The 288,358-nt window shown below is 38.7% G+C and overlaps 5 protein-coding genes across 7 annotated transcripts; 1 reads left to right on the top strand and 4 right to left on the bottom strand.

Annotated features, from left to right (window-relative positions):
• Positions 1-7,429: 7,429 nt before the first annotated feature.
• On the bottom strand, positions 7,430-40,166 carry RAB21 (RAB21, member RAS oncogene family). The gene is made up of 7 exons (XM_082850156.1): positions 39,768-40,166; positions 26,372-26,431; positions 25,287-25,394; positions 22,004-22,067; positions 15,661-15,715; positions 15,066-15,154; positions 7,430-12,338 (listed from the first exon to the last, which is right to left on the bottom strand). The coding sequence occupies exons 1-7, from the start codon at positions 39,915-39,917 to the stop codon at positions 12,196-12,198; spliced, it is 669 nt and encodes a 222-aa protein (XP_082706282.1). The 5' UTR covers positions 39,918-40,166; the 3' UTR covers positions 7,430-12,195.
• A 28,826-nt stretch (positions 40,167-68,992) lies between these two features.
• TMEM19 (transmembrane protein 19) lies at positions 68,993-85,805 on the bottom strand. The gene is made up of 6 exons (XM_082849763.1): positions 85,128-85,805; positions 82,781-82,894; positions 75,254-75,391; positions 74,620-74,874; positions 73,410-73,619; positions 68,993-71,414 (listed from the first exon to the last, which is right to left on the bottom strand). The coding sequence occupies exons 1-6, from the start codon at positions 85,255-85,257 to the stop codon at positions 71,248-71,250; spliced, it is 1,014 nt and encodes a 337-aa protein (XP_082705889.1). The 5' UTR covers positions 85,258-85,805; the 3' UTR covers positions 68,993-71,247.
• Positions 85,806-89,069: 3,264 nt separating this feature from the next.
• On the bottom strand, positions 89,070-102,350 carry THAP2 (THAP domain containing 2). Its single transcript, XM_082850898.1, has 3 exons — positions 102,199-102,350; positions 95,962-96,157; positions 89,070-92,917 (listed from the first exon to the last, which is right to left on the bottom strand). Exons 1-3 carry the CDS (start codon positions 102,267-102,269, stop codon positions 92,528-92,530), a joined length of 657 nt encoding a protein of 218 aa, XP_082707024.1. The 5' UTR covers positions 102,270-102,350; the 3' UTR covers positions 89,070-92,527.
• Positions 102,351-102,973: 623 nt separating this feature from the next.
• On the top strand, positions 102,974-152,436 carry ZFC3H1 (zinc finger C3H1-type containing). 2 transcript variants are annotated; one of them, XM_082850600.1, is made up of 35 exons: positions 102,974-103,750; positions 108,632-109,048; positions 115,605-115,669; positions 118,804-118,999; positions 119,241-119,464; positions 121,269-121,392; positions 123,519-123,616; positions 125,075-125,284; positions 125,480-125,644; positions 126,575-126,712; positions 127,356-127,477; positions 127,893-128,042; positions 129,780-129,954; positions 130,196-130,327; positions 130,967-131,509; positions 131,595-131,704; positions 132,557-132,688; positions 132,795-132,916; positions 133,882-133,983; positions 134,188-134,307; positions 135,214-135,397; positions 136,733-136,919; positions 138,496-138,684; positions 139,328-139,565; positions 141,868-141,973; positions 142,056-142,254; positions 142,827-142,921; positions 146,166-146,276; positions 146,546-146,650; positions 146,782-146,947; positions 148,068-148,168; positions 150,342-150,443; positions 151,077-151,116; positions 151,382-151,444; positions 151,574-152,436. In XM_082850600.1, the coding sequence occupies exons 1-35, from the start codon at positions 103,153-103,155 to the stop codon at positions 151,709-151,711; spliced, it is 5,967 nt and encodes a 1,988-aa protein (XP_082706726.1). In that variant the 5' UTR covers positions 102,974-103,152; the 3' UTR covers positions 151,712-152,436. The 2 variants fall into 2 exon arrangements, with proteins under 2 accessions (XP_082706726.1, XP_082706725.1); XM_082850599.1 differs by having other exon boundaries at positions 118,801-118,999; positions 151,574-152,435.
• A 14,564-nt stretch (positions 152,437-167,000) lies between these two features.
• On the bottom strand, positions 167,001-286,379 carry LGR5 (leucine rich repeat containing G protein-coupled receptor 5). 2 transcript variants are annotated; one of them, XM_082850154.1, is made up of 18 exons: positions 285,773-286,379; positions 228,511-228,582; positions 213,695-213,766; positions 206,045-206,116; positions 191,608-191,823; positions 189,796-189,867; positions 186,943-187,011; positions 185,494-185,565; positions 181,875-181,946; positions 181,658-181,726; positions 181,445-181,516; positions 177,986-178,051; positions 176,758-176,829; positions 173,520-173,591; positions 172,569-172,694; positions 171,388-171,533; positions 169,612-169,695; positions 167,001-168,396 (listed from the first exon to the last, which is right to left on the bottom strand). In XM_082850154.1, exons 1-18 carry the CDS (start codon positions 285,982-285,984, stop codon positions 167,309-167,311), a joined length of 2,724 nt encoding a protein of 907 aa, XP_082706280.1. In that variant the 5' UTR covers positions 285,985-286,379; the 3' UTR covers positions 167,001-167,308. The 2 variants fall into 2 exon arrangements, with proteins under 2 accessions (XP_082706280.1, XP_082706281.1); XM_082850155.1 differs by lacking the exon at positions 191,608-191,823.
• Positions 286,380-288,358: the final 1,979 nt, after the last annotated feature.

Below are 288,358 nucleotides of genomic sequence, written 5' to 3'. Positions count from 1 at the left end.
TCCACGTGTATGAAGAGTCATGTGCAAGAATGTTCACTACAGCATAATTTGTAGTAGTAAAAACCTATAAACAACCTGAATGATCACCAGAGAGAGAATGTCTGTGGAATGCCATATGGCAATTCAAATGAATAAACTAGAGCATTTGTATTAGTATATTAGTATTATTTTTAAAATGTTAATTTAAAGAATATTTTTGAAATGTTTTGTTTAAAAATGTTTTCCAAAAATCCATGGCTCATTTATTTTTATGCACTGCTTGAAAATTAGTCATTTTTGTCTTTTTCATCTTTAAATGAATCCTCTTTACTTCTTACAATATCCTTTTCTTTTCATTTGTTAAGATATAATTTTATTGCTGTTATAACAGGAAGAACAATACTTGTTTCCTGCCTTGTTACACGATTGTATTTCCATTCACAAATTTGTCATGGTATATTAAAACACAAATGAGGTAGCTATAATCAATGGCAGTGGAACTCTAAAATACAATTACAGTCCTTCACAATTCGACTGGAAATGACAGATTGTAATTTGGATTACAGTGTGTTACAATTAATGCTAAATTGCCAACAGCGAATACATTTAACCTCCCTTCACACTTGTAATCAGTCAAGCATGAGATAAAGCATATCAGGGAACACAAATCATTACAAAATATAAAGTACAGGCACTTGAGAAAGAAATAATGCAATATCTATTTCTGTTAAAGTCAACTTTCATTTAATGCTTTTGTTTTGGAATGTAAAAGGCAATTCTTGTGATAAACCATTTCATCAAATATACTCACAAGAACCAGTTAATCTGAAAGAAAAAAAACTTCTAATATATTTTATGAAAATAGCTTACTCTTTACAAAGGACTAGATATAACTTATCCTTCTTTATTTTTTTTAACATCTTTATTGGAGTATAATTGCTTTAAAATGGTATGTTAGTTTCTGCTTTATAACAAAGTGGATCAGTTATACATATACATATGTCCCCATATCTCTTCCCTCTTGTGTCTCTCTCCCTCCCACCCTCCCTATCCCACCCCTCTAGGTGGTCACAAAGTACCGAGTTGATCTCCCTGTGCTATGTGGCTGCTTGCCACTAGCTATCTATTTTACGTTTGATAGTGTATATATGTCCATGCCACTTTCTCACTTTGTCCCAGCTTACCCTTCCCCATCCCCGTATCCTCAAATTCATTCTCTAGTAGGTCTGTGTCTTTATTCCCGTCTTGCCCCTAGGTTCTTCAGAACTTTTGTTTTTGTTTTTTTTTTAGATTCCATATATATGTGTTAGCATACAGTATTTCTTTTCTCTTTCTGACTTACTTCACTCTGTATGACAGACTCTAGGTCCATCCACCTCACTACAAATAACTCAGTTTCATTTCTTTTTATGGCTGAGTAATATTCCATTGTATACATGTGCCACATCTTCTTTATCCATTCATCTGTTGATGGACACTTAGCTTGCTTCCATGTCCTGGCTATTGTAAATAGAGCTGCAATGAACATTTTGGTACATGACTCTTTTTGAATTATGGTTTTCTCAGGGTATATGCCCAGTAGTGGGATTGCTGGGTCATATGGTAGTTCTATTTTTAGTTTTTTAAGAAACCTCCATACTGTTCTCCATAGTGGCGCTATCAATTTACATTCCCACCAACAGTGCAAGAGGGTTCCTTTTTCTCCACACCCTCACCAGCATTTATTGTTTCTAGATTTTTTGATGATGGCCATTCTAACGGGTGTGAGATGATATCTCATTGTACTTTTGATTTGCATTTCAATGATTAAGGATGTTGAGCATTCTTTCATGTGTTTGTTGGCAATCTGTATATCTTCTTTGGAGAAATGTCTATTTAGGCCTTCTACACATTTTTGGATTGGGTTTTTTTTTGATATTGAGCTGCATGAGCTGCTTGTAAGTTTTGGAGATTGTCATTTGCAAATATTTTCTCCCATTCTGAGGGCTGTCTTTTCATGTTGTTTATGGTTTCCTTTGCTGTGCAAAAGCTTTTAAGTTTCATTAGGTCCCATTTGTTTGTTTTTATTTCCATTTCTCTATGAGGTGGGTCAAAAAGGACCGTGCTGTGATTTATGCCATAGAGTGTTCTGCCTATGTTTTCCTCTAAGAGTTTTATAGCATCTGGCCTTACATTTAGGTCTTTAATCCATTTTGAGCTTATTTTTGTGTATGGCGTTAGGGAGTGTTCTAATTTCATTCTTTTACATGTAGCTGTCCAGTTTTCCCAGCACCACTTATTGAAGAGGCTGTCTTTCCTCCACTGTATATTCTTGCCTCCTTTATCAAAGATAAGGTGACCATATGAGTGTGGGTTTATCTCTGGGCTTTCTATCCTGTTCCATTGATCTATATTTCTGTTTTTGTGCCAGTACCATACTGTCTTGATTACTGTAGCTTTGTAGTATAGTCTGAAGTCAGGGAGCCTGATTCCTCCAGCTCCGTTTTTCTTTCTCAGGATTGCTTTGGCTATTCGGGGTCTTTTGTGTTTCCATACAAATTGTGAAATTTTTTGTTCTGGTTCTGTGAAAAATGCCAGTGGTAGTTTGATAGGGATTGCATTGAATCTGTAGGTTGCTTTGGGTAGTAGAGTCATTTTCACAATGTTGATTGTTCCAATCCAAGAACATGGTATATCTCTCCATCTATTTGTATCATCTTTAATTTCTTTCATCAGTGTCTTATAATTTTGTGCATACAGGTCTTTCGTCTCCTTAGGTAGGTTTATTCCTAGATATTTTATTCTTTTTGTTGCAATGGTAAATGGGAGTGTTTCCTTAATGTCACTTTCAGATTTTTCATCATTAGTGTATAGGAATGCCAGAGATTTCTGTGCATTAATTTTGTATCCTGCCACTTTACCAAATTCATTGATTAGCTCTCGTAGTTTTCTGGTAGCATCCTTAGATTCTCTACGTATAGTATCATGTCATCTGCAAACAGTGACAGCTTTACTTCTTCCTTTCCTATTTGGATTCCTTTTATTTCTTTTTCTTCTCTGATTTCTGTGGCTAAAACTTCCAAAACTATGTTGAATAATAGTGGTGAGAGTGAGCAACCTTGCCTTGTTCCTGATCTTAGTGGAAATGGTTTCAGTTTTTCATCATTGAGCACGATGTTGGCTGTGGGTTTGTCATATATGGCCTTTATTATGTTGAGGAAATTTCCCTCTATGCCTACTTTCTGGAGGGTTTTTACCATAAATGGGTGTTGAATTTTGTTGAAAGCTTTCTCTGCATCTATTGAGAGCATATGGTTTTTCTCCTTCAGTTTGTTAATATGGTGTATCACATTGATTGATTTGCGTATATTGAAGAATCCTTGCATTCCTGGGATAAACCCCACTTGATCGTGGTTTATGATCCTTTTAATGTGCTGTTGGATTCTGTTTGCTAGTATTTTGTTGAGGATTTTTGCATCTATGTTCATCAGTGATATTGGCCTGTAGGGTGATGGTGGCCTTGTAGAATGAGTTTGGGAGTGTTCCTCCCTCTGCTACATTTTGGAAGAGTTTGAGAAGGATAGGTGTTAGCTCTTCTCTAAATGTTTGATAGAATTCGCCTGTGAAGCCATCTAGTCCTGGGCTTTTGTTTGTTGGAAATTTTTTATTTTTATTTTTTTTTTTTGCGGTACATGGGCCTCTCACTGTTGTGACCTCTCCCGTTGCAGAGCACAGGCTCCGGACGCGCAGGCTCAGAGGCCATGGCTCACGGGCCCGGCCGCTCCGCGGCATGTGGGATCTTCCCGGACCGGGGCACGAACCCGTGTCCCCTGCATCGGCAGGCGGACTCTCAACCACTGTGCCACCAAGGAAGCCCTCAACACCACAACTCTTGAACTTTAGCTCTTAGTTCTGCATTTAAGGAAATTCCCCCTCCCCCACCCCCATATTTTAGAATTATAACCTTGTTAAACATTCCATAGATGAGAACTGCTTATATATGGTGATTATTTTGTAAATAATTCTACATCCAGTTAATAATTTTTTACATTTTTGATTGGAAGAGGCAGCAGCACAGCTGTAGTTGTGGCAAAACAGTGAACCAAATGTTGAGGAATTAGGACTGTCAAATGTCAACCTCAAGGCAACATACCAAAGATAGGTTCTCACTAAATTAACAATGCCATACCTGACAATCTTCAATAAAGCTCATCCAGGATTATATCCTTAATAAATAAATTTCTTGTGCCATTACTGTTGGCCTTAAGATCTTTGATACGGAGGAACTACTAAATGCCACTTCTTCAGCTAAAGAACATTTTCAGGTTTAAAAACAGCAATATGGGGAGGGGGGAGCTTACATTGTATTGTTTTTGGACAAGAGGAATAACTTTCTCACCCAGGAGACAGCCAAAAGTCCTCAAAGCATCTTGTTCTTACTATATAGTTTTTCCTTTACAGGCTTTTTACATTTTGAAGGGTTGTCACTAGATCATTAACAGTATTCACCTTTTGTGAATTAGTGCAGATGAATTAATGCAGACGAATAGAAGTTACTTCTTGATAACTGGTTCATGGAATAGTTTAAAAAAAAAACCAAAACAATGATTTCCCTCTATTTTCTTCCCAAAAGGACCAAGAAGGGACCTGGATAATTTAACTTTAAAAATACACTGTAGGGCTTCCCTGGTGGCACAGTGGTTGGGGGTCCGCCTGCCGATCGAGGGGACACGGGTTCGTGCCCCGGTCCAGGAGGATCCCGCGTGCCGCGGAGCGGCTGGGCCCGTGGGCCATGGCCGCTGGGCCTGCGCGTCCGGAGCCTGTGCTCCGCGGCGGGAGAGGCCACAACGGTGGGAGGCCCGCGTACCGCAAAAAAAAAAAAAAAAAAAAAAAATACACTGTAATACCAAAAATATTCTTAAAAGACACTTGGAACGATTATTAGGAAATCCTGATATTCATTAAGCTATCTTTCTGGCCTATATCTTCAATTTCAGGTAGGAAAAAGGCGACTCATACTCTCAAATTGGAAAGTGCCTTTAGAAGTACATGTTATATCATGTTATGGTCCCCAAATGAGCCTACTATGACTCAGAAATGGACTGTGTCCTGAGTTACTATCTGGCAACAAGGCAATATCTGTCAAAGGCAAAGAAAACAATATAGTTGCTTTTTTAAATGCATTTTTTTCTAGATTAAAAAAAAAGCCATGTAAACAAGCAAAAGGCATCTGTTTCTTCAGTGCTACAACAAAATCTGGAAAAGCATTTTGGACTTGAGGATCATTTAATTGCCACTTGAGGCTAGAAAACAAGTTATTCTATTTTAATCTGGCTTGAAAATGTATTATTTTGCAATACTCAAAATCAGTCTGGTCAGCTTTACGTCAAATTCACTATCAACTTCAACTACTGTCATTCTAATTACTGCACCTGACAAGTTTGACTGGTATATATCTATGTGATCAAATACAGAATGTGAACATGTGTGTTTGGCTGACCTCATATCCACAGATAAACTATCTACATCCTAGACTATGGGCAATGGTAATCAGTTCCCCATCTCCAAGCTCTCACTGTAAAGGAGGTCTGGTTCCCCTGTGTATGTTCTGGGCACTCAATTAATGAATGAAATTGATAGAACAGTCATGATGAGCAGAACATCTTTTAAATTTTTTTAAATACCATATGGAAACAATTAACAAAATCATGTAAACTTGTGCTTAACTTGCTTTCTGAATTATTTTCACTAAAAGTTAAATATGAATAAATTTGTTGTTCTGGAGCACATACATTTAACTTTGTGTCACAGCACTCACATGCTAAGCTATAGCCTTGACAGCGCAGAGAAGTACTCATAAAGTAATTGCTGAGGACACTGCAATGCTCCCCAAGCAGGAAAATATACCAAGAGAATGAGCCAACCCAGAATTACATGGGTATCAAGGACTTTGGACTTCCTCACCCCTTTTTACCAGCACCATTTCCACAGGGGCAGAAACTGAAAATTTGATTTGACTTCCCCAGAATGCTACAGTTACTCCTTAAGCTTAATTTACGATAAACATAAAACATCTTAAAAGTCAGGTAGTTAACTTCTAGTTCAAGAAATGTTACCACTGATTTAACTTTCTTTACAAAGGTATGATTCTGGGCTTCCCTGGTGGCACAGTGGTTAAGAATCTGCCTGCCAATGCAGGGGACACGAGTTCGGGCCCTGGTCCGGGAAGATCCCACATGCCATGGAGCAACTAAGCCCGTGTGCTATTAACTACTGAGCCTGCGCTCTAGAGCCCGAGAGCCACAACTACTGAACCCGTGTGCCACAACTACTGAAGCCCATGCACCTACAGCCCATGCTCCACAACGAGAAGCCACTGCAACGAGAAGCCACTGCAATGAGAAGCCTGCACACCTCAATGAAGAGTAGCCCCCGCTCGCCGCAACTAGAGAAAGCCCGCGTGCAGCAACGAAGACCCAACACAGCCAAAAATAAATAAATAAATAAAACTAATTAAAAAAAAAAAAGGTATGATTCAGGTTTGTTCTTGGAAAGTTGGTCAGTTGATTGAGGACAGAATTTAACATAGGGTAGAAATTGCTTTCAGGGAATTGAAATTTTATAAAGGCCAAATATAAATTAAAACATTTATATATGAGATACAGACACATACCAAATTGTTAACAATCCCTCTAAAGAGGGATGTGAGATGGTGGGGAGACATCTGAAGAGGGACTTTCATTTTTTATTATATATTAAAGGCACAGATCAAACAAGTCTTAATTTTTGGTAGCATGAAGTCTTGTGTTACGTAACTGCTCAAAGTTGTATAAAGACTCGTTTTAGTTTGCCCTGTCCTCTTTTCCTATCAACTATACCTTCCCTCTTTTTCCTTCTTCCCTCAAGTAAAAACCTATTCTGAATAAAGAAAAATCTGCTAAATTCCTGAATTTTATATATTAGTCAGTCAACAGGGGGCCAAAAGTAAAATACTTCAAATGAATTGTAGGCAGATGCCTTTCTAATTTCCTGACTCACATGCTTAAGAGACCCTGGCTCTGTCTAAGGTAAGCACTGGCTGGCATTTAAATTCTATGATTCCAGTGAACTCCACCTAATTGACCAGATTCCTTTGGGGAAGTTTTTTTTTTTCTTTTAGGCCACGTGGCATGTGGGACCCCAGTTCCCCCACCAAGGATCGAACCCATGCCCCGTGCCTTGGGAGCATGGACTCCTAACCAATGGACAGCCAGGGAAGTTCCTGGGGAAGGTTTTATGGAGAGTCAGAAGTTATATAAAAAGACAAAATACACCCAAAGAGATTTGGGAGAAATGAAAGTGTATATATTCACATAAGAGCTCCTAGACATATTGGTAAGAAAAAAAGCAAGTTGCAAAACATATGCATAGTAAGACACAATTTATGTAAAAATTTTAAATGCACAAAATTATGTATTTCTATAGGTAAATATATACGTATATAAATGCATAAAGAAAAAGTGATTGAAGAGTATACACTATAGAGCAATAGTTACCATTTGGGAGGGGGTACACTAGGGGCACTTCTATAATAATCTGTATTTTTTATTTTTTCCTAGAATATAGTCTTACTTAGGTAATTAAACACAAACTGAGGAAATTTTATACTTCTAGGAAGTACTACATAAGACGGTTTCCTTAAAAGAGCTTGCTACCACTGAAGATACAGTTTAGCAAATACCACTGTTCTGTTTTTCAACAACATCATACTTTATCCCTGCTGTCCCTCACCTTTCTCTCATTGCTCTACATAAGTTCAAATTTAAGGAAATCATATTAGCTTTTTCTTGAGTATCTGATGATAAATGATTCAGTTGCCAGGAAGTATCAAAATCAAAGTGAGAACTGATTCAGTGGGAATAAAGGTCATTTAAGTAGGCAGGCTCATCCTTTGGCTTTAATGCAATGTACTTGGAAATATGTGCAGTATTCTGGAGAGGACAAGATGCTTTAAGATAAGATTCTTTCTGGGTGGGCCATGTAACATGCCATGTTCATTATCTACTGCAGAAAGGTTAACACTCAAAAGCACACTCAGCTTCCTTAGAAAACAGATGATATATAAATCCCAGATAGCCCAAGCAGTGCTAAAGATCTATCAAAGTGATATTTGTTTAGAAGCAAAGTACTTTTGCTTAAAATTGGAAACTCTTAAGAGTATTTCTAAATTTTTCTCATTACATATGATTAATACTAAAATACTTACATTTAGGAAAGTTTGCTCAGAATTGTAATTAGTTTTTTTGAAAAGGGAAAAACCATCCAAGTCAGACGTAGGTGTAGCATGAATTTTAGTCCACAACACCAAATATATGTTTGGTTGATAAAAAACTACAGAACAGCAACTTACTAGAATCAATGCCTACTATAAAATCAAATAAATGTGTTATGTTCAATGAATCCCAGCTTTTAATTATTAAAATCTAGGTAATGCATTTTATAATTTAGAAAAGAATACTTAAGGATCTACTTAGTCTCTATATCTTTAGAAATTACTGTAAGGTTTTTGCTGGTCATTACTATCTAAACCCTTTTCTAGAAGATCTCAACATTTTAAATGGTCACAAATTATGTATTCCCTCTTTGTCACACTAAAAAGACTGAAAACTATAATGGCAAACAGAAGTCAAAAGATAAATTTCAAAAGTCAAAGGCACAAGTCAAACCCTTCTAGACATAAGTGGTAATTATAAATGTAAGTTATATTATCTGAAAATAATATAAGATCAATGATCTAGACCCCTGGTAGCATTTATAATATAGAAAATTGCAAATTATGTATTAAAAGAAATAAACAGTATAACAATTCATTTTTTTAATGTTCTAAATATTTGGCACAATGCATAACTTGCCTTATTTAGAAACCATCTGATAAAAGTAATGTAGTATTTAAAATGATTTTAAAAATTGTCAGGTTGTAGAATTTCCTATCTACCTTTCATTCTACTTCTTACTACCCTCCTTGTCTATTTCTCAAATTTTACTTTTTCTTACTGAAAATCTAAAAATGAAATATCATTCTTCTGTTATTTTAATGCCAAATAAAAAGTAATCACTAATAATATATGGCTAATATTTTTTATAAGATTTCAATTTAGCTGTAACAGCCACAGCTTTAGGCTATTTTCAGGAGATAACCCCAGAAGAAAAGAAATTCAAACACTCATATCTCATATGGTAATGTGATGCTTGTTTCTTTTCAGATTACTGTTTACCCCAAAATTGTTGCAATATATTTAAAAACAATAATCTTCCTCTATAATCACAATGCAAAACAAGAAGCAGAATACGCATCATTACAGAAACAGTGATTGTATACTTTAAATATTCAGATACCTTCCTAATGACTACTTAAACCAATTTTTAATTATATATACGAAGAGTATACACTTACTAGTTGAAAAATATATTGGTTCTATCTACCTACTACTTTTAATACACAACACGATAACTTGTGTCCTCTTCCTAATAGCACAATTATAAGGACAGGAACACAAAAGATAGGTATTAGAAAGGTGAAGAAAGTATCAGAAAAACTTCCTCAGCCTTGGTTTATCATTTATCTTTCCTTTGTATACATGCTGCAATTGATTGGTCCTCTTTCATTACCCTTTCACCCTATTCCTATCTAAAGACCTTCTAGGCTTCAGAGCAAGGTCAGGTATACATATTATCTATTGTTGCTACTGAATTAGTTTAAATTACAGGTTAAAAAAGAAGAATGAAATGCTTGAGGTGAAGAAGGGTACATAGAGGGCTTCCCTGGTGGTGCAGTGGTCGAGAGTCCACCTGCCGATGCAGGGGACGCGGGTTCGTGCCCCGGTCCATGAGATCCCACATGCTGCGGAGCGGCTGGGCCCGTGAGCCATGGCCGCTGAGCCTGCGCGTCTGGAGCCTGTGCTTCGCAATGGGAGAGACCACAACAGTGAGAGGCCTGCGTACCGCAAAGAAAAAGAAAGGTACACAGAAACCAAAGAAGAGTAAAGAAAAAATAAATAAATAAAACAAAACATCGAGAGTGGTTGTACCATATCAATAATTATCTGGCAACTCTGGAGCAGAGGTTTCTATCTGGACTTTTATATCATTAATATAGGGTCAAAAATCGAGAGTACACCTCTCCAATTATCAGGCTTTATGATTTTATTTTTTGGAATAAAGCTCAATTTCATGTCTAATTAGTTTTAAAAACATACTTCACTCCAATGGAGAAGAGCTTCTTTCCCATCTACATCTACAACAGTAGAAATGACAAGGCTTTCTTTACTACCACTGAAAGAACCAGGAGGGCAAAAACAATTTTTTCTTTTATCTGTACTCATGATTTCCCCTGCCTCCCTCCACCTCCTGCATAAACAGTAACTTCACAGGAAACCAAGAGACTACACAGACAATTTTAGCTTATCTTCCTGAAGACTCTTTCCACTCCGCCCTCCCTAAACACACACAGTGGAGCAGCAGTGTGTTGAGTTTGACAAGGACAATAATTAAGGAAGGTAAAATGAGGCCTTATAGAATACTTAATACTAAGTTAAAATTCTAATATCATAACATCAAGGTGTCAATTTATTCAACTTTAACCCATCTGGGAAAGTTACTTCTTTAGTAACTATAACCTCATTATATTCTTTTAATTGCTCATGCTAACAACTTTATTGTATACTACTGCATCTTATAAGAAGTAAATCCAGGGACCATTCCATTTTATCTTAGACATAACATTTACTAGTTTTCCAAGCATGACAGAAATGGAAAAATATATATATTAGCACAAGAACAATTTGTTAATTTCCACAATTTGTGTTCCTTCTATGAGCAGTGCCTGATTCTATTCTATCAGTCCTATGCTTAAAGAAAGAAAAAAAAAACAAAACTTAATGAGAGACTAATTTACAAAGTATACAAGAATATAATTTTATAATAAATCTTTCCAGTGTTCGCTATAACTTCATTACATGAAATGTTTCCCTTCAAAGAAACTCAGAAGGATAGCTCTTATAAAATGAAACGAAGCTTTCTGTGTTCATCTCTGGCAAGCAGTGACCAGAAACAGCTTGCTCACAAAGGATCTAAAAGTGCTGCCTGTGGAGGAGAAGCTACCACTAACATGCTGTATGAATGAGTCTTGGTGAGTGGCTACTATCTGGGACTTCTTCCTCTCTTCTCCTACCAATGAGTCCATCTCACATAAAGCCTAAGAGAAAACTAAAGCCTTGCAGCAGTGAAACTCAGCATGCTCCACTCAAATACTTCTAAGGTAACCATTCTAAAGCAAAATGAGCAGAAGTCATCTCTTTTATCCAAACAAAAAACCCAGAAAACAAAAAACAAACAAAAAAAAACCCCCACAAAAGAACAAAAAACCCCCCACCCAAACCAAAAGGCAAATGCTGTCGCTCAATCATTAGATGGATTTACAGAGGCAAAAAATGTGACAACAGCAATAATTCAAGTAAAGTATATGAGAAAATTTAAACACGCCACTTTCAAGTTAAGACAAAAGTGAAGGGGAGCTATGATCAGAGTCAAAAAGCTTAGACATTATCACCAAATGTTAATTCACTTTACAGTCATCAATGAGACTACTGTATATATTTTTGCACCTTGCGCTTGTAAAAGCAGATAAAATATTTAATATGTAATTTACAATGTATTTTATCAGCTCAGCATACAGGATGAATATAGATTATATCAAAGTGTAGTAGACAGTTAGGGGCCTGTGCAAACCCTGCAAAAATAGTACTTCAGGTATCTGCTAATTTTAAAAAAAAGAAAACAAAAACAGTTTGCTGTTTAGAAGTGATACAATTCAAACTACCACAAAATACAAAGGACTGCAAAAATGTATACCATTCCAACAACATATATAAGTTATTAAATAAAGATTTGATTTAAAAGAATATAAATGAAGCCTTTAAGTAGGTCTTTTCTACATGCATATTACTCCTTGTTAAAGAAAAAAAATATGTAAAAAGGCCATTGGTAACTGCTTTGTTAACATGTGTAGAAAATGCCAATTCTCTGGTCACGAACCCCACTAAGTTTAGCACTTAAGGTCTCTGCAGTGTTATAAACGTAATTTAAAATACTGTTAACTCTCTAATTCCATTGGTAAAATAATGTGACTTGGAATATGGCAGTCTTTGTGTTGAGGGCAAGGATCCACAGTTTGTTATTTTATTCCTTAGGGGTGAACAGTTATCCAGAAGAACAGCACCCTCCGCCACCGCTCTGGGCTTGAGGTTCATCATCAATAATTTGTACACCTCGCCTTGCAGCTCCTGGTTGACTGGAGCCATTGCCTTTTGCCCTTTCATCCACTTGTGCCGTTTCTATCATCCCTAAGAGAGGGAGAAAGCAGAAATTATTTAGGACCACAATTGGCGTTTTCTGTTTCTATAATTTCAGTTTACCACCATGATAGCTATTTCTGACTTTCAACCAACAAGGAAACTAGATAAAATTAATAGCAAGCGTACTTGTCCAGTTGTATAACAGCCACAGTGACATCACCAAAGAAAAAAAGGTTTTGATTTAAACAAATGACTGTATACAAGTGTCATCCTTAAGATTTTCCAATTATACTTAGAAATACGTCAAAGAAGGTCAAATTGTTCCAAGTACAAGCAATATTTAGGGTACAAGATTTATTCTTCAGTAAGTCATGTAAACTTTTAACCAAATAACATTTGAAAGAACAAAAGAGTTTAAGATGAAAGAGGAAGAACAAAGCTGGAGGACTCACACTATCTGATTTAAAGATACAGTAGAAGTTACTCGAATGATGACAGTGAGATACTGGTGATTGTGTGGTCCAGCACAATCTTTTCAAGAGATAGTACTGGAACTGGACATTTACGTGTAAAAAATAAAAGTTCAATCTATACTTCCCACCATATGTGAAAATTAACAAAAAATTAATTACAGACTTAAATGTAAAACAAATTTCTAGAAGAAAACACAGGAGGAAATCTCTGTAGAAGAAAATCTTTATGACTTTGAGTTACCAAAGGTTTCTCATGTAAGACAAAAAACATGACTCATACAGAAAACCTGATAAATCAGACCTCATTAAAATTTAGAACTTCAGCTCTTTGAGAGACAGTTAAGAAAAATGAGACTATAAGACACAGACTAGGAGTAAATAGTTGCAAAATACATATCTGAAAAGATGAGGAAAGAAAGGAGAGTCCTTAAAACAGAATAAGCTTTCTTAAACTTGGGTCCAGAGATTGCTCTTGAACAATGGTTTCCAAATTGAGGTATACGGGATAATCCACTGAGGTAAAATTAGAAAAACTTCAATTTATTTTTCCTTAACCTTTCAAAATTTCTTTTTTTTAATGTATATTTTACAATATGGAAAATCATAAGTACTTATACATGTTCTATAATTTTTAAAATAAATGTATAGAGAATATTCAATTCTTTTATATAAAGATATGATATATAACATTTATAAGCCACTGATCTAGAACCTCAGTACTCAAAGTATGGTCTGAGTACTAGTGTCATTACCGCTTTGGTGTCTGTTAGTAAAGAGAAGCTCAGGCCCACATCAGACCCATTTTATCAAATTATGCATTTTAACAAGATCTCCTAGTGACTGATATGTACAGCAGTGGTTCTCAAATTTTAGTATGCATCAGAATCATAATGAGGGATCAAAACACAGATTCTGGGCACCACCTCCAGAGATTCTGATTCAGTAGGTTTGGGGTAAGGCCCAAGAATTTGCGCTTCTAACATACTCTCAAGTGATGCTAATGCTGCTGATTGCAGGACCACATTTAGAGAATTAACACTCTAGAAGAATTATGAATGATCTTCAGGCTTACATAAAACTGAAATTTACTTCAAAGTTTGTATATATGTACATTTTTTTAGAGCAAAAAACCATCATTCTGAGGTCTATAACTATAAGGAATATAATTTGACAAAATCATTTCAATCCATTATTCTATAGACTAGGGTTTTCCTAAGTATAGTATACATTCTATTGGTGATATGAGAAATGACTTTCAGATTGTATATAATAAACATTTTCCTTTCTCTTTTTTTAATATGGAAAAGCTCAAACATATATAAAAGTAGAAAGAAGAGCATAATGAAAATCTGTATGTCCATCACACAATTTCATCCATACTTGGCAATCATCCCTACCATTATTTTAAATCAAATCCCAGATACATAATTTTATTCATAAATTATTTTAATATGATTTCTAAAAGATAAAAACATTTTAAAAAATAATTCTTTTTTTAAGCATAACCACTACACAATAACCACGCCTAAAAAAATTTACAATAATTTCTTAATATCAATATCCGGTGAGTGTTCATATAGTCCCAATTGTTTCACAAATGTTCTTTTTCACTAGTTTGTCAAATTAGGATCCAAATAAGGTCCATCCACTGCAAAAGGTTGTTACAACTCTTAAATCTGTTTTATTCTGTCCATTCCCCTTCCATTTTTATTTTTAATAGTAATGCATATATTTTAATATGTATTTAGCAAATACTACACATAAGATTTCATAGCCATTGATTACTACTTGAAATAGGGCTAAAGAAGGTATTTAAGCTTCAAAAAATGAGTTAAAGATACTAAGTAAATAATAATACTGGTCGATGCGACAAATCATCAATATGGTCAAAATGGAAACTGTAAAACATCACCCCAGGGGCTTCCCTGGTGGCGCAGTGGTTAAGACTCTGCCTGCCAATGCAGGGGACACGGGTTCGAGCCCTGGTCCCAGAAGATCCCACATGCCACGGAGCAACTAAGCCTGTGCGCCACAACTACTGATCCTGTGCTCTAGAGCCCGCAAGCCACAACTACTGAAGCCCGCGCACCTAGAACCCGTGCTCCACAACAAGAGAAGCCACCGCAATGAGAAGCCCGTGCACTGCCATGAAGAGTAGCCCCCACCCGACGCAACTAGAGAAAGCCCGCGCGCAGCAACGAAGACCCAATGCAGCCAAAAATAAATAAATAAAATAAATAAATTAAAAACAAACAATCACTCCGAAATATTACCAATATTTTAAAAAGAGCCATATACCTACTTTTACAAAGGTCAAGAAAAAGTTCCTCAATTCCTTTGTTCTGTTTGGCTGAAGTATGATAATGTTTCGCTCCCACAGATTCTGCATACCTTAAAAAAAAGTAACATCAGTAATTGAAGTAAAAATATGTTTCATGTTTTTGTCATGACTGCCATTTGAACTCTTTTTACAATAGCAATTTTAGTGACTTATTACTAATTAACCCAGGTTTAGTGAAATTAAGATTATATACCATTTGACGTTTCTATATATTGAATCAACTTTTAAATAAGAATAAAACAAGACTTTTATTCTAAGTTAATCTGCAACCCAAATACTTCAGTTTTTGTGACTCACTGACTATTTGGCCATGACGGTTTTCTTTTGCATCACTCTTAATACTTTTTACTGAAACCAGAAAGAGAAGTGAAAGTGAAATAACTTTAAATGTCACCAAAAGCCAGAAATTGCCAGTGTAAACTCGCTTCACTGAATCCACTAGCTCAATCTATATTAAGAGGTTTGAGTAATAACTAAATGGTAAAGTACATTGTGCAAAGAGGAAGACTTCTTACAGAGAGTGACTGAAGGAAGGAAGAGAAGGGATAACACTTACGATTCTGCTTCTTGAATGGAAACATGTCTCTCCTTCTCCAAGTCTATTTTATTACCTAATTTGAAAATGTAAATGCCAGTCTTTAATATTGATTCATTTTTATAATGAAATTAAGCCAATTCTAAATACACAATTGCCATTTTAATCATCTGGAAAAATAATACAAATCCCCACCCACCAGACTTCTAAATGTCCTTCTAAATGTCCTGAAACTGTAAGGTTTCAGGACATTTGGATATGAGGGCTGATCATGACTGTCAAGGTGAATGCCTCAACCTCCCTCAAATGGCTCAATGCACATCTCTCCTGAAGCTGCAGCCTCTGTCAGAGAAAATAACTTTTCCAAAGAGATAAGCACTATTTTTGATTTAGGGTATAAATGGGACTAAGATTCACTAGGGAATCCTAAGGATAAACCTATGAGTCTTAGCCAAGTGTAAATGGTAAATTATGGTTCATGAAAATATATTAGGCTAGCCTCTTGGATCCTAAGAATATTTTGGTTTTCTCGATGATATTAACTGTATTAAAGCATTACAATATATGGCTTTTGAAGTACTTCACCACTGCAGGGGAAGAAACTACATTTGTTTTAAAAACATGAGACAACTTAGTATATGAACATCATGCAGATTTTAAATTACTGAAAATAAGTTTAGCTCTCCTTAAACAATGGAACCAAACTGAGATTATGCCATAAAGCCACCAGAACAAAAGTGTAGGAACTGCAAAATGCAGATTCCTTATTATATACACAGTAGAGATTAAGGTAAGTAGGCTGGACAGAGTGCTAAAGGCAATGGAAATAACATACAGAAAAGGGGAAAAATACCCTAAGAAAGGACACTTTAAACAAATATTTTCATTTCTTCTATTATGACCTATAGGGGTAAAAAAGGAAACCTTGTAAATAAGGTCATTTTTTCTCAGGACCTTAGAGAGTCTAGAAGACAATTTCAGATAAAGTATTGAAGTAAGCACCCAATGAAAGATGCGATGCTTAGAACTGAGAGGTACAAGCCCAGAGGTTCTGTATATGAAGACCTCAAATAATCTGAGCACCTAATTACGCGCAGCTTTAAGCAATGATCTGACACCATAGCCTAAGGTTGAGGGAGGGAAGCAGACATTACTAAAGCTCAGCTGGTACTAACAAATTCAGTAATAAACTCTTCCTTCTTTGAACAGTTATCAGCCTATCTCAGCAAGAAGACACATATCAGTTCTGATTTCCCACATTATACTTTATCAATAAAATTTTAATTTGCTAAATATTACAACCAATATATCCAACAGTCACCAGTGGAATAAGTTGTTTCATGCTATGAAGAATGCACAAAGCACCACCTAGTGGCAGGCAGCTCCAACAAATGGAGGCACAAGATTCTGCCACTGTAAAAGTAAAACAGCCTCCTACAGATCAAAGGAGACTTTTGTTGCAATTAACTAAAACCCTATGAGTTGGTTTGTTAGAGTTTTAATGTCTCTTTTTTAAAAATCCACCATAATTACCAACATCTATTTTTAAAAACTGAGGATAGGGAAAGTAGACAATCACCTTGTTGCCTCACATGAATATTTGGGGAAAATTATTGACACTGCTTTATTATTTAACAGCATTTTAAACTTAACTAAACTTTAATAAAGCCAGTATTTTTTTGTTTTTTAATCTTTTGGCCATGCCACACGGCTTGCGGGATCTTAGTTCCCCAGCCAGGGATTGAACCCAGGCCACGGCAATGAAAGCGCCAAGTCCTAAACAATGGACTGCCAGGGAGTTCCCTAAAACCAGTTATTATTAAAATGGCTAACTATTTTAATAACATAATTAATATTTTAAACAAAAAAAATCCCTCTACTAAATAACTATTTCTTTGAACAATTAAGTGCTCATAATGGATTAACAGCACAGACGAAGTCACAAAACTGCCTGTCAGTGACTGACACCTTTCCAAAGTTCAAGACCTTTTTAGCTATGTTCTTTTAAAAGCAAGAGAGCTAAAGCTTGTGGTTGAGGCTCATATCTGTTTCAATACTACTGTGCAGCCACATTGGGAACTTTCTAATAGGCTTACAACACCTGAAAATAAGAATAACCACCAAAGTAAGCACCTACTTGAAAGTATAGTACAATAAAGGCTAGGGGGGAAAGCTGACGGAAGCTATAGGAGAGGAAAAGGCTATCCTGCTAAGAATACTAAAAATTTTATCTTCTTTAAAAATACCTATTTGAATTAAGAACACGGAAGGGATACACCCATTGCTAAGGGCAGACGGCCTAATAGCAATAAAGAGCTAGAACTTTATTTTGCTTAGACTGGATGTTGTGTGGCCTAGTGGAAAGAAATTTTTAAATCTGATAAAACTTGTTTTTAAGTCCTGGCTCATTTCAAAACTATAAGATTTGGGGCAAATTACTTAACCCCTTAGTCTCACTTTGTACAAATGTAGCTAATAAACTTTGCAAGGTTAATGTGAAAATAAGATATATGTAAAAAGTCTAGCACATAGGATGTGTTCAATAGAGTATTTTTCAGCCATCACAGTGAATGATCAAATGGAAAATGACAGTGAATGATCAAATGGAAAATCAATACTGTTATGCGAGAATTAAACTCATGATAATTAACACATTTCCTACCACAACCCTGGGTGGCTTCGGAAATCCCTTAACCACCCCTCCCCCAATTTAGTTCGGTTTGCTTCTGTGCTATCACAGCACACCCCCAACCCCTTGATAGCATGTATCATAATGTACAATAAGAGCTTGTTTTTCTGTCTCACCCTACATGATAAGCTCTGGGGAGACAAGGACCATATCTATTTTTTAACTTATTCACTACATTATTCTCAAAGCCTGGTACATAGCCAGCAATATACATTATTGGTTAAGTATATGAGCTTGAAGTAGCAGACAGACCCAAATGAAAATCCCAGGTCTATCTCTATATACTATGTAGTTTGGGAAGTATCAAGCTCTCTAAGTCCATTTTCTCATGTGTAAAATGGAAATGGCAACAATGCCTTCTTGCCGTGTTGTCAGGAGGCTTAAATGAAATAAGTGTGTAGTTCTTAGAATAGTACCTGGCACTCAATAAATGGTAGCTATTATTAATAATAAATATTTGTTTAACAAACATACAAATATTAAGGACAGACTAGAAACAAAATACTCTATTAAACAGAGCAACCACAGCCAAGAGTGCTGATCAATGGATTAACTAAAACTAGAGGGAAAAGTCTGCTAGTAGAGTTCTCTCTTCCTGCTTTACACATTATCAGTGATTTAGATAAGGACCTAGAAGGTTCAGCATCTAATTTACACATGAAAAAGCTAGTAGATTATATATCAAACATAAACATTCAGAAACATATGACAAGTTGATATTCCTACACTTAGGTTTAAATAATTTAGTTATGTAGGAAGATGGGGGAAGCCTGACAGAAGACCAATACTTATAAAAAAGGAATTCTGATTTTTGTTAACTATAATCTACATAAAAGAGAAATTGAGTTGACATGACTGCTAAAAAGTATATCCAATCTTGGGCAATGCTGGTAGAAGGACAGTAAGAAGATTTAAAAAAAGAGAGAGCTATGGTATACATTGAGTCAACAATGTTTGGATTCTAGTATTCATTTCAAGTGTAGGAGACACACTGATACACCGAAATAAACCTAGGAAAAAATAATCAGGATGATGAGGATGTCTGAAAGTTAGCCCAAACAGTTGAAAACCTAGGGAAGATTTTAGGTGAACCATCCAAGTAGGCTTCAAATGTTTGAAGGACTGTCTTGCGTAAAGGGAAAGGAACAAATATTTGTCATATGCCTACTCTATACCAAGTGTTTTCCAAATCATTATTTAGTCTTCATCACAATCCTATGAGGTAGTATTATTTTGAAGTTAGTTTTAAAACAGGAGAGAAAATAAACACAGAACATATATAGAATGAAATGAAAATCAAGACGTGGAAAAAATAATGCAGATGTCCATCAACAGCAGAAGGATAAACTGTAGAATATTCATAGAATTAAGTATTAGATAGCAAAGAGAGTAAAATGAAGTACAACTATATACAAGAACATAGAGGAATCTTGTAAACATAATGTAAAGCCAAAACAACAGACAAAATAGCTCCCATACACACATGATCCTATTTTCTGAAATTCAGAACACAACCAGTCCCTGCAGTAAAAAGTCAGGATTATGTCTGGGGTGAGGAGAAGGCAACTGGGGTAGTGTTGGGATGAGAAAGGAGCACAAAAAAAAGAAAAAAAAGAAAGAGGGCTTCTAATGTACTGGTGGGGCTTCTAATGTACTGGTTACACAGATATGGTAACTTCGTGAAACTTTCCTTTTGTGGTAAATGGGCTCTCAAAATTCTTCCAACTCTGAATTACAAATAGAATTCCATGTCACACTTGCCAACGGAAAAGGGAGAGTGAGAGCCTTTTATACTTTATACCAAACATTAATAAACATTATATAACATGAAATGAGACGTATCTAACCCTACTTGGGGGCAGTAAGCTACCAGTTTCAATATTACTAAACCTTCTAAGAATATGAACATGAAGAATACAAAGTTTAAGTTAATTATCCTAAGTTTATTCACCCAGCTAATTTTTTTTTTTTTTTTTTTTTTTGGCCATGCTGCGAGGCTTGTGGGATCCTTGGTCCCAGTAGCAGAGATTGAACCCATGCCCCCTGCAGTGGAAGTGCTTAGCACTAACCACTGGACCACCAGGGAATTCCCACCCAGCTAATTTTTTAAATGTTACTTTGTAACCTTGGTCAAGTAACAAGTTCTTGAGGCTTCTTTGACTTTCCTTTTTTCTTTTTTTTTTTAAAGATTTTTTTGATGTGGACCATTTTTAAAGCCTTTATTGAATTTGTTACAATATTGCCTCTATTTTATGTTTTGGTTTTTTGGCCCCAAGGCATGTGGGATCTTAGCTCCCCAACCAGGGAGGAACCCACAGCCCCTGCATTGGAAGGCGAAGTCTTAACCACTGGACTGCCAGGGAAATCCCTTCTTTGACTTTCTTAAGAATATGTTAGCTATGTTTCTTAGAATGTGTTACTTCCTTCCTCTCTTCTGAGAGATAACCAGAATCCCAAATCATCAAATCTTTAGTCATTCACCTACTATGACCACTTCCACTCCCAGTAAGTCCAATATACCAGACAGACAAAAGCAGGCCAAACTCACTAATGACTAGCTGCAGCTTTGGTCCCAAACTCCTATGTGGTCTACGACTCCAGTGTTCTTGTTTGAAATATTCCCATCATCTAGCCTAACATCTAGCATCTAGACTAAAAAGCAGGCCAGATCAGCTCCTGTTCCTCTCCCAAAACTTGCACCCTGATCTGGACCTGTAAAGTTTACCAATCTAATGGTGACAAAATGTAAGAAATGTAAACTCAGGTTAAAACAAAAAAATTCTTAAGGCTAAAAGCAGAATTTGCCCACAGTGACTACTCCATTCTATGTCCTCCACTAAAACTACCCTGGTTTCTCCCAAGCCATTTATCAGTTACATAAAAAGGAAGAGAGAAAACAGCCTGAGGCTATTCATAAGGATTAATATCATAAGCAGAGGAGTCTGAATGACTCAATTTGAATCCCATCTCTGATAGCTGCATGATATTAAGCAAGTTATTAAGTACGTATCTCCAGGGCTCAGCTTCCTCTACAAAACCCTCATAGGGTTGTGAAGATTACATGACATAATGTCCACTGAGTACACAGCATAGTGTCTGGAACACTTTATTGACCAATAATTAGCTGTTATATCATAGAAATAATACTCTAAAGAAAAAGGAAACCAAAGAGAAATGCCAGAAGTCCAAGAGTAAATTCTAGAGTTGTTTTACTTTACCTCTTAAGATATTTTTCCAGTCTAGTATTATCATGATCTACTTATATCTTTGGAGTCACATTTGTTCTTAACTCAAAAATGGGTATAGTTAAATATACAGAACAAGAACACAGCTTAAGTCACTGATTTTAATTATATTGTAAAGTAGTTGCTGAACTCTTCTTTTCTAAAATAATCTTATGATGAAAAACCAAGGGTCAAGTTGAAGCAAGGCTGGGGGACTTGATGCCCTACATGTTTAGGGCTTCCCACTTGCTCCCCAAAGGCATTCCTTGAAGTACAGATGGCTGAACCTCCTGAAAGATCACTTCCAAATCCCAAATTATACTAAAATATTAAATACTATAATACCACTCTTCTTTTCTCATGTAACTTTAAAATGAAAATTACTGATTTACTATTCTTTAATAAAGTGTTAAGGAAACAAAGGACATTTTAAAAAAGTAATGATGCTTACCAACTATACATAAACAGATTTCATTTCCCAACATTTTCCGTAATTCTTTGACCCAGTTTTTAACCTGTGTACACAAAAGAGTAAATATTAAAACAAATCCTGTAACAATGACTACCATTACAACACCCCAAAACTCAACACTGTCAAAATACCTCAAAATTTTGTCTAACAGTCCATGTGTTTAGTTGTTACTAGGAATGATTCACTGTAGGATCATTTATATCACAAACCACACACACAGACAAACATCCAATGGAAAGATTTCTCTCTATATCTACACATAAGAATAAACAGAAGCATCTCTAATTACAGACTTTCATAACTGCCCATAAATCCAAGCAAAGCTGTTCACCAAAGCAAAAGCATGTCAATTCCAGCCTCTGATAATAGATGCTTATAGAGAATCACTTTGGACTTAAGAAAACATGGGCTTAATTAAAAATCTTTTGTAACCCAACTGGGTCACAAATAGAGGGCATAGGAGCTTCTGTGTCACACATTTAAAGGAAAACAAAATGTATACAGGTACCAAAAAGAGTAAAATAAAATTTCATCCTTTGGTGTAGGATAGGTTTCTTCAAGTTCAGCGCTACTGATATTTTGGCTCAGATAGTTCTTTGTTGTGAGGGACTGTCCTGTGCAATGTATGATGCTTAGCAGTATCCCTGGCTTCCTACCCACTAGATACCAGTTCCATCCTCCAGGTGGGACAATCAAAGATGTCTCTAGACATTGCTGCCCCCTGGTGGAGAGCCCCTGGTGCACAATGACTCCAGTGGCAAACTGATTCTTCACTACGGATGGAGCAGAGCAGCAAGCACTGTGGGGAGTAAACTGAAATTAGGTTTGTTTGTTTTTTTTTTAATGCTGGGCTTCCTTCCTTCCTTTCTTTCTTTCCCTCTCTCTCTCTTTTGCTGTGTCGGGTCTCAGTTGTGGCACACAGGCTCTTTGTTGCAGTGCGTGGGCTGTCTAGTTGTGGTGCGTGGGCTCCAGAGTGTGCAGGCTCAGTAGTTGCGGCGCTCGGCCTTAGTTGCTCCATGGCATGTGGGATCTTAGTTCCCTGACCAGGGACTGAACCCACGACCCCTGCATTAAAAGGTGGATTCTTAACTACTGGACCACCAGGGAAGTCCCTGAAATTAAGCAATCTTTTGAACTCATGATTTTAAATATATTGATTACCATAAAACAGGATAAAGAACCAACTTGGGATACCTACTTTCATTTTTGTGTAATGGAATTTAGTACGTATGTAATCAAATGACACAGAAATTATATACCTTCCTAAAAAAAATACACACACACCTACAAATAACAAAAATTACATTAGATATGTGTGATAAGCATTTACTGTGCATATGTTCCTATGCACAAAGTAACAGTTTCACACGCCTATCCTCTGCAAGAATGCAAAGGAACTGTAGTAAACACAAAATCTGTATAAAAACAAAGGTAATCAACAATTTATAATAGCACTGAACTACACTCTTCTCAGTACAGTCCCATCTTTTTGTTTCACTCACATATATGTATCACATGTTCAGAGAAGCATTTAACTTCCACCCTTAGTTGATTTCATATAAGAAAAATCTGACAGTACTGGTATAAAATGTACATCCTCATCACTTCAAAGGAAACATGTCAGAATCCAATTATGTTATTACCCTACTCCCTGTACATACAGTATCACGACCTACTAAATCGAACCAATTTTTTAAAAATTTGTTATTCATCTGCAATCAGATCCCCCTCCACAGGCATCCTATTCATTACCCCCATACACTCTGTAATGAGTTAAAGATGGTCACCAATTCTTTGCCGAGAGTATTTCCTCTCTCTTTGACTCTGGGCTAGCCTTGTAACTTGCTTTGACCAAGAGAATGTGGCAGAACTAATGCCATGCCAATTCCAGACTAAAGCCTTAGGAAGGTCAGGCAGCTACACTCTTGGGATCCAGCTGTCACATAAGAAGCTTTGGCTGGAATATGGAATAATGAGAGCATGTGGAGAGAGTACTGGAGAATGAGACACCAAATGGAGTGAGAGGCCATGTGGAGGAAAACCAGGCCCTCTTGGATCCAGGTTCCCACCCAGCCAAACCCCCAGTTCAATGCAGCTGCATGACTGACTCCACTGACACCACATGGAGCAGAGGACTTGCCCAGTCAACCCTTAAAACACCACGAGAAATAATATTTCATTGTTTTAAGTCACCAAATTTTGGGGGTTTTGTTATACAGCCAGAGATAACTAGTTACTTTTCAACCTAATAGACTCCACCTTCTTTTAAGCAATAAAATACTTAAATCATTTCTTTTTATGCCAAAAAGGCAGGGAGGGATAACAAACAGCACCCCACATATATATCTTTTTAAAATGTCATTAAATCTGAAAGCTACCTATTGCTTCATTTTTCTACTCCTTGGACTAAGTTTTTCCACATGGCATTAATAATCCAAGAGCTAACTTGTACATCTGCTTCATCAGTTAAATACTAGGAAATAAAATAAAAATAAAAAACTAAAAAGACAAGTAATTTCAACAAGTACAAACCTGTAACTCAAGGCAAGAAAAGTCTCTACCTTGGAAATTACCCCCTTTAGTTAAACATCCTTGACAACGTTATTCCAAGAAGGGCTTTCAAAGAAAAGGTCAAATAAGTAACTAGTCACAATCCTAATTGTGATGAGAATTCAGAGGTAAGTTTAATGGTCACTCATGTTTGGTCCCAAACAACTATAAAAATTCTTTATTTTTGGTGAATGTTTAAAGAGGGGTTAAAAAAAATGGAGGAGCTTTAAAATGAACACTACCTAGATTGTCCTTTTAAAATTTATATTATATCCTCCAGGAAATTTAGTGAGAAGAAAGAGCTTAAATTTGATTTAGTTCTTCGTTTTCCTCCCCACAATTATGGAACCTGCCCATGCATCCATACCAAGTTATCAGGTGGCCAGTGTGTATGGAACCAAAAAAATATATGTGATTTTTCTTTAATAGGGAGAAAAAAAGCCTCTGTATTTTTCTGAAGCTTTACTTCAGATTATTTCCCTTTCCTGATATCTGAGAAAGCCATGTAATAAACTATTAATAAATGATATCCATATTGTTAACATGAATTAAATACTCCATTAAAAAATATGAGTGGTCATCATTTATGCACAAACTATACTTTACCTTTAAAGCCAAGGCTAATCACATTAGTAAACAAAAGATGTTAATGCAGACTTGAAAAAATCAGTGTTGTTCTATTAAGTCATCTACCCATAAGTAAACAGAATACCTTCTGAAACGAATCTTCATCTGTTATATCATAAACTAAAATAGCTCCATTTGAATCTCTGTAGTAAATTGGACCCAATGCATGGAATCTCTCTTGACCTGCTGTATCCTAAATAAAGCAATAAACTCTTATTAGATCAGAAGAAAAAATACATCTGTTATTGTAACTACAGTGAACTTTTGTTTAATTGGAAAGTGGGGTATAAATTTATAGATAACCCAAAACACTGTTAAAAGAAACAAAACAGGTTACAAATAAAATTTTTAAGTCAAGTTATAATCAATATTTAATGTTTTACTGTTATATAAAGATTACTTCTCCCCTCCCCAACCTTCCTCTTCCTCAGCAATCTTCCCACCCTCACTAAAAAACCATTTCAGTTGCCAAAGGGTCAGAATGGGCCACATTGGCATTATAAGCCAGGAACAGGCCTTGCACTAAATTTAGGTTCTCCCCAGAGAGAGGAGACAAGGAGAAAGAGCATGCACCAGGACCACCTGCCAACAGGTACACTACTGCATTATCCTTGCCCTACTCTCCACTGGCCATTCCCTTGGAGGATTAGAATATGGAGATGGGGGAAAAAAGGCCAGGCAGGCTGTCCACCCCTTTCTCTGACATGGAATCCCTCTGAGTTGACCCTTCTCCAGCTAAAAAGTTATGATAGAACTATTCATGTATACAATTGTATGCAAGATAAAATTCTTAGCCAGATTTTAGAAAAAAAATGTTTATTTAAAAAAGGTTTTGGGGCTTCCCTGGTGGCGCAGTGGTTGAGAGTCCGCCTGCCGATGCAGGGGACGCGGGTTTGTGCCCCAGTCCGGGAAGATCCCACATGCCATGGAGCGGCTGGGCCCGTGAGCCATGGCCGCTGAGCCTGCACATCCGGAGCCTGTGCTCCGCAACGGGAGAGGCCCCAACAGTGAGAGGCCCACGTACCGCAAAAAAAAAAAAAAAAAAAAAAAGTTTTTGGCTAAACTTCAGTTAACTAAAATAAATCCAGAAAATTTTGAGCCAATTAGTTATGAGAGAACCAGGAATAGGTACTCTAGCCTTCACTCATACAGTTGAAAAGGTTAACTTACCCATATGGCAAGATTTACTCTTTTCCCACCAATATTTAACTTCTTTGTTAAGAATGATGCCTAAGAAAAGAGAGATATACATTAAACAATGTTTCACATAAAATAACATTTTTTATTTCCAAAACTACAGATGAATGAATCATATCAATATGAAATAAGTTATCTGGGAGAAAAAGTAATCGCTGAGTTTTTATTAATGATTAAACATTATTTCCACTGAAGACAGAACATTATTTTTACTCTAATCTAAGAAAAAGATATTTTGTTTTATGAATACAAGTTACGAAAAGTACAAAAAAATGGGTAAATATGTTTTCTTAGTTTTTCCTCATTACAGCATTTTCTTCGCATTTAATTTGATGCATTACAGAAAGCGTCTAAGAGACTTCTAAGATGAGATAAAAGAAATGTTTACTGATAGTTAACTGTATGAATACCATTATTATTGGAAATTTTCCTGCAATTATTTTATAATTCAATTATTTAAACTATATCTAATAATTGCCCTAGGTACTAATGTCACAGAAATGAAAGGAAATGGTTCCAGCTTTCAAGGAGCTTATAGTCCACTGCAGAAACTAAAATATAAAGAGAATTAAAATACCATGTGATAATCGTTAAAATGGACGGTCTTGCCAAATATACTATAGGAAAATGCTGAGGAAGGAAGTGTAAAGCCTGCTTGGATAAGTCACAGAAGGCTTCAGAAAGAAGGTAATGATCTCCCCTTTAGGAGTAGTGGGGGTTTTTCCTGACAGATGGGTGAAGCCACCGAAGCCTGAAACACATAACTCCCCACCCTATGGGAAACTCCAAGTTGGTCTGGTGGACGCTAGAGATGAGACTACAAAGATAGGCAAAGGTTGAATTAATCGAAAAAAAAGTCCTGACTCCATATCTAAGCCTATGGACTTTACCTTGTGGGTCTCAATAAAACGTGTTCCAAGACACTAGACAAGTTTTTTGTTTTTTAATGTATACTACAGTCAGGTATATTTGGGGACTGCTGTATATTGCTCTATATCCCCTTTGTGCATTCACAGTACCTATTAGCACACTAAAATTCTGCCAAAAGGAAGGCTGACTAACTGCATTTATACAAGCATTTCCCAAACTCATTTGACTTCTTTTTCCCTAAAAAACACCTAACTCATCCAAAGGAGTGTTAGGAAATAATACTGTTGACAATGGATAATCAATGAAGGGTTTCTAAGCAGTGAGGACATATAAGATCTATATTTTAAGAGAATGAATACGATAGGAAGAAAGAACAGGACTAGACCTGGAAGACAGGAGTCTATTTTAAAGTTGGAAAGAAAAACATAAGGGGCCTGAACTAAGTGCATGAGGATAGAAAAGAGAAAAATGAATCAAGTAATTGAAGAGGGAATATAATCAGAAAACAGAGTCAGTTGACCTGTTTAAAAAAGGAACAAAGAGCCAACTTCAAAGCTATGCAAAGACAGTCACATTTAAGTGTATATATATAGAAGAAAGTGCAGAGATGGAAAGTGAAACAGATAAAAGGCTAGGATGGTGAATTATTACTGAAGGAGAAGGAACCTAGATTTCAGGAAGGACTTTATGCTGTATGTATACCAAGGAAAATTAAAACTAAGAAAAGGCCACCAGATTTAGTGATTAACTAAGGAATCTACAGAGACACAAATGGCAGAGCTGAGATCAAATCCAGCAATGTCTGCCTTCAAAGCCCAAGCTACACTCAAGATATTTTATTAAATAAAACACAGGTTAGGGGCCTTCCCTGGTGGCGCAGTGATTAAGAATCCGCCTGCTAATGCAGGGGACACGGGTTCGAGCCCTGGTCCAGGAAATTCCCACATGCCGCGAAGCAACTAAGCCCGTGCGCTACAGCTACTGAGCCTGCGCTCTAGAGCCCGTGAGCCACAACTACTGAAGCCCACGTGCCACAACTACTGAAGCCCGCGTGCCTAGAGCATGTGCTCCACAACAAGAGAAGCCACCCAATGAGAAGCCCATGCACCGCAACGAAGAGTAGCCCCCGCTCACGCAACTAGAGAAAGCCCGCGTGCAATGAAGACCCAACGCAGCCAAAAAATAAGTAAATAAATAGAATAAATACATTTATTTTTTTAAAAAAACAAAACACAGGTTATATAGAAAAGGGTATGAAATAAATTCAATGACAAAGAAATAACCTGGAATATGAGAAGACCAAATACATGTTACGACAATAAATATGAATAAAGGACTATTTCCCACTCATAGCATAAGGGTGAAGAATATAAACTTTGAAGCAAAACTTTGGATTTGAATCTTAGCTTTGCCACTTATTAGCCATATAACTTATTTGAATTCAACTATTTGTTCTGTTTCAATATCAATGTTATATAAAGAAACTCAAAACCTGACTCCTATCCTAATATTTAATAGGTAAGTAAACTTAAATGCCTCCCTCTCTTCTTTCAAACATATTTAAACTGATCTTCCCTCCAAAATCAGCTTTCCATTCCAACATTAGTATTTTGATCACATTCTCCAAGTCACTGAGGTTTAGAATCTTAGGAATATCATCACTGAATATTCTTCCTCCCCTGTCATCCCATATTCTAAAAAAACCTACCAAGCCTTGCTTTTATATTTCCTCTGGAGTTCTATGACTACCAGTCTCGTATTATGTCATAATATAAATACCTTTGGTCTCACCTCACACTCTGGTTCTCTGGTCTACATGTTAAATTATCTTCCCAAAGCCTCCATGATTAAAAACAAATAAAAAAAACATTATCATATCCATAGCTGAGCTCTCTAATAAGTTATCATTTTTAATAAGTATGCTTGAACTACATCCCTGCTGGCAGCTAATACCATAATAGCCTTTTTGTCATGAGTTTTGTGGGGATTTCTCAGCAGAGGGGAGTGAATTATAGCTGGTAAAGCTCCATCATTTTCTTTCTACTGGTCCCTCTGAAACTTACCATCACTCTCCCATAAGTTCAGAGACAGTGTTAAGTCTCTCCTAAGGAACTACGGATGTATAAAAACAATTTTATGGAAAGAGTGCTCATTACAGCGACGATTATTAAAAAAAAAAAGGAAAGAAGAAGAAAAGGACAATAAGCTAAGTGTCCATCAATAGGCTATTTTTTAAAAATATACAAATATAGTCCATCCATACAGTGAGACACTACGCAGTCATTTCCACTACTATTGCTAATACTAGCTAACAGTTATTGAATGCTTACCTTCCACCAAGTACTGTGCTATGCACTTTTTACAAAATCATTCATAAGCTTCTCCTTTATAAAAGTCAGGGAGCCCTAATCTACAAATAAAAGTCTCAAAGCCTATCTTTGTATCCAAGGACCTCCACCCTTTGTCCACATCTTTCTTCCCAAGAAAGCTTCCAGTATTTCTCTACTTACTCAGAAACTTATATAGTCTATATATTACATTCCCTCCAATTCTGTTTGTTGATAAAATTCCTCTCTAATTTGGGTCTATTCTTTCTCTATCTGGATCTCACCTATCAAGACCAGTTCATGACCTACACCCTTCTTCCTTGAATTTTTAAGCTTTCTCATATGACCCAGACAACCCACAGTGAATTTCTCTATGCAGAAGAACTTTAGGGAACTTAATCTTGTAATATACAGCATGTACCACCTTGTATTTTAAGTTAACTTTTCATGAGTATAAGTCTTCTGTTAACTAGAGTACATATTTTTATTTATTTAACATTTTCACAGTGTTTATAATGAAATGGGCAGTGTTCTAAAAGCTTTTCCATATTAATTCACTTCTCGTAACACTCTGTGATTAGATATAATTATTATCCAAATATTACAGATGTGGAAACAGAGACAAAGGAATGGTAAGTATATTGTCCAAGGTCACACAGCAAGTGACAGAGTAGGATTTGAAATGAAGGCAGTCTGGCTCCAGACATGACTCATAACCACTATGCTATGGTACCTCCCAGACTGAGATGTGAGCTAACACTTCTCTAATAGAGGGGGCAGGGGGAACCATAGTGCTGCCCACAGCGGACTTGCAAATGTTGTTACCGTAGATAAACATATCCACAATGTGACTCATATAACTCAATTTACATAAAAGATGTGTTCCTAAAAGTTTCCTTATAAACCAAATTATTTTAACTCAAATATGTGATGCATTAGTAAAGCACATTACCATAGGGTCCCCACTGTATCGTTTTCTTCCTTCATAACAAAAAACTTAAGTCCCACTCTATGGAAAGAGTCCTTCTGTAATACAAATCATCTCATTTTACATAAACCCTAAGTTTTTAATATTTTATAGATATTTTCTTAAAGAACAAACATCTGTTTTAAAAACAAAAACAATTATATTTGAGAATAAAGCTGCAAGATTTTATGTAACATCAAGACAGCAGCAAACGATCAAATGGTTGAAATCTGTTTTGGTCTTTTTTTCCTACTACCTCTATGACGCATACTTAATTTGGCCAGACTACTGAGATACCATTCATGGTTATATAATACTTACTCTGGGGCAGAGGTTCTTAATTCCGTTACATGGTAGTAAGAGTGGGAGGGAGGCATGATCATAGACTTCTTTGAGAATCTGATGAAAGCTATGAACCCACTCACTCTCAAGAAAACTGCTCATATGCACATATAAAATTTTTTCCCCACACTTTCCCAAGGGATTTATAAATCCCTGGCAATATCTCAGTGAAGAACCCCATCTAGAAAGAGCAGGGGACAGTGGCATAAACAACGTCAATTCAAAGGTTCTAGGAATATGGGAAGGAAAAAAAAATAGTACATACTGTGTGCCACCATGCTTTGGCTTTCTCATTTATTCTTTGTAACAACTCTGTGAAGTAGGTAATTAGCCCTATTTACAGTTGTGAACCTGAGATTTAAGGAAATACAGTGACTCACCCAAGGTCAGCCAACTTAGTCAGGTACTTCAGTGGGTGGAAGCCTGTCTGACTCCACAGTGCTTTTTCCATTGCACAAAGCTGCCTATTCCAGAACATACACACATTCTTAACTTGGCACTCCTCCACTTGGACACTAAGTGTTCCTGGACACCAACTCATCTCCCAGAATATTCTCAGGGTAGGCACAAAGTAATGAGGATCAAAGTAATGGTACATTTCCCACCTTACTCCTCCAAACCCGGAGTTACAGCACCACTATTTATTCTAATTCCAATGATTTCATCTTCCAAACTTTAGGGGTACTGACAGACTTAACAATCTCATCAGACATCTGTCATCTGCACCTGATGCTTATTTACCCAACATCTTAACTGAAATCACAGTGGATATTTTTTTAATCTCTATTAAAAAAATAAGATTATAGGAGAGATAAAATAAGAACAAAGTACATTTGCCAAATGAAAGTCTTTTCATAACTTGTTTCATCAATTTTTTTTGTCTGTTTTTGTTAGCCAGATCACTTGTTCTTGCTAATCACTGGCAAAGCAAAATACCTAATGCAGCACAGTAACTGATTGTGGACAAATACTTTCCTGTCTTTAAGTTCAATAGACTTTCATTAATAATATGTGTGTTTAACTCTTCGAGGAAAACATAGGAAGCACAGTCTTTGACATAAACCACAGCAAGATCTTTTTTGATCCACCTCCTAGAGTAATGGAAATAAAAATAAACAAATGGGACCTAATGAAACTTCAAAGCTTTCGCACAGCAAAGGAAACCATAAACAAGACGAAAAGACACCCCTCAGAATGGGAGAAAATATTTGCAAACGAATCAACGGACAAAGGATTAATATCCAAAATATATAAACAGCTCATGCAGCTCAATATTAAAGAAACAAACAGCGCTTCCCTGGTGGCGCAGTGGTTGAGAGTCCGCCTGCCGATGCAGGGGACACGGGTTCGTGCCCCAGTCCAGGAGGATCCCACATGCCGCAGAGCGGCTGGGCCCGTGAGCCATGGCCGCTGAGCCGCGCATCCGGAGCCTGTGCTCCGCAACGGGAGGGGCCCCAACAGTGAGAGGCCCGCGTACCGCAAGAAAAAAAAAAGAAACAACGCAATCCAAAAATGGGCAGAAGACCTAAATAGACATTTCTCCAAAGAAGATGTACAGATGGCTAAGAAGCACATGAAAAGCTGCTCAACATCACTAATTATTAGATACATGCAAATCAAAACTACAATGAGGTATCACCTCACACCACTTAGAATGGGCATCATCAGAAAATCTACAAACAACAAATGCTGGAGAGGGTGTGGAGAAAGGGAACTCTCTTGCACTGTCGGTGGGAATGTAAATTGATACAGCCACTATGGAGAACAGTATGGAGGTTCCTTAAAAAACTAAAAATAGAACTACCATACGACCCAGCAATCCCACTACTGGGCATATACCGTGAGAAAACCATGATTCAAAAAGACACATGCACCCCAATGTTCATTGCAGCACTATTTACAATAGCCAGGTCCTGGAAGTAACCTAAGCGTCCATCAACAGACAAATGGATAAAGAAGATGTGGCACATATATACAATGGAATATTACTCAGCCCTAAAAAGGAACGAAATTGAGTCATTTGTTGAGACGTGGACAGATCTACAGACTGTCATACAGAGTGAAGTAACTCAGAAAGAGAAAAACAAATATCGTATATTAACGCATGTATCTGGAATCTAGAAAAGTGGTACAGATGAACCGGTTTGCAGGATGAGAGTTGAGACACAGCAATGTAGAGAAAAGATGTGTGGAAACCAAGGGGGGAAGCGGCAGTGGGGTGGGGATGGTGGTGTGCTGAATTGGGCGATGGGGATTGACATGTATACACTGATGTGTATAAAATTGATGACTAGTAAGAACCTGCAGTATGAAAAATAATAATAATAATATGTGTGTATATAATTAAACAGTTATATTATTTTTGCTACAGTTACTAACATTGTTTCAGGTTTAAGTATTTAAAGTATCTATTGGGAGTTCCCTGGCAGTCCAGTGGTTAGAACTTGGCGCTTTCCCTGCCGTGGCCTGGGTTCAATCCCTGGTCGGGGAACTAAGATCCTGCGAGCAGGAAAAAAAAGGAAAAAAAAAGTATCTATTAACTACTTTCAACTTAAGACATGGACATGAAAAGATTCAGCAAGATAATTCATAAAATTAGTCCTCTGTAGTAAGGCAATAAAAATTAGCTATCAAAAAACTAAGATGGGGGCTTCCCTGGTGGCGCAGTGGTTGAGAGTCCGCCTGCCGATGCAGGGGACACGGGTTCGTGCCCCGGTCTGGGAAGATCCCACATGCTGTGGAGCGGCTGGGCCCGTGAGCCATGGCCGCTGAGCCTGCGCTTCCGGAGCCTGTGCTCCACAATGGGAGAGGCCAAAACAGTGAGAGGCCCGCATACCGCAAAAAAAAAAAAAAAAAAACACTAAGATGAATTGCTACAATGGCAAAATCACATTACAATATATAAATGTAACAAATTAACATATTGTACACCTTAAGTTTATACAGTGTTATACTTCAAATATATTGTAATTAAAAAAAAAGAAAGAGGGCTTTCCTGCTGGCGCAGTGGTTGAGAGTCCGCCTGCCGATGCAGGGGACATGGGTTCGTGCCCCGGTCCAGGAAGATCCCACAGGCCGCGGAGCGGCTGGGCCCGTGAGCCATGGCCGCTGAGCCTGCGCGTCCTGAGCCTGTGCTCCGCAACGGGAGAGGCCACAACAGTGAGAGGCCCGCGTACCGCAAAAAAAAGAAAAGAAAAGAAAAGAAAGAAAACCAAGCTGGGTGCTTGAATACTTCATTTCTTGTCCTTTGCTTCTAAAAAGAGGTATTATAATCAGTTTAGAGTCCAAGTTAATACTTTGAAAAGGAGAGTCAAAAAATCACTTCTAAGGACTGGCTCAAAACACAAAGCAGAAAACAGCAGTCAGATATAGAATATTTATATATTAGGAGTTCAAAGCCATAACTCAGAAAAACTCTTCTTAAAAAAAAAATCATCCACCCTTCTATAGCCCACATACTCTAGTAAAAATACTAAGGGAAAAAGGAAGGATTTCAACTACTGTATTTTATGAAGATATTGTAATCAAACTGGCTGAATCAACACTAAAGTGGCTTCAAGAACTACTTAGAAGATACTTCAGACATTCAAAACATTAATCTTACAAATAAGGAAATTAAGATTCCTAGACCAGGGGACTGTGACACCAAGAATAAAACCAACTGCTAGAACCTGAATGCCAAGTGTTGCTCAGGAGGTTAAGGTGTATGGAAGAAAAAAAAAGTAGTTGACCTACCTTAAGAAAAAACGGTACACCATTACTATATGTGGGACCTCAGAAATCTAATCCAAGTCTTAGTTTCCTCATTTGCCAAACTGTTAGCATACTATCTGTATTCCCAGCCAACTTTACAGCACTGCTTTGCTAATCAAATGACAGGCACCTACCCTAGACTTCAGGAGGCAGATAGGTGGAATTCCAGTTAGAATTCTAAAAGGGAAGATGATTTATGGTTCTGATTATAAAGAATGTTACTTTTACACAGGAGACTAGTTGAAAGTGATAGAAGACATTTAAATTAGAGTGCATAATCTTACAATAAGGGGAAAAAGAGGATTCAGCTAAAGAAAAGGAAGTGATCACCCAGGAGCACAAATATAGAAGATAAACCAAAGACAATAGAAATGGCACAAGCATTTAAGAATAAAGAAGAACGCTAACAGCTGGTTAAAGTACCTTACTCATCTTTATTTTATTTATTTATTTATTTTACTGGTGAAGGTACTATAATTTTAATTAATTACATATTAAATGTTAGAAAATGGAACTGAGGAGGGAATTCCTTATTTATATTAAAAGCTAAGTTACCAAAAATTCTATTCTTTTTTTTTTATAACATCTTTATCGGACGTTACTCATCTTTATATTCCCCCGTTGGCACAATGTTTGACATGTAACAGGTATGAAATAAACAATTCTTGAATTTGACTGCTTAGGTTCAGCAGCTAATTCCAGAGAAAAAGCAGTAAGCCCCTCACTCCAACTGTCTTCTTTGTCTCTGTCAAGTTTAACTAACCCCAAACCAATGAGAAAATCACATAAGAAAGCTTTGAGGACTCTACATAAGATCAAGTTTTCTTTGTAAGCAAGGTAAAGGATCTTGAGTTCTCAGAGAGCTCACCTACAACATTACTTCATAATTATCAGTAACCTAGGAGGACGTCTGCAAAAAGGGAGCAGTACTAAAACACCAAAGCATAGCAAATGTCACAATTTTCAAAACAGAAGTGACTTTCCATAAATGTTAATCCCAGACAAAACTGTAGAATGGATAACAAATACATATGTATGCATAAAAATATAAAATGTAGCAGTCCCTCAGACCACATGCATTCTCAAAATAATTCATGTTAAATTAACCCCACTACCTTTTTGACTGGGTTACTATGAAAGAAACCAACACAAATTAAGCACCATCTATTCATCAAACAGCAACAGCAAACATTCCTTAAACAAACACTGTGCCAGGAGGTTTAAATACTATGGCTCTCTAATCCACATAAAAATCCTATGAGTGAGAGTCTCCCATTTCATGGATAAAGAGCCAGCTACAAACAGTAGAATAATCTGCCAAAATCATGACGGCTAAAAATCAGGAGCCAAAAATTCAAACTAACTTCAAAGTCCTGTCCCTTTCTACTACATCATATGGCCTCCTAATGCAGAAAAAACAATGTATCTTGTTCTTTTCCAAGCATTTGAGAAAGTATCTCATGATATCCCCTATGGACAAGACTGATGTAGCTAGGGCAAAAAAAGTTAGATTTGTAAAGCTGGAGTAGCCATTTTCATTAAAGGCTTCTTGTCCAGTAGGTAGCAGCCCACAACAGTCAGTCTTGTTTCCTGTTTCTATTACCATTAATATGTATAACACTCCATTTATAACTGTTTCTCAGTCAAGAGGAAAGAGGACTGTGGCCTGTGCGTGGTCTGGAAAAAGCTCCACCCTAAGATTCTGCATATTTAAAGAGAAATATACCTCTGGTCACGTGTCACTGGACTATAGTGAGACTTGTGAAGAGCTTTGTACTTGGCCCTCTCTCTCCCCCTTCTTTCAGAGTCTGTTAATGACTGATGAGAACACTGAAGACACTCTTACCAAATCTTCAGGTGACAAAGTTAAAATGAGTAGCTAATCCAGCAGTAGAGACCATGCCTTATTTTTCTTTGCATGTCCAGGACCCAACCTAGTGGCTGACCCACAGGAGCTCCATCAATGTTTCTTGAATTACAAAATCAAAATTCAAAAGGATATTAACAGACACTAACCACTGGAGCAAGTTTATCAAAGCCAACTTTAATAGATCAAATTCATTAGGGAAAAAAAGATTTAACTACAAAATCAAAGGAAAATGAAAAAATGTAAAGTCTTTCTTTCTTCTTCCCTCCCTCCCTCCCTTCCTCCCTCCCTCCCTCTGTCTCTTTTTTTCAGCAAATAAGTCTAAGACAGCAGGCCCAATATTAATCAATGGGACAGCTGCCCAAAAGCTCAAAGAATCTTTTCTGTAATACTTCAGTATTAGAAAAGGATTCTCCACAGGGGAGGTCATAGCCTGCACTTCTTTGCACAGATCAAACCACACTTGGAATCATTTCTACAGCTTAAGGCATCATATTTTAAGAAAAGTGGACAATGATTACTGAAATGTCTAGAAGAGATGTCAAAATAGTGATATGATTTAGAACAATGTTATAGGAGATCCACTAAAAGGAACCAGAGCTGTTTACCCAAAAGAAGACAAGACTCAAGGGGATGTAATAGCCATCTTCAACTATCAGAAGGGATGCCATGTATGACTAAGATTCAGAGAGCAGGGAAAGAGATTTTGTCTCTAGACGCAGAAAAATGAACTGGAAAGTAGACCTGCCCAAAAATGAAATGTGCCACCTCAGGACATAGAGTTTTCCACCTTCTATAACAGTTCATCTCACCTCCAAGATGTTCAGACTAAAGTAGACAATCACTTGACTGAAATATTAAACAAAAGACTGAATTAGTGAACCATAAATTATCTTGGGTTCCTCTCAGTCTTTAAAATAGGAATGCATGAGAGTGTACTTTGCAAAGCATAAAATATTTTACAAAGATAGGTAGTAGGTAGTTCCGCTGACAAGAAAAAAGAGAAATTCTTCCCCTCATATCTCATGATGCATTAGTTCCTCTCCATCTGGAAATGAAAGGCATACAAGACTGTGTCTTATGGGTCTGACGGAAGTCAAATTTCTCTGAAAACATTATTTAAAAAGATGAAATGAACTGATATCTAAGAGAAGGAGATTGAATATAATGCTGTTTCCATACATTGGTATGGAAAAATCCTCAATTCTGGAACATAATCCAGATACCGTTTGTGATGACAGTTATATGCTATGCTTTTGATACTAGAGATCTACCATAACTTCATTCTCTCCTATGTATCAATAGATTTCAGTGGTTTCCTCTCAGATATCTAAAATCTTTAGCCAGCTTTTAGCTTCGAGGATGTTTTTGGAATGTATAACGAAAGTGTAATTTTTAGGTTTAAGGGCTAAATTATCTTTAAAAAAATTAAGAGCTCAGTTACAATGGTCTTCTCTTTTCTCTAAGGTCTGTAGCACAAAAGAAACCACTAAGGGGTGGTTTACCAATATCCAGAGATAGTGTGACTTATTGCTCAAAATCTGAAGTCATAACTAGATTCAAATTTCAGCTTGGGCACCAAGACTTGTGGCAATAAGATAGGCAGCAAATTACTCAACTTAACCACGCCTCTCTCATCACCTGTAAAATGAGGTTAATAAAACTATCCACCTCAAAGGCTGTCATAAGAACTAAAAGACAGAAGAAAAGTAAAATACTCATCACAGTAAGAACTAAGTGTTAGCTATTGTTATTACTTTACCTAAATGAATTTCTAAATTTCCAACTGAGCATAGGTATTTACCCTAAGAATTTCCTTGATCTCACTAATAACACTCAACTGTAATTATCAAAATTGTGTTAAGTGACCTTGTATAAGAATGTAGGGGAAAAATGCAGGTTCCTGACATTCACTTTTTCAGATAGTATGCTTTATATAGGAGTAAAAACAGAGGTGTAAAAATAGAACATGGAATCAGAACCAGAGCATCTTTGTAAATTCTAGACTCAGTGGTTTAATAATAGCATCAAACATCAAATGTCACAACAATCAGGAGACTGTGCATTCTATTAAATAGTGCCCATGTACTTACACACTACACAATCACTGATTAAGATCTATTGTGCAATTTAGGGTAATAATAACGATGGAGAGCTTACACTGGACCAGCTCCTAAGTGCTTTTATGTATACCTGTCCTGACAACCCAATGAACTAGATACTATTATTATGCCCATTTTAACAGATGAAGAATCTCAGGCACAGACAGGTTAATTAACTTGGCCAAGATCACACAGCTAGTTTAAACAGATGGAGGTGCGATATGAACCTAGACAATCAGGCTCAAAAATTCATTAGACTTGACTGCCTCTGACTGAATTGATCAAGGCAGATTCGCTGTATATTTCTTCTAATACGTGAAAACTGATTTCTTTGGAAGAGGGGGAGACTCCAACGACCTCAATGGCCTGACTTCACGCCCAATTAATGGTTACATTTTAACACTTTTCTGACTAACAATCACGTATCTGCAGGTGAAAGCCGGCCCTACATTACAAGCAAAGAAAATAAATAGCAGCAGCAGCTAAGCTGTTAGTTTGAGGACCAACTGTTGGCCAGTATTCACATGACGTTTCCATGTGAATATGGGTCGACCCACATCGCCGAGTATGTGACCCACAAGTCAGCAATGGAACTGCGTAACCCACACGGGCAAGCGGTCATTTCAAAAACCCTCCGGAAAGGAATGTCTTGCCAATCAGCACGTTACTCGAAGACAGGACAAAATGGAACTTGCACAAACACTTAGTCATCAGTAAGCGCTGAAGTTACAAATCACCTAGTTAGCAAAATCAAATCCGCAGCTAAATTCCTAATTCCGAAAGAAAGAAAAAGGGCTGACACTCGGTTGACTGACTGTAGGGTGAAGGCACCTAGGGCCCAAGCGGAAGCAAATCAAAGGGGAAACACTAGCGCACCGATGGGGATTCCACGACACGCGCTGCCACACTGGGGACTTTTCAGGGCCCTTCCACTCCCCTCCCAACAGCCTGTCCTTACGTGTCCAGACTGCCCCGACCACGCGTGTTCCCAGGGCGAATTCGGAAAGGCAATCCGAACGCGGAGGTGATAGGCCTGAGATGTGAGAGCCCACACCCAGACGACGGTGTGGCAGCAAAGTCCTCAGAGCCCCGGAGGAGTAGGGGCCCCGAGGCGCCACCTCCCGCTCCCCGGGGCCCGCACCTGCAGAGTGGTGATGTGCTTGTCGTTGAACTTGTTTTCGCAGTAGCGCAGCACCAGCGACGTCTTTCCCACGCAGCCTTCCCCCAGCAGCACCACCTTGAACGAGTAGGCTCGCCCGGCCGCCGCCCCGCCGCCGCCGGCCGCAGCCATCCCGTCGCGTCCCCGCCGCCGGAGCCCTAGAGCCGCGCCGAGCTCTCCACAGCCGCCGCAGCGCCTTCACAGACGCGGCCGGCGCAGCCCCTCCGCACCGGAGCTGCCAGCCCCGGGCGCCGTCTCCACTCCCGCCTCCGGGCGAGGCCTGGAAAGGCCGAGGGAAAGTCCGAGAATGAAGGGCCCCAGCCACCACGTCAGGCACCCGAGGAAAGGCGAACAGCACTCCCTCTCCGCCTCCCTCTAATGGCGTCTCCTTCCTCCTACGTCACACTTTCGGGTCACATGACCGCCGCGGCCCGTGGGACTCGGCCCAGGAGAACACGCCTGGACGTAGGCGGGGCTTCTGAGCCTCTTCCCGGGGGCGAGCTGGACGCGAGGGGACCACGTCTGGGCCGTCTCCCGCAGAGCTAGGCCGTCTGCGGGCCACTACCACTCTGCAGTTGGTGGGAACCTGCGGGAATAAGGAATGAATAATTAGAGGCAAGCCCAGCTCAGGTGGAATATTGCAGTGCAGAATGTTCTCGTTCTTGCCCAGGGGCTGTCCACCTCTCCCATCCGGGGTCCCCGTAAACCGAATCTATCAAGGTGTCCTTCAGTACCTTGACAGTGTTTCTCTGGGGGATCCCAAATCCTAGCTATTGAACTTCTTTCAGTTCCCCAGACCACCTGGACTCCTCATCTTTCAGGTCTCAGCTTAAACAGGAAAGGCTTCCCTGACCACCCATCCTTCTCCCTCTGTCCTTCCATCACTCTCCCCACCCAAGTTAGGTATTTCATAACACGGTATACTTTGTCTAGCGGTGCTTACCACGCTTCGTGGAAATTACTTTGCTGAATATTTGTCTTTCCTTATTAGGCTGTAGATTTGTTAAGGACAAGAACTAGGTGAGACGTGCTTTGACTTTCTGACTCCAAGCCAGGCACATAAGAGGCATTCTATAAATATTTGGGAATGAATGAGTAAACAATACATCTTAAGCCATTATGCCTTGGTTTCCTAGTTTTTCTGTCTTCCATGAAGCTTCCCGCTCCCCCACCATTAAACTTCTGACCTTCCCTATTGACTCCACCTTGACAAACCTGGCTTGTTTGATCATCACTTATATTTCCTTATCTGCCTCCCATTTCTTTCATGAAATACACTCTTCCAAGAAACCATACTAGTGTTTCTAAAAGTTTGCAACTAGAAATGTGACGTCAGTTAGGTAAACATATTCTTTCTCATGAGACTCCTTTCCCACGTCAAACCAGATAGTCCATTCATTCATTCAACAAATATTTGAAGGTGCCCACCATATGCCAGGCACTGTGCTGAACAAGATACAATGTCTTTCACTGCAACACTATTTACAATAGCCAGGACATGGAAGCAACCTAAGTGTCCATCGACAGATGAATGGATGAAGAAGATGTGGCACCTATATACAATGGAATATTACTCAGCCATAAAAAGAAACGAAATTGAGTTATTTGTAGTGAGGTGGATGGACCTAGAGTCTGTCATACAGAGTGAAGTAAGTCAGAAAGAGAAAAACAAATACCGTATGATAACACATATATATGGAATCTAAAAAAAAAAGTTATGAAGAACCCAGGGGCAGGACAGGAATAAAGACGCAGACATAGAGAATGGACTTGAGGACATGGGAGGGGGAAGGGTAAGCTGGGACTAAGTGAGAGAGTGGCATTGACATATATACACTACCAAATGTAAAATTGATAGCTAGTGGGAAGCAGCCGCATAGCACAGGGAGATCAGCTTGGTGCTTTGTGACCACCTAGAGCGGTGGGATAGGGAGGGTGGGAGGGAGACGCAAGTGGGAGGGGATATGGGGATATATGTATACATATAGCTGATTCACTTTGTTATACAGCAGAAACTAACACAACATTGTAAATCAATTATACTCCAATAAAGAGGTTTAAAAAAAAAGATACAGGGCTTCCCTGGTGGGGCAGTAGCTGAGAGTCCGCCTGCCGATGCAGGGAACACGGGTCCGTGCCCCGGTCCGGGAAGATCCCACATGCTGCGGAGCGGCTGGGCCCGTGAGCCATGGCCGCTGAGCCTGCGCGTCCAGAGCCTGTGCTCCGCAACAGGAAAAAAAAAAAAAAAAAGATACAATGTCTTCGTCATCAAGAACTTACTCTTTATCAGGAAAGACAGACACGGTCATTATATGATAGAATGCTTTCATCTTGATAAAGCAGTTCAGGGTATTTTGCAGATGTATATGGGGACCCAATTGGTTTAGCATACTAGGGAAAGCTCCTGGTATGCTACCTTTGATATCCCCAATGCTACATTTGGGTAGGAGTAACCTAGGCAAGAAAGAAGGAGAGCTTTGCCAGCAGAGAGAATAGCATGTCCTACAGCCTTGAGGTAGGAAGGAGCATCAAAAGATGAGAAACAAGTGCGAGAAGAACACGGAGAGCTTCAGATGAGACTGGCATGGAAACCAGGAATCAATACTGAAAGGACCTTTCAGCAAACGAAGGGTTTTAATTAAAGGTGCTGATATAATCAGAGTTGACTTTTAAAAGATCACTCTGGCTGTAATTTGAAAAATGGATTGGAGAAGGATAATACCACTTCAATTTATTTAGAATCAGCCATTAAAGAGAGCTTATGTTTTAAAAAATATATATCCTCTACTTCTCTCTGCATTCCTCCTCTCAGGGTCTTTGCATATTCATGAATTCTTCCAGAATAAGGAAGAAACTTCACTTTGAACGGGGCCCTTTCCATTATCCATTCTGAATTCTTAATATTGGATTGAAATTTGCCTCTCTCTGCCTGCAATTAATTGTTCCTCATTCAACCTACACAACATGTATCTAATCTCTATTCTTTGTGAAACATCTTTATACATATGAAGAAAGCTGTCTGATCTTCCTTTAAGCCTTCTTTTTTCTTCCCTTCTCTTTTCAATATAGCCAATGCTCTCAACCACTGTTCAAATCATATGGATCCCAGATCATTTAATAGCTTGATCATCTTAGAATCTACATGCAGTACTTTGTATTTATCACTGAAAAACAATGCTAATTTTTTTATTGTAAAATAAAATAAGTTTAAAGTTAAAATAATTTTCCAGGTTTAGCTTACACTGGGATTTAAGGAATGTGTGCCAAATGTTCACAGAATATAATAAGTCAGTTTGGCATAATTTTGAGCACAGAGTGGGTAAATATAGATGTAAGTTGTGGCAGGTTGGTAATGGCCCCTCAAAGACATCAGGTTTGAATACCTTGTGCCTGTAAATGTTGCCTTATTTGGAAAATGGGTCTTTTCAGATGTGATTAAATTTAGGATCTTGAGATGGAGAAATTTTTTTGGATTATCTGGGTGGGCCGAAAGGCAATCACAAATATCCTTATAAGAGGAAAGCAGAAGGAGATGCTACACACACAAAAGAGAAGGCAATGTGACCATGGAGACAGAGATTAGAGTGATGCAGCCACAAGCCAAGGAAAGCTGACAGCCACCAGAAGCTAAAAGAGATGAACAGATTTCCCCCCAGAGTCTCTGGAGGGAGTACAGCCCTGCCAACACATTCATTTCAACCTAGTGAAACTGATTTTGGACTCCTGAACTCCAGAACTGGAAGAGACTAAATATATGTTGTTTTACACCACTAAGTTTGTGATAATTTGTTACAGAAGCCATAGGAAACTAATACATAAGTATACTGGAGCTACACAAGTGGCTTATATTAGTCTAAGCATTGAAAGAAATTCAGGCTAATTCTGGGATAGCTTGTGTGCTCATAAAACTTAGATCAGTTTTGGAGTCAACTGTGATTGGTCTGTATAAACTTGATAGAAGATGCCACAAAAAACTGGAACTCTAGTGCCTTCATAGATGGGAGCTACAAAAATGTGAGGACTCCTCAGTCAGTAGATATCTCAAAATAGATTCCTGATTGGTGAGGGCTGAGGCATGGTAGGGTGCAAATTCCAAAGCATATAGCTCCTTTTCACCAAAAACAATTGTCTTCCTGCCTCCCTCTCCCACCCACCCAAAAAACCCCCCAAACCCCAAGCATAATTATACAGGTGAAATCTACTTAACCATGAATGTGTAGCACTGTATCATGTGGGAAAAGTTGCCACAGAAAGGTAATGTGTAGCTCTAACAGCTTCTGTAAAGGGGGAAGAATCATCCCACCAGTTTTGTGGTGGTTATCAGATTGGGTTTATGGACTACTTTTAAAGTCTGTAAGTCCTAGTTTTTTTAATGGCCCCTTCTTTCTCTCCCTGTTCTTATACTATATTGTGGATTAAGACTAACCTCATGGTCTCTAGTGTGACTACCTGGGGCTCTCAATTGTTGAATTTTGATGAACTATCCAGTATTGAAGAGTCAGGGAATGTTTATTTGTTCATTTGGGAGGGAGGGTGACTGTCGATGGCCCTTTGTACATCCTTGTTTCATTCATTCTTTGTTCATTCATTCATCATTGAACAAGTATTTATTTAGCATTTACTATGTGTCAGATACTGTACTACAAATGTAATCCTGTCAGACATGACTTCTGCCCTTATGGAATTTATAGTCTAATGGGCACCACAAATAATTAAAACAGTTACAATAAAGTATGGTAAATGGTCTATAGGACAGGTACAAGGAGCTATGGAACCACATAGGAATAGCAACTAACCCAGCTGTTCCACAAGATAAATCAGATCAAATGGACACATTCCTTTATCTTCAATTTTCTCAGTATTTGGGCAGATTTGACTCAGCTGCCCACTCTCTCTTTTGTGGCATGTGTGCCTCCCTTTGCTTCTGGGTCATCACAGTCTTCCAGTTTTCCCCTACTTTACTGGCTGCTTCTTTTCCATCTCTTTGCTTGCTGCTCCACCTGTTCCCAACCTCTAAATGCTAGTGGGCTTCCAGACTCAGTTGTCTCCAATAAAGCTCTCCCTCTAAGTGATCACACCCAGTCCTTTGGTGCGAAATATCTGTTACATATTCTTTACTCCTAAATGTACATCTTTCACTCCTGATCACTCCCCTGTGCACCAGATACGTATAGGCAACTCCTATTTAACATCATCACTCAAATGTCAAATAGACATATCAAACACGATAGTTTAAAACGGATCCCTCAATTTTTTTCTCCAAAAGTTATTCCTCCCCTGGTTTTTCCTGTCTTGGTAAAGAGTTCTATTATACATCTATTTGCTAGAGCTAAAACCTAGCTGATATCTTTTTGTTTTCTCTTACTCTTCACATCCAATCCACTACCATATCTAGTCAACTGTACCTCTAAAACAGATCTTGAATCCATCAGTTCTCCATCTCCACCACCCTAGTCCAACCCACAATCAACTTTTTCTTAGGCTACTACAATAGGCTTCTAACATGCCTCCCTGCCTCTACTTTTGCCCTATTACCCACTGCAATCTATTCTTCAAACAGCTGCCAGAGTAAATTTAAAAATAGACAAACTCAAATTCCTTACCATGACTATAAAGTCCCTACATAATGAGGATGTTGCCTGACTTTCCACCTTTATCTCATCCAATCTTCTCTTCCTATCATTATGCTCCTGTCTTACATGCTTCCATTCTGATCGTCTTATAGGCTTAGTCCCTACCTGCCTCTCGGCTCTTGTTTGGAGCAGAGAAAGGTGTATTGCAGGGCCAAGCAAGGAGAATGGGTGGCTCATGCTCAAAAAACCCCAAACTCTCCAATTTCAGGGAAGTTTTTATAGGCAAAATTTGGGGTGAGGGCTGCAGGGTGTGTGAGTCTCTTCTGATTGGTTGGTGGTGAGGTAACAGGGTGGTGCTCTAGGAATATTGTCCTCAGCCTAAAGTTGCCATCCTCCACCTGGATGGGGGTCTTAGTTCCTGCAGAAGAACTCAAAGATATTGTTATATATATCCCTTGAGGAAGAACCAGGACCTTGCCCCATCCTGCACTATTTTTTCTTGACTGCTCCTCCCTTGCTTCTGCATTCCCTCACTTCCCTGATTAGTAACTGTTTGAATATGCTCTTTGGAACTCAAGGAAGGTGTAGGAGACTGAAGCCTTTTTCCTGCAAACAAGAAACAGGGGACACGGAAAGGATTTGTACCCAGGAGGGCCCCACAGGTCCTGCTCAGTTTCAATACTTTTGTCATACTACTAACATTTATTTGTTCCCATGTTTATAAGCTCCATGAGAACAGATACCTTGATGACTGGCATACCATTGAGTCTCCAGGGCCTAGCACTGTGCCCAGCATATAATGGTCACTCAATAAACATTTGTTGCATGGATTGAGGTAGGATAATATCTTGATATTTTAACCTATGGGAATTTCCCCCTAGTATTTCCATAAGCTGTGAGGCTTCCTATGTACCAAGGAAAGATAGGGACAGCAGAACACAGTACAACAAAGATTTCAATTTTTACATTTTGATTTTTAGAAGCCCAAGCCACTGGTATTTAAAGTTGTTGGGTTTTTATTTTTGTTTTTTGGTGTTTTTTTTTTTGCGGTACGCGGGCCTCTCACTGTTGTGGCTTTTCCCGTTGCGGAGCACAGGTTCCGGACGCGCAGCCTCAGCGGCCATGGCTCACGGGCCCAGCCTCTCTGCGGCATGTGGGATCCTCCCGGACCAGGGCACGAACCCGTGTCCCCTGCATCGGCAGGTGGACTCTCAACCACTGCGCCACCAGGGAAGCCCTGTTTTGTTTTTTTTAAAATAGAATGTATAAGCAATCAGAGTCACTGCTTGATTAATAAGTATTAGTCAAGGAGAATTAGAGGAAAAGCAAGGGAGTTAGACATTGGTGAATGTTCCTGCAGCAGATACTGATGTTTCTCCAACATTCCAACCCCTTCTGCCTTGTCTTCCTCTACTACAGAGATAAGAAGAAAAACACTCGAATTAATAGTCTTTGAGTTATGAGTTATATTACAACTCTGAGGATCAAAATCATGTACTAAAGATGGCAGAGCAGTAAGTTAGAAATAGTCTTGAATGGACATCCTAATCCACAAATACCTAATTTATATAATCCACTGTAGTATGATTACCTGTTATTTGCAGCCCAATATATTCATAATGATAGCATCCCAGATAGTTTTGGGGAATATATGACCGAAGGAAACAAATTTCTCTTTTCCTCAACAAAGCCCGAGAAGGTAACAAGCTTTGTAAAGTTCACCCGTATCTAAGATAGACATGGAGCTATAGAGTAGCGGTGGCTGCATCACATGTCTAGAGAGAAAACCGGAAATAAACTTACAGAGCTTCCTCAATGCCAGTATTAAGAGTCTTCAAATGTTTCTACAAGCTACAGAGGAAAACTCATAGAGTTAGACTTGGAGACAGGGTGATCTATCATCCCAGTTTGCCTAAGACTGTCCTGATTTGAGCACTGAGAGTCCCACATCCTGGGAAACCCCTCATTGCTGGACAAACCAGAATTCTTGGTCACCCTACTTGAAGAGATTTTGTGGCTAAGACAAGGAGGACACAGCAGTACTTGAGGGCCAAGTGGCTATGAGAATGCAATAGGTGACAGATGCCAGCACGTTTGGATGATGATAACTGAGACCCCGATGCCCAGCATCTCCAAATTTCATAGTGTTACCAAGTCTGTTGCCCCAGAATCGTCCCCCTACCCCTCCCTTGAATGGATACCAATTACTCTTATCTAAATTTCAGGAGGAAGTTGCGAAGAGTAAAACAATAACTGGTTAGAACAAAGTAGGCCCAAGATATCAGAAGATTTGACTTCCAGTAGACCTTGAGCCTCATTATACGCTCACTGTAATACATTAGCATGCTAAATGACACACCCACCAGCACCATGACAGTTGACAATTGTCATGACAGCAACCGGAAAAGCCCATACAAGGACTGAAAAGGAGTGCTGCATCAGTTTCGGGTCCAAATCACACCCCTGTTCTTCGATAAGTTATGAATATTTCTCCCTCTCTTTCCAATTCCCTCCCTTTTACCTCAAACCTCCTATATATATGGTGTCTCCGCCCAAATCGGGTTGAGAAGTTGATTTGCGAACGAAGTTCCTGCTTCTCCATTCTTTGGCTATTGAATAAAGCTTGTGCTGTTCCAGTCTCAGCATCAATTTCTTTATTGGCTGTACAAATCTGAGCAGAAAAAGAAGCCGAGACAATGGGTCTCAGCCCGGGCTAGGACCCCGGCGTGGGTACAGTCAACCGATTCAGTAACAGTAGGTCAAATACTGATATGACCTGGGCAAGATGTGAAGGACACTCTGAACTGACTAAGATTACCCACATTGAGATTTAGTTTCTATTATCTAGTAGAAGTCAAATAAGTTCAGTTTTAGAAAAATTAAATTTCTTGTTTGTGGACAAAGGTCAGGTACCTTCTATAGAATAAAAAAATGATCTGAACATTGGAGGAAGAGTAGGAATCAGCCAAGCAAAGAGATAAACATTCAGATTTCAGGACACAGCATGCCATTAAACAAGCACCAGGAATGAGGTGAGCATGGTGAGAAATGAATGTAAGGAAGTAAATGAAATCATGCAGAACCTTGAAAGTCATGCTAAAAATTTGGGGCTTTATCATAAAAACAGTGAGAAGTCCATTAGGACAGTGTGACACAAAGTATGGTCTGTAGGGCTTCCCTGGTGGCACAGTGGTTGAGAGTCTGCCTGCCAATGCAGGGGACACAGGTTCGTGCTCTGGTCCGGGAGGATCCCACATGCCGCGAAGTGCCTGGGCCCGTGAGCCATGGGCGCTGAGCCTGCGCGTCCGGAACCTGTGCTCCGCAACGGGAGAGGCCACAATAGTGAGAGGCCCGCGTACCACACACACACAAAAAAGTGTGGTCTGCAGACCACCAGCATCAGCTGGAAGCTTGTTAGAAATGCAGATTTTCAGTCCCCACTCTCACCCTCCCCCTTAAATCAGAATGGGGCAGGATCCAGGAATCTGAGTTTTAACAAATCCTCCTTGTGATTCTTATTCACACTAAAGTTTGTAAAGCACTGATTTAGGGGACATGGTTAAGCAAAGCAAGAGAGACAAAGAGGAATTGGAGCCCTGCATTTCTGGCTTTGGCAACTGGTAAATGGTGATGCCTTTCACTGAAATAGGAAACACAGTAGAAGAAAAAAAAATTGGTTCTGTTCTTTTGGCTTGGGGCATTTTTATTTTGAAGCCCTGAGAAATTCCCAAATAGAAATATCTAGTATTTATACCTGGCTATATGGGCTGACAGCATAGGAGAGAGATATTGGCTTGAGGCAAGTATGAGAGAGTCATCAATATAGACAGGGATGTGGACTCCACAGGAGTGGATGAGATCACACAGAGAAAGTGTATAAAAGTAAGCGGCCCCAGGGCCTAGGACAGAACCCTGAAAGTACTGACTTTTAAGAGATGGGCAAAGAAAGAGGAACTGCAAGGGCTACCCAAAGAAGTAAAGGGAAAACTAGGAGAAGTCAACGTTAAGGAGAAGAGAAGGTCTTAAAAAAGAAGGAATCATGAAATACTTTGGAGAAATCAAGTTAAATAAAGACCTGTGCGTGCCTACGGGTTTAGCTACAATGTAGTAATTAGAGATGTTGGTTTAACAGTTTTAATAGGTAGGGGTTGAATTAAACTTGTAATGCTTAGGAACTAACTGAAAATAGTTGATTTAGTTCAGTGGTTCTCAACCACAGGTAATTATGCTCTCCAGGGGACATTTGGCAACATCTGGTGACATTTTAGCTACTGGCATTTAGTGCAAAGAGGCTAGAAATGAGGCTAAACATTCTATAATAACGCACAGGACAACTCCCCTCCCTGCCCCAATGAAGAATTATCCTGCCCCAAATATCAAAATGCCAAGGTTGAGAAACCCTGCTTTAGCCTAATAAGTATGTATACTTTTGCAGCCCATCATAATTATAAATCCCCTAGGTGTATTATATTATTGAGGCCAACAGAAAGCATGGCTGAACAAGTAGTAAAAGAATGAGAAACTCAAGAGCTCAGGACACTATTTCCAACTTTGCCACTATTATCTATATATATCTTTTAAACAATCATTTAAGTGTTTTCTCAGCTGCATTTCTTCATGTAGAATCATCTTGTATCCCCAAGGCATTTATAATCCTCCATGAACATTCCTTCCGTTAGCAACTGTTACAGGGAATACATTCTTATTCTAATTAGGTTTCTCCTTAGCGACAAAAAAGGAATTCAAAAATACCGCTATAACTACTTATATCAATAGAAAATTCTAATATAGATGCACTGTTTCTATATAGCTTTTCTACAGATACAAAAAGTTTGGGTTTGGGCTTCCCTGGTGGCGCAGTAGTTGGGAATATGCCTGCCAGTGCAGGAGACATGGGTTCAAGCCCTGGTCTGGGAGGATCCCACATGCCGCGGAGCAGCTGAGCCCGTGCGCCACAACTACTGGGCCTGCGCTCTAGAGCCCGTGAGCCACATCTACTGAGCCTGTGCTCTAGAGCCCATGAGCCACATCTACTGAGCCCACGTGCCACAACTACTGAAGCCTGTGCACCTAGAGCCCGTGCTCTACAACAAGAGAGGCCACCGCAATGAGAACCCCATGCACTGCAACAAAGAGTAATCCCTGCTCGCTGCAACTAGAGAAAGCCCGTGAGCAGCAACGAAGACCAAACGCAGCCAAAAATAAATAAATTAAATAAATAAATTTATTTTAAAAAACTTTAAAAAAAAGTTTGGGTTTAATATACCATAATATGCAATCATTTGAAAAAGAATATATTGAGTATTAGGAGATAAAGTGGAGGAAAAAACAGGGATACAATAATAGAGATAAAGGAAATAGAGGAAACAAAACTAAAGATATTATTCCTGCAGCTGCCAGAGCAAAGGGAGCTGAAATTTGGTGCTTGGCAGCAAAACAGGGATTTTCAATATAATAGTCTGATGTACTTTCCACTGGGGGCTAGAACTCTGTCTGTCACATTTTTGTATCTCCAGATCCTGGAATGTAGTGCTCAATTCATATTTATTAATTAAAAACAAGTGAATAAATAAAGCTAAGCCTGTAAAATACTGAGGTTTGAGAAATGCTCTTGGACATAGGGGGCTTTGTTAAATAAAATCAAAGCATTTTCCATCTTAAGCACCTAATAAGAATAACTACCAATAGAAAGAAAAATAGCTATCATCTACTGTGAAACTTCTGTGAACTAAACCCATTTGTTCCTTTATTTGCTCAGTTGTTCAGCAACCTTTGTTGAATGCCAGGCAAGATATTTCTGCCTTCACGGAGCTCATATTCTAGTGTGGGAGGCAACACAGAAGTAATTACGAGGTGTAGTGGCCATCCCAGCATCCACAATTCCTTCTCCTTTCAATCAAAATCTGGTCCTTGCTCACCTACTCTCTCCTGTGCAGCTATGTGCCCCTAGCTTCCGGTTGGTTCTGATCTCATCTCCCTGCGGTTCTTTCTAGCTTTTAGAGGCCACTGCTCATGCATGTGAAGCAGCAATTCAAATGCTTCTCCCTGGCAAACAAAACCAAGCTGTAATTGCAAGCACTGGCCACAAAGGGGCACAAGCAGCTCGATGAAATTTACCAGGTTGGCCAGAGTACATTCAAGACTATGACTTAGAAGTAGATTCTCTTCTGAGTTGTAGAAAACAAGAATATTCCAAGGGACATATAGGCTAGGGAGGGAAGCCATTTAACCTTAAGGCATCAATGTTAACTAAAAGTATCTCAAGACAGGAACAAATACGCAGATGTAGAGAATGGACTTGAGGATACTGGGAGGGGGAAGGGTAAGCTGGGACGAAGTGAGAGAGTGGCATGGACATATATACACTACCAGATGTAAAATAGATAGCTAGTGGGAAGCAGCTGCATAGCCCAGGGAGATCAGCTCGGTGCTTTGTGACCATCTAGAGGGGTGGGATAGGCAGGGTGGGAGGGAGACACAAGAGGGAAGAGATATGGGGATATATGTATATGTATAGCTGATTCACTTTGTTATAAAGCAGAAACTAACACACCATTGTAAAACAATTATACTCCAATAAAGATGTTTAAAAAAAAAAAAAGAAAAGAAACCAACCTGGAGCTTTCCCTCCTATTCCCAGCCCAAGACTTGTTAGATGTCTTTTAATACCCTGTACCTAATCTTTATTAGACATGTATCTTACTGTATATAAAAAAAAAAGTGTCTCAAGAAACTTTACACATTCTTGTCCAAGAAGGAATTTAAGTCAAACCTGCAGATTCTCAGAACTTACCAATTTATACTAAAAATATACAACCTAAAGAGTTAAAAAGGGAAGGCAAACAAAGAAGCCAAAGAGTTTAAATGTAATGTGCATTTTATATTACTATTTATAAATTGTACGTGTATTTTGAAATAACCAGAGCATGAGGTTGTATCAGATGGAAGTGTACGTTTGACATGCTTGGCAATAGAATTGTGTACCAGCAGTGTGTACCAAAGTACCCTACTAAAAAGTTCCGTTCAGAAAGGTAGCAAGCAGTCTGAGTCAGTCTCACTTTTTAAAACTAGATATCAGTAGTTAAATGGAACTGGAAAGTCTGAAGAGATTTGTCCACTTAAACTAGGTCTGAATGACTGTCCTTTTCCATCTTCTTGAGAAATAAGTCAGTGTAAAGACGGAAAAGCCTCTTAGAAAAATTGTTTTGCCTTGGTGAAATCATTTGGCTGAGGGCTCTAATGGGAGATTTGTGATGTTGAGAATGGAGAGCTTTTTGATAGCTGTGGATGGTCTAATGGGAAATTCGTAAGTAGTACACAGAAATACTGAGGATTATAGCACTCAGTACCATTTGCTTGAGTGTTTTCTTCTCGTGGCTATTCATTCCTGCCTTGTACAGTCTCATTTAAAATTTTACCATTCCTCTATACCACTTTCTAAATACTTCATAGCATGTATCATTGAGTATTACAATTACCTATTTATTTATCAGTACTAAAGCTGTAAGCTCTATGGTAGTAAAGATCTGTCTGCCTTGCTCTCCATTATATCCTGTGTCCAGAATAATGCCTGGAACATGGGAGATACAAAAAAATTGACCAAACCTCCCAAATACCAGCTCTCTTAGGCCTTCATTTTCAGTAAGGTTTTTTTGCCTTTGTACAAACCTCCAATTCCTTGAACTTCCATCTGTCACCAACTCCCAACCTCCATTCGCATAGATGTCTCTCTCTTGAATCTTTTTGATGAAATTCCAGTCTTGTGTGTGAAGGGTGGAATTCCATGAGGCAGGGCAAAGAACAACTGCTGAGGAAGGAACATTTACAGAGGAGTTGTAATGCAGAAAATTCACCCCCATTTCCCAGTCCATCTATCAGCTTTCTCTTGGTCTCTCTATCCCCCCTACTTCTAGCTCCCTCATATTCCCACTCTCCTCCATCACTATGTTTGGACTCCTTACTGAGCATCTAAACTCTCTCTTACCAGCATTCTTGATTCTCTTATATCCTTATATGTCTACTGCATCATCACAGAACACTTACCTTCAAGTAAACTTCTGGAAAATTATTCTGAGCCACCTAGATTATGTGCATCAATACAGAATCATAGTCATCAACTTCATTCTTGGGCTACCTGTCAGTTCTTTTACTTTTCTGGCTTCAGCTTCCTCCCACCCCCTTTTATCACTATTACAAACTTTCCTCAGTCTACTTCTGGTCTTAATTTAAATTGTTCATAGGATCTCATTATCCTTTTAGTCTCTGTGCATAAATAGTGATTTCCCCTCTTTTATTCCTGATATTGGTTATTATATATTCTCTGTGTATTTTTCTTGGTCAGTCTGGCAAGAAATTTATCAATTTTATTTATTTATTTTTCTAAGAATCAGCTTTGATTTCATTGATTTTCTCAATTATTTTTCAGTTCTTAACTTCACTGAGTTCTTATCTTTGTTATTTCCTGCCTTTTGCTGGCTTGGCTTTAATGTGCTGTATTTTTCTCCAGCTTCCTATGGTAGAAGCTTAGATTACTGGTTTGAGATTTTTATTCTTTTCTATTTAAGTGTTTATAATAGCTGCATCCATAAATTTTAACACTGAATATTTTCATTTTCATTCTGTTAAAAACTATATATCTATATGTATTTTATCATTTCCCTTGGGATTTCTTCTTTGACCCATGGGTAATTGTGGCAGGCACAATTATGTCCCTCTTCTCCCTCTCTTCAACCCCAAAATGTCTATATCCTAATTCCTGGAACCTGTGAATATGTTAGGTTACATGACAAAGGGGAATCAAGGTTGCAGATGGAATTAAGGTTGCTAATCATCTGACCTTAAAATAGTGAGATTATCCTGGATTATACAGGGGGGCCCAATGTAACCACAACGATCCTTAAAAATGCAAGCAGGAAACAGAAAGGATGTGATGACAGAAACAAGGTCAGGGTGATGTGATCCACCTTTACCAACTTTGAAGATGTAGGAAGGGAATCATGAACTAGGGAATGCAGGTGGCCTCTGGAAGCCAGGAAAAGCAAAGAAACACACTCTTCCCTAGATCCTCTAGAAGGGAAATAGCCCTTTCAACACCTTTATTTTAGCCCAGTGAGACCCATGTTGGATGTCTTAACCTATAGAACTGTAAGATAATGAATTTGTTTTGTTTTAAGCCAATAAAATTGTGATAATTTGTTATAGCAGCAATAGAAAATGGATAGTTATTTTTAAATGTCATTTAATTTCCAAATATTTGAGGAATTGCCATATATCTTTCTGCTATTGATTTATAAACTTAACTATTATGGTTTGAGAACATACTTTGTACGATTTTATTCCTTAAATTTGTTTAAATCTGTCTCATGACCAGGAATCTGGTCCTCAGTAAACATTCTATGTGTATTTGAAAGGAATGTGTATTCTGCTATTGCTGGGTCAAGTTTTTAATAAATGTCAACTAGGTCAAGTGAATTGGTAGGGTTATTTTGATCTTCTCTATCTTTATTGATTTTCTGTCTACTACTTCTATGTTGAAATCTCCAACTCCAGTTGTGGATTTGTCTACTTCTCCTTTCAGTTCTGTCAGTTTTTGTTTCATGTATTTGGAAGCTCTGTTGTTAGGTGCATATGCATCTAGGGCTGATATGTCTGGAGACATATCTAGGACTGCGCATCTGGAGCCTGTGTTCCGCAACGGGAGAGGCCACAACAGTGAGAGGCCCGCGTACCGCAAAAAAAAAAAAAAAAAAAGAAAAGAAAAGAAAAGTAGGGGGGAAATAGGAAACAACTGGACAACAGGCAGCACAGGACTGTGATCTTTCAGCAAAGGGAAACAAAGTAGGTGAGCACTAGGAATGCCCTGGCTTTCTCCCTAAGGACAATTTTCATCACAGTGCAGGAAAGTCTCATTAAGATGAGAAGATAGAGATTAAAGTTCAGAGATGCCAAGACAGCTAAAATGTGTGGGACAGTGAATAGGAGAGAAAGGTACTAGAAAAAGAACTCCAGAAGTTTTTCACAGATGTCCCTCCTTGATTCTTTGAGACTAAATTCCAGTCTTGTGTGTGAAAGGTAAAACTCCATGAGGTGAGGCAAAGAACAACTGCTGAGGAGGGAATATTTACAGAGGAGCTGTGATGCAAGAAAATTCCTAGGGCTCACACAAGACTTGGGATCATTCTAGTGCCCATCAGACAGAGTGAACACACCTCACTGAATAAATGGGTCATTCAGTAGAGATCTCAGAGGTTCCATCTTAGCAGTGGAGCTAAATTGGTTCTCTGTTTCTCCTCTACTTCTCTTTACCAATATGTTAAGGTCTTTAGAATAATTTCACTCTCCTCCTTCTTCCCTCTGTCCATGAGGTCTTAGAAGTTTTTAATTCCTCTCTTCTTCCACTAACCCTCTTAGATTTTGAGAGTTTCATATTTTTATTTCTAGATTCTTAGAGTTTCCTTTCAAGTTTTTCTATTTCTATTACAAATTTACTTTACACATGCCCAATCTATCCTTTTCTATTTACATGTAACTGTGCATATACATAGCAATGTGTATTGCTCATTCTGTTTCTCACTATTTTGAAGCATTTGTGCACATTAATTTGTTGTCTTTTCTTTAATATTTTTCTAGATGAGGCATGGGAATGATCTACTCTCTGAGTTATTGCACACTCTCAAAGATCGTTCTTTCACTTGACAGATTAATTGTATCATAGCTAGGTAAAGAATCTTGCTTTTTCTCTCTGTAAAGATGCTAATCTACTGCCTTGAAGCTACTAGAGTTACAGATAAGAAGTCCAATGCAAAGGTGATTCTTTTTTTCAGCAGCTTGTTCTTTCTAAATGGTAGCAAATAATATTTGTTCTTTAGAGTTCAGGAATTTTACCGGATTGTGCATGTGTCTTTTCTATCAATTCAGCCTGCCCTGGAATTCTGGGAGGCTTTTTAATTTACAAAATTAGGTCTTTTTCTCTCTTGAATGTGTTTCCTTTCCTCTCTCTAGAACTTGAGAGTTCTTTGTGATTAGCAGTAATCTTATTATGTGTAACCACATATATTTCCCAGCCAAAAAAATTCATATATATATATATACACACACACACATATATACACACACACACACATATATATATGTATATGTATGTGTATATATATATATATATATATACTCCCCTACCTCTTTGGAGTAATTCCTCAGAGCTACTGAGAGACTATTTCCCAGTCTATAGTCCTCAGTGAGGCCCTGAATAAAACTTAACCTACAACTTTTAAGTTGTGTGTTTTTCTTTCAGTTGACACTGGCGGTGTAGAAAGCAGGCAGGTTGTCACCTCTTTTACTCCACAGAGGTCTTACAACAAAGCAGGTAAGAATGTGTACTTTGAAGCCAGACTGCCTCAGCTCAAATACCAGCTCTGCTGTTTACTAGTGATGTGGTCTTGGGCAAATTATTCACACTCTATGTTTCAATTTCCTTATTTATCCAGTGGGGAAAATTATGAGTATTCTTATGGGCTTATTGTGAGAATCATGAGTCTACTTTTGTGAAGTACTGAGAACAGTTCCTGGCAAGCATATGGGTTGTTTTTAAAAGTTCCTTCTGAAAATAGATGCATATGTGGTGAACAAGAACTGTTAAAACTCTGAGTTTTCTAGCTTTCCCTTTCAATTGTACTCAGTGTTGGCTGCACATTTGAATCACAGAGAATCTTTTAGAAACTCTCTTGCTGTACCCCAGGCTAGTTAGATCAAATCTCTCCATAGGAGAAACAAGGCAATAGGAGTTTTCAAAACTTCCCAGGTGATTTCACTCTGCAGCCAACTCCTTAACTCCTACACCAAAGAAAATTCAGTGTTTGTAGATTGATCTCCTCATGTATTAGTCATTGCAAATGAGTTTCCTCAGATTCTTTTGCTCTGCAGAATACAGATCTTAGAGAGAGGACTACAGAGTAAGGCTAAATTTCAGAATCACGGAAATTTGGAAAAACTTTGCAGTCATTTCCCACTGCATTGAGATAGAATCCAAAGTCTGACAAGGCAAGGCTCTATGGAGGTCCAGTCCCTGTCTGCTGGGGGCTCGACCCATCCTCCTTGAATCATTCTCCCCACTGTTCACTATGTTCCAGCCTGGCCAGACACCTTTGTCCTCCTTTAACAGGCCAAGCTCTTTTCTGCCTCAGGGCTTTTCTGCTGGCTGTTTCTTGTTTCAGGAATGCTCTCTACTCCCCACCCTGCACCCCCCCACCCCGCGCCTTTTCTTTAACCCGGCCATTGCCTAATATCATTTCCTCAGAAAAATATTTCTTGACTTTCCAATACAATCAGTCCTTCTAGGTCTCGTTGTAATCATTCACCAACATTATAGTTTTCTTCACAACACCTATCACAATGTGTAATTACGTATTTACTGGTGGGATTATTGGCTTAATGCCTAAACTCCTAGCTAGACTCTAAGCTTTATGTTTATTTTGTCCTACTTCCTTGTCTCAATGCTTTATGCTTAATACTGTACAATACAGACGGTCCCTGATTTACGATGGTTCGACTTACAATTTTTCTACTTTACGATGGTGCAAAAGTGATACACATTCTGTAGAAATCATACTTCGAACCTTGAATTTTGATCTTTTCCCAGGCTAGCGATATGAAGTAGGATACTCTTTCGTGTTGCTGGGCAGTGGCAGTGAGCTGAAGCTCCCAGTCAGCTACACGACTGTGAGGGTAGACAACCGACACAGCCGTTCTGTACCCAGATAACCATTCTGTTTTTTCACTTTCAGTACAGTATTCAATAAATTACATGAGCTATTCAACACTTTATTATAAAACAGGCTTTGTGTTAGATGACTTTGCCCAACTGTAGGTTGATGTCAGTGTTCTGAGCACGTTTAAGGTAAGCCAGGCTAAGCTATGATGTTTGGTAGGTTAGGTGTATTAAATGCATTTTAACTTATGATATTTTCAGTATTCATTGGGTACATCAGGATGTAACCCCATCATAAGTCAAGGAAGATCTGTACAACCAATAGCTCATGAATAAATATTTAATAAATGAAATTTAGTCCTGAAAGGAGTTTTTGATCGTCCATTTTGAATAGGTTGTGGTTTGTTTTTATTTATTTATTTATTTTTTTGCGGTACGCGGGCCTCTCACTGTTGTGGCCTCTCCCGTTGCGGAGCACAGGCTCCGGACGCGCAGGCTCAGCGGCCATGGCTCACGGGCCCAGCAGCTCCGCGGCATGTGGGATCTTCCCGGACCGGGGCACGAACCCGCGTCCCCTGCATTGGCAGGCAGGCTCTCAACCACTGCGCCACCAGGGAAGCCCTTCGAATAGGTTGTGGTTTGGATAAGGAAATTGACACTCAGCATTTAAGTGACTTGCCCAAAATCATTCAGCTAATTAGTGCTAGAATTAGGATTTGGTCTCATTTCTCCCATTTCTCAGTCCAGTGAACTTTCTAGCATTAAGTGATTTGCTGCTGCAGATATAAAACAAGAGGATCAAGAAAGTAATTTAGATATATGGAATGAATGAAAGTTTAATTCAGTCATCATTCAGAAAAACAATTTTTACTGTACAATAATGTAAAGTGTACTAGAAGATACTGGAAACTGAACTGAGTTTCAGTTTTCAAGTGAAAGCAGAAGTGACTAAAGGCTTAATTGTTTCGAAAGTTTGTTAATCTTTAGTTCAGACTGGATTACTATTTGGAACGTGCCCAGTTCCTCAGAAAAGTGTACCATCAATCAGTAATAAAGCTACCAGTCATTAAATTCCTCTACACGTGCTTTGCATACATGAACTCCAAATCTCTTTGCAACTTTGCAAAGTAACTATTCACAGATAAGAAAATTAGGCTTGGGCTTCCCTGGTGGCGTAGTGGTTAAGAATCTGCCTGCCAATTCAGGGGACACAGGTTCGAGCCCTGGTCCGGGAAGATCCCACATGCCGCGGAGCAACTGAGCCTGTGCTCTAGAGCCCGTAAGCCACAACTACTGAGCCCACGTGCCACAAATACTGAAGCCCGTGCGCCTAGAGCCCATGCTCCGCAACAAGAGATGCCACTGCAATGAGAAGCCCGCGCACCACAACGAAGAGTAGCCCCTGTTCGCCACAACTAGAGAAAGCCCGCACGCAGCAACAGAGACCCAACGCAGCCAAAAATAAATACATACATAAATTAATTAATTAAAAAAGAAAATTAGGCTTATCACACAGTTTGTAAATGGTTAACATAAGGGTTAAAACCACATTGGTGGATTCAAGTTTCTCATCTGACAACAAGGAAAAAGCTGAACTAACAGAATCTAGAACTCTTCTTTGATTTATCAAAGAACCAAGGTCACAGGGCAAACTACTTCCCCCAAAACTGGAGAGACAGACAGGTGGATACAGAGAATCACAGCTAACAGGGAGCAGCAGCCCAGGAGCAAAAGCCAGCAGCTGGAGCCAATATAAATAGAAAAACTTTAAACTGTAATTAACAAACTGCTGGAAGCTCAGTGTAGACTGCCTGAGAGTTAAAAACTCCTAGGGGGCCCCGGATTAGGGAAGCCCCATACTTTCCTGAATTTTACCTCCAAGAGCCATACCAAATTCTCACTGTAAAGATCAGAGAAAATCCCTCCAGGGGGAGGAGAAAAGTAACCATTTAAAATATGCCCAGAGCTTTCAGTTTTCCTTACCAAGGTTGTCCCTCAAGGAAAACTATTTTACTAGAACCAAAGTGACTGCGATTTCACCAAGCCTAACCCTCCTGGGGATGGGGAAATACCCAACTCCAGCCTCCTCTAGCTTTTGACATGGGGAAAGACTTTTACTAATAACAGAAAGGAAAGAGGTACCATCACTACCAATCTCATAGACACTAAAAGGATAATAGAGGAATATTATAAACAACTCTTATTTCCACAAATTTGATAACTTAGATGAAATGGACCAATTCCTTGTAAGACACAATCTACTAAAACTCACACAAGGAGAAATAATCTGAATAGGTCATCTATTTAGGAAATTGAATCAATAATTAATAATCTTCCAAAATAGAAAGCACCAGGCCCAGACGGTTTCACTGGTGAACTTTACCAAGCATTTAAGGAACAAAAGATACCAGTTCTCTATAATCTGTTACAAAAAAAATAGAAGCAGAGGGAACACTTCCTAGCTTACTCGATGAGGGTAGCGTTACCCTAATACCAAACCAGAAAGGAAAACTACAGACCAACATCTCTCAAGAACATGGTTTCTGTGGGTCAGGAATTCAGGAGCATCTTAGTTAGGTGGAGTCCCTATAAAATTGCAGCCAAAATTTTGGCCAGGCTGAAGGCTTGAAGAGTACTGGAGGATTTACTTCACATGGTGCTGGTTGTTGACAAGAGCTCTCAATTTCTCTCCATGTGGGCTTCTCCACTGCTTGCTTAAGTGTTTTTGTGACAGGAAGGCTGGCTTTCCCCAGAAATGAGTGATCCAAAAGAAAGCAAGGTAGAAGCTGTGATGTCTTTTATGAACTAGCCTCAGAAGTCACATACTATCATTTCTTCCATATCCTATTGATAATACAGGCCAACTCTATTCAATATGAAAGGGGACTAAACCAGGGGCCATCTTAGAGGTTGTTTATGACATCATACAATGGAATACTTTTTAGCGATGAGAAGAAATTACATACACATGTAACCATTTAGATAAACCTCAGACCTTATAATGAAAAAAAAAAAAGCCAGACACAAGAGTACACACTGTATGCAATTTGTATGATGTTCTAGAACAGGCAAAACTACTTTATGGTTATTACCCCTGGGAAGAGGAAGAACTGACAGGAAACGACACAAGGGGATTTCTGGGGTGATGGAAATGTTCTATATCTTGAAAGGGTGTGCTTCACATGGATGTATCATTTGTCAAAGTTATACAGTTAAAAATATTTGTGTGCCAATGTAGAAAGACTTACTTCAAAAAATAGAACCATAAGAAAAAAATCAGGTGAAGACTGGGAGTGAGTGGCAGTATAGATGAAACAGGAATGGTAGAATGTCAATAACCGTTGAAGCTGGGAGATGGATATACCAGGGCTCATTATATTATTCTGTTTACTTTGTATGTGTTTGAAAATCCCAAACTTAGAAGTTGAAAAACTAAAACCAAACTGTTTTGTGTAATAAGCTTCCAATTCCTTTGTGTAAAAGTGTATCGCTTCTTTTGTTTTACAGTGCTAATTATAAGAGCATTTGTGTCGTGTGAAGGCTGCATTATGAATCGCACACTAAGTCATCTTAGCAACCCTGATTATAACTGGGAACACAAAAATGTGGTGGTGGGAGGTGGGCAGTGAGAAAAATCTTACAGGAGCACATTTTAACCTGTCATTATGTAAAAATTGGTGAGAGCCATCCAGTTCTTAAGGCAAGTGGGACAGCAAGTATGACACAAAGATGGCTCAAAGACATTTCCTCTCAAGCTAGTTGATGTTTCTCTTCTTCTACCAGATGGAAGCCCAGCAGGGACCATGGTGATCTGGATATTTAGACAGCACCTCCTACTTTTTGTAATAGCTCTTGTCTCTTCCCTCAAAGGCTCTAAAGGTAGGAATTTGGGGGTGGGAATATGAGGTGGAAATTAAGTAAAAGAGTAAAGGAATTTGGAAAGTGGACACAGAGGTTATTTTCCATAATCCTATCACTCAAGGATCTAATTTATCATGTGGAAGTACATATGTCTTCTCACAGATGCCAGTGAAATTCCTGCCAGAACAGAAGCAAGAACCCTCTAGTAAGAATGTGTGGAATAACATGGAGATATCGAAAAGCATAGGATATATTCTGGGACTATTAATAGTCCAGATGGCCCAGATGCATGAAGCATGAGTAGGGAAATAACCTTAATAAGTCTAAACAGCATAGAGAGACTTGTACTTACTATTAGGCACCCATTATCTCATTAGGAGAAAAATCATCCCAAAAGTTTAAGAATGAGGTTTTGGTTAATATGTTTTGATGTAAAAAAATATACTTTTCTTCTCTCTTGCAAAATGAATTACATGAACCCAGTTCATTCATATAATATTGGGAGTTATCTTTTTCATAGAATAATAACAATAATACCAAATATAAAAGTAGAAGCAACTTGCATTTGCATGGCACTTTAGATGTGTCAACTAGTAATGATAACATTTACAGACTGCATATTATATGCTAGAGACTGTGCTAGGTATGTCAGAAGACTGAACTCATTTGATCCTCACAGCAACAATAGCCCCATTTTATGGATGAAGAATCTGAGACACAGAGAGGTTAAGTAAACAGGGTCATGGAGCTAGTGAGTGGCAGAGCTAGGATTTGAACCCAGACAGTCTAGCTCCGAGCCTGTGCTGCATTATGCTGTCTTTCAAAGCTGACATGGTCTATTAGTTCTGTGGCTGCTGAAAAAATTACCACAAACTTAGTGACTTAATACAACACAGATTTATTACCTTACGGTTCCGAAGGTCAGAAGTCGTAAAATCAAGGTGTCAGCAGGGCCACCTTCCTTTCTGGAGGCTCTAGGGAAGAACACGTTTCCTTGCCTTTTCCAGCTTCTAGAGGCTGCCCACATTCCTTGGCTTGTGGCCTCCTTCATTCATCTTCAAAACCGGCATCTCTCTGACCCTCCTTCTGTTGTCACATCTCTTTCTCTGATCACAGCCAGGAAAGGTTTTCCACTTTTGAGGAAGCATGTGAGGAGACTGGATCCACCAGGATAATCCAGGATAATCTCCCGACCTCAAGGTTCTTAAGCTTAATCACGTCTGCAAGCCTCCTTTGCCAGGTATGGTTGTCACAAGCTCCAAAGACTGGGATATGGACATCTTCTGGGGACCATTATTCTGCCTACAACACATGATTTCTTCAAAGGCTTTTCACTCACATGACTGATTTGATATCAACAATATGTGAAACTGAAGTATGCCTATTAACTCCATTTTCCATACAGAAGGACTATGTTTTGCCCCAAGGTCATATAGCTAGTATTAGGGCCCTCTACAAATGGATCTCAAACTACCTCTCTAGTCTCATTTCATACAACTTCCCTCTACCTAATCTCTAGTCACAGCGAACTTTTTTTTCCCCTCAAAAATGTCACACCCTTTGCAATTCAGTATTTGGATGTGTTGTCATACCCTCTGGGAGGGAGTCCCCACCATCTTGACTTGGCAAACTTTTACTCATCTTGTAATGTCCCACTTAATGTTCTCTGCCAGGTGTTCCCACATCACCCAAGCAGCTAGTGGCAGGGTTCTCACTGCCTTTGTCATACTCTTGCTATACGCTAGCCACACATCGTAACATATGTGAACACATGGTGTTAGGATGCAAATGATTCTAACTGCCTGGTTTTGATGGAGATGCTACTATGATTGACATCAGGAGACTAAAGTAAGGATAACACACACACCCTTCCATAGAGAACCTGACAACCTGTTGCATAACTCCTAGACTCTTCAGCCAGACCCGAGTTATAAAATGGGGCCAGAGAAGAGAAAGCTTCTGTGAGGAGAGTAGTGAACAGTTTCTTTAGAGGGAGTGGTAGCCGGGCTGTGAGTCCCCAACCTGGGGACGAAACTTCAAGTGCACCTTCGGAGAGTGTTTCGTTTAGTTGAGAGAGAGAGAGATGGCCCGTGCCTGACTCATGCCTGAGAAAGTTAAAGCCAACATTCATCCTGGGGGCTGACTCCTACCTGGGACTCCAGGGGGCAAGAAAGTGCCTGACTCCTCTTTGATGGTAAAGCCAGAGACTGCACTGAGATTGGCTAGCACTTTCAGAGGTTGTCAAAGCAAGGGATTTTCCCCATGGAGCACATGAAGTTCACCTGGTGAAACCTTATCATGAGGTTGTCTTGAATCCTATCCAATACAGTTACCTGAGAGGTGAGAACACCACAGTGGAAAGAGGCTAGATGCCCGGAAGCTGAGAAGTAACAGTGGTAGTTTGTTAGAATAATGGCCCCCAATGCATCACATCTGTCACCTTTCTCCTTTACAGTGTGACTCTACTACTCTTTCCACGATGAGGTGGAGTACATTTCCCCACCCCTTGAATCTAAGTAGCCTTTTAACATTTTGGGCCAATAATTGCCGCAGAAATGATATCATGAGACTTCTAAGGCTAGGCCTTGAGAGAACTTGCAGCCCCTACTTTATCCTTCTTGGAACGCCTGTGTCATCAAGAAGCCTACTGGAGGATGACAGATGGGTCACATAAGCCCAGCCAAGAGTCAGCATCAAGGTGTCAGTCATACACATGAGGCCATCAAAACTAGCCCCCCAGCGGACCTGTCAACTGACTGCAAACATGGGTGAGTGAGCCCAGCTGACATCACGTAAAATCGAATTGCCCAGCTGAGCCCAACCCAAACAGCCAGCCACAAACTGAGAAAATAGTTTTTGCTGTAAGCCACTAAGTTTTGGGGTGGTCTGCGTTAATAGATAACTGATGCAAGCAACCATTTGAACTAGAGATGCGTCTGCTGGTGTAAGAACTGTAAAAGAGGGGCTCAGCGGGAAACCTCCAAATAGCCCACAAAAGCACCCCCAAGCCAATACCAATTTTAACCTTCTATACCAGACTCATCCAATATCACCAGCTTTTGCCATCTGCCATGCCTGGAGAGGCAAAAGTACCATTACAGATTTATCTTCTTCCTGCCTCTATCTCCCTTCCCACTTCTACAGCAGTGTCTTAGTCTGTTCCGACTGCTATAACAAAAATACCAGAGACTGGGTGACTTATAAGCAACAGACATTTATTTCTCACAGTTCTGGAGGCTAGAAGTCCAAGATCAGGGTGCTAGCAAGGTCAGATTCTGTGAGGGCCCTCTTCTGGGTTGCAGATGGCCATTTTCTCAAGTGTCCTCACGTGGTGGAGAGGACAAGAGAGCTCTCTGGGGTTTCTTTTATAAAACACTGATCCCATTCATGAGGGCTCCACCTCATGACCTAATCACCTCCCAAAGGCCCCCATCTCCTAACACCATCACGTTGGGGGGTTAGGATTTCAACATATGAATTTGGGGGGCAAACAGTCAACCAGCATCAGCAAAATTTTAGTTTATTGGAAGTCTCAATTCAGCATTTAGAATAGCCAAACCTGGGTTAAAAAACAATAGCCAAAAAAACCCAAACCCAAAACCAAAGAAAAACAAATCCCAACCCTCACCCTGGACCTGCTTTAGCTGGAAGCCTGCAGTGGGAAAGGGGAACACGGCTCTTTGCTCTTTCACAGTTCACCTGTTCTCCTTCCTGTTTCTAAGAATAAGAAGAAATGTTCATGGCTTGCTGGAGTTTTTATATAAGGTTATGGGAAGTTTAAAGGGCCAGTAGAAGATAAAAATAAAGTCACTTTGAAAAAAATAAAGTCACTTTGAAAAAAATAAAGTCACTTTGAAAAATCACAGACCACATGTCTTATTTGTTCAACATGCTAGTTACATACATACATTTGTCTTCCCTTCTCATCGCACATGGATGGCACAGTCCTTGTTTCATTCATCTTTTTTTTTTTTTTTTTTTTTTTTTGCGGTACGCGGGCCTCTCACTGTTGGGGCCTCTCCCATTGCGGAGCACAGGCTCCGGAGGCGCAGGCTCAGCGGCCATGGCTCACAGGCCCAGCCGCTCTGCGGCATGCGGGATCTTCCCCGGACCGGGGCACAAACCCGCGTCCCCTGCATCGGCAGGCGGACTCTCAACCACTGCGCCACCAGGGAAGCCCTCTTTCATCTTTGATTCACCAGCTTCAGACACAGTGCCTAAGGCATAGAGACACCAAGAGAATGTTGCACTGGATTTATGTTGCGCTAAACCCCATTTTCCTTTTAAATTCACTGCTAATAAGGTCTTTTATAAAGAGAAGGAATACCATTTAAAATAACAATGGGGAAGGGTAGTGGGGAAGAGGGGTTATTCCTAGAGATTATTTTGTTTACTTTGAGCATTTTTTGATTTGTAGAAGAAACATATTTGACTGTAGACTTTTTAGGAAAGTATTTAAAATTATTTTTGTATAAGTATTTTAATAGCAGTTTTATTGTGATATAATTCATATACCATAAACTTAAAATTATTTACTTTAACAAAAATAAAAATCATCTGTAATCTTAACAGATAACACATTAATGTTTTGGTATACATCCTTCTAATCTTTTTTCCTAAACAGGTTTTTCTTGGGTGTAAGTACCTGACTTGAAGCAGCAAAATGATAGTACAAATTATAACAACATTTCACTGATTAAGAAGAATATATGTTAGGGCTTCCCTGATGGCGCAGTGGTTGAGAGTCCACCTACCCATGCAGGGGGCACGGGTTTGTGCCCCGGTCTGGGAAGATCCCACATGCCGCGGAGCAGCTGGGCCCGTGAGCCATGGCCGCTGAGCCTGCGCGTCCGGAGCAACGGGAGAGGCCACAACAGTGAGAGGCCCGCGTACCGCAAAAAAAAAAAAAAAAAAAAAAAAAAGAAGAATATATGTTAAAGTACACTCAAAACAAATGTTACGTGGAAAATATCTCAAATTTCTAGCAGTAGTTATCTTGGGGAAGGTGGGAGAAAGCTAGGTTTGCTGAGGAGTGGAGGCAAAGCATATTTTAGTTTTACCTCTAATGTTGTAATTTTTTAAAAAGAAGGATAGATTCTGGGTATTAACTATGCATTTAAAAAAAGAGAAAAAACTCCAAACATTAAAAAAAAGAGTTGCCACATGTATAAAATAAGTTTCGAAGGGGGTGGTTATGATAAATGTAAAAGAATGAACATGTCTAGTCTTGGCAGGGAAAATAATTTCAGGAGCCTTGCCCTGCTAACCTGGCCTCACCCTCACTCCTTCTACAATCAGTTCCTGACTCCTTAGTTCCAAAGCCATTAAAACTGCATCACATGATTGAGAAACGCTGGTGTCATCTCAGTCCTCTGAAATTCAGGTAGCTAAACTGTTTTTTTAATTTTCTTCCAGAAATATGTTCCTGATTATCAACTTTCAGTGATTCTTACAGGGAGAACTGATTAGCGTCAAATAACTTAACAAACATACATATATTAAACACTTACATATTTTAAAAATGTTCAGTTCAGTTTCCAAATGTTCCACTTGGAGTTATAGCAACAGTACTCCATAGCTACGCTGCATAATTGTGTTTTCATGTTTAAACCACGTGCAAGCCACCTGGGATTTGGTAGCTAAGTACAGTCTTTTCTCGTTGCGATGGCATCAGGAACATGAGATGATGGGGGCTGCAGGTCACCCACTATGCAAACATGCGGCAGCTGTTCATATTGCAGGCATGTGGCAAAGTCTGCAATATGTCACCGCACATGATTTTTCTCTAGACTAGGCCTATACCTAATTGGGATGAGGCTGGCATTTCTGAAGCCAGCATCCTACATGCAAAGCAGCTAGAAATAAGAAAGAGACATATGGGGCTTCCCTGGTGGCGCAGTGGTTGAGAGTCCGCCTGCCGATGCAGGGGACACGGGTTCGTGCCCCGGTCCGGGAAGATCCCACATGCCGCGGAGCAGCTGGGCCCGTGAGCCATGGCCGCTGAGCCTGCGCATCCGGAGCTGTGCTCCACAATGGGAGAGGCCACAACAGTGAGAGGCCCGCGTATGGCAAAAAAAGTAAAGAAAGAGACATATGCCCCTAGGCTGAGGCATAGATAAGTCAAGTAATGAGAAGAGCTAGGAATGGAATGACCTGTGTGTAGCAGTTCACTGCTCTGTCGGCTCCATTTGACAAGTCTTCAAAGCTCTCCTTCGGGAGCTGCCCTGAGCCACATACACCTTGCTCTTTTCTACTGTGTGACAGTATGGCAAGAAGTAGTATATATGCCTGTAAGCTGCCTAGGTAGGCAGTAGTACACATTATTTTATCATACAGCTACATGGAGCTCTTTCCATGAGAAGTGTTTTTTACACAAACTGTTTACTGTTTCAGTAAGATACATGTAAGTTTTTTTTTAAAGTGCTTCATTTAAAAAAAAATCTACACTTATATCCAAAAGTGCTCTGAAAACAGAAAGTTTCTTCCTAAATTCTGCAACAAAAACTGATCTGACCTGATCTGAGGCTCTCATAGTCTCAGTTAACACACTTACTGGTGGTATTTGCGTTTGATAATGGGTGCCATCCTAGACTCTTTTGGGGTTTTTTTGTTTGGTTGTTTTTTTTAAAGAAGATGTTGGGGGTAGGAGTTTATTAATTAATTTATTTATTTTTGCTTGATGGGTCTTCGTTTCTGTGCGAGGGCTTTCTCTAGTTGTGGCAAGTGCGGGCCACTCTTCATCGCGGCCTCTCTTGTTGCGGAGCACAGGCTCCAGATGCGCAGGCTTGGTAGTTTTGGCTCACGGGCCTAGTTGCTCCGCAGCACGTGGGATCCTCCCGGGGCTCGAACCCGTGTCCCCTGCATTAGCAGGCAGATTCTCAACCACTGCGCCACCAGGGAAGCCCTCTTTTGGGATTATTGAGTAAAATATTTTATAGGTACCCTATCACTTTCTAAAATCTGAAAAATTTTGATTCTAAAACACAACTAACCCTAGGTTTTCAAACAAAGGATTGTGAAGCAGTATGTCCCCAAAGTGTTACTGATGTGGTGATTCCACCAAACCCCAAATGTCTCCAATGAGTATTTTTGCCCCAAAGTATGTCATGAGGATGAATCTCCAGGAAAAGAGAAAAGAGGCATGTTAGAACAGCTGTAGGAGTAAAGAGGCTGCACAAAAAACTGCCACAGGAATGATCTGGTAAGTGATGTAGCTCTAAGACTGTATAATTACCAGAAGCTATCCATCCATAAAGACAGCACACGGCACTGCTGCTAATAGTTGTCTGCATAAAAATGAAAATTCCCACTCTTTTGAGACTTTTAGGTATAGGATATTCTTTTCTTTTTTATCTTTTTTTTAAAGACATATGACATTAGTTTCAGGTGTACAACACAATGATTGGACATTTGTGTATGGATATTCTTATTTAGTAGTTCTCAACCTGTTTAACCATTAGACTATCCCAGGGAGGGAGCTTTCTAAAAATGACCCATGCATGGGTCTCACTTTCAGACATTTTGATTTACTTGGTCTAGAAAGGAGCCTTGACAACAGCATTTTAAAAAACTCCCTACATGACTCTAATGGGCAGCCAGAGATTTAAAATGTCCCAGTACCCAGGCTGTACCCCAGACTAGACACAATCTTTGGGTGAAGCCCAGACACAAGTAATTTTTTTAAAGATGCTCAGGTGATGCTAATGTATACACAAAGCAGATGGGTTGCGACCCACTGAGTTTCTTGGCTTAAGGCTTAAGTGTGTCAACTGTTTTTAAAAAATTCTTCTTGGGGCTTCCCTGGTGGCGCGGTGTTTGGGAGTTCGCCTACCGGTGCAGGGGACACGGGTTCGTGCCCTGGTCCGGGAGGATCCTGCGTGCCGCGGAGCGGCTGGGCCCTTGAGCCATGGCCGCTGAGCCTGCGCGTCTGGAGCCTGTGCTCCGCGGCGGCAGAGGCCACGGCAGTCAGAGGCCCGCGTACCGCAAAAAAAAAAAAAAAAAAAAAAAAAAAATTCTTCCTTAACCAAGTCATTTCTAGATAATCACTGTAGCAGGGTCACCAACAAAGAAAATAAAGCTTTCTCCACTCTGACAGTGGCTTATTCATATCATCTCTCAATTTTTTTATGAATGCAAAAGGGGAAGGGGAAGAAAGGTATGGAAATCACATGAGAAATATTTCAAAATACTTTAGCACAATAATCCATGCTATGTTAAACCCCTTTAGTGCGTACATCAAAGTGAAGAACAAAACTGAGAAGTAGAATTCACTTTGTTTGAGGCTATATGTAAAGGAGAGCACAACTTAGAAGGTACATAATAGGAAATCATAGCATTTTCCAGTGAATTCTAGGACAGCAAATGAAATAATAATTGCAATAATTTTCCAGTGACTCTTTAACTGGTCAAGATGCCAATGTAAATCAGATTCCTAGACAAATTTCAAAGAAAGCTAGAAAATACATTAAAAATATTAAATTCAAGATAATTTCTGCTCAGAAACAAACTAAAACATATAGTAAGGTGCATATTTTTTAGATGTATCTCTTTTCCTTTACCTAAAAATAAATTTTTTTCATGCATTCTAATGGTCACATGAAAAAGACATTTACTTTTTTTCATCACTAACCCTGAGGAAGGAAAAACAAACGTGGAGTAGACCTCACAGCTCACCAGGAACCAAACTCCACACTTTTTTTTTTTTTTTTTTGCGGTACGCGGGCCTCTCACTGTTGTGGCCTCTCCCGTTGCGGAGCACAGGCTCCGGACGTGCAGGCTCAGCGGCCATGGCTCACGGGCCCAGCCGCCCCAACTCCACACTTTTTACAATAATAAATGGCAAGTAATGGGAGAAGTCCAGGATACTACACTTATTGAGGCTTCCACACACATCGGTTTAAATACTTAAAACAGATACAACATTTGGATAATTGGCATGGTGACATTTCTCTGCCACAACTGAGCCATTTAAAAATTTTATTACTTTTAGTCCCTTTACTGATTTAAACAAACAAAATAAAATTTATATCTACCATGCAGGAACTTTCAGTTCAATATATAGGGACATTATAGTTTCACGGCTCAAGTTCCATTCAGCAGAAGAAAAATATGCATAAATTCTATGAGCCTTGTCTTTCACCAAAAAGATATTAGTTGTTAAAATGGAGTTCAGAGAGAGGAAAAACGTGGAGTTCCATTGTAATGGAATAGAAGAGAAGCTGGCATTTCTGCTTTGTCATTACAATTACTCTTCTTGGGATGAGACTTAGAATTGCAAATTTAGCTGAATTTACCGAAGTTTTAACTTTAGTAAATGAAATAAAATTCACTGTCTGGGCCAAAAACCCCAAGCAGCTGCTGTTGGGAGCAAGAGGGCGACAAGGACAGAAGAAAACAGATTCACGGCATTGTTATCAAGAATGGGTTTCCCTGCTATGTACTTCACCTCATTCGCTGGGCTGCTGACCACCATGCCAGTGCTTTCATCCAAACCTGCAATGAAAAAGAAGCAAGTGAGGTGGAAAATCCAAATGACTTGAAAAAAAAAATTAGCTTTCTCCTCCAAAGGAGATAATCTTTCAAAGATTCTCAGCCATTCGTAAAATGACTTTAGAGGATAATGTATATGATGAGTGATACGGAACCCATGATTACAAAAGGTCTCTTTGAATAAATGGGTTTCAATACACCTCAATGCTGCTCTCTCAACAATGCTGGAGTTCTTTCCAAAGTAGAAGGGAGAAACTGAAAAGCAGAGATGGCATGAAACTGGCAGACAGGGCTTGCCTTCCCAGTGGCTCCCCTCCTAAGACCAACCTGTGAGACTCCTGAGAATAGGAGCTTCTACAATGGATACCCAGGAGTAGCAAGGTGCTTACACAAAGAAGGCACACAAAGATGAATCTAATCTGCTCCCCAGCCCACATTTTTTTCCCCAACCCACTTAATATGATCAGAAACTTCCCAGTTAGAGCCCAGTTTAGAATAAAACCTAGGCTCTTTACAAAGACGTGTAATGGGTGTGTGTGTGTGTGTGTGTGTGTGTGTGTGTGCACGTGCGTGTGCATATATGGTTACTAACCCTTTAGTATAAATTAAAATCAGATTGCTTCCTCCTCAGCATCTAGATAAGACTAATGAACCTGAGAGAACAAATGTTCTGATGGTGGAAAGGGGAGTGGAAGTAAAAGTCGATTATCTTGGGACATGAAGAGAATTGGGAGCACTGTATTCAGGGAACCATTCTCCAGATGTCTAGCCTCTTCACTGCATGAATCAAAGGAGAAAACGTGGTTGGTTAGAGGGTGGAGCAAATACACACCTAACAGAACATGTCAGTACACTGACATGACAGGAGAGCCTTAGATGCAAAGCACAGAAAATTCTGGAGAAAATGGACTCTCTCATATATCTTGAGTGAGACTAAAAACTCAGTGGGGAGGATAGCAAACATGATGTCACAGTAGAAAAGTACATCATATGTGTAGAGTCAGATTATTAGAATAATTATTTCTCAAATGGACTTGGAAAATAAATGGAAGGAGGGACATTATAATGATCTGACTCCAAAATTCTGCGTCCGTGGGATTAGGTAAAGTCCCATAAGCAAAAGCATCTGTCTCCTGCACTATCCTATCTTCCCTACAGAGCTTCTACTCATTGCTCTGTAGGAGTAATTCTCTTTCAATCAATTTGACACAAAAGAATGAGAAATTCAAAATGGTAGAGGAGACTTTGCTCTTTCATTCTGGGTCCCCCAACAACCTGTGTCTTGGCAATTGTTTTTATTATCACATCTCTTTTTTTCCTTTTCCATATTTCTTCCCAATTTCTTTCTTTTTTTTAAAGATTTATTTATTTATTTATTTTGGGCTGCGTAGGGACTTAGTTGCAGCACGCAGGCTCTTCATTGTGGTGCGCGGGCTTCTCTCTAGCTGTGGCGTGTGGATTTTCTCTTCTCTAGTCGTGGCGTGCAGGCTCCAGGGCACTAGAGCTCTGTAGTTTGTGGCACGCAGGCTCTCGAGTTGACGCGTGCGAGCTCAGCAGTCATGGCACGTGGGCTTAGTTGCCCCACGGCATGTGAGATCTTAGTTCCCTGACCAGGGATTGAACCTGAATCCCCTGCACTGTAAGGCAGATTCTTTACCACTGGACCACGAGGGAAGTCCCCCCATTTTTTTTAAGGACACATTTATTCAGTGTCATGATCAGACTACTGCATTTAACAATTAACAGCATGGGTGAAAAAAACAACCCTACATTAAAAATCCTTGTTGTAATGCTCTACACTTTCCACAGAAAAGAAACTAAAATAACTTATTATACAATTAGTCAAAAATACAGTCCTCGAATTTTTTGCCCATAAACATGAGTGTTGTCTAAAACATATCTTCTTTGTAGCAGCTAGGCCCTGCCACCAGTGTGCATGGCTGAGTTCCCATTTCTTTAATACACCAATAAGTTACAACAATAAGGTAATGTTCTTACCACTAAATTGCATGGTAGCTCCTAAATACGAATCCACAATTGATCCTAGTAATCCAGCCAGACCCCCAAATGCAATAATTGGCCACTGAGGAGCAGAAATGTCTAAATCATTAACAAAAACCAACTGCGTGAGGAAGTATGCAATGCCCACAAAGGTCCCTCCAAGGAGACTGGAGGCAAGGCCCACCATCGTAACTCCTCCGTTGGTCCCTAAAGAAGAACATGGATAAAATCATCTGGTTAACAATCAGCAAACGCATAAAGTCAAAAAAAGCAAAATATTTTGGTACCTATCTAATCAAGACTAATTTAAAGAAAGGGTTCACTTTGATGCAATCCAAAGACCATCCTACTTAGAAAACAGGCTTTTCTCCTCAGTAACTCCTGACATTCTAAGCAGTGATGTGGAATAGTTTAGTAGAGCTAGACTGCCTGGTTTCAATCTTAGTCCTGTCATTTCCAAGTCTGGTTACTGTGGTGAAGTAACTAAGTTACTAAACTAAGTTACCTAACTTCTCTATGCCTTAGTTTACTCATTTGTAAGATGTAAACAATAAAAGGACCAATTCACATGGTTATTAAGGGTAAACAGTAATCCATGGAGAGCAGTTAGAACACTGCTTTGCACATAGTAGGTACTCAAATATGTTAACTGTTATTATGATGATGATGATGATGAAGGGGAAAAGAAGGAAAATGAGAGGAAGGAGGAGGAGACAATGATAAAGTACTAGTAGCAGTACTAGTAGTAGTAGTAGTTGATAATGATAATGGGGAAATGAGATATACATTGAAGCACTAACCACATAACAGGCTCCCAAGAAATACTGTATCATTTCCTTCCTTTTCCTTTCCCACTGATAAGCCTGTGGGCCAATCTCTATGTTTCTATATCATTTATCTAGGAATTACTAACACTTCCTTCCTAAAAATATTATTTATTATCACCGATTTAATATCCTATAGCGATTTTCCAATTAAGGAGACAAACTGAAATTCTTAAAAGGCTTTTAAATAAGAAACACAATAAATCAAGAGGCTTTTTGTTCATTTTTTTTAACATCCTTATTGTAGTATAATTGCTTTATGGTGTGTTAGTTTCTGCTTTATAACAAAGTGAATCAGTTATACATATACATATGTTCCCATATCTCTTCCCTCTTGCGTCTCCCCATTTTTGTTTTTTAAAGAAACTTAAATAAAGACTCACCTACTGGAACTTTCTCCCAGGTTGTTATCAGCCTCGGTGGGCTTTTACTCAGAACAGTGCCAACTTCTGAAGCCCATGTGTCTCCAGCAGAGCAGGCCAGTGCAGCCAAGAGAGACAAACACATCCAAGAAGCAGTGTGCTGCTTGGAAAAATCTATTGGGATTTCCCCAGGGCCATTTTCTATCATGTATAGCAGGGCCAGCTCTGTGGGCACAGCTCCATTACAGAATACCTGAATCCAATTCCTCTGCCCACCTAGGAACAAACAAGGGAATGAAAAGGACAAAAAATATTTTCTCCTCAGGAGGAAAATCATGCATTTTTAGGAACTTACATTTCAAAACTTAAAAGAAAAATGACTAAAATTTCAAAAATGACTAAAAGTGGGATGGTAACTTTGCCCACATTCTATATTGTTTTAGAATAATGAATGATAGACTTCAGTATTTCTACAATTCTGCTGTTATTTGCTATTGTGGTAAAGTAATAATAAACTATATCAGGCTACTACTAAAGTAATTCTCATAAAATTTATGTTTCAATAGTCTAAACATGTTCTGATTAAAAGCTTATGATATGTTAAGATGAAATAAAGGTTCCTATTTTAAGTAACGTTAAACATAATTCATTCTACCTTCCTTGTATTCTGAATCTAGACGTTTCTTTGTTTCTCCCCTCCATTTAGTGAGTCTTGAGGAAGAAAGAAAAAACATCAGCAAAGAGGTGAAAAAGCTGAAATTTGCAACGGTTAGGATAAATCCAACCACGAGCCCTGAAAGAAACACATATATACACAAAATTACACTTAGTCCATACATTAATGCTGTGAAAAAAAGAATGATTTTTTTCAGTTATTTTCATATTATAACTGGAAATGTTCATTTCCCATACCTTTATATTTTTACCAACTAAGATATTACCAAACAGTATAGGGTCTTTCAAGTTTCTATTTTTTACATTTTCCCCCCATAGCCTGGGATGTTTTTCTACTTTACAAGGAAAATTCAATAAATAGAGCATCCAAGAGTAAATCTAGGAGAGAGAGGCATATAGAAAACAAATTCCAACATGACAGAAGTAAGTCTCCCCTTATTAGTAATTATTTTAAATGTAAATGGGTTAAATGATCCAATCAAAAGATGGAGATTGGCAAAATGGATAAAAATACGTGGTCCAACTATATGCTGTCTACAAGAGACTCACTTTAAATCCAAAGACACAAATAGTCTGAAAGTAAAAGGATTGAAAAAGATAATCCATGCAAATAAGTGACCAAAAGAGAGCAGCAGTGGCTATACTAATATCAGACAAGATAGACGAGCTCAAGACAGCATTCATGTGACATGATCTCCCTCTCTCCCTCTTTTTTTTTTTTTTTTAGCATTTCTTTTCTTTTGGGCATAACAAAATGCTCAAGGCTCATCTTAGACCTACCTTGCCCCAGCCCTGGAAGCAACCGTTTCTCTGAGGAGCTCTGGTTCATTACAGTGGGGAATGAAGGTCAGAGGTCAAAATCTAGGCTTATGGTGTGTTCTAGTATATTTGCTTTTTGTGGACAAAGCAAGTGAATACACACACACACAAATATACACACATGCATATATATGCATGCTTATATATGGGAACATACACATGTATATACACATACACATAAATATTTGGGGAATCACAAGATCACACCAGTAACTCCAGTTTCAATCTATCTCCACAGGTTCTCTCTTGCTTTTCCCCATTCCATATTTGTATGCCTTTTTCCTTAGTTAGAACTCTGGCCTCAAACAACAATGACAATTTCACTCATCTGCTCCATCTCTATTACATCTAAAAAACTGTTTTAGAATTGCTTCACCCATACTACAACAAAAACAAACCTACTAAAAATAGTAATTTGTAATTCTCCCCTTCCTGTAACCCCAGACTGAAGGAATAAAGAATATAGTTAAATACTGGGTCCATAAGTTACTCTTTTTCTTTTTCTCCCTTCAGTGAGCTTATAGTATTCATTTAAAATACAGTTGGGTTCATCTGTTTTAGTTTGCTTTCAGTTTTAGATCCCCCCCCCCTTCCCAACTTCACTGATATTCTTAAACATGCTTTTAAAAGTCACACTTACACAAAAAGGTATATTTAGAGAGGTGTCACTTCCTCCCATGTCCCTTCTGCCCCTCCCTCTATATTTTGCTCTCTTTCCATTCTTTGTATGTATTCAACATCATTGTTCTCCAGTTTATCATTCCTGTGTTTTCTTTTATGAAGATAAGCAGATATATGCATGTTTTCTTATTTTTCCTTCTTCCTTACACAAGGAAGGATTTTGTGATTTTGAACTTTCTCTATATGTGATTTTGAACTTTCTCTATATGTGATTTTGAACTTTCAAGCACACTTTTGACAATTTTATCTTCCTTCTTTCAGGGAGAAAATGTGCTAGTCTGCCACTGAGTACTCAGATCAGTGGCACCCAAGAGTGGCAACCATGGCGTTCATGGTTGACAATTTCTGCTCTCTGGAACTCGTAAGATAAATAGATTGAGTTTTGCTATATTAAGATTTATTTTTATTAAATAACACAATAAGCAAAGTTCTACTAAGTAACAGAATAGATATTAAATAATTATTAAATAAGTTACCATGTATTTAATAAATAAGTATTAAATAATAGAACAAGGGACCAGGTTCCTATTTCTGTAGCAATAGGAAATTTTCTATTGGTTAGCTCCATCCTGACTGATTGATCCATCCAGAGATACTCGGTTATTGGCATTTTACTTATGTTTAGTACTTTTTTACTGAGAGTGCAAGAAATCGCTATAATGCTGTATAAAGTAAAATAAAGTGCTTCAGCTCTGGAGTTGAACAGACTCGAGTTAAAATCTTGACTCTTCCACTTACTTCTGCATGACTAGATGTTACCTAACTTTAAGCCTCAATTTCTCATTGGTGTATTAAGAAGAATAATAATTCCTACCTCACTGGCTTGATGTGAAAAGTTAAATGAGATAATTTTTATAATATGCTTATTATAAACCCAGCATGTAAGAGGCCCGTAATAAATGTTATCTAATATCATTGGCAATAATGGCAGTTACAGTGGCAAAACCTCAACAAGAACATCATTATTATTGCAATTATGTGTTATTATTATAATAACAAAGATGAATATTATTATGTTACCCAACCTTTAAGTTTTTTCAATTGTTTTTAAACTTATTACAAAATTACTACATGGGTATTGGAGGGGAAAGCCAAAACATACAGAAGTCAAAGTGCCTCCTTCCCTCACCACCGCCACTCCCATCCCTTCTCTATGGTCAGTCACTGTTAACAATTTGTTCCACAGTCTTAAGCACACCCAAAGTGAGATGGCCCTAAAAAAACCTACACTGATATGCTACAAAAAGGAATCTACATCCTTTTTACTTCAAACACCTCAAAATATCACATGAAGTGATCAGTGTTCAAGTTGATGACAGGTTCGGAATGAGGAAATAAATTGAAGCTAATGTGCTTTGAAGGAATGATTTCTTTTATGTAGTCTAAAAAATATCTTAGAACTTTTTGCATCTCCCAGTTATGACAACTTTTAGATTAGTAACTGCTAACTCCACTTGGTGTCTTTTCCACCTCTTCAACCCACCTCTATCATCTTTAATCGTCCGTGCTAAGGAGTTAATTTGCATAACAATCGGATGCTCCCAAAGACTGTGAAGACTCAAGAATTATGGCTGCCTTCTGAGCTTAAAACAGGTAAATTCTATAACTGGCAGATGCCATCTAGGGAAGTAAAACAACACTGTCTACAAATGTCTTTGATAGTGGGAGTAGAGTTACCCAAAATTCCAACCAAGGGGACCTGGGAATAATATCTGGGAGACAGGAAAGGGAAAGGTAGGACTGGAATTTTATAACTTAATAAACTCAAACCTAATCAATTATATTATAAGTAATTTGCCTAGAGAAAGACTATGGGAATCAAAAGAAGGCTGGTTAGCCCAAAATACAGAATATGAAGGCCAAGAGAACCAGAGGTTGGCAGACGTAAATACTATATAAGGGACAGGACTGTTTGACCTGTGGATTTGCATTACTGACTGTTTCTCAGACTCTGTACTCTGCCAAAGCAACCTTCTCATTACAATCTGACTTCTCAAGTGGTCTGACTGCAAGAACTGGACATGTCTGAACAGTGATGTTTGTATTCCACTTGGCCCAGTAGTTCTATATTTTATCAGATTAATAAAGTAGCATTCTGGCTCATATATTAGTCTCTTATAACAATGGCAACATAAACCAGTTTTCTTGGCTCTAATCAACTCTGGGTACCTGATAGAATGAGGTTTCTATTTCAAAAGACTGAACGCCAGACCCGAATTATGATAACCAAAGAGGTAAGGCCATCCTTGTGAGAACACATAGAGCACAACCACTGGCCCTTCCTGACAACACCTCATTGGCTGTGCACTTCCATTACACTTACAGCATCTCCTTCTGGGGATTAAATGCCTCAAACCCATCTTACTTATCATCTGTCTCCTCTGACAGTGGGATTTTTATCTATTTTGTTCATTACTAAGTCTTCAGTGCCCAGAACAATGTCTGGCATACAGGGGACCCTTACTAAATATTTGTTGAATGAATGAATTAAAAAAAATGGGAAACCATTAAGCCTAAGCGTCTTGGCAAGTGAAATTAAATTTAAACTTGTCAAGCCAAGAGACTGATGACAAACTGTCCACACAGACATGTTCAAAGGAACACACTGAAAAACTAGACTAGACAACACTTTCTTGGAGCAAATCACCTGCACAGTGCTTTACAGTTTACAAGTACATTCTCACATAACCCCTCATGTGATCCTCTCCTTATTCTAGAAGCATTCTTTCTCTCAAGGAGACAAGAGCCCTTCACTTCAGTGTCCACCCTAAGCAATGCCTCAACCCCTCCCCTCTTCCTTCAACACTGAGGTATATGTTCCTGTGTCACAGAGGACTCTAAATACCCAGATCCTGAGGAAGTGCTGAAACTCTTCTCAATCCCAAGCACACTAAAGACATGGTATGGCAAACCTTAGTAAAATTCCTATGACTGTAATAGTAGTTGTGGAAGGAAAACAATACTAACATTTATAAAATACATGTTGCTATTTTATGAGTGCCAGGTCCTGTGCTAAGCATTTTACACATATGACTCCTCATGATAAGTCAATGCTATAGATAATATTATTCCCTCTAATTTGATGGGTGGGAAAATTATAACACAAAGTTTAAGTGACTTGCAGTTATACTTCAGGACAGTATTCCCAAGTACTATGATATACCTTGAATCAACATTACAGTTTTTTGTCCTTAAGGAAAAAAAAAAAACTCCAAACAAAAATGATACCAAAATTCCACAGAATGCAATGACTAGGAAAAGGGTAGTGGTTTTAAAATCAATCTACATATATTTCCTAAGCACTATTATAAGAGCATGTAGCGCTATTCAAAAAAGCTTAGGACACAGAAGAATATGATACACTCTGTGTCTTTGGGGAGTTTATTGTATAATACTTTATAGTTTAAAAAGATATGTTGTCCCACACATTATCTTGTTTGAGCCTCACCAATAAGCCCATAAGGACCTATTTCATAGGAGATGAAGAAAGTGAGTCTCTGAGGAGTTACGTGACATGGACAAGTTCACAAAGATAGCAGATGGCAATGCTACAATTCAAATATATATCTTTTAATTCTTTTTTTAAAAGTCTTTACTGAATTTGTTATAATATTGCTTCTGTTTTATGTTTTGGTTTTTTGGCCACAAGGCATGTGGGATCTTAGCTCCCCGACCAGGGATCCAACCTGCTCCCCCTGCACTGGAAGGCGAAGTCTTAACCACTGGAACACCAGGGAAGTCCCTACATCTTCTAATTCTAAATCAAGCCAGGTAGGAGAGGAGTAGAGGCCAAAGGGCCAGGAGGCAGAAAAGGAAATGGTAGTAGGAAAGAAAAAAAAGTGGAGATCAGAAAAGTAAGAGGAGAAACAGGATCATATACAGCATGGAAGCCAAAGGAAGACAGTACTTCAAGAAGAACTTGACGCTTCTTCCCACAGGTCAAGAACAATGAAAACCAAGGCAAGGCTACCTGAGAAAGGACATTTTTAGCAAAGCATAACTCTATATTGTTATATTCAAATAGAGATTGCTCAAATTATTTGTTATAAATGAGTAATTACTTTCAAAGTGCTAACAACAGATTTCTCAATTTCTCAACAGAAATGAACAGTGTATCTCAATTATGAAGAAGGAAAATGAGCATGATTCTGAAGAACTGTGCCTAATAATAAAAAGCACCCTATACATGTTGGCTATGTGCTAGGCTCTGAGCTAAAAACTTTATAGTAATTATCTCACTTAATTCTTACTGCAATCCTAAGAATGAAATCAGGGGTGGATCAAGATTTTGTGGGTCCTGATGCTTATAAATTGGGGGCCCTCTTTTTTTTGGGGGGGGGCCTCTTTTTAAAAAAAAGCACAAAAATATCTTTTATCTCTGTAAAATTTACAAAACAAGAAGACAATGAGAGCACATTGCTAGGGCTCTTCCTAGAACCTTGAAAGGTACCATTGTAAATGAAATGCCATGAAGTTTAAGCTTTATTACTTTCATGATTTGTCCTTCTCTAGGTTAAATTTTTTTTTATGCACAGGAAGCATTTATTTATTTTTTGAAATTTTTAAAAATTGAAGTATAGTTGATTTACAATGTTGTGTTAATTTCTAGGTTAGATATTAAAAACCCATTTCTCTGAAAACTGAGGTACAGAGAGGTTACGTGACTTTTCCAAAGCCATAACTCTTACTCAAACTCATCCTGCCTGATTCTAGTGCTTGTTCTTTTACTTATCAGGCTATATTGCCTCCGTGAAGGCCTGCTCTAGTTTATAAAACTTCATGAAACATCTGCTGTATGTAAACACAGAGGGGATAGGGTGTCTCTACAGTGCATTAGGGCTAATGATTATCAGCATTTTGAAGGCTAGGTAGGCAGCTTCAAGACCTGCCAGTTCTAAATAATCTTTATCCTGTAGTGATCTCAGCCTACAGGAAGTATTTGGTGGTGGTGGTGGGGGGGAATCCTCATGTCTTGGGGCTTATAACACTGGTAGGATATGAAAATCCCAAAGTCAGATCAGATCCCATCAATCCCCTGGTTCAAGGCAGGGGGGATTCTAGTTTGGGATAAAATCTTTACTGTGTCCTGATAAGCCCTGTATTATCTGGCCCTTACCCACTTCTTCAACTTTATCTTACTCTACTTTTCCTTTTCTTCCTATTTTCCAGTCAAATGAGCCTTATTCTCACACCTGAACAAGCCAGGCTTGAACATGTCAGGGCCTTTCTACTTGTCTGTCAGCGGAACATGCTTCTCTCAGATCTTCTCATTTCTGACTTCTTCAGGTCCCAGTTCAAAACAACCTCTTTAGAAGAAAGGTTAATCCAGACCCTATCCACAGAAGAATGCCCCACATTCCCCAATATACACACTTTATTATCTTTAATATTTTTCTCATAAACTTTATCGTTATATTAAAAGTTTTATGTATTTTATGTTTATTATCTATCTGTACTAAAGAATAAAAGTTCCATAAAATCTGAAATCAGCTATATCCCCAGTTTCTAGAAGAGTGGCGCACAGTAACTGCTCAACAAATATTTGCTAGAAGAATAAATAAATGGCCTGTCCCCATCTCAACTCTGAAGAATGAATCAAGAATACTCAGTTGGGACTACTCTGCCTGAGGCTATTAATAGCAATTTCCAAGTGCTATTCTTCTCAATGGCTCCTCTATTTTACCTCGAGGAAAAATGTTCCAATGTTTCCACTAGCAGAAAATTTAAACCAACTCAGGAGCAGAATAACCAAGGTCCTCAAAAGTCTATCCTACTAATCTAGTTGTTATCAATTACAAGGTTCAATTTGTACATCACACTAAAAGGGTATGTTAGTTTCTGAAATTTTGACAGAATAGTAAAGTTGAGTAATGCATAACTTTATCATTGTCTAAAATATGCAACATTGTGATTTATAGGCTCATATATTCAGAATTTAGAAAACATGAGTTTAAATTATATAAGCAAGCACTTATTATATGGTTAAACATTCAAAAGAAAAACATACCTCCTAAAGCCCCACTATGATTTAGACTCTTCTTTTTAAAGCCATTAGAGACGATCAAAACGGGAACAAAAACTGAAAACAGCCAACGCCAAGGAGAAATAGGCTGTAAGTTACCTGAAAAATTATAAAGGTAGAGCATAAATTGTATGAAGCCTGCACAGGTTAGCTTTGGCTGCAAGTTTTGTTTTGTTTTGTTTTGTTTTTCGGTACGCGGGCCTCTCACTGTCTTGGCCTCTCCCGTTGCAGAGCACAGGCTCCGGACGCACAAGCTCAGCGGCTATGGCTCACGGGCCCAGCCACTCCGCGGCATGTGGGATCTTCCCGGACCGGGGCACGAACCCGCATCCCCTGCATCGGCAGGCGGACTCTCAACCACTACACCACCAGGGAAGCCCGGCTGCGAGTTTTGATAACTGCATTCTGGATTAAAATACTGTGGTAAGTAGAGAAACTGAGATAAAGCCACCAAAGTAAAATATTCATGTTGAGAATTATATATTTTCAGAGAGACAATCCTAGTGGGGAATGACCAAATAAGTCCTGTCCAAGTTTAGAGAACCATTTACAACTATTTATAATAATGGGTATTTGATAGATATTTGGAGATCTGAAATGAAGCTCTGGTTCTTTATTTTTTTGGAAAGGAGGCATGTATTCATTCTCAAGAACTGTATAGAACAAATACCTTTCTTAACAGGATCCAATTATTCCTCTCTCTACCTTTCACAGAGATTTTTTAAAATCCTCCCACAGGCTACACACCTCAGGACTCAAAGGTTAGCAACTGATTTTTCCAAAGGTTGCATCCAGCTCACAGATGTTTTGTTTAGCTAGCATAATTTTTTTCAGTTTGAATCAATATTTAAAGTTTAGGAAATTTCGTATAAAAATCCAGATTCTTGTTTTCTGTTTTTAAAAACTGGAAGTTCAGGCCCACGGGCAGAATTGACTACAGGTAGAGAAGTCACCTCCTTTAGACAGGTCATGGCTTTCCCATTTAAAGTCCCCGCCATTCCTGACAGACTCTTAAACACCAAGGCTGAGTGATTATAGTAAAGAAAAGTGTGAACTATTGCTTGTGCCCAGGTTTCTATCAAAAATTGGAAAATGCAAGACAAAGAGGGTGAAATGTTAAAAAAAAAAAATTGGGAAAATCCTATTTCTAGAAGTGTAAACTGTTCCCATGTGTTTAATATGCACAGTAAAGCCTTGGAGAGCTTCACTTATCTGCATCAGGTGCCTGGCCCCAAGGGGTCACTTCAATTTACAAATCCTGATTTATTCTATGTAGTTCAAGTCATAGTTAATACTGGCATTAAGGAGAATCTTCTCACATACCTCTCCTCCCCGAGCCCTCATCCCCTACTGGGAATCATTATGAATGAACAGCCTTGAAAGCACGTGTACCCTGGAGAACATGCACTCGATTATTCACATGTTTTTTTGCAAAAGGACTAAGGTCTAAAAAGGTAATCATTTATGATAAAACCATTTATAAGAGTTTACTTTCTCACTCTGTTTTTCACTTTTCCTTTGAACTGAACGGTATTGTTTTTATAAAGGGGTACCAAGGAAGTTTGTACAAAGGCATACTTATGCTCTAAGGCAGTTTCAAAATCTTAAAGATTTGAGGGCTTCCCTGGTGGCGCAGTGGTTGAGAGTCCACCTGCTGATGCAGGGGATACAGGTTCGTGCCCCGGTCCGGGAAGATCCCCCATGCCGCGGAGCAGCTGGGCCCCGTGAGCCATGGCCACTGAGCCTGCGCGTCCGGAGCCTGTGCTCCGCAACGGGAGGGGCCACAACAGTGAGAGGCCCGCGTACCGCAAAAAAGATTTGAGTTCAGAGTACCTCATATTTATGCAAATTGGCTTCAGCCTTTAAAACACGTCTGTTCTTTTGCAGTGACCAAACAGCAGACAAATCTTCCAAATCTCCAAATGTAAACATTGTATCATCATTTATTTTTACTTTTTATTTTTTACAGGACACATGAAACTGATAAACTTCCTTACTAATATTCTTATTAAAAGCATCACTGAAATTGCTTTGCAAAATTATGTTTAATCTCACTTATTTTTCACCAAGCTAGATGTAATAATTACATGAAATAAAAGACATTTTGGAACCGGTATAACTAGTATTATGACAAGCAGCATTTACTAAAAGCTTTAAAACGTTCAAGGCACTGCATATTTCCGTGTTAGTAAATGCAAATCAGGCCGTGGAAATTAAGTAAACACAACAGTTTATAACCATTCAGAAGATATGAGTTTTGGCTTTCACAATGGTACTTTCTAAATTTCACCGATTAGGTTATAGAAAGACAATTTAGAACATTCATACTCACCATAATAGGTGCTTGCAGTCATAGACATAATCCAGAAAGCTAAAGAAATGCAAATGATCAGACTCAGTATAACTATATTAGTTATCATCTCTATGTATTTTTTGTATGTATTGTGGTCAAGATCTGTCATGAAAAATAACAGTATGAACACCTTGGGGGGGAATATCTTGCGTTTCTGAGAAAAATAGTCATTTAAGTTGCCAGCCAAACATTCGTGTAGAGGCGAACATAAATGCCAACATCTTCCACCGTCCGAGAAAATAATATAAACCCAAACTATTTCCGGAAACTGGGCTGGTGGGGCGCTGCCGCAGAAGCCTGAGCGAGATTAACGCCTCCCTGCGAGAGCAAACCGCAACCTCTCAGACAGCGGCGGGCTCGCAGATCGCGGTCCCTTCACACCTGAACTTCGCAGCCGGGAAGGTGAAAGGGAAGCGGAGGCAGCCAATCAGCGGCCCGAGAGGGCGAGCTCCGCCCCCACCGCCCGCCCACGCGCTGACGCTGGGGGTCGGCAAATGCAGAGAGGCAGGGCGCGGTGCCGGAATTTGGGGTGTCCCGGTGGCAAGCCCCGAGTGACGGAGTGCGGTCACTCTCGACGGCCGCCCGCGCAGCCCTAGAGGCCGGGTCCAGGCGGCCAGGGCCGAGGACCCTGGAGCTCAGCTCGCTCCTCGCCGCTTGTCAGCGTCCCGTGGCTCGCCTTCTGCGCGCCTGCGCCGCGGCCACCCGTGGGCGTCGCCTCGCTTACGTGAGCGTTTAAAGGGCGGCTCCAAGGTCCAGAGGACCAAGCGAGGACTGCCTTCGGCAGGGTCCTGGTACGTTTGTAATGCTCTTTGGAGTCCGGACCCTTGGAACACCTATAAAAGTCTTGTGTTTGAGGACATACCCAAACGCTGAAAAGTGAAACCACCACCAAGGCAGTAACAGAATAGAGGAATGAAAGCAAGTGAACTTAGACCCAATAGACCATGTCAAGCATCAGATTCGAATGCTTTTTCGTCTGTGAACAGTTCATGGCATACAATATTATGGACTTCTTTGAGGTGGGGGATATATTGGGCTGTGGAAAGGGAATTTTATGACTGAGAAGATCACTTAAAAACAGCACCTGTAAGGTGCTGGACACTGTTAGCCGCTGGAAATGTAAAGATAGATCGACATAGTTCCTGCTATTGAATTCTCAAGTAATTATTATGTGGAACATTGTGGAAATTGTTCCCGCACCTCTCCTATTTAAAGTCTGTGCATTCAGTCAATTCACTTAGAAAGCAGAACAGCTTGTCACCTTAAACAAATGAATCTTGTGGCTTATTTCACGTTTTAATTAATTTTTGTTTGCTGGGTTAATAGTAACTAATTGATAATTACATTACATTCTGAACTTTTTCAGTTAATTGCTGATAGTGTAAAAAGAGGAAGCAACTCACTTTCAGACATAGTACCCAAACGTGTTTTAACCTGCTAAAAGTAATTACTTTTTGAAAACTCACACTGTATTATATGCCAAGACTATTTGAAGCCCTTTCCTTTGGTAAGGCATACGATTAATTACCTGAGAACCAAATTTGTGAAGTAGGACTAAACAGTAGTGGACTTCTCTTACTATATGCATATGTAGTCTTTATGCAGAAATTATGTGCCCACTTAAGTTTTGTCTGGTTCTGTTCAGCACAGGTAAGTAATTGGAGTAATCCAATTAGTGATACTAGACAATTAGGCATAGTTATTATTAATAAAACCTAATATTTTTGTGGTTTGCATAGTGACCTTGTTTTAGTCTTTGCTTAGACAAAATTATGAACTGGTATTGCTTTTTCCCCCCCCTTCACTTTAGTACAGTTACAGGGTTATCTTGCCTGATTTTGGTGTTCTATGAGATTTTTGTGTCTAATAGGAAACCATGGGCTGTGCAGGCCATCTTCTAACAACAATGAAGGCTAGCTTTGTCTGGCTAGTTCCTGAATGTCACAGATGATTTTCTCTCTCATGAATACGTAGCTAAAATTGCTTATTAAATAGTAACAGTGTTGGTGACTGAGTCTTCAAATGAATATTCCTCTTCCATTTTTTCCCGGTGTCCAATTATTGCTGTCGTTCTTCATAAAACAAGTTATTTGAGCTTAAGGCTGAAACAATTTGGGGGAATTAATGTAGTTAAAATATTCTTTAAAAAGAAACAATGATTTTACAATCTGATAATGTTTAGAGACTTAATCTGAAAACATTTCAACAAAGTCTTTTTCTATTTGCTTTAAAAGCCACTTTCTAGCAACAGAGAATTTTATGGTTAAGCGTTTTCTAAACTATATTCCTCAAGATATTGGTAGGTACGCTACCCTCCACCACCACCTCCCCTCCAAAATACCTCTGATCAAATTTAAGGTTCAGAAAGTTTGTTTCCTCATAGGACTATGAGAGTGCACTAAAGGCTCTGAGAAGTTAAGAAACTTTGAACACTTTTGTTAAATCTTTCCAACAGAGTTAATTGTTTTACCACAGATTACTTTCCCTCAGAAAACATTACAGTTTGAGAATTGTTATTGTAATCAGAGCAACAGACTGAAAATTCATTGTTGGAGTAATAATCTTTAAATTTCACAATATAAATACCTATTTATGTTTAAGTGTTCTTTGACATAAACATTTTCTGGGATAGACATTTGATACATAATATCAATTGTACAAATCATCCCAATGGCAAAAAGCACTTACTGATGCTAGGAAAATATCAGTGGGTTCTATGTACAGTCACTTTGAATCTAAGCCAAAGGAGTGATTTAGATTTTGTGAAATCTAAAGAGAAATGTGCTAATATTAGAATGGCTAATATATACATGCCAGACCCCTGAGTCCCAAAAAGAAAAAAACATACACACAAACACACACTGCCTTGAAGGAACACAGAAAATGAAGACAGATGTGTAGACAATAACATTATAATGAGATGATGACTTTATCCAAGTTATGTATAAAACAGGACTCAAGGAGAGAAGCACTTATGTCACTTTGGTACATTAAGGAAAAGTGTCACAGAGAGAGAGGGAGCATCAGAGCTAATACTTAAAAGATGACAGGGAGATTGCTAAATGACCAAGCTAAAGTAAGGGCAATATGTAAAGATGTGGTGGTTGAGAGAGTGAAAATAGAAATTCATGAGAATGGAGGATTTAGACATAAAAGGTCTGAAATACTAGCTAAATAATTAAACTGAAAATTCATCTGAGATATAGGCACGTATCTGCTTTCTTGGCATTGAACCCAAAGTTTTTATTTTTTTAAGCTTTTGGAGCACAAATTTTAAAAGCTTAGGCAGCAATTTGAAGACTGGTATGTTGTTTTAGATTCAACTTATTCTGAAAGGGCATTAGGAAGACGGTAGGGGACAGTGAGGGCAGGAATAAACAAATGGAATTTTTTTTTTCCCCCCGTAGACTTGAGGACAGGAACCATTTCCATCTGGTTCATTCTAGTTTGCTCAGTGTCTCTTAGTGAATGTTAAAAGTGTTTTTTAAATTAAAGTACTAAATAATATTTTAATACTTAGAAAAAATTAATAAGAAAAAATCATATCTTATTTCCTTGCTATTAAAATAATGCTTTGGTAAGCATATCTACAAATAAATCTCTGTGTGAGCCTCAAATTATTGTCAAGGTAGACAGAACATTTTTATAGCCCTTCATATATCTGGTATAGATTGTATAACCAGTATTTAAAACAGTGCAAATAAACTATAATGTATGTTTAGATTTAATTTGAGCCATAAAATGAAAATGATAATTCCTCTTCTAGGCTTTACATATCTTTATTTTGCTTACAGTTTGCTTCAATTTAAGGAGGCAGACTTCTACAGAAGTATTTTACGGGATCAATTTAGGGGACGGATTTCCACAGAAATGTTTATGTACATATTTTAGAAATAATAGGCATGACAGTAATTTCCTTGGAAAAGTTTTTAATATCAACATACTCAGAATACATTTTTTTGTGAAAACAATATGCAATTGTTTAATATACATTATAAAATCATTAATTTTATGAAGTTTCCAACTGTCTAAATACTAAAACAATCCCATATTCTGACATAAAGAGGAACCACTTTCTATATTATACCAAAATTAAAATTTACCCGTATTCTAAAATTGAGAAATGAGATTAGAAAAACCCAACATTATAAAGTCTACCTCGAAGAGATCAACAATGACTTCACAGACTGTCTTTACTGTATATATACACACAATATTTTTTATTTTAGTTTTTTGAGACACATAACCTGTCCTATTTTAATGATTCATATATTTAACAGAAGGTTATAATGTAGAGGTCAGAGAAGAGGATTTGGAGGCTGAAGACCAGTGTTCAATCTAGAACTTCCTAGATTACTGCATTTCTATCCCTTGTGCCAGCTGACACATTATAAATGTCTGAAGGAATAAATAAATTACATTAACAAGGATTTCTTCATCTATAAATTGAGATAATACCACCTACCACACAGAATATGTGTGAAGAGCAAGTAAGAGAACTAACTGGTGCCATAGTGCTTTGTTTACTTTAAGACTCTGAGTTAAAATTATTTTTAAAAATTCGTGATAGTAGGGTTTGTTGTTTAGTAAAAACATCAAATGTCAAACTCCAGTCTTGGCTTTGATATAATATTTTACTTACTTATGTTTTCCTTTTAACAAGATATCATTAACAACAAATTTGTTCAGTGTTCATTTTAACGGGGAAGAAAAAGTCTTACAATTCATTAAATAAACACTGTATGTGATTCAGGTCAACACCCATGTCCTTCTAGAAAATCTCCTTTGGTAAGTCATTATAAGAAGAAAATCTGTTTGTTTCAAAAGAAAACTGGTTCATTGTAAAAAGGTCTAAAGTTTACACGTTCTCATTAAATTCCAATTCAAAGTGCTTCACACATACATCTTTCATAGCATTTATCACATTGTATTATGAATAATATTTGTTTCTCGCAAGACACTTTGAGCAACTTAAGGGCAGAAAATCATGTCATATTCATCTTTATATCAAATCCTAGCCTTTGGCTGGTCCTTTGTAGGGGTTAGTGCCTGGTAGACATAGAATGAATGACAGGCATAAAACAGAGGATATGTGTTGTGTCAAAGCAGAGGACAAAGAACTGTTATAATTTTGATTAGTTTTATGGTCTACGAGCTAAGTGATAAGTTTATCAACAGACTGAAAACAGGATTTTTAAAAGATTCCTTTTACGTTTTTCTCTATGAATGAAAGTAGTTTTAAGGTAGACAGATGTATGTTAAAATAATTTGATGCAGGGAGAGTTTGGAGCATGTTATTGGAACAGTAACATGAAAATGACATGGAAAAACCAGCAAAAATTTTTACTTTAGAATTACTTTAGAATTTACTTTAGAATTATTCAGTGCTCTCAAATATTAATAAATGAAGTCTAAGTAACTTTGCCAAAAGCTTGTTGTATTTTATAATGCTTTATTTTTGTGATTTAAAAAATGTTATATTAAGATATCAGAGTATTATTGTAGATGGGAATCAGCCTGCATTAGTGTTTTGTTTTGTATTGGGGAGGGGCGGTGAACCACGTGAGAGTTTATACTTGGGAAACATAGTTTATGTTTAAATGATTACTTGCCCAACTTATTTTGAGGTATAAAATAGAAATGGTCAGTAAGTGTTTGCTGATGTGTATGTTTGAAACCATATAAAGATAGTTGAAAACATGTAATGACAATTCCAAGGAGCTACATCCAATATTAAAGATAATATGACTTAAAAAAAAGATAACATGACTAACAAGGTTTACATTATACACAAAAGAATTTTCATAAATATTTATTTTAAGTGCCTGATGATAACTAAAAGAGACGTTTCCTGCCTTTGTGCATCTAGTTGCTTGGGAGGCATTCCTTATTAAAAGAAAGGGTGCTAATAATATAAAAAGACTTTTTGCTAGGATCTCAGCAAATGTTTTAAAAAAATTTTTATCACCAAGTAGCCATTACCTTATGGGAGGGATTTACAGTAATATGTGATTATGTATATGCTACTTTCATATGGCGGTGTCAGAAGCTCAAATCAGGCCTGGGTAACCTGATTGTACATTAATAAATTTTTACATGATTTGACCAAAGCTGTTTGAAGGAAAGGGTTCTTATTAAACATTTATCTGGTAAAATAAGGCAAACCCTTTAATTGTTCAAATGGAAACTATAAGAATAGTTCTGATATTCTATTTTGTAAAATAATTAGCACTTGCATAGCTTTATCAGAGACACATGTATTTTTAAAAAGATCTACATTCTATTTGTTATGCAGTATGGTTGCTCTATTTGACTCTCACTAAAAGAGGAGACAAAAATCAAGCTGATGTGTAAGATAAATTGACTTCATTTTAGGTTATAAGTTGTAAAGATTTAATATGGTAAGTACTTTTCTATAATTCAATTCTATTGTGGGTTTATGGAAAAAAAAGAAAGCTTAAGAATTTTGGTATCAACACACATGGGGACAGAGGGAGTATTCCTAACATGGAACTGTGTAGCATGTTTGCCTATTAACGTATCAGTTTTGACATAGAATATGTAATATTTTTATTATGAGAATAAATGTGGTATACATTTATCTTTTTGTTTAAAGTAAAAGCTAGATCTCAATCTCTGTTATTTCATAACATACTCTCTTAGAAGGTGAATATAATCAGCTACCTGTTTTTAGTAGTCTGAGTTACTTGGATGATGCAAAGGTACTTCACATTTGAAAATACTATTTTCAAAATATTTTACAAGCTATTGCAAAAGCTAATTTTGTTATGAGGGAGGCCATGATTAGCTCAGTTTTACTGATAAAAAGATATGAAAAGTTTAAATAAAAGAACTTGCCCTGTACTTCAGGTTTTTTCCTAAAATTTTACCCAATCACAGTGCCAAAAATAATAATTTAATTAATACAAAATCCAGCAGTTTTAAAGTTTTATTTCATGTTGGTTAACTCCTACTAGGCAAATTACTTAGAATGTAATATCCCAACTTTGGTACAGGAAAAAATTTTTTTATAATATAATTTAAAAACATTACTTGTCATAGACTGTTCTTTAAAAGAAGTTTAAAAAGACAAAAACACAAAACACTTTACAAACATACAATTTCCTAGAAAAAATTTTAAGTACATGATTCTCACATAAGGCACTTCCATTCTCGTTCAAATAAGTTTCATAAGAAGTTCTCCATTTTTTTTTGCAACCAAGTCTTCATAAATAAATTATGCAGTAACGTTGTTACTTCAGGTAAAACTTTATTAAATACCCAATTTTGGAATAATTTCCTTAAATATCTTTACCTTTGAACAGAATGAAGTTCAAGCATCAAATCCTAATTGAAGGTACTTTTAGTCTGTTTTGCAGTTAGAGAATTGGTAACGTTTTACCTTGTTGATCTTGTTCAAGAATCTTGAAATCTTCCAAAGGAAGACTGTTTAAGACAGGTGGTAAAATGTGTTCTGATGTGCCCTTAAGTAATATATTATTTGCTTCTAGATTCTTCACCAAGCACGTGGCTTTGATCCATCTTCGAGTTGCTCTGCGTTCCTTCTGTAGGCAAGTTTTCATTTTCCTTCTTAAACTTGCTATTTCCTTTTCCAGTTTAATTATCCTCTTTTTTGCTTCCATAGGGTTCCTAAAGGCATAACTGTGTTCAAGTAGTACTTGCTGACTACTAATGTTTGATTTTAAATTAGGTGGTCCGTTTGGAGTACAACTGTTGTTTTTCTTCAGAAGATTCCTTGACTTGAGTTTCTGAGCAGAATAAAATTAGAGGGTTGAACATAAATTATGGAATATCACAAATAAGTAAATTTTGTTTTGGATAACAGTATTTAAACTGCTCTTTTAAAAACTGATTTTAAAAATTTGATAGGAAACATCAGCAGCCTATCTCATGTAGTCATGGATTCAAGTTTCTCAACTGGTTGAATTAACTCCAGCCACCTATTTCTTTTTGTCTTTTCTCTCCAGAGAGATAAAAGCATTGGTCTGGAAATAGAGAATGGACTTCCTAGGTCTCTTCCAAATTATTGAATATGATTCTGTAGAGACTTAAAAAAATTCTTTGCAATATTCTAAGGCCAGTATAGAATGCATTTAGACATTTGGTTTATTTGTCATACTGATCTGATCTCTTTTTTAGGTAAATACTATCCTCTCAATTTGATTAATATTTCAGACCTGTGGTCCTACTTAATACAAACATATTCCAAAGTATCAAGCTCCTGAATAGATTTACCTATTAATTATGCACAGTTATATCTTATTGATACATTCAAGGTTTTAAAATCTGGCTAGAAACTTTCTTTCCAAATCAGAAACCTGAGGACCCTTTTTTCCCTTTATCTCTTTCATTCAATTAGTCATCAAGTCCTATTAATTCTATCTCCTAAATATCTGTATCACAAATCCTCGCCTCTTCATCATTTTTTTTCACTCTCATTTCTTTTTTTTTTAATTTTTTTATTTTTATTTATTTATTTTGCAACACTGTGCAGCATGTGGGATCTTCCCCGACCTGGGATCAAATCCACTCCCCCTGCAGTGGAATCGCGGTGTCTTAACCACTGAACCACCAGGGAAGTCCCTCCTCTCCATCATTCTTAATGCTACTACCCATATCAAGCCCATATCATTCATGTCTGGCTTGAATATATTAAAAACTTCTTTATTGATCTCTGGCTCATTTTGATTCTCACTAGTCTATTTTCTGCCACACAATAATTTTCTAACAGATTTGATGATTTAATACTGGCTAAATTCTTCTTTGCCTCCCTATTATTTAAAGAAAAAAATATCTTTTTTATATGCCAAAATATCTACATGGCATACTGTACCATTTAGGATCTCACCCCATTCTGCCATTCACCATCTTTTTAAAAATTAATTAATTAACTTTTGGCTGAGTTGGGTCTTCATTGCTGTGTATGGGCTTTCTCTAGTTGCGGCGAGCGGGGGCTACTCTTTGTTGCGGTGCTCGGGCTTCTCATTGCGGTGGCTTCTCTTGTTGTGGAGCACAGGCTCTAGGAGTGCAGGCTTCAGTAATTGTGGCACGTGGGCTCTAGAGCGCAGGCTTGGTAGCTGTGGCACATGGGCTTAGTTGCTCCACAGCATGTGGATTCTTCCCAGACCAGGGCTCGAACCCGTGTCCCCTGCATTGGCAGGCAGGCGGATTCTTAACCGCTGCACCACCAGGGAAGTGCTGCCATTCACCATCTTAATTTTTACTCCAATAATATTAAACCACTTATAGTTCCCAGATTATTTGATTAATTTCATAGCTTTGTCTTTCATTCAACATTTATTGAAACACAGGAATTCATTTATGAATTCCTGGGGACACAACAGTGAACAAGTAAGATAAATATGGTTCCTGTCTTCATGAAACCTACAACTGGCATTCCTTCTGTCTAGGGGAATTGGCAGGGACTCTTTTTTGATCTGTATATTCCCAGCATCTAACTTGGATTTTGACATAATGTAAAGTTTAGTAAACATCTGTTGAATGAATAAATGATCAAAATGTCAAAAACAAGGTATACTTCAAATTCAATAAATATATGAGTTTGTACTATGTACCAGGCACTATTTGAGGTTCTGAGGATTCAGAAATGAAATGCTTGCCCTCCTGGAGCTTTTCTGATAATTGGTTTACCACAATCTCCTCTCCCTTCTCTTCCATTCAGATAGTAACTCATGTAGATTTACAAATTTAACTGTCAAAAATAACTCAAGAAAAGCAGTGATTTTTCCTCTCTGAGAGGAAAAGATGTCTATCTTCCTTTTCAAAGCTAAACTCTTTATTTTGTTGACATTTCTTTGAGGATTCTTACATGAGGGAAAGGCACTTTTCAATTTCCACTCTGACAACCTCCCTTCTGAACCTTTCAGTGACCCTGTCTTTCTCAGCTAGCTTTTGCCCCTCTGATCAGATCTTCCCTAAAGATAAAACATTGTTTTAATACATTCATACTATACCTTAAATTTCTCCTTCCTTTTAAATATCACTTGCTAACACTTATTTTTCATTCACTCCTCAACTCATTATCTTTTGTTCTCATCATGCTATTGCAGCTGCGCTGTGCAAAGTCAAGAACCCTCTCCTACGTTCCAAACTCCAAGCTCAAGCCCAGCCGAAATGCCTGAGCTCTATGAGGTTTCCTGTTATGCCTCCCTCTGAACTTATATTCTTTGGTGTAACTCTGGTATTCTTTGGGTGTGCTGCCCTGAAAGCACTTAACACACATTATTTGCATATCATCTTAAAATCAGAGCAGAGCGATGCTGGAGGTTTCATTACCATTTCTCAGTTTTACCAATGGGTCAATTATTGATAATAATAAACAATGATGTAAAATTCCAATATAATAAAACAGTTTAGGTTGGGGAAAGAATATTGGAGTCAGGAGTGCTGAGCACTAATTCTAGCCTGCATCTTTACTTCAGTTTTGCAGTTTTCTTGAGGCACAGCATTATATATGAATTTCTATTCTTTTCTTTTTTTTTTTTTTTTGCGGTACGCAGGCCTCTTCTCCCTGTTGCGGCCTCTCCCGTTGCGGAGCACAGGCTCCGGACGCGCAGGCTCAGCGGCCATGGCTTACGGGCCTAGCCACTCCGCGGCATGTGGGATCTTCCCGGACCGGGGCACGAACCCCTGTCCCCTGCATCGGCAGACAGCCTCTCAACCACTGCGCCACCAGGGAAGCCCTCAATATATTCTTAATTGTTCCATGTTACAAACAAAAAGGGATGGATTCTAAAAATGGTTAAAATGGCGTAAAAGTAGTATTACTTACCATGGACTTTATGTGGGTACAAAAATCAAAAATGGTTGGAACAGCATCCATTTTAAGTCGTCTAGTTTGTCCTGTTAGGTCAAAACAGGAGGCTTCAAAGTGCTTTGAACAAAGAAAAGTATGTTTTCCTGGCACAAAATTTTTGCGCCTAACCAGGCGAACCCATTCTTTTCTTCTTTTAGGATCCAAAGGAAACCTTTAAAAAAAAAAAAAAAAAAGGCAACTCAAATTCCAACTATCACAATTCTGGTTGTACCTCAATGGTTAAAAGAAAATTTGAAAGGTAACAATTTAAAGTGTCTTACATTTACATATAAATTTAACAATTTCCGGTATCCAGATACTGGAACAGAAACCAATTCATGCTCATTTTTATAAGTTGTAAAAAAGTTAACAAAAAACTAACTTAAGTGGTTTAATTTTTCAGGGTTTTAAAAAGAGGCCTTTCTTCCCAAACTAGTCCTTAACAAGGGCAGGAAAATAAACAAGACTAAACTGATCTAGATCAAATTTATGTAGATCCATTATAAGCAGGAATAATTTTACAGTGCTTTGATCTGCTGCTCATGTACGTGGTCAAGACAAATCAGATCATCTACAGATTAAATTTTATCAAGACAGATTCTGGTATTCCTTCCTCTGTGTTCATTATGATACTTACTACATTGCTTTGTAATTTTCCATTTTAATAAATTTACAGTGAAATCAAAGAAGATTATAAGTTTCTCGAGGACATGGATCATTTTATCTTTTTTTTTTTTTTTTTTTGCAGTACGCGGGCCTCTCACTATTGTGGCCTCTCCCTTTGTGGAGCACAGGCTCCGGACGCGCAGGCTCAGCGGCCATGGCTCACGGGCCCAGCCGCTCCGCGGCATGTGGGATCTTCCCGGACCGGAGCACGAACCCATGTCCCCTGCATCGGCAGGTGGACTCTCAACCACTGCGCCACCAGGAAAGCCCTCATTTTATCTTTTTATCTAACTTTAACACTTACGTAGTGCCTTGCAAACAGTTGGGACTCAACAAAAATTTGCTTAATTAATGTAAATACAGAATATATGAATTTATAATTCACTATATTACTTGCATGAAGTTAAACTGCATATATTTTTAAAAAATGACCTCTTAAGCTATGTTGTACAGTAGAAGGCATAATTAATTACTACAAAAAGTAATATGCTGATGACAAGCCCAGCAGGAATGTTCTTCCTTTTATATTTATTTCAGATATAAAATATACTGATATGCACCCAGTGTACACCTGTTAAGGAAGAGAAGAATATAAGGGACTGTCTAAAAATTCGAATGGTAACTGTGTTGACTGACTTGCAAATAGAGAAATCAACATTCACATGTAATAAGTTTGAACTCTTCTTTAGTTTGACTACCTTATCCTTGAAGTATTAATTATGAACTCACTAGTACCTAAAAAGAACCATTAAATTTATGTTAGAAGATCATGTGGCTCAAAAACCCCCAACTGAAGCTTCATTAGGTAACAGCTTTGGCTGTGTCAGATATACTAGGCATGCTCAAATTACCAGCAGGGAGGGCCACAGAGGTGAAGGCCCAGACTTACTTACTTAGACACCCTGCCATCTCATGTCCCCACCCCCACTGCCCCAAACACACCCTCACCTGAGGATAACATTCGTGTGTCACTCTGCAGTTCACATGTTTTCATATATGTACGTTGTTTTGCATTTCACTAGAAATACAAGTCTCTCTAATGGAGACTTTATCTACTCGGCCTAGCCCTCACCTCTTAATAGTAATGTATTCTCATCTCAAAGCTTTCTGATCACTTTCTCATCTCAAAGTGATCTGAAAATGTTTCCTGAGGATTAAGCTAAAAATTAAGCTTTAGTTTATAAGCACACTTCTTCTTCTTGGGACTTCAAGCACAAATAAGTACTATCAGCACTATTGTATTAGCATTTGTATAAGACTCTTCAGATATATGAAGACTTTCTTTCAAATATTATCTTTCACCCCCTCCCCTTTTAGCTCGTTTTTAAACTAAAAAAAAGTTTTAAATTATGAAACCAACGTCTCCAATTGGACCTTAACGTGATCAAATTCTACTTCTTTCTTTTAAGACTCAGTTTAGGAATCCCATGTTCCTAACAAGTTTTTTTATGATCAGAAGACTTGGTCAGATGTTCCTATATCATATAGCACTAATATAACTGTATTCTAATTGTTTACTTTTCTATCTCCACCACTAGATCACAGGTTTCTCCTGGTTAGGAGCTGTTTTTTCACTACTTTTTCCTGTTAGTAAGCATTCAATGAACTTTTCGAGTGAATCAATGAATATACAAAGTAATGGAGTTAGTTTGGCATTACTAAATAATCTTTAGATTACCTGTGTTGAAATAAAATAAGAATAATCAACAATTTTATATTTGATTTTAGATAATGTTTTATACAGTATTAACCTTAATCATGTTTTTGCACGTGTTGCTTGGATTTTTCTCAGCAAATTCAAAGGGTGGGAGAAGCAGCCCATAAACTGAATTTAAGTAATAATAAATCATGTAAATATTAATTTTAAAAAATTAACGTGGTGTTAATAGATGGATATATTCTCGTTTACACAATAATAGAACCAGGCTTTCAGAAACATTAGTACTTTTGGAAAATCACTCAGTATTTTAACAATGCTATTTTGCTTGGGTCTTTAACAGCTGAATGCCTCTTACATTCCAAGCACTGTCCTAGGCACTGAAGACATAGTAGTAAACAAAATTGATCTACCTTTATGATGTCTACCTTCTATGTGGGTATACTGGGGAAGGTAGAGAATCAAATAGCTTGATGTAGTAGAAAAGAGTGGCTGAAAATAGTCTCTGTAATCAAACCAGGTATCAATCCCAGCTCCTTCATGTAATAGCTGGGTGACTTTAAGAATGTTGTTTAATCTTTTTAGGCCTCAGTTTCATCATCCATAAAGTGGAGTAATAACGGTACCTAGTGTGGTTCTAGGGATTAAATGAGACATTGTGAGTAAATGCTCAGCCCAATGCATAGTATGTGGTAAATACTAAATAAATGCTGTTTATTATTATTATAAAAGTAATTACAAGTGTCATGAGTTTATAAAAGGGTAAGTACAGGATTGCACGGAACCATAAAACAGGAAGAGCTAATCTCGTCAAGAGGCCTTAAGACAGTACGAATTAGCTAGGGAAATTAGGATGGTAGTAGTGAAGAGTGTTAAAGAGTATCTTGGGGACAGGAAGAGTGTTATGACATGAAACGAAGATGGAGAACTTTCCAAGTTAAAGAGTAATTTTGAACTTTATCCAAAATGGCATTGGTAAGCCATTAAGAGGCCTAATTTAGAGCTGTCAACAGAAAATGTTTTAACTGGTTGTTAAACACGGCCATTATTAAAAATTAAATTATGTAAGTTTGCATTTAAATAAATTAAAAACAAAGGTAATAAATACTAAAAACCCATCACTTCCTAATTATTTTACTGTTGTCTATACTCTTCAGGTTACTTATGTCTGTTACACCTGTATGGAATAAATGCTATAGAATAGGGTAGTATTGCACGTTTCTCCCCAACTCCATGATCAGTGATGTCATATTGGTAGCTTATAACCAGTTATGGTGGGAGTATTTATATCATGGAAATTGGACAAACATTACAAATCAGGGCTTTCCCCCTTTCCTGGAAATCCTGTTGTTAAAAATTTAGCAACACACTATTGATTATAGAAGAGCGGTTAGGAGCGCATGAATGGAAGCAGTGAACCAGTTAAAAGGTTGTTGTAATAATCCAACTGAGAGGGAATGGTGAGAAGTCAAGGGAGGATGACCTCCTAGTTTCTGGGTGGATGCTGTTTCCATTTACTGAGAAAGGGAATATGGGAAGTGGTGTAGGTTTGGGAGAAGGGCAAGTTCAGTAGTACAGTTTTAGTACACTGAATGTGAGGAACTGAAGAGACCAGGGAAATAACTGAGACACTTTACCGATAGGTCTAAAACTCATTAGAGAGAGTTGGACCAGAGGTATTGATTTGGGAGGCATTAACAGGTAAATGTTAACCAAGACCACAGGAACCATTGCAATCCTTTTGATAAGGGTGGGAAGACCTTGGTCAGGGGGTGGAGTGGCAGAGGAGACTGAAGTTAGGCCAAAAAAGTAAGATGAAAATCACAAAATTAGTGTCAAATAATTCAAAGTAGAGAGTATTTCAAGGAGGAAATGATCACATGCCATGAAAAAAGGACGCTGGAGTGACAATTTATGTTAGCAAGAACAGTTTCAAAAGATTATTATTGGCAACACTTAGACTGGAATGGGCTGAGTAAAAGAAAAATGGTGACAGTAAGTTTAGGCAATATAAGCTGTACATGGGGATAAAGAAGTCTACCAATGTCCTAGGAAAGGAGTGAATAGTGTTAATTATGAAATAGGGATTAATTTTATTATAAATAATGTTATTTTAACACCTAAACTTCTGGGGTTACACATGAAAATGTTAATTTCATAGCAAACAGTCAAACACGGAGAGGAGGTATGTATGTTAGGGTACCACTGTGCATCTCCTAAACATTCATTATTGGTCCCTTGAATCCTCCCTCCCCCTCATCTTCCAAATCAAATGACCATATATGGTAGTTTCTCCTCAAACATTTCTCAAGCCTGTCCACTTTCCATCTCTACTGTCAGTACCACTGTAGTCTAGGCCACTGGGTGGACTCTCCATTGTTTTACTACAGGTTCCCAACTTTTTTCTCTATCAACGCTCACCTCTCCTAATCTAGTGCTGATTGTGCCAGCAACAGAAGTACATTTAGTTCAGTTGATGCTGTAGCAGGATATCCCTGTGAAATAGCAGGTGCATTAACATTCTGTAATAAGCTCCTTTCTGTCAAATTCATCTCTTGATGATGCTTGACCAGCTCTTTAAGTAACACTGTAATTCTCTGCACTGCAGCCTGAGGGCTTTTTAATATACAAATCTAATCACGCCATTCTTTTTAAGCCCTCCATAGCTTCTCAAGTACTCATTGGATAAAACAGAAAATCCTTTAAGTATCGTACAGGACCAAATCTATGTCATCTTTTGGTCTCGTTTGAAATTTCACATCCTTTGAGAAGTGTTCTTTGACTTTCCAAGGCTAAGTTAGAGACCCTGAAGGTCTCTTCTTTGGCACTTGACCACGATTATTTATGTTGGTCTTTCTCATTCCAACTCCAGGAAGGTTAAGAATTCTCTGGATCCCTAGCACCATGTCGGGGAAATAAGAGCTTGGTACACATTTGATGGATGAATGAATAAAGCACTACATTTGCATGAAGTAGATGAAAAACAGAAACACCACAAGGATTTTTTTTTTAAGTGGTAACTTTTAATAAGTGGGTACACTTTGTCATAATGAAGTAGGGAGAAAGGTCAAGGATATAATTTTCTACATTCTAAGATCTTAAGTTGTGAGGTATATAAAATCAGAACTGTTTGTACTTAACTTTTTGAATGCTTCTTTTCTTCAGGCATATGGCAGGCACTTGCAGAGAAGGTAAACATTTACCAAGTATTTATTATGTTTCATGTAGGGTTCAAAGCGCTTTCCAGAGTTCTGATTTGACAGAAATAAAGAATTTTGATTGCTCTTCCAGCAAACGAAGGCAAAACATAACCTGGGTTCTTTTTATATTACTCTGTTCTAGTAAGAATAGAAAGCTTATTTTTTCCACTTTCATTAACATCGCTTAATTCCACGGCTACTTACGATGATGACTCAATTTTTCCGCAGAGTTACTGTGCGTGACTATTTGAAATTTAAATGCTTCCCATGTCAATCCAGCTAGTGAGAATTGACTAATTATACGGGAACACAGCAGGCTTTTTAGGTGACTGCTGACTTGAAAAGGCAGATCTTGCTTCCTCTTATGGCGTCATTAATATCAAAACTTGGTGTAACACATAGGGAGTAAAAGAATAGAAAATTAAGGTATCCTCCTGTCACTTTCTAGAGAAGGAGTAATTACGGAGAGAACTTGGCTCTCTTTTACAAAGTGAGTAAACCTTCCCCGAAGGGAGCGAAAAATTGGACAGATTTGAGAAACACACACAAAGGGCAAAAACGATGCGTCCCTGCTACTAGCTAGCTAGCTAGCGAAGTTATTAGAATTAGTAGAATCCTGTTCTTTCCACACAAGCGATACCCAGCCTAGGAACTCCCGTTTCCGTCACCCCCACTCCCTGCCCAGGTTACCTGTGGAAGCTGATGTTAATGTGCTTGTTGTAGGTAGTAGCACAACCCGCCGCGGCGCAATTGGTCGGCATTTCCCTTTCGCCCTCATTCGGCGCTGTCTTAAGCCTAATTTGAGGCGCGGGCTGCTACGCTTTCTTCGGGAAGAGACTGGGCAAGCGAGGCTGGGGAAGGGCCCACCCAGCTAAGCTGAGGGAGCTAGGTGGGAAGAAAGGGTGTACGTATGTGTGCGGGGAGGGGGGGTGTTAGCCTTCCCTTTCTCTTTATTAATATGGCGGACTTGAGCCACAGGAGCCGACAGTCCTGGAGCTCTAATTCCCTTCGTTTGCCTTCACCAACATGGTGGACGCACCCCGTCCTCTCTCAGGCTCCCAAAAGGGAGTAGGACTACTGCTTCCCTTCAGCAGCTGTCCTCCGAGCAATTAAAAAAAAGACGTGTGTCCCTCCCATGGCCCCGAAACTCTCACGGCCGAGATTAAGAACGGGCCCGCCTACCCCGCCAGGCACCCAGAAACCCCAAAGCAGCGTCTGGAGTGGGGACGGGCCTCAGACTGGAAGGACAAACTCTAAGCGAGAGCCAAAAAAAAAGACTACAACTCCCAGTGAGAATCGCGTTGTCCTAATTATTATCGCGTGAACTGGGAGCCTTGTTTCCTGCGTGTCGCAGGAAGTGACGTCACGAGCAGAGCCACTTCCAGAGCTCTCTTCTCGCGAGGCGGAAGAGCCCAGATCGCGGAGGAGCAAGGGGGCGCTAGGGCAGGGAAGTGGGTTGCGACGGTCCGGCGAGAAAGAGCTGGGGTGCGGGGAAGTTGGGGAGCAGAGCCCGCTAGGTGAGCAAGTAGGGTAAGGCCGCACCGACCGGGTCCGTTGAGAAAGAAGGAAACTGAGCAGGAAGGCAGCTGACGGGCGGATCCCCGGACAGAGCGCTAAGGTTGTGTGGAACGCGCTGCTCCCGGGATGGCGACTGCAGATACTCCGGCCCCGGCCTCCAGTGGCCTCTCGCCCAAGGAAGAAGGGGAGCTTGAAGATGGGGAGATCAGCGACGACGATAATAACAGCCAGGTACGGAGCCGGAGCAGCAGCACCAGCAGTGGCGGCGGGCTGTTACCGTACCCGCGGCGAAGGCCTCCTCACCCGGCCCGGGGCGGTGGATCCGGCGGAGGCGGTGGCTCCTCCTCGTCATCGTCCTCTTCTCAGCAGCAGCTGAGGAATTTTTCACGCTCGCGGCACGCGTCGGAGCGGGGCCACCTCAGGGGACACAGCAGCTACCGACCCAAAGAGCCGTTCCGGTCTCACCCGCCCTCCGTGCGGATGCCTTCGAGCTCACTGTCCGAAAGCAGCCCCCGGCCGTCCTTTTGGGAACGGAGCCACATCGCCTTGGACCGTTTCCGTTTTCGAGGCAGGCCTTACCGGGGTGGGAGTCGCTGGAGTCGGGGGCGAGGAGGGGGTGAGCGAGGAGGCAAGCCGGGGGGCAGACCTCCTCTGGGAGGAGGAGCTGGATCCGGATTCGGCAGCAGTCAGAGCTGGCGAGAGCCCTCTCCACCTCGGAAGAGTTGTATCCTTAACGTGGCGGTCTGCCCTGGGTGTGTCACTGAAGTTCCCTTTAGCGTCTTCTCAGATCTGTGAGATGAGTAACTTTTCGGAACCGTCAGAACCGCTTGTTTTCCCTGTGTCAGTATACTTAACGTAGGCGGTTCTTTGGTAATCCCCACCCATGTGTCAAACTGTAGCGTTATTTCTTAAAATTGCTTTATTGGGTGTATTGCTTTTTAACATGAACGTGTTATGGATGGGGGCCAAACTGGTGGAATCTGAGACAGTGTAAAATCAGATTTGCAGTATTACATCAGAAGCCCAAGTTTCATTAGCCTTTGTTTTTACTAGTACAGGAACTTTGTTACGTGAAGTTGCCTTAGATTGTTAGAGGGAGAAAAAAGATACTGGCCATAAAAAGTTTGGGGAATACTGTTGCTTATTTCATATTGCAGTGTCACATTGAAAATTGTGAGGTTTCATCGTTCATAATCCTACTGGTTTTATTTGTGATTCTGTTTCTACCTTTCTTGATTTACTCTTACACACTGCCGCTTTTTTAAAGTTAAAAAAAAAAAGAACTGGTATCTTCTTCGCCAACTCAAATTCAGAGGTTTGAAATTCACATATCTTTGGGGGAAACTTTACCTTCTTAACTTTTCTATTATGTTCACATTTTGGACATTTTATAACTCTTACTGCTGACAAATGTGGGCTAGATAGAAAATGAAACTTAACAGCATTTTTATTTTAATATATTGGAAACTATGGGGTTTATGGGAAGGTGGAATCTATGGAGAGGTTAAGAAGGAAAATAGCAAAATAATCTGTTTTTTGTCCCCTCTAATCTTTTTCATAGTTATCGTAAACATTCCTGAGTTTACTCATCTGAGGGTTTGCCATTTTAAGACGTGTTTGTAGAACTATGTCTTAAAAAACTTCTTTTTAATTGAAATATAGTTAATTTACAACGTGTGTTTCAAGTGTACAGAAAAGTGATTCAGTTATATATATATTATAATTTATTGTAGTAATGTAATATATACTTTTTCAGATTTTTTGTAGAACTGTGTCTTGACATATTCCATGATAACTGCATAAAAATAGTTTACTTAGAACATTTATTACTGGTTGTAATTTCCATGGTGTAATGATTTTTTAATATATTCATTATATATGAAACTTACATATAAAGACATTTGTTTGGGAGACACTCAACATTTTTTTCACGGAATACTTAGGACCAAACTGTCTTTCCCAGATGTCGGGATCGGAAGGGGACCAGAAATGTAGGTTTAGGTAAGAAGTAGGAGCTTCTGGTGCTACTGCTCTGAAAAAACTTCTACAATCAAAAGTTGGGTTAGGAGCACTCCAGGATTGTTTCAGAAAAAAAATCATGTAGCTATTTAACTTTTAAAAAGAGGAATGCTCTTTCAATAAAGTTAGAAAACCTCTGCCCAAGATATTTTTTTAACCAGGGATTTGTTAGTTGTCAATTCTGAGCCTAAAAATGGAAAGGCTATTTAAGCACAAATATGTAAATTTTTTAAGAATACGAAGATGTAACTTCTAATTTGTGTTGGAGAGGCAAATGTAAATAATTATAGTTCAGTGTAAAAGGTTCAAATTCAGGTATGTAAAAAGTACTATGGGAGCTTAAAGTTTTTTCTTAGTTTATTTTATATTAGAGAAGGAAGTGGTACGTGGACTTGCCTACCTCCTGCCTTTGCCTTCTTTCTGTCCATTCATTCAATACCTCTACCACATACCTTTATTAATTGTTAATCTTATATGTTCTTTTTAATGAACAGGCACATGATGTTGTTAAACAAGTATGGGAAAATATCCAGTTTGATCTCTGTAGTAACTTATCAGAAATGAGCTCTCTTGCTGTTTTTCTTTTCACAGATGCTGCACTTAAGGATGATTGTTTTGATCTTCTGCTCATTGTTTTCCTTGTGAAGTATCACTAATCCATCCTAGAGGTGGTATTCTTTATAAGAATTTGTGAAGGAAAACATAGCTCCCAGCCACTGTTGTGTAATGTGAGCAAACAAAATTTGTAATACAAAATTTTGTTAATTCAAATTCCTTTAATACCATGATTGTACTAAGTTTAATTCATATTTCCACTGTATGATTGTAATAATGACATTTTACAAATATTGCATTAAGAAAGAAGGATTATTCTGTGACTCACTTCCATAATCTAGAAGTGAGGTAGCATGAATGCAGGTGGGTTTTTGTTTTTTAAAACTTTTTTTCTCTGTAATAATTAAGGTATGCTGGATGCAGCTTTAAAGAAATAGAATAACCATTATTCTATTTAGATTCTATTTAGATTCTATTTTACTTAGATCCATATTCTATTTAGATATTAGATTCTATCAGAATCTAATACACCAAATAGATTCTATTGCAGTAGTTATTTTCATTCTCATTCATTTTTAATTTTCCTTAGTGAGAGACACTTTGTCAATCAATCTTAGCATATATCTCCTTTGGATGGCTGCTGATTTAAACTTTCAAATCTGATCAGAGCTAACATAATGAGTCCAGTGTCTCATCAGTAGAAAGTCATTCCATTTTCACCTGCAATTGTAAAGGTTGAATGGCGTTCTTTTTTTAAACCAGGTTTCAGTTAGAAATTGCATCTTGACCAATTTCAAATCTTTTAAGTGCTGGTATCATCGTAGCTGTTCTGCATAGACAGAAGTAGGAGATTTCATTTAGCCTTGAAGGAGATTAATTAGTCATAGCTCAGTTGCTTCTCATTTTTCTGTCCTTTAGTTATTTTATTTTTTTGTTAGTGTATTGAATCTTTTCCCTTTGTGAATGTTTCCAAGGACTCTAGTCATATTTTTTTTTTAAGTTACTGTAGCTACATTGGAAAAGTGAGATGTAAATGTAGATAATTACATAGTTTATGTACAGAGAGTATGTAATGGTGGGGTGGGGGAGCAAGTAATTGCCCGACTTCACATAGTGGGTGATATTTGAATTGGGGTCAATTTGAAGAACAGAAGAACCTAGACACAAAGCTATGCATAAATTGTGATAAACATGGAAGAGGTGAGATTGGAAAGGAATCATGAAAGCATTATATGCCATTTTAAGGATTTTGGACTCTATTCTTAGATTAAAACAAGGGATGAGATCTGATCAGATTTGTGTTCTAGAAAGAGTAGTCTACCAATAGGATGGAGAATGGCTTGTGGGAGATAGAACCGTAAATGGCTATCACCAGCCAAAACTATGGGAGTGCATTAGAACGCTCAAAATTGACAAGAGAGAGACTAAGTAGAGCTCACTGGCGAGCACCATTTTTGCAGTAGTTGGAAGAGAAAGGAGTCATGAAAACTTACAGGCAAAAAAAAAATAAGGAAACAAAGGGAGAGTAGAGTTATGGAAGCTAAGAGAGAAGTAGTTTACAGTGTTTAGTGCTGCAGAGAAGTCAGGGTGGATAAACTCAGCCAGCAGAAGCCAGATTCCATTTGGTGGAGGAGTAAGACAGGTAATGAGAAACTAGTATTGTTTCAAGAAACTGAGCTCTGAAGAGATCAGAAAAACAGATTTACTAGAACAGTTTTGCTGCAGAACTGTTAAAGATTTTCAGTTGTAGTGCTCATTTAGTTTCTAAAATATTTGGTGGTAATTCCCATTCTTAAATTGGTCATTAGGGAAGTTTAAAAATTTTGGGGGCTTCCCTGGTGGCACAGTGGTTGGGAGTCCGCCTGCCGATGCAGGGGACGCGGGATCGTGCCCCGGTCCGGGAGAATCCAACATGCCGCGGAGCGGCTGGGCCCGTGAGCCGTGGCCGCGGAGCCTGCGCGTTCGGAGCCTGTGCTCCGCGGCGGGAGAGGCCACGACAGTGAGAGGCCGGCGTACCGCAAAAAAAAAAAAAAAAAACTTTGTAGATTGCTTTTCCGTTAAGTTGTTACACAGAGAAGAAACTATTTAGGGAACTGTAATGTTATATCGTAGCGAATTAAATGATCTATAAATGACATATTAAAACCACTACTTGTCTTTTGTTAATTTCTAGGCTGGAGAAGTGAGGTGGAACAGTTCTCATATGTATGAATTAATTTGAATAAAAATTGTAGTTTGGAACCTTGTAGCCATTTCCAACCAAGAAGTTAAGTTTTATGTATCACTATGTTAGAGAAGAAAAAAAAACAAAAGTAATTGGTTTTAGATATCCTTTTCTTCAGGGGAAAATTAGAAGATACATTTTGAATACAACTTAAGGTTTTTTTTTTTATTATTTAACTGCCTTCATTGTCTTAGTTATATATATGTTGGATGTTAGTATACTTGATGAGCTCTGTACTTGTTATCTGTTAGGTTTTTAATACAGTGTTTCTTATTCATAACTTAGTCTTAACTATTGTCAGTGTTAATTTTTTATCTCTTTTTAAAAATTTGAGACATGACAAGAAACTAATTAAAAAGAAGAAACGTTTTCTTCTGATTATCTGAAGTGTAAATTATCCACATCTGTGACAAACCATTCAGTTTCTCCCCTCTTCCTTCAGAAAGGAATCTCTAACATCCAGCTCATTATGGGCTTTCCTGATAACCTGCAGAAGGAAGGATGCTATAACCTAACTAGGTGTAATACCTGTGGATACAACAGGTAATAAGTGACACGAGTGATTTTGTAAGTGGACTATTTATATGCATACTTGTTAATTTTAAAGTATGGGCACATAATGAAAGTGGGCATTAGCAGCACATGTGTTAAATGGCATTTAGTAATTTTAAAATATCAGTTCATCTTCCTGAAAAATATCAGTTCATCTTCCATGAAAAAGGGAGACAATTCATCTATAGTCTAATGTGTTTTTGTTAAATTAACTGGAAAATTTTTGGAAACTGGTTTCCTTAATATGCTGTTCAGCTAAAAGTTTTGGAAGATCTCCATCAAGAAAACAAAATTATTCATCAAAAAGTGAAAACTGTGGGGAAGAAACTTTTGAAGATTTACTTTTGAAGTATAAGCAAATACAGTTGGAACTAGAGTGCATCAATAAGGATGAAAAACTAGCTTTGAGTAGCAAAGAGGAGAATGTGCAAGAAGATCCTAAAACACTGAACTTTGAGGACCAAACAAGCACTGATAATGTCAGTATTATAAAGGACTCAAGTAAAGAAGTAGCTCCTGAGGAGAAAACACAGGTCAAAACTTTTCAGGCATTTGAATTAAAACCACTCAGGCAAAAATTGACTTTACCAGGAGATAAGAACCGGTTGAAAAAAGTTAAAGATGGAACAAAACAGCTTTCCCTGAAATCTGACACTACTGAATCTAGTCAAGGTAATGGAATTTAAAATTTCAATTAGTGATGATATGCTTCTTCCTCTAAAGGGGTAACTAGTTATTTTGGTAGTGTACTTCATTGAAATGATTCTGGTGTTTTATCTGTGAATTCTTTTTGCAGATGGTAGATAGTCGTATTGTTGGGTGATGACAAGTTTTGTTTCATTCTGATCTTTCACCACTTTTGGCCTTAAGTGCTGATCAGGACTAATAATACAGTTTTTAACATAAGTGGTAGTGGGCACCTTTGTTCCCTAACTTACAGGGGATACTTTTGCCATTTACTTTTAGATATGATGTTGGCTAAGTTTATTGTAGGAGTCCTTTATTGGGTAAAGGAGGTGTTCACCCCCACCCCAGCCCCCATTCCTTGTTTGAAATTTTCAGCATGAATGGATTTTGAAGTTTATCAAATCTTTTTTCTTCATTTATGGAGAAGAGCATCTAATTTTTCTCCTTTAATTTATTAGTGTAATGGATTATATTAATTGATTTTTGTAGTGTTAAACCACCCTTGTATGATTGGGATAAATCCAGCTAGTTCATGATATATCATTTTTATACATCATGGATTTGGTTTGTTAATTTTTTCTTTTCCTCTTTTTTATGAATGTATGATTTATATACAGTAAAAATTTACCCGTTTAACTGTATAGTTCTTTGAGTTTTGACAAATGCAAGCAGTTGGGTAACCATTGCCAGCCATCACTATCATAGAACAGTTTCATTAACTCCCACCGATTCCCTCATGCCACCAACCCTACTTGGTAACCTCTGGTCTGTTTTCTGACCCTATACTTTTGCCTTTTCCAGAATGTCATATAAATGGAGTCTTGTAGAACATTGCCTTTTAACCCTAGCTGCTTTCCCTTAGCATAGTGTATTTGAGATTGATCCATGTGGTTGCTTATGTCAGTAGTTCATTTCTGTTTTATTGCTGAATGCCCCATATGGCTATGCTACAGTTTGTTTATCCATTTCCCACTTCAGGGACATTTGGTTCTTCCAGTTTGGGGCAGTTACAAAACCTTCATAGATAAAGGTTTGCTAATGTTTTGTTTAGGATTTTTCACATAGGTTCATAGTCTGTAGTTTTGTTCCTTCTTTTTCCTTACAAGTTTTAGTATAAGGTTATGATGCTCAGAATGAGTTGGGGAGTGGTTTCCTCTTTGTTCTCTGGGATAGTTTTAAGGTTGGAATCATTCCTGGGATATTTGGTAGATCTTGCTGATAAAATTATCTGGGCCAGGATGGCTTTTTTTCTGGGAAGGTTTTAAACTACTGACTGTTTATGTTTTCTATTTCTGGTTAAGGCAGTTTAGGTAAACTATTTTTCTTGTAATATGCTCGTTTCCTGTAAGTTGTACAGTTTATACTAAGTTATTCTGAAGAATCTTACATTTTTATTATCCACAGCAGTTATTGTGTCTCCCATCATCTTTTAAAAATTTCCCCAGAAATAAGTCCACAGCTTTTAAAACTCATTAATTTTTAGCCTCTCTACTATTAACATCATTTGGGGCTATGAAACTTCTACTTTAGCTGCATCTCAGTTTGTCATTTGTAAATTTTTTTCATTCAGTTCTAAGTGTTTTCTAATTTTTGTTATTCTTTGGCTTATAGGCTGTTTAGAAGTGTGTTCCAAAACACGTAGGTTTTTTAGGTGTATATTTTGTCATTGAATTCTAAGTCAATCACATTGTCAGAGAATGAGATCTATATAGTAGCAATCTTTTGAAATATTTGTAGAGACTTGCTTTATTGTCTAGTATGTGATTGATTTTCGTAACTGTTGTGTGTTTGAAAGGAATGTTTGGATTGTTAGATCAAGCTTTTTTTTTTTTTTTTTGAGGTATGCGGGCCTCTCACTGTTGTGGCCTCTCTCATTGCGGAGCACAGGCTCCGGACTCGCAGGCTCAGCGGCCATGGCTCATGGGCCCAGCCGTTCTGCGGCATGTGGGATCTTCCCGGACCGGGGCACGAACCTGTGTCCCCTGCATTGACAGGTGGACTCTCAACCACTGCACCGCCAGGGAAGCCCCTAGATCAAGCTTTTATGTTCACATCTTCCTTCTAAGATATGAACATTTTTTGATCTGCTTGATCTGTCAATTGCTGAGAGGCTTGCTAAAATCTGCCAGTATGGTAGTGGATTTCTAGTTTTCAGTTTTTGCTTTAAATACTTTGAGGCTGGGGAATTGACTTATTATTCTCATTATTATGTAGTGATCTCTATCTCTAGTAATGTTTTTGCCTAAAAGACTATTTTGTCTCATGTTAATAAACACACCATCTTTCTCTTGTTAAGTATATATGCTTTGTATATCACTTTCCATCCTTTCAGTCTTTCTGTATCTTCATGTCCCAAATGTTACTTGTACATTGTATGGAGCTGGATTTCATTTGTAGTTTAACCTGACGATCTTTGTCTTTTAACAAGAACATATAGTTCACATTTTTTCATGATTACTGATATTTGTATTTATTTCCTTTTCTTTTTTTTCTGTCTTGCCTCTTTTGACTTTTTTTTTTAATACAACTTTTTTTTTTTCTTTTACTCGTTTGGAAGTTAGATACAAAGTTTTTGGTCTCATTGATTCCTTTAGGAATTGTAACATGAATTCTTATCAGTGTTTAAAGTTAATCAAGTTATTTACCCTTTCCCTGATATACAAGGACCAGTATTTGCCTACCTTTGCCCATGTATTTAACACTTTCTTGGCTCACTCTTCCTTCTGTGTCTAGAATCACTTATGCTTAAAATACATTTTTAAGAATTTCCTTTAGTTTGTGTCTGCTATATGAAAAACTTATTTCTGTTTATCCTATTTTAAAGACAATTTTCTTAGGTTTAGAATTCTAGATTACTTAATTATATTCTCAGTATATTGAAGATATTTTCTGGCTTCCATTGTTGATTTTGAAAAGTCAGCTATCAATCTTTTTTTTTTAATACAACATTTTTAAAAATTTATTTATTTATTTTTGGCTGCGTTGGGTCTTCGTTGCTGTGCGCAGGCTTTCTCTAGTTGGCGAGAGGGGGCTACTCTTCGTTGCAATGCGCGGGCTTCTCCTTGCGGTGGCTTCTCTTGTTGCAGGACACAGGCTCTAGGCGCGCGGGCTTAAGTAGTTGCAGCATGCGGGCTCAGTAGTTGTGGCTTGTGGGCTCTAGAGCACGGGCTCAGTAGTTGTGGCGCACGGGCTTAGTTGCTCTGTGGCATGTGGGATCTTCCCAGACCAGGGATTGAACCCGTGTCCCCTGCATTGGCAGGGGATTCTTAACCACTCTGCCACCAGGGAAGCCCAACTTCTGTCTTTTCAACTAGACTTCCGGAAAGGCTAATCTACGCTGACTCCTTTCAGTTCACCTGTCATTCCTTCTTAACTCAATGTAGTTTGCTTTTCTGACCCTACCAGAATACTGAAACTACTCATGGCACAGTTACTTTGACCTAATTGCAAAATTCATTTTTCATTTTCATTCCTTTTTTATTTCATTCTTCCATTTATTCAAAATTTAGTTGAGCACTTTATTCCAGCCTCTTGGAAGTACATCAGTGGAAAATAGACAGTCATTTATGCCTTCATGGGCTTGCATTTTAAGAAGAGGAGACAGTAAATATGATGAGTAAATAACAGTTGTAGAGAGAGAAAAAGCATAGCAGTAAGTAAGTTAGGATGGAGATAGTGGGTATAGGCTGCAGTATTAATGGGTGATCAGGAGAGGCCTGAATTTGAAGGTGAGATTTAAACAAAGGCTTTGAAGACGGTGGGGGAATAGCCAAATGGGGGAAATAGGTTTCTAGGCAAAGAGAATAAATAGCTAGAGCATTGATTTTCTAACTGTGGTCCTTGGACCTTCTTTACCTGGGAACTTGATAGAAATGCAAATTCTTAGGCCCTACCCCAGATTTACTAAATTGGAAACTCTGGAAATGGGGCCCAGCAATCTGTATTTAAGAAGCCCTCTTGTTGATTCTGATACTTGATAAAGTTTGAGAATCACTGAACTAGAGTAATGACCCTTAGGCAGAAGGGTACTGGCATATTTGTGGAATAACAGGGAAACCAGTGCCACTAAAGAAGAGAGAGTGATGGGGAATGAGTAGTGGGAGAGAAGAGGTCAGAGATAACGAGTTGGGACAGATCATGTAGTATTTTGTAAGATGGTTTTTATTCTGAGTGAAATAGGAGCTGTTGCAGGGTTTTGAGCAAAGGATTGGCATAATTTGTTTTAAATTCTCAAAGGATCACTGCTGCTATGTTGAGAGTATCCTGTAGGGAGTAGACACATCTGTTATATTCAGTGATGTTTTTCTCACTAATCCTGAAATTTGGGGATTTCTATGCTACTGTACACATCAGTAGTTTCTTGCAACTTTCTGATTTTCCTTTTTTTAAAAAAAATACTTTTCCTATGTAACTTCTTAACTGTTGATGTCCTCACTGTTCTCTTCTCCTTGGGTGTTCTCAGTTATTATGGTTTTAGCTACCACCTATATCCTGACTGTCTCTAGCTCAGTTTAGAATTTCAGGTAATAATTTTAAAAATACTGCATGACTGCACAAGACCAATTTTCATTTCGGAAGTATTGAGTAAGAATTGAAATAGAAATATTTTTATAGAGATCCATGATAGTGGTACGACAGAAGGACCAAACTACATGTTTGGTCAATTAAATCATAACCTGCTTTTATTAATCTTTGTGTAAAGTTAGATTTATGGTCTGAAATTTACGGTTTGTGCTTGTTTTTCAGGTGACATTGTGCTCATTAGGTAGCTGCCAGCTTAGTGCATAGTTGCCTCTATGCTCCCTTAAAGGGAGGTGCTGCCATCTTTTATAGATGAAAGAGAGCCTCATCAACTAATAAACTCTCATGACTAATGACTCATAGTATAGGAGAAAAGTTCTTTGTACATTTATTGTGGAAAGTCTGTCTTTATTTTTTTTCCTTGTTCATTTTTGTCTAATAGTTATTACTATTCTCTTATTCTTTGAAGTATGGTCAGTTTTGTTATGAGGTGACATGCATTCCTGGAAATCACTACACTGCAGAATTGCACAATAAAAGGCACAGGGCTAGGGTCAAATGGTGTTAGGGAAAACAACACTCAAAAACCTTGTCAGTGGCACATGAAAAAAGATTGGAATCTAATAAAAACGGTAATGCAGGTTTACACATTAAATGGGTAAAAATGCTTGAAATACTACAATAAATATGTCACTTTACCTTGGAAAAGACCTAAAATGTGCTTGTGGAAGTAGATCTGCAGCTTATGAGTTACTGTGAAGTAGAGCAAGGAAGGTTATTTGAAATTGGACAGTAAGTTGCAACACCAGATGGGGATGGGTGTGCATATACAGTGAACTGAAGTAGCTGGTAAATTGATCACCATGCGTGGGATTTGTATATTCCTACATGGATCACCTGGGTGCAGCTTTCTGCATTCTCTTAGTGTTTCTTGGACGCAAATTGTACGTAAGCAAATGTGAAATTTGTGTTGTCCTCAGATTATTTTCTAATATATCAATCATGTTGCAACAAATTCATATTTCCAAAACAAGCTTTATGGCAGAACTGACCTAACTCAAAGTTTGGTGATTGCCTTCCATTTACTTTTTCTAGGTACTTGATATAATAATTTTTCTATGTATTGAATAAGTTGCCTATTCTTTTATCAGTAGGTCTTGAGCAATCAAATTAGGATATTTGGAATACTGGTAGTGGTATTATGGAAAAAAAAACTAGGCTTGGAGTTTAGACTTAGTTTGAATCCTAGCTTTGCAAATTTATTTGTGTCATCTTAAGAAAAGATTTCTTAGTTTTTAACTTAATCTGTTTTAGCTATGAAAGTGCCTCTCTCAGTACTATTATATATGTACTGTAACTTTACTGTGTAATTTGTAGAGCTGTCATAGATTAGATAATATATAAATAAGATTTTGTAATAGCTTAATCAGAAATCTGGGCCCAAGGCTAGAATTCTGGAAAATGTGTGGAAGGACTTAATTTGGTTGATACTTAACCTACTTCTGTTGATGCTTTTCTGCATAAATAGAGAACATTTCTTTTTTTTTCTACTTTTTGGCCAAGTCCCGAAGACATTTCTTTAATGAATAAATCCAATACAATCTCTAAATGTTGAATTCATTTCAACTTTTGAGGTCTGAATTAATCATCACATATTCTTTTCTGTGTATTATCTATTCAGTAATGAAGCTTTGTTTCTTGTCTGTCTGCTGTGTAAATTCTGTTCTTATTTGAAATAATTATTTTTAGTTCAGAAGTCATTCTTACCATAGTGCAGTTTTAATTTATAATTTAATATTTTGAATTGTTTTTGCATTATAACTTTCAGAAATGAGGCTGATGTGGAAAGTTTGTTCAGATTTTCATTCTAACAACATTCTTTCCTTTTGGTTGAGAGATTGAGAAAATGAGACCCTTTAATGAGACCATTTAAAATAAATACTAGTAAATATCATGTAGCATTTTAGATTGATTGTGGCAACCTTTTAAAGCATTCAGAATATGCTGTTTTATTTTAAAGGATTAGAAGATAAGGAACAAAATTTAACGAGAAGAATTAGTGCCTCAGATATTCTATCTGAAAAGGTAAGATACTGCTTTGTGAGATTGGATATCTCTGTAAGACTGATTCTTGCACTGCTTTACTCTGTTCTTTTGAAAGGGAAATTCTGTCTTGTTTTTCACTCATTTTTTGTTTTTCAGCATTGCTATACCTTCATTTGGATATAAGCCTTAAAGATAAGAAAATCTGGAGAGACATCTTGGAGTATCTCCACTGGGTTCAATTAGATTACATTTAATTTAATTGAAATGTTATATGTATCTATAGATAATGTTTTTGCTTTTTTGGTTTTTTTTTTTTGGTGGTAATGCGGGCCTTTCACTGTTGTGGCCCCTCCTGTTGCAGAGCACAGGCTCCGGACGCAGGCTCAGCGGCCATGGCTCACGGGCCCAGGCGCTCCGCGGCATGTGGGATCTTCCCGGACCAGGGCACGAAGCCGTGTCCCCTGCATCGGCAGGCAGACTCTCAACCACTGCGCCACCAGGGAAGCCCTGCTTTTTTGGATTTTGAAACTTCTCATTTTCCTCCACAGATTTTCTTTTCCTAATTTTGGGGGATTATGCTGTGTGAGAAAGCTTTGGAGTTAGACAAACCTTGACCTGGTATCCAATTCTAGCTCCTCTTATTAGCTGAGTGATCCTTGTGTATGCTGTTTAGCCTTTGCTTGCCTCTGTTTTCTTTTCTACAAAATGAGTTTAATGTCATCTGTTCTCTGGGTTGTTGTGAGGTTCAGCAGGATAAAGTACAAGAGCATCAAGCACTGTGTTCGACGTGTAATAGGTACTCACTGGCCCAAGCCTTTTGTTTGTTGAATTAGAGATCTGAAATATCTGCAGTTTCTTCTGTTAAGATTTCAGTTCTTTATGCTTTTTATGGGTAAACTGAAATGATGCAAAGAGCCTAGAAGCTTTAGGAAAGAGAGGGTCCTGAATTTAAGGATGATAATATAATAGATACACACGCATGTGCACATACACGTGCGTGCATTTATATGTGTATGGTTTTGAATAACTCTGTAAGGTAGGTTGACATCTCTTTTACAGATGAACTAAGATTCATGTGCATAGATTAAGTGACTTGCCTAAAGTTACATAGGACTTAGGCGTCAGAACAAGGAGTTTGAATGAGGCTCAGTGCTCTTGCTGATCAAGTAGCTGCTTTAAGTAGCATATAGTTGAATGACAGAGTCAGTGGTCTCTTTCATTCCAGAAGGGTTAGTAGCAAAAGATAATCAAAGACTTTTAAGTCTCAGTGGAACAGTAATGATAGCTTTATTTTACTTAAGCTCTGGATCAGCACTGCCCAATAGAATTTTCTACAATAATGGAAATGTGTTCTATACCTGCACTCTCCAATATGGTAGCTATTAGCTACATGTGGCTATTAAGCACTTGGAATGTGACTAGTGTGGCTGAGGAAATAAAGTTGTTATTCAATTTTAGCTAAATTTAAATAGCCATACATGGCTTGTTGGTCCCATTTTTGGATAGCATGGTTGTAGGTCTTCAGTACCAAGCAGTAGAATTTGATATGTTTAAGTGACTTGGAGTAAAAAAGACTCAGGATAATTTTTAAGCTCATTTGTTACATATATTTCCCAAAAAAGGAAAGAGTAACTGTATCCTGGCTTGGTTAAACTGAAGTACTGAAATATGTGTTGGTAGTTTAATTAGAGGTTTATAATAGTCTATATAAGGTTAAACTACTAGGTAGGATCCACTGGGTTTTTTTTTATGTTTAAGAATTAAATAATTTATTGGATTTTAAAAATGTAATTACAATTCACCTATAAGGGAAAGTTACTAGGTAAGCGGGCCTTAACCTTCTTGAGTCTTAGCCTCTTTTGAGTCACCCCTCCTTTTCCATATATACACATAAAGGAAAAACACATACAGCTTTGTATTTAACTTCAAGGAGTGGGGATGCCAAAGGACTCCTTATCTCTCTCCCACTAAAGTCTCATGGACTCCAATTTAGAACCTCTGCTTAGGTTGCCTGACATTTTCAGTTATATTTTAGCTAAAATGTACAGAATAGAATAATTTTAAAAGTTAACTCAAAAAAAGTGGAGTGAAAAAATTAAGAAGTTGCTTCAATTGAAAAAAAGTTCTCATACATTTGTTCCTAAACTGTTTTCCTGTTTTAGCTTCCCTGAAGAAGTCTTGGGTGTTCAAAATATTTTCAATATTCAGATAAATATCTGTAGCTTTAGAACATGGAATGCTCTAATATAAGCAAATCTTTACATATTTTTTCCTTTAAAACTGATTTAAAGGGGGCTTCCCTGGTGGTGCAGTGGTTGAGAATCTGCCTGCTAATGCAGGGGACACGGGTTCACGCCCTGGTCTGGGAGGATCCCACATGCTGCAGAGCAACTAGGCCCGTGAGCCACAACTACTGAGCCTGCGAGTCTGGAGCCTGTGCTCCGCAACAAGAGAGGCTGCGATAGTGAGAGCCCCACGCACCGTGATGAAGAGTGGCCCCTGCTTGCTACAGCTAGAGAAAGCCCTCGCACAGAAACGAAGACCCAACACAGCAAAAACTAATTAATTAATTGATAAACTCCTACCCCCAACATCTTAAAAAAAAAACACCATGCTTCATCAATGTCTTCTTAAAAAAAAAACTGATTTAAAGATTTATAAAAGATTTATAAAATATATATTTTAAAAAGTTTGCAAATTTGTATCTTGACATTCACTGTGCCTGTTCTGTGTAGTACTTGTAAGGCTAGTACAAGTACACATGATTATGGAACCACTTCGTTCTTCATTCCTTACCTCCCCTAGGTTGATTTCTTCTTGCATTCACTGCCATCAGATTTCTACTCCTGTTTGGGAGGCAGTTAAATGCCAATCTCTAACGCTTAACTTTTTTTTTCCATCATCAGTTGTACTCTCCCCTTCTAACCCTTCACACTTACATATAAACACATACCCTCTACAGATTGATCTTCTGTTTGTATTACAGGGACTGAATTAGAGTATAGGGCTATGGTAAGTTATTCAGTTTCCTTATTTTATTTGTATTAATATTTACCATTTAAGTATTTGCCTTAAAACTAACTAACTGATCTTATAAAAGATTTGACTTGGTAATATGTTTAAAGTCAAATAATAGAATCTTTAAATGGCAACTGTTTCTTTTTTTAAAGAAGCTTGGTGAAGATGAAGAGGAGCTATCTGAATTGCAGCTTCGTCTTTTGGCTCTTCAGTCAGCCAGTAAAAAATGGCAACAAAAAGAACAGCAGGTGATGAAAGAAAGCAAAGAAAAGCTGACTAAGATGAAAACTGTACAGCAAAAAGTTAAAACCAGTACAAAAACACATTCGGCCAAAAAAGTTAGCACTACAGGTGACCATTTCTGTTAAATTCTTTTAATTGATTTCCTATATCAGTATGGTTTTTAGATTTTAATTCAGAAAGTTTTGAGCTGAGAATTATATCCTGAATTAATCGTATATAAATGAACTTAGAGGAGCAGCTGTATATATGACTTAATAATGAAAAAAATTGTTAAAGCTCTTATTTTCTTTTATCTTTAGAAAATTCTAACTCTAATAGATACTGATGTTTCTATATTTTTTATTTAAAGCTAAACAAGCATTGAGGAAGCAGCAAACAAAGGCATGGAAGAAACTACAACAACAAAAAGAACAGGAAAGACAGAAAGAAGAGGATCAACGGAAACAAGCTGAAGAAGAAGAGAGAAGGAAAAGAGAAGAAGAAATCAGAAAAATTCGAGATCTCTCAAATCAGGAAGAGCAATACAATCGATTCATGAAATTGGTTGGTGGAAAGAGGCGATCAAGGAGTAAAGTAAGGAGTTCAAAAATACAAAATCAAAATATTACTCAAATTTAACTGTCCTTATAGTCTTATTTCATAAATTCAGTCAACTAAGAAAAAGTATTACGTTCTTTTGTTTGATAGAGCTCATTATATAAATAACTCTTGGGAAGAAGGGAAGGTAGGTTATAATTGAGAATGAGTCGTTTTTATAGTTATAGATATTAGAAATAAAAGAAATGAAAGGCTAATATAATATTATGGTTAGAAAAGCTTCCTTTTGACTTTTTTGTCATTTTCTGTTTAGAAGAAAGTAGCATTACTGAGTTGTAGTGAGGACTTATTCTTAAAATGACTGTTCCCTATTAGTTTTCCATTTTTTAGTAATGTAGAATTAGAAATGTGTCATGATTAATTGATATGGACTTTTTTTTTTTTTTTTGGCGGTACGCAGGCCTCTCCTGTCGCGGAGCACAGGCTCCGGACGTGCAGGCTCAGTGGCCATGGCTCACGGGCCCAGCCACTCCGTGGCATGTGGGATCTTCCCGGACCAGGGCTTGAACCCGTGTCCCCTGCATCGGCAGGCGGACTCCCAACCACTGCGCCACCAGGGAAGCCCGATATGGACTATTTTAAAGAAAGTTAAATCGTCATATAGTCATAGCGTTAGTGCATGTGACTTTAGTTATCAAGCATTTGTGAGCCTTTATTATGTATAAGTCATTGATAATGACTAAGTCATTTTCTTTTATGGATGGTGTTAGGAAGTAAACTGGAGATTTAATACTGATCTACTGCTATTAGCAGTGACAAATTTCAGAATTCTGAGCTTTAATAATACACTCACGAGTGTAGTCTCATACACTCGTGAGTGTATTATTAAAGAATAGAGGGATATTTAAGAATAAGAGCTATTTAATTGTAGCAAGTCAAGAGTTAGGTTTGCTTAAGTAAGGAATATATAAGTATTCATACTTTGAACTTCCAGAAAGCACTTTGATAGAATCTTTTTTAGAGAAGTATTGTATTAATAGTTGTATGTTACTCTTATATCCATCTGGATAGTTTTTTTTTAATTTTGCGGTACGCGGGCCTCTCACTGTTGTGGCCTCTCCCGTTGCAGAGCACAGGCTCTGGACGCGCAGGCTCAGCGGTCATGGCTCACGGCCCCAGCTGCTCTGCAGCATGTGGGATCCTCCCGGACCGGGGCACGAACCAGTGTCCCCTGCATCGGCAGGCGGACTGTCAACCACTGCACCACCAGGGAAGCCCCAGATAGTTTTTGCTAGTTTTCAATTTGTTATAAACTGTCTCCGAGTGGAACATTTTAAGAAGTAAAAAAAAAAAGAAAACATACGAGCATATGACAAGAGTTTTTAGTCTTCAGTTATCATTAGTTTATTCATAACTAAAATGTTAAGGATTATTTGGGCAATATTCTAAATATAGTTTTGATTACATAAAACTTGAATTCATTTATCTGATTTCTTAGCTTACAGAGAGAGGCTATTAGTATTTATGAGCTTAGGGTCATCTTATTTTCTAGAGGAATAGCTGATTATTTAGTGGCTCAGCTCACTCTGGGAGATTTCATCTGTATATATAGTACTTACTAGTTTCATTTTCTGACAGTTGTAAAATGTCAACCACAGTGTACCTGTCATGTGTGTTGAATTTCCCCAATCAGATGTGATAGGCAGTTCTAACTGGATCATCATGATTTTTGATACTGTTCTACATAAAATATAACTATTAATTGTTTTGTAATTTCTAGCCTAAGAATAGATTAAGACAGAAAATATTGTGAAACTAAAAAAAAATCTTGTGTAATTAGTCCTCAGACCCTGACCTGAGACGATCCTTAGATAAGCAACCTACTGATAGTGGAGGAGGCATTTATCAATATGATAACTATGAAGAAGTTGCTATGGATACAGATAGTGAAACCAATTCTCCAGGTATGAGCTAAACCTTAAAACATATGCATGTTCACAATTATTAAGTAGAAAATCGTCACAAAGCTACCCAAAACCTTGCAAGAAATGTGTAATGAAAGTGAGATTTGCTGGTGGGCTGTACAACCATAGACATTATTTGGTGTTATAAATAATTCAAGAGCAAACCTCAAATGTGTAATATTAACCTTTATTTCTAAGTATTTCTTTCTATATAGCATTTTAATAAGAAGGCAGTGTTTTACTGTTAACTATGTGATCTAAAAAGTGAAGATTGTGGGAAAGGTGAGAACACTGTTTTAAAAAACAAATAAACCTTTGCTTTCTTAAGTATCTTTGTATCTAAGGCATTCTTCGCTTTAGTTACAAAAAGGGGGGGGGGATCTTTCTTGATTTTAGGCTTCCTTCCTCCTTCCACTGATGATACTCTGTAGGAATAGGGAGATGGAAAGTGATACTAGTGGTGTCTTAGGATCAGCTGGTTAGAACTGTTAGGGCTGTACCTCAGTTAGATTGCACATTTTAGGGTATGACCATCCTTGCGGGCTAGAGGCTCGCTTTAGTTGATATTCAGTGGTGATCAGCTGTGAGAGACCTGTTCTCTTACTAATTAACACACATAAGACTGAGGCAGACAACCAAATGCAGTTGGTGTTCTAGGAACTAGAATACTTACCTGCAAGGCCACATGATCAGTGTTTTTCTTCCAGTGGTCATATTGTGAGACCAAATTAAACTAGAATTCTACTTTAGTGTGCCTAGAGAGAAGGCAAAATCTGTATGATTTGGTAATGTTAATAAAAGTGCTCATTTTCAGGTTACTATATTTCGGTTCATATTTAATAATCTTGTATTTTGATTTCATAGTTTAATTCTCTTTGGTCAATCTTTAATTTTCATATTTCCAGGTTCTTGGAGATGATTCATTGTAGTTCCCAAGTATTGACAATATTATTATTACTCTTTCTATAAAATAATTTTATGATCTACCCTCTTAAAAGAATTTTGTAAAAAATTATTATACAGAGAATGTACTCTACTCAGTTTTGTAAATTTTAACTTTTTGCCGTATTCATTACAAATATTTATGTTTTTAAGAAGTAAAGTGTTCTAAAGGTCAGTGTATAGTCAAATGGCATCATTTGGGCCACAGGTCAGCCCCATATAAGGCATGTGGTTAATATCCATATTGACTTGAGAGACAACGGGGACAAAGAAGAAATTTTAGTTTTCCCTAAGGTTGTATGGTTATTGAGTAGCAAGAGTAGTCTTTGAATCTGCCAGATTTCAGTGAGTCTAAAGAAACCACTGACAGTAAAAAGTGCAATTATCAATATTTTTAGCTGCTGCCAAGGAAGAAATGCTAACAATTTAACTGAGATGCATCAGTAACTATTTCAGAATTATTAATGTTTATTTATTTATTTATTTGGCTGCGTCAGGGTCTTAGTTGCAGCATGTGGGATCTTCTTGTTGCAGCATGCAAACTCTTAGTTGTGGCATGTGGGATCTAGTTCCCTCACCAGGGACCAAACCTGGGCCCCCTGCATTGGGAGTCTTAGCCGCTGGACCACCAGGGAATTCCCCAGAATTATTAAAATGTGAAAAAGTGTACACTTTAATAATTAAATACAGTGGGTAATTCTTTTCATTCCTAGTCCTGTTTGCTTTCTATCCAATTTAAATAGTCCATTTCTTCACTTTTCTCCACATGAAGGGAGGAATGGAGTCACCACATCACTGTTTTCCTTTGGTTAGGACGCTTTGGCAGATTCAGGGGAATTTTTTGTTTTACTATTTCTTAAAAAGTATGTTTATTTCCAAAAAAAAAAAAGTGTGTTTCTAGCCTTTCCTGCTCTATTCCCTGTTACCACCACTAGGTGAAAAGTAGAACAAAGTAGAGAGTTTTGAGGGACTAAATATCAGCGTAAGTGGATGGCTGATTTTGTAATGATATAAGGACAATAAAGAGGTGGTCTCATGGAAGTCAAATATTTTATTGGAGATTAATAAAATCTCACTTGTACTCTACTTAGATGCAATTTTATTTCTTCAAAAATACCATAAATTTAATTTATTCCGATTGAAATACATCTATTATTAAACTCTTACAAAAATTTTTTTTACAGCTCCTTCACCAGTGCAACCACCATTCTTCTCTGAATGTTCATTGGGGTATTTTTCTCCGGCACCATCTGTTTCTTTGCCTCCACCACCTCAGGTTTCTGTAAGTGAGAATTGATATGATTTCTACGAAAATTTTGTAGCCTTATGTCTTTTCTAATTTGTTTTGAAAAGCTGGCCTGTAATTAATTGTTAGGTTTGAAGAGAGCGTAAAATCAAAATTGCTTATCAGAATTAATAGCTATGAAATCTGTGGAATAAACAGTTGATTAGTTATTGGCATACTATCCATTTGGTAGATTTTTTTCGTAGCTAATTTTTTTTTTTAACATCTTTATTGGGGTATAATTGCTTTACAATGGTGTGTTAGTTTCTGCTTTATGACAAAGTGAATCAGTTATACATATACATATGTTCCCATATCTCTTCCCTCTTGTGTCTCCCTCCCTCCCACCCCTCCAGGCGGTCATAGCTAATTTTTAATCTCATGTTGACTTTCTTTCAGTACTTAGTATGTTTCCTTCTTTCTTTTCTTTGTTCCTCTTTGTTCCTCAGAAAATGTATTCCGAAGCAGAGTAAGAATTATCTATTGTTTTGGATTTTTTTAGGGGGAATTGGGATTTAAGTGCATTAAGGTGCTTCTAGAAACTTTTTTCCTTTCTCCTCTTTTGATTAAATAGTTACTTTTAATTTGAAAATTCAGTAAAAGAAAAGCATTGTCTATGCAAGTTAATTTCTTTTCCCTACCTTTTGAAAGAACTGCCAGTCCCCTGTTAAAAAAAAAAAAGAAAGAAAAAAAAAGGAAGTGGGGGATCACAAAGTAAAATTTCTGAAGTTATTTCAGATGAGAGAACCTAGAGGTCACACTGGATCTCTCTTAATAGGTTAGTGGGGACCTTGCCATTTCACAGTTCCTAGGTAGATATCTGGTGTCCTCCTAGGAAGTTGAAGATGAGGGGAATATTAGAGCAGAGAGTGAGAGAGAAACATTTTTATTTTTTCTTTCTTCCTTGAATTGTTTTATATGCCAAGGGAAATACTGGAAAGTCTTTGAAGCAAAAATATGTGCAAATTCAAGGATTTGGGTAAAATTGTCTTTATAGATAATCTCGAAGAAGCCATTTCACAAGGATTTTATGAGGGTAGTGGTGACTTCTTTACAATTAATTCTTGAGATACTCTAGACTACGCCCACCCAGAATCCCTTTGGTTCCTAAGTTTTGATTTTTACATAAGTGTTGTATCTGATTTTTTGTTATCTGTTTGTTTTCAGGTAGTCATCTAGGCAGATAGACACTGTAAAGTTTGATTTCTCTATTTTTAAGTTTATAAATTAAATGTTTCAAATATTGTTGATTTTTTGTAAAAATTATACTTTTTCATGGCTGAATATTGGATTTGGTTAGTTTTGAGATTTCCAGTATTCTTAGTTCACTTATGCTTACAGTAAAGTAATAACCTGTATACCTTTTTCTAATTTAATGTTACTCTAATGATAAACACTTGGAATGGGTAAAATTTGCATAGTAATTATTATTTCTTCTTTTTTAAAAACAACTAGTCAATACCACCTTTGAGCCAGCCTTATGTGGAAGGCTTGTGTGTTTCTCTTGAACCTCTACCTCCTCTACCACCTTTACCACCTCTTCCACCTGAAGATCCAGAACAGCCTCCAAAACCACCTTTTGCAGATGAGGAAGAAGAGGAAGAAATGCTGCTCCGAGAAGAGCTACTTAAATCTCTAGCGAATAAAAGAGCTTTCAAGCCAGAGGTAATTTAGGTACCTGAACCTCTAGGTGGTGCTATTGAGCTTAGTTTTAGGTAGCCCTACTTTTCTCTGCTAGTTTGGGATTCATTGGGCTTTTCAGTAAAGTGGGGATAAGTCTGATAGTACTTTGCTCAAGACCTTTAAAGGGACAGAAATTTCTTTTCATTTAAAATTGCTTCATATCTGTCTCTTCTTTAGGAAACATCCAGTAATAGTGACCCACCTTCACCTCCAGTTCTGAACAATTCACAGCCTGTGCCAAGAAGCAATCTGTCGATAGTCAGTATTAATACAGTATCTCAGCCTAGGATACAGAACCCAAAGTTTCACAGAGGACCTCGTCTTCCACGAACTGTGATCTCGGTAAAAACAAACAAAATAATTAGTCTTATTGTTATTTAAACAGCTTGTGAGAAATTTGTCTGCAGTTTTGCTGTCCTATTCCCTAACTCCTAGTTTATTATATACAAACATATATGTATTATTTTTTATTTATTAATAGTGAAATGGGAGCAGCTTCTTCACTTGTAAACTGGTAGAGTTCATGATAATATTTTTTGGGAAGCATTATTTTCCTCAGAGAGGTATTTTTTGCCATTTCCTCAGTTTTTGTTCCATATAACTTGGTCCATTTAGATTTTCTGTCTAGTCAGTTTTAGCAAATTATATATATTTTTTATTTCTCCCATCTTGGCTCATAATTTTTCAATTAATGACTGTACTATAATGGAAGAACTTATGATGTTTTTCAATGTTTATTAAGGAGATTGAAATGACAATTTATTTCTACCTTGTTTTCTAATGGGTTTAAAGTAAAATAAATGGAGCAAAGCCAAGTTGAAATCTTGCCTCTGTTCGGTAAACTTATTCTCCATATATAAGCACAAAAGCCAAAAAGATTTATTAATAATAATGTAGAATTATTAATTTTTTCTTTGGCTTTAAAAGGTTAATTTAGATTGCATTATGGTTCTTTATAGAAAGTTGGAGAAAATAAAACTTAATGAAGAAGGTGATGATAGTAGTATCTAGAGAGACTGAGAATATAATCAATAGAATATTTTTATGTTTTTGGATATAACCAGTATCTGTGGAGTGGGACAAAGTAAGTCAATTAATACAATATAAACAGGAGGAACCATAGACTGTCTGCTTGAAACCCATTATTTTTATGAATTTAAATTCGTACAGATAAAGTGACTTGTTCAAGGTCATGAAGCTAATTGTGGTAGAGCCAAGAAAAGGATAGAGATACTTCTGTCATCAAGAGTAACAAATATACTGTCTTTGCAGCTTCCAAAGCATAAATCAGTGGTTGTAACCCTAAATGATTCCGATGATAGTGAATCTGATGGAGAGGCATCCAAGTCAACCAATAGTGTTTTTGGTGGATTGGAGTCCATGATTAAAGAAGCAAGACGAACTGCTGAGGTAAGTGCAGTAATGAAAGATGCAAAGATTTATTGACAATCATTAAAGTTTGTTTGTTTTTCCTGGAAATTAGACCTTAGAGGTTTAGATTTTTAATATATCGAATTATGGAAATATAAATAAGAATTATGGAAATTATAAATAATACAAATAAGTATTTGTATTATTAGGAGTTTATATAATGAAGTGTGTATAAATTTAGATAGGTTTAACTATTAAAAAACTCCTTTTTTTTTGTTTCCAGTTGACTGTCACTTTTTTCAAAATAGTAAAATTGTGTGGATAATTGTCCTCTGTACTAAGGAAATTTATTGTTTTGGAATTTTGTTATATTACCAGAAAATAGTGTTTTTATCAAAGTGTATCACCTAAATACAACTTTTATCCCTATTCCTAATTGCAACAGTTGCTTAGATATGAAATAGTTCAATTATTTTCAAACCATAAGTCTTGACTACTTACCGGGATTGTACAAGTAATTTGGTGGTTAATGGCCAGCACTGTGTTTTTTTAAACGGAATAGAAAATAATGATGAAGATATTTATTTCTAAATATATAAATGTGCACTGGATAATGTAAAATATAGATCTTAGTGTGGGATTATAAAAGCTTTTGATCTGGTTGACTTCAAACGTTTTCTAGCAAGCTTCAAAACCGAAAGTACCTCCAAAATCTGAAAAAGAAAATGATCCCATGCGAACACCTGAAGCTTTGCCTGAAGAAAAGAAGATTGAATATAGATTGTTAAAGGAAGAGATTGCCAAGTAAGTGGCATTTTATGTAATTAGCTTTAAAGGTGTGTACTATTTTCGGTGCTTAATCTGTATACAGTTTATTGGCATTGGGAAATGAAGATGATGATTTTTATCCAAGATGAAGAGTTAATGTTTTTAGAACTTGCACAGGAGGGGGAGCCAGATGATCATCTATAAGCTTGAAGGCAGTGATGCACCGAGGTATAAACAGCTTAGAAAAAGATAAAAGCTGTTACAAAGGAGAACTACACTATCAGCTCTGAATGCCAACTTGGGTCATGCATATTGGTCATCATTGTTATTAGTCAATATGTTAGTCACTTAGTTAATATTTTTACTTTATTTTATGAAATAGAATACATCTTAAAAAATAATTTCAGTTTATTTTTTGGTATAATTTATTAATCTTTATTGATTATTTTAGTCGTGAGAAACAGCGTTTGATTAAATCAGATCAGCTGAAGACAAGTTCATCATCCCCAGCAAACTCTGATGTAGAAATTGATGGGATTGGCAGGATAGCAATGGTTACTAAGCAGGTTACAGATGCAGAAGCAAAACTTAAAAAACATAGGTGAGTCTCATTATCTGATTAAATACTGCATGTATCTAAGTGTTCCTATATTAGAGGGATATATTTTTGTGGTGTATGTCAGTAATAAGTATACTGTGTGATTACCAATTCTTTCATACTTGATAGGCCTAGAGAAGGCTATCATTTTGTTGAATTATACATTTACGTGAAGTAATAGTATTAATGTTTAAATAAAAATATCAAGACTTCAAAAGAAAGTTTTCCCCTTCAGATTTATGTATGGCTTTAAAACCTCTGGCATGTTTTTTAAAGACCTTTATTGGAAGCATATTTTTATTGTTAAAGTTGGTAGACTTGATTGTTGGAAATAGTCATTACTTAGTCTGTTAAGTAAGACACATGGTCAAATATTGTGTTATTACAAAAACTATGATATGCAGTAACATTAAGATGTACCCTGATATTAGAGATCTGAAAAATGTTACTCATAGATGAAATATTGTGGTGACCATAAATCTCCAAAATTATCAACGAGAAATGGTACTGTGTATGTTTTAAAAGAAATTAAAATAAATTCATTTAGATTCCATTTCTTTAATAACTTTTATAACAAATGAAAAGATTTTTAAAAATTCTTTGTCTTTCTATTCCCCATTCTCTTTATCACATATTCTCTGTTTTTATGATTCATTCTAGATGTCATGTGTTGTGACTGTTTGAAATATGGTATCTTTCTGGGAAAGATGCTTCATTTTTTTTTTATCATAATGTTCAGTAGTTGAAAAGATGAAAATCTGTAAATTTGTCTTTTTGACCTGATTTTTACTTCTCAGTTCCAGTCTTTACATCTGTCTATTGTTTAAAAATTAGATTTCTTTTTCTCTCCTTTGCTTTGCTTTAGATAAAATGAGTTAGAGGTTTGTAAATTAATTAAATGTGCTTGATTATGTTTATTAGATATTTATTTGTGTGTTTATTATTAGGAGCGTTATAAATGAAACTAAACATAGTGATTTTCTGTCTTAAGTCTTCATTTTTCTTTTTTTATGTTTTTAATTTTTTGCGGGGGGGGTGTTGGGTCTTCGTTGCTGCATGCGAGCTTTCTTTAGTTGCGGTGAGCGGGGCTTCTCTTCATTGTGGCGCGTGGGCTTCAGTAGTTGCGGCACATGGGCTTCAGTAGTTGTGGCTCATGGGCTCTATAGTGCAGGCTCAGTAGTTGTGGTGCATGGGCTTGGTTGCTCCACGGCCTTTGGGATCTTCCTGGACCAGAGCTTGAACCTGTGACCCCTGCATTGGCAGGCGGATTCTTAACCACTGTGCCACCAGGGAAGCCCTCTTAAGTCCTCATTTTTCAGGAGTTATTTAGGGCTACATTGAAGGTTACTATTAATAGCTTTTCAACTGTAATTCACATTACTCAGACGCATGTTTTGTTTTGTTTCTTTAAAGATCCGACCCAGGGAATTCTCTGGTGGTCCAGTGGTTAGGACTCTGCACTTTCATTGCTGAGGGCCTGGGTTCAGTATCTGGTCGGGGAACTAAGATCCCGCAAGCCGCGTGGTGCTGCCAAAAAAAAAAACGGCCAACCCATATTTGCTTTCATAAAATTTAACAGTGTCTATCTGAATACTTATTTTATTCTTCTAAATATTCACTTCTGTGTATCATAAACATATTTTTAAAAATGAGCTATTACTTCGTAAGTTTTTTATTCTGATGGTGTCAGTCCACTAGTTTAGAAAAACGTTCATAAGACTTTTGTTATTTCCCAATTAGGATTCTCTTGATGAAAGATGAATCTGTTTTAAAGAATCTAGTACAGCAAGAAGCTAAGAAGAAAGAATCTGTTCGAAATGCTGAAACAAAAATTACAAAACTTACAGAGCAGCTTCAGGCAACAGAGAAAATTCTCAGTGTCAACAGAATGTTTTTGAAGAAGCTTCAGGAACAAGTAATGTTCTTTTCTTAAATTCAAATATTGTAGTCCCATGTTTACTACACATTTTTATGGGCCAAATTTTTAATAAAACCATAAACCAAAGCCATCAAAATGTGTAACCTATACATTGTTCTCCACTGAGATGTAATATTAGCATATTTTTAATTTTCATTTGAATACCGTAAAGAAATTATGTTTAAGAAGGTATTTCCTCTCCTAAGATTTACATACTTAGAATTACCCTATATTTCAGATTCACAGAGTTCAACAACGTGTTACAGTTAAGAAAGCTTTGACTCTGAAGTATGGAGAAGAACTTGCTCGTGCAAAAGCAGTGGCTAGTAAAGAAATAGGAAAACGTAAACTGGAACAAGATCACCTTGGAGTAAGTTGTTTGTAGAAATATTTAATGTTTGAAAAGGAGAAGGTTTTAATTATTCTTTTGAGGGTAAGAGATGCATAAAAAGTTCAAGCTTTTCCCTGCAGATTTAAAGAGAATAAGATTAAAGGTTTTTTTTGTTTTGTTTTTTTTGTTTTGTTTTGTTTTTGTTTCTGTTTTTGTTTTTTGCGGTATGTGGGCCTCTCACTGTTGTGGCCTCTCCCGTTGCGGAGCACAGGCTCTGGACGCGCAGGCCCCGCGGCCATGGCTCACGGGCCCAGCTGCTCTGCGGCACGTGGGATCTTCCTGGACCGGGGCACGAACCCGTGTCCCCTGCATCGGCAGGTGGACTCTCAACCACTGCGCCACCAGGGAAGCCCAAGATTAAAGTTTTGTTTTTAAATGGCACCCACATATTTGGAAACTTTTTTTTGTTTGTTTATTTTGACTTGTTTTGTTTGTTTTTGGTACCTCATAGATTAACTAGCAAATCTGTTGGAGGCTTTTGTAAAACTGTTTTAGTCTCATTATTGACTTAGTTTTATAATGTTGGCATTGTATTGTAGGGATAGCACAATTATCTTACCAAAAATTGTTTATAAAGTCATAGCAGTATAAAATATTGATATCATTTTTTCCCCCCAGCCTAACAAAATGATGAGACTGGACAATTCTCCAATATCAAGTCCAAGAAAGCATTCAGCAGAACTAATTGCTATGGAAAAAAGACGATTGCAAAAGCTAGAATATGAATATGCCCTGAAAATTCAGAAACTAAAAGAAGCCAGGGCCCTTAAAGCAAAGGAACAGCAAAATATTGGTCCACTTGTGGAAGAGGAACCTGAATTTTCTTTGCCTCAACCCTCACTTCACGATCTGACTCAAGATAAATTAAGTCTGGACACTGAGGAAAATGATGTTGATGATGAGATTTTGTCTGGGTCAAACAGAGAAAGAAGAAGATCCTTCTTAGAATCCAATTCTTTTACTAAACCTAACCTTAAGCACACTGATACACCTAACAAAGAATGTATAAACAAACCTACTAAGAATGCAGTAGAAAAACCAGAACTTTTTCTAGGGTTAAAAATTGGTGAATTGCAGAAATTATATTCAAAAGCTGATAGCTTAAAACAACTGATTTTAAAAACTACCACAGGCATTACAGACAAGGTTTTGCATGGTCAGGTAACTGAACATTTCATATTCTTTATAAAATCTAGAATTCACCCTAGCCTTTATTACTTTATGAAATTTCTCTTTTCTTTTGCAGGAGATTTCTGTGGATGTGGATTTCGTGACAGGACAGAGTAAAACAACAGAAGTGAAGCCATATCCGTTTAGACCCTACCATAGTCCCCTTCTAGTTTTTAAGTCTTACAGGTATAGAAGAAAGATTCAGTAAACTTGAGGTTCAGGATTGCTCCTTGTTCTTAATGATATCTTAATCTGGAATGTGTGATGACCATGAAAAAAAATTGAATCATGGCTGCTCAGAAATGAACTTGTCCTTTTAGGGAATATAAAAATTTAAGTGCCTTGTTGTCAAACTTGAACCAAATAGGAATTAAGATTTAACTCACACTTGGGTTTACTAATTCTTATCAAATCCTAATTTCTGGCTACTGGTGAAATTGTGGAGAATTCTGAATTACTATATCTATTAAGGATTTTAGGAAAAATAACTGGAGTCTTATGAGAATTTAAAATTTTTGCTTTTTAATTTTATTGTTATTCTAAGGAATGCATTGGCTAGCTTTCATAAAATTGATTTGACACTTTCCAATGATTACCTTTGGGAGGTTGTCTCTTTTTTTTTTAAAGACTCTTTAGAAGCTGTGAGACTATTAAATTGGTATGATTTAATCGTAAAATCATACAACACCTACCAGGTAGTATAGACTTTTTCTCTAGTTTTTTGGTTGGCTGGTAATGTGTGGAAGAAATACCAGTGTTATACACCACTTTATTATGTGGTAGGAAAACACTACGTTTAGAATACAGGATATTGTTGTTCTTTGTTTTCTATTTCAGATATTTTATGTCTGCGTATAAAAGTAGTTTGTCCCTATGACTTGATATTCTGGTTGTTTTCTAGAGTTAATTTTGGCATTAAGTAATTAGATAAATAGTAAGCTCAAAGTATAGAAACTTTAATTGAGAAAGAAAAAATGAAAAAATTTCTGAGGAATGTTTATGGAGCATCGTAATGTGCCTCTCTACCTCTCTTCTTAGATTTAGTCCATACTATCGAACCAAGGAAAAACTTCCCCTAAGCTCAGTATCATATAGTAATATGATCGAACCAGATCAGTGTTTCTGCCGTTTTGATTTAACAGGAACATGTAATGATGATGATTGTCAGTGGTGAGTAGTTTTTATTTGTTAACATTTTATAATTTAAAAGGCAGTCTTGGTTATGTAGCTTTGATATATACATGATTATCTTTTCTGTGTTGTTATTTTATTTTAGGCAGCATACACAAGACTATACGCTTAGCCGAAAACAGCTATTCCAGGACATTCTGTCATATAATCTGTCTTTGATTGGTTGTTCAGAGACAAGCACTGATGAAGAAATTGCTGCTGCAGCAGGTTTTAAAGACTTCTTGTTTCCCAAGTGAAAATTGAATTTAGGCAATTTAAAAGTTTTATATTCAGTTGTTGACATCTTTAAATAGCCATAATAATTCAATACATTCATCTATGACACTTTATCTAGATCTGCTCTGTCCAGTACAGTAGTCACTAGCCATGTGTTGCTATTTAAATCTAAGTTAATTAAAATAAAAATTTGGCTTCCTCAGTCACACTAGCCACATTTCAGGTGCTCAGTAGGCACTGTTGAGCTCAGTATTGGTAAGTGCTTACCGGTAAGACAGTGCAGATGTAAGACATTTCCATTATTGCAGACAGTTCTTTTGACGGAGCTTATCTAAATATTTCACTTTATTTAGAAGAATATGTTAACATAGTATAGGAATATTACCAGTGATTTAAAAATAGACCCTATTTAATTTACTATTTTCAAAAATAGAGGGGGATTAGAAGTTGAGGTGACTATAGTTTCAGATTCTACAATGAAATAAAAAAGGACTTTATACACTTTGACACTGTAGAAAGCATAGATTACTGCCAGACATTGTGAATAAATGTTGTTAAGCTTTTCCCCAGATTGAGTGCCAAATATTAAACCTTAAACTACAAGTCTTTTCGAAGTAGGGGAATTAGTGTTTGTTAAATTCAGTATTATCACAACTCAGAGTGATTGTGACATCACTGAATCTATTTAGTCATTCCTAATTAGGGACTTTAATTTTCACTTGCTTAGGCTGTTTTAGGAAATACTTTTTTTCAGTCCACATTGGGGTGCATGATGTGGTAGGATTTGCTGTAGTAGTTAAGATAATGTAGACCCTGCCCTTTAGAAGGCCATAGGTGTTTTTGACTAGTACCTTTAATTTTTAAAGTATTCTTTACTTCATACTCTTTAATTAGCCTCATCTCTGTAATCCATATTTTTTATACTTTTTATGAAGACAGCATTGCTCTAATTTCAGAAAAATATGTTGAGAAACTTTTTGGAGTAAACAAAGATCGAATGTCAATGGACCAGATGGCTGTTCTCCTTGTGAGCAATGTCAATGAAAGTAAAGGCCATAGTGAGTATATGTATCTTTCTCTCGCACAAAAGGACCTTAGAGTTTATGAGAACAATTTTTTTGGCATTATGTAGAAATATATATATACCATGTCTGAGTAACATGATAGAATAAATTCAGCTCTTTTTGAGTACTATTTGGGTATCCTTCAAAACTATAAAAGACTAGTTCTGTTAACCAGCAGTCTTCTCCTGTCTACTTTAGCACCTCCATTTACAACCTACAAAGATAAAAGAAAGTGGAAGCCAAAGTTTTGGAGAAAACCTATTTCAGAGAATAATTTCAGTAGTGATGAGGAACAGTCTACAGGACCTATTAAGTATGGTAAGAAGTAATTTAAGATCCAGAATCATTAAATTGTCGTGTTACACTTTGCTAACACTTTGCTAATCTTTTGGTGTAATCTACTAGCCTTTTAAAAGTTTCTGTTTTCAAAAAAGTGATGCTGCTTGGCGTTTAAGGCAATTAGTTCTTCCTTGGGCAAGACTGTGCCTTATATTGCAGGATGTTTTGTTTTCATGACCCCTGCCCAGTAAATGCATGGATCACCCTTTAGTAAATGTGACAGCTTTAAATATTACTTGAGTGGGGAGAGGGGAGCAGTGCTGCTTCCATTTGAGAACTACTGCCTGGCCTGTGTCCTTCTTGAGAGCAGGAGTTCTGTTTTGTTTTATCTTTGAGTCTTTGTTTTCTGACATGCAGTAGGCTCACAGAATGAATGAATTAAATGAGTGAACAAAGAAATGTATAAATGAGTGCCTTATTGTCGAGTACATCTTACATTATATTCTCAAGTTTGCATAATTTAATTGCCTACTATTTCTGGATTAGCAAATATGCTCTCCTGTACTTATTTACATTAACACTTTTTCTCTAATTTAGATGTAGTGGAATATGGAATAAATCATTTTCATAAATTATTATAACTTTCTCTTAAAACTTAATGAATGTGAATTATCAGTTGATGTCATTTACGCTTAGAGTAGAGAGATCATACTTCTGGTTTGCCCAGCAGAGTCCTAGTTTATACCTGTCATCCTGGTGTAATTTGTATTAACATCCCTTTTTACTCTTAGAAGTGTCCTGGTTTGGAGAATAAACTATATGATTGCTCTACCTTAAAGCTATGAGCTTTAGATTTTTATATTATTTTAAAGATAAGGCCAATCGTTTTTTCTTGGGTTTGTGGATTTAGAGAAATTGTGAAGCTAATAGTGCTTTTTCTTATAGTCTTCCAGCCAGAGAACCGAATAAATGTTCCAGCTTTGGATACAGTTGTCACTCCAGATGATGTCAGATACTTTACAAATGAGACTGATGACATTGCTAATTTAGAAGCAAGTGTGCTTGAAAATCCTTCTCATGTACAACTTTGGCTCAAGCTTGCATACAAGTACTTGAATCAAAATGAGGGGTACGTCCCCTTCTATCTTTGTGTAAACTGGTGCACATTTATATTTTTATGTTTGAAGTTTATTTCATCTCTGGTAATCAGGTTTCCTTGCTACTATCAATGGAGTCTTTGTTTTTTTGACAAAGCCAAAAGCACTTAATTGTTTTAAAGCTATTAGAAAAAGTTTAAGATTAGATCTTGAGTTATGTGCTTGGCTTAGTGTATGGGTAATAAATTAGCTACAGTTTTTAACTTAAGTAGGCTCTTATTTCAAAGTAGTGTCAGTTAAAACAGTAAATTCTGCGTGGTCCAAGAATTAATCATTGGATTTTTTAATACGTCAGGTAGTCATGGTCTCAATAAAATTGTGATAAAGACACAGTGGAACAGGTTAAATTTTATGTTAATTTTAATTTGGAGATTTAAAGCTTGTCTAAGAAACTCTAAATTCTGGTGAATTGACTTTTTTCTGTGTGTGGTGTTATATTATGTGTATTCAAATAAGATAAATAGTAATTTATCTCAAAAATGACAGCTCCTATTAAATAATTGTGTTTTTTGACTCCTACTTGTTGATAGGATTGCCAGGAATAATCTCTTATTACCAGGAGTAATATTTATTACTGTAATTTTAGAATTACAATAGTAAGGTGTTTTTGTTTTTTTTTTAAACAGGCTGCTCTGTCTTAAAACTTGGTATAAAAACTTTTTTAAGGTAGCACTGCAGAATGCTAATACATCACACATACCTGAATATGGTGCTTATTTAACTTACCTTGTGTGTCATTTTCATGTTGATAGGATAAGTTACAATGTTTTCTTTTCTGACTCATTTACTGAGTGAAGGCCAAAAAACTGTACATTATTTTATGAATAGGATCATGAGAGACAGTTTTCTCCTCCAAGAGATAGTGAGCCCTTGACTGTTGAAAAGAACTATTATATTGAAAGCTTTGATTATTTTGTGCTAGTAGTAGCTGGCCTTGAGGGAGAATTGTTTAACTTTTCCCATTCCCAGACCAGTGGAAATCATAAAAGGTATTGCTGAATATGGACATAAAGCACATTTGAAGTTGATAATCTAGTGGTTTTATAACACTGTGTTTTTATCTGGTAAATGCGCATTGAACATCCACTTAAAAGGGAATTGTTGGGTCAGTGGGAAATCGGGACCTGTTTTGGATGGATGTGATTTAAAATCTTAATCTACCTCCCTTTGTCATTGGTGATTCTAACTTCTTGGTAGGTTCTAATAGAAAATGGAATTAAAAAGTTGACTTATTAGAACTAGACTGATTTAAAAAGTATCTTCAAGTGTTAAAAAAAATGGTCCTGCTTTTTCTTTCAAACATGTAGGCTATGTTCCGAGTCCTTGGATTCTGCTTTAAATGTTCTGGCTCGAGCTTTGGAAAACAACAAAGACAATCCAGAAATTTGGTGTCATTACCTCAGATTGTTCTCAAAAAGAGGAACCAAGGAGGAGGTGCAGGAAATGTGTGAAACAGCTGTTGAATATGCTCCTGATTATCAAAGTTTTTGGACTGTGAGTAGAAAAGATAAAGTTGTGTGTGTGTTTGTTATCAGTAATTCTTTAGGTTATCTTAAATATTGATGTGTAGGTTAATAGATCATATGTTTTGTCTGCATATAGATATAATAATAACCTTACTTTCACTGTCCAGTAACCTCAAAGCCACTTCTCTGGGTCAGGATTAACTTAGACTAAACAAGACAGTATTTAGTGAAGAGGTGATTTTTGTTGTTGTTTACTTTATTGGTAATGAGGAAACAAACATTTTAAAACATTTTACACTAACCTATTCTTAAGCAGTTTTGGTTTGGGCAAAGTTAAATGAATTTTTTGCTGAGCACCTGAAAATAATTTAATAATATTCTTTTTATGCTTATATAACATTTTCATGAAAGCTAGGAAATAATTTGGTCTTTTTATTATATGCCCTTGTTACTTATGGAAAAAACTTTATCTGTAAATCATACTAATATCGAACCTTGCTAAGTTTAAAAGATTTGGTGAAAAAGTGGGTTTTTCCTCATTCTCTGAGAAAATGGGTGTTTCTTACCCAAGCTTAAACTTAAAATTATGATTAATTCACTTATAAAATAAATATTCATTAATATGTGAACTTTTACCAGCTGAACTCAGGAATTATTAGATTCAGATAAACTTTCATATAAACTGTTACTATCAGATCTGTCATTTACTTGCTAACTGAAATTCAGAACAGACAGATTTGGATAACATCGTATCCCTTAATGAATGAACTTGCCACTTTGTTTTTTGGTTTTTTTTTTTTTTTTTTTTGCGGTACGTGGGCCTCTCACTGTTGTGGCCTCTCCCGTTGTGGAGCACAGGCTCGCGACGCGCAGGCTCAGCGGCCATGGCTCACGGGCCCAGCCGCTCCGCGGCATGTGGGATCTTCCCGGACCGGGGCACGAACCCGTGTCCTCTGCATTGGCAGGCAGACTCTCAACCACTGTGCCAGCAGGGAAGCCCCTGAACTTGCCACTTTGTTACTCTCCTAACTCACTGAATAGATTTAGACAATGAAAAATGCTTGGCTTTTAACCTGCAGCCTTGTACCAAAGTTAATGCTATTGATCACCACAAATTATAGGGTGTGATGTTTTTCCTTAAGTTGTTTGGTCTTTAAAGGACCTTTTAATTTCTTTAAAAGATTAAATCTTTTAATTATTTTGTCACATATTTCTTATATGAATGCTATTCTCAAAATTTTTATACAGTCACACACCTGAGCAATTCAGATTGTATGTGATCATAAACGTGAGCTTTTGGAGATCCATCATGGTCTTGCTGCCATTTATTGATTCAAGGAAAGGAGACGTGAAATTGCTTTAGTGATAATTCTGAGAGTGTATCTGTATTGTTTTAGTTTTCATCTGATTCCACTTTCCAACTTGTGGTAGAAGGGGAAATCTAGGTTATAGTACTGTACAATGGGTTTATACATATTTGTAATTATCTTTTTTATAGAAATTGAATTTTTAATATGTGATAGTTTCTTAATGAAATGTGAAAAATCTGTAGTTTTAGATATTCTTATGAAGCAGGAGTAATCATATGAAATCCATTTGGGCAGTTTCTGCACCTAGAAAGCACCTTTGAAGAAAAGGATTACGTATGTGAGAGAATGGTGGAGTTCCTGATGGGAGCAGCCAAGCGGGAAGCATCAGATATTCTGTCCTTTCAGCTTTTAGAGGCTCTTTTGTTTAGAGTTCAGCTACACATATTTACTGGAAGATGCCAAAGTGCACTTGCAGTTTTACAGGTAAACATTTATTATAGCATTTAATGACATTCTGTAGAGAATTTTTTAAAGGTTTAAAACAGTACAGGTAACATTGTTGAAAGATAAGGACACAGGCTTTAGATTTGAATCTTTGCCACTTACTGGTAAGTTGTGTGAATTTGGGTAAGTTTACAGCTGTTTCCTCCTTTGCTTATTTAGTAGGGATAATATCTTATTTAGAGTGTTTATGAGGTTTAAATGAAAATAATATTTGCTGAGTACCCACCAGAATAAACTTCAATATTCAAACCATAAAGGGAAAAAATTAGTCCATAGTGGAAATCTTCTATATGGGTGTGGTGAGGTTTTTTGTTTATTTTTACTCTTTTCTCTTTATCTTATTAGATTTTAAATCTCAAAATACTTAAAATATACAAATAAATTTAACCTTTTCATTAATTATGTCATAAACCGTAGCATAGTAAAAATTATGTTAATCTGGTATTGATATCTCTAAAGAGTTTCTCCATTCAAAAAATTGGTGAGTATCAGAATTTTGACTTAGGTATTTAAGAACCATGCCAAAGAAATAAAACACTTTTAATCTTCTTTGCCTTCACAGTTGAATCTTATTAGGAATATTTTTAAAAACACCTTCAGATTATTTTTCCATTTTACCTAGAATGCATTGAAATTGGCTAATGATGGAATAGTAGCTGAATACCTTAAAACAAGTGATCGATGTTTGGCATGGCTGGCCTACATACATCTTATTGAATTCAACGTTCTCCCTTCAAAATTTTATGATCCGTCTAATGCCAATCCTTCAAGAATTGTTAATATAGAACCATTTCTAATGCCGTGGCAAGCAGTTCAAGATGTAAAGACTAATCCTGACATGTTGTTAGCAGTATTTGAAGGTAAGTATAAATGTTTATAAATTATTTAGAACATCAACTTATTGCTTATTATGATTCTTCAAAATTAAATGAAACAAATTTATGTATTGCAAGTTTTACACTTTATTATATAAATGCTTAAAAAATTAAGGATTGAATCAGATAAGATGGGCATTGGCATCTATGAAAGCTACGTTTTTCTGATTATGGCAAAGGATATCAGCTAAATATGTACATAATATAGCATATTTACATAGGTTTAATGAGTTGATTGAATCATAGAACCAGGTAAATTTTGTAAAGCAATCTATCAAGGTGAAAGTTAAAAGATAATATCTTATTTTTTCAAGTAATTAATATTTTTTCCATCAGTCAGTGAGTTTGATTCCTCTATGTACTAACCGAGGTATCTGCTTTGGAACATATATAAGATATAAAGCCTGTTCCCTTCTAATAAGTATATAGCCTAGTCAGAAGATAAAATCTATACATCTGACATAATTAATAAACATATGAGGCCACATAACTGTCTATTAGTATATAGTCTAAATTCTGTGCTTAGAGAAGAGACTGGGATCTGTGATTTAGAGAATTACATGGTACAGGCCATAAACCTGAAGGAAAGAGATTATTGCAGGTTGGCATGATCAAGTATGTCTTCACAGACAAATTAGGACTTGGAGCTAGACTTTGAAGCTTGCCTATAATGTGACTGACATGGTGGACCTCCTCCTCAAAGATGGGACTCTTGTCTTATTTTTATATTTCTCAAGGGCCTATAATGTCTGGCAGTGTACTGAGCGCTTAGTAAATGTTCATTGAATAAACTAGGGAAGAAAGGAAGTAAAAGGACATTCCTATTAGGGGAGCTAAGTAAACAAAAAGCAACAAGTAGATAGGAATTGGTGCAATGGATTTAAAGGGAGCTTAGAAGAAGGGAGAGTCCTTATCAAAGTGAGACTTTTTGTGCTGGAGAACAGTAGGAATTAAGCTTGGTAAGTGGAAATGATACCAGATTTTCAAGAACTTTTAAGTATGGTAGGCTTGATGACAATAGAAATTCTTTAAGAAAGAAAGAATATGCTGGAGAGAAATGATACCAAAGGTAGGAAAACCAACCAGAAGCTGACAGCCATAACTGAGGCATTAAAAAAAGTAACCTGGGAAAGAGAGAGTATTTATTGGAGACATTTTAAGTTACCATATAGAGATTAGGGACAGATTAAATGTCAGGGAAGAAGAGAAAAAATAGTCAAAGATGATTTCAGGGTTTTGAGACCAGGAAAAGGTAAGGGTACTAATAGAAAACTGGTGAATTGGGAAGACTGATTTTGGTAGTAGGAGTGGTATTTATGAATGATAATTGGTCACCCAAGTGGAAATGCTTGTTGGCAGAAGGAAATAAGGAAGTGCACCTTAAATGGACAATTATGGATAGAGAAATGGATTTGAAAGTTATCAACATAGAAATTATTGTATTATATAGTGCTTTACAGTTTTTAATGTGCACTCCCAGTAAGTTATTCACCAGCTGAAGCTATGAGATACTTTCTTTGAGGAAATGGAGATTTTAAAGTGTAGCTGTAAGGGGTAAAAGGGAGATTGAGTCAGTGAATGAGACCAAGAGAAAATATAAACAATCTCTTGGAAGCAGAGGCAAGAAGAAATTAAAAAGAAGAGGAAGAACATTATCAAATGCTAATCAGATAAAATGAATGTAGAGATAGATTTGTTTAGATAGGATCCTTATAAGTGAACTTCAAAAGTGCTGTTTCAGAATGACATTCATTTTTAAACTCAGCAGTTCTGGGAAGTCATACCACCTTGGGCAAGGAGGAAATGGTGACAGTTGGGCAAAGTGAAACAGTGGAGGACTTTTCTCTAAGAAGTAGCAAGATCGAGTAAAGGACTCTTTACAAAGGGAAAAGTGTTTTGAAGGAGTAAGGAAAAGATCAAGTTTAGGGGGAGACGTTTAAATGGCTGTAGATCAGCAGAGCAAGGCCTCTTGAAGTGGGTCGGAGAAAGATGAAAAGATAATTCATTCTTTAATTTCTTTGACATAATTTTTCAGGAATTTAGTATAAATGCAAAGATGCAAGAGCTCATATTGGGTGTTTTATTCTTAACAGGAAAGTGAGGGTGAAAGATTTAATTTTAGGAGTTTGGAGATACCTGAAATACCTCCTTTGGGTGAAAACCAGGAGTTTAGTAAAGGTGAATAAGATGTAGTCAAACAAAAGAATAGGCTACCTTAGAGTTTAAATAACACAGTCAGATAATTCATTTTATGTTTGATTCATGTTATTGTGGTGTTTTTGGATAGATGCGGTGAAAGCTTGCACAGATGAGAGCCTTACTGTTGAGGAAAGAGTAGAGGCTTGTGTTCCACTTTACACAAACATGATTGTTCTGCACCAGCTTCTTGAGAGGTAAAACTTAATTGACAAGCAGTTAACCTCATATTAAAAATTGATTTTTTCATGTGTTTAAATGTGTGTTTTTCTTGTGAAGGTATGAGGCTGCAGTGAAGCTTTGTAAATATTTATTGGAATCATGTCCCATGAACTGCCAGTTGTTGGAATCCCTTGTTGCTTTATATTTGGAAACAAATCAGCACGACAAAGCTAGGGCAGTGTGGCTTACTGCATTTGAAAAAAATCTTCAGAATGCAGAGGTTTTTTATCATACGTGCAAATTCTTCATCTCGCAGGTAAAAAAAAAAAGTCATAATTCTTAAATATGATATTTTTATGTTTCACGTTTATTCATCCTTTAAGATGTTTCAGGCATCAGCCTCTCTGGGATGCTTTTACTGATCCTTTTGCCCTTTGCAATACTGTTAGGTATTCCTTCTCTTTCTGCCATAATACCTCATGCATAGTTCTACCATTGCACTTAATTACATTACATTGTAATTTTGCTTATAGCTACTTTGTATACTACTCTAAGAACTCCCAGAGGGCAGGGACCATGTCTTATTCTGATTTAGAGCTCCCCTACTCCCAACACCTAGCACAGTGCCAAACATGTAAATAGAGCTTAATGGCTAATTGGTGAAATTGGTGAGTGAAACTTGAGCTTGTGGTATATTGGGTGTTAAACTGTTTAATGTTTAGTTCAATTTGGAGATCAGAATACAAAAGTCATCTCTACCTCCACCTACTCAAAAAACCTAATCTAATCAGTGGTTGGGGGGGCGGGGGAGGGCTTTTCCTCCCTTGAAAGATTTTAATTAAGCATTGTAAGCCTAATGTGTATCCCTCCTCTTTCTTTTAAAAATAGAATCGAGGAGATAATCTTCTTCCATTTTTGCGGAAATTTATCGCATCCTTCTTTAAACCTGGGTTTGAGAAGTATAGTAACTTGGATCTGTTTCGGTAAGTTTGTAGAACTCTTGATTTGTAGAGGAATGAGAAATAGTGTAGCTCAGTGGAAAGATTACCAGTTTCTTGGTGGATTGATTATACTTTAGACTGATTTTTTTTTTTTAGGACACTTGAATACCCTCTTACAGAATTGTTATAAGGGCAGTAGAATTTAATAAAAATAGACACAAGATGTAAAATGTTTTGCATTCTTTGGATTAAGAACACTAAATTTATGTTAACACCATGGTGATTCATGCTTCTTTTAATTACTGTCATTGTTAATTTTAGCAATTAATACTGTAGCAACAAATTATCCTGAGACAATCTCAGTGATTTTCGAAAAAATGAGTTTTAATTTATTGGATTGGTGATTTTAAAGTGAATGTAAATAATATGCCTTTTTAAAAAAAAAATTCTAAAGAGAACCGCTTTAACTTCTGAAAGTTGTTGAGTAAGAAACTTTGGAGAATTCTTTTCTCAACCATCACTTTCTCAGTAGCTTATATAGAGTTCTGTATTTACTACCTTTATTTGCTTCCCTGTGAGTTCTTGTTCAGATCCTAAAGAGTGGGGTTTTTTTGGAGGCTTTTAACGTTCTCTTTCCTTCTTCCTCATCTCTCTGTAGGGATCAGCGAACTTTTTTCCTTAAGGGCCAGATAGTAAATATTTTAGGCTTGCAAGCCATATGGCCTGTCACTACTAGTCAACCTTGCTTTTGTAGGAAGAAAGCAGCCATAGACAGTATATAAATGAATAGGCATGGCTGTGTTCCAATAAAAGTTTATTTATGAAGGTAGGTGTAGTTTGCTGATCCTAAGTAAAACAGCATCAAAAGGAAGATATTTGTCATGACATACTTTTTTATTGTATGTTAGGAAGAACTGAGAGAAGATAGGTCTAAGCTGGATATCTCCTAAAAAAATATTCTTGTGGAAAATACTAAGTGAAGATAGAGTCTTAGATTTATATATGCAAGTCTAATGTTTGCATATATTTTTCTTTTCTTGGGTGCTCCCTCCCTGCACCCACCCACAGTATAGCAGTGTTATATAAAAAAATATTTTCAAAAATAACCCACATTTTGTTAAGTCAGTGGTCTATCCACCCTAGAATATTTTGTGAACATGGCAGTTTTATTTGAGATATGGCAAAAAGTTTGGGGTCACCATTCTTTACCAGACTTGAGTCTTTACATCTGTCCTCTTACGGTAGATAGCCAGTTTATTGACATAGTGATGTTAGTACTCTTCCTGAAAGTCTTTCTGCTTTGCTACATATAGATTAACATCTTATAATTAATTACAAAAGAATAATTTGAAATGCAAATTAATAGAGAAAAATTAAACTATTGTATGAGAAATTTAGAGATTGTTTAGCTTCCCCATACTGACTTTCTCCCTGTTTAAATTAGATTGCTTTAACATCTCAGACTTAAGCACAGGATAAATTCAAGGCTGAACCAGACTTTTAAAGACTTGCTGGTTCTGATCTTCCCTTCAGCATGGAGGTAATTGCTTTAGCTTTGAAGAAGATGCTGCCAGTTTGTGCCATGGTCAAAGATCTTCAGATCTTCTTGATGTCAGCTTAATGAAGCAGAATAAATAAGTGACAATAAAAATGTGAAAGTGGACTACCTCCAAATAATCTTCTCATTATTTGCTAAGTCATCTTGCTTTATTATTTTTTGTGTGTAAAGTTATAATTCATAATTCACCAAGAATTATGAGGAAAAGGTATCCTGTGCTTATTTAGACAATTTGAAGTCCTTATTTTGGGTAGATGCGGTGAAAGCTTGCACAGATGAGAGCCTATCTATTTTTTAGATATTTATACAAAAGTCAAATATTAAGAGAATGGCAGTAAGTGAGAGAGTTTTCAGCATTGCCACACTTAACTTGGTATTGATAGAAATTTTTAAAATTTATAAAAGAGCCGAAGCTTATTAATAGGAGAAGTCAGTGCTCTTCATAAGTTCAAAATACTTTTTTATTTCTTGAGTAGAAATTGTAAAGCAAAGTACGTAGAACTGTAATATTTATTTAGAATTAGAGTCTGTCATTTTTCTTTCTATATAACATTTAGTATAAATTTTATACTGGAAAATTTTATGTGTAAAATTTAGTATAAGGACAGACAGAAAGATTGAGATGGAGTAATTTTCGTGTGTTTCAAATCAATTTGAAGACTAGTAGATAACCATAAAAGTTAACTTGGGGATTTCATTCACCTTACTGAAGTTGGCATAGGGATAGTCTTACATAGATTAGATTTAAAGTTATCTCTTCTTACTTATTGCAGTTTTCAGTTGAGAAAAGTCAATATTCTTAGAAGTTAAGTGATTAACTCATGGTAATACAGCTAGTTACGGCCAAGTCAGGATGATAATCTGCCTTCTAGAAGTACCATTTCTTCCCTTTCTTACGGCCCCCAGCACACAACCTCCCCCACCCCAGCCGCCATACAGCCTCTCTAATCCATTAAAACTTAGTTCCTTGAAATAATTGCTAAATTCACTGTGAACAGTTAATACTAGGTTGTCATTGTCGAAATCAACGTATTGCCTTTAAAAACATTGTTCCTGAAGATGCTAGTAATGTTATACACACAGATTCAAATATATTGCGGGGAAACCTGAATTACCAAAGTAAAATAGATTTTTTTACTGATTGGCTTCTTAGAGCCTTTAATATCCTAATATGTTTTGTGGCTTTTTAAGAGGGGGCTTTAATTTGCAGTATTTCTCAATCTTATTTGATCATAGACCTCTTTTTGACAAGTGCCTTATGGGCCAATATGTTATAGAATACGCTTTTATATCATGTCTAAAATTAAATGTAGAGTGGTATTTGTGTGTATGTGAGAGAGAAATTGCTTTCAGATATCAAGTTTTATAACTCAAAGATTTTTTTTCAAGAAAGTACAGATTTTGTGGGAAAATTTTAGATACTTGGTAGTCTCATTTGTTATTCTCTGTTTTTAATTAGGTTTCATTAGATGATTATGGTGGTTTGTTTAATTTGGGCTATAAAATTTTTAAAAATCATTATAGAAGAAGAATTATTCAAGTAAGTATAAGATAATAAATATATGATGCTAGAGATGTGACCAAAGCGGTATGGTATACACATGAAAATAAAGTCTCATTACTGTATAAACAAGGAAGTTTTAGTTGAAACAGGATTTTTTTTTAAAAAAAAGCAATAGTAATCCATGTGTACATAGGCATAATTTTAAACATGATATTTTTCCTCAGGTATCTCTTAAATATCCCAGGACCACTTGACATTCCAGCCCGTTTATGTAAAGGAAATTTTGATGATGAAATGTTTAACCACCAAGTTCCTTATTTGTGGCTGATATACTGGTGAGACATTATCTACTGTGGAGAGAAATGTTGCATACTAGGCTTGCATCTGTTATTTATTACTGAATTACACTGTGTTAAAATTAACCTGTTGCTAAAGTCATTGAAGCAAAATTTAAGGGATGCTAAGGTTTATATGTTATTAAAAAAAGAAAGCTCAAAAGAAGGATTCTATTGTAATAATATCTGTAATGTTTATACTTTGTCATTCCTTTACCTGATCGAATTGAGGTGTAGACATACAATGTTTTCCTTCATTTTTTAAACAGCCTTTGTCATCCTCTTCAATCAAGTATTAAAGAGACAGTGGAGGCATATGAGGCAGCGTTAGGGGTGGCCATGAAGTCTGATATAGTGCAGAAGATTTGGCTGGAGTAAGTTTAATTCCTCTTAATAAGAATGGGATTTGAAATAAGGGGATATGGTTGGGGAAGGGTTGATGAGCTTTCTTGTTAGAGAATTACTGGCTTAATTATTCTAAATTATGATGTTTTTCTTTTGGCAGTTATCTTGTCTTTGCCAATAATAGAGCTGCTGGATCCAGAAACAAAGTCCAGGAATTCAGATTTTTTACTGATTTAGTGAATAGATGTTTGGTTACAGTCCCTGCCCGATACCCCATTCCTTTTAGCAGTGCTGATTACTGGTCCAACTATGAATTTCATAATAGGGTAAGAATTTAAAACTTATTTTCTTTAGATATTTATACAAAAGTAGGGGACTTAAATGATAGCAAAACTCCTGTTTAATATCGAGAGATTTTCCTAGGACCACTTTACTAGCATTTACTATTGTTCTTGACCACGTTTTCTATTTATCTCTTCAAAATCTAGGCACAGAGCCCTTTAAAGTTCAGTTAAGATAAAATGTGCATATTGATTATCTTCTATTTAAGAAAATTTAGCATTGAAGCAAAAGTGAAGAGATGTTAAGGTTTAATACGTATTAAAGAAGAGAGATCAAAAGAAGTAATTGTAATAATGTCAGTAATGTTTTGCTTGAGTAATTGGAAATTTTACTGAATGAAAAATTCTATAACTTCAAAATAAGTAAGAATGTGCTTACATGTTATAGCTGCTCTTTTTATCAGTATTTTGTCTAGCAGATATAGCTATACATAGGACATAAGAAAGCTGAAATCAGATGCTGTTTGGAATTTTAAGAGTAGAGTCTGGATATTGATATATTTATAAGGTCATCTTCTTATAGGCAGTGAAGCAAAGGGTTTTTTAAAAATTGATTTATTTTCAGAGACCCCTTTTATTCAGTGCGTGTAAGCTAAAAGCTACTAAAGCTCAGTATAGACTAAAACATCTCTGTGTTTTATTTATTTATTTTTTTGGTGGGGTGGTTTTGTTGTTACCGGGATAACCAATTATTATGCTTTGTACTTCTATGCCATTCTTTATCCCAGGATCTCAAACTACTTTATGGACATTAAGTCATTTACACACGGGCATTCCATGAGCAAGATGTGGCAGGTATTATTAGCCCTATGACTTGCCCAGCTATACAGCAAGTAAAGGTAGACTCAGGAATGAAAACCCGGACTCCTGGCTTCTTGTCAGTGTTCTCAGTCCATGGCTCTCATCACTAGACCATATTTCCTAATTCATATTTGGAAAGTCACTAATATAATTAATGGTAGGAACTGTAACTCACAGCATCATACATTGTTATAATTTATACATTCATGTCTTAAAGACCATTTTGGTTTTCTCATTAAAACACATAGGTAACTGGATTTCACATTTTGTTGTATTCCTTTCCCCACCTCCCCAACCTTCACAGGTTATTTTCTTTTATTTGAGCTGTATTCCAAAGATCCAGCATTCCAAAACCTTGGAACGGTTTTGCTCAATTATGCCAACTAATTCTGGACTTGCACTGAGGTAAGAAAAAATAAAATTCTTAGCTCAATTGTATAGGCTCTTCATATAAAATTATTCTTGAAAACTTGCTAATAGTCTGCTCTTTGGCTATTGCCTCATTTCCACTTTAATTTCAAAGTTGTTAATCAATATGTAACTATTCGTGTAAAAGTCAATGTGGAGAACTAGTTACTTCAGAAAACTGCAGATTATAAGGGGGCATATAATTCAAGTAAAGTTCACCTGTGTCCCCTAAGCACATACCATCTGTCCATAGTACATGCATTATAAGCACAAAGCATGTTTTATGCAGCAAAGGAGTATTACTTAAGAGGTTTTTAAGTGTTAAAGAGATAAGCTGCACGCGGGCTTTCCCTAGTTGCGGCGAGTGGGGGCTACTCTTAATTTCGGTGCGCGGGCTTCTCATTGCGGTGACTTCTCTTGTTGCGGAGTACAGGCTCTAGGCGCGTGGACTTCAGTAGTTGCGGCACGCGGGCTCAGTAGTTGTGGCTTGCGGGCTCTTGAGTGCAGGCTCAACAGTTGTGGCGCATGGGCTTAGTTGCTCCGCCGCATGTGGGATCTTTGCGGACCAGGGCTCGAACCCACGTCCCCTACATTGGCAGGTGGATTCTTAACCACTGTGCCACCAGGGAAGTCTCGACTTATTTTTTTTAATTAATTTATTTTATTTTTTATTTATTCTTGGCTGCATTGGGTCGTCATTGCTGTGCGTGGGGTTTCTCTAGTTGCGGCGATCGGGGGCTACTCTTCCTTGTGGTGTGCGGGCTTCTCATTGCGGTGGCTTCTCCTGTTGCGGAGCACGGGCTCTAGGTGCGCAGGCTTCAGTAGTTGTGGCACGTGGGCTCAGTAGTTGTGCCTCGCGGGCTCTAGAGTGCAGGCTGTGTACTCTACACAGTGTAGCTGTGGCGCACGGGCTTTGTTGCTCTGTGGCATGTGGGATCTTCCCGGACCAGGGCTCGAACCCGTTTCCCCTGCATTGGCAGGCGCCACCAGGGAAGTCCTACTATGACTTCTTTTCATATACGTCAGTCATTCTCAAATATTAGCATGTATCAGAATCTCCTGGGATGGTTATTTAAAATGCATATTCCTGAGCTAGAGCCCTCAAACCACATTTGAGAAACACTTATCCAGGGATTTCATACATTCAATTACAAGATTTTTTTTAGAGCATTTCTTTGTAGTTTTTCTGCTCTGATAGAGTAAAACCCATTTCAACCCTCAGGAATTGTGCTTTTTGATTCAAAAAGGTACACTGCACACTAAAGCTTTGGCTTCTACTTGTGCTGTCATTTCCACTGCATCAGTTGTGTCTTATGTTTCTAAGCTTGTTTTATGGATTATAAGGTGCCTAAAATAGTTATCAAATATCCCTTTGTGTTCTAGAGCATTTACATTCCACTTAGCATGTATGTAGGAAAATGATATAAGAGATTGAAAAAAATTCAAAGGCTTAAGACTGTGATAAGAGTAACAAAATAACACCATAGCGTTTTATAATAAAGATTCTTAGTAATAAGCATGCTAATCTGCCAAAGTTAATTATAGAAATTTGTATTATAAAACATCACCTTTGATAATACATGTGAAATAGAAAATGTGCTGATGTTTTGAGTAGTTTCTATAATGATAGGCATTTTGGAATATAGGTAGTTTAATTGTTGGTTTTGTTGGTAAAGTTCTACTTTTGATACTTCTTATTTCCTTAAGGTCATCCTTGTCCTTTTTTTTTCAGAATAGAGAACTTAATAATTAGTCACTGTACTTATTACATTTTAGCTCAAGAAACATTCACAATTAAGTATACTGTGTTTAATAAAGAAAGAAAAATACCAAGAAATTGCACTAATATATCAATTCATTATTTTAGAAAATTTACGGGGAGGGAGAATGTGGAGTGTAATTTGGAGAGAATGCTTTAGTATCCTATAGGAATACATCAGCCTTATTTTAGTTTGTTGAAGATGGTATGGGTCTTGACTAGACCTTTTGCTAGTTTGCATGTTTCTTTCCCAGGGTAAGTTTTGTAAGAGGCATTCTACAAATACTTGCTGAATAGCCTTCATAGAATTTAACTGACCAAAAATTACGCTTCATCAAACATTCTGCTCATAGAGCTCAAGTTCCCTATACTTGCAATGCTTTTGTTCATTTTCCTGAATGTACTTTACAGGCTACTTCAACATGAATGGGAAGAAAGCAATGTTCAGATTCTGAAACTTCAAGCCAAGATGTTTACATATAATATCCCAACATGCCTGGCCACCTGGAAAATGTAATGCAACAATCATGTACATGTTTTTATAGCTATTGCTTTTATTTATAAGGTTTGCTCCAGACAGGTAAATCTGAAATGACATCTATTTTTTCCCCCGGAGAGATCTCTCTTCTAATTTAGATTTGTTTTTGGCACTTGCTGAGGTTTTATACCAAGAGTGAAGGCGTGCTCATTAACAATTGCCTCTAGAAGCAAAATGGATAGTTTTAATTTTCCTTGAAGGAGAACATATAGATAACAATACTGTTACCAAACAAACAGATCTGCTATACACATATTAAGACTATCGCTTTTGAAATGCGGGGTTTCCCCCTATTATAATCTGATGTCTTCTTTCTTTTAAAGGTGTTAGTGCCAAGTATTTTTTTTTACTAGTAATTATGAGTATTTTTCATGAACGTTATTTATGTTCAAAACACTGGTCTGCTTTATTATTGTAAAGTTGATAAAAATTGTTGAATTTTTCTTTTCACTATAGGTTACCCTCCTTGGAAATTTAGCCTGTTACTTTCAGGAAGTTTTGTACTCAGATTCCCACAGTCAGTATTCTGCCAGTGGTAGTATCTCATTTTGTTCAAAGATATATAAATTTTTCTTTTCCCTTTTCTATATTCCTTTTTTTTTTCTTAGAGCCATTGCTGCTGAGATTGTTCTAAAGGGACAAAGAGAGGTAAGCCGTGATTGACTATCAGATGGGTTGCTTTTTTTTTTTTTAAATAGCTATTCTGCCCTTTTTGTTGACTTCTCAATTTAAAAGGATTAAAGCATAGAAGTTAACATCCTAAGAACTCTAAATGTTTGGAAACTCCAAAATCCAGCATAACCATGTTGTCTTGAATGTTGTTATATTATGAAGTACCATTCAAATAGTTAGGATTATGAAGGTGTTTTCCACCACATTTCCTGATGGAATTGTATATATATCTATCTTATAGGTCCACCGTTTATATCAGAGAGCCTTACAGAAGTTACCTCTTTGTGCATCACTGTGGAAAGATGTAATGCTTTTTATCTTTTATTTCATCTTGAAGTTTTCCTATAAATTTTCTGCATGTGCCATATCCATTGATGTGGTAATGCTCAAAATCTAGCTAAGTCTTACTTCTATGCTTCCCTGTCTTTTACAGCAACTCTTGTTTGAAGCGTCAGAAGGAGGTAAAACTGATAACCTGAGAAAACTAGTTTCCAAGTGCCAAGAGATTGGAGTCAGCCTAAATGAGCTCTTAAATTTAAACAGTTACAAAACAGAAAGCAAGAATCACTGAACACTGGGTGCAGTCAGTTCTAAGTCCTTATAATAATTGCCAAAAATTATTTGAATGATCCTTCAAGATTAGGCTGATCCCTGGCTAAGGTCTGTGTAAGGCAGACAAGCATTACTGATCATATCAAGTCCCCTACAATATCCTATCCTCAAAACCGGAAGCAATGAACATGACCCTCTTCGCTTGGATAAATGAACTTCCTGTTTGGCCTGCTTCTAGGCCCTGCCAGATTCTCATAACATCATGTACGTAAGTATAGTTCCTCAAAGTGACTGACATTTATTTTCATTTTGCTTTGTTTTTGTTTTTATTTTTTACTTTCCCCCCTTCCTTTATGTTGTGCTATTCCTGATTCACTTGACACTCTCTGATGCCTGAGAGATTCTTGTTTGGGATTTAATTTCCAGGGCTGTGTTTACAGTAAAAAGCCGGCAGTCCCTTTTAGTTTTTCCTCTTTAAACCTTTTGAGATTCTTCATTTCAGGATTTAAAACTTAAGCAGTCCATCTTAAGGAAAGTGTAACTGCCATGGCCACAAGTCTGCTAGTTGCACTTGAATGCTCTAACAGGGTTGTTTATTGCCCTTTCTACGTTCTGGACTCCTTGCCGAGACTGTTTAACTTGAAGATTAAAGAAACTATTGCAAATGCCAGTGCATCAGAACCTAAGAGTGGTCAAATATTATGTGCAATTTTTTTTGTAAAGAAATTTTAATTTATAATAAAGTTTAACAGTTTAAAGAACAGTTAATATTTGAACTGCTTTGTATTGCAATACTACTTTGTAGTATTAAAATTGTTTATAAAAATATTTTTAATATAAGTTAACTTTTTGAAAAATGTTGCTGTCTTTATTCACTTTTCACATTCCGGTGGGAAAGGGTTGAAGTAGGAGATATGGATATTCACTATAACTATATCAGTACTTCTTATTTTGAACTGCTTTCCCATAAAAACATTCCAGTGTCTTTTTAAATTCACGAGAAGATGGGTCCTGTTCTATTTTGAGGACAGTGAACAGATAGGCTTGCACTATCATTCAATTTCTTGTTCTTAAAACCACGGGGTTTAGAAAGTATCTCCCAACTATAGTTTGAATGATTTGCTTAGTGACATGCGGTCTTACGTTGAATATCAATATGACCAAATGTAAAGGTGACTTTGTTTTTGTTTTGCTTTGTTTTGTTTTGTTTTCAGTCTGTAGTGGGTTATTTGCGCTTGGTAGAAAAATTGTTAATGACACACACTGCCACAAATCTGGTCTTACAGCTACGATGCAATCTAATTGTTGAAGACAGAGCAACAGCCCCATGAAATACTAGGCAAATTTGTACATCTGTACATTTTTATAATGCTTAGTTAAAATAAAGCCATGTTTTGATGCTCTACTAATGTGCCTACCAGACGGTGCATATTCAGCTAGTAAGTGCTGTTTCGTGAGGTCAAGAACAGAACCCATTTGTCTAGCGTCTTTCATTAAACCAAAAAGAGGCTATATGGTTTCTATCTAAAACCAAAGAAACTTGGGTGGAAGATAGTAATCCCAGAGGGGTATTCCCCCATTGTATGCATTTAACTATTCAACCTTGAAAGTTTTTCCTTCCCTGATTATTTGAAAACCACTGTTAGGTGCTTGGAAAAATATTTCCAGTCTGTCTCCCCATAGTGTAATATTTTTGGTATTAATTGAAATGTCTCATAGTTTTTTGGAGACTGCTGAATTTTTGTAAATTCTAACTAAAACCTACCATTTGTTGCATTAACAATTCCATCAGCAGTAATGTTTGTCTCTTTTTTTAAAAAAAGAATGCAACTGCAAGATCCAGCCATGCAGGCTGTACATTGTGACAACTCCAGAGGTCCCAGTTCACATGCTCACAGTCATGCAGGCAGAGGCCTTAGCATATGTTAAGCAGCTGTTTCCTTTTTGATCAGTTGTCGTATTGCTACTTAAAATCATGAAGCTATCTTATAGAAATTATATTGCCTTAAAGATAATGTCACCTTTTCTTCCTGTCATTTTACAGACTCACTTTAACCTCCACAAAAGAATAGCAAGCACTGCTTATGAGTGAGGTATATGTTCCTGTCATCCTTCCATATTCACTTTTACTTTCTTTTTAATGAAGTGCTTTGAACAAGTAATAATTAGAATATTAAACAAAACTTGGGGTGAAAGTTGATAGTTATTATAGTAACATGAATATAATATTTAACATTATGACTAAAGTCTTTCTTTGGGCAAAGAAATGTTATACAGTGAGAAAAGATTAGTCCTTGAGAACTGTAGTTCCTTACACTCTCCCACTCCTGTCAGGGGGGGAAAAACACAAAAGAGGCATTTTAGGCCATGGGGTTTTATCTCCAATAAAGGAAGTGGTGTGGCAGATTGCATTGTATTTTTACGTGTTTTTCTTCATTTTAGAGAACAGCCTAATATTTCTATTTGCCTTTTAACGGAAAGTGGACCTTGTAACATTGTTGTCACTGGCTTATCTAAGGCGGTTTGCTTTCAATTAAAGGGCATATAAACCTACATCATAAAGCAAGCAAGAATCTCCAGGTGCAACATCTAAGAACTAAAGGCACTAAGCAGACAAGCAAAAGCTGACAACAAATGTATAGGGACTTTATTGAAGATTGGAGTTTAAATATTTATTTTTCAAGGTTGTTGAAAAAGTAGGAACATGTGGCTATAATACAAAGCAGGACCAATATTCTTGCTGAAAGCTGTCATGTTTTCACAGATAGGTCATAATTTCCTTAAGTCTGCTTTCATATCTCTCTGTTAACATTAGTGCGAGGGAAGAATGGGGAAATATGATTTTAGTGACCTTGCACGTTTGGGGATTATGCCTGCAAATGTATCATTGCCCCTCAGTACAAATTAACAGCCATCATACAGAGCATTTTGGAACAAGAGCTTTTCAAGAAAAGGTAGGCTTCTAAGGAACATTTTTTATATTCTTTTTTGTCCCTCACAATTTCACAATTGGGTCTCTATCTTTCCAAGTCATGGTACTTTTTAGTGTAGGTCATAGAGCTGAGCTGAAAAAGAGTTTGTTTTTTTTAATTAAAAGAAATTTTTTTAGGGCTCTATTCCATATACCACCAAAAAATGTCCTCACTTTCTGCAGGTGTTCTTCAGTTGTGTGCTCACTGTTTCAGGGGCCAGTGAACAGCCACCTAAGGGTGTGTGGCCCCACCCTACTCTCATTCCCATCTTCCACCACTACTCACATAGCCTTCCTCAGTAATCGTTAGGTGATACTTTCTGAGTACTACTTGATTGAGATATCTGCATTAAATGTGAAAAGAGCTTTTCATTTTTTTCTCTCTGACATCTTTGAGGTAGATATTAGGAAGCTGTTCTGTCTTTCATAGATGGTGAAACGGCTATTGAATTTGTCTCCACTTTTCATTCAGTGACCTTGACAAGAGCGACCCAAAAACATGTTTTCAGAGGCCCCATAGTAGAGAGTCAGGCATTTTTTCATTCCAGAATCAATTTGAGCACTGTGCTAAGACACTCTCAACACAAGGATGAATAGAGGTCCCTTAGTCTAACAGAACAGGAGAGTATACGCCAAGGAAGCATTTCCAAGGGGGCTCCAAATTTGGGGTTGGAGGTTGGGAAAGTCTTCCCAGATAGAAGTGGATTATTGGCTAAGTCATAAAATAGAAGGATGAAAACTTGAGGCAGGTAATACTATTTTCAAAAATTATGTGGCACTTACACCTAAATGTTGTAGGATGATTTGCACTGTTTAAAAACCTGTGGATTTTTAAAAACCTAATGTATTTGTGGGGAGGAAGGTGATCTTGATGTCTTACTCTTCTGCCATCTTGAAGCTCCTCTCCTAAAAACCTTCTCTGGCTTTGTGCTAATTATGCACAACTGACAATTTGTTAGACATGATGACACTGTAAGACATGTGAAACTCCATAGCAGCCACACAGGTCCAGAAGAGACCTCTTGAGGCATATTGTGCTTCTAAATCCATATGAGCATGATTGAGTAGGAGTCAGTCTTATCAGGCCCAATTTAAAAAGCCTTGACAAAGAAAGTCAAATTGGAGTTACAACTGCTGCTACTAGTGTTTTCCTTTCTTTTTTCCCTAACTTTGGGTAACGTATGAATAAAATGCTACTTTGAACATTTACTAGTATCTGCAACTTGCAGAGCCCTGTTTCATTCCCAGCCAAGGCTATAAGGTATATTCTGTGGCTCTGTTATGAATCATGGTTATTATTCTATTTATATAGAAGAACTACCTGGAGATGGCCCAGTCTTCAGTGCTTTAAACTGATTTTTCCAAATGACATATTTTAGCCCAGTTCCAAAAATGTTTCAATTGATGTGGAACTCAGTAATGCCAGGAATAAAATAATTCACTTGGGGAGGAAAAAATTTTGCATGAACTTAGAAGGAATATATGCTTCCTGTTTTCAACAAGAAAGCAGAAGATCTGAAATATTCAAGGCCAATTTGATTGGTCTTAAGTGATGTGACTTTATGGCGAGTGCTGGTGGGTCTGAATTTTTTCCTCCAGTTTAAAGACACAACTGCATAGAAGACAGTGAATAGACTGTTAAGAATATAAGTCTGTTGTATCACAGCTACCACATAGAATTATGAATATTTTGCTTTTATGCAAAGTTTTTAGTAAGTTTTGGAGCCCACCCAAAACAGAAACAAATACGATTCTTCAAGGGCATCTTCAATGTATGAAGTAAAAGCCCAAATCCAAACATGAAAGCTATTTGCGCAGCTGTTCTAAAAGAGAATATACTGCATTTGTCCTTTACTTGGTCATTTTAAAGCTTCAAGATGGAATATCAATTCAGCCAAAATCAAAGGTGGGTTTACAATGTTGTTTGGTCTGTCAAGCAAATTAAGTCTTGCAAATGTTCTTACCTAGGGATGTAAGACTTATGAAAGAGAATAGCCAGCAGCCTAAGGGAGCTGAACCAATTAGGAAGGGTGATAGAGGAGTTGGTGAGCTGTTTGCATTAATGGAAGTAATCAGGACATCTCCTGCCAAGACCAAAACCAACACTCAGCTTGGCACATCCTACAGTCAAAATTATGAGACTGCCTGTGGATATATTTGGCACTTTATGCTGGTTGAAATGGAGCTACAAAGAAATAGAGGAGTGTGAACCGTTGTAATGAAAAAAGCATATCTAAAAGATCTGGATATTAGATTTAGCTCCCACTAGCTGTGTAATCATGACAGGACATTTCATTGCTTCTTATCTGTTTCTACATATACAAAATATGGAAATATGAGTACTTACCTCAGGGGTGTTGAGAGATCATATAATAGAAGTTATCTTTAAAAAAATAATATTTTGAGTTTGGGATCATTTTCCAAAATTTTGAGGGCAAAGAGATGCTATAAAATAACAATTTGCTTTTTTTGGACATAATTTCATTGCCATCAGTTGGAGCATATGACTACCAATAGTCAAGCATGAGTTAATTGCTGTCTAATTAAAAAACACAACGGCGATCACTGCCATCTAAATTCAGTGGTTCATTCCTGGTGTTATTGCCTAAAATAACAGGTAAGACAATCCATTAGCAGATGGTCTTAACTTTTAAGTCAAAAGGGTCGATATGAAGACTCTATTTTTCAGTTCTGAGGATTCTCAGCATGTTGGGTGGGCTCTTTTTATGGTGTAATGGAGGATAAAGACCACTCCTTAATTCGGGACTCAGTGTTCACTTGTTGATTGGTCTAGAAAGAGCATTCGTTGCTCATTTAAGTGCAAAGAGTAGCCAGTAATCCAAGCCACTTTCCATACTTTTTTATTGGAATTGCTTATAAAGGGCATGGCAGTATTGACCAATTTAAGCTTACTTATGCTTCCAGGCAGAAGTAATAAAATGACCTAATCAGGCAAGAGAAATTGCATAAAGTTTGCATGATCCCCAAGCTGGAAGACAGCCCTCCAGGAACATAATCTTAAGAGTAGAGAATTGCCTTATTTTTAACTATGATTTTACTTTTTATTGTAATGAGGCCAAATCTGGTGGGAGCTCTGGTCCCAGTGGTGGAAAGAGATAAAAATCACAGAACGTAAAGCAGGAAGTAATTGGCAGCATTGACTTTTGGTGACTGATTAATGCAGTACTGAATAAAAGCAATGTGATCTAGTGGGGGGTGGGAGAGGAGAGTCTGAGTAGAAATAGCCAAGAGTAAAATCCAGGGCTTCCAATATATTGTAAATGAGCCTCCTATGTTAGGACTGGCAAATGAAAATAGCAGTGGCTTAGATAACCAACAAGGACCTACTTAACTGTATAATATAGGGAACTGTACTCAATATTTTGTAATAACCTATAAGGGAAAAGAATCTAAAAAAGAATATGTATATGTATAGATATTTAACTGAATCACTGTGCTATACACCTGAAACTAACACAACATTGTAAATCAACTATTAAAAAATAATAAAATTATGCAGAAAAATAAAAAAATGTAAAATTGGCTATAAATACAAAAAAGAAAGAAAAAAGGAAAGAAAAGAAGGAAGAAAGAAATGAGGAAAGAAAGGAAGGGAGGAAGGAAGAGAAAAGGAAGGAAGAAAATTTCTCAAGTAAAAATCTAGGCGATGTGGCAGGAAGGAAGGGAGGGAGGAAGGAAGGAAGGAAGAAAAGTTTCTTAAGTAAAAATCCAGGCAGTGTGGCACTCCCTGGTGATAGAGGGCCTAGGCACCTTCTGTCTTGTGTGATCACTATTCCCAAGAGAGCTGCCACATATGGTTCTGCTTGTCATGTCCTGCACATGGTCAAAGCCCATGATCAGCTAGCTTATCAGGCATCCTAGGGCACTGGTTGAGTCGGTCTGGAGGAAGGAGGGTCTTTTTCTAATTCACGAAAGGGGACCACCTGGACCCCAAGTTCTATGGGGAGGGTGGGCCTTTTTCTGAATTGCACAGAGCAGTGGCATGGTCCTGATGGTTCAAGATGGCTTTTCCAGTCCCAGGCCTTCTGTTCACATTCTGTTTAGCAGGAAGGAAAAACAAGGAGAAAGACAAACCTCCTCTCTTAAGAGTACTTCATAGAAGTTACATATAACCGTATCCACTTTTGTCCCGTTCTTCTGACATTTGGCCACTGCAGGGGGGCTGGGGAGTGTAGTCTTTATTTAGGTGGCTGTGTGGACAGCAAAAATTCGAGGATGAAGCATAGAAAACGTATTTGGGGGCAGCTAAACCTCTCTCCCACACCATCAAATGAAACAGACTAGAATGAGGTTAGTGGCTTGAACCTAGTTCTGATCTCTAAATAAAACTAATGGTGAACCACCAAAATCCCTTCCAGTTTTATAATCCTACTCTATAAATCTTTAGTTTGGAATAGGAAAACAGAAAGCACATTTCCCAGACTTAGCTGATTAAAGTAGGTTCAGGGATGGGCATTTAATAACTAATGCTTAGTTGAGGCCTTAGTCTATATCAGACACTGTTCTAAGTGCTTGAGGTTGATTAACTTATTCAAGTTCTTATATCAGCCCTATGAGATATTGTTAAAATCCCCATTTTATAGATGATAAACTGAGTCACAAGAGGTTAAGTAACTCAGCTGAGACACAGTAAATGACAAACCCGGGAAGTTGACTTCTGAGTGCATGCCCTTAGTTGGAAACCTACGACCTCTAAAGTGACAAGTTGGTTCACTGAGAAGCAATCCTGGGGCCTTTGGGGGAATTATTGAGAAGGAGGCTCTTTTTTGTTGTTGTTACTAAACTAGTAGAACATAAGCCTGGAACTGTGGCAGCCTGGAACTACTTCAGAAGCAATGTGAAAGCCCATTGGGAATGAGGTCCAGGAGGAACACGGAACTGAGATGGGGAAAGAGATATTCTGGTGCTAGCAGGATTCACTGTGTCTGAAATCAGATACCCCTAGATTTTTCAGGTATTTAAAATTTTTTATTCTCATCACTACCTCTACCTGCCCCACATACCTTTTTTTAAATTGAGCTTCTGAGATTCAGTAGAGTTGTCTTCTGACAACACAGTAAGTTAACCAAATTCATGGACCTATGTCTGAAGATCATTAAGTTGCATCACTGATTAAGACACTAAAGACAGAAGATGGAGTATGTTCTTAGAGCCACATGAATTAAGCAACTTAAGTAGTAACTTGTTGAGAAGTATGGAAGAATGGAAAGCAAGAAAGTTGCATATTTAGATATGTAGGGGATGGGGCTGAGAAGAGAAGACTGAAAATTCAGAGACAACTATCACAATAATGCTTAAGGTCTCTTTAATTTGCGTTCAACGCCTGGCTACATAACCTTGGGAAAGTTCACTCCTCTAAGCCAACATTTCTTGTGTAAGAGGAGATTAAAGCTAGCATTTATATATCTTATTTGAGGTTGTGAGGATAATATGATCATACAGGTTAAGGGCTTAGGCCAGTGCCTGGAACACTAAATACTCAATAACATTAGCCTTCCGTAGCAGATGTGAGATTATAGAAGCAGTTTGAGGGAAGAAGCTTCAGAAATGTGGGTTAGGGCAGCATTTCAGTATAACTAGAGAAGGCTTGTGGTTGGGGGGTCTAATTACTTTCAATTCCCGAGAGTAATTAAGACCTGAAGAACAAGTTGGGACAAAGAAAGTGGAGTAATGCTCCATTTATTTATATATATATATATATATATATATATATATATATAAAATATGAAGCTAGTTTGGACCTATATTTATTTGGCAAATAAAGTTCCATTGAAGGTTTGGAAACAAAACGGTGCTGACGGACAGGGATAGCACTTGCAAAGAGATGAAAGGAAACTATGGCTTTTAAAAAGTTGGAAATTCCCTACTGTGGGAAATGTGCTAAAGAGATTACAGTGATCTAGGCCTTTTCTCCTCAGAGTGATTCTAGATCTACAGCATCAGGAACATCTGGAAGCTTGTTAGACATGCAGAATCTCAGGCCCCACACCAGACCTACTGAACTGGAGACTACATTTTGATAAGATCCCTGTATGATTTTACGCACATTAAAATTTGGGAAGCACTGGTCAAGGCTAGAGAAAAACGCATGGATTTCATTGTTTGAAATACAAAAGAATGCAGGAATGTGGTCCCAAATCACTGGAACATCTAAATGTTGGGAATACAGTGGCTACACGTAGCATAGTTTTCTTCAGGCTCTGTCTCATTTGAGGTGTGTGCCTACCAAGTACAGAAACATAGCACTAACCATTGATCTACATCCTATCAGTGTTCTTCACACTGATGCTAAGGAGTAATTCTGGCTCCCCAAGTTTTAAATCTTTTTAAGTGGTCTTGAAATTTTAGTGAATGATAACTCCTTGTTTATTGTGAATAAAGGAGAGTTGGATTCGTTATGTATTGCTGTATAACACATGACCCCAAAGCTAAGCAGCTTAAAGCAACAAACTGTTCTATCACTGTCTCTGTGGGTCAGGAATCCAGGAGGGGCTTAGCTGGGTGGTTTGGCTCAGAATTTCTTATGAAGCTGTATCAAGCTGTTGACAGGGGCTGTCAGTCATCTGAGGCTTAACTAGGGCTGAAGGATCTACTTTCAAGCTTGCTCACATAGTTGTTTGCAGGCCTCAGTTTCTCACCACATGTATGTATCCATAGACTGCATGAGTGGCTTCATGGAATGGCAGCTGGTTTTCCCAGAGCTAGTGAGCCAGGGGAGAGAGACAGAGACAGGCGGAAAGAGAGAGGGGGCACTAAAAGTGGAAGTTGCAGCCTTTCATAATCTAACGATGGAAATGACACACCATCACCTTTGCCATATGTTGGTCTCACAGACCAACCTTGGTACAATATGGTAGGGGATTACACAAGGGTGTGAATATCAGCAGGTGGAGGTCATTGATAGGCCATCTTGGACCCTGGCTACTCCAGGTGCAGCTTGTATAGCTGGGAGTGTCTTCAGTCTCTGTGGAGAGGAGGGTACTGAAACAATGTTTGGCTTGCAGATCTCATACCCATATTTAAACTTCAAGAGCTACTGATCCAAGCAGAAATGGATTTTAGTCCTAATTGGTGGGGAAAAGAGGGGAATATGGAAGCAAAGAACACCTATTCACTTGAGATTGCCTTTATATTCCAAAAAATTGGATGCAGAACACTCTCAGCAGTTCTTTAATTCATAATTGCATCAAAAGTGGGGAAGGGATGTTTTACTTGAAAATAGTCAAACCGACTCCTCTAAACAGGCCATACTTGCCCGCGTACTAACCTTCCTACATCAAAGGTTGGCCACAATGAATGATGAATATAACCAAATGTTGGGAAAACTTTGGCAACTCCTCTTATCAACAGGCCTGCAGATTCTGCTTCAGGTGATGCCATATGCTTCTTGATCAGCTCTGTGCATCTTTATGCAATCTCTCACACTGAACCGGGCATATGATGAACCCAACCCACTTTACCTCCCATTGTCTATATAAACTATTAAAACTGAAAAAAGATTGTATAGAAGAGCTATTGTTGCCCATCTCCATGGAATTTTGGCTGGGATAGATACCTCCAGTTCCTATATAATAAGTATTTAGGGACTTCCCTGGCAGTCCAGTGGTTAAGACTTTGCGCTTCTACTGCAAGGGGCTTGGGTTCGACCAGGGATCTAAGATCTGCATACCATGTGGCATGGCCAAAAAAAAAATTTTTTTTCTTTTAAATTTTTCTTCTTCATTACAGAGGTATTCAGAGGAAAAGCTCTGAATGCATCACTAATCATCAACATCACTAATCATCAGGGAAATGCAAATTAAAACCACAATGAGATATCACATCACACCTTTAGAATAAACAAGAAATAAATGTTGGAGAGGATGTGGACAAAAGGGAACACTCATGCGCTGTTGGTGGGAATGTAAATTGGTGCAGCCACTGTGAAAGTTCCTCAAAATGTTAAAAATAGAACTACTATATAATCCAGCAATTCCACTTCTGGGTGTTTATTCAAAGAAAACAAAAACACTAATTTGAAAAGATATATACACCCTTATGTTCATTGCAGCATTAATTACAATAGCCAAGATATGGAGACAATCTAAGAGCCCATCAACAGATGAATGGATAAAGAAGATGTGGTACATATGCAAGTTGTTACCTGTGCTTCTGACAAATTGGCTATGGGTGGAATGTTCCAAAGACCCCCTCCTGGAGTTCAATACATTTGCTAGAGTGACTAACAGAACCCAGAGAAACATTTTACTTACTAGATGACTGGTTTATTATAAAAGTTTATAACTCAGAAACAGCCAGGTGGAAGAGATGCATAGGGCAAGGTATGTGGAAAGGGCTCTGAGCTTGCATGCCCTCTCCAGACCCTCTCCCCAGATCTGCACATGTTCACCAACCTGGAAGCTCTCTGAACCCCAACCTTTTGGATTTTTATGGAAGCTTCATTACACAGACTGATTGATTAAATCACTGGCCATTTGTGATTGAACTCAATCTCTAGCCTCTCTCCCTTCCCAGGAGGTTGGGGACAGGGTAAGGGGGTGACTGGGGGTGAGGTGGGAGTGGGACTGAAAGTTCCAACCCTCTAATCTCAGGGTTGGTTCCCACAGCAACTGGCCCCCATCCTTAGATCAGTAGGGACTTCCCCAAAGTCACCTCATTAACGTAACAAAAGACACCTTCAGGGCTCTCCTCACTTAGGAAATTCCAAGAGTTTTAGAAGCTATGTGCCAGGAATGAGTAACAAGACCAACTATATATTTCTTATTATAAATCACAATATCACACCTTCTAAGAAGACTAACACAAGAATTCAGCTAAAACATTGAGAATTGAAAAGTTAGCCATTATTTGATCTAACGTCTCCTTCAATATAATGGATTTTCTTTGGTATCCAAGACTTCTGATAAATGAATCTTACTTAGATTAAACCCAACTCTGTCTCCCTGAATTACTCACCAATTGGTTCTTGTTCTCTGAAAGAGTAGTTCAGCTTACTCTATGACTGCCTTTCAAGTGCTATTAAATAAAAATGCAAGTTTTAATACTAGGTCCTCATCTTTGACCTTAGGGAGTCACTTAAATACTTTGACTCACTGTTTCTTCAACTGCAAAATGGCAAGTCCTACTTTGTTCATGTCATAGGGTTGTTGGGAAAGTAACAGTAACCATTTATTAAATATTTACTATGTTCTAGGTATTAATGAGAACTTTATACACTGAGTTATTAATACTTCTAATCCTATGAGGCTGATGGTATTATTCCCATTTTACTGAGGAGAAAGTTGAGGCTGAGAAAAATTAAATAACTTGGCCAGCTACTACAGAGTCATAGGACTAGGATTTGAACACAGTTCTGTCTGGCAGCAAATTCCTGGACTTAATCGTTTTACTCTTTGGCCTGCTATGAAAGAAAGTACTTCATAAATTTCAATTATTCAAATATTTCAAATGATTTCCTTTAGCCTTTTCTCCAGGTGAAACATTCTCATTTTTTTTCAGTTATTCCTTGAAGAACTATCATTTCCCCAGCCCATATCATTAGATTCACTGTCCTCATGGAGTAGCATGTTTTTAAGGTTCCCACTTAATATATCGCAGCTAGAATGGGAAGTGATGTCCTAATGTGGCTGGAGTTAGGAACAATATTCCACAATGCTTCTCCAGCTCACAACATGTATGTTCTACCTGTTTCTGAACCCAGACAAGCTAAAGCTTTGTTATCATCCTCCTCAAAAGGCTGCAAGGGTCAAACATGCTGGAACTTGTGTCTGAAATGAATGAATCAGTGTAGAATCTGAGTTCAACATCTTTTTTTTTTTTTTTTTTTTTGCGGTACGCGGGCCTCTCATTGCTGTGGCCTTTCCCGCTGCGGAGCGCAGTCTCCGGACGCACAGGCTCAGCGGCTATGGCTCACGGGCCCAGCCGCTCCGCGGCATGTGGGATCTTCCCGGACCGGGGCACGAACCCGTGTCCCCTGCATCGGCAGGCGTACTCTCAACCACTGCGCCACCAGGGAAGCCAGAGTTTGTGGATTTTTAAAGAAATAAGTCAGAGTGGATTTTTTTTTCCTTTAAAAAAGTCACACCACTGACTTGCATTTTCTTGAGTGGGAGAGAAAGGGAGGGGTGGGCTGCCGGGACGTTCCTAACTTTGGGTACCCAAAAGCAAGTATGTGGAGAAGAGAGACTGAGATCCACCGCTTCTGAGGCAACTTTCGTATCAGCTGCCTGGGCTAAGAGGTATGAGATTAAGAGCAGTGAGATTATGTTATGGCCCTTGTTTCAGCTGAAGACAAAGTGTAGACTGCACAGTAGGATCCCACTGGATGCCTGTTAAGTAGGTTAGGTTGAAGCATGTGATTATATCTGATGGATGGGTGGGAAACTCAGTGCCAGGTACCCTGGAGGTGCTCAGTCGATATGGGTTCATCTTAGCAATAATGCTGAGGCTTCAACTACTACTTGATGGTTTCATTTTACAATTTGTACGGGCAGAGCAGGAATCATCATCGAAGCTGGGAGGGTCTAGCACTAGGTGTGTTTAGAAAAATCATTTCATTCCTTATGTTTTGGGGGATGAGAACTAAAGGGGACTAGTGTATTTCTTTGTGCCCCGAGAATCGCATGTATTTATCTTTTGGCCTTGACATGGTCATAAAATATGTTTTCTTTAAAGGAAAAATTTATGGAAAACTCATATTCATGTTGAATGATTTTACGGTTGATTTGTTATTTATGCATTTCTTTCTAATTGTGTTTTTTTCTTTTTACATTGCAAAAGAAGTAGACTCTGGCTATGAAGTCCAAACTATCACTGGGGAAAATGAACTTCACCAAGTCATTTGTCATGACAAAAATGGCTTATCAGTCATAGTTAAAACAATCTAGGAGTTGGTAAAGATATTTTGATTTGTTCTTGTGAAAGATTTACTTCTTAAGACAAGTCCAGAATACTTAAAAATACTGAAGTGCAAATACTTAGATAGCAAATGTATTTAAACCTCAAAACTCAAAAACATTTAGGAGACCATGTATTTGCCTATGGGATCAATAAAGCACTTGAAAATATTTTATTTTATAGTCACACATTTTATTACAAATTTCTTTTATTTTGTACCTAATAGAAAAGCAAGTTTGGAGTCTATTTACAAGTACTATATACATTTACATATATTACATACAGTTAATGAATTTAAAGAAAATGGGCAGAGAAACACAATATATATGGAAGAATATGCCACTGTACATGGTTTATTATCATGGTCCTTAGTATTACTGAATCTTTACTATAGTAATAAATACAGTTCTATATTTACACATCTTATAAAACATCTCATAAATGTATTTTTTTCAATTCCAAGTTAAAACATCTGATCAAAATAAACATGCTTATATAAAAATAAATCTACCTAACAGTCTTTTGGTTTGGATGTAGTGAAGCTAATGTAGTATAATAGAAATTATTAATTAATCCTTTGACCTTTAGTATTTAATAATTTTGCCTTGTACAATACCTAACACATGTATTAAATATGGAATAAGCAGAGAAGTCATGTTCTTGACATCAGGTAGGTTGATCCAAAGACAACATAGCTAAAACCAAGCTAAATAAACAGGATAATATATTACCAAGTTCCTGTTGAGTCAAAAGTGGTTTCAGACATTGTTGCTAAAGCTACTAGAGGTACCTGTGAGAAGTTATGTCAGTGGATTTAGTTTATGCTGTGTCTGCATTTGATTGTTACCTTGTGATGCACATCAGTTTGAATCAAGTGATAAAACCTCCTGTGAAAAACGTGCACTCACCCAGCGGGAAAATAATCCCAGGTTGCTTACCGTCTTTTCTGCGAATGTCCATTGCCGGCAATGGAGTTTTCTTCGAACCTCTGGGCACCAAGGAGTTAAAAATGAATTAGACAAGACCTCATCTCTACATCATTGCCTTCATGGCAATTTATGAATTTAAGTTCATTTTCCTTTCAAAGTATTTGTAAGCAGTTTTATTCCACTGAGGGTGGAACCATCTAGTGCTGATACCTAAAATCTAGCATCTCTAAAAATGATGTGACTATGAATGAATTAATAGTGCCTTATGTTATCCATTCACAGGGGTATTGGTGACCTGGAAGGATCCTTTCTGAGGAAAGGTGATGCAGTACTAAAACATCTCCACATGGTCATTAAAATGAAATCCTACTGGTCACAACCATTACTTAGTAATGTAGGCCATTTAAAAACTTTTATTTTCCTAATACCTCCAACCATATATGAAGGGGTTTTCTGGTTTAAAACCCCTTTCGTAAGCAAGTGAGTTGAAAAAGAATTAAATTGAAATCATGGAGAATATTTTGAACATTTCAATCTGTTTTTAAAATATTTATATATATTTTAGGCTTACCTGAAGAGTGTGACTGAGTTATATAGCTTGAACGAGTTATATAAGCAGCATTTAGACTTATTTTTCACTCTCTTGTATCAATAATTATCAGCTTTTTGACACTGAGAGGTTTTTTTTTTTTTTTTTTTAAATCAAGTTTCCACTCAGCTCTTTTTAGTTACTGCTCTGATATACTCAACCTCACATTTTTGGGTTTTCAATTTTTGAAAACTTTCTCTCACATATTAATTAGAGACATGGGACAAATGCCACAGATGAAAGATGACAGCTTTCGGTCATCGGATAAGCTGGTGGTGACCCAGAATTGGAAGGCAGGTCATAGGGTCTGCTGGCACTGGTGAAGGTTACCAAGGCCTGGGTTGAGTCACAGGACTGTTTCTCAACATCATCAGAGTTAATAGACATCAGGCTTGTGTGTTTCGATCTTGTCCAGAAGTGGGTTTGCTTTCCCAGGCTCCCCAGATCCTCCTTAAAATGAGGATTGAAGAGGATGTAGAGAAGGGGATTGAGACATGCAGGAAGGGGGACAATCACCAGAAGGATAAACTTAATTACTTCAGGGCTGATGAATGTGAGGTTCAGTAAAGAGGAGAAGGACAAGAAAGCCACCGGGCAGTAAAGGATACAGTTGGTGAAGAGCAACAGAGCAATGTGCTTCACCATAGAACAGTCCCAAATATTCTCCAGGTCTCCCTTTTCCAAATTGCAGTAGAGCTTGGTGTAGGCAATGGTCATCACGAGGAAGCAAAGGGAATTGAGCAAGACGAGGGCCACCATGTAGCCTGTGGCGCTGGGCTCCCCAAAGGGCAGCGGCAGGCAGAGCGGGGAGGCGCTGTACTCGCTGCCGCCCAGCAGAGGAACCGCGGCGATGGTCGCCGCCAGCATGGCGCAGAGCGCAACGATTGCTTTCAGACTGGAAAAAGGAGTTTTCGTTTCGAATTTTGCAGAGCATTTCACAGAGAACCCACGCTCCAGGGCTGCCAGGGTAAGCAGGAAAACCGAGGATTCCGAAGCAAAAATGGACAAAAACCCGACGACCTGGCAGCCGACCCCCTGCTCCCACCACGCACCGTGCTGCGCAAAGCTGCCAAAAGTAAAGGCATCCACGCCAGCCAGCACAGCACTGGAGACCCCCGTGAGCATGTTCACCACGGCTATTAACCCAATTAACAGTTTTACGGAGGAAATGTACAGAGGGGCTCTGAACACGGTTGAAGTCACCAGGGCATTACACGTCAGGGCCAAAACTGCTATGGTCCACACTCCAATGCGGATCAGCCAGCTACCGAACAGGTATTGGCAGAGTTTGAAAGGGCCTAGAAATCCAAGGAAGAAAAAGACTGGGTATCAAATTAGGGTTCACAACTTTTGCCAAATTACCTCTTTGTTTCTCTTGTTAGGACACCAAGAGATAGAGACCAGTAACAGCCATGGTAACACACAGTTCCCTTATGGCATACTCCACTTTATTAAACCACTATTTAATGTAAAGGTGAATATACCGGGTGCCCAGATTTTCAAGCTATGCCCAGAGAAATGGAGCCGGGGAGTTTAAATCTGGATTCAGGTCCCCCAAATACAGCAGTGTGAGGGCCAGGTAACAAGTCAGATCTCTGGTTTTTGTTTTTTTTTTTTTTAATAAAGTTTCTTTTTTGTTTGTTTGTTTGATGTGGACCATATTTAAAGTCTTTTTTGAGTTTGTTACAATATTGCTTCTGTTTTTTTTTGTTTTGTTGTTTTGGTCTGGAGGCATGTGGGATCTTTTCTCCCCGACCAGGGATTGAAGCCGCACCCCCTGCATTGGAAGGCGAAGTCTTAACCACTGGACCACCAGGGAAGTCCCTCCTGGGCGTTTTATGATATTTGTCCAGAATGCTTCAAAAAAGGTTCTGTAAACAGGGAAGGAGAATCCTAGGGAAATACCCAGTGATGTTAGAAGAGGAAGTATGAAGGTGCATTTCATGAGAATGTCGTCTTAGGTTTAGATTGACGTTTGACGTTTAGGTGCAAGGAACCATCAAATTGTTGAAAATAAAATATCAACCCTCCCCAGCTGTCTTTTTTTTTTTTCAACTGGTCTATCCTATTTCAGGGAACGGGACAAACAATTAAGTGAATAATATATATAGTTTTTACTTATCTCTAAAACTATTATTTGCTTTAACCAAATAGCTATTTAGAGAAGACTTACAAGAAATCACTGTCAAAAATCAGTGATTACATGAAGCAAGACTGTTGCATACCAGACTAAATAGCTAATATTATTTTAAAAATTACATATACTCCTAACTATAGGATTGGTTCTTTCATTTCCATTAATCTGAATCAAAAGTCTCCTACAAAGATCCTATTTATGAATGGAGACCAACTCCAGGGAACGAACATTTGTATTTTAAAGGTCCCCATGGGGTGGGATATTGATGAGCTGCAAAGATGGCACAGATTTTGCCTTGAAGTGTAGCCAAATGTCCCTGATGGCCTCAGAGTTAAGGGTGGGTACTGCTGCTGAGCAGTTCTGATGCCTTTCTCACCTGGGGAAGGTGAGCATTGCACCGAATGAAGGGCTTTCAGGTCTTCCTCAAAATCAAGCAGGAAATCTTCAAGATCACGCTCATCTGCAGGAATGAGAAGTTCTGGAATGATTAGTTCTGTCTCTCTTTTCAGGGGCCAACTTCCAGGGAGGAGAGTCCTGGATTGCCCTAGAGACATGAAATGTCACAAAGGGAACTGAGGGTCAGACATCCCACTTTTCCCTGGGCTTTCTTGCAAGTCTATTATAAAATTGCTTTGGGATGTTCTACTCAAGCTACTATATGACAGAATTTCAGCAGAACTGGGGGCAAGGGACAGTAACCCTGGACTCCCTGTCATAACGTCGAAGCTCTCTCATTCTGTTCTTGTTCCCTGGAGCTCACGATGGCCCCAAATTGCACTGACCTAAATTAGAGAGAGAGCGTGGGCCTCTCCATTCAGTGGAACAACCACTTTATCCAATTTTCTAACACTTAGATAGCTATAGTGCAAATGTTCTGAGCTGTGTTCTCTGAGTACAAGAGGGAGAATTAGTAAGTTTCAATCTTTCTGGGGAATTCTGCGTAACAGAGGACAAATCAAGTAACTGGTGCTTGGATTAGCTATCCATGAAACAGGAGTTTTGTGATCTAACACACTTACTGATTTAATTGGTCTGGGGTGAGGTTTGGGCACCAGTGTTTTTTAAAAGCTTCTGTGTGATTACAATATATGGACCAGGGTTGCAAATCATTGTCCTTGAAAATAAACTCCACGAAGAACCTTGTCTCTCTCATTCATTGTGTGCCTCTAGGGCATAGAACAGTGCCTGGCACACAGTAGACACTCTAATTGTTTTTTTTTGGGGGGGAGGGTTGAATATAGTAGAAATTAGGGTGGGTGAGGCAGAAAAAGCAAAAATGTAAGCAAGAACAAGAGCAAGACATGTGCTGTAGCCTAAAATAAAAAAGCCAAGGGCTATAATATCAGCTCCTTAATCAGGTCTGTGTGCAGGAAGAAAAGTTAAGATAATGTGCAGACAGACTGAATCGTACTTGCTTGGGAATCAACAAATCATTAAGACCCAAAGGAAGAAAAGCCAGTCTATTTAGACTCTGTGCAAACTTGCAAGGTTGGCAGGGAAAGGAAATTGGGGGCTGCCCAGAGCACTGCCTCATTACCACAGGTGTGGTTTGAGGTACATTGTTCTCTATTTAAGTCAGGTCTTGCTTCAAGGAAAGCCAAGTGCTTTACAGACATTATTTCATTTCACTTTCCTGACAGCTAGCCTTTGTGGGGGGTAGGTGGGGAGAATGTTTTAGGATTAGTTGGATAAGAAGTTGGATTCTTAAGCCCTTCTGCTGAAATATGGAGGCATCTAAAATGTCTATATCCTCCACTCCCCACTGGGGTTTAAGAATAAAAATAGATTGTATTTTCTGGAGAAAAAAGCACAGAAGCATGTTTGAAAAAGTTATCCACAGGGATAAGGCCCTCAAAAAAGTTTATGAAAATATTGATAATCAATTTTAATATTTACCCCTGAGGACAATATGTGCTAAAAGGGATCTAATTGTAAATATAAGTATTAAGAAATCCCTTAGAGAAAAGATGACTTTTTAGAATGAATCCTAAAGGAGTTTTCTCTTTCTCTAAGAATCTTTAAAAAGTGGGATTGATCCTCAACTTGCTGGGGTGATCACATAGGGACTTGTTTGGAGTTCAGATGATCTGCTCGATGACTTTTCAAGCCCCGTTCAGACACAATTTCATCACAGTGACATAGCAGCTCTTACCTTGAACTTGAAACATTCCAGCATCTTTCTTATGAAGGTCATCTGCACTGCTGTTGTCGCCTTTATTCCATTGATTAGAAATTTTATAGACATTTTCACATACTCCAAATGCACAGCACTGATATGCATAAGGCATTTCTATAACCCTTTGAATGAACAAAATCAAACAAAAACACACACTTAAAGAAATAGATTGTTAAATACAGTGCTCATTTTTCACTTAATAATTCTGCCTGTGGATCTTAGCCTTAATAAGTAATCTAAAATATTAACTATGTGCATAAAGATGTTGATTACAGTGCTATTCATAACAACGGAGTTATTAAAAATTATTGCCATGAAATGTTGACAGTTGCTGAGGCTGAGTGATGGATATATTATTTTCTCTACTTTTGAGTTTGAAAATTTCCATAATAAAAACACTAAAAAATGACTGTTAGGAAAATTGTAACACCATTAAAAAGTGCTTATGGTATGACATAACATAAAGTGACAAAAGGTGATATAAGTTTGTATACGTACTGTGATTCTAACAATTAAAAATACATTGGAAACAAAATCTGGAAGGAAATAACATAAAACTTTGTTTAAGGGTATTTGTAGACATTTTTTCCTCTCTTTTATTTTCTAAACTCTCTTTTGGGGTTATGGTTTTAAAGTATGTAAAAAGTACTGTGGTTTAATATATATACAGAATATATATATGTGTATATACATATATATATGTGTATATACATATATATATATAATCTTTCAAGGGACTTTATCGCTAATAAGTGTAACAGGTTTTAAAGAGCATTACTTAAACAAATATTAATTTAGTACATTTTATTAGAACATATACATAAGCAAGACGAATTTAAACATGTCAACAGGAGTACAATTACGTTATAAGGTTATTTAATTACATGTCCTAGTTTGTATCTCACGGATCAATGGTTTTCAAACTCTTTCCATGAACTCTGTGGTTCCAGGAGGCATCTTTGAAGAAGGAAGGAAGTGTGGTCAGGAAGACACGTTCTCCCACTCCAGGGCTTGTCCTAACAATGCCCCAGGGGTGGGGGACTTGAAGGCATGAAATGCAATTCAAAAGAGTCCCATAAATTTTGAAAACCACTATAACACGTCTATTGTTTCACATGACCACAAATGTATCTTATTAGTTTTAATGACAAACTCACTTGAGTTCTGGAAAGTTTTCAGATGATATCAAGCTCTGTAAGGCATGATTTCCTGTTAATTTTAAGTGAGTTAAACCATGTAACCCAGTTACAGGAAAAGACGACAGGCGGTTGGATGATAGGTCCCTGCAAAACATCAAACAACAATTGGCTTTTAGTCTGTGTTAGCATAAAACGATTATGTTAAAAAAGCAACCTAAAGATGATTAAACTGCTCCATAAAAACTTCTAAGCAGGGTCCTTCCTCTTAATGGTGAAAGGAACCATTTTGGTTTTAGCTCCTGAGCAACTCTTCTATTTACCATCAGAATTGCAGGAGAAAAATGTTTTAATCACACCCAAATTGTAATTTCTACATTCAGCTTAATTCTGCCAGATGGGGACATCGAAAATCAAGTGGAGGGTGCTACACATAATTTGAAAAGTGGTGCTGACTAGATCAAGTTAGGGGTGAGGGGGAAAACATTGTTGGGGGTTTATTTTCTTCCTTCTCGCCATAACTTCTGTCTGACCAGTTCCTTCTTTGTCTCTGAGACACAGGAGAGAGGGAGAGGAAAGAGCAAGAGATGGAAAGGGAGGGAAAAAACAGACAGGAAGATTTTCTGTTAGTCAGGATGGCAAACTGTAAAATGAAAGACCTTTAGAACTGAACTGATTACTTAGTCCATTCCACCTGATGGCTCAGCAAAAATGGAAAATTTCACCTCAATCACCAGAACCAGCTGTCACCCAGATGGTCATTTATCCACATAAGGACGCACATGGCCTTGGAGGGGTGGGGGGTGGGAAGTGGGGTGCTCCTTTCTGGTGTGATCCAGCTCCAGCGCAGGAGACACCGAGGGCTGGGCATTCTGTGTACTCGGGCTTTTTCAGCAAAACCAACATTTTTGATTAATCAGATGGGGCCCAATTATTAAAAGACATGCCATAAACAAGTCATGAAATACTCACAGCTTTCTTAGAGATGGCAAAGTGGAAAATGCATTGGGGTGAATAATGGCAATTTTGTTCCAAGCTAAATTCCTATTAAAAAAAAAAAAAAGGCAAGTGAGAGGATTATATAAAAGAAGACTGTGTGAAGTTTTACCATATATATTCATTCTTCTAACAAAATATAATTTCCATTCAGGACAGGAGCAATTAACTTATCAAATCATCTTTCAGAGGCAGATATTAATAGTATAAAATGATGAAAGAGAGAATTTTAAAGCAACCTTGTTTAAATCAATCCAGGAAAATCCTTCAGGTGGAGACTTTAGATTTTACTCTCTTGCTAAAAAGTTGACTTTAACATGGTTGTAAAATTTTATTAGGGCATTTCTAAGATGAGTAGGGGTCAGGGAATTGGAAGAGACAGGAACTTCTGAGGCTCTTCCTCTGACAGGCAAGTAAATTTTAAGTTATAAAATGTCCCCAGATATGTAATGAAACTCAACAAAAATTTGTGTACATTGTCCATGTATGTCAGGCCTTAAGAGAAACACAGAGATACTTAAAAAAAAAATTCCCAATAAAGAGAATGGACATTTAATTCTTTTTTTTTTTTTTTTTTTTTTTTGCGGTACGCGGGCCTCTCACTGTTGTGGCCTCTCCCGTTGCGGAGCACAGGCTCCAGACGCGCAGGCTCGGCGGCCATGGCTCACGGGCCCAGCCGCTCCGCGGCATGTGGGATCTTCCCGGACCGGGGCACGAACTCGTGTCCCCTGCATCGGCAGGTGGACTCTCAACCATTGCGCCACCAGGGAAGCCCCTGGACATTTAATTCTTAACTGGGAAATGAAGAAGAGAGGGGCTAGCATATGTTAGAAATAAAAGCCTTTGATAACAAAATTTACAATTTATTGAGAAATAAAATTCACTCACCCCTTCCCTCCACAGACATATATGTAATGAAATGTAGATAATTTTACAGGAATAAGAAATTTCACATTTTAGAAAAAGAGCAATGAACTTAAAATTCGTATTTTTAAAATTCATAACTCAGAAGGGAACTAAAGTGTAGACATTTGAGGAAACTGAAAGTGATCACTGTCAACTTTTCTCTAGCACAGAAAAGTAATTTATTCATGGTGTTGGGCCCCCTGAGTTACTTAGGATAAATGGTATTCACAGAACATTTACATTCTCATTTGAAAGGTCCCTGAACTGGGGAAAACTGGAAGCCTTTTTAGTTTTCTCCTTTCATCGATGGCAGAACAAAAGAAAATTCCAGCTAACGAGGGGAAGGAATGGTATGGAAGGAGTGGGAAAGCTACAAATGGGAATTGGGCAGGAGACTGTCTTCTGTTGAGCTGCTCATCAAATACGTGTCCAGTGAGGGTTGCAAGCCCTGCCATCTGCACTAGATGCTGGGGATAAGAAGATGAAAAAATTCTTGTCGTTTTCAGGTAGGGTGTGGTGTACCTGATGGCGGTGCTGAGTGCTGAGTCCTGCAGCAGAGAATGTGCAAAGCACATCAGAGTGGAGAGGGCTCAGAGACAGGAGATGTTCTTATGGGATGGACAGGGGCAAGTTAAGAGTGGGGAGGAATCCAATGGGCGACAGGACCAGGAGAAACAATGGTCCATGTGTCAAGGGACTGGGAACTGGTGGGTGAGAGATGAAGGTGTTCCAGGGGGTTGGAATCAGATTCTGAAGGATGGTGCTTGGAAGTTTGGTTTTGGTATTGAAGACAATAGGGGAATAACAGAAGATTTTTGAAGCAGGGAAGTAACATGATTCAATTTCTACGTAAGAAAAATTCTCTTTGGAGAATGAGATGAATGGGTAAAGACTGATGGTGGAAAGTCCGGTAAGGAGGGTGATGACAGTGATCTAGGAGAGTGATTCATGGGTCTTTGGTGAAGAATATTTAAATTCTACTCTCTTAGCAAATTTCAATTGTACAACACAGTGTTATCAAATATATCAACCTTTGATATATTTGAAAAAGAACTAACTTTTGGAAAGAGCCAGAACTCCAACCTGGTGAACAAGGCAGGTAATAAAAGTAGGTAATGTACAATATCTTTGTTTCACATTTATTTTAAAAAGTTAAAGAACTTCACAAGCCGATTTTAGACCAAAAGTAAGGAAAGGGCAACACAATTAAATTCAGAGCAAGATGATTTTCAAAGTGAATTTTTGGGAGAAACTGATTCTCCAAGGTGAATTTAAAATGTTTTGAGGAATGGTATTATTTTATGAAGGTATAGTCTCTTAAATGTTAAGAAAAACTTTAGGAAAGAAAGGGTTTTTAACAACATCCTGCAGTTTAAACATTACATATTGTCATCGTTCACCAAAATTACACCGAAATCCAGTTTCGGGATGGAAAAAAATCTGTCATGCACAAAAAACCTGTTACCGTTTTTTTTAAACTTATGGTTAATATATGGTATTTTCAGGTAGTGTGTGGTCTACCTGATGTCAGTGCTGAGTGTTGAGTCCTGTAGCACAGAATGTGCAAAGCACATCAGAGTGGAGCGGTATTCATGGTATTTTCAATATATATTAATATATATAATAATCTATTATAGTATATATTAAAATATAATATATTATACATTTACATAATATATTAATATCTATAATATATGTCAAATATATGGTATTTTCAATCATAAAATGGAATTTAATATTTACAAATCTTAGTCATCTGAGCAACAGAAGCATTTTCCAGGACAGTTGTGCTTAAACCTTAGTGTACTTGTTAAAATGCCGATTCTCAGGCCCTACTCTAGAGGGTCTAACTCATGAGGCAAGTGAGAACCTGGACTCTGCATTTTTTTACAGTCACCTCCAGGTGATTCTTAAGCACTTAGAGAGACTCACATTGAAAAACTGTTTGACCAGGAGAGAAAAACAGGCAGGAAGAACTGTGTGGTCACCCCGGTTTTGCAGGCAGAACAATCTCCGCCAATTCCCAGCTAGGAACAGAAACACATTTTGTAGGCAGTTCAATAGCTTGGCCTCCTTCCTCTTTATCAGAGTTTCACGTCTGCTGACTGGCAGAGGGCAGATTGCAAATTTACTGCTTTTGAACCTGTTCCTGGAAATGATCATGAGCAAAATATTTGCCTTCTCCAAGCAGATACATGCACAAAGGCCCAACAGTACAAGTATACAGTGAAAAGAAAATATTAGGGGAAGACCCAAAAGAGATAAAAAGTGCTCGATGTTGGGGAAGCTGCCGAGAGAGAGTACTCACAGAGAGCGGAGGCTAAACAACTGCTGGAAGGTGTTGGCTCGAATTTCACACATTTCATTATGTCGCAGGTCTCTGAAATGACAGGTTCCAAAGATTCATTTCAGAGCCACAGGTTTCAAAGATTAGTCTTCAGAGAACTTTTACAGAGGGGTCACCTGCCCTCAGTCACAGGAACACATGAACTACGACTACCGAGTGACACTGAGAAAAATTTCTTTTTGTTTAAAAAGGAACACTGCAATGTATCCACATAAAAAAGTATTGCCTCTCTTTCAAAGCCGCTCTTCCCTTTGGGTGAATCTGAAGCTATATTCCGAATGCCAACATCATTCAAACACCTTGAGGATGCCTCTCTCTGCCCTCTGAGTCTTTCTTATATCCTTGGAGGGTCTTCAGGAGTGTCAAGTCGTTACCTTTCAAGGTGGATTTTTTTTCCCCTCCCTTCCTCGCCCAAAGGCATTCGGAGAAAAATTAAGCAGAAAAGGATAGATGGTTAGTATTGTTTTGACCAAAGCATGACTATAAAGCAACAACGCTGATGTTTTATGGAGGAGGCAATTTTCAGAGAGGAATTCTAAAATGTTTCATGCATAAGTAGCATCAATGGCACCTGAAATACGACTAATACGGCACCTCTTCTGAAGCTTACTATTGTGGTTTAGAATAGAAACTTTTTTTTTTTTTTGGCCGCACGCACGGCTTGCCGGATCTTAGTTCCCAGACCAGGGATCAAACCTGGGCCCCCGCAGTGAAAGTGCCAAGTCCTAACCACTGGACCGCCAGGGAACTCCCATGAAGGTTACTATTGTGAAGCAAACATAACAAAAGTACCCCCATATTAAAACGCAATGCCATGCATATGAGCCTCACTTGTGTTCAGGAAAAAAAACAAAACGAAACAAAAATAATGCTACTCATTGGAGGTGTAAGTTCAAAAAAGTTCCAAAGCTCAAATAAACCCAGTTCATTACTATACCAGGTTAGGAAAAAAAAAAAAACCCACAACATACTAAATGCCTTACTTATAGTATAATGCATGGTAAAATAATATCGTCTATGTCTCCCAACTTTACAGACATCCTATACAGTCACAGCTCCTGTGTGTAAGAAGGGAAAGCATCACATGTCTCCCCAGTGAACCACAGGGTAAGCAAACCAGTGACCCCTGGAAATGTGAGTTTTGGCTCTTGGTTTGCGCTTGGTGACTTAGAGACTCTTACAGACATACATTTTCTGAAGCTTTCGGCAGACTGAAAAACTGGGTAAATCTTCTAGCAGGTTATAAGATAGATCTCTGAAAAACAGAAGGTACAAAAGGGAAAAATCTGTTACATATTAATTGTAAGGAAACATGCTTTGCTCTCTTTTCCCCTCCACCATGATCTAGCTCCCAAAGGCAGACTATGAACTTTTCCCCAGCCCTGATGTGCAGCAGGTAGTCATAGGCATTATTAGATTAAGCAGTAGATTCAGATGTCAACTGAAATGTAACTGTTATACTTCTTTAATTGATTTAAATAATTTACTTAATGAATTTATTTATGTTTTGTTAGTGATGATCTACAATGTTCTAGCTATTATCTTACAGAAATGAGTACAAATTAAATTAAATAATTGTGCCTCTGTTTCTAAGAGCTGCTGTATCTCTGCAGCTGAGAGAATCATTGTTGGTTCTTTTCTAATCAACAGAAAAAGAATCCCAACAACAATTCAAAACATAGCACTAACTTTGAAATCAATCATTACAAGGGGGGAAAAAGAATCTAAGAAACTCTTCAGCCCAAACTCAACAAATTACAGAATAACAAAAACATCTGGACATATTTATAGTATAATATAACTAATCTGAAACAAGCCATGGTAATTTGCAGAAAGCTTAAAAAAAGAAAGCTGGTAGATAAAGTAACAGATATATATATATATACATACATATATATATTTTTATATATATATATATATATATATATAAAAATCTTGCCTCATGTTTTAAAAGTTATCAGCTAATCAACTAACTCACTTTCATGCCTGATTCTAATTCTTAAAACCAGATCACCACTATGCAACTGAAAAATCCATATTGTTTTCTGAGAGGGTTTTAAATTACTTTATTTTTGAAATTGATCACTTTATCTTACATTTATTGAATAAATAGAACTTAAGTAGAAATACAGTTCAATTTACTACACATGAATAATTCAGATAAAGCTGTGTGCAAACACAAATTTGTAGTTTACACTAGAGATTTGAAAGACCAAACCAAACCAAACCATACCAAAACAAAACAAAAATACCCCACACCTATGCACAAATACAGCCGATCAACAATATGGTGTGTATTTTTGGAAAGTAGTGAATGTGATAAAATGGATACACATATTATCAAAGCTGATAATAATCTGGTTCACTCATTTCCACAGACAGCAAGGGGAACAATCCTTCCTGTGTAATTCTTAGTAGAGGGTACATGAAACCTTCTTCTACATAAAGACACAGTGTCACCACCTTCCTACCTATTACCTAATGATTTTCATGGCTAGCATTGATCAAGCACTTCTTATATATAGACACTGTGTTTACAGCTTGACCTGAATTATTTCATTTAATCTTTGTGGTCACCTTACGAAGGAAACATTTGTGTTGATTCCCATACAAAGCAAAGACTAAGATCACCAGCTAATAAGTGGGGAAAGCCACACACAGTCAAGTCATTCCCATGGAGAAGCAACTTGGAGGCAAAATCAGTCATGTACAGTGACATTGCCTCATGTAACAGCTACTCAGTGGATGACGCAGCCAAAGGAAGAGAGCTCTCAGACCTGTACTTCCAGAACAGAAAGCAGAGTGGAGTAAATGTCACGACCCCGGGTTCTACTATCAACTTTAATTCTACTTCGTTGATATGCTGGATGAAGCATTGATGTCTTTTTCAATTCTTTTCTTTAACGAGAAGATACTTGCTTTGCTGATCTTGCAGGGTTGTTGTGAAGAGCAAATCAACGCTACAGGTTGATGTGCTTTGAAAATGGCCGGATACTGCCATTAATGCAGTTGCTGTCTTTCAGGCCTTTCTAGGTTTCCACTCCAGGAAAGAATAATGGTGTAAAGGAAGTGAGAAAGACGATGATAAGAGCTAACATGGTCGAAGAGTTTACAGTGCTCCAGGTGCTGGTATAAGTGTTTGACGTGTAGTAACTTATTGCGTCCTCATGACGATCCCCTGAAGGAAGTGGCTACATCTCTTATTTTATAGGCTGGGAAATGGAGCCCCGGAAGGGATAAATAACTCGCTCAAGATACTGTGATAGCATAGAGGCCGGATTTGAACCAGAAGAATAGACCCCAGAGCTTTTGCTCTTAATCAGTTCGCCAGTCAGCCTCGGTGTATGCAGCCTTAGACCCGGGTGGTTTACCATTCGCTGTGTGACATACTGGAGACAGATGCGATTTAAATACTGGCTCCCTATTTATTAGTTACAGTATGTGAAATCCTGGTCATGTTACTGAGCCAGCTTCCTGAAGAAATGAGGATAATTATGCTTATTCTTGGTGTGGTGGGCAGAATTCGAAGACAGCTCCTGAGACTTCCACCACCTGGTGTCTATACTTGTTCTCCCAGTTATTCAATCAAACCATCTGCATTTGAATTCGAACTCTGCTACTTTCTTGCAGTGTGATTTTGACAGATGTACTTTACTTCCCTAATTCTCTCTTTCCTCACCTGTATCTATACCTTCTAGGGAGATACGAGGTGAGGAAGAGGGGACTTGTTCTTAATCCCCTTCCTTTATACATGAACGACTCACTTTAAGGCTGTTATGTGGTTTATTGCAACTCCTATCACTGAGCAACTGCGGCCTGAAAGTGACGTAGTGGGCTGGGGAGAGGGGAAGGCAGAATCACTGAAGAATGTTCCCATTCTTCCACTTGACATTTGTAGAGCTGCTTGTAGTTCTGTTACTCCGGAAAGCTTGTGGTGGAATCACAGGCGTTCGACTGCCGCAGAAGTCTGCTATGTGAGAACAGAGCCATGCGAGAGACTAAGGGTGCTTTCGCTACATCCCAGCAGTGCTTGAGAAGGTGATCACAGGGCGTTGAGGGGGGAGGCTGAACATGGAAGGTCAGAACAAGGCTCTCCCAATTCCTATAAACTACTTTTTGTAAAATGTGGGAAGGGCAGAGGAAAAAAGCCCCAAGTCAACAGAAATAACATATGCAAGCTGTTTAGCCATTAGATGAAACATTAGAACAGGGCACCAGCAACTATACCGGAAGAATGTTTGGTTGCCTTTATCAAGGTCTGTGTGGGTCTGATAATTTTATTTTGGCATCCATATTGGGTTTTTGATCCATGATTTTCTTTTTTTTTTTTTTCCTGCTCTGTAGAGGATTTGGGGCTGGGGGCAATGAAGTTATTTTGGCTTGTTCATATCCATTTTCTGAAGGGAAATGTGTGCTAGTTGAAACTCGAATGGGAGACTGTTTGGGACTTGGAAACAAGGGGTACGTCGTTGCCATTATTACCAGGGTCACATCTGAGAGCCACTTCCCTGGCCCCAAGTAGGCAAAGGAGGCCTGACCTCCTGAAAACCTGCGAGGAAAGAACTTTCTCCTCTTTTAAAGGATTACTGAAATAATGTTGGTCATTTCGCCCCCGTTTACACAACATTATTGCTTTACTGACACGCACAGCACTTGGAGATTCGGTAACTGATCGCAGACAGTTTGAGGAAGAGATGAGATCTGTGCTCCAGTTAAAGTCCTGTGGAAACACAAACCAGACATCATTCTTGTATTTAGGCATCACACAGTGACATATTGTGATTCACTGATGTTAAGACTGGTCAGGCTCGAAGGGTAGTGCAAGTTCTGGGCAAAGTCAAGAGCCTACTCAAGTACTTACAGACTCTCCAGGCTCGCGGTACCAGTTAGATCAGGAAATTCAGTTATTTGTGAGGCCCCATTCAAAGTCCTAGAAGGAGGAGTACATGAGTATTACTGGGAGAAGATTCTAGGAAGGGGTCATTTTTATGGCCATTTCAAAGCACTTGAAATGTTCATTTGGTCTTCACAGCAACCTTGCAAAGGGAAAATGATCTGTAAGAGAAATAAACACTTACAGTATTCTTAGTTCAGGTAAATGTTGAAAAGCAGATCTCCCAACAACCTGGATAGGGTTGTCATAGAAATGTCTGAAAAAATCCAAAGACCAACGTCTTAGTATAAAACTTGAATGACAAATGAACACCTGTTCAGAATTTCAACAAATGCCTTCAATGTACTTGTGTAATTTTGATTACTTGGTTTCAGGTAAACCTCAAAAGTATTTTCATTCGTATTATGAGACTTTTGGTGAGAAATCCATACTACATAAAATTGAAAATCTCTGACAGCAAGGCAGATATGAATGTCAGCTCCTATGGAGAAAAGCAAGTGAACTGACTACAGTTATACTTAAAGCTCTTCCTCTGCCTCCAATATCTGTGGCCTATCCATTGAGTGGCAAAAGGTAGTTCAAGGTGCTGGCGGTTATATCATTAGCTAAAGAAAGATGAAGTTCTATATAGTCACATGAGGGTCATATCCTCTGGTCAAATCTTATGACACACACACAAAGGATCCTTCAAATTATTTGAGAGGAAATTTGCTACTCTGGGTTTTTGTAACATTAGATTTAAAAAAATCAATGATTGCTCTAAAAGGTAAGACATTATTAGAACTTCAGAAATATTTTGTTTTACAGATGTTTTCAATGTAAAGGTATTTGAACCGCCTGGTCAATGGAGTCCCACAAACAGTTCTTAGCTTCCAGTTCAATTAAATTCAACAAATATTTATTGGTGTCTCTTATGCTCAAAGCATGAGGGTAGGTACTGCTTGCCGTTAAAGACTGATTTATTAAGGAGGCTGTCATTAGCTATCTACTATGTGCCTGGCATTATGCTAGATGCTGGGGATGTGAATAAGAATGATAAGGTGTTCCTGCCCTAAAGAAGCTTGGAATCAGTTGGGATAAAACAAACAAATAAGGGGATATGACTCTCTGGTTGACAAAGCATTTTCACATCTAGAGCTCAATTAATCCACCTGCCAACTTTATAAGATCCACGGCATAGACACTTAGGTACTATTTCCCTCATTTTTGGAGGAAGAAGCTGAGGCTCAGATATTTTGGTAAGCTCATTATCTCCCAGAGCTTCAACTTTCTAATCTGTTAAACTAAGGTAATAATACTTAGTAGTAGGGTTTGTGTACACATTAAAAGAGCTAATGCACATGTAACATCTGGCACAGGGCCTGGGATATAGTTGTCACTCAACACGCCAAATCCCCGTCCGCACTCCCACCCTCTGACTTCTTCTTTTCCCTTCGATTAGACAACTGGTAAGAGAAAGGGCTAGAGCTGGACTATAGGTCTTTTTTGTTTGTTTTGTCTTGTACATCTTTTTATTATAAATCTTTTTCTAAAATATTTTTATTGAAATATAGTTGATTTACAATGTCGTGTTAGTTTCAGGTGTACAGCAAAGTGGTTCAGGAATATATATTATACACATATATTCTTTTTTTTCATTCTCTTCGATTATAGGAGGACTATACATCTTACAATTTAGAAATGGAGTTGTCCTCAGAATATTACATTATCCCTTATCTACACTATGTGCTTGTTTGTATGTAATTATGTTCATATACCTGTGTGCATGTAAGTACAATGGGCAGCTATGAATACACATGCTTATGTACATAAGGCATAAGTATCACAAACACAAGGCGGAGCTATAGGGTTCTCAGGAGGGAGTTCTCTCATGAGGTCAAGAAAAACTTCATGAAAATGCCATTTGAAATAGCCCCTGGAAAACAGAATTTCGACAAGCATAGTTAGGGGATGGAATCATAGGAGCAAAGGAAATAAAGGAGGGGATCTGTTCTATGAATGTAGCTTAGCTGGTCTGGGTTATGGTGTAAGGTAACTGAGGAATGGGTCAGGAGGGTTGGCTTGGGCCATGTGGAAAGCTGAGACTGTCAGGGAAAGGAGTTGGCGTTTAATGTAAACAGACAACACTGACTGTATGTTTCACAGCAAGAGAATGACAGCGTGGATGCTGTGCTTCCAGGGTGAGCACTGTGCTAGTGGTAGAGGCAGGGGGGTGAGCCTTAGACTGGTAGAAATCTAGAGGTAATGGCTAGCAGAGGGGCTGGTGGCAGAGGGGATGGAAAGAAGTTATGGATAGGATGGGGACCACAGAGGAAGAAATGAGGCCTGGGTGGCCAATGGACAAGGAAAGCAAAGAAACCTGGGTTGGGGGGGAGTATGGGCGGGGACGGTGGTGACAGAGATAGACATGGAGGCAGAAGCAAGGACAGAAGAGCTTCCGGGAGAAAACAGTCAAGGCCAGCAAAGAGTGGAGAGAAGTGCTAATAAGTATTGGGGGCTGTTAGTCCTCTTCAAGGGGTATTAACATATCAAAAGGGTGATTAAGAAAACCAGTCCTGTGGCTTCAAGGAAAGAAGGGGCAAAGAAAGGCAATGCAATCTGCCAACTTCTCAGTATGTAAATACTCTCTAATGAGAACTAATGTTTACTGGCAACAAACTTTAACCCCCTTAGTTTGCCAACATACTGTCAGAACGTTTCAGAAATGATGAATGGTATTTTTTTTTCTCAGTTGTCAGGGCTAATTGGGATTCCAGCGCATTTGTGACAAATGCTACACGGCTCCAGAAAGCCTCTCTATCAAGTTGGCACAGGATGCCGAATATCTGCAGGAAGTGCCCTAGAGTCCTTTTCAGAAGTCGTCCTTACTCTCCTCCATATTTCAGACCCCCCACCCATGACCTTAGGCCAATACTATGTCCCAAACCTGCCAGTTGTCTTTTAATTAAGAGCCAGCCTGTTACTTACGTATTTTCACCTCCCTATATGTACCTACACAGGATCAATTTTCTGTTTGTGCTAACTATGAAACATAGAATTAATCCTACTTTGAAGTTGTAACTCTATCTTATGCCATTATGGCATACAGATCCTCATATACACCTTCCTAGAACATATGCACCTTTCCAGAATTACATCCTAGTTTGTATAAATGTAACTCAGTGTTTGGACTCGAGAATGAATGGGTATCGAATGGCTACTTAGCGTAAAGCAGTAGTCTCCTCATCTCCCCCTCCTTGCGGTAAAGGACCTCTATCATATATAATAATGTATGTATGGATGTATTTCTATTTCAGCTTTACTGAGGTATAATTGACATATAAAATTGTACATTTAAAGCTTACAGTGTGTTGGTTGGATATACGTATACGTGGTGAATGGATTCCCCCAACCTAGATAATTAACTATTTATCATATATTTATCTTTTTCGGGGTGAGAACATAATAATTTATGTTTCTACTATACTTGGGTTCAAGTTCTGAATGACTAGGTGACCTTGACATGGATGCTCTAAAAATCAGTTTTATTCCTTAGGAAATAGAGATAAGCAAAAAAGCATTTCATAAGATTATTGTGCAGTGACACAAGGCATTGGAAGATACCAAACATAAGGCAATGCACATTGTAGGTCCTAAGAAAAAGAATCTCTAATACTGCTTCAGCATTTGGCTAAAACTTAGCAAAACATCTCCATATACACTACAGTGACCGAGACAAAACTTGGGCAAATATAGTATGCTTAAAAGTGCAATTCATGCTATACTGCAGGATAGAAAAATCGAAAAGAACTATGGCTACTTACATTGTAATAAGAGAAGGGTTGCCTACAAAGGCTTTCTCAGGTATCGACTTGATATTGTTGCTATGAAATCCTCTAGAAAGAGAGGAAAAGATAATTTATAGAAAATAACCTGTGGGGTAAAATCATTTAATAGTCCCCTCACCAAACCCGTGGCAATAATCAGCAATTTTAGTAACTAGAGGATAAGGTTAAATTCCTCTATGCATTTTGAAATGTTTGTGCCCTCACGTACTCTCTAGGAGAAAAAGATATCACAAGCTGTCATCTGGAAAGAGGAATAAAGAATCTGAAAATAATAACTGTGCTTTATGGAAACTTACAACCTAATGCTATAAAAAGAAAATCCATCTGTTAATATCCAATAGAGCATCATGGTATAACAACTTGAGACCGAGGAAACCATCTTTGGGGAGAGGATTATGATCGCTCCTCTTTACCCCATTTAAAGCCAGGAGAAGAGAAAATTGACTTAAGCTGCAGTGAAGTAGAGAGTTAAGTAATCTCCTTATGAGGACAAAATTTCCTGAGCTGAAGAAAGGTGCCCCAGCTCAGTGAGTCTGTAATAACAAATTGATTCTCATCTGTCAGTGCTAATGTTGTCTGACTGGCAGAGGGGTAGAGTCAATGGTCTTTGGTCTATGTGGGCCTGTGGCTGAATGAGGTGAATGGCAGTCTTGGGGCTGCCTGACCCAGACAATGATGACTTCCCAGCTAAGCCCCGTGTGGGGTTTCCTGAGGCAGAACCACATAGAGGTTTTTTCTTATAAACAAGCCCTGCTGTCTACCTCCTTTAGCTGTGTGTCTTATTCCTCTCTGCCAAGAGAATAGGCTCTGTGTTTATTTTCCTTTCCAAGTGTTAGAACATTACATAGGTTATGCACATTTTTAGGTACAAAGAAAAGTAATTATAATATATAAAAGACAATATATGCAACGTAATAGCTGAAAGTTCGCTTTACTGTAGTAAAATGGTGAGTTTAAGAATTAAATAAGATTTATGAAACATTAAAAAATATGAAATAATGTATATGAAGGCATCTAGCACTACACTAGGCACATATATTGTGTTCCTCCAGTCCTATGCAACCTAGGAAAGTTTGTCTTTTTGAAATGCTCAGCAAATAACTGAATTCCGATAGAGTTCTCTACAAACCTATAACGTATATAAATGTTGGGAAAATGTGGCTTAGAAAAAGAGTATGGCTTAAAGAAATATGTATCCTTTTTTCTAATATATATATATATTAGAGAAATCCATTATAAATTAAAAAATGATTATCTGCCGTTTGTTGGTGATAGAAGCAAATTAAAATATATTTTGGATGTAGTTAATCATTATTTACATGACCTTTTGAATTTTTCTAGTAAGTCGTATTAGGTGCGATCGTCAAACATAGTTTAATATAAATTCACAAAGAATAGTTCTCCCACTAAATTTGTCCTACTTACAGTTCTTTAAGGTTGGACAGTGTCCTGATTGCAGTGGGGAATTCATCAAGATTATTATAATTTAAATCTCTGAAAATAAGTAAATAATATGTTCAGTTTTTCACTTAAAAATTCATATATATTACATTTACAAGGAACGTTAACATGCTCTTCCCATGGACCAGTATCATCGATAACAATTCTCATTCCTTTTCTTAATGAAGAGAGATTGTGTTGGTTGTCTGACCACCATCATTCCACAAGTATCTGCATTAAAATGGTCATTAGACTGGTCATGAGAAATTTCAAAAAGTCACGGCTCAATGGCACTGGGCATTAAAAGAAGGGAGGGGACATACAGCAGTGTGAATGTCCAAGCGGGAGGGACACTTGGCCAGGTGTTGGCGGCTGGCCGCTGTAGCTCTTCACCCGAACCCCGCTCACCAAGCTGCCAGCTAGTCTGTACCCTCCTCGGGGCTCCTGAACCACATCCGCTTTCCGGTCCCCTCCTCCATTCTCTGACTTGGTCCCACTGCTTTTCAGATGTCCTAGAGGACATCTAGGAGAGTGGCTTTGTTCCTGACTCTGGTACAGTTCCTGTCTTTCTCCCAGCCTGAGGTCCAGGATGGTAGCCTGCTTTTGGAGAGGCTTATGTGGTACAGGGTACTCTCAGGAAGAACCTCAGGTCTAGAATTTCCACATGGTCACAAATAAAGATTCAGATCCGAAGGGTGACGTCTGTGAGGCAAAGCTCTCTATCATCCTTCCTGCATAGAGACGGAATGGCCAAACAATCTCAAATCATTCGTTTCTCTGTTATGACACAAATGGCTTTTCAGTTCCATTACTCACAAGCGCTTTCTAGACTTAACTCCACCGTTTATCTACATCTCCATATGAAAAAGTAATTTCCTCCTTGTCTCTGGGAACGGCAGATTTCCCAGATGACGCAGAAAACCTTTTGGTCAGGCAATCAGATGTGGTTAGATCTTCCTCTGTGGGGAAGAATTCCTATTTAACTTTAAGAGAGAGATAATTTGACCAAGTTAAACATGAATCAAGATTCCTACTTGTCTGGCACAAACCATCCTTAAGCTATACAGCAGGCAGGAAACTTGTGTCTTTTGTGGACATAAATTTTCTTCCTGTTTGTAAATCTCTCCAGATGCTCTGTTTTGATTAAACGAGGATTGGGTCCTTATAAATTACTTAGATTTCTAGTGAGGGAAAGGAAGAGGTTGGGAATAACCGATCTACTGAGCCTCTGTAGCCCTGGGCAAGGCGAGGGAAGAGGGGACATTGAGACTCACATGAATTTGCCCTGAATGCATGTACTGCATGAATTTGCAATCCTGGGTCCTTACCTCAAGCGCCCTGTAGTGGGGGCGGCGGGGGGGGGGGGTGGTGGTGAGGAAGACTATTTATGGAAATACCTATCAAAGCCCATCTTGTTTTTATGTTCCTGTTGTGTTGAAAAGGACTGGAAGGTGCTATCCATTGCTAATATTCCCCAGCCCGGCCTTTGTGTAAATAAGGGAGATGTTCTAATTTTTCCAAGCCGCTGATGGGAACAGCTTGCCTGTGCCTTTAAGTCGACTTCAAAGTCCTGCCTGGACAAGTCCACCTTTGGCATCTCCTTATGAGGATGATTCCTCCTTTCTAAGAGGAAGCACAGAGTGACTTAAGTAACCCTGGAAGGACAGCTGTCAGGTCCCGCAGGAAACGAGTGGACCCAGATCTGGTTAGAAGCTAAATTGACCAGGTACAAAGTGCTAAGCTCTGTACGCAAATGAACAAGGGCTCCAAAGCCATACGAGATGTGGTCTTTGGTCACGTCCTTCCGCAGTCCTGGTCAGAGCCAGTGTTGCAGATTCAGCGGCACTGTGTGGCTTATTACACTTGAGTGTTAGAAACATGGAGGTGAGGAGGGCGCAGCTGGCACCACTTCCTCTCCCAGCACGCAAGGTGATCTCACTGCCTGCGAGCACCCTCATTAGGCCTCTTACTCAACAGGGCGATGAAGAGCAGCCCCTCCCCTAGGAAACAGCTCAGCCCTGGGGAGGCCCGTAAGAACTGTTCTCGCTGTGGCTCTGGGTGGTCAGCTGGCTGGACTCTATGTATTTTTATTACAGACCAACTCAGAACTGAGGTTTTGACCCACTCTTTGGAAGTAGGGTATAGTGGTAAGCATGGATTTTGGAGTCAAACTAGGGAAGGAAGCAAATCCCAGTTATGCACTGACTGGCTATGTCGTGTTGATAAAGTAACTTAACCTTACCGGAGCCTAAAATGGTATGGTAGCACCTGCTCTCATGGGATGCTTGTAGGAGTGACTGAAACAATGTATGCTGAGTGCTCAGTACAATATTGGTTAGAGATACACTCAATAAATGTACTACTGTTACTACTTTGTAGACTTCCGAGTTGCTTCAGCAGGAAGCTTCACCATTTGCTAATGAGACGCCTGTTCCTTCTGGATTGGACAGAGTTTGGCATTTGCTACTCTGCATCCTCTCATTCGGGGGGGGTTGGACCAGACTCATGAATAGTGAGCCTGAGTGACAATATGGAACTGATCCTTGACAGAACACATTCCTAAGCAAACAGTCACTGCTCAGTAGAGGACATCTCATTTAGCTTATAAGGATTCTAACTAATTTATCACTCTTGATAGATTAAAATAAAATCTGTTTTATTGTTCAGCTCTGTAGGGGGTGTGTGTGTGTGGGTAAGATGAAGCCACTGTAAATATCTGTTTAAAGCTCAGGCAATTAACCAAACCAAATAGCAAGTCTGACTTGAAGGCTATTTCGATTCCTTCAGAATAGCCCTGAAAACACTGAAAAAAGGGAAACAAATAAAAGGTCAACTCACAGAGTCTCCAGGCTATGGAGCCCATCAAAGCATTTCTTTCCCAGGGAGTGGATTCTATTGTTATGGAGATGCCTGCAGGAGAACATTACGGACGGTCAGGAAGGCACACTGCACATGGAAACTTAGGCACATTTTGATTGCTGAAATCCAAAGAAACTTATGCTAAAGAATGCACTGATTATATATAAGGAATGCTTTGTTTAACGGTTTTGTTTGTTTGTTTTAAAGGCTACCCGCCCCGTTCACTCTTACCACAGATGATGCTATACCCCAGAATTTAATAGGCAGTCACAGTTTTACCTTCTGGGTTTGAGATAGCATGGAGTGTATGACAATCACGGAGTGGGCAACGAGACTGACAAAAGTAAATTCAGGTTGTTCAGTGTGGCTTTGGGGTGTAGGGTACTAAATAGAGATTCTGACCAGCACTGACAAATGGAGGATGGAAGGAAGGTCCTAGGTGTACTAAGCACATTTTCTATTAAAGCTGATGGCTTATCAAGGCTACACTCCCAGGGTGGGGCTACAGGTTAAGAGGAAACAACAATCTCGGCCACAGAGAATGGCGATCAGATGTTCTGGCTGCCCAAGGAGAGTAGTTATCTTGACATAGTATAAAGGACTCTAATTATCATCTTTGGCTCAATGGTTCAATTGGTTAGGTCAGGGCCAGTGAGAACAGCTGTGTGCATAACTGAAAACCGGACCAAGTCCCAAAGGGGTTTTTGGAAAATGGGCTTAAGGACAGGGGGAAAAAGAATAGCTGGATCTCTGTAAATCCATTCCCTCTAGTGGAGGGAAAAATTAAAGCACCTACCCAGCTTCTGGTGGGATAGAAGCGTCACCTTTGTGTGTGAAATTCAGTGTAGAAATTCGTTACTATCGCCCCACATGTCCTATCCTTTCAGACTAAGGTTTTCATTCTAATAAATATATGTTGGTTTCATGTGACATCTTTGTGACATTTATTGAGGATTTTTTACATGCAACACATGAGGAAAGAGGGTTGAGGGGAGCCTAAAAAGATGGATGAGATGCTGGCCAGCCGTCAAAGGAGTATAGACTGCAGTGCAAGAGACTGACGTGTCATCAGGAAAAGTGGAGTGACTGAAGACAGCGATGGGCTGGTGGGGGGCATGGAGCAAAGCCAGAAATAGTGCAAACTGCTCTTAGAGGCTGTCAAGCAGCTACTGTTGTCCTATATCAGGATTGATCGACATAGTTACACGTGGGACATCCTTCCACACTCTTGAACTGATTAGTTTTCAAACTATTACTTGAGAATCTTTTTGATTTACTTGAAATAGTGAAATCTGGACCTCAAAGGAAAAAAGCCATACAAATGCATAGCTCGCTGTCAAGGGTTCATTCCTTGCTTCTGTTCCCTTGGAAGGGGTTCAAGAAGTTCTTATTAAATAATAAGAAGGGCATATTTCAATTTGACCTGCATTATAAATTATTATCAGAAATAAGGGATTTTTTTATTAACTTCGGTCGCAGGACTAACCCTACAGCGTGGTGATTACCTGTACAATACACAATGGCTTCCCTAAGACAGAGGTCATACTTTGTTATCTTTGAATGCCTAGCAGTGCTTGGCCCTTGGCAGGTGCTCGATAAATGCTGTTTAATTCTTTTACACAATTAGAACATTTATGAGTCATTTTGGGGGGTTTCCCCTCCCTTAAAATGTCCCTATTCAAAGTCTGAAGGGCTATCTGTTTAAGGTCAAGGTCTTACAGTGAATTACAAGGTGTTACAGTGAATTTAGAAACTGTTAAAAGAAAGAGGAAAAAAATCAATAAAACTTACAGAACCACCAAACTGGAGAGGTTTCTAAAGGCGTAGTCTGGTATGTGGTGTATTTTGTTCAGGGCCAAGGTCATGGCCTGCAGCGCTGATAAACTTCTGAAAGCCTGGACAGGGATTTCTGTCAGAGAGTTGTCATCCAGCCACAGGTGCCTCAGAGAATACAGGCCACTGAAACAGCTGGGGGGCACGGAGCTGATGTGGTTGGCATCCAGACGCCTGGGGAAGAGAGCAAAGCAAGAGCAGAAGAAGAGAGCGAAGGCCAGGCACAGGATGCGCCTTTGCAGGAAAACCTCAATCTGCTGATTAATAGGAGAGAAACAGGGCTCGGGGTCCTCAGGACCCCCCGACACCTGGAGCATTCTGCTCTCCTGGTAGCCTCTTCTCACTCATGAGTAGAACCATTGCTGTAAAATTCCACAGTGCCGTGATTCTCTTCCAGCCTTGTGGATAACATGCTTTCCGGCAAGGGAGTGGCCTTCCCTGGGGTATAACGTTTCAGCGTGATCTTTTAGCTTCCCTTTCTGACACCAGGAGAAAGACACCTTCTCTCCTCCTTCCCACCCCAGGACAAACAAATGCTGTTACTTTCCTGGACTGTTTTGAACATACAAAACATACTTATTGACTAGCTCTGGGAAAAGATTATTTCAGTATTTGAAAGGGACCAAGTAATATTTACAAGGCTGTCAGAGGCATGCCTCAGGGAGAAGGGAGGTGCCCCCCCCCTTTTTCTTACTATTGTGCTGAAAAGCCTAAACCTGCAGGCTTTCTTGCTCATCCGAACCAAAGACATTGAGCAGATGTTTGTTTTTCCTGACACTTTAAATGAACAATAAACTTAACAGCTTTCCCAGTTTTTGCTTGCTTTTTCTACACACTGCTTTTTTTTAAAAAAAATGGGGAAATACATCTAAAAATAGGTCTAGTTAATAAGCTGTTACAGCTTCAGAGCCAGCAGAGGGAGTGCAATACATTTATTTCACCCTAATCCAACATAAACAATGGCTGTAATGACAATGCCTTAACTTTTCATATTGAAGTGACCAGGCAGACACAAATTGAAATTTTCTGTAAGGTGCATGAACAGAACCATCAACATTCAGCTATGCATCCAACAGCCCTCATTCATTTTTTCCAGTCTGTTCTCAAGGCTTACACATTGGTTTGCATTTTCAAAGCTAGGATTAAAGAAAGAGAAGAGTTGCGTTTTAAGCAGCGCATGTATTAGGAAGGATTAGAAAATCACGAGTGGATTTTGAAAAATGTTTTAGGAAGCACTTAAGACTAAACAGATGCAGGAAGCACACAAGGATCACAAAATAATCCCCTGCAGACCAAGTTTAAACAGTTTAGAAATCGAGTTCTCTGTGGTAGGGAGCTAATCTCAATGGAAAGCAGCTCCTCACTTTTGGTCACACATTTCACTCCACCCATGCCCTCGCTCCTGCTTCTCCTGACTGAATGGGGAGGGATGCCCTCAAGGCTCTGGGCCAAGTTTTTTTTTTTTTTTTTTTTTTTGCGGTACGCGGGCCTCTCACTGCTGTGGCTTCTCCCGTCGTGGAGCACAGGCTCCGGACGCGCAGGCTCAGCGGCCATGGCTCACGGGCCGAGCCGCTCCGCGGCATGTGGGATCTTCCCCGACCGGGGCACGAACCCGTGTCCCCTGCATCGGCAGGCAGCCTCTCAACCACTGCGCCACCAGGGAAGCCCTGGGCCAAGTTTTGATACTGAGATAAGGTCACTTGGAACAAACAAGTCCGGTGTCACAGCCCACTCACAATTAAATCTCCAGTAGAACAACTATCATTGCAGGCAGCAGAAACGCAGTTTCCACATATCTCAAGGTTCTGTCTACAAATGGAACTGGAAAGGTTTAGACGAACTCAACACCATCTCTTCCCCGTATTCCAGCAACAACATGCTCGGCCCGTGTTCAAATAAGGTATAATGTCATCGGGGCATGAGGAGGTGCTTGTTTTTGTTTGACTAAGAGTAAAGCACATATGTAAACTCTCCTTAATGACTGCACTGATTAAAGCATGAAGATTTTATTTAAATAATATGAATTTCCGAGTTTTAGTTGACGTACTGATGATTGCTAGTTGCTTATGCGTTGAAACTACAAGTGCTTCTAAGTCCTGAAAAGGACTGACATTCAGGTTCAGTGTAGCCATCAGGTTACATGTACAGAAAAGGCTTTCTCTGCATTGAGTCACAGGCTTGTCTTTTTCGCTATTTAAGTTACTACCAAAGTTTCTGCTGGATCTTGAAGTGACCCTGGTATCAGTTTCCACTGTTAAAAAGTCCATTTCTCTGGATAGGTGTCTTTTATGAATCATCTCCCATCTCCAGTAAAAAGGATGTAATCTGGCTTCTACACCGTGATCTTAGAGCAATGTGCTATCTAAAATGAGTAGGACAGGGCAATTCTTCACAGTCCTAATACTCCAAATACTAATACACCCTGACCCAGTACTCAGGTATCCTGAGTGCAGCATTAAGCTTTTCTCTTTCTCAACAGTTTCTTCATCCAAGAAGCTCCCCATAAATGGTATTCCTTCTCAATGCGGTGTTTTTGAAGTCCACGTCCACCTGGCTGCAGTGGTCCAAACCTATTTCAGAAAGTGGTATATTGTTCATGCTCAGAGGTATTATCTGAGTCAATCTTAACAGAAGATCCCAAGGCAAACCAGAGTATAGAAGTCATCATCCAACCACTCATACAGGTGGTTTTTACAGAGCAAGGTTAAGACTGTGGACAAAGCAGCTGGCAGGGCACGAGTTGTGCCTATTCAGTGAGTAAACAGAAAGCTCATATTATGTCAACCTGGTCTGGTGGGGCAGCTGGGCGTTTTCTATTCACATGCTTGAAAATGCAATTGTTAAGCACTGGAGTGTAAGTAAAACGCGAGAACACAGTACATGAAAACACATGTAGAAATGTGGTTCTATAATATTATCAGGAGCAACAAGAATAACTACATTATACGGCTGCACTTTATAAGGGTTTTTTGGTTTTCATTTCTATTTCCTGCAAGTCACAAAGGTGTGTGTGCGCGCGCAGTCAGCTCAGAATCTGTGAATCAGTGCAGAGGTTTGGGATGAGAAATTTTGGGTCCAAATCAGATAACAGCTGTATGACCATGGCCAAGTCAACAGACTTCAGCATTCACATCTGTAAATTGGGGGTAACTCCATCTTACTAAAGAAAAGAACACAACAAGACTTTGAAAACTATAAAGCACCTTAATGATTTTTAAATCATTACTGCTTGAAGTGGGTTAACAGTTTGCATTTTTGTCTTTTGACCATAAAACCAGTCAGAAAAAAAGAAGTCAATTAAAATTTTCCCTTAGTCAAAAGTTGGTTAACATGAGTGCCAGCTTGTCAGTGAATTTCAGTTCTGAGACATGCAGACTACTTCTTTCATCCCTCATAACAGAAATGACGAAGAGGTGTCTGTGATCAGACACCCTTACTTTTCAGCCTTCAGTATTATCATTATACGTACGTGTGTGTGTGTGTGTGTATCTATATCTATCTACCTATCTATCTACCTATCTATCTATCTATCTACCTATATATCTATCTATCTATCTATATCTCAGTATCACAAAGGGCAAATAGTTGTGTTCCTGATACATTACTGAAGAGCACATCTTCACTCTGAAGGCAAAGAAGAAGTGGTGACATGAGATAGATGGCATATTCTCAGAGAAAGTTCCTAGCAGTGATCTTGGCATTTAAGTATCCATCAGTAATGGGGCAGAGGCAGCATAAAGCCTGCAGTGCAGTTAGGTGTAGCAAAATGAAACACTTTAACAAAGGGAGTGGCCTCACCTTCTTCTGGACAAACAAACCTCTTAACTATGATCTTGAAATGCAATCTGAAAAGTAATCACTATGTAGGAAATGGCACCCATCTTATGCTCTGTATGTTACTTATAAGTTACAGAAAATGATAGATAAAATAAAACGTTACCCTACTTCCTATGTCACATGCAACCACCTACATAATGAGCATACGGTAGACTGGAAAGTGCACTGAGTTAGGAGAATTAAGACACAAATTTAAGTCAAGACTCTGTCACTTATTAAATTCTGAGATTAGGGGCATTCTGATTAATTTCTCTGAGGGTCAATTTTCATATCTGTAAAGCAGAATCACAACATGTCACACAACTGCTATGGGAATTAAATGAGAAAAATATATGCAGAAGGGTTTTGCAACAGTAAAGCACTCTACAAATGATAGGCTTATTACTGGAGAAAAATCTTCACATTTAGGAAGTAGTGTCATTCCCCCTGCCCTGAAGTTTCTTTTGTTTGCTCTGAAGCATCTTAATCCTTTGTAATTTCAAATCTCTCTATCGGAGATTGCCATTTTTTTTTTTTTTTTTTTGGTCATATGGACTGGCAGGATGGCTGATTTTCTACTCACTGTACATCCTTAATACATATGTCCAGCACTGCATGTTTTGATTGGTGTTATAGGAAGGCTTCCTTCACAGAGAAAAGGAGATGCACACATCTTTTGTGCTTCTCCAGCAAAGGTCCAAAAAGTCCCCAAAGGCGAAAATGGCTGAGGAAAAATATGATATCATCTAGTGCAAGAACAGAATTTTTATTAACTATGAGCCTCTACAGTGCCACTTAGAGGACCACAAGTGATGAGAAATGGATTCGTCATGCCTTTTGGGCATACGTTGAAACTCCTTCTCTGGAGGGAAGCCTGGAGGTCGGAGGGCTCTACCATTGCCAAAAGGGATTCTACTGCACAAACTGCTGGGCCAAGGGGGCTGTTTCTCAGGGACTCTGGGTTGTCTCTCCTCACCACTGGCACCTGGTCAGGACCATCCATTTCACCCTGACAGGCTTCAACAACTTTGCGTATCCAAGGTAAGCGTTTGGAGTCTGAATAACTTCACTCCCAGAAAGTTTCTGGATTACTAAACCTATGAGAAACGTCTCACCTTCCCCCAAGTGATCTTCAAGATCTGCATAAAACTATTTCTCTGGGATGGGGGTGTCATGTTGTCTCCAGAGTGAACACCCTAATAATGGATGTGCTGTGGAAAGGTCAGTCTGATAGCTGTGTGCAAGAGGGGCTGGGGGGACAGGAAGTGATCAAGGCAGTTGCAGTCATCAGGGTGAGAAAGGAGGAGTGCTTTAAAGAAGTATGGGAATGTGGAGGAAGGCCTGGTATGAAGGATGCTAAATAAGTGGGTCTGACCAAACATGGTGATTTGCTAGATGTGACCAGAAGGGAAGACAAAGAAGCTACGGTGGTTTAGTGTTCTGGGCAATTGGGTGGAGGGAACCACGCAGGGATGAACGTTACCCAGTATTATACAAAATAAAGATAAAACAGAACTGCATGTTCACTGTGAATACAGTTCTGTAATATCAGTGTATCTTATGTGAGGAGGAGCTGGAACGTAACAGGCAAAAAAAAAAAAAAAAAAGTGCTTATTTTCTTAACTTCTCTCTCTGAAGTTTTTCCCTAATGTTTTCATGCATAAAAGCTTAATTTTACAAATTTTCTCTTTTAAAAGAAACATTTTGCCTATCTGCTCCACACTCCTGAAAGGAATTTTTGCTTTATAGATGGCATTATAGTAGGGATTAGAGAATCTATGAGGTCATTCTTGCTATTGTTTCTCCAGAAAATAGCCCTTTACATATATCTTGTATATGCTACCTTGCCAATGTATCACACAAACTTATACCTTTGTTTGAGAATGTCTTTGATGAGCCATTAACTACAAAGAAGAAAGCGTTAGTCAAAAGATAACCCATTGATATTGGCTAATTCCCATCTCAGATGACTGTAATAGTGTCAATTATTAACATGGATGACTGGAGGAAAAAAAAGGCAAAGGTGTGAAGAATGCTGCAGCTGCAGGTATGATACAGCTTATGGGGACTCTTACAATAAACAGAGCTATGAAGCACAGCATTTGACACAGCTATTTTATATTTGGATGAGCATTTTTCTTCGTAAGTTTTAAACGATCAACTCTCTGGTACACACATTTGTACATTTTATGAGACCATTTTGAACAATTCCTGAAGAGTCAAATGAACACAGTGATTTAGTTCATTTATAAAATTTTAAGAAATGAAAACTGTTTCCATTATTATCTAACTTTTACTATGAAATGAAAAGCATGTAGTTCCAAGCTTGTATATAACACAATTTGACCAATTCCCTAAAGTCTTTGTTATGGTGAAATTTTACTGAATTTTATTGCACTGAAACCAGTGGATCATTGGAATTGAATTTGTCAGATCACTATAATAATACTATCTGGATAGAATTTTATCTATATGAACTCTTACGGATTGAATTCGTATTGATTTATATGAATTCTTCCTAATAATATGAGTCATTTTTATTGTTAGTATTGTTTTTTAATATTTATGAAATCATGACAATGTGGAATTCCACCTTCTAATGAAATTTCCCATCTATAACCTAGGAAGATACTAAGCATATAAACACCATGATTGCTTATATGGGAATTTTTTCTTTCATCTTTCTATTCTCCATCTTATTTACTGGTAAATTTAATGTAAAACCAGGAAGAAAAATTATTGCTTTAGACTTGTCTCTGAAAAGATAAAAAAGTTTTTTCCATCTTTGCAGCTTGGGGAGAGGGAAACTCTAGAGGTTCATTGAAGTGTAGTAACTTAGAGACTAGTCCCAACTCTAGTTTCTGTAATTACCTACAGATGGACAAATCCACTAATGGTGATTGAGGTCAACTTCTTTCACCAAAGAACAAACCCTGGAGTTCTAATTATAACTTTTCTTGGGAAGGGGCAGATAGGCTCCTGTCAGAACTAATAGTCATATCATTTATTCTTTCTCTCGGATGATTACCAGGAGTTTTTGCAGGATTAAAAAATATATTTAGTTACAAAAAAAAAAAATAATGTAGAGACTAGTCAGCTGGCTTGACTAGTAGCCGGATGAAGTGTCTAATAGAACCAAACCCCTGCCTCTCTGGCATCACTGGGAAGTACAAGACTCCAATGAGAAATGTATTTTAAAGTCAATTTACATGGAGTTGCTCAGTTTCTCTGAGGTCACCATGGCTGTGAATTTTTTAACAGGGAGATGATCTACAGCCAAAGTAACATGAGCGTTGACTTTTTTAGCTTCATTTTTCTCCATAGAAAACAAAGACCTCCTTTTTGTCAGGAGCACCGTTAGTCTCCCAGCTACCACCAGGGTTTGAAATCCGGGGGTCATTTTTGCATCTTCCATTGCTGTCCAGACTAACATTCACCAAGGTCTCTCCATTTATCTTCATCTCCAACAGTGTCGACTTCCACTGCCTATTAAGTCTCTTATCTCTTCACACCTGCGTCACTGCAACAGCCTCTAGCTGGTCCTTTTGCTTTTGATCTCTTATCTCTTCAATTAATCCTGCAGGCTGCTGCCAGATGAGTCTCCCTACAACTGGGCTCTATGTTGCGCCCGTTAGGAATCCACAGTTCTCCCATGTTACCATTCCTTTTAAACCCAAATTTTCCATTCTTATATTCAAAGCTCATTCACCTTATCTAGCTAAACTTTTCTCTTATTTCTGTGTCCCAGTCAAGTCCCTTTTGTAGCTTCTTCCCACAGTATCTCTGAGCCTTGTGTTCAGGAACATCCTCTCATTCCTGCCTGATCTGAATCTCATCAACCTGAGACAATATTAGGGTTCCTCTCTCAACCCTACTCTTGAAGTGGGGAGTCCTCAGCTAAGCCAATGGGAAAGCTAAATCTTGTAGAGGGATCAACTTCAAAATCCCTCAAGGAAACACTGGGACCCAACTCTTAGCTCAGGGAGGGCAGGGAGGAAAAACCAGGGTACAGAGATAAGAGTTGGGAGCCAGGGAGATCAGTGAACGCAGGCTACAGTCAAAGCGGGGAGATTAGCTGATCTTGAGCAGCTGTTTAGAACATCATTTAGAGTTTGATGCTTTGGTTCAGTTCAACAAGTATTTCTTGGGTGCTTTCTTTGCAGGTACAGTACCTGGTGCTGGAGATCTAGCAGTAAACCAGGCAGACATGGTTTATAGAGCATGTTTGCTAAAGGGTAGTCAGTCAAATCATTACAATGAAGTGTTAGGTAACAGGAAATGCATGGTAGAAGGACCTAACCTAAGTTTCAGTTTTCTTTGAGATCTAGATCTGGATTTCAAGCTGCCTATGTGACATCTCTACTGAGTTGTTCTTCCTTAAACAAGGCATTTGGTTTTGAAAATGTTCAAGACCAAACTCATTATCTCCCCAAATGTCATGCTCTACCAGCATTTCTTATCTCAGTGATGGGTCTCAGTAAATATGTGATTATATAAACCAGGAACTTAGGAATCATCCTCCACACCTCTTTCTCCTTCATTCTTTGTAGCCAATTCATTACCAAATACTGCTAATTGCATCTAAAAATTTCTCAAATCCATTTCCCTTTCTCCATCTCCACTGCCCCCATCCTGACAAAGGTCTCCTTTCTATCCTAGACTATTTCAGTAACACAGATCCAATCATGCCCTTTCCTATTCAAAATCTTCCAGTGGATTCTCACTGCTTTTACAATAAAGACTAAAATTCGTGACATGTCCCAAAGAGCTTTCAAGGGGTCTGGACCCCACCCGCCTCACTAGGCTCTTCTTGCACTTTTCCCGCCACATGCTTCCTGCTGTGGCCACACTGATCTTGTTTCTGATCCTTGATGTACCAGCTCCCCTCTCCCCGCACCATCACTGCAAGGTTTTGCACATGTAGTTCCCTTTGTCTGGAAAGTTCTTCCCTCTTCTCTTTGTCTAATCAACTCTTACCTTTGCAATATGAACAAGATACCCTTTTCTCACCTATAGTTTCCTCATCAGGAAAGTGGAGACAAGTTCCATCTCCCAGGTAACGAGGGAATAGACAACCAAATGCATAGGGAAACACTAAAAAAGTCTGACTGGTCAACACATGAATAAATATTGCTCTCGTCCCTTCCTCAATTTCTTTATTTCTGTTCTGAAGCATTACTAGTTTTCCTCCTTTTTGTAAACCTCCATAACCATATACCTAGAGGTACTATTCGTTTCTGTCAAGTTCCTTCCCCTCACATTAGTGCATTCTGTTGCGTGCCCATTCTCTGTAGTGGATTCGCTCAGGGAAGCATGATAGCGTAGTACTAAAATTGGCAGGTTTTGAAGCCAGAAAGACCAGAATTTTTATCCCAGACTTACCTCTAGCCTGACTCTATTAAAGCCAAATGACCTTGAGAAGGTCAATTAACCTTTCTGAGTTTTCTCCTTCCTCATCACTAAGGAAGGGATAATCTTGGCTCCCACCTCATGAGGTTTCTTCGAGGGTGAAGTGAGATGATGCAGGTAAGAGTTTTAATAAATATCGACGGCTCCTGCTTTTATAACCGTGGGTGTTTTTGATTTTGTCCTTGTCCTGTTCCTATACTTTGCTGCTTCTTTTTTTTTTTTTTTTTTTTTTTTTTTTTGCGGTACATGGGCCTCTCACTGCTGTGGCCTCTCCCGTTGTGGAGCACAGGCTCTGGACGCGCAGGCTCAGCGGCCATGGCTCACGGGCCCAGCCGCTCCGCGGCATGTGGGATCCTCCCGAACCGGGGCACGAACCCGTGTCCCCTGCATCGGCAGGCGGACTCTCAACCACTGCGCCACCAGGGAAGCCCCCCTTTTGATCTTTTAATCTTATCCTCTCGGTCACCTCCCGTTGCTTTCTTTTCTTCTGCTCCTTGTCTTCTGTTACTTCCTTCCCACTGTTTAGCCTGGGTCTGAAACCCAATAGGCTCCTGGACATTAGCAGTGGAGAACTGCTGCTGGTTCCAGGCTTGCCTAACTTTCTGCTCGGCACTGCGAGCCCTGCCTCTTCCTCCTCACCTCCTCTTCCTGCTTATTCTCTTTCTGGATTATTAGTAGCAAAACCCTACTATGAAGAGTTGAGGTGAAGTTATTGACATTTCACAGGGTCCAAGGAGGGGGGTGTCTGTAGCGCTTAAGCTGACGTCACAATAAGATGCTCAGGCAGATCTTGTTCCAGGCAGGAGTTATGTATTCTTCTCGCTTTTAAAATAATGTCTTGTACTCTAAAGAAGATTATTAGCTAATTGGAGAATAGAGAGAATGCTAAAGACATGTCTAATTCTCCCTTCATTTTCTACTTACCAACTCATTATTTTTGTGATTGTGCATTTTCCACAGTTAGTTTTGCTAGTGCAGACTTGGCATGAAAATCAACATGTATTAAGTAATATCCTGGTTAACTGGACAAACATGGATGTGTCATTCTCTTTGATCACCTTGAACTTCCACTAATGACAGTGAGGTGCTTGAACATCATTAATGACAATCAATAAGTGAAGCAACGATTTTTTTCATAGATCGATTTCTTAACTATTATTATTGTTATTTTCGGTATGCAGGCCTCTCACTGCTGTGGCCTCTCCCGTTGCGGAGCACAGGCTCCGGATGCGCAGGCCCAGCGGCCATGGCTCACGGGCCCAGCCGCTCCGCGGCATGTGGGATCTTCCTGGACCGGGGCGCGAACCCGTGTCCCCTGCATCAGCAGGCGGACTCTCAACCACTGCGCCACCAGGGAAGCCCGATTTCTTAACTATTAATACAAAGGTGTGAGGTTATGGGAGGGTTAAGTTTTGAGTTTCCATCAAATCACTGTAATCTGATCCCAGTCCGTAAATGACTATAATGCCCAGAGTTTTTTGGTGAAATCCAATTCACTGTGAATTCTGATTACACTTCCTATTCCTTTCCAAAAAACAGAAAGGAAATTAAGTTATATTTGATTACATTACAAAAGGCCAACTGGTGTCTGGGCTGTCATTGCCTTGTCAGAAGCCTAACGTACATATTGTACAGGGGCAGGCTCTGGGCTACCGGGCTCTGGCACATGCACAAGCCCTCTTATTCTTTAGCTGAGCAGTTTGTAAGCAACAGCAGAGAGTTCAAAGAACACAAATGTACCTATGTGTTTTCATTATGAACAAAGCCAAATATTTGTTGTTTACATGGAATCAATGAAAATTACATCCCTTGAAATATAAGTATAATTTGTTTCTTACTCAGAGCAAGGTTACCAAGTTCAATATAAATCAAGTTTCTTAAAGTTTATTCAATGAAGCCAAGTCTGTATGGGTGGGGCAAAGTATACCCATGATCTATTTCAGTAGTTCTCAACCAATTTTGGTTTGTAGACTGCTTTGTTCATGTCATAGATGCTAAAAATTTTAATTCTCAAATGCACCATGTATAGAAATCCCCTGAGGATTTTGTTAAAATGAAGCTTTTGATCAAGCTAGACAGAGATGGGGCCCAAGGTTCTGCATGTCTCGGGAGGTGCTGAGGTTGTCGGTCCATGGACACATTCGAATAGCAGGATAATACAGCACGTGGCCTCCTAACTTTATCTGCCCCAGACTGTCAGTAGAACTAATAGGTAGATGTGAGCTATTTCAATTAAGCACAAACAAGGCGACTTTTTGAATAAAAGGCCCATTACTTTTATTTCATATTAGTTTATACTGGAATGCAAAATATGGACTTTGTTATTATTTCAAGTTTGAAGAGTTCAGGAGGATATTTGCAAATCATCTTAGGACACTCATTTTCCCAATCTTCATTTAGGAAGCACTTACCTATATCATTAAACCAGTTAGAAAACACTGATGTTTGGGTCTCCTACTCAGAGGTTCTGATTTTCATTGGTCTGGGGTGCAGCCTAGGCTTCCGGACTCTCCAGATGATTCTTCTTTGCAGCCGGAATTGAGAAGCCCCCCTTTAGAAGTTGCAAAGCCAGGAAGGCATATGGGTGATGCACTCCCAGCCCCTGGGGAATGCAGAGTGCTTCTTAGAGAGTGAATGAATAATACAAGGAAAAGAATAAAGTGGAGAAAAATAGAGTGAATTCAAGAAAGAGAAAAGAGGAACCATTAAAAAAAGGGCTAAGTGGAGGTCTAAGGGTTGACTGTAGTCCAAGAAGAGCTGGATAGGTAGCTGAACGGAAGCCTCCCAGGTGTCATGGGTGAGACAGGTTTCACCCTCTTTGTTATTTGTATTGATATGAAAGTAGCACGGAGGCTGAAGTACGCATGCAAAATGAATGCACAATGGATAAGGAATGCACGTTTGCAATGACCATTAGACTCAAAGCTTTATTTTTGGAACTGCTTGAAGGAAGTGGGAGAAGTACTATTAAACACCTTGCATCTGGGACAACAGTAAAACTTTAAAAGGGCTCACAGTAGCCCAAACCTCCAGAGTGGGTAGGGGACTCCTTTGGTTGGTACAATGCAGTTTCTGTGGGGTTGGTGGTTAAGTGTATGGTTTTTTGAGTCATATCTTCATGCTTGTACCAAAGTAGCACAAAAAATGTAAGTGAGACAAAGTGTCATAGCTGCACACACTGCCAACATTCAGCACCTCACATGGTCTGCCGTGCTCTGGGCGAAGGGACCCCGGACAAACATTGCATAACTGGCCAATACAATCCGGTGTGCACTGGGGGCTGAAGATCTATCTCGATGCCTCAGTTTGGATGCGATAAGCATCCTGCTAGAGAGTTAACCCTTGGCTTTTTCACAGGGAACACATATTTATAAGGTTTCAAAAGTCATTGTTTTTGTGAACCAGACACCAAATGCAAGAGACACCTGGTGAACAATAAATATCTAGACGGTAAGAAACTAAATCTGAACACCTTGATCAGAGAGGCACCACCCAGTTCGAGCGAACAAAAGATTCATGGTTTTCGCTTTCTCAAAGGGTTCACTTCTGTGGGTGTTCTGTTTGTGATCTTCTTTCAGCTGATAGTGGCTTTTGGTTACAAACTCTTATCCTTCTATCTTCTGCCTGCCTCACAGCTGTTTAAAGATCCTATTGGCCACTGCTATTATCTCGTTTTTCAATTCAGCCATTAGACCCTGTGCCCTGACACAGATAACCCACCTCCAGGGTGTTTTGCTGTTCTGGCTGGTTTTTTCCTTCAGGAAAAGGCTTGTGCCACAAAGGGGGAGTGATACTGTGATGTCATTACAGAGTTCCTGAAAAGGCAGCAGACCCACCCCCTGCCACAAAGGGGCTCTTGTGGGCTTGTTTATCTCTAGGCTGGTGAGAACCTAGGAAGTCACTTTGTTCGACTGGAATAAAAAGCTTAAAATGGTCTCAAGTACAGATTTGCTTTCATTAAAAAGAAGAAAAAAGATCAAAGGAAGAAAGTAGCATCTCCAGATCTCACGTTCCTCCTTCTCTTGTATCACTTCAGTAAAAGACATTAAGCAAACTATGTGTAATTGTTAACCGATGTATTCTTTACAATGATGTTCAACTCGAGTCTGCAATATTTATTTGCCTTTTTTATGCATTTATCTCCCTCATCATTCTAGACCAGAAACCACTATTTTGTTTGACAGATGAGGACCTCCAGTGTAAGTAAGATGAAAACATAGATCACACATGTGGATATTGGAAATCATGCAACATTTCCAATATACTTACACATTCTGATGAGATGCAGATACTGATCAAGAACTCATGGCATAGTGTTGCCAAATAATCACTGTGAATCACTGCTTACAACCCAAGCTCCAAAACATCTAGCTGGTGAGAAAGTTCTTTGTGTGAGGAATAACTACTTTTTATTCATTCAGAGGTTTTAAATCAGAGGAGGGTGGAAACTCCTGATGGAAAAGTTGTGGATTCAGAGTAAGGAACACCAACACCATTGCTGTGTGTGTTTGTGTGTCTGTGTGTGGTGTGTGAATCTGAGGTATGTGTGTGTATATCTGTGGGACTGTTTGTGAATATGTTTGTACGTCTGTGTGTGGCGGTGAGGAAGCTCCTGGTTAGTAGACTTGCCCAGTATGACTTTAAGAGATACCATTAGATCTTAGCTTCCTGAATTGAGGACCCCTGGTATACATACAGAACTCAAAAAATTAAGCCTTTATTTGACTCAGCAAAATTGCATTACAGGGCAGCTCAGATAATCTAAAAACAGAAGAAACTGAAGATGCCAAGAGGTCTAGATTTTGACTCTCATTTTTCTAGATAAAAGGAGAAAGTATTATTCCTGATTTGAATTCAGGAGCTAAAATACTGTATAGGGGAGTATAGGACAAGATCCTGGATTTTTGTCCTGTGATACCAACATATACAAGAGGCTTTTCATTGCATGTTTTCTGATTAAGTCTCTGCCCTGAAACCTCAAACCCCAACACTGGTCTCTCTCATACATATTGTTTAATGAGGATGCAAAGAATTGTTGCTGTAATGGAAACTCTCACTGGCAACTTATTTAGGTATGGTCCCCACCCAAGGAACTTACTAAAATGGTCATTTGGACATTTCAATGCTCCTTCCCAAACTGAGAACATGTTGGAATTTCAGCTATACTTACAGTGATTGAAGGCTTCGCAAATTCTGTAGAGCTTCTGTGGGTACCTGTCTTAGATGATTATTCTGCAGCATGCTGCACATTGAAACAAATGAAAAAAAAACATTAAAGACAGCAATAATTAACAATAACTGGCATAGCAGTGTCAGGCACTGTTCTAGGTGTCAGGGAAACAGCTGAACATCAGGCACAGCCTTGGCCTGTGAGGAGTGACAGATAACTTAAAATTAACAAATGAGTATATCACTTGAGACAAGTGATAGGTACTATGAACAGAAAATAAAACATGGATTTGGGATAGATGGTAACAAGGGGTGAGGATTTTATTCTAAAGGTGGTCACAGAAGCTCTCTCTTAGGAGGTGATATTTGAGTAGAGACCAGAATGGCGTCATGGAACAAAACATGGGAACATCTGGAAAGTTACTGAGGAAGAGGGAAGAACAAGTGCAAAGGCCCTGAGGCCGGAGCTTGCTTGACTTGTTAAAGGAGGAGCAAAGGGTCATTGTGACTGAGGAGGAGTAACTGAGAGCAAGAGATTGGGAGACAACCTAAGGACATCTCATGAAGGACTTGCAGGCTTTATTTTAAATGTGGTGATAAACTCTTGTTGAAGGGTTTAAGTGGGGGGGAATGATGTGATCTTATTTATGTTTTAAAAGGATCGCTGTGATGACAATTAGATTAGACAAAATGGAAATAAGGATAAGAGTAGGAGGATATTAAAGATCTTCTCCCTCCTTGTGCATGATCATATTTTGATATAAATTAATGCTTCTTGTGAACAATTACACTTTTGCTCACCTAGGTTCAACAGTTCTGATCAGAACATGGGGACTACAGAATGGAGACACCTGGCAACAGTGAAATAAAATATATCATTGCTAGTGGGAAATAGTATGGAAAAATTCCCACTAGATTTCTTATACTTTGCTACCTCCTTCATAAATGTTTATAGCGCAATAATTTCGCAGCCACTCCGCCCAACCCCCAGCCAGTATTTCATGGTCTATGTAAGCCAGAGGCAGGAAACTATTTTAGGAAAGCATTTTTAAAAGACATTTTAAATAAATATTTCTACTTATTAGGTCACAAATCTATACTTGGATTTTCAGAAATAATTTGCCTGCTTCTCTCATCTCCACAATTGAAGTCTCCTTTCATCAGATGACTACCTGGGATTCAACGCCAGGTATGTCTGACTCCAAAGCTTGATGTACTTTTTCCACTGTCCCTTGCAGCATTCTCTTGAGGAATAATCGTACAAATTCTCAGGTTGTACGCCTTTCACAGTATGATTAAGAGCATGGGTTCTCGGATTTGACTACCTCTTCCCTGCCAGTAGCCCCGTGGCCTCAGGGAAATCATTCAATCTCTCCAGGTCTCAGTGATCAGTAATAATATACACCCCCAGGGCTTATTGTGATGATCTAATGAGCGAAAGTACATAGAACAATACCTGCTGCCTGGTAAGCATTCAATAAAGGTTGGCCCTTTCTGTATAAATTGATAAGTACTCTTCTCAAAACTAACGATATAGTGACATTTTAATTAATGAGAAAATAAAATTGGCCAAAAAAAAAAATCTCTATGCCAGTGGTTCTCAAACTTTAGGGGTCATCAGAATTCACTGGAAGGCTTGTTAGAACACTGTTTTCTGTGTTCCACCCTCAAAGTTCCTGGTTCAGTAGATCTGGGTATGGGCCAGAGAATTTGCATTTTTAACAAACTCTCAGGTGATCTTGGTGCTGCTGGGCAAGGCACCACACACTGAGAACCACCCTATGCTCTGCTAAGTATTTCTAAGAATATTTTCACCTGAACTTGAGGCTACATTGAGATTGGAGATAAGGTCTAAGTTTTGAGTCTTGGCAAGCAAACCATTTACCCTTCTTGACCGTTGGACTTTTATCTGTGTGATGGGAATAGAATAATACCATCTGATTGATAAGTTGTTTGCGGATTACAATATGAAGGCATTTATTATACTTTCATATATGCAAATATGAGCTCATATCAAATAAGACGTGTAAAATATTTGGAGATCATAAAATTTATGCTCTTCTCACCATGGCTGAGATTCTGTTTTCTAAGGATCATAATTCTGTCACTTGTAATCCAACAGTTTTTTTTTTTTGCGGTACGCGGGCCTCTCACTGCTGTGGCCCCTCCCGTTGCGGAGCGCAGGCTCCGGATGCGCAGGCTCAGCGGCCATGGCTCACAGGCCCAGCCGCTCCGCGGCATGTGGGATCCTCCCGGACCGGGGCACGAACCCGTGTCCCCTGCATCGGCAGGCAGACTCTCAACCACTGCGCCACCAGGGAAGCCCAATCCAACAGTTTTAAACAGGTAATTTCATTATTTTAAACTTGGATTCAATTAACATTTTATAAATCAAAAGTCTCAAAATATGTTGGTTCCTTATGAACAAAGTCAAGATTTAGAGAGACTTCACACTTCAATTACCGGTTAGGTAATTGGGAAAATTGTAGCTTGAATGCCGTATTTTGCATAATTTACCTAAATATTAAAAGTTTACGTTTATATGTTATTTTATACCTTTCCAAGCAGTTTGAATATATGATATAATTTTAACTTGACAGAAATGTTTTCAAAGTCACTCACTAATTGTGTGATAAATTTAAGTGATAAGATACAGATAATAGACTTAATTGATGTGTAAACTTTGTAGGTAATATATTACTGGCTCAAAGTGTGTACCGAACTGTCCTCCTATGCTTTGCTAACCAGACAGTGAAACTCTTATAATGTGGTCTTTCTAGAATATTGGAAAACTGGAGTAGACGATAAGAGATATTTAAATGGCTTTTCTTCATTGAATAGTTGCAAAGTTTCTCAGTAGCTCTATATATCTACCTTCAGAAAATGGAACTTAAACAAGCTTTACTAATGATACCTTTTAAAGCTACCCCTGAGCTACCTCCCAGCAATTTAATTTTCAACCACTTCTACCAGTTAAATACCAAAAATATAATTAAAGAAAATCACTTAAGTCCTGATCTCTCCTTAAATAAAGAACTTTTGTTTAATTACTTTCAAATGACAAAACAAGAGCAAATTATCTCCATTATAACCTTATAGGTCTTCAGTGAGTTAATTAGAAAATCCTGTTTTTGTTTAAGATATTCCAGTGGGAAACAAAACAATTAAAGGATTCATAGCACTATGGAGTGCAATTAGAACAGAGCATTCACAACATGGTTGCAGATTTCTTTTATAAATAATCCTTTATTCAATGCAGCAAGTACAAGCAGAATGTACCATGAACTGAACATGGGTTTAGGCACTTACAACTTCATTTTTATCATTCACATATGAGAAAAGAAAATGGAACACTATCTCTAGGGGCAAAGGATGACTTCATATTTTCTTAACCTCTTTCCCTGAGGAGCTTTAAAACTGTAAAATATTCTCAATTACATACAGTGTCCCCAAGCTACTTTAACAATAAATTTTTTGGTTTTTTTTTGGCCAACAGGACTAAATAAGGTCAAGTACAGGTACTGTGAAGCAGGTGAGAGGAAATTATACGTTGAAAGAGGACTCTGTAACAATGGCTTGATCCTTAGGTATTTCTTCTGCCTACCTGTCCTATGTTTAGATATCAAGTAGCTATCCAGGCTCTTTTCTGGGAAGCAGAGAATTTTAGTTGTGACTTTCCTATGGTTAGTTTTATCCATCACCTCCATGTGGCTTTGGTTCTGGTGCTGGTGGCAAGAGGATAAGCCATTCCTCGACTGAATGGCCTACACAAGGAAATGAACCTTTGTTGAGGATAGCCTGGTTCAGAATTCCATGGGACTGGGTATTTTGCAATACTAAGCCAGTAACCTTTTATGAGGCCAATATTTATAGGGATAATCATCTTAAATTTTAGTGATCTTCCAGAGCTCACAGTAACAAAATTTCTGATATAAAACAGTCCTCACCAAGGAGGGCTGTTGTTATCTTCATTTCCTATCTTCTAGGATTGGATTACTCTTATCTTTCTCTTCTTTTCCAGATCCTTTCTTACTCTCCTTATATGATCAGGGCCCCAGATGAATATTACTTGTATATTATCTTTCTCACCATGCTACAATATAATCAGTTATTTCTTTCTTCCAATGACTTTTGGACTTTATAAAACATTTGAGTCACTTTCCACAATGGTAGGACCAGGCCTGTCTTGTTCAGCATTTTACCTCTAGCACTGTGGTTCTCAACCCTATTGGACCTAATTCTCCCTTTAATACCAAATATTTTGTAATGCTTCATCCATTATATTAAGACAAAATTCATAAAAATATAGCCATTTACACACATCATTTTAAAGAAAAAATATCAACATAATGTACTGCCTTAACTGTATGATAAAGGAGAAATAAAAGTAATTTATAATAAAGGGATTATATGTATTATTATATATGTGATGCTCAGATATGACTATCCTAGGAGGTATTTCTATGAAAGAGTCAGATGTTTGCCTCCACTTTTAATGAATAAGGTTGGGTATGAGAAAAGTAACATGATCAGAAGTTATTCTGTGCAAGAACAGGGAGATGAGAGTAGAGGTCTAAATGGATACTAGAATAAGATCTACAGTTAAGACATATAACAGATTATACTTATTTTATGTAATGCTTTATAGGAAAGAAGGAAATAACTTTTATTAAAACAAAGATAACATACCAAGACATATTATAGATGTTGCAGTGGAGAAAATAAGAAAGTGTTACATTCTCACAAATGAGTGTTCCTTATAGATAAGAGTGATATCAAAATAATTCTCTCTCTTTTACGAGATAGGACTGAAATACCACAGAGAACATCCATCCTATCTCAAATCCATTGCACGCTGAGGTGAGCATCTGTTCTCCAGTACTTCAAGAGGCCCCTGGGAGCACACCCCGCCATAGGTAAGAAGGAATTGAGGCTAAACTGGAAAAAGAAATAGTCATGATACCGCCTGCATAGAAGTTGGTTGGTAGACCCTGCCGGATAGTGGAAGAGTAATATTAAAAATGCAACAGGCTACCCCCAAATAAATAAATCATTATGTAGTTATCTCAGCACAGATTTTGTATGATCGTGCTCCCAACATTTTAGAAGGCCATATACGAAATATTTATAAAGCAGACTTTGTTAATGAGATTCAAGGAGAGCCCTGTGTTTCATGTTTCTCTGCTAATTTAATGATAGTTATTTTTAAGAAGACGTTTTACAACTTCACAGTTACATAGCTTTAATTTGTTTTGTGGTTTCTGAGGTAATTCTTCTACTGCACTAATATCATTTTCAAATAAATATGTGGGTAGAAATCACAGGATGCACGATCTGTGTTAACTAGTCAATGATTTTGAGAGATTATATTTATACCATTTAATTTTTCCTGTACAGATTATTAGGCGTATGCAGAACTTCATGTAAAACCTTTCAGTATGATTACGTATGAAAGTATTATTGATTGAAGTTTGGTGTGGAGGTAGAGTCAGAAGTCAAGAGGGATGCAGGGGGATTCTTTATGCTGGGCTGAGCAGCTCATCACAGGACAAGTTACTACATGCCTATCACCTGGAAAACCAAAGATGCTTCCACAAATTTCCAGAACTTTCTGTGGCAGGGGTGATGACCATGGTTGAGAAGCATTGCTCTAACACTAAATACTTTCCAAATATTTGACAATTGATTTGCTCATTGAATACTAGTCTTTAAGTCAGCAAAATAAAGAGAAGAGTGAATACTATTCCTGGCAGGGGTCTTGCTCCTTTTGAATCCCCCTCACATTGATAATGATCCAGCTGAAGTGCAAAGTCTGAAAGTGTCATTTTCTTGCTCACGTCTTTTTCTTGGCTTCTCATCATGCTTAGGACATAATAATGTCTATGCTTTTTTGACATGACATACAGGATCCCGGTGACCAGGACCTTTTCTCTCTCTCCAGGCTCTTCTCCAGATACCTTCTCCTGAATGCTTAAGTACCACCTGCGTAGGGCTGTCTGTTCCTCCCAGGTTCCTCCTGCCTCTGTGTCTCTATGTATAGTGTCCCCTCAGTCGGCTACCTTATGTGGATGGTTGGTTCAAGGTTTGGCTTCTAGGTCAACTCTTTGGAGAAACATCTCTCCTAGGAAGTCGAATTTGAACCATTAGACTGGACAGAGTCCTTCCCAACCTCTGTAGTTCCACAGAATCAGAGTGATCTGTTCATCTGTCTTGGTCACAGTTTCTTGATCCCACAATCTACCACTAGATTATAAACTCTTCAAGGGCATGGCCATACTTATTGATCTTTGTCTTTCCAGCAATAATTTGTTCAATGCCACTTTGAGTGGTGTGTGTGCATACATGCACACGTGCACACACACACACACACAATCTAGTTCGGTATATCCAATATACATTTTGTCAATGAATTAAAATAATTCATTCCAATATAATTTATTTAACAAGTTTCCAAAATACTTAGTGGTACCTATTTCGACACAGGGAAGACATCTTAGGTGTCTCATCTAAACTTGATTTATGTGATGCATTTTGAATGGTTCCAAATATTTTGCTGAATTCATGGAAATATAGGCACATTAGAATTGGTGTTACAGCCTAGAATTTCACCACATAATGGATTAACCTTAGGATTTGGAAGTATGACAACTTAAAAATTTTGCTACCTAATAGTAAAAATAACTCAAGGGTAGGGAGATCAAACCCAATCACCTTAGTAGACCAAGACCAAATAACAGTTCTGCTTTTGAATTTACCTTGTAACAAAATATTAAATTTAAATAAAATTGCTTTTTAAAATAGCCTATGTATCCCTCAGGTCAATGAAATGCAATTTCTATTAAGCAGAAATACATCAAATGCCTTTTTAGAGTTTATAACTTTTATCTCAAAGGAGATAAAATCAGGTTGTTTTCCCTGAGATAAAACTTTCCTGGTATGGATTTCAACTTGTGTTATCTATTTTCTCTACCAAGGTCCCTTTCTTTTCTACAAAGAATAAACTGAAAGAAAATTAAACAATGGGTACTAGAAGCAGGAGGTATCAGTGATAATGAGTTTTCTGATAGAAAATTAGGAAGTTGGACATTAAATAGTAAGAAAGCCCATTTTTTACAAGTTTCAATGGATTAACATTTCTCAATTAAACAACTACTCATTGTATCTACTATGCACTAGGCTTTCTACATCTATTCATAAGTGGAACATAAACTTGATTTTTTTTTTTTTACCTGAGCCTTATTCAGCGCATCACAAGGAAACAAGTTCTGCAAATGGTTTGAGGCTGTGATCTCATTATGTCAGCATAATAGTGATTTATTCACTTGAATCAAAATGACTCAAAAAACTCCCCCCAACTTCATAGCACAAAAGGAAAGGGAAATACGCTTTCACAAGTTTGAGTTGATAAGTTGGTTAATTAGGGGCAAAGTTTTGACATTAAGGTTAGAAAAGGAGAGATGAAGTTTTTTTCACACACAAATCTAGCCAGGTATCACATGTTTCTATGGTATCAAGGAAGGCAGACTGGAATTTAGACGAATTATCTCATGACTCTAAATAGTTTATTGGAGGAACTCAATCTTTACAAGTTAATTAGCATCCACTTGACACTAAAATCAGAATTATAACAAGCAATACTCGGTTTACTTACAGAACTTTAAGACTGTAAAGGCCAGCAAATGCTCCCTTGGGAATGTATGTCAAAGCGTTTCCGGCAAGACGTCTGCGGGTTTCAAGGGAGAGGAGGGAGAGTAAGCATAGCTCTCTTCATGTGGAATTCATTTAGTTGTTAAAAATGCATTACAATTATGTGCAGACCACGAATGCCAAAAGCAACTCTAAAGAACCTTGTTTTGTTATATTTTACAAAAAATTTCTTTAAATCTCTAATCAAAAAGCTGGCAAAAGAAGGGCCTAAGAAGAAATATAATAAATTACCTATTTTACAATAAATCACTTAATAGCTTACACTATGTATATAAAACTCTCTATCCGTTCATCTGTTGATGGACATTTAGGTTGCTTTCATGTCTTGGCTATTGTAAATAGTGCTGTAATGAACACTGGGGTGCATGTATCTTTTCGAATTATGGTTTTCTCCGGATATATGCCAAGGACTAGAATTGCTGGATCATGTGGTAGTTCTATTTTCAGTTTTTTAAGGAAACTCCATACTGTTCAAAACAGAAACAGACTCACAGACATAGAAAACAAACTTATGGTTACCAAAAGGGAAAGGTGGGGGGGAGGGATAAATGAGGAATTTGGGATTAACACATACACACTACTATATATGAAATAGATAACCAACACGGATCTACTATATAGCACAGGGAACTCTACTCAATATTCTGTAATAACCTATAGGGGAAAAGAATCTGAAAAAGAATGGATATACGTATATGTATAACTGAATCATTTTGCTATACACCTGAAACTAACACAACATTGTAAATCAGCTATACTCCAATATTAAAAAAAAATTAAAAAAATAAAACTCTCCTTTAAAAATTTTTTTTATACAAAAAGTAGGCAAGGGAATAGAGAGGGAGCCATGGGCGGTGATTGTGAGGGCAATGGGCTATTATTTACAGGTACGACGGTTGATGGTCGGGGAAACCCCTCTTCTGAGAGGGCGTTTGAGCAGAGGACTGAGCCATGCAGGGACCTATGTGAAAGGAACAGTGGTACAAAAGGCCTGAGGAGGGAGTGTGCCTGGCGTGGTCCAGAAACTGCAAGAAGACCAGCATGGCTGGAGTGGAATGACCAAGGGGAGAGTGACAGCAGGTGAGGTTGGAGCAGTGTCCAGAGTCACTCCACACAGGGCTCTGGAGGCCACAGTAGGGACTTCGAGCAGGGGAGTGATGTGATCAGTTCTGTGTTTTAAAAGGGTCCTTCTGACAGGACCCTTTTCTTTTTTTTTAATAAATTTATTTATTTATCTATTCATTTATTTATTTTTGGCTGCGTTGGGTCTTCATTGCTGTGCGTGGGCTTTCTTTAGTTGCAGTGAGCAGGGGCTACTCTTCGTTGTGGTGTGCGGGCTTCTCATTGTGGTGGCTTCTCTTGTGGAGCACGGGCTCTAGGTGCACGGGCTTCAGTAGTTGTGGCGTGCGGGCTCAGTGGTTGTGGTGCACAAGCTTCATTGCTCCGTGGCATGTGGGATCTTCTGGACCAGGGCTCAAACCTGTGTCCCCTGAGTTGGCAGGCGGATTCTTAACCACTGTGCCACCAGGGAAGTCCATGACAGGACCCTTTTAAAGGGGGAATAGACTTTGGGGGCAAAAGTGGAAGCACAGGAGGCGACTAGAGCAGTTCAAACAGGAGCTGCTCGTGTAACACAGCTGTGGTGGAGGAGGTAAGTGGTGGAATACGGTGGAGAAGAAAGAAAAATCCCACCTGGCAAACCATTTGTGTCAAGGTGAAACGTAGGTAGCCAACATTTCATATTTATGGTTATATTCTATATAACCTACATGCATTTGATTAGTTATCCAAAGTACTATACGTAAACTGAAGGACATGGTTTGCATAGGACCGTGCTATAAAAGAGTTGCTTATTGAATTAAGACAGACTCAGACTTGGTTGACGATCACAGGTGGCTTAACTGATCAGACTAAACTGACCAGGAACTGTTATTTCAGCCAAAATGTCCTTAACTATCCTGTTCATAGTCATGATTTCAACAGTACATTTTTTGAGTTCTAAAACCTAGCCTGAAAATGGGGGCTTACTGCTGCTATGTGATCGAGTAGCTTGATGGTTTCTGGGTCACTGACTTTGGAAATGAAAAGGAGAAAGTAAAAACGTTCTATTTATTTATTTTATTAGTTTAAATTATTGTTAGGGTAAATACCTTTCTGTTACATTTCCTGAATCATAGCTCACTTCACATGAATTGTTTTTCTTTTCTGGGCAAGGACTTTGAGAGCCGCAGACTATATTCAGAACTAATCTGTATAACCACTGACCTGTGTTATCAGGGGAATTTGTCTTAAAACAAAGGAATTTATGACGGGCTATTAGTTATTCGTTGTGCTGGTGGAAGATATATCTCATTGTCCAAAAGCACAATTTAAGGAAATCATTGCATCCTTCCCCTCATTTCTTTACCACGTGGGATGGTTTTAGCAGTTAAAAAATTAAATACATATAAACTATAGGGAAAAAAAGACTTCTATATAAATGAGTACACAAATAGTGAGAACTGCACACAAATCTTTCCTGTGAAGATTTGAACTAACAAATCTCTGGGCAACTATGTTCCAACCCTTGAGACCCACATACCATTTGGCTGGAAGGTTTTGTTTTTTGTTTTTCTCTCTGTTTCTAAAATTATTTCACAGAAATGTCTCTTTCATCATCTTCATTTCTATAATAAGATACAACTTAATGGGAAAAACTTTTATATCTTTTTATATCACATAAAATTTTTTTATCCTTAAAGATACCTCTCCATATAGAAGACTCAAATCGTCCTATCATTGTTAGTTTTGCTGACTTAACTGCCATAAAAAGTAAAAAAAAAAAAAAAAAAAATCAGTAAGTTATAGTAGACACATTCCTCTTCAGATAAATCAAATAAGCAGAGGTTTGGGTGTTATCACAACCAACTAAAATATTTTTGAGAATGTATGTTTCTTTGAATCTCTACAGTAATTTGAATCTCTAAAGGAATCCAAGGGTTTTTTTGTTTGTTTTTGGTAGCTTTGTTTTGTAAAATGGTGGGATGAGGGCAAAGCACTCAAGTGTGGGCCCTGATTTCTCCTCTCTGGACATTGGTCTGGAGGGAGAGAGGTGAGTGAACAAAATGGGATGAGCACTGAGAGTGGAAGAGGTACTTGACCCTGTTCTCTGATTGGGACCCTCGGGAAGATTCCTGTGCGGGGAACCACGGTCCAACATCGGTCCCCTTGACTGAGTAGTATTTTCAGAGGTAAGTGAAAGGGCCTGGTGAGTTTTAATAGGCTTTCCAGGTCATGTCTTCCAAGAACCCATTTGTCTTTTAACACTCAGTTTTTTTTTTCTTTCCCTTTTTGGCTTACTTTTTTCTCACTAATAACTTGCTGCAAGACTTCACACAAGTCATTTAACTTCTCTGGACCTTATTTCACTTATTATTATTATTTTTGGCCACGCTGTGCAGCTTGCGGGATCTTAGTTCCCCAACCAGGGATTGAACCCCGGGCCACCACAGTGAAGGTGCTGAGTCCTAACCACTGGACTGCCAGGGAATTCCCTTATTTCACTTACTTTTAAAAAATGATAGGGTTCTTCCACTAAAGTCTTTTTCTGCCCTACAATTGTTTTTGTCACACATGGATTTCCTCCTTACCTTCATTCTTTTCTCCCTTATCCTCCCTCCACCCATCTTTTTCTTCTTGTTTATTAAGATTTCTTTGTTACACGTCACCAACATTTTAAAATCACTTTCTCATACTTTATATCAGGAGGTAGATCAGAGGTTATTATGCCCATATTTTGAAGATACAGACACCAAAGTTCAGAAAAGCTTTATGTAAAATGAAAAACATCATCTCTTTCCTGATTTCGCGTAAGTGTAATCTAGTCCTTCCTTATGGAGCATGGAAGCTATCTAACAGTGGTGCTACTTAAATAATCAGAGCAAAATGAACTTGAATATGACAGCCCCTATGATTTAAAAGAAGACATTTCAGACTACTTAGCAATTTCATGCTGGCTCCTAGTAATTACTGCTTTATTTTCCAACTTTTACAAAGTACATGAGATCTAGAGGGCACACATTCTATACATGCTAAATTAATTTGTATCAGAAATTTGGTAAGGGCTACCGTCAGGCTTAACGGTAGTAGTTTTTCCCCTTTTCCCATTCTTAAGATCTGCCTGTTTCCAGTTTTCTGGTACTATTTTCTGTCTTGTGGTTTCCAATATTAACTTCAGTGGCTCTGTTCCTATTTCTGAATTTCTTTTTACTCTTCTGATTTCTAATTACCTGAATAATTGTAGTTAAACTATCACTTAAACATAAAATTTCTGAAATGTCAAAATGTTCCCACTTGAAGAAAAATTCTCCTAAAATAAAGTTAGCATAAACCATACTAATATTGTAATTAGTGACTTTCAAAAGACTAAGTGATGCGAGCAAATACACTAGTCCATTCAGATTGACTATTCATAATTCAATTCAATTGACTAAAGCTGGGCTCTGGGTTCCTGCATACAGGAGCCAAGAGTCTGGGTCAGTGAAGTGTTAGACACAAACAGGATGAAACTCATAGTCTGATGTAATCTCTTAATCTTGCCTCCACTGGCAGTAATGCATCATCACTGTAACCGACTAAGTTCACCATGGTTAGGTTTGCTTTCATAAGATGCCTGTGCTAGTTGGAAGGGCCCAGATACTTAGCATTTAACCTCTGACATTCATCTTTGGTAAGGTTTGCTGAAGCCTATTCAGCAGGCTTGAATACAAGGATTATGACAATCCACGGATCTTCTCAGGGTAGAAAAAAGTGTCTTTCTTAAAACGCAAGAAATTGAGATTTTAAAAAACCCTTTCTTCCCCAATAAGTTAAGCATATCTAATTGGTCAAGTCCAGCCCCAAATCATTCCTCGTAAACTGTGTATTTATGAACTGTCCATTTTGTTTTCCTTATTACATAAGATCAAAAACATCAGATTTCAATGTTTAAGGGCTAAGACCACTGGCCTGAATAAGTGAACTCTTCAGGTCAACAGGGAGATCCTTTAGTGGTTATACGGCCCTATGGTTTCTTTAACCACAGACTAATGAAGTTCAATTTTCAACTCCTTTGTGAAGTATTCCTAATTACCTCAGTCCACAGTCAACTTTCCTATAGGTTATATTCTATACAATGCTGTCTATAAAGGTTCATTTTCTACCATTTTATATGTAGTCTACTTGATTTGATTATAGGCTCCTAAGGTCAAGAATCTTATTGCCTGCCTAGAGCAGGGAGCTGAATTAATATGTACTGATGGATCATTTGATCTTGTTTCCAAAGACAGTTGGCCATAGTGCTAGAGTTACTTCAGGTCTGGCCTAACTATTGCAAGATCGCTGGCTAGCCACTACATAAACAGATCAGAAACAGCTGAAGAATATTCCTTCTTCATTATGCATCAAATTTAAACTCAGCAATTTATTTGAGCACTTTCAATATGCCACGTACAGTCCTTTGGGTCACAAAAATAGTATGTACTTTTTGTAAAACAACTTACAAGTTCTAGGCACAACGTAAAGTACTTTATATACATTGTGTTACCTAGTGATTTTAAAAATCACATTAAACAAGGGACATGATTATTAATTCCCCTTTTACAAGGAAACTGGGCCTATTTGCTCATGCTTACGTAGAAAAGTTTACACAAGAGAATTTGGTTCAACCATAGCATTTGGGCTCCAATATCTGAGGTTTTAAACATAACTTTGGTCAAAAGTAGGTTGGTCTGGAGCTTGGGTTGATCAGGAGCAACCAATCTGAAACAGGAAAAACCCAAGGATGCAAGTGACTGCATCACTTGAGGCACTGGCCATAGGAAAACCGTTGTTCACTGCCTCTTTTGTTTTTAAATATTATTTTACAATCTACTTTTCATTTTTATTTATTTATTTATTTATACTTTTGGCTGCATTGGGTCTTTGTTGCTGCACGTGGGCTTTCTCTAGTTGCAGCGAGCGGGGGCTACTCTTCGTTGCGGTGCGCGGGCTCTAGGTGCGCAGGCTTCAGTAGTTGTGGCACGTGGGCTCAGTAGTGTGGCTTGCGGGCCCTAGAGCGCAGGCTCAGTAGTTGCGGTGCAGGGCTTAGTTGCTCCGCGGCATGTGGGATCTTCCCGGACCAGGGCTTGAACCTGTGTCCCCTGCATTGGCAGGTGGATCCTTAACCACTGTGCCATCAGGGAAGCCCTGCTCCCTGCCTCTTATTCAAAGTCCTCCCATTGCCTTCCGGATCCTGTACAATCTCTCTGCTCTCATGACTATGGCTGGTTGTTTCCCTCTCTTCTTTCTAGCCCCTCATTTTTTTTTTTTTGAGTATAGTTGATTTACAATATTGTGTTAGTTTCAGATGTACAGCAAAGTGATTCAGTTATACGTATACGTGCATATATATCATATATACATTCTTTTCAGGTTCTTTTCCCTTATAGGTTATTACAAAATATTGACTATAGTTCCCTGTGCTATACAGTAGGTCCTTATTGGTTATCTATTTTATATATAATAATGAGTATCTGTTAATCCCTAACTCCTAATTTATCCCCCTCCCCACTTTCCCCTGTGGTAACCATAAGTTTGTTTTCTATGTCTGTGAGTCTATTTCTGTTTTGTATATAAGTTCATTTGTATCGTTTTTTTAAGGTTCCACATATAAGTGATACTATATGATATTTGTCTTTCTCTGTGTTCACCCCTCTTTTAATGCTCATCCTCCAAACATAGATGTTCTTCAAGTTTCTGTCCTCACAACTGTCTTTCTTCCTTTATCTAGTGGCACTCAAAGTTTAGTGTGCATTGCCATTGTCTTAGGAGTCATCAAAAATTCAGATCCCCAGGCAGGCCCCAACTCAGGTTTAGTGACTTAGAGTTTCTGGGGGAAATGACTCAGGAATCTGCATTTTAATTAGCAGCCCAGGTGAGTTTAATATGGATAAAGACCCATACTGGGAAACAGAGCCTCTACCCTCTCTCAAAGTCCTCATCTGCTCCGGCACCTTCCGCAATCACCTCTTTGTAAACAACTTTCCAATCATTCTCTCTAGAACAGAATCATCACACTCCAGACTCACATTCCAACTTTGTTAGTGACATTCCCATTTGGATGTCCTGCTGGCACCGTGCACTTAGTAAACCCAGAACCAGACATCCTCTTGCCTCCAAATTATCAGTTATTCCCCTTGAATGCCCTGTTTCTATTGACAGTGCCTCACCTGTCTCCTAGCACCTAATGTTATAACCTTACTCAGAGTCATCTTGCACCTTCAGACTTCCTTTCAGTCCCTAGGTCCAGTCAACGATGAGTGCCTGACTCTCTTCCTCTGCTGTAAAGCTTCCATATATCCCAGTGGGTCCCAGCCCCCAGTAGAGCTTTAAAAGAATGATGTCTGGGTCTCCACTGAGACCCATTAAATCAGAATCTCTGGAAATGGACCCTGGTAATTAGTAGTTTTAAAAATTCTCTGGGTGATTCTAATGCCTCTGCAAGGTGGGAAACTCTGAAGCAGTCCTCACAGTTTCATACTGATAAGATCACCTAGAGACCTTCATGGTCTCCATCCCCAGAGACAATGATTCAATTGTTAATTATTGGGAGAATCAGGAGATTAGTCAACAAATTTGAACAGTTATCCAGAGGAGACAGTAAGAACCTGAACTAGGTGGTGATGAAATAGAGTGAACAAATGGGAAAGACAATGCGGAATTATGAGCTTTAAGACTTGGAAACTGGCTGATACAGGAGGTGAGAAAGAATGACAGATGCAAAGGCAGTGACAGACACAGTGACCATAAGTTTGGATAATAAGAATGCTGATGGTGAGAAGCAAAGGCAGGAGTAAAATCTTGTTGTGGAGGATGGTTTGTGTGTTCATGAATGGATCTGGTTCTGCACTTGCTGAGTTTTAAAGTATTGGTGGGGTAGGTGGAGGTGTCACTGGGGTAGTGGAGGATTCTCAAAGTGTGGTCCCTAGATTTGCAGTATTGGTATCACCAGAGAATTTGTTATAAGTGCAAATTCTTGACATCCTCCCTTTCCACCTTCAACCTGCTGAAGAAACTCTGTGGCAGGGTCCAGCAATGTGCGGTTTCACAAGCACTGTAGGTGATTCTGATGTCACTAAAATTCGAGAACAACTGGCCTAGAGTAGCAGTCCTTAAACTTCATCATGCATCAGAATCACCAGGAGAGCTTGTTAAAGGCAGTGTCCTGAGTTCAGGGTTTCTGATTCATTAGGCTGGGGTGGGGCACATGGGTTGGGGTTTGCGTTTCTCACAAGCTCACGTGTGGTGCCGATGCTGCTGGTCCAGGGACCACACTTTGAGAACCACTGGTCTAGCAGTCAAAGACAAAAGAGATCTCAGCTAGAAATATGGATTTGGGGGTCATCTACATAACAGAGGTCGTTCAAATCTTGACTCTCTTTCCCAGACAGGGTAATTGTCTCCTAGTGAGTTTGTAGCCTCCTAACAGGTCTCTCTGCTTCCGTAATACCCCAAGCTATTTTGCATACAAAAATCAGAGAAATCTTTATAAATCATAATCCTATTTATTGCACTAGCTGCATACAATCCTCCACGGCTTCCCATTGCTCTTATTTGAATTCTATACATAGCCTGATTGTTCCTGCATGATTTGGCCCCTGCCTTTCTCTCCAGCCCCATCCCCTGTCACCTCCCCTCCCTCTCACTCTGCTCTGGCCACCCTGATCTTCTTTCAGATCCACAAACATATCACTTTCTTTCCTACCTGAGAGCCTCTGCTCACACTATTCTCCTACTAGATACACTCTACCCTAGTTCTGCAGACCACCAACTCCCCTCATCTTCCTGAGCTCAGTTCAGATGTCACCTTCTTTGAGACACTTTCCCTCCTTGTCATCCCTTGTTATTTATTCTCTACTTAACCATGTTTGTGTTCTTTATCACTTTTGTCATAATCAGCAAATATCATCCGTGTTTGTTTCCTTGCTTATCATCTGTCTCCCCGTCTAGATTGTAAGTTTCCCTGGAGTGGGGACTTCTTGACTGAACGAATGAAACGTAGAAAGTCATATTCATTCTTATGTCCCCACTGGCTAAATAAATACACGCTGAATGAATGAACTGAAGAGAACTGAGAAAGGAGGCAATCTAGGGAATGTCTATATGTTAGGGGTAGAGGAGAAAAGAAGGCTACGGAGAAAAAGAGGAGGCAGAAAGGTAGGGCACTTTAAGAACAGTGCCCTAATCGCCATACAATTGTATATATTATATGTGTGTATATATATATATATATAATATATACACACACATACACACACATGCACACACACATATATACATATACACACATATACACACACACATATGTAGATACACACACACATATATACATACACACATATATGTAGATACACATACCTACACAAGGACAGATATCTAAATCTCTATATCCAGCTGTATGAATAGACATTTGGAAGAGAACATAAAATAACACTAGAGAAAAAAAAGTTTCAAAGAGGCAGCATTTTTTCTTTTCTTATATTTTAAATTAATTCTTTAAAAAATTTTAATACAAATTTTAAAGGTAAAGAGGCAGCATTTTTTTTTTTTTTTTTTTGCGGTACGCGGGCCTCTCACTGTTGTGGCCTCTCCCGTTGCGGAGCACAGGCTCCAGACGCGCAGGCTCAGTGGCCATGGCTCACGGTCCCAGCTGCTCCGCGGCGTGTGGGATCCTCCCGGACTGGGGCACGAACCCGTGTCCCCTGCATCGGCAGGCGGACTCTCAACCACTGCGCCACCAGGGAAGCCCAGAGGCAGCATTTATAATCAATTACCAGATCTATGAAAAGGAGAGACTGAGCACTCTGACAAGGCCAAGGGTCAGGAAGATTATTTATGGGCAAGAAGGTGTTTTCATTTCACTAACACAATCCAATAGGTGAATTAGAGTTTACCAGAGTTCTTTCATCATCAATTCATTTGATCTTCAGACAAAAATCTCAAAAGACAGGCAGGACAGCTCTCACTATTTTTAGCAACATGATGAGGAAGTAGAAGTAACAAGCATAGACTGTACTTTCAGGAAGTTTGGTGGTATTTCTCATTACTAATTTCATCTGAAATAATAGATATCTACTATTTATACAGAGATTCTTTAAGGCCAACCATAATATGAGCAAACAGTTCCAGGGAACAATAGTAACTTAAAAACAAACCTCCCTAGAGCATCTCAGGTTTCCTTCCTAAATCGAGTATTTGATTCCAATAGCATTAGAATCTGGGAAGATTTTAAAATAGTACTGGGAAACAAAGGCCTTTAACTTAGACTGTTTAAAATGGTAACAATTCATTTTTCCCTCTGGTTTAATCAAGCTACCAATCTAAGTTTAAAGGAACTTGTACATGTCAGCATTAGGCACGATCTTTTAGTTCCTAACATCTGAACCACACTCTGATGGAACAAATGTGGGATTTATTATTTGTCCAAATAGCAAACATCAACATGAAGTCCTTAGTAAAACTGAAGAAATAGAACTGGGAGAGATACTGTTGGAGAGAAATGCAATTATTGCTCAGGATGTTCAAACTTGGTAAAAACTATCTGCACTGGTTGCCTATATCCGTTAAACCTCATGGTTGGAAACAGTTTTTCCTTCACAAATCCTGGATCCCTGGGATTACTCCAAAATCAAGCTCATGAAATAGGAAAGAAGGAAGTGAGAATCCTCTTGAAAGTGTTTTCATTTCGCTAACACAACTCAATATGTAAATTATAGTTTACCAAAGTTCTTTCATCATCATTTCATTTGATCCTCAGAATCTCAAAACAGGCAAGGGCGGCTTTCACCATCATGCCCTGAGGCCCAGGGAGGTCAAGTGGATTATCCCCTAGTAAGTGGCAGAGTCAGGACAGGAGTCCTGGGCTTGCTTCTGCTTCTAGGTACTGTGTTCTCCTCTCTACACAGCACACAGCCTAACCACACTCAGATTTTTTTTTTTTTTTTTTTTTTTTTTAGGAAAAAGGCTCTCTCTCTTCCTTGTGATATCACGTTGCACCAGCAGGGCGTTTGGCCTGTGCATGCCTGGTCACCTTGCAGAGTCATAAAACAAAAATAACAAATAACAAACAAGACTTGAATGTACCAAGACATGTGACACAGGTAGTAAGTGTTCCAGAAGGTCAGGAGGAAGAGAAGAAGACCATTAATCGTGATGGCTTTAATTCTTCTTAAATATTTGCTCCACATAGCCACTTTCTCCAGGGTTACAATATATTTAAAAAATACGTTAGGGATACCTCTAGGACTTTATTGATTCTTAGAGGATTTTGAATACGGGACCAGTGATGGATGAGAGATGAATCATGACTGTCTACACAGCTTATGACATAGATGGATTAAACTAGGGAGATGATAATCGGGCAATTAGAGCTAAGGGGAAGAGTGGTAACTTGGCTTTATTAATAGTGTTTTTTAAAAATTGAGTTTTGTGGTGGGAATTTTATTAATATCATTGAGAATATCAGTACCAGTTTCTGAATGGATAAACAATAAAGCATAGAGATGAGCTGAGTAAACTGAGCAAAAGAATACTTTCAGAACAGTTTAACATTTGAACAGTTTGTCATAACAAAAGATACACACACACAATAACAGATACAACAACAGATGTAACACATACAATAACAGATATCTAAATGTCTGTTTCTAGCTGTATGTTCATTTATTATTAGGTCATTTATTTACTATAATATCTTATGGAAAAACCTGGACGAATTTTTTGGCCAACCCAGTAGAATACTATATAAAACATGCTGTTTAAGTATATTTATGCATATGTAAAAATAATAACTAAGGTTTTGTTCCTGTTGAGTAATGTGAAATTCTGCACCTGAAAATTATGATGATACTTTTCTCAGAGCCAATATATGAGGGTAGTGAACAAATAACCTGCATATCCAATCTCTCCCTGCTGGGTAGACAGCTCTTTCTTGCTTTCTGTCTCACTCTTTTTCATTCCCTCACATATACCCAGACACAGACAGATGAACACACCTATCATTACAAAGCTCAGTTTAACAAGAGTTTAAAGTGTTCAGCTGTGCAGACCACTATACTAGGTACTATCGGGGAAAAGAAAAGCACAGGTGAATGAAGAACAATTCCAAAGCCTCCTTCTGCTTTCTGAGTATGGCTTTGAAAGTGAATTTGAATCTTAGTTCTGACACTTATGTACTCCATTATCTTGGGTAAGTTCCTTGTTTTCTCTGTACTTGTTTTTTTTTTTTGTTTTTTTTTATAATTTTGAAGTGAGAATAATAATAATATCTACTTTTATGGGGTTGCTAAGAGGATTCAGTGGGATAATGTGTGCAAAACATTTTGAACAGTGCCTGTCACAGAGTAAGCTATTACTGTTGTCAGTATAATTATATTATTATTTCGAAGATCTTATACTCCAGAAGAGAATACAGACTTAAACATAGCTGAGTCTAACGGAAACAATCAGCACATAACAAAGGCATGATCAAAATGCTCTGCTAAGTGGATGTGTGTGTTTAAACCCACAACACCCTAAATTTATCCTTGGGAAGAAAGGAATAGACCAAGCAGAGTTGATCATTTTTCCAGGTTCTATAAATATTATCCCCTTTTGCCACTAAATGAATAATGATGTCTTCAAAACATCAGTTAGATGCAGCACAGAATTATATATGGGAAAGTGGTCTTGCTTTTAAATTCAGCAAGTTGGCCAGCTCAGCAGAGGGAATTTCAGAACAGAAGGAGGAAATGGAACGAATAGTCTTTAAAGGGTCCCATCTACTTCTGAAATTCTATGATTCCATGGTCAAGATACTTGATGGAGTTTCCAGAGACATAAAAATAAGGTAATTTGTAAAAGTAGGCTTTTCAAATGGTAGTTCCCTCACCTTCTTTCCCCTATTTTTTCTCTCAATTATCTTTTGAAGAACTGGTCTTGGATGAAAATTAACATTCACCTCATGAAGAAAGAGGAGTTATTCTGAATGAATTGGGTCACCAAAGGAGGAACTCTATTAAACAAAGTCCTTGGGGAAGTGAATTATTTATTGATTTGGTTTGTGGTCGAAAGCTGAGGTGTATGTTGAAGGAGAATGGAAGCCTTTTGCCATTGCATATTATAAGGAAATTAAAGAGAAAGGCAGTGGGAATGCATATTTTAGAAATATGGGGGTAAACAGGACTAAGTATTGTATAATAATTATGGTGAGAAAGGGCAGATGAGAAGAATGTAAACAAGAAAAAAATGCTGATGTTTGAAATTTACTAAAAATAATCTAAAAATATTGGCTCATGTCAACTAAATCTGTTACTTTTTTCTAAGGCGGTGAACAAGTATAAGAAGCTCCTTTTACATGTTTGGCTTTCTCATTAGTTCATTCATTCATTCATCAAAAATGTATTGATTATTCATTACACACCAGCCAAGACTAGGACAGACATGGTCCCAGTCCTGACGAGGGTTAAATTTTCAGCAACAGAAATGGCCAGAGAGAAAAGAGAAGAGGAGCCTGGACAACCCAAAGTGAAAATCCATTTTTTGAATAATAAAAACTTGCTGTATAATCTAGTAATCTAAGCTTTTTTACCATACTCCTCGATAACAATCTGGGCATGTTCAGCTGATTTCAGTAGTAAAATAATCACATTTGTGAGAAAGCTAACGCCATCAAAAATAAATATAGATCCAACTCGAAAGGGGAGAAATTTGAGAATATTATCCTCTTGAAAAAAAATGATCAGTGTAGTGTAATTTGGTTGTGATGGATGGTTCTTTCCACCTCCCAAGGTGGATCGTGTGGTACATCAACAATTTAAATTACTCCCCAAATTGGACCCGGACTCTAGGAATTACAAAAGGGGTATTTTCAAAAGAGGTCATTGCCTAAACAATTCCTTTAATCAACAGTCAGAGGATTTATTTAGCTGATGGTGCCAAACCTTCTTCATGAAGCCTATGACGACGGTGCATCCCTCCCCTAAGTCCCCGTCCCTCAAAAGAGTAAGAGGATCAAATGAATTTTTAAATGCAGATTTTGGTTTATAGAGTTCTTTTTCATCTTCTGGAAAGTGATTACCAGACTTAATCAAGATTCCTCTGTGTATCATTAGCTAATTTTAGCTTCCTCCTTTTTAAAAAAATTGAATTTTATTTTTTTACAGTGAGTTTGGGAGAGACCAGTTTTAAGTCCTCTGTGGATTTCATGGTTTTCAGTTCGAGCCTTCAGGGAAGCTCAATTGAAAAGTAGGAAAACAGTAATTAAAAGTGATTAGGACAAGAAGTTTTGGTGCTATGAAATGAGGACGCAATTCTCCCCGTCATAAGCCAAACCAAGAGGCAATTTTTGGTTTTGATTATGGCTTTACTTGCAATTTTAATAAACATGAACCAGTATTCAAACTTCTAATATCCTGCTGCTTAACTATTTCCAAAGAGCTCTCCAGCTCTTTTAAACAGCTTTTGTTTTAAACTTTTAATTTGTTTGGCTCAGCCTCACCTTAGAAAGTTGTAGCTTCATGGTAAACCCTTTTATAAGTTGATTTCCAGAATCCTAAGCGATTCTTTCTTTTCCCCTCCCAGCTAAGTGTTTCCTCATGTGCCCAGATCGTTGGTGCTGACAGCTTTCCTGCCTTGTTTTATCTGGTTCTCACAGTAAGGACGAGAGACAAATACAAGAACGTGTCCAGTGTTGACTAGATGCGGCACGACTCCGCTGATACTTACAGCTCCTCCAGGAAGCGGAGACCGTGCAGAGGATTCGGGGGAAGCTGACTGATGTTGTTCATACTCAGGTCTCTGGAGAGGAAGAGAGGCAGTGTGTGAGGAGCGGCGTCTGCCACCACAAGGCAGTCCAGCTGTTCAGTTCACACATTTGCAAGCAATACAGCCAAAGGAACTCGTTGTGTTGCTTGACAAATGAATCGCTCTTTTGCACGTTAAATATATTCCTTTCCTCCCATGTCCCCCCCAACATCATGGGCTCTCAGTCAAATCAGAGACCCTAGGAGGAGCTGATACAGAATTCAAAATGATAGACCATTCATGGGCATGGTTGTAATTCTTCATGTTTAAAATGACCTGAGTAGACCAGCAAAGGGAACAGACATAACTCAGCCACCCTAGACATAACTCAGCGTCGGGTCCTGCTTTAAATTTTGTGGCAAAGAGAAATGTCTTCACCATGCAATTCTGGAAGTCCTCTTTCTCTGGGACTATAAGCACCTTGTAAAAACAAATGTTTTGATTCAAAGAAACTTAAAAAAACAAAACAAAACAAGACAAAACGCCTATTCCCTCCTTCGAACATGTTCCTTTTGCAGGTTCTCGGATTGCATTAAATAAGTGAAATGAACCATAAAACAAGGGTGTAATGCGATCCTGCTCTGTAGCACACTTCCTGCTGGGCCTGCACAGTAGTTCCTGGCACAGGAAACAACAAGCCACTTTGGGCAGAACTCAATCAATTTTTGTTTTAAGCGAAACTCCGTGTAATTAGATTTTATTGTTTTTAATTTTCTATTTCTTTACTGTCTCCCACATAATCCTACAGCATCACTGGTATATGCTGTCTGTATCTCAGAGGCCAAAAGACCAAATGATAGGCAGAGTCTACTCAAGACCAACTAAGACCGCATAACAGTCAGCTGAAGGTTGACTTGAAAAATGACATGCCCAAACGCCAAGACTCAGAACTAATGCCATTATAATCTCAGAGCAGGTCTACATACTTAAAATTTATCTTGAGATAAGATAAGGAGCTTATTTTTATTTATTATTTTTAAAAAATGATTCAGTTGACATATAACATGGTATTAGTTTTAGGTGTACAACATAATGATATATGTACATATTGTGAAATGATTACCACAGTAAGTTTAGTTGACATTCATCACCACAGAGTTACAAAATTTGTTTTCTTGTGATGAGAATTTTTAATATTTACTCTCTTTAGCAACTTTCAAATATACAATATTGTATTATAACTGCAGTCACTATGCTGTACATTACATCCCCAAGACTTATTTCTCGCATAACTGGAAATTTGTGTCTTTTGACCACCTATGCCAATTTCACCCCGGAGCTTTTATTTTATTTTTTTAACATCTTTATTGGAGTATAATTGCTTTACATTCTTGTGTTAGTTTCTGCTGTATAACAAAGTGAATCAGCCATACATATACATATACCCTTATCCCCTCCCTCTTGCATCTCCCTATCCCACCCTCCCTATCCCACCCCTGTAGGTGGTCACAAAGCACCGAGCTGATCTCCCTGTGCGATGCAGCTGCTTCCCACTAGCTATCTATTTTACATTTGGTAGTGTATATATGTCCATGCCACTCTCTCACTTCGTCACAGCTTACCCTTCCCCCTCCCCGTGTCCTCAAGTCCATTCTCTATGTCTGCGTCTTTATTCCTGTCCTGCCCCTAGGTTCATCAGAACCATTTTCTTTCTTTCTTTCTTTTTTTTAGATTCCATATATATGTGTTAGCATACGGTATTTGTTTTTCTCTTTCTGACTTACTTCACTGTGTATCACAGACTCTAGGTCCGTCCACCTCACTACAAATAGCTCAATTTCATTTCTTTTTATGGCTGAATAATATTCCATTGTATGTATGTGCCACATCTTCTTTATCCATTCGTCTGTCGATGGACACTTAGGTTGCTTCCCTGTCCTGGCTATTGTAAATAGAGCTGCAATGAACATTGTGGTGCATGACTCTTTTTGAATTATGGTTTTCTCAGTGTATATGCCAAGTAGTGTCACCCAGGAGCTTTAAAAAAAATCCGGATTATTCTTGTTATTGAAGTGGCCACAACCATTGCACCTAACCAGCGGATTTCAGTGTTGATAGCTTGATACCTTTATCAAATATTAACTTTTAATCAGTGGTGCCAAGAACTAAGGGATCATTCACTCTGTGCCTTTAAAAAGTCACGAGCATGTACAGGGAAGATAAAATATTTTGCTAAATGTTTTAGAGTATGCAAACCCCCAGAGTTATTAATTTTAATATTTATTAATTTTAATTATTAATTTTAATATCATTGTTGGTAAACAATGATGTAGCTGAATAATATACTATATTCTCAAGCTAAAACTAAACAATGCTAAAAATATAGACTAAAAAAATGTGTATTGTCCATATATTCAAAATCTGATTTTTTTTTCCTGGCACTGTTTAGATAAGAGAGCCAGATAATTGATTCACAATTTTAGTTCCCTGTGCAGATGTTTCTCTGAAGTAGCAAGGTTGTTTAGTTCACTGAACAGGCATATACTAAACTAAACAATACAGTCTCTGGATTCCTTACAGTGTCTATATAATCTCTGCAAAGACCTGATATTTCTAAAGCATATTCACTTACTTTTAACTGATATCCCACTTATTTCCTAAAAGGACCGGGTGGTTTGCTTCTAGAGCATGTTTATTAGTAACTTAGATCAAACCAGTCTCAAGACAGCTGGTGTGGATAGCACTGACATTCCTCTCCTCTCGTATTTCCCTGTGTGATGTGCAAATCAGTCTGGGACAAACACTGATCTTGTCTATTGCAGAAAGCTCTAAATAGAACAAGGAAATTTATGTTTAAGGAGATTCATAAGCACTCCACATTATTTTACTATTTATTACCCTATTTCAGGCACCTGGAAGTGAAGCTTACATCAGCATTCACTCTCAGGGTTCCCCCTGGAGCATTTTTATGGTGGAGCAGCAGAAAGAATACAGGCATTGTTAGTGTACAGAGTCTTGGGTTTGAATCCTGGCCTCCCCATGCGCTAGCTGGCACGATCTTGGGAAAATGAACCTCCCTGTTCAGGCTCCCTCGTATTTAAACAAGGGTGTTCCTACATTAATAGTTTCATACCCTATGATAGCCGTTTCCAGTCAGGAGGGAGAGACTTAATTTGCTTCTTGAAAAGGAGAGTACCTCCCTTTCCCAACAGGAAATTAATCACTTCTCCCTGTTACCTGACATTGTGGTTCCTCCCAGAAAATGAGCTCGTACGTTCGGCCCTCCATATCCGTGGGTTTCGCCTCCCAGATTCAGAGAGCTGATTGTATTCGTTGAACTACACCATTTTACATAAGGGACTTGGGCATCCTCAGACTTTGGTATGCGCGGGGGCTCCTGGGACCAATCCCCCAGTCACACCGAGGGACGGCTGTATTGCTAAACCGACCCTTTACGACTTGTTTTCTAATATAGACTGTTTACTTTCTTTTTCTTTTTTTATTGAATTATTGTTAATTTACAATGTTGTGAAGGCGGTTTTCTTTTAAAAAGCTGCTAACAATGCAGATAAACCTATGGCACAAAATAACTTAATAATAACAATCTAAAGTAAAATGAAATAGACTTTTAAAACATGAATCCAAAGTGGGTAAGGTAAAAATTAGCCGCATTCACCTTTTCTCTTTTGTGTGCACCTTTTGCATTGATGTTCAAATATAACACCGGTCTAGCTCAGCGCTTCCCAAGCTGTCCATGGTAAAAGACCAATGAAAAACAAGTTCTACTTTGCTGTGGACTTATATTTTTATAAAATTAATTAACAGAAAAGTGAAATAACACAAAGATATGCAAAATACAAGCCTCAATATTTTGGTATGTGACTTGACAGATTATTCAATTTCTGTGAAAGTTTCTAAACCTTTACTCTCAAATCCTTATCTGTTGTGGATTAGTAAAAAATAACCCTGGCCTGGGAGGGGTTCTCAGACCATGCCTTTTGGTGAGCAATGCTGTTCTTGCCTTCGTGTCAAGAAGGGCAAGACTTAAGTTACTTTTAGCCAGTTCAACTTTGAGTAAAACATGATAGAATGAGAATGTTTGCCTGCTAGAGAGGACTGGCACTCAGCAGGGTGAGGTCGCCCACTTAAAAGGGAAGAAAATGAGATTCACGGAGTTGAGAGGTCTCCAAGTCACAGTGCAGAATTTAATGGGAAAGCCCCTGGGCTGGAGCCTAGAGCTCTGCTTGCCCTTGGTTTTTTTGCTTTTCCTTTTTTCCAACAAATTTTCTACTCTGTATAAAAACATCCTCATTCTCACTCTTAAATTATTTTTTAAACTTTTCTGTTTTTTCTTCTGTAGTATTTGGTCTTTCTGACCCCTGGAACACATATAACTTTAGCAGAATAAAGGGATCTTAAAATAGCTTCCAAATCTGTGCATTACTTACTTTTTAAACTATCATTTAAAAAAAGTCCCTATTTTGCACCACATTTGACCCATGGTTCAGTTTCCTAAAATCAGTGAAGCAATGTAATCCACTTCTTTAAGTTTTTTCATCTTTTGCCAAGATGTTGAAATTAATTTTGAAGAACTGGTCACTAGGTAAAAGGATTTCATCAGAAATGGAGGATTCATTGTGACAGGATGGTCAAATATGTTAAACCATCCTTCCCTGTCTCTGACCCAGCTCTTGTCTACACTGTGTTAATGACCACATCTAGAAATCTGGAATAGGATTTGCAAAGTTCCATGGGAGCAGCTGACTATCTACTGGAACCACTGCCGGAGCTTTAAAAAATATAGATGCCTGGGTCCCATCCCCAGAGTTTCTGAGTCAGTTGGTCCGGTATAGGCATTGGGATTTTAAAAAACTTCTCAGGTTATTTGAACGTTCAGCGAAGGCTGTGAACAGTGCTTAGGAAGAACTCTTTCTAAATTTCTAGATGGGTGCTCTGAGTTCTACAACTCACTCAAAATTTAGGAGGCTAACTAAAGATATTGTTTCCTCTGGGTAGAGAGTTCCACCCAAACAGACAGTATCTTTCTCTTGAAAGTGTCTTTGTTGCTTGCAACTCTATTATTTATTTTTCTTCATGTGACAAAATATTAATTGAGCATTAATTGTGGTCACGTCTAGGAAGACAGTGGAGAAGAAATCTGAGTCATCTTCAACTTTTCCCTTTCCTGCTGTCCCTATGTCCCTAAGGCACCCAGTGTTAATTCTGCTACAAAGCTTGCTCCTGCATCTGGCCTCACTTCTTCCTTCCTGGCTGCTACTTTCGGTCAGGTCCCTGCTCTGTTGATAACTGTTCTACTCTCCTGTTTACCGTGCCTCCTCATTCTAGGTCATCTTCTACACCATGGCCAGAGAGGTCACCCTGAAAAGTCCATCCGATCATGTCACTCCACTCAGAGATATTGCTGGCCAATAAGAAAGGCATCCCCTCAGATGATTTGGAGAAGCGCTTCCCCTCTGGGAGGGGAGGGTGGTAAATTAAAGAAAAGGTATTTGCCTCCTGCAGAAGCAGCCAGGGAGCAGAGTGAGTGGGGTGGCAAAGAGAGCTTGGCTTGGAGTTCAGCCCCCCGTGGAGAGCTCCGGTACCAGGCACCGCCTGCACAACCACACCCAGCTGGGACTCCCCTGCCTGAGAACTTGGGTGGACTTCAGGCCTCTTAGAGGAACCAATGTCCCTACCTTCGTAGGCTCTTCACAACCTGGCCTAAAGCATGTTTCCACCTTGATCTTACGCTACCTTGCTCTCTGCAACATGTGTTCCAGTTACACTGAAAATCTTTCTGTTCCTCTTTGCATCTGTCTTTACCCATGTGATTCTCTTTCCCTAGAGTGCATTATCCTCTCTATTTCCAAATGACTACTCCAGTGCTTAACAGACCCCCATGTTTCAGACACAAACTCTTCTCTTTCCAGCTTAGTTGTTCTCTATTTCCACCTCTAGTCCTTGGATACTTCCAGGATCAAAGACTTGTCTTAGCCTAAGATCATACATTGATCTCCTGGATCACTATCTCGCCAGCACCCTGAACTGTCTTTTGTTTCCCACTACTGGCAAACCCCCAGCTCTGAGAGAAAACCTAATTCATTTTCTCTTTTACTATCTCAGTGGACTGAGTGCCACTAGAAAAGAAAAACTCACAAATGTGCAGATTAGTTACTATAAATTCATGGTCTTTGTGGGCTCTCTACACCACTGCACAGTCCTGTTATTTGTTATGGCTCAGTTTAGTCCTGCAGGGACTGCTGCCAACCTTCACCGCTTGCCTCAGACCCCTTAATGGACAGCCACTCCCATCATGGTCACCTTCCCTCTGACTTCGTGGAATTAACTGGGATTCTTTAGATCAAACACGACATAGGCCAAATTTTTGTTCTCTTTTGTCCCTTGCTTAAGATACCCACAGTTTTCTCTTGCTCATGGGTCCCATCTCCCCACCCCCAGGATGCTACAGCACATGATTTCATGAACAATTCCTTCTATTTCCTGCATTTTCAATTTCTTTCTCTTCCCTTTCAATGTATAAATGTAGTCAAGTCTTTTCCATGAGTAAAACAAACAAAAAACCAGATCTTACGATCTCATGTCTTCCTCTACCTGCTACCTAATCTTTCTCATTCCCTTTGGGGTTGTTTCTAAGTCTCCAGTTGTAGTCTCCACCTCCTATTCCCTTCTCAGCCCATAACACACAGGCTTCCAGCCCTACACGCCAATGAAACTGCTCTTGCCATAGAAACAATGACCTCCATGTTGTCAAATCTAATGAACACATGACTTACTGGACCTCTCTCCCACACCAGACTCTCTCTTTCCGGAAGCACTATACTTTATAGTTTCCAAGGCATCATTCTCTCAGGATTCTTTCCCAACTTTCTATAGACTCTTTGTGGGATCGTCTTCTATCTACCCCTTATACGGCAGTATTCTCTGGAGCTCTACCCTTGGCCTAGTGTTCTGCAATCTCTGCCCTTTCTTCTTGGTGACTGTTACTTACTCTCACGGGTTTAAGTATCACTTAGATGCCCATTACCCCCCAAAGCCATATTCCTAGTCTTAATGTTTCTCCTTCAGAATCATTTATCTAATTTCCTTCTGGATATGTCCGTTTACCAATATTGCAGGAATGCACTGTGTCTAAAATGGAAATAATTATTTTCTATTCCGAACTCATTTCTTTTTCTGTGGGGCCAGTTTCTAGTTAATGCCACCACCATCTTCCTGTCAAAAAGCTCAAATCTTAGATACTATTCAACTCTTCCTATTTTTCTTTTTTTTATCCTCTCTGTCTATCCCCTTTTCTCTCTCCTAACTCTGCCCTCACTCTCTCTGACCCAATCATCTGAAACTGCCTCCCAACTCTGTGGCTGCCTGCTTCCAGAAGCTTCCTGCTTCTTATCCTTTGAGACCCACCCTCTGAATGGCAACTAGAGTGATCTATCCAAAAATGCAGAATTAGCCACCCTACTTAAAACTTTTCAATTCCTATCACCTCCCAGATGAAATCCCCATTTGTTAGTATTGCATACAAGCTCCACTGGGGGGCACACCAACCCTTTGTCACTCTGGCATATTGATTCTAATTCATCCTTCAAGACTCGGGTTGGGTGGGTGTCATCTCCTCCAGGAAGCCTTATCACATTTGTGTAAGCGATTTGCTCTCCGTCCTCCTGTATCACCCCATACATTTAATGACATCATATTGAAATGATGTGTTCATGTGTCTGTCTCCTGCAGTAGGGTGTATTCCTCATGATCAGTGGCCATTTTTTCATCACAGTACTCCTAGTATCTAGCCGCATGTTTGCATACAGAAGATACTCAATGAATGTTGAATTGAACTCTCTTCTACTGCCTCTGTCCTATGAGTGAGCAGATGATCTTACCCAATCCATTAAAAAAAAATCAGGTTTCTCATCAAATGGCTACATAATCCTAACTGTGAGGCATGTAATCCTTTTGGTATAAAACACTTTTGGGAACAAAACACACTTTGTGTTGTGCCCACCTTCCACAATGGCTTTTGCTCACAATTAGCGTTGTGGTTTCTCTTTTCAGTCAATCCTATTTGTTTTCTGTCCTAGGGATTCCTCAGAGATTCTCATCCATTGAAAGTCCCCTTCTACCCCCATTGCCCAAGTACATTTATGCTCATGTTCCTCCTCCCCTCCCCCACTCCTTCTACACTTCTGCTCCTGCCTATATCCCCCCTCCTGTTCTTCCTCCTTCTTTTTATTCCTGTTCCTCCTTCCCCCTTCTTCTTCTTTTTCTAAAAAATTTTTACTGGAGTGTAGTTGATTTACAATGTTGTGTTAGTTTCAGGTGTACAGTAAAGTGAATCTGTTATACATATAAATATATCCACTCTTTTTAAGACTCTTTTCCCATATAGGTCATTACAGAGTAGTGAGTAGAGTTCCCTGTGCTACACAGTAGGGCCTTATTAGTTATCTATTTTATATATAGTAGTGCGTATATGTCAATCCCAAGCTCCCAATTTTCCCTCTTCTTCTTTCCTTCTACTTTTCCTTTTCTCCTCCTCTCCTGCAAAAATATCTACCCTTCTTATCATTTCTATGGATTTGTTGTGGGAGAGGCATGACTGCAGTAAGTATTTAGTCCACCATCTTAAAATCCGGCCATACTGTCTCTATTTGAGACTTGATACGTGAATCAGTGAACAGAGAGGCCATTCCTTATAGTGTGCTTATTAAACAAAGAAAGCAACAACAACAAAGGTTCTTTAATCTCTGCCACAGTTGAAGACAAATATTTTCTTCTTTAGCAGGACCATGCAATTCCTATTTCTTCTAAGTACAATCATGTTAAATTTGTCTTGGGAGATCCAATAGCATTTAGCTTTTTGCCAGACACCTTTGTTAACAATGAATGGATCCAGGATGGAGACATACCAGCACTTTTTAATTGATCACTTTTTAAATACATTTCTAGAGATAAGCCCTCCTGTGAACTTCAAAAGGAAAGGTGCAGGCTTGAGTAGCATTTTGACAGTATGAATAATGTATGTCTGGATACTTTTCTCATGTTATTGTTTTTAACTCCAAAACAATGTATCTTTGAAAAATACTTTTTACTGAAGTATAACATATATGGGAAAAGGAATAAATCCTAACTAATAAATCCACTGAATTTTCACAATGTGAACTCACCCTTGTAAACCAGCACAAATCACTGCTACCACCTCAGAAGCTTCCTAACTCACTGCTCCCCCCAAAAGGAACCAGTCTGCTGACTTCTAACATTTTATATTAATTTTGCTTGATTTTGATCTTTCTATAAATGGAATCATAAAGTGCATGTTTTTTTTTAAAGACTATTTTTAAGAGCATTTTTAGGTTCACAGCAAAATTGAAAGTACAGATATTCCCTATATACCCCTTCCCCCTCCCCACATGTATAGTCTCCTGCCTTATCATCATTCCCCACCAGAGTGGTACATTTGTTACAACTGATGAACCTACTGATACACCATAATCACCCAAAGTCTGTAGTTTACGTTAGGGTTCACTCTTGGTGTTGTACATTCTATAGGTTTGGACAAATGTATAATGACATGTATCCAGCATTATAGTATCATACAGAGTATTTTCACAGCCCCCCAAATCCTCTGCGCTCCGTCTATTCTTCCCTCCACCCCTGGCGTGCACAATCACTGATCTTTTTGCTGTCTCCATAGTTTTGCATTTTCCAGAATGTCATATAGTTAGACTCATACAGTGTGTAGCCTTTGCAGATTGGCTTCTTTCACTTAGTAGTACAGAGGATAGCTTTTTGTGTTTTTCTAGCTTCTTTCCCTCATTTATGAGATTTATCCATGTGTTGCACGTAGCAATAGTTAATTCCTTCTCAATGCAATATGTGTCTCATTTTGTTGTTATACTACAATTTATTTATCTGCTGAACTATTGATGAACATTTGAGTTCTTTTCAGTTTGGGGCTATTATGAATGATGCTGCTATCAACATTCTTAAATATGCCCTTCCTTGAACGTATATATAAGTGCATATCTGTTGGGTATATATCTAGGAGTGGAATGGCTGGGTCTAGGTATATATGTATCATATGTTCAGCTTTAATAAATCCTGCCAAATAGTTTGCTAAAGTGGCTATATTGATTCATACTCCCACCAGTAGTGTATTAGAATTCCACTGGTTTCCATTTGTTATAGCCAAAATTGATATTATTCTTTAAATCTTAGTTGTTTTGGCTAAATGTATGCACAATGGTATCTCACTATGGTTTTAATTTGCATTTCCCTCATGTCTAGGAGAGTTGAGTGCCTTTTCATATGACTTTGACCAGCAGGATACCCTTTTTCTTGAAGTGCCAGAAGAATATTTTATTTGATGACCTTCAAATTAAAACTTACTTGTTGTAAAAAGTGAAGCTATACATTGATATGTAAAGAAAAAGCTAATAATCTCCTTACTCCTCTTCTAATAGTATTTTCTTTCTGAGGTTTCAAAGTTGTTCTTTGAGATAGTTGAGGTGTAATAGTTAGGAGCATGTATTCTGGAGCTATTTTGCCTTAGTTCAAGTCCTGGCTTTGCTATTTCTAAACTGAGTAACCTTGAGCAAGTTATTTAATAGCTCTGTGCCTCAGTTACCTAATCTGTGAAATGGACTTAATAATAGTATCTGCTTTATAGAATTGTTGTGAGAAATAATTGAGCTAATGTATGTAAAGTACTTAAAACAGTATCTGGCACGTTATAAGCACTACATATTTGCTATCATTATTATTATAAAATAGAATCTCTTTTATGTTTTTACAAATTAAAACTCTTACCTATACAGATGTATCAAGAGCAGAGAAATGTTAGCTTACTGATATTCATGGTTATCCTGAAAAAAATCTCTTTAAAGTTACAGGATAATTTTAAAAATGTTTAGAGACAGTAGGCTTATGTTCTACTGGTCCCTTTGCTTTATTAATATTAATTTTTAATGGAAGCTTTGAAAAGACAGAGCCTCAAAGCTCTGTCAATAACAAGAGAAGAGATAGATACAGTTTTTGTGAGATCATTTATCTAAAAACCTCATGTACTCAGAACACACCCCAAAATAGAAAACGAAGCAAGCAGACAACAAAACAAAACAAAACAAATGAACAAAGGAAAAAATAACAATAGCAAACCAAACCTTCTTTGAACAGTCAGAATAAGAAGCCCACAGAGCCAGTCGTGAATGTTTATGTACTTTTCTCAGAGGAAAACGTCCCAATCAGAAAGGAAGTATTCTTTATTTGGGCAATCTTGTTGTTTGTTTGGTTTGGTTTTGAAATCCACGGTGGCAAATTACTCATGGGAGGCAGACTCAACAAAGTTGGCAATGATGTGGGAAAGCAGATTTAAGAACTAAAATCATCATCATCATTATCATCAAACACATAGATCTTTATCCATCTAGTGTAATAGTTCTAGATATACCAAAAGCTTCCCACCCAATTTGGAACCAATTTCCCTGCACCTCCCACAAGATAGTATAGAGCTTTATATGTTCTAAAGGATGGAATAATCATCAAAAATCATCAGAAAAGTTTAAGAATCTAAGAATACACTAAGGTTCTATCTTTTCTACTTCTCTCTATTCTCTGTGAACAATTTCCAGACTTGAACTTGCACCTGCACTACAGATCTTTCTTTCTTTCTTTTTTTTTTTTTTTTGCAGTACGCAGGCCTCTCACTGTTGTGGCCTCTCCCGTTGCGGAGCACAGGCTCCGGAGGCGCAGGCTCAGCGGTCATGGCTCACGGGCCTAGCCGCTCCGTGGCATGTGGGATCTTCCCGGACCGGGGCACGAACCCGTGTCCCCTGCATCGGCAGGCGGATCCTCAACCACTGCGCCACCAGGGAAGCCCCAGATCTTTATTTCTAACAGCTTTATATTTGGCCTTCTCCATGTGGTTAATTGACCTGTCACCTACAGCCCAACACATTTCAAATTGGACTCACTGTTTTCTCTCTTTTTCCCAGACAAGCTTTTCTCCTTGTGTTTCCTCATCTTGAGTAATGCATCACCGTTCTCTCAAGCAACCAAGCTGGAAACCTCAGGTTTATTGGTTTTTTTTTACGTCATCCTATCATTCATCGTCCAAATGGCCATTAACCCTATTGATTATATCTCTGAAATGTTTCTGGAATAATAACTAACATTTAGCTGACACATACACACACACAGTCTAATGAATCTTCAGATAACAATGCATTTTATAGATGAAGAAACAGGGACACACAGAACTTTAGCTTTCCCAAGATGACACTGGCAGTAAGTGGCAGAGCCACGGTCTGAACCTGATCTGTCTGACTCCAAAGCTTTTGGGATCAGCCCTTTTCAGCTACACTATATACTAGAATCCAAGTTCTCATTTCAATTTTTGGCTGCCATAGCTTAAGTTCTGGTCCTAATATTGCATCACCTTTCTCACTCTTAAGAATTACCACGCATGTAAGGAGATAGCTCAGGGAAAGTTTGCTCCGCACTTTTCTGAACCTGGTCACAGGTTGGTGGAATTTCTGGCTGCTTTTACCTCTTGGCCAGCACTTTTGGAGTGACTATTCAGACCTCTCTGTACTACCGACTCTGCTTCCACTTAGCCTTTGTACACCCTCTTTTGGGTCTTTCTTGGCTTCCTGGTCTGTAGCCCCTGGTCCATCTCTCTTCCATACCCAGATCCCAGAATTCCAGTCATAACTCTGGGTTTCACACTCATCTGCGGGGGGCGGGGGGATTTCAAGCAATTTCAATGGGATCTTAATGGTCCTCTCTACCTTCATTCTTCCCTCCTTCCCAGTCCATCTGGAATTATCTGAATTTTTTCCCTGAAGGATAAAGGAGCTAATATTTTATACTGTGTTTCATTTTTTTCTTTTAACAATAACTCCATTTATTTGTCTAAAACTGTACAGTTTACAAAGCTCTTTCATGCCCACAAATTTGTCTTTGTATGAGGTATTTGAACATGAGTATTTGCAGAGTCCAAACTAAGACTGTACTATAATTCACAATACTAATGTTCACTTGAGGAATATATTGATTTTCTTTATGCTTGAAAAAAAAATCAAGCAACTGGCTTTGGAACTAGAACAGGGTTTCTCAGTCTTGACTCTATTGACCTTTGGGGCTTGATAATACTTTGTAGTGGGGGGCTGTCCTGTGCATTGGAGGGTGTTGAGTAGCATCCCTGGCTGTACCCGCTAGATACCAGGAGCACCCCTCCCCCAGTGGTGACAACCAAGAACTTGACTGTTATGGGCTAAATTATATTCTCCCCTCCCCCCAAATTCTTATGTTGAAGTCCTAACCCTCAGTAACTCAGAATGTGATTGCATTTAGAAATAGGGATTTTAAAGAGGTCACTGAGTTAAAATGAGGTCATTAGGGTGGACCCTATTCTGATATGATTGGTGTTACTATCAGAAGAGGAAATTTGGACGTAGACAGATACAGAGGGAAGACCATGTGAAGACACAGAGAGAAGATGGCCATCAACAAGCCAAGGAGAGAGGCCTCAGAAGAAACCAACCCTGCTGACACCTGGGTCTTGGGACTTCCAGTCTCCAGAACCATGAGAAAATAAATTGCTGTTTTATAAGCCACAGCCTGTGGTACTTTGTTACGGCAGCCCTAAGAAACGAATGCACAGACATTGCCAAATAAATGTCCCCTAAGGTCAAATTGCCCCTGGTTGAGAATCAGTTAACCAGTACACATGAATTACACACAAGAAAAAACTATTAATTTTGCCTTTTGTGATGACAGAAAAAGTAAGTTTCCAATGACCTTTTTTCTTTGAAAGAGGGAATTTAGAAAAACCTTCCCTCCCTACTCCTCTTTCACATCATAAATTCCTTATAGCAGAAAATTTCGTTACTTTATTATTGAACAACGAAAATATAAAACAAAGAGCAGAGCCAAAGACTATAAGGTATGGTTCATGTATAACCCAAGGAGTGACTCTGAGGCTGTGTCATTGAGTCTTTTAAACAATTCTGGAGCTGTGGCTGCACTGAATGTTTCCATAATAATTACCCAGAAAAGACTCCCAAGGCAATATTTCAAAGAAAATCTTCCAAAAGCTTTCATGAAAGGAGCTAGATCTATTTTATTGCACCCAGGCAGAAATGCCCATTGTTTTCCCTGCCCTGTGCAATAAGTAAGACACTGAAATATCTTGCAGTTAACATGGTGTGACCATGGGACCCTTCCATGCCAACAGGACGAAATCTTTCTCTCCCATCCACATTCCTTCTAATATCCTGAAGCACACACAAAGGCTCTGAGTTATTATTAAAAAAGGCAGATCTGACCCATCATCCTACCTCATCCCATGGGTTCAAAAGGCCTTTACTGGTTGCCCATCATCTGCAAAATGGATCCCATGTTGTTCTCTAGCTGTGGTATGAGGATAGCAAAATGGGTTACAGGGTCTCAAAAGATGGTTCCGCCACCAACTTGCTTATTGTCAGTTTTATGCTTTTGTGGTCTTAACTTCCTAGCAGGTATTTCATGCTGCCATGGTGAGGATTAAATGAGATACTGTAGGTGCATGCCCTTAGCTCAGCATCTGGCACTTGAAAGGGCTTTACTGGTTGTTGGCTGAAGTCTCCACGGTCCAGTCCTGATCTACTGGATTAGGTTTACCTCCATCTAAACTCTTCCAAACAGTCTATATTCCAGTCGCACCAGATTGCCTTTTATTCTCCCAAGGTGTCCTGAGGTTTTACCCTTTAGATGGACACAAGATATATTTCCTGTGAAGCTTGTGTTCAAGGGAAGGGATTTGGAGCATCTTATCCTGTGGCTTTCTGTGCCCAGGCTCTGTTGGAGTCACACAGACTAGAGAAGCTGCATGTCAAGCGCCTGGCACAAGGCTCCATCCTGAGGGAGCAGCCGTCATCTCCTGTAGTCACATCTGCCCACCTGTGTCCCACTCAGTCTTCGTTCCAAAGCGCTCTTGCACTTCCTGCTTCTACTCCTGGCTCCTCTGCAGATGCCCCACGTGGCGGCCAAAGGTAGTCCTTCAAAACCGAATTAGCTCATTCCCTGGCATGGCCTGAAATTCCCCCAGTGGATTCCTGTTTGCTCTTAGGTTAAATCCAAATGCCTTAGCATGGCATTTTGTGTGTGTGTGTGAACAATAAAGTGGGTTTATTTAAAAAGACGATGACAAAATTTGACATTGAGAGAGATATAAAAGACCCACAGGATTTAGAATTATTAAATACAAAAATGATTGGCTATAAACAACGTAAAAATAATTTCCCTGTCCCCAAAAAGAAGTATGGCAATTATAAAATTTTTGTACTGTATGTGCATTTCCCTTATAATTTTTAAGAACCATTCTAACAGTCTATTTGTGTACAATATAAATTTACCATAACTGTTAATAAAAAATTATTTTACATTTGAGTTTACTGAGTGTGCCTTTTTCTGTAAGTAACAGTATCTTTGGTTTCAAGTTCACCTTGAAATTTTTATTTACCACAAAGACCTTTTTACCCCTAACTCCTTCTACAATAGAAGACAGAGGCTAATCAGTCATGGGTCCTGTAAAAAACAATGTGAAGAAAGGTTCTAGAGTGATCCAAAATACCAATGCAGATATTACCTTTCGGTGGCCAGCTAAGAGGTCCATTCTGCGCCAATGAAACAAATGGAAGTGAAACCTCAGAACAAGCAGAGTTTAAGTTCCAGGCCAACATACTGTGGATGTGAGGCCAGCAGAGGACATTCCATCAAACTCAACTGAGCCCAGTGCATGAGTGGGGACCCTGAGGAAGCCCAGATGGTCTGCTGTGAATGCCAGCTGGGTGCAGATGATACTTAAAAGGACAACGGTATAGCTGGATGTGAAAATTGAGAACCTGCCTACCATAAGCTGCTTATCTTTGAACCCAAGACCTTAGACCCAAGACCCACGCTATTTCTCCTCTCTGAGACAGCACACCTAGTAAAAACAGCATCCAAGATTGGTTTCATTATCTCCTAAGCAGGTAGTGGTGACATCACCACTAGCACTATAGCATCCAAGCTCTGATACAAATGGATAAGCTTCTGAGTCAGTAAGAGCAGAAGCTGTGTCCGGCCATCTGCGTCTGAAAACCATCCACAACGCACAATTGGCAGATGAGAAATTAAAAAAGGATGAGGTCATTAAACTGTCTCACTGGAAACATGATTCCACTCTTTCAGACAGAAAACCTACTAGCCTGGGAGACTTTCACCAAAGTACTGAAGGATCTGATGCATGGGCTCATTGCCTGAGACCTACAGTCTTGAGTCAAAAAAAATCTACCAGGAGGACAAGAAAAGTCTAGTCTGTGAACCACTTGGTCAGAAAGGTCCTGTTTAAAAAAAAAAAAGGACCCACTTTAACAAAGGTCTCGTTCAAAGTGCCCTGGGTGGTTGGCTCTAAGACAGCCTGCCAGCAACAGACAGTTCTTCCAAATTATCAGAACTGGTTATGAAGTGTCTTCTGAGAATAGTTTGACTACTCCCTTACACCATCAACAGTATTAAACTGGGCAGGAATCTCTGGATATTCACTTCCTTGAGAAGGTCTCCTCATCCTCATACCGACTCATCGTCCCTTCACTCACCCACTCAGGTTATACCTGCCCCTGGGTGGTTCCTCCTAGATCCCGCGTGCTTTCCCTTCTCGGGTCTTCTCCCGTGACACTCATCTGCACCTCACCCTCCCTTCCAAAGGCTGTTCCTCTTTGTTCTTAAATATCGCTTTTTCAGATAAGTCTTCCTGACCTTCTAATCTAGAATAGGTCCTTTCCCGTATCGCCTTGCTCTTCTTCCTGCCTCCCTCTATTCCCCTCCCACCCACCCCGCCACCTCCCACCATCATTCTTTTCCCTTAAGAATAGTTTTTGGTCACATCTTTGTTTTTTATTTTTTTAACATCTTTATTGGAGTATAATTGCTTTACAATGGTGTGTTAGTTTCTGCTGGATAACAAAGTGAATCAGCTATACATATACATATATCCCCATATCTCTTCCCTCTTGTGTCTCCCTCCCACCCTCCCTATCCCACCCCTCTAGGTGGTCACAAAGCACCGAGCTGATCTCCCTGCGCTATGTGGCTGCTTCCCACTAGCTATCTATGTTACATTTGGTAGTGTATTTACTTTCCTGTCCTCCTTTCTTGAATGCCATGAGGGCAGGGGGCTGCTAAATCACCAGCTTTTAGCACAGTGTCTGGCACATGGTTGACAATCAATAAACACGCTTGTTGAGTGACTGATGAGCTGAATGCATGTCACATTCTCTGGCCTTATTCCCTTCCTTTCTTATTTCTAGGCGGATTATTTTTACTAAGGATGTTTTGAGTCTCAGAGGATAGCATAGCATGCAGATTAAAGAATACCTTGCTTTTCCTTTAGACAGCTGGCTAAAGTGTACTTTAAAAACATAACTCTACTATAAGTGCCAATCTATTTATCAAAAACGTATTGATGAAAAATAGATTAAAAAAGAAAAAGAAACCCTATAAATCTCACCAATTTTTGAGTTAGCTTCTAGTTGAATATGAAAGATGTAGAAACATGATTGTATTTCAAAATCAAATCGGGCATACATTCTATACCTATTTTGCTTTTGAACATTTTATGAGCCTGCATAGACACATACACTTTTCTCTAAAATAAATTTTTTTCTCCCATTAAACGGAACAGTCTTTACTGTTCTTACCTCAGTGGTATGGAGAATGTGAATTCAATGTTTATAAAATGTATTCTGAGATCCTTTGAAGCCTATCATATATTTAATGAACTCTTGTTATTTCTGCAATGCTTTAAGGCATTTAAAACTCAAAACAAATTAGTAAAAACAGAAATGTAATTCCCAAAAAGCCAAAATGCTACAATATTTGAATTAAATTAAACTACCCAAGAGTTTGATTTACGCATTCCTTTTCTAAGGTGTTCCTAAACACTGACTTGCATTAGAAAGATGAGAGACAAAAGTTTCTCCGTGTTGCAGTGGAACTTTTCAATTATGCTATGGGAGTAATATCCTAGCTTAATGTTTGTCTTCATTTCAATGTGGGGCTGATAGACCAACTCTAAAGAGACACTATTCACTTTCAGATAAACTGTTTTTCCATTTAATTTAACCAAGATTCCAGTAGAGGGAGCAGAGTCAACAATTAGAGAAGAGAGACTTTCAGAGTTCAGACACTCAACAAGGAAAAGACCAAGGGCTGAATTAATTTGAGAAATACATAAGACAATTTTAGCTACCAATAACTTGGCTTATCTATCTACCTTCCAAAGTACTGTGGTCATGAAAAGCAATTGTCTGCCTTTCCTTAACTACTGCCATGGAACATTCATTTATATGCTTCTAAGTGCCGCAAGAGCCAATAAGTCACTGATGAACTTTTGAAATCAACCAAAGGTGTAATCATTCATTGTTATTGGTTAATGAGTTGCAAAGCTCGAGAAAATGTAAAAATAAGTGTAACATTTAGAGCCTTTTAGACCAAGTCTGACTACATATACAATCAGAAATTCAAAATGTCAGTGTAAGCTATATCAAATGTACAGTTATTAACTGAGAAAAAAATGGAAGAGAAAAAAACCAGGGAAACCTTAAAAAGGTAAAACCTGTGCTTGTATTTTTACAATGAATCTTGTTAAAGGAACTGAGTCAGATGTGGGAACTCAATGACTGCGTATTGATGAAGCTAAAAGAGCAACACAGGTAAGGAATTGTACTAAGCATGAGGAAGTGAGTTTACAAATCTCACTACAAATTAAACAGTAAGAAGTAGAGTTCTAACACTGATGGAAACTTGCCATTAGTTGTCACACTGCCAATTCCAGTTGCCCTGGAGTTGGGGCATACACAGCTTGTGTGACGGTGTGTGGCAAGCCTACTTACTAGGTCCCTGGCAGTTCAGTGTCATGAAAGGAGGCCATTATTAAAAAGAAGAATCCCCAGGGCTGTTGGTGGAATAAATGATCAGTAACAAGATAAGGATTTTAAGAATTAATACAATAGTGTATAGTTTTAAATGTGTTCTCATGAATATGATACTTTTTATTCTTTTATTTTACTTCTTTAAATTATAATTAAATTTTATTTTAGGTCAAAGTGATTATACACACACACACACACACACACACACACACACACACATTTGTACCTACCTACGTACATATATGTATATCAAACAACTACAAGCCTTATAATGAAAAAACAAACACAAAAACAAAGTCACCAGGCCCCTGTGACCCTTTCCATCCCTGATTCCCACTTCTCAGAGGCAACCATTTGCACCTCATACTCCAGAATGTCTCAAGGGTCACTCTCTTCAGACTGTAACTTTCCAGTCTTCTATCAGGGTTATTGTTTGTGGTGGGAGTTTGGATGGTGAGGAGACAGTTGTCTGACTGTGTGAGCTAAGGAGATATTTAGCTGCTTATCATTAAACTTTTCAGTGAATCTCCCTATTTTCAATAATCCTTGACCTTCAAAAGAATCCTCTTCTAGGATTTTACCCAAGAATTGGCTTGCTTCTTGACTTAGCCCATGCCATTTCTCTGCTAAGTCATTTCACGAATTTGTTAACACATCCTGCCTATTATAATTTTCTCTCCTGTTCTCTTAGTTTTTGTAGGTTTATGCTTTTTAAATTACTTTTCTGCCACTGAGATAAACATCTGTTTAATCTGCTTTGTGTTTCTGACTTTTTCTTAAGCTGAAACCACATCCCAATTATTCAAATATTACTTGTTTCAGGTATAATGTTTTACTTGTCCAATCCATAACAGCCTGATTAAAAATAGTCATGATATACATGGCTTTTCTCCTAGTCATACTAAGGAACTTTAGTCCCCAACACATTTTCTTCCCAAATCGTTCTGGAAGTTCCAGCCTTGGCTGCGATGACAAGAACTAGTTCTTTTGACCACAGCGTGGTATCTATGTTTACCCCTTCTTCTGCCCTGGCTTGCTATGGTGATGTGTGAAAATGCTGTCAATGATCAGTCAGCTGGGCTCCAGATGCATTTTCTACCTGAGACTAAAAAGTATGTGGGGCGCTATTGGTACCATCATCACCAATGCCACCACCACCGCTGATGCCACTGCTCTTGACTTTTGCAGGTGGGCACAACTCCTTTTACATCCTTCCTACAAGGGTCTTGGGTCCTCCATGTAAATAAACCCTTCCTCAGTTATTCTTGAATCCCAGAATAGATACAGCTTGAGCGCAAGTTAAGTAACCTTCCCAGGGTGATCCCACTTAAAAGTCTGTATGCCTCTAAAGAACATGTCTTTACTTACTGCCTGTCCAGAAAGCTGTCAACACATTTTCCATTAGTTGGGAGGGCTCCTTGAAGGAGATGAAGTTTCAGTAGCTTTTTTTTAGTGTTAAAAGAATAGTAAGGTAAGGTGGGCATTCAGAGGGAGTGGTTGGAGTTCCAGTGGGTGGGTCTGTGTAACTTTGCAGTCCACCTACTGATCTGGGTGGCTGGACAGTGTCCTATTCTTCCCTCATTAATATGTGAGTCCCATCTGACTGCTCAAAGAAAACAACCTTCCTAAATAGAGGAATCCTATGTTTCAATCATCGACATATTGGTGATTTTTTTCTATCCTATAAGCATCTCCAAGCTAACTCTCAAAGTCCCAAGGTAGGAGTAAAATGACCAAGGGGGACATGAGATGTACAGAATAAAAGCCTTTTTTTTTTAAAGTAAAATAAAAATGGTAAAAATTTCATAGTCCTATGGATCTAAGACCAATCTCCTCATAAAATCCCTCCCAGATCTTAACTGGTTGGGAATTAATCTCTTCCTTCACCAAACTCTCAAAGGACTTTCTTTTTACTTACTTTAAACAAGTAATTATGTTTCTACTATCACAACCCTAAGAGGTATCCTACACTTAAACTGAGTCTTAGAGAGATGTATTGGCTGAGATAAAGGGAAGTGTGAGAGGGAAGAGGGTTCTCAGGGAGGACAGCATGCACGCAAGCACCAGGGCATAAGAGAGCAGGCTGCTCTCCAGAAATTACAAATAGGCTGGCATAGTTGAGTGGAAGTGCTTGTGTTGCAACATGACTCAACATAAGACCTGAAAAGCGTTAAGGGCCAGAACCAGACCAAGCCGGCCGCCTATGTCATGTTGAGAAGCTCAGAGTATCCCGGAGGCTCTGAGAGCCACTGCAGGATTTTAAGCAGAGGAATGACATCATCTTTGGATTTAGTAATTCTCTTGGGTGGTAGTTCTTTTTCTTTTATTTAAAGACTTTAAAAGGGGAGTGATGTTTTGTTTTCAGAGATTGTGTAGTATATTTTCTCTATTTCTTGATAGCGAGCATTGAATATTTTGTAATTTTTTGTGCATATTCCATATTAATTTCGAATTAGACACACTAACAGGCTTCAATTAGAACAATTCTTCACACGTTCTTTCTTTTGTGGTCAAGAAATCTTCCTAGATGCATTTTTAAAAGCCTTACATGTCTGCTAGCCTCAGACAGGCTGTAAGAATCTTCTTGAACCTTAATTGCAATTCCAATTAGTCATAGATCAAAACATTAACGTGGACAGATTAAAGCAGAAGCCCTCATGCTTTATTTCCTAATATCATCTGTCTTTGCTTTGAAAATCACACCAACGGAATCTTCTGCATCTGCACACCCCAAAGGCAATTTAATCTCCCTTGGCCAACATTAAAGCTTTAAAGTAACTCTATGCTATGATGTATTTTTCCTCCTTTTCCAAGTTCAAGTATTATATAATTCACTTTTTATCAGCCTTATTCTTGTAGATGGTCAGTTGCCACATTGTTTATAGTTTTAACATCATCTAAAAGAAAAGCTTAAAGTTAAGTAAATTGATTTTTCCACACATTGTCATGTAGAACTGAGCATAGTCAAGGACATAATCTAGAGTGTATTAACATGTTGCTTTGTAATATTTCTATTAATTCACTATTTTAAAAGATCTTGGAAGTAAACCACTCATTTATAAGCCTTCAATGCAAACACGAGCAATTTCTCCCCACTTACTGGATGTGTTCTAGAATATGTATTTCATAGATGTGAGTTTCCCACCTAAATTGAATCTTACCCTTTAAAATGCCTAACTTTTTTAAATGTTAAAATTTCACATATAAATCTTGAATTTTTTAAATTCTATAATGCCTTCTTAAGAAGAATTAAAATGTTTCTTGATATTCATGGTTGCCACCTTAATGGCAGTACCTGTGCTGGAATATCTTTTGACTATCGAGTGAGGTCTGTAGGATTCCTTGTCTGGATAGCAAATGATGGCAGATAGGTTGGTTTTATTTTGCGGGTCTAATCTGGGCCTAATTTGGGGGTCTACTTTCTGCTATTGATTGGATTATCAGTTGATAAGTCTTGCAGTTACCAGTGAAAAGCGGAAAATGTCTTGGTGTTTAGCTTTTATGTAATTGTAATTTATACTCAGCATGCATTCAGGAGCTAAATAATCAAGCTTATCAAGATTATATGTAAAAGAAAACAAATAGGATATGAAAGAGAGTCAAAGGCTCCTTTTTAAAAGAGGCTTTAGTGTATGGGATTTATACAGTAATATTTGACACTCAGAGTCCAGTTACATTTCTTGGCTCTGTTTTAAGAGGCTGAAGTTGCTAGAAGGTTGACCTCTGGGAAAGGGAGGCCTTATTCATCCGGCTGGTATGACTCCGATTTCTTTAATGGGTGCAGATGAACACAAAGTGTATCACTTTGGGGTCTGAAGACATACATAACTATTTTATAATTCATTTGTTGCATACAATAACACCAGTAATCTGATAAAGTGAATAATCATCATACTCTGAAAATTAAGGGTGACGTAGGTTATTATCCTAAATTTACTCTTCTTTTTAATCATATATTAAAAACATTTTAAAGTGAATTAGACAGGACAGTGGAAATTAATGGAAACATTATTGACTTTTCTGAAAACTCAAGCTTGTCATATTAATTCATTTGAAGTTCATTCATTTATCATTCAACAAATTAATAACGAACATTTAAAAAAAGTGTTGAATAAATGTTAATTTATAAACACATTATGTAATTTCCCCCCAAGTCATAATTCATTCACTCATGCATTCATTTATTGACTCAACCAACATTTATTGAGAACCTTTTATGTGCCAGGCCCATGAAAAGTGCTGGGAATGCAGTAAGACATGGACACTGTTAAAATTTTCCCACCTGGATTGTTAATCTCTTTGAAAGCAGCGATTTAGTGAGAATTAAATACTAAAATATGATTATGCTCACATATGAATTATTTATAATACAGTATATTTGGGCTGAAGCCTCGACCAATGGATTCATTGAATACTCAGTGAGAGAGAGAATTTAACCCGAAGTCATAAAGTTGAATTCTGCTATCCACTTAAGATTAGTTTTGCATTATCCTTTTTGATCATAGGATGTGCTTCATACAATCAACTCATGCTGCGGTATGCATATGCCATGTGTAACACATTTTTTGCTACTGACTACAATGATTGAAGTCAGATGTTATAAGCACTCGTTTAGCCAGTATTCTTAATAGTGTCATAATGCTGGTGTTGAGAGACAAGGATCTCGCCTGTGTGGTACAGACCCCCCAGGCCTATCCTTTCTCAGGTTATATTTGTTTAGCAGCATTCTTGAGACAAAAGCTCTGCCTATTTTCCATTTCAAAAGAATATTTCTTATTGTAAAATCTCAGACAAGACAGGAGGGCTTGTTGTGGCAGTTTGATGTGGGAGATGTGTTTAAATAAGGAAAGCATTGTGGAGCCTGTCATATCCATTCAGGCAGTTCTGTCTATGGCCCATTACCCTACTTGTGGGGTATGTATATGTGGGCACACTTGCAGGAGAGCCTGGCGTACCAGAAAGGGCACTGACCTGGGGGTCAGATGCCTCCCATTCTGCCACTAATAAGCAAGTTATCCTCAGCCATAAAAAAGAACAAAATAATGCCATTTGCAGCAACATGGATGGACCTAGAGATTGTCATACTGAACGAAGTAAGTCAGACAGAGAAAGACAAATATCATATGATATCGCTTATATGTGGAATCTACAAAAAGGGTACAAATGAACTTATCTACAAAACAGAGAGTCACAGATGTAGAAAACAAACTTATGGCTACCAGGGGATAAGGGGGGAGAGGTAAATTGGAAGATTGGGATTGACGTATACACACTACTATATATAAAATAGATAACTAATAAGGACCTACTGTATAGCACAGGGAACTCTACTCAATACTCTGTAATGAACTAAATGGGAAAAGAATCCAAAAAAGAGTGGATATATGTATATGTATAACTGATTCACTTTGCTGTACACCTGAAACCAACAAACATTGTAGATCAACTATACTCTATAAAAATTAAAAAAAAAAAAGCAACTTACCCTCTCTCTGTATCCCTTTCTTTGTCTATAAAATGGGGATAATAACGGTTATCTCATAGGGTTGTTCTGTGGATTAAACTGCAACATAATGTGTGTATATGCATGCATTTTATTATGAATTGTTCATAATATACATAGGATGGCTTATCAACCAAGAATATTATATATGTTACAGGCATATCACCATTTGTGAAAGAACTAAGACAGTTAATATTACAAGTACATTAACATATGTCATATTTTCCCCCCGATTCAGAATCCACTAAGTAATCCTTCAGCAATAATGGTAGCTATGGACTTCCCTGGTGGTCCAGTAGTTAAGACTCTGCACTTCCACTGCAGGGGGCACGGGTTCAATCCCTGGTCAGGGAACTAAGATCCCGCATGTGGCGTGGCCAAAAAATAAATACATAAATTTCCTTTAAAAAAATAATGGTAGCTAATATTTATTGAGTGCTACTATTTCACAGACACTGGGCTAGGCATATGCAGTCTTCACAATGATCTTTTGTGGTACACACTGTTGATAGAAAAGAGACTGAGTTACAGAGAAACTAAATACCTTGCCCGTGATCACTAGCTGGTAAATTGTGAAGGATTCAAAGCTAGGCAATCTGATTTAGAGCTCTCACTTAAAAATACCCCACAACTGTGTTGAGATATAATACCATACAATTCTCCCATCTAAAATTCAGTGAGTTTTATTATATCCAGAGAGTTGTGCAATCATCACCAAAATCTAATTTTAGAACACTTTCCTCACCTAGAAAAGAAATTCTGTATCCATTAGCAGTCACTAACCATTCTATTTTCTGTCTCTATAGATTTGCCTATTCTGGACATTTCCTATAAATGGAATCATACACAAGGTTTATTCATGCTATGTCATTTATCACTACTTCATTCCTGTTTATTGTTGAATACTGTTTCATTGTATGGATATACCACAGTGTATTTATCCATCCAGCAGTTGATGGACATTTGGGTTGTTCCTAATTTTTACTAAAGCCCACATTCTTACCAGTTAAGGTAGGCTCCATTATTTCGAAATTGTTTACTATTATTAAAGTTTTGGTTATTAGATATTCTGCTTGTTTGCCTTCCAGGTAAAAAGAATTTGTTAATTCATAAAACATTTATTAAACAAATATTTTATTCCAGATGGGTATGTCAGGGACTGAAACAAAATTGCTGTCCTCATGGGGTTTATAGAATAAGAGGAGAGAGAAATAATTAAAGAGTTACAGAAGTGATAAGTGTTTTAATGAAGATGTAACCAAGACGCTGTGGGACTCAGTGGAAGGGACCTGTTCAGCCAAGGGGAGCACAGGCAGGGTGGGTGAGATCATGGTGCAGGAAGCCTTCCTGGAGGGTGGCCTAGTGCTGAGTCTTGAGGGGTGAGTAGCGATTATCTAGGTGGAGAAGAGCGTGGAAGACCATCTAGGCAACAGGGACAGCATATGCTCTACAGGAAGCCCAGCGCATACTACACATGCTTATTATGGTTGTTACTAGGTGCACATAAGGCTGCGGAGGGAGCTAAGCCCGCCTGGAAATAGGGGTGGGAGTAAGACTGTATTGGGACTTATAGGTCATACAAGGGGTTTGGGCTTTATTTCATAACTCTGTGTTTCTCCCAAACTACACAGGCGTTATTTTGCCATATAAGGGCAGTAACTGAACTATTATTTTATTTTTTCAAATATTCTTTTATATATCTATATGTTGTGTATATATTTGTATATAGAGATGTACCTATAGATGTATAGATATATATTGACTCGGATTACCTAGGTAAATTTAATAAAAATGAAAAATTTCTCCTACTACCTATAAATAGAAAACCAGTCTCACCTGTCATAAATAGAAGGCCATTGTTAAAGTATACACAGTGAAAACCAAATAATGTTATTAAATCCTAGATAGATTCTTAGTTAGATTTGCCAAGTCAAGCTAAGCCCGAAGCCTGTCTTCCCCGTGATAAGATGGGAGTTTAGTGGGTGTAAGAGAGGAGTTGAAGACAAACTAGCCCTCATTGAGACTTTCTTGTTGATGAAGCCAGAAGGGTTGAAAGGGAATGAAAAGGGAGTAACTCTCCCACTATATGATGAGACCAAGTACCACTGCTCAGGTACTGCTGGTGCTATGGATACCCCTGGGAAGTCACTGAAGGATTTTTGGCAGAAACACTTATGGTATTAAGATGACACTTCTGGAAAGATTGCTCTGGTGGTGGCCTACAGAATGAATTGGAGGATGGTCAGGTCAGAGGGGGCCATTCCAAGAGTCCCGGAAAAGCTGGTGTGTGTGTCCTGCGATGCTACCCTGGTTATGGGTGAGCCTTTTTTAGGTTCTAGCTTTTAAAAGAAAGAGCAGGAAGCTGACTACTAGGCTTTCTAGCTATTGCAGGGAGGGATTTGAGGCTCATGTGTCCAAACCCATCCTTCACGGCACTCGGCCTTTAATTGTTGCCAAGGCAGTTAAGTGGCAGCATTTCTCCCTGGGCTGGGGGCGGGCGGGGCCCACTGAAGTGAGCCGACAAACCGCTCTAAGCCTTCATGTGTTTATCCTTTCAGCTTCTACTTCACTGGATTTTCTGTTTCTCCGCTTTGACCTCACCCCCATCTCCTGCCCCTCTCAGCTTCTTTGTGTCAGTGTCGCTTTCTGTCAGATCACTGTCAGCGACCTGGGGAAATGGGCAAACAAGGCCAGAGCGTGCTGCCCCTGAACCCGCTGGCGCCCGGGGAGGCCCCAGAGCGAGCGGCCGCACCCCGCCGTAAAGTGACTCATCCAGCTCTCTGGGGACCCGTCAAAAGATAGGAGGAGCCTTCCTGCCTGTGAAATCGCCTCAAGATCTCACTGAAGTGAGTACAAGAAGGAGGACAAAGTATAAAGTGGGGCCAGTTCTCATCCACATTGTGACTGGCTCATACTTTAAAATTGCACGCAGGATTTTACCCTATAGAGAAACGTTTTGAATATAATCTCCTTGGCAATGGGTTCCTCTTTCGGCTCCATAGATTTTACCTGGGCCATAAAACCCATGGCAAGATGCACAGAAGAATGAAGGTGGGAAAAACAATGATGCCCATATTCGTTAAAATCTGATTTGTAATGTGTATGTGTCTGTGACATTCTAGAAGTCTAAAGTAATCTATATATTGACATAAAAACTAAAAAAAAAAATCTAAACACCTTTCAAAACCTTTAATTGTGTATTTGAACAATGTTGCACTAAACTTTCAATACTGGGGTGCTATTCACGGCCCTATATTAATAGAAAGGTAACTGAGAAAGATACTCTATATGAACAATTGCCTGGTAAGAGTTTGTCTAATACTCACTGGCAAAAAATATATATATAGGTATCTTCTGAGCACAGGAATATATTAGAGGAAGGCTTACTGTCTTCTTTTTCTGGGCCACATGTAGGAATTCAGCAAAGATGTAGAAAAAAAAAAAAAGGCAGGAAAGAGAAAACTCAATGGCGTGTCCACACACCTAAAAACCAGAGGCTACCACAGAGATCCTTCAAAGTCGTCTTCTATAGTGGGAGGATTTCCTTTAAATCCTTTTCAAAAGCATATGGCTGGCTTTGAAAGCTTAAATGGCATTTGTCAACCATCAGTAAATCTTTAAAATTGTTTCTGCAAATAGGCCAACTCAGTTTCGGCTTTTCCCATTAATCTTTAGGTGGGACCACTGAAGACTTTTTCAGAGCCTAGATAATGCCTTGATTAAAAGGTTCATTCAGGACGGAAGGCTTCAGCATTCACCTTGGGTACATAGTCATTTCTCCAGGGTATTCATGCGTTGTTATTGCAACTCTGCAATTGTGCCCCAAACAAGACATTTTTGCCACAAAGCTTTGAGTAGAGACATTCTTTAGTGAATTACTGAAATCTTGCCCTTCTGTTTATCACAGCTTGTTATTTTTTATCAAGTGCAATGAGTTCAAATAGGAGCCTTAGACTGACAACTTTACAATTGTTACTATTTAAAACAGACAACGTTTTGTTCTTTTTTCCACGTGCACCCGTGGTCCTGCTCAAACTTCATGTACCTGTCTTGGTACTGCCTTACTTATGAGTTCATCATTTATAGCACAGCTTCTGGCAAGCAAACATGGAAACAAATTAAAATAGATGAAGGCTAAAGCATGAACAATATTTGATTATCATTTTAAAAAATTAATAATGTCTAGTGAAAATTAATCTGCTTATCACACATTGCTATTACATAATGTCCCTTAGTCTATATAATATTTTTACAAGTATCTCAGTTTTATAGAAATACTGTGAGAATTAATAAGAATTCAGATAAGGCTCTGGGAGATCTTTGGATGCAGTGGTGCTATACAAGTTTAAACAATAAAATACTTCTTTGGATTTTCATGAGGTTAAAGTACACCTAATTAGGGATTTCACCTGAGGTTCATCTCTAGAACTTACAGCATTGTCGTGGAAATGGCATGAACAGAATGAGTAGTTTATAGGCACAATATTCAGAATTAGGGCAACTACAATTTCTGTCCACATCATTTTCACGCAACCTGCCAAATTAGTGTCAATTATTCTATTCTTTCAGGTCCAACAGAAAAATCAGCTCTGATCTCTATCGTCATTTCAAATATTTTTTGATATTACTAATTACACTGAAGTTACATGCAGGTAACACTCTCCTTAGGAAACAGCACCATTAACTGGCAAACAAACAAACAAAACCACTTTGATTACCTCAGGAAAGATCACGATAATTGGAGACACATTTGAAATGACAACTAGCCATTCCTGATGCAGATGTTAAAAATGACAGCAAATGGGGAGTGTACAGTATCTTCCGTACTGAGTCCCCTGGCATTTATTGTGCCACCATTTCCTCAGGCCAAACTCACTCCAAAGGTACTGTCACACCAGTGAAACCTTGAACAGTTCCCTCTCAAATATACAATTACCTTCACCACCTTTTAAAGTAACTTTTGTTACTTAAAACTTCAGCCTTCTGAAAGCAAGTTAAAATCTTCATCACAGATGATCTTACTAAGGCAAAATTCATATTTGGAAATTCTTCTTGGAGTCCTGGGGAAAGCATAGGCTTTGGAATCATACAGCCTTCTTTTCAAGTTCCCTCTCTCCACTATTTATTAGGCTTGTGACCTCAGAAAATTCTTTAACTATTTTGATTTCTTTACTTATGGAATAGAAATAACAAATCTCACTGGTTTAATATCACGAGTAATTAAGATAACATATGGGCAGTCTGGCATATCATAAATGGTGGCTATTTTTGTTAAAAAAAAATCTGGTCTACATTATTTTCCTTTTCTCTTTCCTCATCCTCCAAGTATTCAGACCCTGCCTCAAATAACTATTTTGGTAACTCTCATTATCACTCAAGATTCACTGCAATGTTAAACTCAGTTGCATTCTCCTTAATTCCAAGGAGGACAGATTTCCAATTTCACTAAATAATAGCTCCCCAAAGAGCCATAGTTATGTTCCTAACTCCTCAGTTTCCTTAAATTTGGAAAATCTGAAAATGACAACCAGATCTTAGATACCCAAGAAAGTCTTTTAATTTTTCAATTCCTTATCATTTGCCAAATCTTCCTCAGATACTACCCATAAAAGGCCAGGGCAGAGAGAGGAAACTATTAATCATATGTAGAATCTATTTTGTTTTTTCTTGGCAGGTAACCCAAATGCAAAATAGTATCATGATGAAGAATCATAGATGCAGAACATCTTTTGTATTACTTTCTTTTTATCCCCAAAACAAATGGATGATTTAAAATTTTAATCTGCTACATTTACTTTCCATGTCTTCATCATCTTCCCTTTTTATTTTTAAATTTTAATTTAATTAATTTATTTTTTATACAGCAAGTTCTACATCTTCCCTTTTACTTTAAAGGTGTCAGTGCAAGATGCTTTTTCTTTGCATGATACCCTCAATTCCACACCATCTAATACTTTACCAAGCCAGAAGTCCTGAATTACTGCAAGCTTAGTAAGAACACTTAAACTTTTTAAAACTCTATTTCATAAAAGAAAAACGTGGCTAAAATGAAATAAACGAAGTTAAGCCCTTTCAGGGTTGATGATACAGAAGTAACGTAATTTCATAATCCTCCTTGCTCCTTCAATTCTCCCCTTGATTCATAAAGAAGGATTATACCAGTATATTTTGTTCTCATTAAAAAAATACAAACAAAAAACTGTTCTGTTCAATGGATAATCCTCATAGCAGTCTGTCTAGGTACTGTAATTCATGACTTTCTACTTCTACATAAAGGCGTAGGAATGACTCAAGTACACCAGCCATCTAGTTGGTGGCAGCCTGCCAGCGTTCCCAGGTGCAGTGTTGGATAAAAAATTATCTCATTCTATTGAGTTCTAACAGTGTGCTAGACATTGTGCGATGAAAAGGAGCACGGAACAGGTGTAATTACTGCCTTTCAAGAGTTCAGAGTTGAAGACCAACAAAACGTCTTTGCTGCTGTTGTTTCACTGAATTATTTTTATTTAGATTTTTCTGGGAGGTTAGGAAGTGGCCATTTGATAACCTCTGTGCTGTGGATTATCAGAGACTGCTCGTTTTCTCATTTTCAGTTAATCAGTTTGTGTTACCTGAAAAGGGGGTTCCGAGGTAAGTTTCTAATACAGGAACTGAGAAACATACTTTTGTCAGGTGTTAAGTGGCAGGAGGCTTACCCAATGGACCAGGAGAATAGAAATGTAGGAAGAGAGGAAGTTTATGCAGCTGGTTGGGAGATGAAGTTGGGCTAGTCTGGTAGTATTTTGAGACTCTTTTGTAACTCTCCGAGGAATCCTAGGAGACAGAGTTTTGTTTAAAAGACAGGTGGAGAAAAGCCAAAGAGCATAAACATTCTTTGGGACAGGAGAAGCTCACAAACATATATACACATGATTAAGGCAGGAAAGGAACTCGCTAGAAAGTTAAAGGAATCTGTGGAAGAGAAGAGAAAGAAAATGGAGAAGGAGGAGGAGAATTAAAGTCTGAAATAATTTCCAAGATCCTGTTGAGGTCTGGTCACTCTCAGAGTGGCACTGCCTCACTGTGGTAAGTCAACTCTGATTACTTTCCCAAGAAACATGGCACTCTGGCCGGTTCCCTCCCTCTTCCAGACTAAATCTTTCTTGACCAGTTGTAGCGGATGTTATGGTATGCCTCTCAGATGCCCCCCTTCAGGACTGAGTTGCTCCTCCAGCCAGCTAGAGCTCCAGCTGAGTCGCCCTACTGAGCAATTAAAGTGAGCCTCCTTGCTCAAGGTCACAGTCTGGATGGGGGGATGGGGGGGCAGGGAGGGTGTGGAAGGGAGAAACCTACATCTGATAACTGGTCAGTGTGAGGTATGAAGGGACACTTCAGAAGGGCCACCCCAATGGTAGAGCTCCCTGGAGGCTTGGCTGAGGACTTTGCTGCAACCTCATCCCAGTTCAGCTTCTTCCTCTGCCCAATCCTGCCTCCTTCACTTCCCTCTCTCCCTGCAGGTGTGATCCTAAGGGCATGCCCCAGGAAACTTTCTGTACTCAAATCTCCAACTCTGAGCCTGCTTCCCAGGAAGTCTTTTGTTTTCTAACCTACACTCCTGTTTTCTGAACATAAAAGTCTCATGCCGGGCTTCCCTGGTGGTGCAGTTGTTAAGAATCTGCCTGCCAACGCAGGGGGACACGCGTTCGAGCCCGGGAAGATCCGGGAAGATCCCTCATGCCGTGGAGCAACTAAGCCCGTGCGCCACAACTACTGAGCCTGCACTCTAGAGCCCACAAGCCACAACTACTGAAGCCCATGAGCCACACGACTGAAGCCCGTGAGCCACAACTACTGAAGCCCGAGCACCACATCTCCTGAAGCCCATGCCCTTAGAGCCCGTGCTCTGCAACAAGAGAAGCCATTGCAGTGAGAAACCCGCATACCACAATGAAGAGTAGCCCTCGCTCGCCACAACTAGAGAAAGCCTGCGTGCAGTAAAGAAGACACAATGCAGCCAAAAAATACCAAACAAAAAAGAAACCAAAACTCATGCCAATTTTTCATGCTCAGAGAATTTCAAATTAAATATCACTACTAGACTAAATCAAAACAATTATGATATTGAATGTACTTAAACAATATACATATCCTCACGCTGTCTAGCCTGTTGAAACTCACTTTCATAGGACTTAGGACAATTTTCTGCCCATCTACTTGAGGGCTATAATTGTAGCTTATGTGATATAATTCTGATTTTTCTTAATTTGGTTGTTCATTTTTCTGTCTCTTTCACTCCGGAGTCCTATCTCTCCTCTATTTATGTTAACCCTTCTGGACATTCATCATCTTCTTCCTAAAACATTTATTAAGAGTACTGGATGGTACATATTTCTGAATATGTCAGATGCCCCTAGCTAGACTGTAAACTTTGGTGGGCTGAGGTTGTCTTAGTCTTTTTTGTACTTCACAAGCAGTTCAAAGTTTATTCTGTGCACTGCTCCTGGTTCTGTAATAAGCACTCTATGCGGGAGTATATAGATTCACCTCTCCCTTTCTCCCATCTTCCTTCCTTCCTCTCACTCAACAAGACCGTACTGGCACTTTCTATGTGGCAGGTACTGTACTAGGCTCACAGGATTCTACAGTAAACAACGCAGACATAGTTCCTGTCTTTCTAGAGTCTGACATTGAGATATTTGTCATGGAAACAGACATTAAACTAATCATAATGCAAATAATATTTAATCACAATTGTAAATGTGAAGCAAAATAAGATATTTTGACACAAAACCATGATACGAATAATCTTTTAAAACTAGTATTTAAGTCAGCTATATAGTACCATATTCTGACAGAGGCTTCTCTATCACTTTGGCCAAAGATTCACACATCAAAGGGCCATCAAGTAACCTCTGACACAGCGCTTTGTTTTTACCTATGCCAACAAAGGCCTCCAAACGCCTTCGGCTTAAAAGCCAGACAAGGCCCCACATTTTATATGGTTACACGATATACTGGAGATTACACACACACACACACATACACATGCACACACACACGCGTGTATATTACATACACAAAATACAATTCATATATGCTAAAATGTATTCTAATAACCTACAGAGAAATAATAAGAAATGCAAGAAAGATAGTAATCTTTTCAAGTTGAGTAATCAATTAACTTGTGTTAATAGTTCCTTCAGTACGATGTGAATTAGTCTTGAAGCTACCCAGCCAATTAGAGATTTGAAGAGAGAGACTTAAAAATCATCATTGTCATCATCACAGTTGACATTTATTGACTGCTGTCCATAAGTTAGGTGCTGTCCTGAGTGCTTTGTTGACTCAGTCTATTTTTTATCTTCCTCTAGAGTGACAACCAGCATTGTATACAGATGTAGAAACTGAGGTTTTGAGATAAAGTAATTTGCTCAGGCACACATCTAAGTGACAAAGCTAAGATCTTAACCGAAATTTTTTTCTCTCTTTCTTTTAGTTGAAGTATAGTTGATTTACAATGGTGTGTGTGTGTGTGTGTGTGCAATATATATGTATATTCTTTTTCAGATTCTTTTCCATTATAGGTTATTACAAGATATTGAATACGGTTCCCTGTGCTATACAGTAGGTCCTTGTTGTTTATCTATTTTATATATAGTAGTGTGTATCTGTTAATCCCAAACTCCTAATTTATCCCTAACCTAAATGTTTTTGATGTTAAAGTCTGGATAAAACTCTTGACTGAGGCTAAGAGAATATGCAGTCAGAACTACTCTAGGTTGCTGCCTAGCGCTGTGCAGCCGTGCACTGAACAATTCCCGGAGTTGTGTGATCCAGTGATTTTGATCACCTGTTGGCACTGTTCAAAAAAGATGCCCAGGTTCATTTCCAGATCTATCAAATCACAGTCTCTGGGGTGGTACCAGGAATGTGGACTTAAAAAAATCTCCATGACTGATTCTAATTTTTGCCCCAGATGTGAACTATTGAACTAGAGTATAAACGCATTCAAATATTTATGGAATTTTATCTCATCTGTTGTTAAGTGGCTAAATTAAGTGCGCTACCACCATAATACTGTGACCAGATTTTTAATAGAATATCACCACAGTTGATGTCTTTTAAAGTACAGTTTTATTTGCTTATTTTATACTGATGTGTAAATGCATAATCCTAGTCCATGACACAATTAACATTAAAAATTCAAGCCCCTTACAGCACGTTGGCCCCCACATACGACCTCAGCTACATTGGCTTAAGTTTGCCCTGAAGAGTGGTTGACAGATGAGAGAATTAAAGTTATCTGGGACATTTTAGTGAAGTGTTTTGAAGCCTTGGATAAAGATGTTAGGTTTGAGGCACTGGACAATGTTAAGACAAGGTGGATCTTTAAAGTAAGGAGTGGCACAGCCAAAGCTGGCAAGAGGAAGACAGGATTAGCCAAAGTGCAAAGGTGAGCCGGTGGGGCAGGGGAAAGTGTGAGGAGGCAACTGCAGCGGTCCAAACGGGACTTAACACGAATGCATCATAAAAGAGAATGACTGGACTGGCATCCGTAGTGCGGGACAATTACTCCTGGCCGTGGAACTGGACGTGGCGCTTAAGAAGAGCCTGAAGGAAGGATTTTCACACATGGAGATGGAAAAACAGCCAGTCCAGCCAGAGAGAGTGGTATGAACAGAAGTACAGAGGCAGGAAAGCCAAGGAGCAAGTTAGGAAAACGGGGTCTGGTCCAATTTGCCTGGAAATGATGGGAAAGTGTGGAAAATCAAGGCCGAAAAGGTAAAATCATAGAATGACAGAGCTAAGAGGAGCTTTGCCTTTAAATTAATCTAATATCTCAATTTGCTAATGAAGACACCAGCGACAAAGAAATATTAAATTAAATGACAAGTAGAAGGAGGCCAATGTGACACCAGGGACCCCTCTCCAGTGAGTCTCGGTCCTGCAGGCTGCCTGCTGTTGTTGGAGCACAGCTGGGCATGATCTGAGCTGGGCGCGGAGACCTTGCGTGGGGGGCGATGCAACGGGAGCTTCCCAGTCTCTGGGTGTGGCTGGAGCTTTTCTGAACCGGGAAGTTTAGGAAGATGCATTTGGCAGCAGTTGCATGTGTGAGATGAGGGGAAGTAAGGAGAACAATTAGGAGGCTGTCCGTGTGTGGGCCAGACATAGATAATAGGCGTTATTAGCCCCATTTCACAGATAAGGAAACTGAGCTTTGGACTGTGGCCAAACCCAGGCCTGGCGGGTTCCAGAATGTGTGTGCATTCGGAGGCTGGAACCGTGGAGGACTTACCCCGCTGAGGGAGGGAGCAGGGGATGGTTGGCAGAGTCCACTCCAGCTAAGTGGTTGGGAAGACGGAGGGCTGAGAGAAGACCATTTGGATTTGGCAGTAGGAGGTCCGTGGTGGTGTCTAAGAGGGTGATCTCAGTTGAATGGCGGGGGTGGCAGGCTGATTTCAAAAGGAATGAAAGGGTGAGTGGGTGGTAATGAAATGGTGGCAGTGAATATAGCCTCCTCATTCAAGAATTCTGGCAGTGAGAGGAAGCAGAAAGAAGGGAAAATAATTTGAGGAAATAGCAGAACAGAGGGAGGAGCCCCTCATTCCACCCATAGAAAATATTTATAGAACACGTATAGGTGCCAGGCACTGTGCTAGGCCGTGGGGAACACAATGATAAATAGCCTATAGAGGGAGCAATAGAGGACGTCATCATAATAACTACCTTTAAGTGGAAATCCTATGGGGTAACATGCCAGGTTACCAAATTTAATATAGTATGGAATATAAGACCAACCTTTTCTTTTTTTTTTTAACATCTTTATTGGAGTATAATTGCTTTACAATGGTGTGTTAGTTTCTGCTTTATAACAAAGTGAATCAGCTATACATATACATATGTCCCCATATCTCTTCCCTCTTGCGTCTCCCTCCCTCCCACCCTCCCTATCCCACCCCTCCAGGTGAAGACCAACCTTTTCGATTTCAAGCTTCCAGAAGAAAAGGACCTGGTATTGTCTTTATCTTTGTGTCCTCCCAAAGCACCTTGCATGGCACACTCTCAATAAATGTCTGCTCAGTAAATAACCCATGGGTCCCAGGAGATAAGAGGGAAATCCAAGTTGGGGGTAGCTTTGGAAAAGAGACAGGACATGTTCCTTCTGAGACATGAGGGAGAGGGAGGTGGGGTGCAGAGGACTCGTAGGTCACCAGAAGCCTGGAGGTCTAGATAAAGCTAAACTGTGGATTCCAGCTGCAGTGCTCAGGGCCAGAAAAGCTGCATGAGTTGAGATTACAGCCCCCCAAATGAGAATTGATAAGGGGCACTTCCTGGGGCAGATCTGTCATCATCCTGTTTTCAGCAGAGGCAACAATGGCCTCAGAAGTGGGTGGGATTGAGTTTCAAGATACAGCAGAGTTGAGAGCGCCATCCAGAAATCATTCATTCCTCTATTCTTATTTCAGAGGGTGGGAAAAGATGTGGAGAAGGACGAAAATTAACCTTCTTTTACAGTTGGAAATGGAAGTGGAGTCTAAGGCAGCTTGGAATGAAAGCCACTATGTAAGCAAGGAGGATGACTCCTGAGAAAAGAAGCCGCTGTGGAGAAAGCCCCCAGTCTTATTTCACTTCTACTTTTCCACGGGTCTGTGGACTTGCAATGCCTGTGCATAGATGGGGGCATTAATTTGCAAGTCAAGTATTCCAGGCTATACATAAAGTTAATCCAGGGTAATATTTGCACTAAAATGGACACTGGATGGATTCTCTCATTTAGCAGATGACACACAGATCAGAAAGGGTAAAGGGTAGCCCTCAGTCATATGAGTAATCAATTGTAGGGCGAGATTACAACCCCAGGCCTTAGAGGTCTGGTCTCCTGTAGAGGGCCCAGTCATGTGGAGACCCAAGACTTTACTTGGCAGGCATCAGTCATGATTAGAACTGTACTTTACCAAGTTTCTCTATGCTAAACGCAGTCTCTTCTTGCGACTTCTTGGGGCCACTCAGATACTTTCTGTACTCGCTCTCTCTCTTCAAAGCTCTTCTCAATCCCAGATGCTGTTGCCTCACGTCCAGCAAACCGGAAAATGTCCTTTCGTGTGCTTTCCCGCTCCTGCGCCTCTGCTGATGGGGCTCCCACATTCTGAAGGACATGCCCCATCCATGTGGTAAAATCCTCCCCATCCTTTAAGGGCAGGGCAAACGTGACCCTCTCTGTGAAGTATTTTCAACTCCTGGTGGAATGAGTGGTTTCCTTCTCTGTGTTTCCATGGGACTTTATACTGACTTCTGTAATATTTATTGATAACGTACCTTACCTTGTATTTACTACCTACCAGGCACTGTTCTAAGTGCTCTGCAAATAATAACCCTCAGGAACAACCCTAGGAGAAATGTTCTGTTTCACAGATGAGGAAACTGAAGCCGCAGGAGTTGAATGATTTGCTCAAGGTCATACGTGATAGTGCCAGGATTCCAACAAAGAGCCTCTGACCCCAGAATGAGGCTCTTAACGACTCTACTGCTTTGGTTTACTTGTCTGTCGTCCTCAAGCAAATTGTAAACTCCAGCGAGCAGAGGCTGCTCCCTAATTCATCTCTGTTTCTTAGGCTTAGTCTAGAACTGCCTGACAGCAAGTGCCCAGTAAATGTGAGATGAATAACTGAAAGAACGAATAAATGTGCACGCTTAGGTCTGACCAGTTCCCCCTTGTGAACAAAAGTTGGAAGAGTTTACTGCGAATGAGAGAAGGACAGAGGGCAAATCTTGCCTTCTACTTCTTGGCTTCCCATTGAATCCAGGAAAAACATACAGGTTACCACCTGCATACAACACATATATGGTAACATTCAACGTGTTACCACCTCCTCTCTTCAGGTTATTATTAGGGGTGCAAATAAATGAGTTCATAATTGTGTTTCAGCAGGACTGAAAATGAATTTGTATGCCCAGTAAACTAAACGCTAGTAAAGCAGAAAGTATACTTATGAAACCAGAGGACAACTATAGAGCCCCTTGCCATACAGCTGTTTGTAATATACTCCTAGGAGAGGGTTCCTAGTAATGATAGGTCAGATGTCACAGGAGGATCCTGTTCCCTAGGAGTGAAGACCTCCCGAAGTACAAGGTACTTACTGGTCCTTGGCGTCATACTTTATGTTACAGTTGCAGAAAGCATAGAGAAGAACTCAGCCAGTGCTCAGACTTAAACAGGAAAGTCTGTCTAGGATGGTCTTTCCCTCTCTTTCTTCTGGCCAACTCCAACTCGTCCTCCACGTCTCAGATTAAATGTCACTTCCTAATGGAAATCTTCCCTGACCACCAAGACCAACAGGTTCTCTTTTCGTGCATTCGCATTCTCCATCACAGCTATTTCATAATCTTAATAATATTCATTTAAATAAGCCTTTTCTTAATGTCTGTTTCCTCTGCAAAGGCGGGGATTGTGTCCATCTTGGGCACTGCAGTACTCTTATCATCTAGCACAAAATAGGCAATCGATGAATATAAATTTTGTGAATGGATGTGGAGAACGTGAAGCTGAACGCTGTTAAGATCTCCTCCACAGCCACAGATTGGCTTCTTGGTCCTTATAGTTGGCACCTTTTCTAGACCTTATGATACTTAGCCACAAAGTGAAAACAGACTTATTTGCATTTTTAAACACTTCTATTACTAAGAACTTTTAAGAGTTAAAATGTTTGTTGACTGTAGTTGTCCAAACTAAGGGGAAGATATGAGAAAAAGTAAATTAAATGATTTTGAGGAATTTTAAAAACAAGGTAGAAGAGCGCTCTTATTTTCTAGTTTCCTTTGGAATTACCGTATTCTGCAACAATAGTTTCTATATAACTTGGAAACTCGGTGAGCTCCAACCTCACGGAGAGATCCTTTTAAAAGATCTACTTATTTTATAAGACACAATGAGTCTGACATGAAATGCACACTTTGGTAACTAAGAACCCTAGCAAAGGAGATTAGTAGTCAAAAAAGCAATTAAGTTTACAGTAGGGTTACAGATACCATATCTAGTACAACAGCTTGGAAAAGGAAGTAATGCAAAGGTCATATCAACAAGAAAAAAAGGTACACTAAGTAGTGGATTTTTTAAAGAAACAAAATCCTATATTTCAAAATCTTTCCTTCTCATCTAATAACTACATGTGTTTGGGTGTTTAGAAAAAAAAACAGGAGAGGAGGATGTGGCATTCGTGAAGTTGGTAACTGGCACAAAAACCGGTGAACCAGCCTGTGAAATTTAAGCATCTGGGGAGTCAGGTTCCTGATTAGCCTTTTCAGTTTGATCTCAGATCTCACTCTAGTATATCTAAGATTGTAGAATCCCAAGCTGGCTGTGCCTCTGTGCTTTAGAGGAGTCGTGCTTTAGGATTCAAAAAAACACATCCAACTACTCCAACCACTTAAACAACTTAAATGCAGAGCTTTTGGAAAAACCAACAGTGTTTTTAGGACGAGGCAATAATCATACCTTTTCACATGAAGGTAAAGGTCTCCCCACAAAAGGACAGGGCTATATGACAGATACCAATTATAAATCACCCTTTGTAATTCTATTTAGTTACATAGCATTGTAGGTCCCAGGATTTACAATGGCTGTGCAGCCCAGGAAACTATCTTTAGCTGGAGCTCCTCTTCTGTGTCAGTATTCTATTTTAAACTAACAATGCTCTCAGATGAGCCGAAAAGATGTATTTAGCTCCCACCATTACAATTTCTGATCCTCTTTACTTTAGCTCTTTTGAAATAACATGAAAGCTTTGGTTTGCTAATTACTTTTATCCAACCCATAGAAAAATTAGTTTATCTTCCTGATCAAAGCAAATTAGGCAGATCATGGCTGATTAGAATGCAACAGTAAAATCGCCATACTTTCTCTCCCATCCCCTTTCTCTCAGAAATAAGGCCTGTGTCAAATATGTAGGTATTTCCCACGGCCAGGCCGGACTCTGTTTCCAACAGGGACTGCAGCTTGGACAATGGTTCTTACACACACACTAAAGTTCTTTAGTTCAGTCATTGTGTTCGAAAAGAACTAGTCACCCCTTAGCTAGCATTTGATGAAACATCTAGATTTACATATTTCCTTAATTGCATTTTTGAATGTGAGTGAGATTTATCTGACCAGAGTTAAATGCCTTCTTTATTCCCCTACTCAAGGCAAAATTCAACTCCATGCTCTTAAAAAAACTGAGGTGGGGCTGTGTGTGTAGGGAATCTTACTCAATTCTGATCTGAATGAATTTTAGGGTTTCAATAAAGTGGGATGAGGGAGTTATATTACCAAAGACAGGAAAGATAGACCTTTACCTCTCAAAGTGGAAATGTCAACTTCTAAAGCTTTGGCTTACTCAGCTCTTTCCAAAAGCCTATTTTGACTTTAATACTGAATGCGATTCCTTGCTGCCAAATTCCTCCAATCAGTAGCTAAAGGGCTCCCAAATTATTGTCCTTCATAATTTCTCACTAAAATTTCTACGTGACCGTAAAAACTTGAAAGTTAGGTTTTACTTTCTTTGTTTATTTACTATAAATTAACAGTAAATCTTGTATTTAGCTCCATTTAAACCTCCCTCTGCAGCTGCCCATTTGAAAATTAAAATGGTTGCCTTCTTTCACTTCAGTGGGCACAATACAAAACATCCATTGAGCTTTCTCTTTATTGCAGCTGCCAATGCCCAGCCGACTTTTAGCAAACCAACCAAGCGGAATCACAATGCAGCTGCAACATTTTATGGTATTTCTGTTGGTTCTCTTTTGAGACTGAAGGTGTTAATTAGGAATCAAAGAACACAACCCTGCCAGCTTTCTTTCACAAACCATACCCTGGTCACTGCAGTTTTCAGAAGAAAATAAATCTAATAAAGGGATAAAAATGTTGTTTGTCACACCAGTAAAGTGTACTTAAGACCCTTTGATCAAAAGCTTTTTATTTAGTCTTGTCAGATGGGCTGGAAATATTGTATTTTTCCTTTTCTCTCTCTTCTTCATGCAGACTCCTCTGAATTTTGAATTTAATTTAAGACTGTCTGGAAGAAAAAGGGCTAGCATGGTCATATGGGGGATTCTTTATAGGTGCTAACTGGTCTCAGAGAGTAGAATCATTTTGCTTCTTAGAAAATTATTCATATTCAACAGTTCATCATGTTACAGCTTCCCACAACACTGGGCCTCCTATTAGCGTGTTTACAATATTCAGACTATAGGTTCTCATGCTTACACTTTACATATGCATCTGCCAATACCATATTTAGTGTAATGATTACTTATTAGGTGAATCTCAGTGTTTTAGAGGATCCACTTTTTACATCACAAAATTGAATATTTTCATAAGCATATAAACCACATATTTATACATATACACACACATGCAAACACATATAATGTTAATTTATCAAATAGTTTGTCATTTTGTATCGTTTCTTTAATGCATCTTGAGTATCATGCATTCAAATGTAACAGCGTGAAGTCATTACCTTTCATCTTCAGTCAAAGTTAAAAGCCTAAAGTAAGTTTATGAAGTTAGCACTGCTGGGAATTAGTCAAGCCTGCTAGCTTTCTCAGCACGAGGTTTTGCTGCTAGATGCACAAATCATGCCAAAATCCATTAATCCTGCTTGAGAGAGGCAGAAAGAAGGTCTGCTTGTTGATTTAATGTTAATGAAATGAATGGGCTCCAGAGGCTACCTACAGAGGCCCTCTAAACTGTAAAACAAATAAAGTCATTTTAAGTGACGCTCACTGCAGGAGGGTAAACAATGCTCCCAGAATTGCCGCACAAAATGGGTTTGACTGTGGGTGTGTGGAAACCTCCCATTTTCTACAATCCTGCCACACCTGCCCTAGGCCAATACCCACACACGTCAAGCTGATGGACTCATAGAATGATCGATTTAGGAGCTATCTCGGAGCATGTGCTCACTTCTCTTACTTTACAGATGTGAGATTCAGGCAGGGAGGCTCTGCATCGGCTGATGTCAGTGGGGTAGCTAGACCTAGTTCAGGGGTTCTCAGAACTTGACTGCACATTGCATTTGCCTTGGGGAGTGAAAAATCATTCTGATGCCTAGCTTCATCCCCCAGAGGTTCTGATTTAGTTGGTTTGGTGTGTGATCTGGTCCTGGAGATGGTTCACATTAGGTCTCACATGGAGCTGAGATGCTGGCAAGCTTGAGAACCGTGGATCTAGACTTCTAATCTAGAGCACTGCTCCTTTGCATGTTTTGGTGTTCTTTGGTTTTGCTGCACCATAATAGTAATGATTTCCTAACTCTTAGCAGTGTGCCAGTTGCCTTGTAGATAGAGTAGATACATGTATTTCGGGATTTTGAGGTTGTTTCCAAAAGGAGTTTCCATTGTGTAAATGCAGAGATGTGCCTGTGTGTGTGTGTGTGTGTGTGTAGATCTTTGAAGGACTGAACTCCATCCTTTGGGTGAGCCAACCCCACAACAGAGACAGTAGCCAGGGTCTGTGCCACACTTGACAGCTTGTCCTCTAGCCTCGCTCTTCTTCTGATTCTTCAGTTCACCTCACCTTTGAGTCTCTCTTGACACTTTTGAAATCCCTTCCTTATATGTCTCAGTCTCCTCGGGAGAGTCACTTTCCTCTTACTCCCCTTCCACCTAAAGAACTTTGCTTTGCCTGAGAGACAGACCCTTCTGACTCTTCATTTGAAGTTGTTCAACTTTTGCTGCCTTCGATCCCCCTTGGTTTAGTGATTATTTAGACTGCTTTCTAAAGCCAGGCTGATAGATCCCATTTCTCCAATCTGTGCTGCTGGATAACACATAATGTCTGTCTGAAAGTTCTTTTAATTCTGGCTTTAGGGCTTCAAAATAGCTCAGCTTCCTACTTTTGTAATTCAGTAGGCACTTGAGAATTCCAGAATCATCTTTTCACATTTAGTAAGAGAGAAAAGTGTTCCTATGGGGGAGATTTCCCTTGTCCTTTGCAGACCTGCTCTCTTGATTCTGTTGGTCATGGGTAAAGTGGCTTGCCTCTCCTGCAGAGGGGTGCCGAGAATCTGTAGAGATGGTGACATGGGCTTATCCAGCAGAGTTAAAAGACTGTCCAGTCCAATAACCACCCATGCATCTCCCCTCTCTGCTGGGGGTCCACTGGACCTAATTCCAGAGGCCTCGTGCTTAAATATAAGCAGAGTGGTACTCTGATCTCCTATTTAACTTTGAATCCCGCCCCCAATTCCAGATTCAAGTCACTGGTATCTATGATTCCCCAGGAAATAATTTTAGCCTCGTTGTCATCACTGACTGCAAACATCCTTCCTGTAATTGCACAGAACTGCTTATTTACTGAAAACAGCTACTGAAATTCCTCATGAAAGTTCAACTCTTTTGAATGTATTTTCAGATAGACATAAGCCTATTCCTTAAATCAGTTTTTTTCCTTAGAGTATAATTATTTTTTCAGTTGTTAATATTAAAAAAAACACATTTTTTTGTGTGTGTGTGGTACACGGGCCTCTCAGTGTTGTGGCCTCTCCCGTTGCGGAGCACAGGCTCCGGATGCGCAGGCTCAGCGGCCATGGCTCACGGGCCCAGCCGCTCCGCGGCATGTGGGATCCTCCCGGACCGGGGCACGAACCCGTGTCCCCTGCATCGGCAGGCGGACTCCCAACCACTGTGCCACCAGGGAAGCCCCACATTTTTATTTTGCTGAAATTTTGTTTTTTTTCCCTGAGTGCATCTTTGGCTCTGAGGAAAGGTTGGGTTCCCTATCTCCCTCTTAGTCCCCCTAAATCCATCATTTCTCGCCTGCTGCTATAGCAAGTCAACTGCTGGGATGGAAGCTTCTAAGAGCCCAAGAGGTTACCAAGCTGAATTTACCCCACATACTCAGGAAAAATCGTGGGGATGGGTAAGGTGAAAAATGAGAGGATAAAAACAATTCAAGCCCAGGACCACGAATGGTGGGCCATTCATGAAATCATGTCTGACGACTGTACTCCTAACATTGGGCCACCAGCCCACAATCTGTGACAAAGCCTTCACTCAGTGTCAGCCACCCTGGAGATTTGTGCAGTGTCTACCCAACGCCATACACACACGTGAAAATGTGGAACTTCATTCAATACACAGAATCTTTTACCTGTTTGGTACCGAGGATCAGAGATGAAGGCTAAATTTTACTTTCCTTGAACAGGTACTGGGTGATGCCTTACTCACTTCAAACTTCCCCTTCTTCCTTCCCCTACTCTTGTACCTAGTAGGCATCCTGTTCTCCTCTCATTTTTAACATTAAAAAAATCTTGTTTAATGAAAATTGCATTTACACTTGTAAAACTTTAGGGCAATTGATTTAACTATTTTGGGGGGATAACAACAAGAGGCAACACTGTGTATTTGAAAAACATGGGTTTAGTGTTATGACGACTGTAACACCATGGCCGACAAAACCAATAACATTTAACATTTCATGCATGCTCCACATATGAGGTACTACGCAAAGTTCTTTACATACGTTATCTTACCAATCTTCACAACAATCCAGTGAGGTAAATGTCATTATTATTGCCATTTTACTGATGAGAAAACTGCTAAGCTGCTAAGGTTACTCAAGACAGGGCTGTGAGCTTTGTGAAAAGATGTTCTCGTTTCTGAAGTAGGGGTACTCATAACTATTTTATGAGACTCAAATGAGAAATTAGGGTAAAACTGTTAAAAAGCACTTTTTGATTTTTTTTTTTTTTCTGTTTTGGGAGTTTACAAACAATGCGGTCTACCAAGTTCAGAGGGAAGGGCCTCTTGGTCACCACATTATAAGATTATCCCGGAGATTCAATCAGCTTATCTCACTCTCTGTTATACGTTTGGCGGCACCTTGTATCTTAGGCGTGGATGATGTGCGAGCCTTACGTAGAGTTTAGGGGAACAGAGAGTGTCCCCTAGAGAGGGAAAGTGGTGTTGACTGTCCCTTAGGTGTGCCCCGGCCGTAACGGCTTTTGAAGTTGCCCAGGCACAGGCATGCAGGGGCAAAGGGTGTTTGAAGATGTAGGTGTTAAAGTCATTCAGGTAGAGTATTGCCTATAGAGCACAAGATGACTGCTACTGAAAAGGTGGTCTGTCATTCACAGTTGCCAAGAGCAGGGGGGCACATCGGCCATGCAGGACCACATGGTGGGTAGAAGAAGGAGCGGGAAGAAAGCAGGGGCAGGAGCCTTTACTGTGGTTTCCGTGGGAAGGAATGGGTGGGACAGGCAGACTTGGAATTGGCTAGTTTGAATAATGTCATCAGGCTCAGGGTGTAGGTGTTGCCCCGAGTTATCTGGTACCTGGCCCTGGGGTGATTAGGGCAGGAAATATTGACCTAGTGTGTAAGAGTCCTGCAAGAGCCTGATAAAGAAGGAGGTTGGGGGTGTGGGCTTTGGGTTGCTTGGTTTGCACATGAAAGGCGCACTTGCAGGGGGAGTCGCTGCTATCTCCAGGGATAGCCCTGGGCGAGGCAGTCCCTCCTGGGTAAGCAAGGCCCCAAGATAGCAAAGCATCATAAAGTACAGAAAATGAAAACCATGATTGGTACCTAGGGATTCTGTGTTCTAATCCAGTGAGACTCCTTTCTTCTTTGGTCCAAGAAAATCTACAATTCAAGGGGAGTATAGAGTCCAGTAGTGAAAACAGACAAGCAGATCAAGTATGGTGATCACAGGTGGTGAGTGCTGGGACAGTCTGAGCTCAGGACGATGTGGGAGCATCAGACAGGTTTAGAAAATGGTGGGTCACAGAAAGCTTTCTGGAGGAGGTGATGTTTGAACTGAGTATGGAAAGACTCATAGAAGTTGGAAAGATGAAAAAGAAGAAAGGCATTCCAAGCAGAGACCAACACATGTGAACACCTGGGGAGGCCTGAGACATGGAAACTGCAGGATGTGGTTTGATATGGCTGGAGAGGAGAGAACGTGGGGGGTTGGGGAGGGGGGATTGGCAACAGGGTTTGTGACTGGGGGATGAGGCAAGACAAGTTGATTTTGTGGGTTAAACTAAGGAGTTAAACTCTACCGTGAAAGCCACAGGAAACCACTGAAGGATTGAATGTATGGGAGACGTGAGCAGAATTTCATCTTGGACAAACTCGTGGGGTGGCAGGGAGTGTGTGTGTCTTGGGGGTCTATGCAAACCAAGATAGGAGACTGCCACAGTTATCCAGGCAAAAAGGGAGGAGAGCCAGAATTAATGCAATTTCAGTGCTAGGGGAGAAAGGGAACAGATACAAGAGACAAGAAGGCTACCTGAATTTGGTCAAATTAAAGTCCCAAGTGAAGTTTAAGTTACAGTAAAGACATGTTTAAAGACTATGAACTGAAATTTGGGAAGTTAATTATTTATTCCTCAAACGAAATCTGATTGCTTCTTTCTGCCTGATGGATTTTTTAGGTGATACAGAGACACTTTATCTGTATCTACAGTGGGCCAAAATCTTATCAGGTTGAGATTCAGGCACATACCTAGATATGAACATATAATATGCATAAGCAACAGGATACTTGGTAACATCTAGAAAAGTAACTGGGAATTTTAGAATTCACTTGAGTATCTGGCATTGGAGCGAAAAGGTGGAAAGAAGGAGCATTCAACCGGGGATTTTGGGAGACTTGGGTTCCAATTCCATCCTTGTCAGTTATGTGATTTTTGGGTATGTTGTTTACCTCTTATAAGCATGAATTTCATCATCTGTGAAAATGAAGGTGTTGGCTTAGGTCATCACCAAGGTCTTTTCTATTCTAAAGCCTATGGGTAGACATAGCTTTTGACTCATCAAAAACCTCTGCAACCCATCTAAGTGATTTTAATTCCACTTATTTGCACAATTAGGGTAATGCTCTAGCAATCATGATTAAATTTCAGTTTTGCACTGTGTAACGTGACCTTAGGTATACAGCTTAGTCATTCTGGTAATTTGTGGATAAAAGATTATCCTTTTAGTTCTTTACAGTAGAGCTTACTCTAAATGTAGTTAGCTATTAGTGCGAGCTCTGAATTGGTTTTACTGTAATTAACATAAATCTACCAAAATTAGCCTTTCTCTTCCCATTATACAATTAACTATGTTCTGAGGAGTTTCTACAGCTAAGGCAAAGGGGGCTTCAAATTACTCGGTAATAGTCATTCAGGACCAGACCATATCCACCTAACACTTCTCAGGATTACAAGACCCTGGGGCAGTGGACTTTATGCTCAAGCCAGCAGCTGTAAGTTGGAAGGTGGATCCTTGCTCTCAGTTAATCATGCTGCTAAAACTTCTGAGATCTTCAAATGAGATAGGCTTACACCCTGGGAGAATCTGGTTTAACTAGGATTTCCTTTTGCTAGCCGAGCTTGAAGACTCAATGAAAAAAGATCTTGAACTTCCTCCTGTACTCCGCTGCACTGAGCCCCGGAGAATAACAGCTGCTGGGGGATGGGGGCTTCAGTGAGTTCAGGTCTCCCACCACAGGGATGGTGGCTTCCCCAAGTTAAAATCAAAGACCCCGATTTCAGTGCGCTTAAGAGTTGATAACTTTAATCCCCAAGACTCTTCTTTCTAAACTTCCCTTCGTCTTGTAGATTGAAGCCCTGGGGGGTAGAGTGTCTGAGATAAGGAAAATGCATCCTTCCAGTCCTCCTCTGATACTCTCTGGAAGAGACGGATGGAGAAGGATAAGGACAGACTCAGGAGAAATGTACCAACCGGGGCTGAATGCCTAGCGGAGGTCTCACTGTCTCTCTGTTCTGCCTGTGCTATTTCTTGGGTGGCAGATTTCCACACACCCTTTCCATCTCTCTTGCCATATTTTTCTAGGCTTTACTCTATTGGGCAGACAACACTACTAATTATAGAGTACATCTATGGCTAAATGCAAGCAGGTCTGCTAAGGGTCCCTTCAGGACAAGAAGTATGAAGAGAAAATAAAGAGGAAGATTTCTTATTTCAGTCTTTACTAGAAGACTCCAAACTCATTCTGTAGATTCATTCAACAAACATTGTGAAATAAATGTTTATTGTGAACATCTTAATATATACACATAACAGATGATTAAGGAATGTAGCTCCTTCCATGGAAATTTTTATAATCAAATAATCTTCACCGTATATGTATACAAAAAGTGAAAGGTTATTTTTGTGTTGATAGATTTAAAGACCAATTGATTATGTAACAGAGTTCCTTCAAATAAGTGCCTCACAAGAAAATTTATAACCTAAAAACTTCAAGCGCCATGTGGTATTTTGTGTGTCGAACCAATAAACTCATTAAAATAACATTGGGTAAACCCAAACACAACACAATGAAAGTTCTAACACAGCCCACATTAACCAACCAACTTTAAAATAATATCTTTGTTACGTGCTAAGGTTAAAAAATCAGCAAATTCTTTATATTTTTTCCACTTGAGATCATGTGTGGTTTTCTACTTTCCCGAGAAGTACACTTTTGTGGCTTTTTTGATCAAAGGAAGGTTATTTTTGCAAAGAGACATCTTTTGTAGAGGTCCCTGTTCTACTTAATCAAGGTTTCAAGAAAAAAAGGAGCACAAGAGTGTTTACTAGTTTTTTTAGCAAAACATAAAAATTCTTAGATTCTCTTCTTAGTGTGGACTTTGGAAAGGAAGGCGTGCATGTAAGGTTCGTCATCACTGTGTGTGTGTGTGTGTGCGCGTGTGTGTGTGAGAGAGAGAGAGACAGACAGACAGACAGAGAGACAGAGACAGAGAGAGGCAGAAAAGGAGGTGGAAGGAGGAAATAAAGGAATTTGGCTGCCAAATTGAGTAACAGTTTGAAACACTTGGCTTCCAGTTGTGAAAGATGAGCGACAATGGGGAAAAGTTTGGGCTAACAAGGGACCACTTGAGGAAAGCTTAATCTCCGCTGGCAGGCTGACGAGGAAGGTCAGCTCGGTGCACGCGTTCCCAGCTGGAGTTGGGCTCCCACTGCCAGAACAATTGTCTTCTGCATTGCAGCTTCTGAAGCTAACTGAAGGTGCCTTCACAGCCAGTTCCTCGGTGTCTCCCCTTAAAAGGGTTGGCTCTCCACTGCCATGCCATGTCAACGTTATGTATCATTTCCACCGAGCAAGTGGCACAAAGGAAACTGTTTCTTATTGGTGTGTTGCTGTGTGTGTGTTAGTGTGTGCATGAGAGATGGCTTTCTTTCCCCTTGACCATCACAGTCTTCGTTAGGAGATGAAATCAAACTCCTTCTGAAGCCAAGAAGGGCAAAATGAACATGGAAAAAATGTGCATATGTTAAAAATGAGACACTTGAAAGTTAGGGATTGCTGAATAATTTTTTTACATATATATTCCTTTTCATATTCTTTTCCATTATGGTTTATTACAAGATACTGAATATAATTCCCTGTGCTATACAGTAGGACCTTGCTGTTTATCTATTTTATATATAGTACTGAATAGTTTGTATCTGCTATAATTTTAAATGATTAATGTTCACAGAAAACTACAGTTGAGTGTACTGTTGTAAGAGCTTTTAGAGATTATATCCCGATGTAACCTAAATTTTCTAAACATCAGTTCTTCCTTGAGGAGGTGTTCTTTACATTGAATATGCTTTATAATTAATTGGTCAGCTATTGATTTTTCATGTTGACTTTGTAATACAATAAATGGTTAACACATAGGTTTACAGCAGCAAATGAACTGAAGGACTGAAGAAACTAAATGGATGGTTCAGGAAAAGTTCTTCTTTGTTTGAAGGAGGGACTTTTCTCTGACTTATCCAGATTTCTTATTTACACAGAAGTCTGTATCACTGGCTTAATTGTTAAACTGTGCAGAGCTTACAGAGTGATCGATAAGTAGATAAAACTTTGAAATAATTCTCCATTCTCAATCAAATAAATGATGTGTCACTTCATCTTATCTCATCAGTTTTAAAGGTAAATACAAACTTAAATAAAATTGGCCTATTAAGAAGGTTCATGTCTCTCTGAATTGACAAATAGTTCCAAAGAATTCAGCTACTTTATTTGACACATAGATCTGGTCATAGAAAAAAAAAGAAGTTTCATTTTTAACTTGGAAGTTATTAGTCAGCTGATCACTCTTTATAATACTTGGGCACTACCACAATTTATCTCCGACTTGGAGACAAGAGAAATCGTTTTTGTGGTAGTAAGAAAATGGATATATGAAAAGGTATCTACTAAACTTAAAAGATTGGCCCTAAGCTATATAATATTATTCTCATTTTACTGAAAACTAAAAACTGCATTTCCCAGGATTCCTTGAAGAAATATTTGTGGTATTAGAGCTTCATAAACTGTGTTCCCAAGAAGAAGTATTTCAGCACCAATTACAATTACTATGAGGCATAGCTAAACATTAGAAGGCTGGTTTTCTTGTGTTTCTGGTAAACTGGCCCTGAAGATAATTTCAAAGAGGCCCCCCAAACATTTTGAGCAATGGAAATAGCCTTGCAATAAGCTAACGGGCCCCCCAAGATAGGGATGATAATAGTACCTGTGTCAAAAGGTTGTTGTGGGATGTGGGATTGAGTAAAGTAGCAGCATAATGCCTGGCACTCAGGAAGAACAGTATAAACGTCAGCTGTTATAATTAGTGTCATTACAATAATAAAGTAATTTAGACATGTAAATTCTGGTGTGTTTGTTAAACAAGTCACGGCATCATTTAAGCAAAATACAATTTAATTGTATTTCCAATGGGGCTGAGCCATATTGTGGGATACCAGTAGCCTTGTGTTGTTCTCTTACTTGCAGACAAGTAGTTCTCATCTGTCTTTCTCTGGGCTCTTTTAGCCACTGGGATTTCAGCAGCTGGTTCAGCCAATTCTATTCAATTCAACATTATAAGTATTTACTGAACGTCTCTTCTGTGCCAGGCACTGGTGTGGGCACTTGGGAAATAAAGTAGAAAATTTCCTAGCCTGGCGGAGCTCACAGTCTAGTGAGGAAGATAAACCCTGAAGGAAAGACAGCCCATCATTACCTCCTGGAGAATTATTCCATCTGATTTTAAGGAAGATGGTTCCATGGACAATGGTTGGTTCTTTTGCATACTTTTAAAGTAAATTCCAGCTTTTCCAATCCCAGATTTAAACATTGAGAATGAGGGTATGAGGAAGTACTCCTGCTTACGAAGCATTTTAAAAATAGTTAACCCAATGTGTGGTTAATGGATGTTAACTAGACTTATCGCGGCTATCATTTTCGATACAAATATTGTATCTTTATGTGTACACCTGACACTAATGTTATACATCAATTATATCTCAATTAAAATTAAAGATTTTTAAATTAAAAAAAGGAAAAAAAAAGTTAACCTACTAATTTGAACACCCTGTTAACAGTCTTTTAGCATTACTACTAGATAACATTATTCCATATTGTGAAATCAAATGATCAACATTCTTCTACCTACCACTTTCAAATAAGGCATTTCCACTGGGCTCAATCAGTGTAAAAAAAAAAAAAATTAACTTAAAGAGGTGGGAGAAAATGCCAGAGATTTCAAGAATGAGCCTGTTTCCTACCATGTCACCTATGGAGAACCAAATTAATTTTGAATTATGAAAATTTTTATAAAAAATTCCACCACACAGCCTATGCAATGTCTCCTTTTCCCAGAGTTAAGGAGTTCCATGGGTGAAACTGAGCATGTAGTTGGCATCTATAATGACTGAATAAAACTGTATATCGAAGCTGACAGATCTGGGAATAAAAGAGTTGTAGTAGGTTGGAACTCATGGGTAGTTTAACAAATGAAATCCTAAGGTACATCAAAAATAGCAATAGGACTAAATTATCAGCTTGGTAAGTAATATATCAGTGGTGGCTCTAACGCCAGTCTGATTCATTTTTCTACTACAGAATGAGACTGTATAAAGGAAAACACTGCACCAGGAGTGAGGAGGTTGAATCTCATAGGAAGGAATTTGCCTTCTCATGAAGAACTCAATTTACCAGAAATATCCACTTGTGGGTGTTTACAAGGAAATGTGCCATTTAGCATTATTCTAAATTTATATAAATAACTGAACAAAACCAAAAGAATTACTTCACAAAATTGCTCAGTGCAGCACTCACTACTGTTTTTCATTTCTATATTATGGCATATGATTTGGTTTAATTGGAAACATACTTAAATTTACAGCTAAAATGACTTAAATGTATACATTCAATAGAAGAAATATATAAAATGCTTTATTAAGGTAAGTAGATATTAGGTATCAGTTGTAAAACTATAAATATTCCACAATGTCTCTAATTTTATGATAGTTAATTGTTTACTTGGTTATTATGTCTATGCTTTTGACAGTTACATGTTTTGGAAATTAAAAACAAACAGTTCAGTTAAAAACTTTGAGAAATTATAGACTAGTTTTGTGTTTCTGAACCTTTTAAAGCACATCCAAGTGGGAATGGTTTCATTATTAAAGTATAATTTTATTTAATTACAAAGGTTATTTTTTTGTTCCAATCTTCTAACTCATTTGTGACTGCCACCTTTCGTTGCAGATCAGAACTCTGCCTTTACTTCGAAGAAAATGTGTAACGGGAAAAAAGATTGAAGATCTGATTGAGGATCATGCTTACTGTATGTAAAAATTCATTATTGTCACAAAAACTCTGCCATGCACATGTTGAACATATTCAGTAAAATATTTATTCTAAATCTACACCACAAAATTGTTTGAATCAGAGCCACTACTTAAAAAAGAAATCACTCAGACTAACTCAGTCACTTAGTTTCAATAATTGCCCCCATAACAAAAACACTACTAAGAAAACCCGGGCATCCTGAAGAAAAAGAAAGAACTTCATTAAAACGCAGAAAAGTCACTGATATTATTATATTTTTAACGAATTTTGCACGTAGGTTGTAGAGCAAACTATGAATTTTGCAACTGACCTAAACTGTTGTAACAATTAAGGCTTTTGTAACCATCTCTAAAGTACAAAATTTTCCTTCATTTAAAATAATTTTCTTTGCTTGAAGAGAAGTAGAAATATATTAAATAATTTTCAAGGAAGAGTCTGAAAAGTTTCTTTAATTTTGAAACCGTATCTTAAGTGCTTAGAACACATGTATGACACCAGGGCATCCTTAATTAGTTATAATTGAGATTTTTGATTGTTTTTTTAAATTAAAACTAGTTTTACCAGTTATGTGTAAAATTAAATTTTGTTACAAAGTTACATATGGAAAAGTAACCAAACTACATAAAAAAAAATCTTTCTCTTGGTTCCTTTAGCTTATGTGACATAAATTTGCCTGTGGATGAAATGTTCATGTCTTTAAGCAATAGCAGGGAAAAACTCAGTTTTCGTTTAAAAATAAAATGGCTGTTCTAGATCAATAAAGAAAAGTATATTTACTATAGTAAGATATTCATTAGGATTTAGTTTTCTATTTGGATGCCACACTAACTGGATGAAAGATACATCAAAGTAGTATAGGGAGCTTACTTTTAAGACCTTATTAGCAAAAATGTCCACATTTGATGCATTAAAATAACTTACCTATAGTAAGATTAGATGCTAGCACTACTTTCTTTCTGACAGATCACTACTGCTAGGTTGAGATGCACTAAACGTTGGAAATATTGTCTGCTTTTATGTCTTAACCTTGGTGTGTTCCTTGTTTTCTGCTGAGTGAGCTTTATTAGCCCCTGTTGTAAAATCAGAGCCCATAATCACTGGAAGAGAGAAACAGAGAGAGAGAGAGAGAGAGAGAGAGAGATTAAGATTGAAAATTTCTAGTGTTTATACCACGCATGTTCAGTGGTCCAATTACAGATCCACTGGAGAATGCAGTTCAGTAAGAAAAGAGAGTTAATGTTTGGACTGGCTTAAGACTTAGCTTTTCTGGGGAAGAAAGATTCTAAAGCTGTACATAAACAGCTCTAACCTTCTATGAAGAGACTGAAGAAACTTTCTTTACCTACGAGTTGGACTAGCCCGTTATCAGATTGTGGCAGATATATTTGCCAAACGTGTACAGCTGGAAGTTGCTACCATCAGTCTGAAGAAAATGAAATGCTTGTTCTTTTCTGGGGAGAGGAGGAAGATTAAGAGATAACATTTTCACTCAAAGAAATGGTGGTAACTTATTACAAACAATAAAAGATAGTAGTCTGGTCTTTCACCCACATCAGTCTTTGCACACTGCAACTTTCTCATCAAAGCTTAATTACCACTGGGCCCCAGTGGAGCGGGGCTGTAACTTCGTGTTCCCATTTAAGAGCAAAATGAAGTTATCTCTTAAAATAATACAACCAGTAAAGCACATGCTTATTTATTTGAATATGAGTAAATAAAGATTTCTCTTTCAGGTTGTGAGTGCACAAGTGAAGGAGAAATGGTCACTTAATTCTAGGTGTAACCAAAAGAGGGCACCATCTACCCTTAATGTCGGCACAGAGTTCCTGAGGTTGTCAAAACAAACCCCCCAACCTCAAACCCTTCAACCCACCAAGGCAGGGCAACCGATGGCCTCTGGCATTTTGTACTCTATAAGGAGACCAATTCTGAAATTGCCCATCACGAAGAACATCAGTTTGGTTATTTACTTCAGGACTGATTTCTACACTTAGCACTCATATTCCCTGAAATGTTAACCATTAGATGCAAGTATTTGACATTTCACTGTGACACTTTCCACAGACACTCTGAGTTTAATATTTTATAGGACAATAAGAACATTTCCCCTTAGGCCAGGATACAGGCTGTCATCAAATAGCACGAGAAAAAGCTGACAATTAACTTCCTAATGGTATCTTAACTCCAAGGGGTTATCCATAATGATAGATAGGGAACAGTGGCAGTCAGATCTCCCCAGCACATGGAGGATGCAGTTAACTGCATTTGAGGTATGTGGGAAATGATTTGAAGCAGTATTTTACTTACACCAACTTTTAGTAACAGAAGCCTAACAAATGAGTGAGAGAAAAAAAGTCATGACATTTATTTTCTGTATCCTTAAACAAGTTTTCTAACAAGTGTATTATTTAAATAGGTAAACGTTTGGGGGGAATGTACAACTCCCTCGTGTATGGCCAGTTTCTTCAGGGTGATAGGGAAGAATAGTTCTAGGCTCTTCAGTGCAACTGCCATCCGCTCTCAGAAATTCACGATACAGGAGAATATGTGATTCTTGAAACACTGAGTTTAGCAGTTAAACCCAGAGACTAGAGATGAATAGTACAGACATTTCATAGTACAGATAGTTGTTTAGGAGGAGGAAATGTGAATTCTTAGAGAATGATCACTTAAGCGAGCAGATTTCCATCACTGTAAAAATATCACTACACCATGCAATTAAGTGCCACTGAAGGGAAACCTGGTGGGGAAATAGAGTAAGTTTATAAACTTTTCAGATAGGGAAAGCAGCCAAAATAGTTTTATGGTAGGTGAGGAAGGGACTGCCGTCTACTAACACTAAAATCTAGCAGGATAATCCCTCCCTTTCAACGCAAAATCAAAGCAAGTAAAAAAGAATGTTTTTTTTCCTTCCTCACTCTGTCTCTAGAAAAAGAATCACTATCTAGTGTAAAGCGTTGTGCAAGCCTCTTCATGTTTCTTCCCTCCAGAAAACAACTAAACAGAGGAAAGACCGAGTTCACAAACATCCCAACTCACTCCTGCCAAGGTACATCAGAGAAGCCGAAACTGGGATTGCCAGGGTTTGGGGTGGGCTCACCGCAGTGCCTCGAGTTCAAACCTAAACGTGTAAGCTTGTGGCCACGAGTGCCCCTTTTCCCGAGTGGTCCCGACCCCTGGTCTCTCTGCGCGAAGGAAGCGAGCCCCAAATTCTCCACAGGGCGATGGAGAGTTGTCGCCTTGGTTCCCAAGAATCGGGTTCCTCCTGGGTCACCACATCCACCCGACCACCTGTTACCCTCCGGGCCTGGATTTTCCAGAGACCAGATTATGAAATGAGCCGCTGCCTCGTCTCCGTAGTTGGGGTTTGGAGTCTGTGGTGGGGGGACGACGGGCTGGGAGGATCCCCGAGGGATGACAGAGAGCTTCAGGTCTCCACTTGGGTGTCTGCGCCGCTGTTTACCCGCCCCGCCGCCTTCAGCCCACTTCCCTTTCCTCCCCCGGAGGAGGAGATGGTTAAAGATTACACCGTGGCCGCGGGCACTTCAAAGGGCGGCTCGGGCAGCCAAAGGTAAAGATAACGTCCTGGCAGCTCTTATCGGTTTTGTGGTTGCCACATTATAATCACTTCATTTAAAAAAAAGGGGGGGCGGTGGGACAGAAAGAAAAAGAAAATAAAAGAAAAGAAAAAGGTTACATCACGCGACTGTGCAAGAGATGCAGAGTAAGTTCCTTTGGAGCTGGACGAGTTGGAGTTCTCCTTTGGGGAAATTTTTACAGCCCATCTCTTCGTGGAACGCGACAGGACAAGGAGGGGAGGTTGGGGCAGGGACCAACTGGGAAGCCTGCCCTTGGGTTCCAGGCTCAGGGGCACAAATGCCCACACTGCAGGCAAATGCCTCCAGTCGGAGGAATTCGCGCGGCGACCTGCCTAGAGCTGGACCGCAAAGCTGTAGCGCACTAGCGCTTTCCCGGGTTGCACTTGAAGACGCTTCTCTGCGGGCCTAGAAAGTGCGGGCGTGCTACCCCGAGACACGTGCATTTCCCAGGGGCCCAAACACGCCTGGCCAAGACGCCCTTTGCAAACTCGCCCGCCCCCTCCAGAGCAGGCGGGAGCCGAGGAGCCCCCAGCCTGGCCTAGGGCCCGCCTCCTTTCCTCCCTCTGTCCCCTTTCCGGAGCGGAGTGGAGGCGCACTTACAGGTAGGAGGTGAAGACACTGAGGTTGGAGGGCAGCTCCGAAAGCCCCAGGTCGGAGCAGTCCACCCTGAGTAGCATCCTGCCGTCCGGCTCGCACTGACAGTGCGCGGGGCACCCCCGCAGCAGCGCGCCCGGCCTCGGCGAGCCGCCCCCGGCCGCCAGCTGGAGCAGGACGGGCAAGGCCAGGAGCAAGCCGACCGAGGAGGTGTCCATGGTGCCCGGGCAGGGGGCCGCGAGCGGGGCGCGGCGGGACGGTAGCGTCGGGCTTGCGGCGGACGGTGGCGCGCCAGGCGCAGCTCGGCGGGCTTCTGCGGCTCCGCGGGCGCCTACAGCGCGGGGCGCAGCGCTCCTGGCCCCCGGCGGGGGCGCCGAGGAGAAGCGCTGCGGGGCCCGGCCGTGCCCCTGCCGCCACGCGGGCCTCGGGAGCGCCCTGGCTGCAGCCGCTGCGGGGGCCGTGCGCGCTGCTGCTGCAGGCGGCCTGCTCGGTGTGGAGCAGCATCTCCGCTCGCACGCTCGTTTTTTAAAGCGCTCCAGCCCGAATCGCGCGCCCAGTGACGTCAGCGCAGCCCGGCTTCCCAGGCACCCCCCGCCTGGCCCCACTTTCCCTCCTCCGACCCCCTCCCTCCTTTCCCGACTCCGCGGCTTGGAGGCGGCTGGCGGCGCGAGGTGCAGACGAGTTCTCAGCGCTCGAGCTTTGCCTCCGGGGCGCGGATTCCGGCGCTCAGCACCTCAGGAGGGGCAGGGGACCCCCATCCCCACCCCCACTCCCTCACGCGTCCTGGCGACCCAGATCAGAGAGCCGAAAGGGACCTGCTTCAGACGGACGCAGACAGACGCGCAGGGGCCGAGGGATGCGGCACGCTTCCTCTAAGAACACTTCAAATAATGGAGGGACTACATGGAGTGCTTTAAAAAAAAAAAAAAAAGACTACAATTCAATCCAGAAAAACAGTTACACTAACAGGGTAAGGAGGCAGGCGTCCCCAGGCGAAGGATGGGTGGCCTTTTTGATCCTTACCTCAAGCCGCCCTGTCTGGCTCGCTTTTGCCCTAAAATCGAAACGCTGGGCTCATCGCTAAGTAAATACAGCTTGTGAGCAAGCGCTCCAATTCTGTCTAATCCACGGGGTAAGAAGTCGAAGGGACTGTTTTTTTTAAGTGATTTAGGATCCTCTGGAAGTCAGTCACCTTTAGTAAAGCAATGCGGGACAGACAGATAGATGGGTGTTTGCTTTTGTTCGGCGGCCTTTTCATCCTAAGTGTCCCCGGGTTTTCTAAGTAAGTGCAGTCCCACCCAGGTGTGAGAACCATTGCCAGTGCAAAATGCGTGTTCTCACACTCTTCAAAAGTGTCCTGCAGGGAACCCGCAGGGGAGAGGAGGAAAAGGACTCCGGGCTTTCTTGGAGAAAAGGCCTCGGTGAGGAGCCAGTCGACGTCTGCAGACCTGAGTGAGTGGCTGAAAGAAGTTAAGGCCCAAGCCTGCCACTTCAACTCACAAAAATGTACAGTTTTCACTCCAGGCACAATGTCTCCTTGCTTCATGAAGGTGGAGAACCCTTATGGCTTTTAAGGCCTCTCTTAATCTTCTTCCATCCTGCTGAGTTTCTCATATAAATTTCTGAAGTTTACAGTTGGGAAGATTTTTTTCTTTGTGTGTATTTACTTTCCTTCGTTTAAGAAGTGATCCCCAAAGCTGGCTAACCACCTGTGGAACTTGAAAAAATAGATAGATTCCTGGACCTAAATCAGTATTCTGAACATGCTCCTTTCTATGGTGAATCCCATCATTAGCAAGCTTGTGATTCTTTGGACTGGATGGAAGGAGAAAGTGGCTAAGCTTTATATACTCCATTCTCTTCATTTTGCAAATAAAGATCCTGCAGCCCAGAGATTTTGGAAAATTTGACAGTGGCTGGTGAAAACTGTGAGTTATCCCTGATTTCTGGATATCAGTGCAGTGCCTAATTCTGTCCTGGTCCTTCACTTGCCCCTTTGCACATCGCGTCCACTACCATCCCTTTGCTTATTCTCACGTTATTCTTGCTTCTCCCAGCCATTCCTTCCACATTTATAGAATGCCTACTGATTACCTATTTTCCTACCCTTTTTTAAAAAACCTATCCCCAGATTACTTATTTTGTAAGTAAGCAGTTCAAGACTTACTCTTTCTGTAAAACCTCCTGTAACTATAGTCTAATTAATCATCAAGCAACAAATCTTTGTAGAATAGCTACAATCATGATACAGCAATGACCTAGGGAGGCAAGTTACCGCTCTTCATGGAGCTTGCAATCTAAGAGGAGCAGACCCTGCACAGGAATCCCAGGAATCTCAATGAAAGTGTATGTTATAAATACCACATAATTGAGCCCTAAAGTTTTCTTGAATGCTGATCTGTTTTGTTTTCCCAACTTTATTGTGATAGCTTTGGAGACAGGGAGTAGGCCACTTGTCTTTACCTGTAGGACTCACACAATGGACTCATGGTAGTGGAAACCTAACAAATATTTATTGACTGACTGATTTATCAACACAGGCATCCAGATATGGTTGTGTCCATCATCTTACTGAGGGCATTTGTCAACAGT

The sequence above is a fragment of the Leucopleurus acutus genome (assembly GCF_964270905.1).
Source record: "Leucopleurus acutus genome assembly, chromosome: 11".
Lineage (NCBI taxonomy): Eukaryota > Metazoa > Chordata > Mammalia > Artiodactyla > Delphinidae > Leucopleurus > Leucopleurus acutus.
The sequence above is the reverse complement of the archived record's forward strand: the minus strand, read 5'-3'. Positions and strand labels throughout refer to the sequence as shown.

What these genes read in the sequence shown, in the direction of transcription:
- RAB21 (XM_082850156.1), bottom strand. Translation starts at nt 39,917, where the DNA reads ATGGCTGCGGCCGGCGGCGGCGGGGCGGCGGCCGGGCGAGCCTACTCG. An exon ending in AGCACATCACCACTCTGCAG is followed by an intron (nt 26,432 to 39,767) that starts GTGCGGGCCCCG and finishes CTCTTTTCTTAG; the next exon opens with GCATCATTCTTAACAAAGAA. An exon ending in AATCTGTTTATGTATAGTTG is followed by an intron (nt 15,716 to 22,003) that starts GTAAGCATCATT and finishes TTTTCAAATTAG; the next exon opens with GTAATAAAATAGACTTGGAG.
- TMEM19 (XM_082849763.1), bottom strand. Translation starts at nt 85,257, where the DNA reads ATGACAGATCTTGACCACAATACATACAAAAAATACATAGAGATGATA. An exon ending in GACTGCAAGCACCTATTATG is followed by an intron (nt 82,895 to 85,127) that starts GTGAGTATGAAT and finishes ATAATTTTTCAG; the next exon opens with GTAACTTACAGCCTATTTCT. An exon ending in AGCTACCATGCAATTTAGTG is followed by an intron (nt 71,415 to 73,409) that starts GTAAGAACATTA and finishes TTTTCATTGCAG; the next exon opens with GTTTGGATGAAAGCACTGGC.
- THAP2 (XM_082850898.1), bottom strand. Translation starts at nt 102,269, where the DNA reads ATGCCGACCAATTGCGCCGCGGCGGGTTGTGCTACTACCTACAACAAG. An exon ending in ATTAACATCAGCTTCCACAG is followed by an intron (nt 96,158 to 102,198) that starts GTAACCTGGGCA and finishes TTTTTTTTAAAG; the next exon opens with GTTTCCTTTGGATCCTAAAA. An exon ending in GTACCCACATAAAGTCCATG is followed by an intron (nt 92,918 to 95,961) that starts GTAAGTAATACT and finishes TATTCTGCTCAG; the next exon opens with AAACTCAAGTCAAGGAATCT.
- ZFC3H1 (XM_082850599.1), top strand. Translation starts at nt 103,153, where the DNA reads ATGGCGACTGCAGATACTCCGGCCCCGGCCTCCAGTGGCCTCTCGCCC. An exon ending in CACTACTGAATCTAGTCAAG is followed by an intron (nt 109,049 to 115,604) that starts GTAATGGAATTT and finishes TTTATTTTAAAG; the next exon opens with GATTAGAAGATAAGGAACAA. An exon ending in AAGCAAGACGAACTGCTGAG is followed by an intron (nt 126,713 to 127,355) that starts GTAAGTGCAGTA and finishes AACGTTTTCTAG; the next exon opens with CAAGCTTCAAAACCGAAAGT.
- LGR5 (XM_082850154.1), bottom strand. Translation starts at nt 285,984, where the DNA reads ATGGACACCTCCTCGGTCGGCTTGCTCCTGGCCTTGCCCGTCCTGCTC. An exon ending in TTGCGAAGCCTTCAATCACT is followed by an intron (nt 191,824 to 206,044) that starts GTAAGTATAGCT and finishes TCTCTTCCCCAG; the next exon opens with GCGTCTGGATGCCAACCACA. An exon ending in GAAAACTTTCCAGAACTCAA is followed by an intron (nt 171,534 to 172,568) that starts GTGAGTTTGTCA and finishes GTTCATTCAAAG; the next exon opens with GGTTATAGAAATGCCTTATG.